The 288,358-nt window shown below is 39.7% G+C and overlaps 1 protein-coding gene across 2 annotated transcripts; it reads right to left on the bottom strand.

The window, feature by feature from the left end:
* Positions 1–86,853: 86,853 nt before the first annotated feature.
* On the bottom strand, positions 86,854–270,153 carry RNGTT (RNA guanylyltransferase and 5'-phosphatase). Of its 2 annotated transcripts, XM_086461388.1 has the most exons (16): positions 270,090–270,153; positions 262,616–262,725; positions 258,525–258,628; positions 258,301–258,389; positions 254,297–254,372; positions 250,877–251,126; positions 244,055–244,164; positions 243,129–243,230; positions 223,848–223,983; positions 216,390–216,461; positions 199,726–199,890; positions 177,377–177,445; positions 147,845–147,945; positions 119,142–119,208; positions 89,896–90,019; positions 86,854–87,017 (listed from the first exon to the last, which is right to left on the bottom strand). In XM_086461388.1, exons 1-16 carry the CDS (start codon positions 270,151–270,153, stop codon positions 86,854–86,856), a joined length of 1,803 nt encoding a protein of 600 aa, XP_086317514.1. The 2 variants fall into 2 exon arrangements, with proteins under 2 accessions (XP_086317514.1, XP_086317515.1); XM_086461389.1 differs by lacking the exon at positions 177,377–177,445.
* Positions 270,154–288,358: the final 18,205 nt, after the last annotated feature.

The following is a 288,358-nucleotide window of genomic DNA, read 5'->3' as shown; positions in this document are numbered from 1 at the left end:
TGTTTGCACAGAGTAATCACAGGGATATAAAAAATATTACAAGCCAGGAAGTTAGAAACACTTACTTGCAAACACCTCTTCAGTCAAAATGGAAAAGGAAACGTACTGAGCTCTGTCTGACTTTTAAAAGCCTCGTTTCAGTCAGCGTGTCACTCCTAACAGGTGTGAATAGGACACCTTCATGTTTAGTGACCATCCTGTAAAGGAAACTATAATGCATTCATGAATGAATGAACCCAAATTTTACATTTGAGAGTTACATGCATCCAAACCATCAGGCTTGCAATACAGCTTCAATCTCTCTCTTTACAAAATTAAGGTTCAGCCTTTTTGTGTTGCTCTGCGCACTGTCCTATGTTTCTCTTCAGGCTACGTGGCCCTGGCCTTCCTGCAGCCCCTGGGAAAAAATACACATTTAAAACAACGCAGAACAGCCCACAATTCAAATATATCATCTGGGGGATAAAAAGGAATATGCTGGTGACTCGTTATTCCATGCGGAGTGCCTATTACTTTTGTTGACTTCAAGGCTGTAATCACTCACGGAGAACAGGACGATAGTATTTACATTGGGATTTCAAGGAAGACTGCTCTTATAAATTAGTAAAAGGCATGAGTCATCCCAGCACAGTGTTTGATCCAAGAGATGCACTTATCAGCCCAGCATAACACTAGCATCTGTCCAAAATGCTGCGCACCCTCATTAGCACGCTATTCTTGGGAGCTAAGCAGGCTGAAGGTTGCAAAGAGGTGCTATTGTTATACCAGGAGTAATACTTATGTTTTATTGATACCCAATAAACTGTGTGTTAGCCTGAAAGCAGAGAGACAGAGGGAGCGGGCTGGTGGAGATATCTGTTCCACTCAAACACAGGGAGTGGAACTGGCCAAATCCTTTTCAATTACTTTTTCTCAATAAATGCCAGGTTTGGGGAGGAGGACCATCTGAGCGATTTAATAATTAATAAGAATGTATTCATCGCTCTGTACATCTGGACACATCACCTATGAATAAATCCCCCAGATAATATATTTGTGGATCTTCATAATATTTTTTTCATTCCACTTTTTTCATTTTTTTTTTTTATTTCAATCTAGTCCCAAATGCCCTAGGATTTTTGCAGAAATCAACCAGATAACCACTTGGGGGAAAGGGAACGAGCATGTGAACCTCAGGTCCTTGTCCATTCAGGAGCAGAAGTGGCATTTGCAATGATTAGGGCTTCTGGCAACTCAGGGAACCTGACCGGTGAGCTGTGGAGATTAGGTGATGCTACAGGACTCTGTGAAAGACAGACAAATATGGGTGCTGTGCAGAAGCTGGGAATTACTGTGGGTGTCAATTAACCTCGCAGATCACAGGGTTTATTAGGCTGAATTATTTATCCCAAAGATAAAACACCAAAAGAAAGAAAGGCATCATTAAACAGCACAGCCTTGCACAGAGTTTAGGCAGCGAACCAAGTTTCCGAGCAATTTAATTTATTAGGGACCTAAATTGTACTAGATTATCAAATCAAGTGGAATAGAGGGAGGCAATGCATTTTATGTTCAGTGCCCAGAATGTAATAAGTGTGTTATTCCATTCATGCCATGTCTCAGCCTTAGTTATGAAGAGAAGGGGATGTTTCCCCTGTAGGGTAATTTTCCATTTTTTATCCACTTTCAAAAGCTGTCAAACAGTTGTCATGAAAGAAAAATGTTACCAGTTTATCACTGAAGCTTGAAACTTGTTAAATGTGAATGTAAAGTGCAACACTACATGTAGTCCCAATACAATGGGAAGAAGCTTAACTGTTTGAAGTCTGTCTTTGTGGAGATTATACCCTGGCAGAAAAGGACAATAGGAGAGTTTTGCCTTGGGAAAAGAGACTGACAGGTCTGCATGTTTTTCTGCAATCAATATTGTAGATGGAGCTCTTCTTACACGATGGGGTTCAATTAAAGAAAAAAACACGAGAATTTGGGGGAATTCCCTGAAGAGCTCAAATCCTTCCCGGGAGGAGAGAATGTTTTTTTCAAGATGAGCTTGCATGAAAAATTCATGTAGTGGATGGATACATTCATACAAAAAGAAATTTGATAAATAAATAATTGTCTTAATCTAACTGCCTCACATAGCAATTGCATATCCATATTGACCACTTTAGTTTGCAAATCTAGTCCTTAGTGTAAACATGTGTAAAATTCAATCATCCAGAAAAACAAAATAAGGCAAAAGGTCACACATGTTAACAGAAGCAAGTAGTTCATACTAAAGTCTCTCACAACATCCAGGCAATAAGAAACTGCCACATGCAGCCAAGAAGCTGGTACAGGGATGAACACAAAGAGACAGACAAAACACAGCATGAAAACGGGTGATAAGCAGAGATTTGCAGCCATCAGGAAGGAGAGAAGAGGAGGCAGCTGCAAAGACAGGAGGCCGGAAAAGATAGACGAATTGGGCTGGAAATATATACAGTTATGATAACAGCTATGAAAGCGATGCATGAAGCTGCAATTAGCTAGCTGTACTCTACTGCTATTCAGTCATACTTGCATCTCTCTCCTCCTTTTCCCTTGGTATTGACAGCATGTGGAAGACAGTTATCTTTGTTGGAGAAAAGTTATGTTCACAACACTCGGGTTGGGCAAATAAAGTACCAGCCTAGTTTACAGATACTGCATCTCCAGGCCATGGAGAAGTGCAAGAGGACAGGATCTCAGGAAAGCCCATCACCCAGCACAGTCTGCCTCTCCACTACACTCCTTCTCCACTAGGAAAACAAAATCAAAGAGGAATAAATATCACACTCCCTATCCTTCAGACTCAATGACATTTTTTCTAGCCTTTTCTGAGTCTTTGGTCCCTGTCAGTTCCTCTCCCTCACCTTTTTTCCGCTTTTGCCTAGTTGTTTTCTGTGTTGTGTTGCAGATACCTATGGCTTCATGTACAGTTCTGGAAACATCTCTGCACATTTCCCCACCTGCCTGCTCCCTGTCCCAGCCCCTAACCATGCCCCCTGCCCCTTCCACCAAGAGAAACTTTTTGGCGTGTTTTGTTCATGATCCCTCTCTTCACAGCCATCTTCTTTGGTTGTGTGATTTTGTCTGTGCTAAGAAAAGCCCTAGGACACAAGGTTGAAATGGCCTTCATCTTCTTTTCCCTTACTCCGAAGGGGACTCACAAAGGCTTGCTCTTGGCATTCCTCTTGAAGTGTTCTCCAGTGACAATGAGCTTGGCTTCCTAACCAGACCGAATAGACATGAGGAAAAGACACACCTCCCCTCCTCCCCCTGAAACAGGAATCATCTTAAGAAAGCTTTTTTTTTTGCTATTTTTTAAAAGACAAAATAAAATCAGCTCCCATTTAGCCTATGGTGCTACATAAGCCCATGCTCTGGTTTGACTCATGACTGAGTTAGTCAGCCTCAAGTGAGGGAATGTCAATGTATAGTAGAAAATATGCATTCTTAAAGAGTAATTTAAAAACTAGAGGCTGATGGTTGCGTTTATTAGTAAAACTGTATTGGTTTGTCCCAAACTGCGGCCCTCACTACACTACATGTTTCACCGCTGAAGAGCACCTCTGGGAAGGAGACTGGTGAGTAGGAGAGCTGCATGGTCACTGCAACAGTGGAGACATGTTTTGGCAAGTAGTGCTTGGGCAGACAGCTAGGTTTATGTGAAATGCCCTGCATCTCTGGTTTGTAAATTTGTAAAAGTCAGCCTTGCATTAAAAAGAAGAAACTCTTGTGCCTGTGTATTTTTAAGGTCTTGTCCAAAAGACCCCACTATTGAAAACCCATTTAATCTACCTTAGAGGGATGAAGGGCTGAGTCAACCCTGCTAGGATTTGAACCTATCACTCTAGGGGGCCTAATTATTGCAAATGTGGCGCTTAGACCACTAAACCCTTCCCTCCTGCTCTAATCACCTCTCAAAGAGTCCCTTTTGATCCTAGAAGGTTATGCAGCACCTGTGATAAAGGCAAAGTATTTAACAAAGTCTCTGTAAGTGGAGTATATCATTATTAATATTACAGCAGGTTTAAAAGAGCCAGGCAAAGATGAGAACATTGTGCTGTAACAAAGATTACAGTAGCAGTGCTGTGAATTGCTTCTCAGCTTCAGTCTCTGTTTTCCTTCTGCTACACAATGGAAAAATGGAGCAAGAGGAGAGCTGAGCTAAACTGCACTTGCTCCTACCGTGTTGCACCCGTAACTGTGTGTTTACTCGAAGGAGGTTTCATCTCACATAGCTCGGCCACGGGATAGCAGGCTGCACGGCTGGATGGTGACAGCTGAGTGAGGCTTGTCCTCCTCTGTACCTGTGCCAAGTGTCTCCAGGAGCCATGCAGCTGGGAATGTTTCTGCTACGGGCTTATACTTTCACGTCCATGCTGCAGGAGCGCAGGTGGCTTGGTGTGCGGGCATCAGGGATGATGATGGGGAGGGCATAGGTGCTTGCCCAGCTACAGGATAGCAGCTGAAAAAATATCTGTAACAGGGACTGCTAATGACAGGTCCTTGAGTTTCTTTGCTTATCTGAGGATGTTGGTAGTATTTCTGCACAATTTAGAAGGCATAAGTGAAAGCTGATGAGAATCTCTTGTCTTATTACAACCAGGCTCCTGGCTGGAGATGGAAGGAAAAGCAGGACTGGAGAGTAAAACGAAGCCAATGTTTTTCAAATTCTGAGCTTTAAAGAAAACACATCCCATGGTCCTTCTCCTTGGAGATAATATTGCAGCTAATAATTTTGCCTTTTATTCCCTGGGAGAAAAGGGAATTTTTGTCCCTCCCACCCTCCTTCCATTACCTGAAGGGGCTGCATACCTTCTACGGACATGCAGATAGACTAAATCTGAAATGCTAATGGACTGGCAATGTTTGCAGTGGGGTGAACAATTTTCTGCTGGAAGACTGGTTGGCAGGATACCGTCCTGCAGTCATTGAATCATTACACTGAATCACAGCCATGTTGGCAGGATCCCATTCCGAGGAAGTTCACAGTACTGTCGAACACCTGCTGTTGCCATTGAATGATATTATGCAAGATCTGAAATTCTATTTATCGAGATCCCTATTTGATTTCTTTTTTTTCCCCCGTCCTCTTCAGTCACCAGAGTCTCGAATGACTGCAGTAAAACCTATTCCCAAGAGCATTATACAATACTCAACCTGATGCCAGGATACCAGTACTTACAGGGTGAAAATCCACTCTTCTGACTTTGCGCTGGTGCAGAGATGCCAAGATAGCACAGGATACAAAGACACATAAGCTTTCCTACAGTATGCAGTCTGCAGGGTTACTCAGGTAAGAAGGCCAAACAGGCTTTGACTCACAGAAGCCCAGCCGCCCTTTTTTCCGTTGAAAGCTCTGGTTGTACAGCCTGGTGGGAGAGGGCACTACTATAAATAAGTTTTGTCTCCTAGTCTTCTTAGACAGTGATTGTTTCAAGATAAGAGATTTCTTGAGCCACCATGACGAGAAGCTTGTCTTACACAGACCTAGGAAGTGAAGAATACCAGGTTATGTGAGTTAGAGAGCAAGTATATTCTCTCTAAGAGCTTATAGTAATTCAAAGTGGTATTTCCCTGGCTTGTTCGCTATCTTCTGTCCTGCCATACAGTCCACCTCACCTTGATTTTATGGGGTCTTTTCTCAAAAGCGGTCATTCACATCTTAAGAAACCATCCTGAGCTCCAACCTGCCTCTTTGGCTTTACTCCCATCCCAGCTGACATCAGGCACTGCTGGCACATCTCAGTCCCAGGGCAGCCCCAGCCCTCCCAGCTCTCCAGCCACCTGTATCGTGACCAGATCTGCTCCTTCTCTCTACTTCCATGCATCTGCCCTCCTCTTTCCTGCAATCCTCTAATTTTGGATATTCTGCTCTGCAAACACCATTCGCTGGCCAGTTCTTTCCTGACTGATGGATCTGCTCTCTGCACAGGAAAGGTCTCTTCCTGTCCAAACTAAAATATCTGTTTGGTTAGCAGTTCATTAGGAGATGTCAGTGAGTTATACCAGGCTGCAACAGAGCTCTTCCTGTCAAAGCCCACACTCTTCTGCTCGTTCTTTCTTGAGAATGTTGCTACCTTGCATCAAGCTCACAGTCTGGGTGTGAGCTTCTCTTTGGCTTCTCACATCCAGCCCCTAGCTTAAAGTCTCACCTTTTTTAAAATAAAAGTGAAATCCAGACTTCCTTACCCAGTCGCACAAATAAAACTCTTAACCAGGAGCTCATTATGTGGGGTCTCAGTTCTTGCAGCATCCTTTTCTTTAGTGCTAACACAATCTTGCCTTGCCAGTATTCCTCTAGAGCGCGACTGCAAAGATCATTTTTGTAGCCTGTCTCTCTGCCTGTGTCAGCTCTCATGGTGAAACCCTCCACTGGCTGCCCTTTCTCTTTTGTGTAAAGACCTTGCTTCTCCCTGTGCTGTCATCTGCTTTTCAGCACTTAAAAGGTGATTTCTCTCTCCTGTTTGCCCATGATTCTATTCTCTGCTGCCCCCTTTGAATCTCAGACAAGTCCTTTTTTTTTTTATACCATGTTCTCCTCCATGACACCCACTGGAGTTTCAAATAGCATCTCCCCAAACAGGTGTAAAAAACACCTTATTGTTGTCCTTGGAATCTTTCCTCTACACTCAGTTTATACAGGAGAGTTACAAAAGCCTTCCTAATAGTTAGGCTGGCAACAAATTTTTCATGATCACCAAAAGTCCCGCTCCAACTGTTCATTTCCTCCTTCTTTCCTCTTATGAAATGAGACCATGAAATGATAGAGTTCTCAATTCTTGGTGAAGTAAGGAGGGGGGTCAGCATAACCACTACCATGGACTTCCAGAGGGCAGACTTTGGCATCTTCAGGACACTGATGGAGAGAGTCCTTTGTGAGATAGTCTTGAATGGCAAAGGAGTCCAGGAAGGCTGAACATTCTTCAAGAAGGAAGTCTTAAAGTCTCAGGAGCAGAGTGTCCTCATGTGCTGTAAGATGAACTGGCGGAGAAGACAACCTGCCTGGCTGAAGAGGGAACTTTTGTTAGAACTCAAGAAAAAAGGAGAGTTTACTACTTTTGGAAGAAGGGGCAGGCAATTCAAGAAGAGTACAAGGACCTTTCCTAGAGAAAACTAGAAAGGCAAAAGCCCAGCTAGAATTCAAACTGATTAATGATGTAAGAGATAACAAAAAATATTTTTACAAATGCATTAACAACAAAAAGAGAGCCAAGGAGAAACTTCATCCTTTATTGGATGTGAGGGGGAACATTGCCACCAAGGATGAGGAAAAGACTGAGGTACTTAATGCCTTCTTTGCCTCAATCTTTAATAGTCAGACCAGTTATCCTCAAGGTAATCAGCCCCCTGAGCTGGAAGAGGGATGAAGAGCAGAATAAACCCTCCATAATCCAGGAAGAAGCAGTTAATGACCTGCTTCGACACCTGGATGCTCAAAAGTCTATGGAGCCAGATGGGATCCACTCAAGGGAACTGAGGCAGCTGGCAGAGGAGCTGGCCAAACCACTCTCCATCATTTATCAGCAGTCCTGGTTAACAGAGGAGGTCCCAGACGACTGGAGGTTTGCAAACGTGACGCCCATCTACAAGAAGAGCCAGAAGGAGGATCCGGGGAACTACAGGCCTGTCAGCCTGACCTTGATACTGGGCAAGATTATGGAGCGGTTCATCTTGAGTGAGCTTACATGGCATGTGCAAGGCAACCAGGGACTCAGGCCCAGCCAGCATGAGTTCATGAAGGGCAGGTCCTGCTTTACCAACCTGATCTCCTTCTATGATCAGGTGACCCGCCTGGTCGATGAGGGGGAGGCTGTGGATGTCATCTACCTTTACTAAAGCATTTGACACAGTCTCCCACAGCGTTCTCCTAGGAAAGCTGGCGGCTCATGGCTTAGGCAGGTGCACTTTTCACTGGGTAAAAAAACTGCTGGACAGCCGAGCACAGAGAGTGGTGGTGAATGGAGTTAAATCCAGCTGGCGGCTGCTCACAAGTGGTGTCCCCCAGGGCTCAGTTTTGGGGTCAGTCTTGTTTAACATCTTTGTTAATGATCTGAATGACGCCAGAGTGCTCCCTCAGAAAGTTTGCAGATGACTCTAAATTGGGTGGGAGTGTTGATCTACTCGAGGGTAAGAAGGCTCTGCAGAGGGACCTGGACAGGTTGGATCAATGGGTTGAGGTCAATTGTATGAGGTTTAACCAGGCCAAGTGCCGGGTCCTGCACTTGGGTCACAACAACCCCATGCAGCGCTACAGGCTTGGGGAGGAGTGGCTGGAGAGCTACCCAGCAGAAAAGGACCCGGGGGTGCTGGTCAACAGCCAGCTGAACATGAACCGGCAGTGTGCCCAGGTGGCCAAGAAGGCCAATGGCATCCTGGCCTGTATCAGAAATAGTATGGCCAGCAGCAGTAGGGAAGTGATCCTGCCCCTGTACTCGGCACTGGGGAGGCCGCACCTCGAATACTGTGTGCAGTTTTGGGCCCCTCACTACAAGAAAGACATTGAGGTGTGAGAGTGGGTCCAAAGAAGAACCACAAAGATGGTGAGGGGTCTAGAGAGTAAATGTTATGAACAGCAGCTGAAGGAACTGGGGTTGTTTAGTCTGGAAAAGAGGAGGCTGAGGGGAGACTTTATCGCTGTCTGCAACTACCTGAAAGGAGGTTGTAGTGAGATGGGTGTTGGTCTCTTCTCCCACATAACTAGTGATAGGACAAGAGGAAATGGCCTCAAGTTGTGCCACGAGAGGTTTAGATTGGACATTAGGAAAATTTTCTTTACTGAAAGAGTGGTCAAGCGTTGGAACAGGCTGCCCGGGGAAGTGGTGGAATCACCAACCCTGGAGCTCTTTAAAAGATATGTAGATGTGGTGCTCAGGGACATGGTTTAGTGGTGGGCTTGGCAGTGTTGGGTTGACGGTTGAACTTGATGATCTTAGAGTTCTTTTCCAATCTTAATGATTCTGTGGTTCACAAGAAGCTAGCATCTCTTCAGCAGATCGTGACACAGTAAGATTTAGCAAAAAACCCGCAGTATTTCAAAGAGATATCTTTAAAAAAACCTAACCCAACCCACCAACCAAAAAACCCCTACAAAAACTACAAGCCGTACACACAATTTTATACATGTGTTTTAGAACAGAGCACCACATGTATTTGTAGGAGGGAGAGAAGGGATGTGGCTGAACCTGCAACTGGGGTATCAAATATCATTCGCTGGGATATCAGCAACTAGGATATCAGCAATGCAAAACTGTGCCCAAAACCACTTGGTCCCTCCAGTCACGTGTGAAGCCTGTGTCAGGGCAAGGGCTGGACCCCTCTCACAGATCCTCAGTTAGTGCCAAGTGCTCAGGCATTAATCATCTGCAAACTTGCTGCACTGTCTTCAAGCTGATACAAGCTATTCACTTCTAAGCTAAGAGCTTGAAAACAATGGCTTTTAAAACCAGGAAGCAAGATGGTAATTAACATGACCTGTATATCACCCAGATTATTAAACTGCATTATATATGTTTTGTTGCTGGAGATTAATTATGTAAATCTTCACAGGAGTCTCACACAACTGAAGGAAATATTAATGATGTGTGTTCATTCAGCTCTGATTTCTTCTCAGCTACTTCCTAAAGGTTGTTTGAGTTCTAGTCTGCTATCAACATCATACAATTGCCATTAACAATGCTTTTTGCTGCAAGTAGCTAACATCTCTGTGTGCACATGGTTGACTAGAGCTTGTAATGGTATTTCAGGCAAACACTGTCTGGATCTACAGACATGGCAAGCCAGGAGCTGCAGCTCTGACTGAGGTCACACCAACTATAACCTGCTCTTCAGTCTATGACCAGGAGTTGCCAGTTGATTAATGGAAAATATTGCTTTGTGAAGAACAAAAGACCCTGAATCTTTAAGGCCGTTGTAACATTGCAAGTTTTTTTGGACTACTTTTTCACTGTGTAAAACAGGTGCCATTTAGGAAAAGAACTTTAAGTCTAGCATGGACTTCTCAGAGCTTCTTTTGTGCTGCAGGCAAGCAGAATCGACTGAGAAGTAGATTTCACTAAAGGTTTCATGACATTTAATGCAATTACTCTCAGCATGTCTAAAGCTAAGTTCAATAGAAAAATGTTTTGGCGAGAAGGTATTTTGTAAGCTCTAGCACTAAGTGAATAAGCAGAGCAAAAATACCTCAGTTTTTAAGTTCTATACCTATAAACTATTAGTCTAAGTTTCATTCACTAGAACTTCTTGAAAATGTTAAGGCAGGATTCTGGCCTTCAGGTTGGTAGGTCATGTGTGTAACAAGTGGAACTCATCTCATTTAACGTTTGATGCCCACCATGCAAAATTTGTGTATAAGCAAGTCACCCAAGAAGCTCCATGTGTTCGGGAGAGGTACAGGCACTTTAAGGATCTGGTTTACCTCTGAAGCCTTTAGGGTGTGATGAAATGTCTGTTTCAGACCATTAGTCCTAAAGGAAATGGAAGTGTGTAGTTCAGATGTAGATACTTATGTTTGGTTACAACAGCTGAGCTGTTCCAGTCATGGACTATCATCATGGAATGATGATGTTCCAAATGACCGTAAAGCCCATATTTATATCTGCCTTCCAGCTGAGGCCTCTCTGTCAATAGCAAAGTGCTAACATGAGCCTGTTTTGGGGACTCAGTGGAAATGTGCTAATGTGTGGAAACTCCAGCTTCAGTTTTTGCCACCAGCATCTCCACTGTTCAAAGTCACAGGGTTTTGCATCCCAAGAGCCATCCTGGACAGAAATGAAGCTGCTGGGGGAACACCTGGTTACAAATGCACAGTAAATGCTACAGGATGAAAACAGCATTTCCACTCAGCTGGAGGGGAACTCAGCTCCTTCCTGATGTTAGGAGGCCAGAAAACAAGAAATTTAAACAGAGAGTAATTCTGCATTTGAAGTTACAAGGGAAGGTGAGCGTAGTTGTCCGCACAGTTTCAGATTCAGGATTTCTCTTTTGTGCTCTAGACCTCACCACCGTATGACAACCCATTTTTGCTGCAGAATCAAGATTTTTAAAAAAAACCTCACTTTTGCTAGGGCTAAAACATGGGAAACTAATAGGAGAAATCTGTGTCTTGTTGATCCCACATGTCTCAGTACATTGTCGACCCTGAAACATAAAGACAAAAATATAAGATATCATTGATTTTCAGTCCTTCCCTAATGATCATGTCAACAGAAAACCCCAGCTACCTTGTTTGTTTTATATAACCCCCAAGAGCCTCCGTGGTTCCTCAGGTGCCAAACCCGGCACTTATTAACACCCTGTTCCCCCGGGCTCCTTGTGGAACACTTTGTTGCTGCCACTACTGGCTCCCAAGCATAACTGCACAAAATTAAAAAACAAGCATGTTAAAAAAAACGCCAAGCATTCAAAATGCAAAATTAACATGTGAACAAACAACAGGGGCCACTCTGCTGATTATATTTTCACTGTCATGTTGTACTAATTAAAGCTTTCCATCCCTTAATTAAAGTGAAGCAGCCAGAGAATCTCCACCATGTTACACAGGGTGGCTGAATCAAAGGGTCTCTGTGAGGGGTTTACAACTGCACTGCCAGGTAGTACCCAGGGCTTTGAGTGAAGGGATCATCCTGATCAATGGCATTCAGAGCTTGGATCCAAATCTCCACAAGGTATAGGCTGGTGACCCAAGGTTTTGGTCTGACCCTATCTTTAATTAGAACCTGCTTTGGCTTTCCCTAACTCAGCTGCAATATTTGGCAAAGGCCGCCTGCATATTTAGATGACAACTAATGAGGATTTTTATTAAACCTGAGCCTCGGCCGGCTGGGAGGAGGGAACAGCTTTTTAACATCAGATGGAAAAGACTTTTGCCTCTGGAATATTTCTCAGCACGGAGCAAAGAGCTGTGGGAGGAGAAGGTGATAGGAACACTGTCAGTGCCGACGCTAATGGGGCCTGCCTGGGGCACACTGTTCAGTATCCCTTGGAAGGTGACCTTGACTGCTAACATTTACATTTTAGCAGCCATTTGACATATTTGATTGTGTCTACAGCAAAAAATCCACGGTTCTGGGAGAGACACGTAACTCAGATCAATGTCTTCCACGCCACTGTCTCGTCTTGTCCTGCCATACTCTGACGTTTGCTATTTAATCTGAAAGTGCATGCTACAAGAACACTAAGGCACTACCCCTTCTTATTAATGCAGGTAATCGATCTCATCAGGCTAACTCAAGGTATAATCTGCAAATTAAAGGCCTTCTCAAAACAATTAAGTCATTCAAATTGGTAAGAATAGTGCTCGTTGTCCAATGAACCAAACAGCTGGCCATTATTATTTGCTTTTGGTGTCATTTATCAGCCTTGCACGTGTGAGAGAGACTGTAGATGTCTGCCAGAGGTATTGCTGGGTCAGATCCCGGAAAGCTTTGCGTCTGCAGCTCCTGTCATTTCCTTACCCCACAGGATCTGTCTTGCAGAAGGTGGAGATTTGACAATAGCTCCCAGTCCTTATTGCCACATGTTTCAGAAGCTCAGCAGATGGCTGCGTGCTCCTACCACCTGGCCAAAGGGTGCTGTCGCCCTTCCAAACAAATGGCATTAGCACCTCTGAGGGACAGGCCAACCCACCAATGCTGATGTGCTTTAATTCACAATATAAGCATGGCTAAGAGCACACATGGGGCTAGATATGATGACTTACCAGATGGGTGGTAATTTGTTAAGCTGCTGTAATGCAAAAGCTTTCAATTGAGTATTCACACCCGAAGATCTTCAGCCAACATAAGAGTCATTTGTTTTGTGTTTAATATAACTGGAAAAGATAGGAAATTAATTTTTTAGGCCATAGTGTGTGCCAATCCCTTTACTTGTTTTGAAAATAAAAATCTCCCTCTCCCTTTCCTCTCTGCTGCTGAAAGTTCAATCACTTATCAAAATAGTGATGCCCTCTGTCCTGGCACATTAGTCTAATGCTAAAACATATGTTATATTAAATATTAACCAACCACTAATTGGTGCATAATTCAGCCAAGGAAAGAAGAAGCTTCATGTTGTCAGTGGCCTGTTTCACTCTTCTGATGTTCTTCAGCTAGCTTATCCTGTTACTTTGCTTCTGTCAGCCTTGAGCTGAAGGAGCATTTTGGCATCTTCTGAAATGGGTTTTGTCCTCCCTTTTGCATCCCAGTTTATGGACACCAGGACTCTTCATTGTCAGCGATATTGCCTGGAGTGTGAGCTGGTGGATTGAGCTCTGGATTTTAGTTCAGTTTGGCAACTGTCCTCCTAGGTGAACATAGGAAAAACACTTAATCTACCTTGTGCTTCTGTTTCCCAGATGTAAACTACAGGAGGAGAAACATTAATGCTTAAATTAGTAAGGTTGTCCCCTCACTTCAGGACACAGGAAAAAACATGTGTTGTAAAATCCCATGCTGGAAAATCTTTGTCAAAATAATCACTTCCAGTTATACTGTTGGCAAAGTCTTAAATATTACATCAGTTCATTCAACATACCTAGAGATGATGAGTGGCATACAGGCTACAATTACAGTGTGAGATGAATAACTGGCTGATTAATTGAATGGTGGTGATTTTTCAGAACAAGATGTGTAACACTACCTGGCTTGGCAGGAGCCTCAGGCCTTAAAATAATTCCCAGGTTCCTGAGCAAAGCAGGTTTCTCACTGAGGCCTGCAGTTGGGGCAGCGGCAGGGAGGGAACAGTGGGATCTGCACAGTGTCGGGGATGACAGAAGTGCAGCCTGCTAGGGAAAAGGATGGTACACACTAGAAAATATGACCATGTTGCAGTCTGGACATTCTTTATCCTTCCTGATATCAGCAGAGACAAGACGTAAAAGTTTGCAGTTGGATTCATGATTAACATTCCCCAAGCTTCTTGGCTGTGATTCTTGCAGCTCCAGATGTACCAAACTGGGCAATCTCTAGTCTCACAGAGCTGGCGCCATGGCCCGTGTTTCCCCAAAATCCTAATAGTGCTGCTAAAAAATCTGAGGCTCCAGAGCAGAAGCCAATCATTGGCAATTCAGGGTTAGAAGGAAACTCACTTAATAAAGAGTTTGTCCCCAGACTGGGAGCAATCCTTGAAGAACTAGGTACCCATCTTATGGAGATAACTACTGCATAGGGTAAGTGAGGTTTCTGTGTTGCATGGTGTACAAAGTCCTCTACCCCTGAATTAGAAAGAACATGAATAAGCTGAGCCTCTCATTCTTCACTTCCCTCCTTGCTGCTGTAAAGCATTGATGAGAGAAGAACCATTGAGACTGATCATCCTTGGCCATACAGCCAGGCTTGTCTGTCAGGTTCAGAGATGAGCTAAGGAAAAATGCTGATGGTTGTGGACAGGAGACAGTGAAGTGGTATGATCTAAAGAATCATCTCAAAGTTACAGTCACGGAGGAGTAACCTGCCCCACTGAGCTTGGGTAGCCAGATCTGCTATTAGCACATCTCTGTATCTGCTTACTCAACACAAGCTGTCATAGGAAGGAGAGCTTAAGCATTAGCCTGGACATTTCAATGTCTAGAGGATTTGGAGTATTTTTCCTGTTTTAAAGAACTCAAAAGTCCTGTTGTCTTTCTGCAAAGAATTAATTCTCTGTTAAGAAAAATAATGCGGTAAAAAAATCTTTCCATTGCGCAGTCCCCCAGCTTTTGAGATTCTTCAGTGGGCTACTGGGAAATCTCTTTAGGACAGAGTCTGTCTGGCTGAGCTGTCAGATTGACTGCTAGAGGTGCAGCTGAGTTTCAAATGGATGAGCAGTGTGTGTGCGAGACGCATCCCAAAAAAGGAAGATGTTTGACAAGTGAAGTGTTTTTATTTTATGATGGAGAACGAGCAGGAACATCAGACAGGTAAATCGCCCTGCTGAGCATGAGAGTTCCTGACTGACAGGCTCATCACCTGCCCTGCCTGCTCAAGAGCATCCAGCGTTTATTTCTACTGAAAAGCAACTGTTTAAATTGCCATTTGCTGACTTTTCATTACTGATTATAATTGCAGTGTGCACATTCAGAAGAGCAAAGGGAAACCTCTGCTTTGCAGGCAGAGGGAAATGGGAAGCGATTCTTCTTGAACCAAAGAGAGATGAAGGAAGCTGAAGGGAGTAAAAGAAAGCTTGCAAATCGTCAGAGGTCAGACCCAAACAATCTGAACGAGAGAAGGAGGGCCAACACTGACACTTGTCAAAGTTTAGCAACTAAAATCACAATATACCAATTAGAATATGTCAAGGATTGATCCCACTAATATGCTCTAGCAATGCAAGTTTCTTTGTATCAGAAACTTTGAACACAGCACTGTAATTTGAGGTCATTTACTACCATGCTACGGTATAAACGTATCTGATGAAGTATTTTGTCTGAATGCTATGGTAAAGAGGTCCAAATAAACAAACAGACTAGAAAGAGAGCATGAGGACATCAGATAGTGTGGTATGAAGTTGTTTATCCAGCTGAATGTGAGTCACAAGCGCCAAAGCCACCAGTGAATATGTCCTTTTAGCCCAGAATGGGGAAGAAAAAACCTTGTAGCACAACATCATGTATTTTGTATGGACTGTATTCAGCAAAGTGTTTAAACATGTGCTTCAATCTATTACTATTCAGCAGTTAAGTACTTGTACTAAAATCCAGAAGATGCACTGAATCAGAGACTATACACTTGCATATTTTCCAGCAAAACTATTTTGTCAATCCTTGAAAACGGTTTAAAAATTTTATTGGGACCGTTTTGAGATCTCTCTGCTTCTCAAGCCCTAGTTACTGCGAGGTGAACTGTACATAGCTGAGAAGGAAAGAAAGATTAAACTTAATCAATCCAAAGTGATTCAGAAGATGGCCAGAATAACTTTACTGTATGTAGGAAAAGGTCTCAGCTTTGAAGTCCGCTATATGGAGAGTATTCAGAGCTAAAGGCAAAAGCTAAATATCTCGGTAGAAGGCTTTGAAGCTCTCTTTTCCACTGCCAGTATAAAGTTCACATTTCTAGCCAGAAAAATTATAAGGTAGTTGATCCTCAAGCAAGGCTTGGCACAAAGCTGAGCCCTGCATGTGGTGGCAGTCAAGACAGAGTAACCCCAGGGGTGAGAGCAGGGAGGATCTTTGGAAAGAAATAAATAGGCAGGATATCCAAAATGGCAGCAGCTGGAAGCTGCTCTGAGGTGGGATGTCAGGACGAACCCCCTGGGAGATACGATACTGCACACAGGGCAGGGGAGGAGGTCAAATGTGTAAGGCCCTGCAATTTGTCAGATGGCTAACACCATCATTACCTGTGTGTGCGTGCACGTGGGCGTGCTTGCCTATAAATTACACTCACAAATTTCCAGGCTAAATGTCATCTTATTGGCAGCACAGAGCACTGCACCCCCCATTAGGAGATATTGTTTTATAATGAGCAATGAAAGTTAGCTCTTACTGTGTGAGGCTGCAGATGAGTCACTGCTGAAATCAGCAGTGATGTCAATAGTTTTGATTTTTCTGTATATTGCACATTTTTCCTTTTTTCTGACATCACTGGGAGGAAGAGCATAGGAAGAATTATGGTCTTGAAAAAGAAGCTAGAAGCAGAGAAGAGGTCTGATGATGGGACAAGGGAACGAACAGGGGGGAAGAATAGGTCCCTCGTTACTATCATTACCCAATGTCAGGTTCAGAAGGGAGATGTTTGGGAGCCAGATGCTTCCAGAGACTCCCTGGCAGGCAAACTTCTGTGCTGCCTGCAGTCATGCTGGACCTCTGCAGTGTTATCATTTTTGGCAAGAGCCCTGCTATTGGAGAGGAGCCAACTCTCCACGCATCAGAGGCACAGGCACACAAGCCTTGAACAGCAGGCATCACTGGCAGAAGCATGCCTTGCAGTGCCATGCAACACTTGCAACATCAATGGAAGAAAGGAGGTGAGAGGAGACAAAAAAAAGCAAAATTAGTCTTCCTGTTCTCAACAGAGACAGGATCAGGCCCAGAAGGAATGAAAAGTAGCAGACTCTTCTGCAAGTTAGTGGTGGACTTGGCAGTGTTGTGTTCACAGTCGGACTTGATGATCTTAAGGGTCTTTTCCAACCTAGATAATTCTGTTGCTATGATTCTAAGGTGGCTGCAGAGAGGAGATCTGTCCTGTTGCCCTGCTGGCTCCAAGAGGAGCATGTGGCTTGACATGGCTGCATTGCCCTGGCATTCCCACAGCCATCCCAGGCACTTCCTGGCAGCTGCCAGTCTCAACGCCTTAGAGAGCTTCCAGGATTAAGAACCGAGGAACCGAGAGCTTCCAGGACTGGGAACCAAGGAATTGCAGTAGATGCCACTTGTCCAAGTAAGATAAAGCTGGAAGCCTTGGAAGTGGCGTTGCCACTCCTTATGCACACTGTTGTGCCTCAGTCACAGTGATCCTGCCAGAAGCGGGAACAGGAGAGGATGGTGAACACAGCAAAACAGCCAACACTGTGAAATGTCAATACATTTAAAATTTCCTACATAATCTGCACCTATCGCTTTCCTAAGAGTCCTATATGCCCATTTCTCTGGGCCTTTCCCTCTCCATTTCTCTCAAAATGACCATTTTTTTATACCCTATTGAAAAACATCAGCTGCTGCTACTGGTACCTCCTCTGAAAAACAATGAGGAGGATTGGCATTGAGATGGCCAATAACAAATGCAAGGTAATGCACACTGAGAGAAACCATTTGAACTACTCATATGCATTGCTGGATTCTGAATTAACTGTAACCATTTAGAAAAAAGGCCCAGGCAGCTCACTGAAAATCTCTGCTATTTTATGCTGACCGTTGTCTTAGACTCTATGGAGGAGATTTTTTAGTATTATTTTTGTGCCTTTATATAAATTGAAGGTCTTTGTTCCATTCTGGTCATTTCAGATCCAAAAAGGGATATGATAGAAATAGCAGGGGCCTGGGGACCGGTGACAAAGAGGATTAGAGGATGGGAAAGCCAGTGAGTAAAAGAGATTGAGACATAGGATTTGTCACAGGGTTAGCTGCTCCTCTGACCTCTTTCTGGTACAGAGGGAGGCTCTGCTTCTTCAGAGCCCTGGTGGGAGTCTGTTTATCTGCTTGTCCTTTCCCTGCAAACAGCTCCCTGACAGCTTAGTGAACCTCTCTTTCAAGGAACTCACTTTTTAATGTCCAGCATCCTTAGGATTTTTTGACACCTGGCCTAGGCAAAAGAATCTGCAGCTGGACTCTGGAAATAGCATCCTTCTGGCTCTGACTGTCTTGTCATGACCCCTGCCATGCTAATTGCTAATCTGGAGGCACTATGCAGCCTTCCAGCTAGTTCCATAATAGCCCTGTTATTAAAACCAAATCAACATTTACATAGAGTAATCTCCACTGCCACCCCATCACATACCTTATTCTTAGAGACTTACAAAGCAGCCCTGCATCCTCCACAAGGTGGTTCAGTGGTGGTGACCCCCACTTGAAGGCCACAAGACTTTGTTCCTTTTTTCAGCTCCATCACTGCCTGCCTATGTGATCCTGCATTCTCAAGGTGGGATTCACCTCATCTAACATTGGCCGTGTAAACCTGAGGTCCCCTCAACGATTTATGCCTCCTACAGTCGTGGAGGAGAGATAGCTGAAATGGGTGACTTATCTTAAGCCTGTATCTCAGAATGATACAAATTACATTTGTCTGTTCATGGATGTGGAGGCAGGCCATTTGAGTAGCCAATGTCAGGCACGAACTTGTTATAAAGCAGGGTTTATGTGTAGCTGAATTTGTGTATGGGTATCTGTAGGTGACACCAGTTCATTCCCATCTCCTACAACCCTCCGTGGGGAGAGGACAGAGTTCAGTACAGCTCGCAGCTGGCTAGTCATCTACATTAGCAGGCTGTGGGGCTTAGGGCCAGCCACCTCCATTGTCTAAGACATGGACTGCCTGGGCTTGAGGGTTAGACCTGAAGGCTTAAGAAGTGGCAGACACAATCATGAAAAGCCTGAGTTGGGGAACTACACATCCTCTGCTCCTCCTGTGTAACAGCACAGGTGTTAGCAAAAAGGCAAGAGAAATTGCTTTGCTCTTCCTCACTTAAAGCTGCAGGGCTGAATGAGGATGCCCAGGAGAAGCTCTCCTGAGGCTGTTCCGGTCCATAGGAAAGGTGGACTAAGTACTCCTGAGCCACTGAGAGAAAATCACTAGGCTTGTTTCAAGCAAACCTAGAAGGCTGAATCCAAAATCACTTAGTGTCTCTTACTTATCAGGCTGTTCCAAGTTAGCCTGCTGCCATCAAAGGGAAAGCAGTCACCGAAGAGTGAAGAAGTGATCAGTAGTTTTATCAGTACAGAAAACTTCTGTCTCTAAATGCACTGGTCTGAGAATGATTTTGTACCCTGATTTGATGTCAGTTGGTCTCTCAACCAGCCCAAGAGAAAAAGCGAAGTGGCATACGGCTACTTTTGGCTCCCAATTGCTTATATGTGTCAAACATCAACCTGATGCCACTTAGGTGTTAGTGGCTCTCTCCCTAGGGAAGTAACCAAGAAAAAAATTGGAAGAGCTCTTCTTGCAGGGGCAACAAAATCCTTGTGAAGAATTAATGGAGAAAGATGTTACAGTAAAAACTAAAGAATGAGTTGTGCCTTCAAGTCTCCTCAACTATGGAGATGTAAAAATCACCTCATTTTTCATTTTTCATATTAATAAGCCTGTTTTGCAGAACTGCCCTTCTTTTACACAAACACGTACCACAGTATATACCTGTCCTTTCTTTGCTGTCATAAATTATCTTGTAGATGGTCCCTGTGAAGTTGCTAACTGTACTTTTGCTATTAATCTTGACTCTAACTTTTTCTAGAGTATATCTCCTTGCTGATCCATCTTAGGCAAGAAAGACAGCGCATTGGTTCGGGCTCTGCTTCCCCAAGGGAGCATCACTCTTGTTAGCTGTAAAGTGTCTGTAACAATGCGCCTTTTAATGATGCTCCCCTTTGGCTTTTACTGGGCTTATAGCAAGACTTGTACTCCATTTTCCTGTCATAACTCAACTGCCACCAAGTTGGTGCTCCTGACAGTTACATCCTTACCAAGACTTTCCTGACTTGCCCCAGCTGGAGCAGGGAGATACAAAGTGACTGCCGTGCTCTGGGGAAGTGATAAGGGCTCACCTCTTCAGTGACCTGGAGTATTTCCACTGGGGATACAATAGGCAGCAGGCAGCAGAAGAGTACATGAATTAATGCTCCCTGAAGCTCCCTGGGTGTTATTCATTCATTTTCGTACACATCTTTCTGCAGACCTGAGTCCATGCATGGTTTGTGCCATGTTTACAACCTTAACCTCTTCCTTTAGTGGACTGTATCAAACTAAAGTAAAAGAAAATGTGTTCCTATACTAGGTGCTCAGATAAATAGGACACCTCTTCAGCTGAGTGATTTCAGATGGTAAAATAATTGGTGTAACTATACTCAGGATAACTATATGCATGTAGAATGGAGTCAAAACATTGATGCCCTTTACCTCCAAAGGCCACATCTCTACCCAGTAACCTACAAGAGCATTTTTGCAGGCTCAGCCGGTGGAAAGAATTGATAAACATTTGAGCGGCCCTCATGTATATTTCATCTGGTAGGTAGGGGTGACGAGTGCGCGTGCCCATACATGCATGCATATGCACCAGCCAGTACCTGAAATTCTTCTGTCGCTATATGATACCTCTGATATCTTTTTAAATATTACAGACTATACAAGCACCTCGCTACCTTGCATACAAGAATGAGGGGGGCAAGGAGGTGCAGCACGACAAGGCAAAGGCCATACGTGAAAAGGTAATATGTAGGATCGTGTTTTACTTCTACAGGTCAGTACCTGATTTTGGTAAAATCTGTTAGGAGGCTAGCATTCTCCCAAACCCAGGTGGATTTGGATATGTTTGTTTCAGAGATGAAAGTAACGCCTGCAGGGTAGGATGGAGTTCAACAGCAGCCACATCAAGAATAGAAACCAGTATTTTGTTAAGAACAAAACAAAATATCCTTCTTTGAACAGCAGGACGTAGAAATGTAAGAACATCCCTTCCTGGAAACATTCAGTTTTCATGAGTCCAGGACTCTTGTCCTCACCCTGAAAATTCCTGAATCTACCAGTCTAGCAAAAGTAATCTTTCTCCCCGTATTCTCCCCTCTTTCCATCCCTCCATGTACAATTAATCATCTGTAATGCAGGGCATGTTACACCTGGCATGATGGTATTTTGCATATTGATAAAGCAGGCAAGATCACACAGATACTGCACACCTTCCTGTTTCCTTAAATAAGAGCTCTCCAAAAAAATCTTGAAAATTAAAGTGGTGTGCTGAGACTGTATGAGCACCATGGCTGGCATAGAAGGCCTGTGGCTGACAGCCAGCCTTTCACAGAAGTGACCTCTCAAAGGCTGCCTTGCAAGACCCTATCACGCAAGCACACACACACACATATACACACCCCCTGATACATCCCCCCAGTCATTGCATCCTACTAAGCAAGGAAGATAGTCAGTCATAAGCAAAATCTAGAGGCTAAATACTTAGGACAGGAGATTGTTCATGTTGGAAACGCTACACTGTGATCTTGAGATTTTGCTGAAAGAGGAGGGTATTCCTGGACCAAATTGAGCTCCTTCCTTTGGACGTGGCCAATGGAGGAATGGCTCTGGTGAGACAACCTTCACTGGCCTGTTCCCTGGTGACCTTGTCAACCCATGGTGCATGGAGAAGGGCAATAGTATTTCCTGATGTGAGTAGTTACAATTCTTCACAAGTTTTATAAACCTTAGGGGAAAATTATCCACTAATAACAGAGAAGTGCATGCAAAGCTGGTAGCCTGCAAAACTAGGAGAGTGTGTCCCTCCTGCCAAGACTCAGTTGGCAGCTGCAGACACAAGGTCCAAATTTTAGGGAACTACTCCCCAGAAAATCTAGGAAAACTGAAGTGCGCTTTCTCATGTTCGAAGAGCTGAATCCATTGCAAATAGGGATCAAATTGCTGGTAAGCAATGTTCTTAATAAAAGGAGAAAAAAAATCCCACTCTGACAAGGTAGGGTAGCGATACCAAATTGTTAAAATAGAACTACAGCTCGAACAATTCAGTCTTCTGGAGGAGGCTAGTGGGTTGCTTTTCCCATCATGCTGTAACCTTCCCTCTCAGTCTGAGATTATTAATTTTTGACAAGTTGGAAGGCCTCATTTAGACTGATCTGATGGAGTGACCTATTTCTATTACCTGCTCACTCGCTCCTCCTGCTGCTTGACTCTCTGATGGCCACTCTGTCTAACTCCCACAGCTCTGCTAACAGCTTTTGTTATTTTAGCTCTTGGAAGGGTACCCATAATGGTGAGAACTGAACAGTTTCTCAGGTCACAGGAATTTTTAAAGCCATTTCTCCTGTCTCACACACTTCACAGGAAACTTACACAAAATCTTCTTCTCTTTTTTCCTAGGCTCTAGCCTTCTCACCCCCAATGCTGGGAAGTATTGCTGTTGATTTGATGAGTGGAGGCACATTGAGGTAGAGTTAGCTGGGCTAGATTTCTGTGTGCTATTCCAGCTGCCAATTTTTCTCCACTTAATGTTATCACTGCCATTGTAGCAGAAATGCCCCCCATATGGAAAAAAGTCAGGCTGCGGGCTAGCCCACCAGTTCTCTCCTCCCTTCCCTCCACTTGGTGCCAGTTGAGGGTCACTGCTCCTGCAAGATCCCTGCCCTGGGAACATGGAGGGGCATCAGGAAGCAGAGTGGGATGAGGGTTATCTTCGCTCTTGATGTGGACTACATCAGACTGCATATTATCTGGGTAGGGTTTTTTTCCAGAATGAGTGTGCAGCGTTCTGCCAGGCTGTGAAGCTGTCAAGATCTGTCCATTCTTGGACTTCTTTTATGACTCACTGTAAAAAACAATCTAAAAGCTACAGAATTTCAGGCATTGTGCAAATCCCCCTTCTTTTTTTTTTGCCCTGGGATTAATCTTCTTTTTTTATTGTTTGCTGGTGGTTTTTTTCCTCCAATCTGCAAGCAATTACCCTTTTCAAACTGCTTGACAGAACATTGCTCCGTGATGCAACGCCGAGAAGCAAAATATTGAATGGTTAAATGCTATTTTCTGAAACAAAATGGGACAGCTTACCACCAGAAAATGGACCATGGCCAGAGACACTGGAAGAAACACCATCATCATCTCAAGTCAATGCTGGTATTTGATATATCATTGGGACTTGGGGGTCTAGTAACTTAAAACAGGATTCTGAGTCCTAAAAGATATGGTGAAAATGTTTAGATTTTTTACATCTAGTCTTTATCTAGGACAAGCTGAAAGAGCTTTGAGTTTTGTTATTGATTCTGACCTAATGTGATATCGATATGAATTTTAAATGCTGTGTGTAGATAGAAAGAGTGCAATGATCAGATAAAATATAGTCTATTCGTGCTAGTCCAGGCAATTTTGTATTGTATAACATGATAAAAATTGGACAAGACCTTACTTGGTTCCCGTGTGTGAAGCGCTAGCAGGTATGTGCTTTTTATGTTCTCAAGTCTAATCGATATATCTTGGTTTTTTGGATTGGTCACAGAGTCACTGCCTAAGGACTGATGAAGCTTAAATGCTGGGACTTTACTTCATACTGATGCTATCCCTTCCATTTCTGTATAATCGCTGTCATTCTGGAGAGATCAGGTATTGTATATTGAGGAACATATTCACAGACCTTTTGTGTTTTCCTTCGTAATAATAATAATAACAACAACAATAACAAAAGTACTGGTGGTAGCAGTAGTACAAGCAGGAATAAAAATCTAAATACTTGTCCTGAATAGCATCCTATTGTGTCTGTGCTCTAATCTTTGTAAATGATGATCATCTTTTGTCTTCCTAAAGCTAGAAGATGCTTTACTCTTTCAAGCTTTTCTTCACAGAAACTCCTTTCAAGGTTGAGGCATTGTTGGAAGCTAACAACAGTGGCTTTGAAATATATCATTTAAGCTGGAGAGTGACAAACACCCTTCCTGCTCCTGGGAGAGTAGCTGTGCATTCACTTAATGAGGTAGCTAAAGACATCTCTGGTTCTTTTCCCACTTTGAGCCCAAACGCCAGAGGCAAAATGGTGAGCTTTCCTTGCATGTCTGTGAAGATTTCAAGCTCTGTGTCTCCATGCACTTACAGCTGTTGTCACCTTTCTGGAAGGGTCATTTTGACTTGCATAGTTATTAAATCCTGTCTTTTTTTGTTCTACGCAGATCAATCGTAGGCCAATGCATTGAAGGAGTGATGTCTTCTGAGAAACATTTCTTTGTGAAATGGAATATGATGGTGAATATTGTTGACAGGCAAAGGCAATATAAACTTGCCTATATTCTGCTCCCTTTTGAGTGCATGACATCTCTTGGTAAGAGGCTGGCTGGGTCTCCGTGACCATTATGCCTGTTACTATTCATGCAGAGTGGCCATAAGAGCACAACTGTACCAATTATGATAATTGCCTGTTTCGGTGACACTGAACAGAGGCAGACAGAGACATATCACTTAGTGATCTTTACATGCAAGCTACTGCAGACAAGTATATGGAAACAAGGAACTCTCCATCTACCCCAAAAAATGCCTTGACCTGAAAAGCTCATTTGCTTCATAACCATGCACTACTTTCTTTACAATACACACTTCAAATATTTACTCCAAAAAGGCTCCTGGAAAAGAGAGCCTATGTAGCAACTCTGTATGTCATATTTGGAGCATATGCTTGAAGAGAATTCTTATAAACTCTTCTTCATGTAGCACTTGGATAATGAGTATGCCTGAAATGCTAAATATAGGGTAAATGTCGCATGCACAGGAAAGAATTCATCCATGAGAAACATTACAGATTTATGATGCACAGCTCATTAGGTTTTGTTATCTGATTCACCAAGATTTCAATGAAGACAGATTGCTAAACAGGAAAAGAGGCAAGGAAAATCCAGTCAATTTATCCTGAAGGATCCATTCTTTCCATATGACATTACGTTGGGGTAAGCCTGCTTTAAATCAAGACATATGCAATTGGTTTATGCCACAGTTTGATTTGATGGTACTTAGCAGTCCTCGTCAAATAGTATTTATTTAATCAAAGCAAAGGAAACAGAAACTTGTCCAGAAATTCGAAGCCCAAATCGTTAATCTAATGAGAGCTGTTCTTTCTTCCCACTTCACTTTCCTGCCTGTTGGGGACAAGAGGGCTCTTCGTTTTATCATCGTTGTCCATACAGCTATCCCACACTGCAGAATCCATGATGACTGCATTTTTGAAAGAGTATCTCCCCAGGGACTGTAATTATTCATCTTTCGGGAGACACAAGATCTATAATACACAAGTGCTGCAGACAAGAACTAGTTTACAGGTTTATCTCATGACTGAAAGTATAATCCATCTTCCCTGGCATGATTTAGGAGGTGCCACATAAGAAAAGAAAGAAAGTGGGTCAACCCCATTTCAACTCGTACTCCCTTGTTCACATAGGTCCTGTTCTTTTAGTTTCTCATTGAAGAGAATTAATGCTTGAGTGAGCAGAAGAAATGGGCCCTGTTTCCTGTATCCTGCAGCACACCTTGTAGCCTTTAGGATTGCACCCATACCATGTTTGGGCTCCCTGCAAGCTTTCTTTCCCCAGCAGTGATCTCGCCTGACATCACCTCTGCTATGAGTAAGCAGAACAAGGAAGTCCTGTTTCTGGTGGAGACAGTGGCTTGAGATACAAAAACCTTGACATCTCCATGAGTTAAGAATCAAGATATTAATAGAGAACGTGACTGTATTAATGGGATTTTCCTAAGGATTACATAGTAGGTCTAAGCCTCTGAAGAGAGATTCCCAAGCTTTCCATGTTCGCTCTAGTGAATCATACCTCAAGACACTTTCTAGTGTCTCATCCTTCCTCGTTTCCCAAAATGTCAGTCATCTCTCACTCTCGCCACAGAATAGCCTTGTAGCTGTCATTGCAACTCCTTTCCCAGGAAATTTTATTCTAAGGATGGAGCTTAAGGTAGTTTAAGTGTCTTGGAATGTAATTCGGCATCTAAAGACACTGAAGACATGACATTGCCATCTCTCCATGTATCCTAGTTTGGAAGTCCAGATTGGGTGTTTAAAAGAAAATCTGAATGAACATGGCTCCAAATTGAGAATTTGTCTGGATAATAATATGACAGGTGTGACCTCATTGCCTCCTAAGCACTTGTTTTTTCTTCTTCATTCCCACATGTTTCAATGAATGCTAAAATGCCCATTGTAAACAATCCATTCCTCTGTGTTTGTTCTCCCCACACCCTACAATAAACATCTGTTTTTCCTAAAGGGTAAACATAGCTTGTCTTTTTCATTCTGAGACATAAAATATTACTCAACCACCCCAAAGATGCACATTTTTTATAGAAACCTTGCTCAAATCTACTTTCTATAGTCTTATGTACAGCCTTGCCTGCTTAAAGGGCACGTATTACTATCCAAAAAAAGCTAATAAAGGGTTGCTAACAGAGAGAGCACAGGGTCTCTAACATCAGGTACATTAGGATGCAGGCACCAGTCCTGGGTGCTCACATTGCAAAGTATTTCAAAGAAGCAGAGTCAGACCGGCAGGAACAGCTAAACTGTGCTCTAGACATCTAAATTTGAGGCTCTACGTCTCTCTTGTTGTGGTGGCTGACATTATTGATTCTGAAAGCAACAGAAAGAGCCTTGCTTTGGCCATTAGAGATTAAATCAGCTCTGCTGGGTCTTTGCAGGTAAAAAAGACCAAAAAACTCTTAACATGCCGGTTCAAAATTACAAACAGCAGACTTAAAGGGCCTAAATCCACCCCTGCAACTTTAGCTATCTGATGCTGTAGTTTGTGAATACCCCTGAAATATAATAAGATGGCTGGAAACCCTAAATCTAGGCTTCTTTGAACAGATAAATCCAGATATAATTGTTGCTCCTTGAGGCTGTCTCTGATTTGAAGCTTGTTTGCTGATTAAAGGCATTCCAGTTAGACAGTGCTGGTACATCAAGCCACCGGTCATTTGTTAGGCAGAATTACTGATTTTTGTAGGGAGTCACCCTTTGAAATAAATCTCATGATCTGGCCAATATTTAGGAAAAATATCCTCGTCTCTAATATTTATAACTCATTCAATTTATACCATCTAAAGTGAACTAAGTTCAAAGTAAGTCTTATTTATCTTTTACCATTTCACATCAGTGAGTGAGCTGTCTGATTTACATGATCATTTGTATCACCACAGTGTCCAGGAGAACTTGTTCACAATAACTACCTTCCCTTTCCTGGCTCATGTGGACTACAACCCAACTGAAGCTTGCAAATACCACAAGGAAACAATCACAGACAAAAAAATAAATACAAAGTAATCAGATAATTTTCATGAGTCTCAAGTCTTGCAACACACAAAACCAACCCACAAATAAATGAAATTTTGGGCCTCAGCTACTCAGACCATTTCCCTTAAATTATATCGTTCTTTCAAAAATCTATCTAATTTATTTGTTCTAAAAGCCTTTCATGTTTTCAGCTCACCTTCATCTTCAAGCAATTTTAGGATGGTAAATTGTGGCAGCAATTGATTTGTCTGGACTCATACATTGCTAATTCTCTGTATCTCCTTCCCATGCTACTATAGTTTCCCCCTAACACCTATCCTTTTTTTGACATTTTTCTGGGAAGCTGACCACTGTGCTTCAATTTATTAAGCCCTCCCCATGAAGATATCAATTGCCTCCCTGGCAACAGAAACATTGTATATCTTGGAAGGAAGTACATTTTCAAGAAAATTTTCTGAGTGAGATACACCACTTGCTGTTAGTTCTTTAGAAAGGAGAACACCATTTACCCTTTCTTTTATCAAAATCATTCAAAGGCAGAAATACTGCCTTTTCTGTCAAGATGGCCACTCACAGAGAGATGAAGAACCAGTTTTAGAAGAGACATGTACAACAGTTGTGTCCTGGTTTTTCAGAGCAAAAAATCTATTGAAGGGGAAAAGCATACATGGCTCTGCCTCTGATACTTTACAGTTTTGGTTCAGAGATTTGCTTGAAGCCTTAATGCAGCCATGACCCCTAGACACCAGGAGCATCTCACTGGTTTTTACGTACTAACTCTTGTTTACATGGAGGAAAACAGCAAACTTAGTTTTGCAAATGCTTTTAAAGAACTGAACCAGAGTGTCTGGGATATCATTGAAAGACTAGACACTAAATCATAGACAAATGTATTCTTGATTCAAATCTGTTAGTGCCAAGAGGTTGCAATTATGGCAGTGCTGAAAACGTGTATTCACGTGACTGTGTGAATTACAAAAATAATTTTTTAAAGAATATACATTGCAAAACTGACACTAACTGGACTCCTCAATTGCTGACACCAGGACATAGAAGAAGGAGTTAATGGGCAGAATGGAAACAGAGAATCAGAGAACCAGAGAATCATAGAATGCTTTGGGTTGGAAGGGACCTCAAAGTCACCCAGTTCCAACCCCCCTGCCATGGGCAGGGACACCTTCCACCAGACCAGGTTGCTCGAAGCCCCATCCAGCCTGGCCTTGAACACTGCCAGGGAGGGGGCAGCCACAGCTTCTCTGGGCAACCTGTTCCAGTGTCTCACCACCCTCACAGTCAAGAACTTCTTCCTAATAGCTCATCTGAATCTACCCTCTTTCAGTTTGAAACTGTTACCCCTCATCCTATCACAACACTCCCTGATCAAGAGTCTCCCCCTCTTTCCTGTAGGCCCCCTTTAAGTACTGGAAGGCCGCTATAAGGTCTCCCTGGAGCCTTCTCTTCTCCAGGCTGAACAACCCCAACTCCCTCAGCCTGTCCTCATAGGAGAGGTGCTCCAGCCCCCTGATCATCTTGGTGGACCTCCTCTGGACCTGCTTGAGCAGGTCCATGTCATTCTTATGTTGGATGCCACAGGGCTGGACACAGTACTCCAGGTGGGGTCTCACCAGAGCAGTGTAGAGGGAGAGAAACACCTCTCTCAACCTGCTGGCCATGCTTCTTTTGATGCAGCCCAGGATGTGACTGGCTTTCTAGGCTGCGAAAGTACACTGCTGGCTCATATTCAGATTCTTTATCCACCAGCACCCCTAAGTCCTTCTCTGCAGAGCTGCTCTCAATCTACTCGTTGCCCAGCCTGTATTTGTGTTTGGGATTGCCCCAATCCAGGCGCAGGACCTTGCACTCGGCCTTGTTGAACTTCATGAGGTTTGCACGGGCCCACCTCTCCAGCCTGTCAAGGTCCCTCTGAATGGCACCTCTTCCCTCCAGTGTGTTGACCGCACCACACAGCTTGGCGTCGTCAGCAAACTTACCGAGGGTGCACTCAATCCCGCTGTCCGTGTAGCCCACAAAGATGTTAAACAGCACTAGTCCCAGTACCAAACCCTGAGGAATGCCGCTCATTACTGGTCTCCACCTGGACATTGAGCTCTTGACCACAACTCTTTGAGTGCGACCATCCAGCCAATTCTTTATCCACTGAGTGGTCCTTCTGTCAAATCTATGTCTCTCCAATTTAGAGACAAGGATGTCGTGCCAGAGAAGTTCAGTAACAAGACAAAATGATGTGACACTGCATTTGGAGAACTTGTAATCCAGTTTTGGAGTCGTACAAATGCTTAAATGTAAAGAGCAAAGCCACAAGCTTGCTTGTGCCAACATGACAGGTCCCACTACTTTAAGACCATTTGCACACAAAACTGACCTCATTGCTGCCGCCATCATCCTCTTATTTCCCTGATCTCTTGTGAGGACATTCCCAGAATGTCTGGCAAATAGTACTTCCTTGTCTCTGCAGGATGTTGTTCAGCTGCAGGTTTTGCCACTCCTGTGCATCTTGCAATCTAATTTAAAAAGAAATCGAAGTTGTTATAATGAACAATAGTGGGGAGAAAGCAAAGGTAAATGGTAATAAAATCAATGCTTTTAGTGCCAAATAAAGCTCTTTATTCCAGAAGGTCCTTCCCATTGCATGTTTCTACAGCATGGAGCATGAGTAAGCCTGGGTTGAGGACAGGATATTCTTCTAAGGAGGTTGTGACAGTGGGCAGCATCACAGAGGGAGCTTATGGTGGCAGTTAGGTGAGGTGAAATCCTTGGAGAAGCAACAAGAGGGAGACTTCACTCCTTCCCGGCAGCAATGTGGCATGGCAGAGACCCTGGGCACAGAGTGGGCAGTGCCACAGTGCAGATGAAGAAGTGTCTGTGAGGACAACAAGGTCTGCCTGTAACAGGAAGGAAAGTCTAAATCAGGGGTTTGGGATTATAGAAGAAAGGAGACTTTCCTAAGAGTTTACAGAGGACCATAAGGAATTAATGGATCTTTAGATGCAAGTGCAAGTTGCTGGACAGGAATGAAGAGTGAGCACCCTTCTAGCAACCAGCTTTGCTTTCAAGCCTTTTATTTAATCTGTCTCATCCATTGGTATCCTGATTTGTTCTGCTGCACTTCTTTTCTCATTGTGGTTTAATTTATTGCAGGGGGGTTTTTTATTTGGTTGTGCACATTTGTGTAATAAAGCACAGCTTTATTACCTGAGATACCTTTCCTCTCTTTTAACACGCTTTCTTAAAAGAAAATGAGACATGAGTGTCAGCTAATTTGTTGGGCCAACCTAATGATACAACTGATAGAACCAAAAATAAAGCCAAATCAAACAGACTTCACAAGGCTGTACATCAAAGAGCATAAAGCAACTGATGTGTAAGGCTTTTCAGCACCTTGCCACTATGAATTAACCAGGTAATCCACTAAATGTAGAAATACCCGTCATTTCACAGCTGTTGGATCTGCTTTAAATCACAAATAATTGGAAAAATAAGATGGTATGAGGTGTCCATTCATGCATTCTTGGAAGAGACAGTCCCCGGATTTTAAGTCAAAGGCTGTATGTATGTACAATGGAAGTGATTTCCTAAGAGAAAATGTGGGCTTAGATACCTTGCTGACCACCCATTTGTGGTTAAGTGAAAGGACATACATCACCAGAAAATATTAATAGCTAGTCTTCAGGGAAAAACAGTGGAATTCAGTCAGCATTAATCACATCCCTGACTCTATCTCAGGAGCCAAGAAGAGGTCATTTTTTTCCCATCAGGAACATCTTGGTACTTAAGGGGAAAAAATGCATTCACACTTAAAGGTTTCTGTGGTGTAACCATAGAGATGTGTTAATGTAATAATCACACACGGCCATGTAGGGGCTTGTGCTGTTTTGTGCAAAGGGAGTTAGCAAAGTTAGCAACCTTTCTCTACACAAATGCACCCATTTAAAAGTAAAGATAAGCAAATACGTAAGTTTTAAAAAAACAGTATTTATTTAAAATTTATAAGCTTGGGTCCACTAAAAATTAGTTTCTTTGTGGTCTAAATTTGGTCTAGAATCTGCACATGGTGCAAATGACTGCACCCAGGGCAGTTCTGGGAATTTGCATCTGCTAAGAAACCAGTTCATCACTTCCTCAAGGCTCTGACATTTTGAGGACCGTGCTATGACACACGCAGCAATTCTGAAATGCCAGAGTGATCCCACTTTATCACTACGTGATACTGCTGAGCACAATAACAAAGCTTGGTTTCTCCATGCACATTCAGTGTACATTTCAGCACACAAGTTTATTTTCCTGCAACAACAGTTTGTCTCCTCCTCTAATTTTGCCAGGAATTACAATGGCCCTTGATGCATACCCATCAGGTCACGCTGGCTCAGCAAACTGATGTGTTACAGCTTCTGGACAGGGTCAAAATTCATTACACTAATGAGCTGCTTCAATAATTCTGGAGAGTACTGCCCTCAGGTGCAGTGTGGAACCACAAATACAAATATTCTTAGTGTCCAATAACTGTATACTATGGTGAGATATCTTAATTAAGTTTCTTGCTGATGTGTACACATGTACTGTTAACGTTATACTGAGCCATACTGAGCAGGCACAGTAAAATCCAGAAAAATGCACTGTTTTCCATATTTGTCTGAAGCAAGACCACCTCTATGGGAACTCATCCCCAGCACAGCACAGACACATCTGGTAGTTAACAGCAAAGCCACAAATCATCTCTAAACTCACCTAAACAAAGCCACAGCTGATGTAATCTATTGCTGGTGACAGTCCTGCTTTGAGTTGCTCTAAATCGCCCCTAGCAGTCCTCCAGCAACCAACAGGAAAAAGAAATCCTTCTGGATTTGAAATGAACTGGGGGTATTTGGGGAGCGGGGTGGGGAAGGAGTTAAAGATTAAAAAAATTACACAAACATTTCTAACTCACCCAGGAATCTGTCTTCTTTAATCTTGAAAACATTCTTCATTTCCAGCTCTCTGACATGTTCAAAAGCATTATTTCTCTAAAAAGTGAGAGGATAATTACCTGTCTGGGCATGAAAAAGTATTTGCTACCTTTAGCTGGTTTCTATTCTGTATATCAATATAACTCCTGTGAGTTCATGACTGCCGATATACACGGTGTACAGCAAAAATATGTTAACTTGGTTTTCTGCTCCTAAAAGGGTGGTTGTTTCTTTCCTGACCTGTGTCACCACAAAATATATATTGTACTTATGGGCAGGTGGTTCTCTGATTTTCCACTGCTTCCAGCTTATAGTAGCACTATGGACCTACATCTGTATTTCAGCACTGAATATGCATGCACTGATGAGTACTAAGCCCTATGTATACAAGACTGCACTTCTGCATGGCTTTAAATTCCTTGCCCTGGCAGCTGATGCCACATGACTTTGAAGTTTGCTTAGGCTATGCTCATCCCATCATGGTTACAGAATGAGGAAAATGTGGATGATTTTTCAGAGATCTAGAGCATAGCCTATGTAGGGGTCTACATAGATAACCCACTCTTCCCAGGTTGTTATGTCCCCTCCAGGAGCTTCATTTACCCAAAGGGGCTGGCATAAAATCTAGAGAACAGTCAGGGCTCTGCCTGAGCTTCAGTTTCTATACATGCTACCAGCAGCTAAGAACAATAAGGAAAATCTTACTGAGTATCCACGCTCAAGCAGGGAAGTAACTTTTCCCAAACTTTGTTTTCACAAAGGTGTTTGAGCTCTTAATAGTGGCACCTGAAGGACTGAAAAGCAGAGAACTTGCTTCAAACATAGGCATATTTGGGAACTTTGCACAGTCACATTATTTTGAGAGAACTCTTTGACAAATGAGAGTATAGTGAGTGCTAAACAAAGGTGATCTGTTCAAATAATGTCACAGCCTGAAAGAAAATACCAATATCAGAGCTAGTCAAGTGTGCGTCTGTCACAACTAATAGCTCGTGTCAATCCTCCCTGAGTGACAAGCCTCTGGGGCAGGCAGAGGAGTGCATCAGCCCAGCAGTGGCTGTGATGCTCTGAGCAACTGCAGCGAGGCAGCACACCAGCTGGGACCCTCCAGCTGGCCAAGGGGCTGCTGCAGCCCCAGGGGCTCTGCATGGGGAGGCACAGGAGCAGGACTGGGAGAGTCAGAGCGCTGGTAAGGAGGCTGATAAAGCATCCTTGAAAATATAGGTTACAAGCCAATGCTAAACTAACATGAGGAACCAGTTCATTTATTACTCGACAGCTGTAATGGGTGGGGTTGGAGAAGAATGCATCTACGGGTCCCTGAAGAACATGCACTGCTGCTGTCCACAACAGCATGGACGATATCAACAAACATAAAAGCATTAATAACACTGCAACGATGGCAATTTTCATTAGAAAAACAAAACCCAAAAAACCTTAGCTGAAAAAGGTGCAGTGGGAGGACTATGAATTTCCTTCCTTTTCTTGGTTTAAGTCATGCTCAGTTCAAGTTACATGAACAGACGTATCTTGAATCTGTAAGGGCTTTGTTGTGGTTACGAGGAAAATAGAAAGGAATGACTATGTTGGTGACTTTTTTTTATTATGAAATAAAGGATTAGTGACTGTAAAAGATGAATGACTTGTACAGAGAATATGTGGTATTTTTCTTTCTTTTCCTGACTACTGCCCCCGTAATCATATAAGTAATTGCGCAGAGACTGCACCAGCCCTTACAGTCCCTCTTCAAGGCACTTTGAAGGGATGAGAACTCATTTTGTCTCATTTGCAGACAAACTTTGCACTTCTGAAGGTTCCTATCCCAGAAAATCAGATTTATGAGATAAAACAACCATAGGGGGAATGTGAGTCTGATGGAGGACGAAGGGAGTGAAGGCTGATTAGGTTAATGGTGTGTCCACAGTGTTAACCATGTTTAAACTGAGGCCAGCAAACAGGGCAATGTCCTTACCAGAGCTCCTTGATCGTGCCCTGTAGAAAGAAAGTGGAAGGAAGGGAAAAAGATAAATCCAAAGAAGGAACATGGTGGAAATAGTGCAAAGCGAGGTAGAAAGAAATATAGAAAGAGAATGGAGGGAGAGAAAGTACCAAAAAGCAGGCAACGAGCTGCACAATTTCCCATCTAACAGGAATTGGTCAGTCCAGCTCATGGTTTGTTCTTCTACCCTTCTTAACTGCACAGGGTGCCTGTTCAATGTATTACAAAATAAGATGTGTTTCTTTATTTTAGGTGTTTTTTTTAGGTTCAAACCATCTTTAAAGTGCATTAGCAATTCTTTAACACCTGACAAAGACGAAAGGCCAGCTACAGTTCTTCCTCCCCAATAGACCCAGTCTTCTGCACCGTAGACTCTGCCCCCAAAAATACATGGCATTCTAATCTCTACGGACCATTGACTTCAATGGGCTTCAGATTGCTTGAGCCATTCACTTTTGTATTCTAAAGAAACCAAGAGAAAGCGCGTGAAGATCAGAGGCAGCTTGAATGTCTTTATGTATAAAATAACTTGAAAGGCAGGGCTTAACCCAGCAAAAGAGAGAGAAAATTCGCAGTCCACCTACTCTATCCAGCCATAGATTTGTAATTGTGCCACTTGTGATAAAACTAAAAGAAAAAACTTAAAATTACACAGGGAAGGGAGGAGGGTCATGAGTCTGAACTAAAAGCCTGAATAAAATAATTTCAGGACTTCAGCTGTCCCTACTGATTTCACTTTAAGACTGACAGCATGTGGCATTATCTCACTCTAATTTTCTCCAAAGGAAAAATATGACACTATATTAACATTACATTAATCAGGCGAGCCAAATATATCTGCATGCACAACATATCTGCATCTCAGAAAACTTTCTACCCCAACTGAGCACCAGCTGGAAGAGAAATTCTTGCAATAGAGCCCTTTCTGTTTAATCCCTTAATCTTCTCAACATCCTCAAACAGTAGGGATTCTCTCTTAAACCCGACTGGAAAGTAACATCTGCACTGTTGAAAGAGAGGAAGCACCAGAAGGCAAGCCACTGAGGTCTCAGCTCCCTCTCCCACTCAATAGTTTTCTCTTGAAGACGTATGCTAAGTTTCTATTTAATGGTGATGACACAGACTAGGCAAAACCCAGGGGCTGAAATATTTTCTACTTCTGAGTATTTATGCCTCCCCATTCTTATGCTATGGCAAAGGCAGGGGAACTTTAAATGCCAACAAGACCACAGAAGTCGATTAACCCGCAGAGATGGATTAACCCGTAAGTGTTGTTGTGCCCTGAAAGATACTATCTTTTCTCCCTTCAACCATCCCTTCTTGTTATTCATGTTTAGTATTTTGACAGCTTAAACCATGGTGGTGTTCCTCTCTGTGACTTGTCCTGACTGTTAGTCCTGGGGCTTTATTATGGGTTGCAATGCCTCTTCTAGATTTGAGGTTAAGTGGCATGGTAGTCCAGGTTAGTTGAGGGGCTGCCTCCCAAATTCTAGGCCCCAATTTCATGGGTCTCCTGGTTAACCTAGCCTTACAAAATCCTGTGAGAAGTCAGGCTCAGCACTCACAGTCTGGCTGTGTTTTCTTGCAGCCTAATAGAAAGGGGAAAACATCCCTCTCCAATTAGAATTAAATGTAGCAAGTGTATTAATGTGAAGAATTCCTATATATTAATGTCTTCTAAATCCCAGATCACCCTGATCTCAGATGACCAAACGGGTCACCAATGTCACCCACTTCACCCTGGTTTCTCTTTGAATATCTGACTTGTTTCCTTCTTGTCCCTTTTCTCCCCGCTTTTCAGTTCTCATAATGCTGCAGTACAAGTATCTGTTGCAGAAAGGAGAGGTGACTGTAGCTAGTCTTATGCTGTTAGACTGGCCTGTTTCTGAAACAGCACTCAGAACCAATTAAGGCAAACTTTTTACCAGTGCCCAAGAAAATTTTCAGAGAAATTCTCCACACTTCCTTCTTTAATAACCCTCCAACTTTATAATAGTAATCACTTCCTCTGGAGAACAGAGCCTGACCCATGTGATATCTTAGGGTAAAAGCTGCTTTTTGGGAGAAATATGCAATCAGGAGTCAGAATCTGGCATATGCTGAAAAGGGCGGGTGCATAGTGATAAGAATGCACCTTTTTGGTCTTTGACACTTTCATTCTTCCATCTCAAGTCTGTAATTTATCATAGGATATACTGGATATACTGTGATTTCTGTTGAGAATTAAGCATAAAGAATGCTCTAGTTTAGCTTTCTGGGCTCAGAATCTGTGACTCAACCCACCTGGACGTGTTCATGTGTGATCTACTCTAGGTGGTCCTGCTTTGGCAGGGGGGCTGGACTAGATGATCTTTCAAGGTCCCTTCCAACCTCTAACATTATGTGATTCTGTGATTCTGTGACTCGTTTCATGGTTGCGGTAAAGTTGGTGTATGGGCCCAGAGCTTCCTTCAGTCTCGGCTGGAAAGCTTCTGGCTCCTCACCAGGGAGAAACCTGGCCAGGAACCAGTGAGTCACTGAACTGTGACACCACAGAAAAGATGCCCAGGTGAGACGTTTAGATGGCACTGCACTGGTGGTCCAGAAGGATGTTCAGGGGACTGGGGACCTAAGCCTAGAAGCAGCCCTGAAGCCCTGTGAACATATGTAGGGCAGAGTGCCTGTGGGTATTCTCTTCATTCAAGTGATGCTGATAATAGCAACCACCTCCTCTAGAGAACACACCCTACTTCCCAGGCCGTGTGTGCCCAGAACAGACCAGGGCCTTGAGGCAGACCTTCTGGCCTTTCTTTTCCAGCTGAATCCATCACACAGAAGACACCAGAGTATCCCAGACACTTGAATCAGGTCTTAGTAAACCATATAAATAATAACTCAAAGATAGGGAAATTATTTAAATGGGGAAAATTCAAGTTGAGTGGGTGAAACAGATTAACTAGAAAGGCTGGTAAACAATCTCCCCTTTATCCACTGGGTCCTGGAAAGGTGGGCCTATTCCTCCAGTCCTTGTTCAACTTTCAGTGTCTTCCTGAGCCAAACCAACCCCACTAAGGTTTGGCATTGAGCCTGCTCCCCTGTCACAGGCAGACCTCCTTCTTATTTTGCATGCTTCTCAGTCTGCTCCCTGCTTGTGGCTCCTTTTGCCCGTTGCCCACCCCATCCTTCATTTGGGAAGGCTGCACAATACCCACCTCTTAGGGAAAAAGCAATTGTCCTTCCTTTATCTCCTCTCCTGAGGTTTTGGCTTGACCCAGAGGGCAGCAGTGAGGAACTTCTCACTGTCATAACCTCTGTAACATAATATACAATACACAATGGTGGGCAACAAATAAATTAGACAAATAATACTTGTATTCCAGGGTTGTCGTATACTCTGCTGGTTTTATGCCTGTAGTGTTCTAGTGGGGGTCTTTAGAAAGCCAGAGTTAATGCAACGGTTTGTGAGAAATGGAGTGCAATTAGTGAAGGCTCTTGGAAGCATGCAAGGCAAGAAAATTGATCTTTGTAAACCTTGGCCTTAGCCTGGAAAGAAGTGGTTTATGATCATGATGCTTTTTTCAGCTGTCAGCATCATGGTAGCATATAACAAAGGCTGCTGCTGTTCCTCCCTGGAGCTGCATTGGAAACAAGAGTGGCTTAAGGGGCAGAGGGCACTGTATTGCCCCCTCAGCTATGCAAATGCGAAAAGAGATACAATGCATGGCCAAGAAGAGTTTGTAAAGTAACAGCTTAGCACTGTTATTGACACACCAGCCCAGTAAGAGTCCCCATGCTGTTGTGTTCAGAAGGTCAGATACCTTCTCTCACTGTATCTTAACCAGGAGGCTCTATGGTGAACTCCGATTTGCGGTCAACATCTTTTAATTTCTGTCCTGACCCAGATCCTGAGTCTTTTCTCCAAACTGGCATGAGATTGGAAGGATCAGAGGCTGCTTTGCTCTATTGTTGGCAGCTAGGTGCTAGACTGTTCAGGGAGAGGTGGGGTGGAGGTGTTATAAAAAAGACAAGTATCAAAAATTGATACCTTTACCTCAGAAATCCTAAAATGTCACTGTATGATCTGATGGTGTCAGGGATATGCAATATACTGCCCTTGGGAGCCAACAGCTCTGCTCTGCTGAGGGCTTTAGTGGAATAGCAGTCGGCTAGTGATGTAAGTACACGCACTTCTCGCTTCCAGTTCTCTTGATCCCATTGCTTTAATTTCCAGGTTCAGTACTTTGAGGCTGATAGAAAAGAACAAGTTGTGAGAATATTTTATTTCTTTCTCTCTTTCTTTCTTTCTTTCTTTCTTTCTTTCTTTCTTTCTTTCTTTCTTTCTTTCTTTCTTTCTTTCTTCTTCTTTCTTTCTTTCTTTCTTTCTTTCTTTCTTTCTTTCTTTCTTTCTTTCTTTCTTTCTTTCTTTCTTTCTTTCTTTCTTTCTTTCTTTCTTTTTCTCTTTCTTTCTTTCTTTTTCTCTTTCTTTCTTTTTCTCTTTCTTTCTTTTTCTCTTTCTTTCTTTCCTTTCTTTCTTTCTTTCTTTCTTTCTTTTTCTCTTTCTTTCTTTCTTTTTCTCTTTCTTTCTTTCTTTCTTTCTTTCTTTCTTTCTTTCTTTCTTTCTTTCTTTCTTTCTTTCTTTCTTTCTTTCTTTCTTTCTTTCTTTCTTTCTTTCTTTCTTTCTTTCTTTCTTTCTTTCTTTCTTTTTCTCTTTCTTTCTTTCTTTTTCTCTTTCTTTCTTTTTCTCTTTCTTTCTTTTTCTCTTTCTTTCTTTCCTTTCTTTCTTTCTTTCTTTCTTTCTTTCTTTTTCTCTTTCTTTCTTTCTTTTTCTCTTTCTTTCTTTCTTTCTTTCTTTCTTTCTTTCTTTCTTTCTTTCTTTCTTTCTTTCTTTCTTTCTTTCTTTCTTTCTTTCTTTCTTTCTTTCTTTCTTTCTTTCTTTCTTTCTTTCTTTCTTTCTTTCTTTCTTTCTTTCTTTCTTTCTTTCCTTTCTTTCTTTCTTTCTTTCTTTTTGTTTTATCAAAATCTCTGCAAGTGTGCTGAGAATAGGGGGGTTCTGCTGCAACATTATTACTGAGACCACTTGTGACACTTTCTCATTAGCCTGTGTAATGGGAAGCCAATCTGCTGCTCAGGAAGCAGCACTGCAAATGATTTTCAGCCACAGATGATGCAGCCTGGCTTTGAACTGCTTAGGCCTTGTTGTAACAGAAGCACCAGCAATATTCATTTAATGTGCATTGACCTTTCCCTGACCTGGGAGACAGAGACCGCTCCTGCTCTGGCTTATCACCATGTCTTTTTCTGTAAAGGTTTCTGCTTGGCAGGCTACACGGAGGAAAATATTAAATTCTGTTTGCAAAAAGTGCAAAATGTTTTTGGCTTCAGCACAGCTGGGGGACAGAAGCAAACTTATTTATTTTCCTCTCCTGTAGCCATGCTGAGGACACACGCCAACTTTTGCACCTTAAAGGGTGGTGATACAGGGTGAGGGCAAAGGAGTAATCTGGACAACGGGTGCCCCTAGGGCATTAAAATAACTATTCCTCTTGCTTTCTGCTGCTGCAGTAGGCTCACACCACTTGTCACTCGCCAGGAGACCTGTATCACGCAGGATAAACCTGGGGATGACTGGAAATTGCTGAATGTAGACAAATCCATCAAATCTCACACTTTGGCATGAAACTCTGAACCACCTCTTGCTCCTAAGCTAATATAGCTTGCGTGTGCAGTTTCAGAGACACAAGCTTTTAATTTCCATGTCCCATCACAGCAGAAAAGAGACTGGGGATGTGCCATGATGTGGATCCCCTGACCGCAAAGAAGCCTGACATACTACACAGTAGCAGGCCAGCACTGCCATAGGACCCAATGCACTGAAATTTGAGCACCCACAACACAGTCATAAATGAGGAGAAGGGGAAACATAGGACAGATGTGAAGGAGCATGAAGAAAACATGCTTTCCTTGCAGAACAACCAGAACTCAAAGGAAGAGGTCATGAAGAAGCAGAACACAAGATAAAAGATTACTGCTCAGCCAAAAGCATGACTTCATACTTGAGTTGGATAAGCCTTTGCTGACAATACTGCACAACCATCACCACACTCAGCTGGGCCAACAATGCCTCAAGACCTGGTGGTATGTTTTTGTCTCATTTGCCACTAGAAGGCCACTTTTGTTCTATTTATTTCCACTCCATCTTGTTTTATGCCTCCTTGCTCTACAGATTACTCTGAAAGTTGAGAAAAACACACTGCAGTTTCATTTGCCTCATTGAAAGAAGGTCATATTTCCATTTCCTTTTTGGCCTTTCTAGCTTCTCTGGTTTATGGATTGCTGACCTACTGATGCAGCCTTTGTTTTGATCTCTGCACTATATGCCAAGGCTTGAGAGAACTCATCCAAGGAGCAAATGGGCACTTGTCAGAAATATCTATGCAAAGACAGAGCAGAATGAAACCAGCAATGTCTCAGAAAGCCTGCCCTGAAAGCAAAAGTGTTGTGCCACATTGAACTGTTCTGACATTGTCACCTTGGCTGATCATGCAAGCAAATGTTGGACTGGTGCCCACTGCAAAGGAGCTGTGAAGAAAGGTCTCACTTTTCCAAAGTGCTGGCCGATTAGCTGCAGGGCTATGAACTCTTCCTCTGATATGTTTGCACAAACTATGAGATTTAGAAGGGGTAAGGGTTTCATTCCAGCTATTTCAGCTGTTTATCCTATGTAGAATCAGAAACCCAGAAAGAAGGAGCTAACTGTGTTTCTGGCAATAAATCAGTTTAAACAAATTGCAGACTCACAGAACAAAGCCTTGCTGCACAGAAAGCCCAAGAGGGGACAATATGAGAGCCAATAGCACTTACCTGCTAACCCTGGTACTTCTAAAGCTCACCTCTCTGTGCTACTGCTGGCTGCTTTTTTTGACAGCAAGCTTGAATAAAATTAATAAAAACCTGAATGTTTTTACCATTAATTTCTGGATTTGTTATTTCTGGCGTTTCTGGTGTTTCTCCTCCAGTGTGCAGAAAGCCCTCCCCAGTTCTGTAAAGGCTCCAAGTTTGATCAGCTCAGCATAATCTCTGCCTCTGTTCTGAGATCCCCTCATGGGTCTTTGCCCCAATTTGAGATCAATCTGAATGTGACAAAATGACTATACCCAATCTCAGCACACTCCTGCTCCACATTCTGCTAAGTTGATTATAGAGCTAATTGGACACAGGGAACAAAGCAATTTAACTTTCCGAGAAGATGACAGCATTGAAATGCCCAGAGCCATTGAGAGTAGCTCCTTGCAAGAGCTCATTTTTCCACCTCACTTACCACAGGCAGCCTTCATGCACTGGAAGATTTTAGGGCAATACTTTTCATCAGAACAGAAACAAAGTGTTCGGAAGCACACTGCACCAGCCCAGGACATTAATTTGCTCATTCTCTAATCTATGTCGAGATGTGTCCCAAATGACCCTTTTTACCACTGGGAATCCTAAGAGCCAGCAGCATTACAGCTCCTAAGAAAAACGATGCAGAAGATGGAGTGAGCCCACTGCCATTCTCTAAAGATAGCTGAGGAAAATGGGATGAGAATGGAAAAAAAAGGAAAGACTGAGCATTTGGAGAAAACTAAGCAGAGGAATAGTGGAAGAAAGGCAGACAAGGGGAGAGGCCTTTCCTTCACCAGGGTTGCTCCTTCCTGGACACAGAACAATGGCACTGGACAACTTTGGGAAGAGCTTTCTGGTCACCCGGCAAGAGGCTGCTGAGCAAGCCAGGAGCTGAAGGCCACTCCTGAGTATACCCCTGTGGTTTATGAAGCCTTTCAAAGGACTTGTTTCCTCCAGGTACTCAACAATACCAGCTCCCCACAGGTGTGACAGGGAGGGGACCCCATTTTAAAAAGTTTTGGCCTCTTCAAGGTCGCTTCAAACACCACTCTGAAGACAATGACACAGGTAAATGTTGTTTCAGCCTCACCCACGGGCTCCAGCAGAGAGAACAGCAAACCTTGCTGTTTTCTGTGGTACCAAGTGAGTGCTCCCTTGTGAAAACGGGAGAGCCGTATATGCAAAATGTCTCAGCTCACCGTGTGACTTGAGCCCCGCCAGATGCCTAAGTCCTATTCATAGCCATCCTCCCACAATGGGTGCGGGGCTCTGTGGTGGGGACAGGGGAAGGGCCTCCTTTCCCAAGCACTGTGCTGGGAAATGCAACCTGTTGTGCGTCAGCATGCCACCCCTTTCCCAAACAAAGAGCAGCTGGGAGAAAATCTCTACCCCTAAATGTAGATTTATTAACACTCAGCACCAGGAAAGTCAAGGTCAAGGGTTAAAACTCGCCTTTATCCATCACCTCTTGATATGACCTTGGTGGGGTGTTTTGCAAAGGGCAGGGACAGTTGACGCCGTAATGAGCTGCTCTTCCCAGGAGACCCAGCATGATGAAAAAGTACAGAACATTCACCTTCATGTACCACTGCAAGAATGCAGGTTTGATTGGTAATAAGTTTCCCATTAAAAATACATGGGAACTTACCTCGGAGAGACAGAGAGTAGACCCCACAGGATAAAGTCCATTCAGACAGATTTTAATGAAGGCAATTACATCCGTGTATTCAAGGCTTTTCTTCCTCTTTCTTCTGCAAAGAAAACAGGCTCATTTCATGGAGGAAAACTAGAATGAAAAATAAATTCACGTATGTTGTTCTTTAACTGAGTCAATTACATTTTAATATTTGAATGACAGTGTTTTTAATACAACTAAGATGGTGCACATTTAATATTAGCTTACATGCAGGTATAACAGCTACTTTTTGGAATGAAATGTTTTTTAAATTTTGAGGAAATTAATAGTTTCTAAAGAAACAAGGAAAATACAACTTGGGTGGTCACTGAGACCATTAATTTTAATGAGTTATTCAATATATTGAATCATACAAGGAAGGATCTAATGCTGTTTTATCTCGAAGAACTACTGAGGTATTTATTCATCTCTCGGCCAAGACTGGATGTCACAAGTTTTGTCATTTGTTTGAACTTAAATTCAAAACATGGTAAACAATCCGCTCTTCAGTGCTCTCCTCTTTTTCCTGTCCCCTCCCCCCCCCACTAAACATATATGGAGAACTTGTAGCAGTTTGCTCAGTGAATCTATGGATTTTACTCAGTGGATCTGTGGAGTCTGCTCAGTGGATTTGTATTTCTGAAGTTGAACTCCAATCTCCTATTCATAATTAATGCAATCCGAAGCATGCAAATTCACAGCAGACAAAATGTCCTCTTCTGCTCCACTGGTCCTCTGTTACTACTGACACTGATGCAGAGACTTTGTATTTATGCAGGTAAGAACAAGGGAGACGGCCAAATCAGCCACCACTCCAGGCTGGAATGACGCCAAAAACTACTGGCATTTCATGCGAGATAAGGGCATAAAGACTACGCACATAAACCAGTTTACGTCTCTGTTTGCTAACAGACCTAATCCAGTAGGATTAAACAGTTCTCATCTGTGAATATTGCACATTTTACCTTCTGTGCAGTACAGCATCTTCTGAGGTGAAAGTAGGGATGCAGGTGGAGTTTAAGCGTCAGTCTTAGAAAAGAGAGGTGCTTTGGAGTACTCAGCTCATGGTACCTTTAAAGGTGCCCAGCAAGTTCAGAGCAGACGCTGTAAAAATCAGCTGTTTTAAAATTGTCTCCAACTGGGGAACAAAAGATGAAGGAACTGTAGTTACTACCATTTTTTAAAACTTTGGCCTTGGTTTAAAGAGCTGAACTGATAACATGGTGTCGTGTGAACCATAACAGCCCTCATAAACTTAAAGCAGGGCCTAGCAAACGGCCAGAGATGCAGGGCCAATCGCTTCTCCACCCACTTCCAGCAGTAGCACTGGTGAACGCAGAGGCACAAAACATCTGCCACAGTATGCACATGCTTCCATCCCAGGAACCAGCATACCAGATGGTATAAAAACCCATTAGACAACCCAGGCAAGAGCCCTGGGCCAGCAGGGACTAAAGAGGCACTCAATCTTGGCTGACTCTAAAGTTGGGTAGATTTGGACAATCATCTCTTTGGCTTTTTTGTCTTTCTGCTCGCTCTGCCTTTCACTCTGTCCTTCTGGAAGACAGCCATGTCAGGCCACCATCATGGCACTGGGCTGTGTTTCCCTCCATCCCCAGAAGCTGCAGGGAACTGACACAGTGGTCCTTCCTTGGTAGCACCCACCAGTGCCCAGCCGTGCCAGGACAGAATTTGATTTCAGGTTACATTAATCTGCAAAATCCTCTGATTTCTTCCTGGGAACCTTCTGTGTTTTTTAGGCAAAGTGCCTCTCTCAGAGCACTCTATTCTTTCTCAATATTGCATTTAAAAGAGGAATTTCCTTACCCAGAACCAGCAGATACTCCCTTCGCTCCACCCTTCCCTACCCTCCTCCCTGTCCCATAAAACTATTATTTAAAAACAGGAAAAAATACTCTGGCAAACAATCTTCCCTCCACCCTCCCTGTTATCTGTTTAAATATCCTTGACTGCAAGACATTCAGTACAGAACAGTCATCAATTTTTAATTCGTTTAATCTCTTGGTAACAGTGTTCTTGTGAACTGAAGGGCCCCTGAGGAAGCTTCAGAGAAACCTCAGACTACTGTTTTTCACTGAATCCAGGGGTGAGATTTTATGGGTAGAGGGGACTCTGTATAACCATATGGATTAATGAGTAAAAAAATATTTAAATCTGAGTACCTTTCACCCCCAGCCAAATCAAAACACATCGTAAACTGGAGTGTTGTACCCTAACACAGCACAGAGCGTAACAAGCACTGGGGAGAGAATTCCCTTCATCAGAGTTGCTCATGATTCAGCAAAATTGGGAAGGCTCCCTCTGAGTAAACATGTGAGTTGTCTGTGCTCCTGGTCCAACTACTGCTTCATTCTTGTTCCAAGAAGCTCAGAGAACATCCTAATACACTGTCAGTAATTAAATTCTGCCTACTTAAATGCTCTGGATGTCTCAAGAGGGGATAGTCTTTCTCCTCAAGCCTGTAAGTGTGGGGGAAGATAATACTGCGTATATCTGCATTGTTCTCCAAAAAACTGTCTTTCAGGAATGGGCAAAAGGGTGCCTGCTTACAATGTGAATGTTACTTGGCTCTGTAGGCACTTTAGGGCAGGGAGCAAGAGGATTCTTGATTATATTCGATCACGTTATATAACAGTAGCACTCAAAGTCCCCAGTAAGAAGTGGCTTTCATTGTACCGGAGTGTTGCATGAAAACAGGGAAAGAGCAAAACCCTGTCCCCAGTATCTTATAATCTAATGAAACAGGTTACAAAGACACCTACAGCTCCAGTTCTGTGACAGCTATTTTATCTGAACCTGAGATTTCTCATCATTGGACGTGGAAGAATGCAGTTTTCTGTGGAGGCTTTTGGAAGGGGAAACAGGTTTGATCACACTAGGTATGACAACAAACTTAATGCATACATGCAGCCACATCACCTCTGTAGCATCCAAGCAACACAAAGTGTGCATGCACGCATAGCTCTGGATATCCAAAGCCACTGCCCTGTGCCAGTGGATATCACAGACAAACGCACAGCTAACAAGGGTGGCAGGAGAAAGAAGACTAAAACCTTCAGCCTCTCTTCCCGCCTCCTTCAGCCCTTCTCCCTAGTAGAGCTCCCTATCCAGTGTTTCGTTACCAATTACACCTGGCAAGATGCTCTGTAGGGGTGGGCATGGCCCTTTCCTGCTTGGCTTCCAGAGGTTGATGCCAAATAGCTAATTCAAGCAGACTCAGTTGTAAAGAGGCTGTGGCTTGTTACACTGAATCACACAACATAATTTCCCATCTTTCCACATGCACCTTAACGTAACAGGCAGGCTCGTACTGCAATGACAGGCAGCACAAGAAGACAAGGCACTACGCCACAGAGCTACTCAGTAAATGAATATATTTTTCTCAGGCTCCTTAAGATTATGCAATGCATAAGACATTTAGCGATCTGTTTTTCCAAAATTGGTGACTAGAAAATCGTGATGCAAAATGTGGCCTCAATGTTTAGCGCTAAAGCCCTTGTCACGACACCCTCTGGTAGAGCTGCAGCGCAGCCAGACGCATGGGTGCTGGGAAAATTTGCATAGTTACAATTTCTTGCAAAGACTTCCCCTAATCTGTGATGCTTTAATCTAACCAGGTTATTTGTCATTTGCCAGCAGCAACCCCTGATTCTTTGCCTGTGAACCTCCTGCTCTGTTTCACACTATTAAGAACATTATTTTCCATTCTCCTGTCAGTGGAGAGTGCTGATGATTAGCACTGCAATATCTGGTCCCCTTTATTGAAAATGTTAATCCTTCCTTTTTGCAGGGTTTCTTTAGCCAGGGGTGTTAATACTTGGTTAATAGAATCAGGCTGCCTTTTTCTTCATCTTTTGTGTGCATGTGTGTTAGGGAGGGATTTTTTTTTTTTATTCTTTTGGTCAGAATTTATTATAGAGTCTCTCTTTTTTCTCCAGAGGTGCTGCTTTCAGTTTCCTTGCTTTTTTGCCATGATTATCTTAATGTTTTTCTAACATTTAGCACCCAGAACACTCATTGTTCTGTGTCTTTTCTGGTTTCTGCAGTCTTTAAAAGGTCCTTAAAAGTGTGTCCTTGAAGGAGGAGTTACCTGTGTTCATCGCCACCCCTCCACACCTCATTAGGAAGAGGACTGAAAGCTGGGAGCCTTTCCTCATCTGATGCACAGATAAGGCTTTCTTTGGCATTCTACAAGCCTCCCTTCAACCTGAAGATCCTTTCAGCATTTGGACAGTAAATGGTATCAAAGATCACCACCCACCACTCATAAGCCATTCTTCCATGGAGAAAGCATGATATGAAGCGTGGGTCACCTGTTGTAACTTCAGGGGTCACAGATTCTGTCCCAGGTGGAAAGGTGAGGCTGCCAAGACCCAAATGCAGACCGGAGAAGGCTGCAGGATGAAGTGCAGGCAGTTTTGTGTTGTGTTACAGTGGTATAGTCTTTTAATGCTAATCTGGTAGTAGTTCAGTGAAAGCTCCTCTTGTTTTGATGTGAAGAGCACAGATCCTCTCTCCCACAAATTGCCATTGTGATGACTTTTTTAAAAAGGAAAGGAATCACCTGGAGCAATGTAATCACCAAAGGAAGAAAAATGCCAAGTCATCTGAAGCTTTGTCTCTCCTGATTGCAATCATATTTTATTCTTCAGTAAAAAGAAGCTGCTGTGCCAATGGAGCTAGGAAGCAGTGGCTGTTCAGCATCTGTCTAATGTGGTTATGGGACTCCAGGACCATTTTCAATGTAGCATCAGTACACAGATGTTCCCCCACCACTGATAGTTTCTGCAGGCACACTTAGAGCTGGATGGAGCTATGGGAACTGGTTGCTTCCCTCCTTCCTTCCATCCAGCCATCTGAGGAGGCCAGGAGCAATGGGAGGACACTGGGGGCTTTCCTTGCATCTTCTACACGAGGTTGTCAGAGTTGTCGTTTTACTCCTTCCTTCTAAATTCCCATTAATATGTCTGTGTTACAAATAAGACACCCCCACACATGAAAACACGGGAAGGTGTTGCTCACAGAGGTGCACGCCTCCTGCTATCTGACCCACTTAGAAATGCAACAAGCTCCTTAAGACCACTACCATCCTGATGGCACTTCAGGCGCCTGCAGAAGATGCCATCCAGTGGCAGCAAGGTAACATTACAAGAGCAGTGAAATGGACCTTTGATGACGCCATCCTTGAAAGAGTTGTATCTGGTCGTGACTTTGCATAATCAAAATATCCAGGATGTCTGTGGGCTATGGTGAAGATTTGAGTGACATGCATCTCTAATTATGTTAATTGAACAGCTTTTTTTTTTTTCTCCAGAAGCCCTTAGGCTTTTGTTTGCAGGGAATAAATAAAGAGGGATTAGTTACGTTTATCTGTGTTTTCCCAAGTCTTTACAGAATAACTGTTACATGTAATTAAGTAATTTGAATGTCCTTGACCAAGCTGATAGCAAATTACCAGACATTACTTACGAGGTCCCATTGCATTTTAACAATAGATTACACGGATCTGGAATTTATTGATTTGTATTTATTTTTTGACAGGAACAACTGGAAATAATGGTCTTATGAAGGTGAAAATGCAATGTGCTTTGGCAAGCTGTCTTTATCTAGCAGCATGGCTTGCCTATATGTCTGTCTTCTCTGCATCGAGCCAGCTGCATAGCAAGTCTTTTCATTCACAGCCTTCCCTTGCCCAGTGTCAAACGTGCGCTGGCAGGATATACTCAGGTAGCCTTTGCTAAGCAATATCATCTTGAGTTTGCTCTCTGTGATCCAGTTAACTGATATGTAAATAATTCACACTCTTCAAGGATCCAGCTTAGCTGCTTCCCCTATGCTTTGCTGCCTTACAAATCACGAGTCCATATACCCTTTTCTTAAAATCTGCTTCCAGTGAGGTTTCCCATATAATTGTCACCACAGATTGATGAGTTTCTCTTCAGGAACCACAAAGCATTGATGTGCAGAGAGAACATCATACCATCCTGTCTCAAAATAAATTCTTTAGTCCAAGATACAGATACCATTTCATTCACCTACTTTGAAGGTACTTTATTGAGCATGATAGGCCCTTACAGATTCCCAGGGAATATGTTCTCCTTACAACAGAGACTGGACAGTCTACCTTAAAATTTCCTGATCTTATTCCACCTTTGGGGTTTAGGTATATACTAATTTAGTATAATCATCTAAACATACTTCATACTAAACATATGCACCACTCAGCCAACAGAAAGCTTGGAAGCATGTCCACAGCTTCCAACAAATGGCAAAGAGGAAAAAGATCTTCCAAAGAAACACTGCACTGATGGGCTTGCCAAGAGACCTGGCCAGAAGTAGTCACAGCCACCCACTGTGCTCTAGAAAGTGTGGTGTCACCACTAGGTCATCAAAACTGAAAGGCAGCAACTAATCATAGTTAAAGGGTGGTTTTTTTTGTCTTCCCCTGGGAGCTAGCACTCAGGGTGGAAAATTAAACTCTTTCACTAAACCCCATTGTGTGGCTTTGTCCTCCAAACACACTGGGGAAAATAAAGGGAGGAGATTCAATAAGTGCATCTAAGAGAAACTTGGGATACAGCCAAGAGTCGTGATCTGGACAGTGCCAAAACGACAGGCAGCACAGAGAGGAGGGGCTGCTTCCAAAAGAATTTTTGTAGCGATTTTATCCCTGCCAAACCCTCCTCCCAACCCTGCAAGTAAGCCACGATGGCTATGTCTTTTTTAGTGTATGCAAAACCTCTGTTCCAAGCAACTAGAATGTGATTGTGAAGTTTCTGTTTCTTGAGGAAACTTGAGTGGATTTCCTCAGAGAAGTAAGCTGCACTCAAGGACAGATGCCAACGTGCAGACAGCATTTTGGGTATTCTTGGTTGAGATGGGCATGGGGCAGCCTCTGCCTGTAGATACATGGACTAAATGCATCTAGCTTCTTGGGACATGGGATTTTGGGGTTTGTTTCTCTGCTGACCTGGCCTGGCACAGAGGCAGCAGAATATGTTCCAGGGAGGACAGCTACTTGTTGCAAGAGAAGTGGGAGAAGGTGAGGGTCCTCCAGCCCAGCCTGGGACGGCCACAGCATCAAGGTGGGCTGAAGCACTGGCTACTCACCGCTTTGGGTGAGGTTTACCAAGGTGGGCTGAGCTGACCCTACCTGCTTGCTGGCATGGCTAAAGGACAGTCCTTTCCCCCCCCTCCTCTCCTCCTCCCTCCCTCCCCTGCTTGCATTTGGGTGTGTGTCTGTCTGCTTCCCTTGATGCAGCTCTGACTCTCAGTCTGCCCTTGGTGAACTGATTCTGCTCATTAAACTGGCTGAAAGGTAAACAGCCATGCCTGTGAGGGGAAAAGGTCAGGACACACTCCTCAGGGACAGGAAGAGGGAGCCCCAGAGACATTCTGTGACTCTGTGTGACATTTCTTCAGGCTGTGAGAGTGGCTAGCCTTGACCAATCTTCCCCTTCAGGTGGGCCAAGGAGGGACAAACACCAGGATCCTTGCATGGGCTACTTGTCTTGAGGTTACATGCCCTTTACCTCTACTTGTATGCAGGCTGGAAGCTAAAAGTCATCAGGGAACTCACACACTGAACAGATCACTGTCAGCATGAAGGCACCTCCTCTCCTCACTTTCATCTCCCACATGCAGCATCACCAGTCCTTACAGCTTGCCTTAAGTCCACCATAAGCAGCTGCAGTTGGCTGCTAAGTTGCCATCTTAGCCTGAATAGACATGTCCAAGTTTTATTCCCACTGAGATGTATGTGAGGGTTTCATACTTGCCCCTGAGGAAGGATGCTTATTATTTGGCTTATTTTATGAGTTTCTGTAATGCTGGCCTAGCCCTTGTCAAACCACAAATCCCACAGACGGGAAAACTAGATACATTGTCCCTTTTAATCAAAGGGAGCTCAAACTTAGTTCAGTTTCTTTCTTCTCTGCCATGGAGAGAAGCAAAACTTTTTTCTTTGGTAGCCCAGTCATTGCCCCTTTGTTCTGTTTGTAGAAAGCAAAATAAAAAGAATCATGAAGAAGCAATCAATCACATTAAACTATTTTCATATTCTTATGCCAAAGAACAAGCATGTCAGAAATCTTTTGCTTTTTCCCTTAGAACCTGCTTTTTTATGAAGGCACTTCTTAAAACAGCATAAAAAAAGAAAAAGCCCTTACTTCATTTCCCTTTTAAATTGGAATGAGGTGAGAATCACACAACAGAAAAGTTCATTTTCCTAAAAGGTCTTTCACAACCAGCAGCATGGCAACTTAGAGCTGACACTGTCCCTTCAGGTCTTTGGGTCTTGGCCAGTTCACTAGAGAAAAAAAAAAAAAAAAAGCCAAACATGTTTGGATTCCTTGCAACAGCTTTTCTAAGCGGCTGCTCCAGCTGTTTCGCTTCCACTGCCCCACGCTTCACTGGAGAGCACTGATATCCCATGAGTGGTTCATCTGCTCCTCAGCCCTGCATGCTCAGATGGGCAGCCCAGCAGTCTTGCATGAGTGCTGTGCAATGCTCTGGTGTCCTGCACGCACGCTTGTCCTGGCAGCGTACACTGACCACCTTCCCAGCATGCAAGCTGACACGGCAACGGCTCTGTACTCGGATGTGGATCCCCTGTACGTTGCTCCTTTCATCTCTGAACCCAGCCAGTTGTTCCTCTCAGCCAGCAGTCTCTCTCGTAGTCATATGCACGGGGTGTCACTGCTGGCTCAGGTTCTGGTCTAGACCTGGCCGTTTCTTCCCGAGCAGTATTTTGCAAGGCTGCCAACCCTTACCTGACCCCACTCTGTGGGGTTCACCCTCTCGTCCACTCACATGGGGAAAGGATGACTGTCACTGAAGCACAGCTCTACCATGAGCTTGAACATAAGGACAGCTTACACTGGTCAAAAACATTCAAAAGCACCTCACTGTGGGTCTCATTCTTATCACGCAGAATTTCTTTCCCTGAGCGCCTTGTGGAGCACAGCATTTAGGCTTTAGTTAGTCCCTGTGTCTCCACGCTTTCATTGAAAATCTCCTAAGCTGGGAAGATGCTGTGAAGCAGCTCTTTCTCTCCAGACAGCTAACCTGGGTCTCTTGACCTCATTGTCAGTGGAACAAAGGTGATCTGTAACAGATTTTTCTTACATCTGATTGCTGACTATGTGGAAACTTTTTCTGTGATACCTTCTCCCCATTCTATTTTTAACAGATTTGGACAAAATTCCACCTTATTCAGAGATGTATCACCATTTCTTCTCAAATCCTGGAGTGTTTGAGGATAGCTTTTAATTTAGAGGGCTGCAGAGAGCATTGGCTTTGAGTTTTCAGCTGGTGCAGGGATCATGGACAAACAAAATGGATAAACACTGAGTTATGTGCTTGCTGACTGAGCCTCTCTGCTATGTAGAGACCGTTCTGTCTTTGTAAATGTTTTGCTCTTGACAGGGATGCTTTATTCTAGTGGTTTTTTATGAGTATTTATTACAATAGTTGCATTTGTCAGTCCCTTGTAGGTGCTGGGCACTGTGGAGATTTAACGTAGAGAAAGGAGACAATTGACTGCATTCCTGGTGAAAGAGCAAATACTTGTAGTCTCCTAAAAACAGAAAGCATCATTTAGTTCTTCAGCTTTTCTTACATGGCAGCACCCATTCTGTTTTACATGGTGCCAAGAAGACACTTAAAAATTTCCTGGACATAATAACCCCTTCTACCTTGGCAGCTCAGCCAGAACAGCTTTCTCTGGAATCTCCCTAATCAGTTGGCTTCGCCAAGTCTTGTGCTTAACAAATCCTGCAATTGGTTCCAGCACTTTCCCACAAGTGATACCAAATTAATGGCTTTGTAGTCTCCTGGTGGATCTCTTGGCTTTTTATTTTCTTACTAGGCACACTCTGGCCTGCTGGGAGAAATGTACAGTATTGATAAAGATGCTGGATGAGGTCCATTTCGTGCCCCGCTTTCCTTTTGCATTCTTGGACTTATGCATGTCAAAATGTTACAATGAATGCAGATAAGATTAAAAAAAATTAAGTCCTTCAATATGGACACATCTCACCTCATGATTAATACAGTGTCCTGCATGTCCTATGAAGCCAATGTACACTATCACAAATCTATCTTGCATTTCAGATCTTGGACCAAATTCAAAAGAGTATCTTATTAAAATATATTTGGGTGCTTAATTGTAAATGAAAATACAATGTTGATAAGAGTAATTTAAGGAAATTACCCAGCAAATCTAACTTTATGCCTCTGTCAAATGATCCAAAACAAAACAGTATATGAAATCATTACATTTTTAAGCAATGATATTTTGAGCACACAACTGCTTTCTGAATGCTATTTTCTCTGTCATATGTTTAGTCACTTCCTTAAACAACAGACTTGACTTAGAAAGAACAGCAACAAACAGGGGTTTGTTCTTTTTCTAAACAGTTTCATCTCCATTCCTGCCTTGTACTAGACATTGTTTTTTTTCCAGGTATTTCAGTAAATCCCAGAAAAAACTAATGGCTGCACCCCCGCTGCACATGCAAATGTTCACACTTCACTTTGCACACTCTTCTTTTGGCCACCAGTCATGCTGCACATATGACAGAGCTCATCTTTCCTGAGAGAGACGCCTCAATGAATCAAAACACCAAGAAAACCCCCTACCCTAAGCCCCAGACAAAAGATGCTTTCACAGAATCTGTGTTCAGACTGCTAATAATTTCTGGTTCACCAGGTGCCAATCGTTACTGCTCCCCTAGAACTGATAGGTACCTCCAGCCCTAGGCTTCCCTCAAGAATAGATACTGGTTGTTGGGCTGGAGAGGGTCTCTAGGACTTGAAGGTTCTGAAACTACTTTCTTTGGCATCCATGGGCAGCGATCCCACCACCAAGCCCTTGCACACCCTGGGCAGGAAAGATCTCTCACTGAGCCATTGCACAGCCAGGAATACAGCTACAACAGAGTCAGAAAGAAGGATAGCAGAAGATACTTCGGTCAGCCTAGTTGTTGAGATACTGACCTGGGAGGGGAGAGATACAAATGTCATGTGTTGTTTCTATTTAATTTCTTTCTGACAATAATCCAATATATACACAGGAGTGCAGCAAATAGCACTCTAGTTCTGAGCCTTGGTGTGAGTGTCGCCTTCTCAAGATGATGAGATGGGAGCTATAAATTGTGATGTGTGTTTGGCTTTGCGTGCCAATCATACATGCGCAGTTTATAAACTCTCATTTTAACAGCACTGTTCTCCAGTATTCTCCAGTCAGCAGTTAATTATTTCGTTCCTCCCAAACCATTGGATTGGAGAAAATAGGGACTTGAAGCACTCTCAGGTTACAGCTGCCAGCAGCGCATTTGAGGTAAATGGGCCTCTTCAGTCAACAGCTCCTATGAACCTGATCACCCTTCTTTGTTTCTGGATGTTGGTAACACAGGTAGATCTCAGCATCTCTTGATCTTGCCATCAAAAGTTTCTTTGTGGGTTTTGTTTTTTTTTCTTCTGAAAAGTTTATTTCTCCTGTCTTACCCCATCAGTGATTCCTAGACCAATACACCTCCTTTTTTTATCTAAAGGTGAAGGTAACTTTCACTGGAGTAGAGTTTTAGGGGATTCTCACCACTTTATGTAATAGTAAGCAGTTGAATAAAGTCATTCTATGTCCTGGCAGATGTTCTCAAACTCTTCTCTCTAGTTGTGATCCCCAGCTACTACAGCAATGATGTCTCTTGAAAGGGAGTCAACACTTGATACATTTTACCTCTAACTACAGTTTAGAACTTACTCTTACACCCATCTCAAATAAACCCTCAGTGGAGATGAAATTTGTCCTGTTCTTGACAGTGCTTTTGAAAATGTCTCTCTGTGCCAATAGCAGCAGCCCTGGCAGCCTGTGTTCCTGTTCCCAGCAGGCCAGCTAGGACATTCCTAGCACAGCGCTTGGTTTCAGGTCAGCCCATTCAGCATCTCCTCTGTCACTCTCAAGAAGAACACCTCTGAGCAAATGGATCTGATGCCATTCTCTGGTGACATCATTTACATTCATTCTTGGGCAGTGACAGTGTTAGGCAATCACTGTCACATCCAGAGCAATGTCTGGCACTACTGCAGAGCAGCATCAACCCAGGCAACTCTTATGGCCATTGAGACTTAAAAGGGATGCAACCAGGGCAAGAAACATCTGTAAATTCCTCTAGCAATATATCTATCTTCATCCTGTTGCTTTTCACCATGCAGGATACTGGCTTTTGCTTCTGGCACCAGGGCAAAAGAAAACAGATTCATCAGAAACTTAGTCTCCTTCCTTATATATGTGAAGGAGAAAGGAAAAGGTAGAGCAAAAAGGGCCCCCACTGAAGGCATCAAAATGCTCTTTCTGTTATCATGACTACTGATGCCTGCATGTTCTGGCAAGACAGGAATATCATTGCAGCTCCTGGATATTTCTTTTCAGTCACTGACTATTATACTGCCTTATGCTTTTTCCATACATCTGGCAGTTCCATGATCTGTTTTTATGGTCTCTGGATTTTGTGGCTTGCTTTTTTTCTTTTCTGCCTCCAGACTCTCCCTAAGATATTTCAGATTCTCTGTAAGTCAATATCATGGGAATATTAACATTTGCCCTAAGCTTCAATATGAGCTAGGCAGCTGCTCTTTGCGCAAGAAAGTTTTATTTTGTTGTCAAGGGTTAATTAGTTTTACAGTAGCCCTTCTTTGTCTCCCACTCTCACTGTCTTGGAAATTTAAGGTTGGTTTCTCTTTTTTGTTACGGATCACAGCCTGCTGTTTCAATAGCTCTGAAATTGCAAGATTGATTCAGAAACCTTAGATCAATCACAAACTATGTTAGGTCTTCACCTTCTCTTTGCACTGTCAGTTTAAAAACATACTGCTCATTTCAAGGGCAGTGCAACGTTTTTCAAATATTTGTAACAGTTTCATAGGTAACAACTTCTGTCTGAGTGGACAGAAAATGATTAAAAACATCAAGTTCCTCAGGACCACCTGTTGTCAAAATAAGGCTGCCTACTGTCTTCTTTTTCCTTTGCAGAGATGACCTAAAACTGCCTTTGTACTTTCCTCAGTTATCTACCATTTTCCTGGAAAACTCAGCGCTGGCAGTGTGTCCCTCTGCCTTGTAATTTCAAAAGTGCTGGCCTCATGCAGCTTACCCATGGTGGTGTGTGCTGGCTGGCTGTCGCTCAGAGCCACTGAGTGTCCCACAGCCGGGCTCCCTCTGGCATCTCAAGCCCTAGCCGGTCAGCATGGGGTTAGCCTGAGACTCTGAAACACACCACAGCTTGTTCCAGTTCATTCTTGGCAGACTCCCTCAAAGCTGTCATTTCTTCTTGCCTTTTGTAATCATTTGCTGATCAGATTGACCATGTGCTGCCACTTCCAGGCATGCTTTTCTGGTATCAGCCTTCAGGCCAGCTCTCAGGTGTTAACATTCGCAATTATGTCAGAGTAGGGGAAGCCAGCTTTCTGGTGGAGCAAGCTGGCTGATGCATGGCACTGGAGGAGACCATGATAATGGAGACCTTCCTGGAGAAGATCCTCAGTCCCTGTGGGACTGTTGTCTATGTCATTCCAAAGCTCCTGCCCATCTTCCTGTACCTGAGTTTTACTGTTGAAGATTTTCTGATATTTTTTTGCCCTGTCCATACTCTTTGATCCGAGGGATAGAATATCTACATGTTTGTCCATTGACCCCAGCTTCGGTCACATTTTCAGCCTGGCTACAAGAGTTTATGAAATGGAAGATCTGAACAGACATCTGTAGATATCCTAAATGTAAACCCCAAATGATTTTCCTTGGCATATTTCCCTTAGTATAAAGGGACTCTCCCTTGTATAGCGGCTGAGGCACAGCTGAACCAAACAGAGAAAGCTGTAAGTAGATAGTACTGTCAGTTTAGCTCATTACCAGTTAATAGTACATACTGCATACTCTGCCACCAGCAGAGACAGGACTGGGATGACATTAGTAGGTTGGGGAGAACCAAACAGAAGATTTGCAACATTACAGCAACCTTCCTAAAAAAGAATCACACTTTAAAGTATCAGCTTTTCCCCTACTTGAAACATCAAAGAGTTTGGTCTTGAAATAGGCAGTGTCTATGCTGGGTCATACGGTGAAGGCTATGTCCTGGAAGTGTGTCCCTGAACAGAGTGGTCTGCTAGCTCTTAGGGTCCCCCACAGCAAGTTCCTGCCGTAGGCTCTGTCCTGTTCTAGATCCCAAATGCCATCTGAGGCTGGTCAATGAATGACCAAGGAGGCTGACCTGATGCACGTTGTCACAGAGCAGTGAAAACTTCAGCTCAAGAGATTTGCCGCATTACTGAGATAGATAGAGAAGTGGTACATTAGCTCAATAGGCTTCTGAAGAGAAGAACCAAAAGCATTTTGGGTTATATCAACTCAATCAATTGTAACAGGACTTTGACACAAAACAACCACTGAAACACCTAGTGAGAATTGTTGTATACCTGGCTTATAATCTAAATATCTGAATATTCACTTGCATAGCTTCATTGCTGTTCTAGAGAGATGCAGCAGCAGAAAGATCTTATACAAGTGTGTGATAGTTTTACAATTCTTCTCCAAGTCCCAGCTGTCAAAGAGGTCAGAGAACTTCTAAATGCAATTACATACCCAGTTCAGCGGGCAACTGCCAGCAAATAAATGAAAAAAAAAGCCAAATCCCCACATATTCTTTACTAAGCACTGTAATATACCACCTCCTCCTGTAAATTTCTAGTGTTACCAAGTCTCATCTATAGGAAAAACATAGCAGGAAAAGTACCACAGCCTTTTCTAATAAGTTACTCCTGTGTTTTTAGTGAGCTCCAGTATCAGGAAGTATTTTTCAAGTGTGTCATGGAAGATTAATTTCTTGCCATATTCCTTAATTGGATTGCATTTTAATCGACCGTTTAACCAATAATGCAAGACATTTATATTTTGGGATTTTCTGGCTCAAAAACAACTCCTCCTCACAAATCCCATTTTTTCATAGCCGTTAACCATGACATCACTGCCATTTCCATGGAAAGACACTTACCTCACAATCTTTGTTGCGTTATCAAACAGAAGCAGCTGGGTAATGTGGGTGAATAATCCCATTCTGTATATTCAGCAACAGCAAAATGAATACTGAAAATTACTAGCAAACTAAATAGCTACTTCTATAAATATTCTCTTTTCAAAAGTTCACCCTATTTTAAAAGCCACTTGTTAAACGCTATTTAGTATATATAAAGACTGATGGATGAAGACCAAAGTCCTTGAAGCAGACACAGGAAAAATACCTCAGAGTATTATAGAGTAAAGTAAACTTCCCTATCTGTTTGCCTTATCTGTATGATTTTTTTTCTCATCAGCCATGAAAAGGCATTTTGCTTTCTATTGCTACCAACTGCGTGGACATTTTGGTTTTTTAAAAAAAAAAAAAATGCAAAGAAGTGTCCTGTCCATCAGTTACCATAGCGTTTTCCACCACTCCCTTTCATTCCTCTCAATGTTGAGAGCCACCATTAATCCCCTACTCAGATTTAGAGCCATCTATTTTCTCTACAACAAATGGAGACAAATAGACAGGTGATAAGCAGTGAGTGATGAGCACAAAAATCTTTTCTGGAGAATCAAATAACTCTGTTTAATCAGAATCAGTGTAAAAGGATGTGAGCTACAGTGGGAAAATACCTCAGCACTTTCAACCCAACCTAATTGAGGCCAAATGCAAAGCTGATACCAGTGAGCACAACACCTGGAAAGGAAACAAATGCCTTTCTGTACACCATGATCTCAGTTGCTTGAGTAATCAACATGATGACCCATTATGGCTGACGATAACACTGTTAACAAAATAAGAGAGCCAAACAGCACCTGGGCACTGTGATAACACTCATTCTTAGAAAAGATATCCTGCCCTACAAGTGGAAAAACTTTGTGCTACTGAGACATGTCCTGTCTTAGTACTTAGATGGTGAGGTAATTTCTTCCAGGAATTAGGGCATATCATGCATATTGTATGCTAAATCCAAATCAATGATTTGTCACTGAAGGCAAATCTGTCTGCACGTGGAGAGAAAATGTGCACCAAGTAGCACTGAAATCTCTGGAGGAGATTTTGGGTAATAGAGCTATTCCTCTTCCTTTATATTGAAACAAGCGAATGGGATCTTTTCCCCCTCTCCTCTCTTGAAAATATTAGAAATCATTACCAAAGCTTGGCTATTACATTCCCTGCACTTAAAAGCCCCTGTTTTCTTCTTCGTGTGAAAAGAAAGTTGAATGCATCACATTTGCCACTGAACAAATGCATTTGCCAGTTCTCTTAAACGCCAGCACAATTGCTTTAGCAGAGTTAATAAGGGGGGTGGTAATCTGAACAGCCTTATTTTTGTCCTTAGCGTTCACCCCAAAAGGAAGTGTGTTTCTTACTAATAATAGCGCATGTGACAGAAAATACCAAGTACATGCAACTGTTCCCATTCACTTGCCAAAATGGATAATTCACATCAGGGCTTAAAAAAGTAAAACAAAACAAACAGAAAAACACCCCAAGTAAACAAATTAACCCTTCCCCTCCTACCAGCAATTCCTTTAAACTCAGATGAAGCTTGAATCTAAATTATTTTGCCAGTGACCAAAGGGTGAGTTAAAGGTGAAAAGAACTGAGCTCATGTTTATATTCACTAAGGACCATGTAAGAAACCATCCTGTCTGTCACATTTTTTCTCCAGCCAACCGTTAAGTGCACCCTGCCAGTGTAAACCAAACCTGTGGAAGAAACAGCTTATTCACACTCAAATTTATTTCTAGCCATCCATTTTTTGTAGTTCCCAGTAAAATTCTGACAGGCTCAAACATTCAGCAGTCATAAATCCACTTTCCTCCTGCTTCCCCCCTGCAGATACCTGTGTACATTCAGTAAACCACTAAAACATTCCCTTCCTCCTGAAGGGAAAAGAGTCTGTCTTTGAGAAAAGTCCTTCTGCCAGACTGCCCCAGACTGTCATGGCCCCAAGGGCACTGCCAGCCCTGCCTGTCCCTGCCCACCCCCTGGGGCTCACCCTACTGCCCTAGGGCCTGGGCCCCATGTCATCCCCTGGGGCCATCAGCCCCTGTCCCAGCGATGCTGCAGCAGGGCAGGTCACCAGCTCCCCACAGCCCTGCCCTGCCTGACCATGGGCCCCCTGAGCCAGACCCACTCATGGGTCCACATCCCAGCCTGCAAGAACAGGCTTTTGGTAGACAGTGCATGCACTGCAGCCAGCGGTGTATCAGGCAGCCCAGCACAGGGTCCTCCACTACTTTCTGTCGGCACAGTTCTCCCGGTGGGGTGAAGTCTCCCTAGTCAGGGGAAGAAATATCTGGTAAGGTGACAGAAGGAATGCTGTCATCTGTTAAACTTTCAGCAGAAGACTTCTCTGAGAGTTGATTGCTAATTTGAGACAAGTTCTTAGTGAGATATACCTTCATTCAACTATCTCAGACCATTTTGTTCCCTTGAATTAGTTGTGGCATTCCCTTCCAGCATCCTGGAAGGCTGTATGCTGGGGTTTGGTGGTTTAAGCATACTGGACTTGAACTACCAGGGTAGCAGCCTTGCCACATCTAGTTCATCTGGAGTTATATGATACTGTATCACTTTTGTTTTCCCCCTGCAGCTTCATCCACTGAAAATATGGGGGTGTAAATAACGTCATTCCTTGTCATTGTAGTAACAGAAAACGCTGGAAGTGCAACTGTGAGTACATCTTCTAGCTTCAGAAATCAGGAAGCAAAACAAACAAAACCTGCAACATTTATTAATAAATTTCAAGTAAGCCTCCCTGATTTCAAGGCCAGTTACACAATTACTCAGGGGGTGAAGCAAGAGGAAAGTGGATTTATGAGCTCCAAGCATTAGCAAAACACAGGCTAATCTCCACTGCTGACTAGATTTTTCAGGGAGGTGTTGAGCTAGAGATATGCCTATGGGCTTCTGCGCAGTGTTAACAATCCTACCAGAAATCATGGGCCACCAAACCTCTGCAGTGAAAAAAAATGCCCTTTTCTCATAAGTGTTTGGAATGAGAAACCAGCACAACTGACAGCTTTCTGGGTGCCCGTCTTACACCAGCCCTGGTGCATGGATGATTTCCCATGGCTGGGTAGCAATGAGGCCAGATTATGGCCTACATGGTAGGAGATGTGCCCCTTTTCAAGTCATTCCTAAAAAACACAGACACATGTATAATCCTAAATATTAGGGCCACGCCTAGCCTCATTAGGCTTACGGTTTTTCCCAGCTCATGAATAATGCTAACTAGTTTAAGAATTTTCATTGTCAAGTGTAAAAATGCAGTATTCAAAGTCACCTTCTTATTTAAGACATTTTGAAATGGGGAAAGTGTGAAGAAAAACAAAACAAAACAAAAAAACAGAAATAAAATTAAGGCTCTGTGAAGCTTTTTCTTGTTTCTTTTTCAGTTGCTGAAAGTCTTTTAGACTCTCTTTCATCTTCTTTCCCTTTCAAAGACTAGTCTATTTTTTGTTGTGTTTTGAAGACTTTTGTTCAATGTGGAGTAGTGGCGTGGCTCCCTGGGTGGAGAGCTGTCAGCAAACCCAAAGAGCTGTCATGCAAACAGGCCCCACATGGAAACTTGCCACATGTCTTGAGGATCTGTCTCAGGAAGCAGCCATTTTCAGAGAGGAATGTTTCCTCCTTTCCCCATTTCTTTCACTGTCCGTATTTTTATGGGAGCCCTTTTAGCAAGTACTTATTTCTGACTCATACAAATCAGCTCCAAAGCTTGGGTGATGCCAAAAATGGGCTATTCATATTCATTCGTTCTCTTGTACGCATCTCTGCTCTCATAAAATGGAACATGTGTCTGATGAGCTTATTTACTTTCTAAATGTGCGGCTAGGAAGGATAGAGAGCATGCAAGATATAACGGTGGTAGTTGCACTGGAATAATGTCAATAAGGCATCTGGAAATAGAAACTTCCCAGTTTGCCTGACCTCTGCCAAGCTCTGTGCAGTCTGGTTATAATGGTAAGAATCTCTTTGGTGTAGATTTTATTGTTATACCCTTTAAAATGCACAGACATGTACTCCACTGGTTAATTCTCAAAATAACAATGTTGCTCGTTACAGAGACAACTCACGCCTAAGATGCCACTTGACTGGTTGCTGTTCACTTCCACAGTTAAGAAAATGGCTAAGGTCATCACCTGTTCTGTCAGGTAGAGCCCCTTAGGGTCCAGAGCTGCTTGAGTACCCCCATCTGCAGCAGGCTGACTCATCCTGCACACAAAACTCAGTCATCTTCCATACCACAGCCCCGTTGGGTAATGCAACACAGAAAATGCTTGGTGAGCAAATCTCTCCACTACCTGTTGTACACCTGACATATAACACCTCGCAGCACTGACAGACTATCCCAGTGTACAAGCGGAGTGTTCACCATGCTGGGCTCCTAGCAAGACCTCATACTCAAAGGGAAGATGCTCCACACCCAGCCATCATATCTTAGGACCCCACACCTCAGCAGTGGTCCCTCTCCTGCCTTCTGCTCTGCCTGCCCATGTAACAGGCTACAGCACTTTGAACAGCTACAGTGCTTTGATTGTACCACAAAATGGCAAATTGTCTTTCCTCTGTTCCTTTTCTCTCTTCGCTTTTCTGTTTTCCAATGAAGTGACAGCATTATATAAAATTTTGGTTGGGGGAAAAAGAAAAGTCAAGCTAGACAAATTTTCCCTCGTCTTCCTCCCTTCCCTTCTCCTCTTCTCCTCCAGTTTTCCCTTCCCTTCCCTTCCCTTCCCTTCCCTTCCCTTCCCTTCCCTTCCCTTCCCTTCCCTTCCCTTCCCTTCCCTTCCCTTCCCTTCCCTTCCCTTCCCTTCCCTTCCCTTCCCTTCCCTTCCCTTCCCTTCCCTTCCCTTCCCTTCCCTTCCCTTCCCTTCCCTTCCCTTCCCTTCCCTTCCCTTCCCTTCCCTTCCCTTCCCTTCCCTTCCCTTCCCTTCCCTTCCCTTCCCTTCCCTTCCCTTCCCTTCCCTTCCCTTCCCTTCCCTTCCCTTCCCTTCCCTTCCCTTCCCTTCCCTTCCCTTCCCTTCCCTTCCCTTCCCTTCCCTTCCCTTCCCTTCCCTTCCCTTCCCTTCCCTTCCCTTCCCTTCCCTTCCCTTCCCTTCCCTTCCCTTCCCTTCCCTTCCCTTCCCTTCCCTTCCCTTCCCTTCCCTTCCCTTCCCTTCCCTTCCCTTCCCTGGGACACAGAGATAAAATTTGCTCAGTCCCAGTTGAAGATTAGGAGCACTGGGGAAACCCAAAGAAGGAGGACCTGGCAGGGACATGATGCCCTAGTACATCTCCCAAACAGCACAGCTTGCGTAGGAAATCAGCCATGGTGGCAAGCTTATCCTCACACCTGCAGAACGTGAGGGCAGCCCAGCAGGCTTGTTGTGTCACAGGGTCTTGGAAATGGCATCAGAACCTATCAATGTTTCTATTCTGATTTCTTTCATATCCCCCCAAAAAGGTCTGAAATTCTCCAGCATCCTGCTAACACATTGCAACATGACTGTTAAAGTCAGGCACTGTAAAATATGCAGCACTTTTTGCCAGAATGTTATATGTTGTACCTTCTGTCTCTTTTATGTCTCATAAACATCTTGGTAATAATAACATTTTTTTAAATAGCCTTCAAGTTTATTTCTACGTATGCAGAAAACCATTGGTATTTACCAAAGTTTTGATTTCTGGTATTGCTTTTATATAAATAATCTTTTCCTTGCTTATGTCAGTAAGGATTCCAGAAAGAAAACATCAGGTGACACTGCAGACCTCTCTTCACATGGTATAATATTAGAATGTGCACAGGAGATAGTGGTTAACTGATCAGTCCTCAGACCTTTCTCTCAGATCTCTCAGGCAATATGCAAGCATCCTAGATAAGCCAATGTCTACCAAGATATTACAACAGAAAATGACATCTCTCTCCTTTTTCCAACGGTAAGGAATATGATTCCAGGTTTTGCAAGTGTATTCTTTCCCCACGTTCCTGACATGGTATCCCCTCTGTCACAGGGATACTTATATTTGTGTTAGAAGTGTGATGAAATTAAAGAGCAGTATTCTGGAATATCCTTAGGGAACTATTTTGTAAATATGTATTCAGTGCTATGAGTCCACTTCAAAGGCAAAAAAAAAAGAAAAGAAAGAAATGAAAAGGGAAAAAAAAAATCAGCTCTTCAGAAGTATTTTTATGAACCTCAGGGATGAGTCATCTCTGGCAGAGGAGATTTAGCAGGATGCAAAGAGGAGCTGACTCCACACCAAAGCAGGGAAATCACCATTCCTTCAGTCTGATGGCTGATTTTTTTAACTAGAGCTCCCCTTACCATCACAAAGGCCCCCCCTATACATGACTGACAGACAGTCCTCTTTGATTCCATGTGGTGCATGGCCAACCTGGCTCATAACATATGCTGGGTGTGTGAAATAACAGTGACAGGAATCCCTTGCTACCTTCAGAAGGATCCAGAAAGGCTGCTTCCTTTTTTTGTTTTGGTTTGTTTGTTTGTTTGTTTGTTTGTTTCCCCCAGAAAAAGAATAACACCCTCACCTTTCTTCATCAGGCATAGGAATTCAGTATCAGACAGAGCCATCTCTAATCTCTCAAGTATCTTTCAATCTTCTTGCTACTAGAGCACTAAGATTCCCCTCTATCTCTGTGGCAGATAAAAAGAGCTCAAAGTTACAATTTCAGGGGTGGAGGTCAGTTCCCTGATATATCTGAACAGAAGCCTGTAATCATTTGAGTTTTTGTCCAAGTGCGAGCTGAGAACACACTGCATTTCTTAAATCTGCTTATTAACACGATAACTAATCTAATGGATGCCTTCAGATGCTTGAAAGCTGAAGGCAGGAGCAAGCGTGCATACACATCAGGACAGCTTCTACATTTTTAATCCAATTTACTACTTGCCTAGAATTAAAAAGAGGATGACAAGTCCAGATCTGCAAAGAGTTTAATGGGAGCTAGCAAACTCTAACTATGGCTGACAAGGCAGAGGGGGATGATGTCTTCCCTACCGCACATAAGATTTTCTGTCATGCTCTTAAATGTTTTGAGTCTAAATTTTAAATAATGTATTTTAAATAATGCCTGCCATTTTAATGTTTGCATACAGATTCCTGTGACAGAGCTGCAAGAATCCATTCCAGCTCATTTTTCATTCCGCACATAAAAGGAAAGACAAAGTGTTCCCAGCTACACTTTCAACGCATCTAGCATTTGTAACGGCAGAAAGCGTATTCTAGGAAAAGCCCTGGTTTTGGTGTGGACTCAACAAAATCTTCCAATATCTCACTCCAGACAAATTGGTAAGAGGAGTTTGCTGAATGAAGAGCAGAACAGTCTCACTTCCCTTGGTGGAAGGACCCTTTCCAAGTGTGAGTCAGGAACAGTTTTTCTGTTGTTCTCAGCACTGAATGGCAGTCGTCCACTTGGCTTCCCAAAAGTCCTGGCCCGGAGTCGACACTGGAGCATTACCTGCATGACACACTCAATTCAGTAGGGAGAGAAGCTCCTTCCTAACACCAATACAATACACACTTTTAAACAGACATGTAGGTTTAGTTGCTAACTCCACATCTGGAGTATGAAGGAGGGTCCTCAGAGGCCCTTAAGCCTTCCCAGTTTTAGACCAAATTGCTACTTCTGGGGGTAGAAGCAGTGCCTTTCTTGCCCCAAGCACAGCTATATAGTGCCGTGTGAATAAATAATAAAGCATGTCAAGAGATCACAGAAATATAACAGTGCTCTGACACCTCAAGTTTGGATTACTTACAAACTGCATCAGTTCCTGGCTAGGCTGACCTAACTTGTGATACTGAGAGCTTCATAAATTGAGTTCCACAGAGTTCACCATGTATTGGTTTTCTGATGAAAACTTTTGAAACCAGGGGTCTTTTTGCTCTCCACAGCAGTATAGTTCTAACGGTGTTGTATAAGCATCATTATTTCACTTGCTGCTTTGTGAGACAAGTTTCTTTCCATGCCCCCACCATGCTATGCATTGAGCTTTCCTTGGTTTTGCTCTCCACCCCAGAGGAAGCTGTGTCTCCATGATGTATTATTAAAGTGTGTATGTTGTTTGTGAGCTACCCTGCTACCCTTCGGTAGGGAGACACAATCTAAATGTAAAATAGCATTACTGTGATAAATAAGGAGAATTCAAAACTCTGGCATCTTTACTGTATGTATGAGATGTGCTTGGATGCTAAAAGCTATCCTCTTTTGCATGTAAAACACTAGTACCTTGTAATTTCTTCACTGAGATCTGGAAGTATAAAAAGAAAGTCTGACTTCTAAATGACTGATGCATGCAACTGCACCGCAGGCCCAAGAAGTTCAGTCTGCACCCACCTGAAAATGACTGACTGGTTCATAGTAAAGCGTAATAAATAACAAGAAGAAAAGCCTGAATTGGAAAATGGTCCTACCCCATCAGCTGGGAAGCTTATGAGGTGTTTTGTGGATTCATAGCACACAAGATGTGAGAACTGGGGGAGACAGAGGCACAAAACCTAAAATGCTTCACTGGTGTTAGCCAGGCGTCTCACGGCGCAATGGGTATAATTCCCTCCCTGGAAGAACTCTGCAGGGACTGCATATGAGAGCCGCCAAAAGTGAGGCAGCAATGACCCCGCTCTGCGGCACTCTTTCAACTTAATAGGAACAGCTGGTCAGTGAAGTGTTTGCTAGAGATTTAACAAGGCTCAAACAGTGAGAAGCATCTGCCAATAAATCAAAAGGGAGCACCCAGCTAAATGAGGTTTAATTTAAATTCATACCTAGGGCTGCTAGATGAGAGCTTCATTGCTCTTCTGCATTGCATTAGCACACGCAGGTCTGTGCCCACGTCAGCAGCAGCTCAGGAAAGATGTTTCTGAGTGGCAGCCCAGGGTCTCAGGTGAAGTGCACAGTGATTGTGTGAAACTGTGCGTCAAACACAAGGGGGGCTAGTGGGGAGACGCAATGGGGAAGTCATTTCTCCCTAATGGCACATTTTCCAAGCCACTTGAACACGATGAAAGCCATCTTGGCCACAAAAGTTTTTGGCTCCACTGTGCCCTGTTGCTGCTGCCAGCTTGGTGCTCCTCTCCAACAGAGCAAGCTGCCATGTCAGAAAAGGCGATGGCCATAGAGGGAGTGTCCCCAGAATGACAGCTGGGTGTAACGAGGGAAGTCATCTAACATTTCTCTTTCCTTGCATGAGGAAGCCCACACAACCTTCTGTGAAGGGCCACCTTCCCTGGAGCCCCCACGACACAGCAGGTGGGGGCGGAAGCTTCCGGAAGGTCACCTCATGGCAGGCCAAGGGTTGCCACCACTGGCACCAGAGGGATCTTTCATCCCTCCTGCTTCACCGGGCAGTTTTTTGCCTAGCAGCAAGGTTTAGATTTCACCTTGAGATGCTCTCATGCAACCTGTGTGCCTTTGATCTCCTGGCAGTCATGCTGAGGGAAACATGGACGTTTGCTGGTTGTGCCTGCATGTCACTCTGCTCCACCACAAGCAATGCTGACTGATTTTCAGTGAAACGCTCAATCACACCCATGTGGCTTTGGAGAAAAGCCTCGTGGCTGCTCATGGGCACCTCTGGTGTTCGCAACAGCGGCGATCTCGCCTCGGACTTCGTGCTGTAACTGACCCCACTGTGCACACACACCTGGTGGCACGTCTGAAGGAGGCTGGTGATCAATTGCCGGCTGCGCTGCATGGGCTTCCTCACATGTGTGCTGGGGGGGGAAGTGAATTTGCTGCATACACGAGCAATAGTAGCGTCCCCTCTTTGCCAGAAAGCCTCGGGGTGCGATCAATGGAAATAATCACTTTTGAGGCCATTGGGGTAATGCAAGCAGCCAGCCAAAACTGCGTGAACAGGAATAGTAAGCGGGATGTTGCCACAAAAGATTACAGCAGTGTGTAGGGTGGTGAGAGATGACAGCGACAGACCAGTGCCAAGGTGGCTGCCTATGTGCCTCCCTGATGCAGGGTCCTGGAGCCAGTCAGAGCCAGGCAGCCTCGGGGTCTCTTCTCTTACCTTCCCATGTCTCTGCCCATGGCTGGAAAGCACCACAGAGGTATGTGGGCAGTCCACTCTTCCTCAAAAGACCGTTTGAGCTGCCCAGTTTTGCTTGCTTTTAATCTCTGATGGCACACGTAGCTGCTGGGGTGTTTGTTCACAGTTCACAAACCAAGATATGGGTCTGGGTGTTCCTTCATCTGGAATGTGGAGACCAAAGGAGGGAACAGCTGAAGGATTAGCTGCAAGGTGAATTTCTTTGGGTTGGGTTGTCACTGAACTCTGCATGGCTGCTTTTTGCATGAGTTGGGGAATCAATTTGGCTTTCTTTTTCAAATTAAATTAAAGATATCCAAAGCGTGACACAAAGTGTACCAGGGGTATTTCTGGTGCATGCACAAATCCAAATAAATGCATCTGTAAGGAAAGCTGTTCTGTAAGAATTGTGACCATTGCCTCACATACTCACCAACCCCTTGATTGGAAGAAACCTCAACAAACTTCTTGTTTGTAAAGTTTTCCAGAAGTTTCAAATAGAAGAGACAGAAAATAGTGCACAAAATGCAAGTGGAAAGAGGAAATTTGGAATAACTGACTTATTACAGATATACTGGTATATTGACATTCCAGTTAGCTTTTTATATACGAGTACACACTTGTGTGCATGCACACACACAAATGCACACATAAAATGGATTAGATTTATTCCGAAGCTTTTGACAACAGCAGCTACACTTTTTACAAGTCAGAGGCAGCCATATTCCCTTCCAAAATCATCTGGTAGGGAAAATATCAAAAGCAGAATGTGCAGGCTTTTAAAGAAATGTGTAGGAGCAAAACAAGCTTATTTCTGTTTTAATCCAAACTGAATCATATGTCTTATGTCAAAGCTATAAAAAACAAGGAAGGTAAAAGAGGTAATTCTTGCGCTTCAAACTTTTTTAAAAAATTTTGTATTAAATTATTTCCTTCTCTTTACACAAAAGAAAGAAAAAAGTATCAATTCCTAGCTCTTTCCTACCATTAAGAAGAAACTAAGGAGACACATCCTCTTCTGGTGTAGTCTGTAACAGCTCCTCAGGATTCAAAGGAACTAGGACAGTTTCCAACAATGAAGGACATGATCCTCAGATCTTTAGTAAGTGAAAAAGCATCCTGTCTGAAACTATTTGGGAGAGGAAGCTTCTCCGGAGACAGCTAATAAAATACTTCAGTGCTCTGTAAAGGAGATCAGTTCATCCTGAGTGTAAGGTCACTGCCGTTTACTGCCCAGCGGGAGAAGTGCGGCAGCCCCTGGCCCTTCTCCCAAGCCCCAGCGGAGCAGTGTGCGGGTCGGATGAGTTGTTCGGCTGGCGGCAGCCGCCATCTGTCCCGTTGGCCACCTCTGCCATTACGTAATGGCCCAGATCTGGTCAACTGACCAGGAGGCCCTGGAGAAGGAGGGCTCCCAGATGGCAGTCTGCTGCCACCATGGATACATATTACACTGCTCCCTCCTCAGGTCTGGGGAGCTTGGGGGAAGGACGGTGTCCAGAACTGGGCTGCATGAAGTCCTTAGGTGCCAGGAGCCTGCTTCCTCCCTCCATTTTTCACAGGGCCCTCAGATCCTGCCAAAGCATGGGCTGTACACCAGACTTTGCTCTGCAAATGTGCAGTGAGCCAGGCAGTTCTGGGAAGTACAACACACTCTGCATGCACATACTTATCTGTATGGGCTCAACGTGTATCACACAGTGGGGCAGGAGATGCTCCCTGCTCTTCCCTGACACTGAAAAGGTGCTTGGGGTTTGCCTAGCCAGGGCAGTCAGACACCACACAACTGAGCATGAGACTGGGCTAGGACAAAAGGAGGATAAAAGACCTAAGAATCTTTAAGCAAGCTGAAAACCTTCAGTAGCCCTGGAGCCGTATTTAAATAAATGACCTTAGACACTGATGCACCAAAAGGATCGTGTCTAGTCCAGAGAGGATTTAGACGGTGTAAACTAGGATCGTGTAGGACACATACCTCCCACTGATATTACAGACAGCTTCAGGGCACCCACAGGAGGCTGGAGGCTCCAGCAGGGAGCCATGTCCATCCAAACAGTTACAGACTCCCGGCACTCCCTGCTGCCTGCTGAGTAGTTGCACTGGTACATGAGACAGGACCTGCAATCTCTCCCTCCATTTCTGCAAATCAGGGCGAATCCACCGATTTCTCTTAACACGGTGTGATGGAAGATGAGAACGACTGCCAAAGAGGCAGGTAATGTCGTTCCAACGGCACCAGTGGTTTTTACCTAGCCCCCTTCCCTTCTCAGAGCAGACTGAGAGCTCTTCACAGCACGGTTTCTGTCCATGGGTCCTGGGCCATGACGGGAGTTCCTAGATATCAGATCATAAATGAATGAAATAATAAAAAAACAACAGTTCTTGCAATTACCTCCTCCAGCTTCTTGCTTTCTCATTCCCCTCACTCTTGGGTTCTGCAGCAACAACAGCAGCAGAATTGAAGAGTGAACAGAATAATACTGCAAAGTTCAGGTTATCTCTGGAAAATCTACCCAGAACACCCTGAAGTGCCCACATGATTTTAGAGAAAGTGAGAGGACGTCACCTTCACTCCAAAGCCAAGACTAATTGCTGGGCTGGATCCATTAACCCTGTCTGAGCTGCACAGGTCTCCAAATCTCCTGTCTCTTCTGGGAACATTGAAACAATAACTCCTGTCTTTTCTGGGAAGATTGCAATAATACCAAACTGATACTAAAACTATCATCACCTCAAGCCATGTTCATCCAGTGCTGGGAAACTATTCCATGCCTTTGCACTAATTATGCTGGCTTCTTACGCTACCAAAATAGCCTTTATTAAAGAGATTTAACCTGGTTCAGAACAAACGAGAGATCATTTGGCAAACTAGAAAACCGTATAATATCACTACCATAAGGAGGAAGATATTTGTGAGCTGCTGTCTATGTATTTATTTTCTGCATATGGAATCAGTCATTTTGTATGCTTGATAAAATCAAGGACAATTAAACTAAATTGAGCTTTAATTTGAGACTGAGGCATACGTCTACGGCTGAGCATTTCTTCCTGCAATGTCTAGAATTACTAACCAACAGCATAAGCTAAGCTCAGACATCAGACAAGGTGGGAACAAGTTCACTGTTTGTCAAAAAAGCAGACAATGATAAAGGCGTTGGAATACTTTGCATCGCTCTCAGAAAAGAAGGTCTATATTCCAGTCCAGTATATATTCAGGATGAGAAGCAGGACAATAAATGTTTCGGTCAAGGTCAAGCAGATATGACCCAGCTAATGAGGAAACCCACCATTCTGTGCAAGAGGATAAATGAGCCCCATCGAGGGCTGAGTCCTCAGTATTCATGAACAGCAACACTAGCTGTGCTCTCAGCTTCCTGCAGAACCCAACATCACCTCTCTGAGCTGCACCACTGAAGACCTGTGGAGAAATGATCCTTTATTCGACAATGCACAACTGCAACAGTTATTTTTAACCCCAGTCTCAAATGCAACTTTCATATCTTAAAAGATTGAAAACATTTTTCTCTCCTTCTTCTAATGCCTAGTGTACCTGCCTGTGGCAGGGTCTGGCTGTCCTTCTCCAAGAGGCTGGTGCTTCCCTGTGACTTGACCAGACAATCGATCCTCCCTACAAAGTCTAAGTGTGAAGCAGACATTATTCCCATCCCACATTAGCTCTCAGTTTGATTCCAGTTCTGAAAGATCCTCGCACCTGCATCTTTGATGGCAGGTCTGGACTAGTTCTTAGCCTCGCACAAAGTGCTATGCCTGGGTGATTTTGATCTTGTCCTTTCCTCCCAAAGCCTCAGATAACCTATGAGAAGAACAAACCTTTTCCAAGCTGAGCAGATGGCTTGCAAGGGGATACTTGTTCAGGAAGGGCAGGCTGTGTTAATGACTTTTCCAAAGTCCCACTGTACCGCTGCCAACAATGTCATTTCCAGAAAGTGAATCCTGTGGCAAGACAGCAAGCAAAGGTGGTTATAACAGCACAGCACTATCCTTGGTCAATGTGAAAAAGTTGTAAAGTCTTTATGGCCATACAAGCTCTGATCAAGCTGAGTTTTCTAGAGATTCCGGATGGCTGCAGTCCTCCAGAACGGAGTTGAAGGCAAATGACTTATATTTTCTGGACAAGTCAAGTCAGTTGAGGCTGAACAGTCTAAACGAATAATTTAATTAGAGACCACAGAGAGATAGAAAAAGATTTTGATTCCATCCAAACCTCCTCTTATCACAGGAAGCTACAGAGTAGGATGTTACACATCTTAGGGAAAAAAATTAATATATCAAACTCTTTATTAAGTCCTCCTGCTCCTCATTTGTGAAAAATCCATCCAGCTCACTCTCTAAAGCACAATGGCTGGCCTCTCAGCAAGTCGTGATTCAAATCTTCCCTCTCTAGTGACAGCTATATTACAGCAGAGGAGGTGTTAGATGTCTTACTAGAGTTTTGCAGAGCAGCTTATACTGGGAACTGTGGATCCTACCACTTTCCCCTCCTCTCTAATGAACACTCGTGTCTAGAACAATAAAATCTCCTCTTGTTAGTGATCACTTTGAAGGAAAAATCAGCTATTAAGATGATTATGATACAGCTTGGGTACAGTAAGACCTTCTAATTTTAAGATTTCCATCTACCTTTGAAATGCAGACTGCTACACAGAGGCAACCAAATGTCCTAGTTTAACCTCTTATACCATTATCAAATGAAAAGGAAGAACAGTGAGAAATTCAGCAAATCAAAGGCTTTGCAAGAGTGTTCAGGGACTTAAAAACAGCCTCTTCTCACATGCAATACTTGTGCAGAGAACAGGAGGGAGGAAACAGTCCGTTCAGATCTTCAGTCAGTTTATGACTTGCTCCTATCAGTTTCTGACAGCTTCTTCTGATATAACAAAACTTGATCCACTTTATTGGTGTGACTTATTACCAGTTTACAGCACGGAGTGCCAGGCAAAAAACTTCCTTACCTGGAGATCAGCTTCCTGTCTCAATCTGCAATAACCAAAGTTACCAGCTCAAAATAAATGTCTTGACAGCAGGAGTCTTTTTTTTGCATTATTATTTATTTGAAGGAGATAGGAATGCTATTTGAATGATTCACTGCCCAAGTACATCAGAAAACAGAATATAAATACAATTCACTTGCAAAATGGAGGTAGAACCATGGAATATGTCGAAAGGGAATTTAATTATGCTCTGTTTTTAAAGAGCGACAAAACCATGCCAGTGAAATATATAACCCAAGTATCACAGAAATTTGCAACTCAGTAAAGTTGTCAAAAATATTAAATTATGCAGTACGCACTGATGTGGTTGAGAAATTACCCAAAGATTTGCTTAAGAAACATCAAAGCGGTTAACTTCAATCACATTTTGCTGGGGCTGATACTCTCTTTCATTTTCAGTAAGTTTAGGGAATTTACAATAATATTGGCAAACATTTATTCAGGTAAGTTGGTCTGCAGTCCTCCTACTTATAGCCTGAAGAGTTACTCCCTAGATCTCCATTTACACATCATTTGAGCTATCCAGCAGCATCTTGGAAAAAAGATCTATGTGCTGAGAAAGTTACAGCAAAAGAAAACGCTAGCCCTCATATCCAGTCAATTACAGGGATATCACGATGCTGAATTCCTGTTTGTCCAGAAGGATAGAGGAGTAACCATGCAAAGCTAGACCAGCTCAACTGGATGTCTCTGAGGTCTCTCTAATCCTGTTTGGAATCTATATCACACCTAGAATGTGTTGTTGAACGATCTTCCTTTCAACAAGACCCTTCACAGCCACCATGTTTGTGACGGCCTTCCTTACTTCAGGTCATCAAAGGCCTAGTCCGAAACATGGCGATAGAAGGTCTTGCCCTCCTTTCACTGTGTTTTGATTTTGGATGGTTTGTTATATCTGGAGCAACTGAATTTTCCTCAACACTGAGCAAAACAGAAACAGGCAGTCTTTGTGAGCCACCAGAAGCTTCAAGCTCCAATTTAGGGAAAGCCAGACATGGCAAAGATCTAGGCATCACAGATACAAAGGAATAAGCCTGGGTTCCTATTTGGGAAATTACAGACTTTTAAATATAAGTCTGAGAATGGAGATATTTTTAGTAAAATCATCTTTAATTACTCCAGGCTCTATGCATTTGTGTGTCCTTCAGTCTTCGTGTCCTTGGGAAAATGCAGGAGAAGATTTTGGGTTGTAATGGAAGGTAATCTTGCACTATGTCACAGGAGCATGGTTCAGCAGAGAGGAGCTGTAGGTTTTGCCATGGGCTTTTATCTCCATATGCAAAACAGGACAAGAACATCTCATGGGAGCACAATCCAATGCCAGTGGCTGAGAGTACCTTTGTGACCCCAGGATGGGGGTACTCCAGAAGCACAGAATTTTATTTTAGGTATTACTGCCAATGAATGCATTTGTGACACCAATTAAAAATCTCTAAAAGATCATCAGCTTGGAGTACTTTAAGCTGTGATGGGCATTCCCAATGAGCTTGTATAGATGCTGTCTTTCAGATTTAATCTGTATGTGTTGTATGTGTACATGCAGCATGAGCTGCTGTATGTGCTGCTGTCCCTGGCACTGCACAACAGCCATTCATCTATGTTAGAAAGTAATTGTGGTATTCTGGATGATGATTTGTTGACTGGTTAATGGCTGTCACTGAGCATACTGTATATACATTAGCTGTTCTGTTTTAATGAGGAACAGAACTCTTTAACGTTCCTCTTCTGCCATTTTTTCATTTTTAATGTGCAATTAAAAAATGACAAATGCAATCCTCAAAGAGGTTGGACTAGACAATCTCTAGAGCTCTCTTCCAACCTCAGCTATTCTGTGACTCTGTGGAAATATCCCGGAGTCTTTAAACAGCGGTAGGGGGAGTATTATCAGCTGTGCATGAACAGCTAGCCAAGTCACCAACACAGCCGGTAACACAAATAAGACTGTAGTGAGTTGCTTTTATCTCACACTGCAGCGGAAATGCCTTCACTGCGTTACAAGATACGAATGTCAGAGCTCACTGAGTGCTATTTCAGACAGATGTCTGTTCCATGTAACTTGTTAAAATTTCTCCTGAAAGGCAGGTATCAAAAGCCATTATCTGGCTACATTTCATCTGGTCCCCAGTCTTTCTGAGCCTTACTCAGCACCAACACACTCAATGTGCTTCTCTGTAAAGGACTGAAAGAAAATTCCACATTGCCATCAAAAAGGGCACAAGCCTAGGGCTTAGGTGTATGCATCTCTCTGCTCCTAGAACAGCTCTGGGGAAGCGTATGCACCTGCTGCTGCCTGCCTTCTCGAGCCCTTGGACTAGCATCGTTCGTCACAGCAGTGGTGGTGGTAGTTGTGGTTGGCAGCTGTGTTTCAGTTGGCGTGGCTGGTGCATGACGTACTGCTCAAAAAAAAAAAAAAAATGAAGGCGCTATCGTCTTCCCTCTTGTTTCATGAGGACCACTTCTGTTAGGTAAGAGAAGATCAGTCTGTGACACGCACACTTCCGTTTATCATCAAAAGTCATCTTGTTTTTTTCTTATGAAAATTCTGCTGTGCTGTAACTTTATGTCAACATGATCATCTGGGTTTCACGGAGTTCATTTTCTCCTGAATAACAAGTCTGAACAAAACCGTCCATTATGTCTGTTAAACCAAATTGCTGGTGTCTGATTCAAAACGGCTTGGCCGGCATCCCATAGCCTAATAGAATACATGCAATCTTGTGTAGTGAGCCACCTTTAACTGGGGTCGTAGCACTGATCGCTTGCCTGAATGTCAGAATGAATCTTTCCACTAAACTACTTGCAGCCGGGTAGCAGGGAGGTGATGTGACATGTCTGATACCATTTCTTCTAATGAACCACAGGCACTCTTTAGAAGTGAATTGACTTCCATTGTCACTTAGAATCTGTCTGGGAACTTGAAAACAAGAGTCTTAATACTTCTAACATCTGCGCTGAGGTAATTTACACAGAGTATTGCAAGCCATTTTCAAGGCATATCTACCAAAGCTGAAAAAATACAACTTATGAAAAGTGCAGGGAAGACTTTCTGGATTCTACCTGCTATGAGGTAGCTGACAGTTGCCTCTGAAGACTAGATGGTGTTTGTGCATAATCTTGGCATTGCATTACCATCATTTACCCCACAGACTACCTGGCCAGCATTTAGTTAGCAATGCTTTTTGCAGGACACAAAGGACCTGGGTTTTGAAAGGAAAACCATTCCATGACCACATGTTAGGCAATTTTGAAAGTTAATTTACTAGAGCTTTTCACATCAGGGAAGCTGAAAAAAGCTGTTCAGATGCATGCCTCTACCCACCCATTGCCACAGCACTGGCTTCATTGTGAGCTTTGCCCCATGCCGTGGCATGTCCCTGGCAGGAGGTGCATAGGACATACCAGCCATACTTCCCTTGCAACGTCCTCCTGCAACCATATGGCGGGCATGACAAACACCCTGCATTTACACATTGGCCAGTACTTTCATATCTGATAGACTGACCATGAACATGTCCATCGCTATAAATGGGCTGAAAACATTTACGTTCTTGGGGTTATGGAACGACCTGGTGCAGGTAACCAGATACTTGCTGTAAAGGTGAGCAAAGCCCATGCAACTTCCAACCTCTCCAGAAAGCAGCTATGCTCAAAACGATAGTGAAACTCCAACCTTAGCAAAATGCAGGCAAGCCTTTCACTGTGATGGTCCATTACGCTGAACCTGCCCACTTCTACTCTGCAGACTGGGAAATGCACAACGAAGGCATCAGAAACAGCGTGGCCAGCAGGAGTACAGAAGAGATTGTCCCCCTATACTCAGCACTGGTGAGGCCGCACCTCAAATACTGCGTGCAGTTTTGGGCCCCTCACTGCAAGAAGGACATTGAGTTTCTGGAGAGGGTACAGAGAAGGGCAATGAAGCTGGTGAAGCATCTCAAGTACAAATCCTATGAGGAGCAGCTGAGGGAACTGGGGTTGTTTAGCCTGGAGAAGAAAAGGCTGAGGGGAGACCTTACCACTCTCTACAACTACCTGAAAGGAGGTTGTAGCGAGGTGAATGTTGGTCTCTTCTCCTGAGTAACAAGCAATAGGACAAGAGGAAAGAGCCTCAAGTTGTGCCAAGGGAAGTTTAGATTGGACATTAGGAAAAATTTCTTCACTGAAAAGGTTGTCAAGCATTGGAACAGGTTGCCCAGGGAAGCGGTTGAGTCACCACCCTTGGAGGCATTTAAAAGACATGTAGATATAGTTCAGTGGTGGACTTGGCAGCGCTAGGTTAACAGTTTGGCTCAATAATTTTAAAGGTGATGATTTTCCAACCTAAATGATTCTATGACTCTAAAGCACATCACAAGAGGTGACAATCTCTTCAGCTGTCAGTCCATTGGCTTTAGCAAAAGAGAGCACTGGAGAGAGGGTAGAGGACTGACTCTCAGGGAAGGAAGCCCTGCTGCTTTGAGGGGTAGTAATCCATACTACAAAACGACTTTTCAAGAAACGAGCATAATTGTAAGACATTTGGTAGTAGTAGTGCCTCATGGATAGATCTGCATTTGCATATTACACACTAACCAGTCCCTCAGGCATCATTTAAACTCCTTCCATGCAGGCAATGCTCTGTCAGTTTTCATAACCCAGCTGCCTGTACAGGAATTGTTCTCTTTTCCCTCCTGAAACTGTGTGTAAAAGCAGAAATGTTCTGCGCTCACAACTGGCTTTAGGGAATGGGTATTTTTGTCAAATCTCCATGAACTCAGAAAATATTTTGCCTACCGATTTAATAGGAGCTTCTACATAACACAGTAAATCTTGCATTTTATATTTAGCGAGAGCTGTTAGTTTCTCCTCTTTGAAGCTATCATCCGCAAGTGTTCCAGGCTTTTGATATCTGCTGCACAGTCCTCAGAGGAAACACAGGCATACAGGCTAAACTTTTCTCCATCAATACAAAGAGGAGTCCCACTGTTGCAGGCTGCTGTTCTCATTCCATTTCTGCAAGCCTCATCATCACTCCCTGTTCCTCTGCAGTTCTGGGTCAGCATGGCCAAGCCTTAATGTGTCTGTCTAATTTTCTGTAAAGCATCAGGAAGCCTCAGTGGCACAGCCAGACTCCAAAAGGACAACAGTTATTATACACAAATACACAAGGATTTAGAACTTGTGCATCTACTCTGTGTCAAGGGTTTTGTGGCTTCTGTAAGCTGGAGAGATACAAGAGTTACAGGAGTTATTAACTACAAAGCTGTAGCTAATAGTGACCTCCTTTTGCTTCAGACCCACGTGTCTGCACATTTGTAACTGATGGGTTTTGGCCCATTTCCATTTGTCAGGGTGGCTCAGTCATGCTCTCCGCCTCTCACTGGAGATAAACAGCTTCCCTTGCACTGGGACTAACCTGCCTTCCCTGCTGATGAAGTGGTGCCCTCAGAGGAAAGAAAAAAGGGTGTTTTAGCACCCCATCAGACCAAAGCATCCCCTTCAGAAACCTGTGTCTTTTCTGTAAAGCCTTGAGCCTTGGTCTGGGGGAGTGAAGAGCATTACTAACCTGTGTGGTCAAAAGCTGTGCAGTGGGGAAACACACACAAGCCCATCAGGATCCGAATGTCTAGACTTACTTCCATGGGCCAACGCTCTTGTAAGGCCATGCTGGAAACAGCCAAGCTTAGGGAGGGGCAGTGCTTAGGGGGAAAGGCCAAACCCAGGCTCTCCAGTCCTTGCAACTGCCTCATGTTCATTATCAGCATGATTATGTACTTAAACTGGAAGCCTTTTGGGGAAAGGGAGGTGGTGAGCTTGCCCACGTGCGGCTGTAGTGCTGCAGGCGTAGCAGTAAATGCCTTCTCCATCCTCCCTGCTGGAGCCAGGGATTTAGGGAACACAGAGCAGGACCTTCCCTGCAAAGCCGGCGGTACAAGGCTAGCCATAGGAAGGGAGGGTCGATAACAGTTTCAAGCCATTTTTCACTTTTTCTGCTACTAATGCTGGAGGGGATTGGGCTGGATAAAGATGTCAAAAGGCTCATTTCAGGTATTTGAGGAAAGGAGGGTGCAACACCAGCCTTCTCCCTAACACAGCCACTCTCCTCTCGCTGTGCCTGGGAGGCTGCACCAGAGGGAGAGTCCAGCACCATTTCTAACAGGTGCACCAGGCTCAGCAGCTGGAAATCACCATCCTCATTTAACCACAGGCATTGTTGAACAGTGACTTAGCTATGATACCAGAACCAACCATTTCTGCTTGATGTTTTCCAAAAGAAAGCGAATGGCCAGCCGCTAGTCAAACTGGCTGGCACAGGCTCCTCTTAGTTTCAGGGATAAACACAGAGCTTTGATGCAAGCAGCAAATGGTGAAAAGCAAATGGTGAAAAGCCAAACATGACTGTTTCAAACTTCAGCATTTGTCTGCCACAGATTATTTTTGCAGAACACCAGCGTGTCAGCCACTCAGACGGGTGATTATTACTTGGAAGCAGAATTATCATCGATTTCATACGATTGATTTCTCAGCCCAAAAGTAACATGCTAAATCTTTTCTTTTAAAAGAACAAACTGTCATGGCAGGATAAAGTAAATTATTCCAGGAGCCCATTGCTTTAAAGACCAGAAAACCTTCTGAGTTTTTCACCACCTGATGGAGAAAAGTGACTTTTTTGCTCCTTAGTGCTTTCTGAGCAGTTATTTTATGGGTCTCAAACCTCCATATTATCAAACCAGAATTCTTCCTTAAAAAGGTCTTGTATAAGATTGTCTATAGACTGAAACAAAGGAGAAGATTCTAAGTACTAAAATACACAGTGAAATAGCGCTGACTGCCAAGCAAACTAACAGGGGGAATTCAAACTAAGATTGTTTTTCTGTTCTAATCTTGCCTCATTACAAGTCAGAGGTTTTGTTTACTCTGGAGAGAGACAGGTTTTGGGTTTTTCACGCCTGCTGTGTCACTCTGAATCTGGCCCCTTGTCCCTGTACAGCCAGGGGTCTCAGCAGACTCGCTTCTCTCATGGTCCATTTGAATGGAAACATTGCATAGCCCTGTTTGTGGCCTGTTTCTGGGGCTTCTTACTCTGGAGTTCATCAGAACAGTGTTTGGCAGAAGCAGCTGCCTGGAATCTATTCTTTTACTTCTCCAGTCCTGGAGTCAGCTTAAATTAACACGTACGTTGGTAAAATGTGTGTATTTCTATCAGCAGGATATGAAGCAAAAGGGAAGTGGACTGTGTAATGCCCTGGCCCACGGCACCCTGTTCGGAGCCCCATTTGCCCTACCCATGCAGCTTGCTGACAGGGTAAGGCGGCAGGAAGGCCAAGGGCATACCTGGCTGCTGCAATAGTAAAATCTGTAACTGGGAGCTCTCTTGGCACTCCAGCACTGTGTAGGGGTTTATCCAGCACTGATTTACCTAAAAAGGGCTCAAAAGTGTCCCCATGCCCCTGTGCTGTGTGATGCAGGGATGTGTCTCACACACCCGCTACTCCCAGTGATCTGGGAGCATACACGTTGCTGAGAGTATAATCGTACCCCAGAGCTTTCACAGCTCAGGAATAGCATAGCTGCTAGGAAAAGAGAAATGGCTTACCTGTTAGTCTGCTCTTTTAGGACCTCATCCCATACACTTCGGCTCTTGGTCCTACCTCGTTGCTACTGGCCCTCTTGAGAGGCAGCCCCTCTGAGTCTTCTGGCTGACAGGTAGGTCCTTGCCCCTCACGCCAGCCCTTGCTGCCTTCACTTGTTCTGCCTCCTCCAGTCACCATGATCTTTTTCTACGTAAAAAGCCATCTCTTCTCTTGACGTCACTGATGTCTGGTGTCCTCTGATCTTTCCATTGGAGTTGCCCATTCTGAAAGCCCCTCACCATCGTTTACCTCTTCCCTTCCTTTGTGGCACACAAGGTGACACTGGTTCTGGCTGCCTTTCACACCCTTTCTTCCACAAGATCAAACTTGTAGCATCTGTATGGCATCCTCTCTACTCTTGCCTGGTCTCCACTTGTTCTTGTTGTAACACATTGCTGATTCGCAGGCCACGAAAACAATCAGCATCCCCTCCCACACCCGTGGCACAGCCTGCCTATGGAAATCTGTACTCTTCAAATTTTATCTGTTGAACAATCCTAGCTTTTTGAATGGAACATAGTAACCTTTGGATTAAAGTTTCCCACCCCTTGATAATCAAAATCCCTTGATGAACTCTGAAGAGAGTTCAGAAACTCTTTGAAGTATGTTTTGATAATAACAAAATACTGTTCCTCCAATGTTACATACTCTGTGTTTATACAGACCTATTTAATATGATAACATTATCACCTCCTCACATTAGAAGAAGTTCTGACTAGAAGAGTTAATCAAAATTTAATTTTCTCAAAGTATCATAGACGAATGCTCCTGAACCCAATTTGTGTACTTTCTGCTAGTCAAAAAGACACAAAGATACTGAGGGAGGAGGAGAAGGGGACATGAACAGTATTTCTGATTAAATAAATTCCTATCATGGGAGTAGATTTTACTATATTTTGATTTTATTTAAAAAGTGTTTAGAATCATAGAATAGAACTGTAGAATAGTTTGGGTTGGAAGGGACCTTTGACGGTCAGCTAGTCCAACCCCCCTGCAGCGAGCAGGGATATCTTTAGCTAGACTAGTGTTTTCTAAGAGAAGTAGAAATGGGTTGCACTTAAAATTTTATTTTGGGGTTTTTTGTGACAGTTAGAAAAATTGTTATTGTTCCCTAATCAACTTCATTGAATGTCTTGCACATTTTCACAGTTTTGGATGCACCAGCTTCACTGGAAGGTTCTCATACTTGTGCTGGTTACAACATGCTCACGTATCCCCTACTGCTGACTACGGATTGAAAGAAACCAGATTAAAATGAGCCCTGCCTGAGGGAAAACTGTTTTGTAAACATCTCAATCAACCTCCAGTCTCAGCCCTACAGATCTCTGCAGCTGAACAGAGATTTCAGCTTGTTGGGAAGCTCAGCAGACTCTCACCAGGGAAGCAGAAAGAACGCTAACCTGTATTCCCACTGCAAACATTAACTAATTGATCCAGATGTCAGCGCGAAGAGTATGACTTACTTTTGTTTGTACATGAAACAGGGAGACGGAGGCATGAGGGAGGTAAGGGGAAAAGTCTCCTTGTTCATATGATGACCACCGTCATAGCTGGAAGATGCTGTGCAAGCATGACCTACAGGGGCAAAATGCCCTATCCATCAATTGTCAAGGCTGGTATCATATGGGGATGAACGTAGAGGCTTGGAATGGAGCCCTGCCCTCAAGGAACACCAGTGGAGGGCCAGCCATGGGGCACAGGTTTCTCTCAGCCTCACACCTGATGGTGGGAAAACTCGAAAAGCTAGACGGGTGTAATGGAGGAACGCAAGCTTGAGGAGCTATGCTATAAGCACAGACTGTAGAATTCACAGAATCAGAGAACGTTAGGGGTTGGAAGGGACCTCGAAAGATCATCTAGTCCAACCCCCCTGCCAGAGCAGGACCACCCAGAGCAGGTCACACAGGAACGTGTCCAGGCAGGTTTTGAATGTCTCCAGAGAAGGAGACTCCACAACCTCTCTGGGCAGCCTGTTCCAGTGCTCTGTCACCCTCACAGTGAAAAAGTTTTTCCTTATGTTAATGTGGAACCCCTTGTGCTCCAGCTTGCACCCGCTGCCCCTTGTCCTGTCATTGGACGTTACTGAGAAATCTGACACTGGAAACAAAGAGATAAAGGTGAAATCTAAACCCTGTAGGGTTAGTGAACCTTGGAACGTGCAGTGGACCCCAGGCAAGGCGAGAGCAAACCTTGTGCTCTGTGTAGGAGGACGACAGCGATCTGGCTATTCAAGGCGTTTCACGCAAGTTAACAGAACTGCTTGGATTTAGGATTTGATTAGAGGTCACAGAATCACAGAATGGTAGGGGTTGGAAGGGACCTTGAAAGATCATCTAGTCCAAACCCCCGCGGTGGGTTGGACTAGATGATCTTTTCAAAGGAAAGCAATATAATCTACAGAAAATAAATAGCTCTTGATCAACTAACTGGATACTTTTAATGAGATTATAAATTTAACTGATCACTGCAAGAATTTTGATACTACGACATTTGCCCTCAATAAAAATATTTAACCCTGTGCTCACAAAATCCTAGTGACACAGAGGCGTAACATAAAATGATACACATCACATCAATTGGAAAAAAATTGAAAGGAAACACTGAAGAGACAGACAGACATCTGCAGGAGAGATGCAGGAAGAACAAATGGGACTTCTGCGCTCATTCTCTCTGTTGACTACAGATGAATCCCAAGAAATTTGCTTGCTGTGCCAACGCCTTTGTGAATACTCTGAGGTCATAAGCTACAATTATGCATTAACATTATGCAAATATAAAGTCACACCTCTTAGGCACAAAACCGAGGAGCTGCTGTGCTGAGGTGCAGGGATCCTGAAGGACTGCCCCAGTGAACACGCAAGCCAACACAAACTACACAGTGCGATGTGCTGGCTGGGCACATCAACCTGCTTCCTTAAGGCATACAGCACTGAGCAGGGGTTAGAGAAGTTATCATACCTCCCCAGGTGTGCTCAAATGCCAGATCTGGTTCAGGTTCACACTCAAACAGTAGAAAACCAGAAGGGTTGAGGAAAGCACCACAAGAACTGCACATGTAACAAGAACATAACTGCAGAGGAGGCAGGATCTTAATTCGAAGGAAATTACAAAAATCAAGATGGGCTTTTTAGTTCCTGAAAGACACCCTCTAGACAGCTGCAACCTGAAAAGGCAAACTGCCCTATTACAATACAAGTTCAGGCACTGGTAAAAGTAGGTGGGCTACCAGCTCTAGAGTCATGCTGGATGATAAACCAGCAGGGAAGACACATGCAGACCTCTTGTACAACTTTTCATGCAACTGCACTTAGCACTGAATGGATAAGCTACATAACATTAGTCTGTCATAAAACATGCACTTCAGGCACCATTTGGTTTATTTCTGGTGTTAGTCGCAAGAAGAGCAAATTGTACTTAAAAAGGGCATAATGGATCATGCGCAACACTAGGCTGGGGGGCTCCTACCTGAGAGAAAGGCCACTGACCTCTGAAAAATGTGGATAATTTTCTTGGAGGACTGAGCAGCAATAACGCCACAGTACCCTTGAGCTTGCACTAGTACCAGGGAAGCACAGGCATCAAAAGTAAACACATCCTTAGGAAAAGTATTTTAAACCATTGACTTTATTAAAATACTTAATACACAGTTTGTAGAGGAATGTACTTACATTTTCTGGAAACTCCACTGAACCCAAATTTCAATTATATATTTAACAAATGACAAAACAGTGGATGAAATCATGCTGTACACCAAAGAATAGACAAGTTAGGGGGTTTTTATCATCATTATTTTCCTGGCACAGACTCTTCTTTGCTTCTTAGCTTCGATCTCTTGCATATCTAGTAGCAGAGAAAGGAGGTTTGCATTTCTCACAGCATTAAACCCATCTGGTCCAAGCAAAATTCCACTTGTTTTCATCAGGTTCTTCATTCAACCCTTCCCCAGTAGCTTCCTCTTCCAGAAAAGCAAAGGCAGCTGACCTCTCCAAAAAGCTACAAGTCATAGCGCAAGAAGAATTCAACAAGCAAATGTGAATGTGGAGCTCTAAACCTTCTTGGAGTCATTACTCTTTCAAAATACCCATTTCAAGCTGAGAGTGGAAAAAAAGACGCTGTCAAAATACAAGGGCCACAACACATACATGGACTCGGTGGAATGCACGTGGAAGACAGCCTGCAGTGCTGCAGCTCTGAAGGAAAAGGTAAACGAGAAGCTACGTCTTGTTGAAATACCAGATGCAAGGGCTGGGAAGGAGAAAGACAAAAATAACCTGGACACATCCTTACAAGAACTTAACCTCATGGAGAAGGCTGTAATCATCATACACATTGCAACTGCCATTGAGCCATGAAGATCAGTGACAGTGTACGTTTCTCGACGACAAGTATAATCTGGGGGAAATTATTTATACCAAGTGAAGAAATAATTAACTGTATGTTTCAATGCAAGATGCACAGAGGCTGCATAGGTTTTCACATCAAATTCATAAGGCTCTTTTTAGGAGATAATTTTGCAACCTTGCATAGGTGATATTTTATCTTTTCTATAGATAATATGCAGAAACTATGTACAGTTGAAAAAAAAGAACCTTGATGAATGTGTATTTTTCCCCTCAAGTTTTACCATAGTATAAAAAGTAACTTATATAACTCCTTCATTTCTCTAAAACACATACGGAACATCCCAGAAAGAGACGCCAGGAACACCATCTAAATGATGCCGTGTGCATTTATACAACAGGTTGAAACAACTAGAGAAGCCACCACAAAGCATAGTCGTAAAGTTTCCATATAGGAAAAAAAATAAATGCAGGAGTTAATTTTGCTTACAAACATTAAAACTCATTTAAACAGAAATGCATTTTATTTATAACAAATTAATGAGTGTCACTAATCAGATTGCTGAATGAATGGATGACTCGCACACTAACTAAACTACAGAAAGAGCCAATTCGATCCCAGTTTGATAAATGTACAGTAAACATTAAAATCTGCATTTGGTTTCCAATTAATCCCAGCTCAGAACAACTCCTCCCTTAGACAACCAGAATGCAGTTTCTCAAAACTGGCATTACGAACATCTGCCAGCACGCTGCAATGAGAGCCATCAGGGCATCACACGCTTCTTCATTTGGTATGAAAGTCAGCCAGCAGATGAGCACGGTGCCGCAGGACAGCCAACCCCACCTTTGAAAATGAGTGTCCTGCTCCCTGGGACACTCATCCACCCTGCTAAACAGCTTACTTTTGCCCTGCAATTACCTAAACCAGGAGACTTTCTGTCTGACGTGCTCTCTTCCACTGAAACTACCTTCTCTTTCACGCAGGAGTTGTCTGGCATTTCTTTTGCCATTTTGTGCCTGGATCTAAGACATCAAGATTAGCGCTGCTTATTAATCTTGCATATCACAGTGATGTGTACTTTTTAGTAATATTTACAATAGTATCACTGTGGAGAACTAAGCCCTGTACTAGAAACAGTCTCTTAACAGAGACCTTAATACTAAGAATTTGGTGTATTCCTTATCTACAGATAAACTTAAAAAGGCAAAGCTAAAATCAGCTGACTATACATTTGGTGTGTTAGGTTCAAATGGGGGAAAAAACAAACACCCAGCACGTTTCCTTTCAAAGGGATGCTATTTACAAAAAGGATTCGCTTTGTTAATATTTCAACAACAAAAACCCAGCTAATTTTGAAATTAGTGAAATCTAAGGCGGCTTAGTTTTTAACCAACACAGAGCACAAAAAACATTGCTGTTTGCTGTTAAACACAAGTCTCAGAAATGCAGGGAAACTATGATCAGTTATACTATGGGTGACAAATGGCAACCAGTTGAGTAACAATAATAAAAAAACCACTTCTGCTTTTTTAAACACGGCCTCTAAAAAGTACAGCATCCCAACGTTTTCTCAGTTCGAGTGCTGACATTATAAATTAAAGGTGAAAAGAGATCCGTATATAAACAAGGTAGCTTTCCATTGACTTCATTGTACTGTTCTCGTCTAAACCTTTGGAAATTTCACCTTCAAATACCATAAAGTAAGGTTGAATTTACCAGTTACAAAACAATGTCCATTTGCATGTGGAATTTGAAAAAAACAAACAAACAAACAAACAGAAAAATCCCACACCCAAGTATTTACAGCAATTCAGATTTCTTTTTTTCCAGCCTTCACACTTGCATTTCACCTTCTGCAGAACTGTAAACACGCTATTCGCTGAGACCAAGGCCTTATGTTATGGTACGCGGCCTTTTGGGCGGTGGGGGCGGCATGAGTTCAGTGTCAGGATCGAGGTGGTGTTTCCGTGTCTGTCCTTGAGAAGCTGCTGTACATCTGTCAATGAACTCAAACAGCATCTCCTTCGTGACTGGATTCTGGATGCTGTTGCATACAGCTGGGAACAAAGAACATTTTCTCAAGTTACTAAACTGATTTGTTATAGTTGGCACTTCAATAATTTCATCCCCTCTTTGTAAACTAAATAACATGATTTGGCTCAAGTACTGGGCCTTAAACGCGGCCTTCCACAAGATGTTGTGTCAGGAGTCAAGTATCTCTGCTTTGCCCTCCCCCCCCCCCCCCCCCCCCGCCACAAGAGCAAAGTGCTGTAGTGGTCCCCTACCCCCTGGGAATGGCTCTTTTTAAAACAAACAAAAGGCACGTGTGTGGAGGCTTCATGGGGCAAGTATAAAAACGCCAAGAACCGACAGCCTATTGAGGCAAGCGACAGCAATGAAGGCCTTGTAAGACATGGCTTTAAAACACTCATCAAATCCAAATAGCTAGAAACAAGACTGGCTTAATACTGAAAACCTTTGAATTAAGGTGACTTTTTTGCCACTAAGTACTGTAAATATCATAAACCCACAATGCGCAGTACTTTTTTTTATTTAAAACCCATATACCTTCATGTGGCTGAAAGACTTGACACCAAGCAAGCTACATGTCTAGCACACCAGACCACATGATGGAGGACAGGCCATAATGCTGCACGGTGGCCAAGACATGCATGTACAAGCACACTTGGATTACTTAACATGATTCCCCAGGTCATAGTTTGTAGGTAACAGCCCATAGTTTGTAGGTAACAGCCCAAATAAAAAGGCTTACTTCTCTTAAAATAAATGAAATATTTTTAATACTTTTCCTGTGTAACTTTATAGTCCTCTAATTAATCCTCCCAAGAGACTTAAGGAGGAGGGAAAAAATAAAAAACCCCAAGAAATTAAGTAGGAATCCTACGGCTATCTTGGAAGAAAGTAGAAAACGATTAGATGATAATTTATAGCATGTAAGGACTGGACACAGTGTGGATGCAATTTCCATGCAAAAACATCTACTGACCCCCTATAGTACTAAACAACATTAAGACTCCTTAAAATGTACTTGCCATATAGCATTGTTATGAATGACTCTTAAAAATACTCTTTTATTTCCTTTCAAATTCCAGAACCATTCAAAGCATTATTTTACAATTAATAAAACACCTTCCTAACATTATTTTTTTAATTATCTAATTTATTTTTGGTGAAAAGGTGCTTAAAAAGTTGGACTGTATGTGACTTTAGCACCTGGAAAGCATTACAATTATCAGTAGTTTAGGAGTAGAATTTGTGCCACAAGGCAGCTGGTATAACTCTGTATCAACTTTTAGGAGCTGTCCTAGCTTAATCACTCAAAAAGCCCTTCTCTTTTCAATTTGAAAGGTATCAAAGTGCAAAAGCAAGTTGGAGACAGGTACTTATTTTGTTGCTATTTCAACCATGGGGGAAAAATAAATAGTCTTTTTCATCAAGCGAAAGCAAACAGAGAAGAAAGGATCTAGAGAAGGGGACAACGGAAGTCTCAAATGAGCAAATACAACTTCTGGAGATTTTGAAAAACAGCCAGAAGCGAAAATTTAAAGCCAAAAGAAAACGTTCTGTTCTGAAAATTCCCATGGAAAATTTGAAATATTTCTTACAAAACAGTTCTTCCTGTAACACTTAATTTTCCTTTAATTTTTATTTTTAGGAAGTTCATTACGTTTTGGCAAGAAAAAAGTCAGGAATAACACAATGGCTCTACAAATGGAGAAAATGAGAAGAGAAAAAGGGCAGCTACATATGCTCAAGAACAAAGGAAAGAAGAATATGTTACTCCTCAAAGAAGAGAAAGTTGCAAGGACTAATTGAAACTATAGGTTGAAACTAACTATTGAAACAATAAGGTGAAACAGAGAAATTTAGGTCATAGTGACAAATAGATGTCGTTGTACTTGTATGACTTCTGTGGCCCATTCCTCTTTCCAGACAGGACTGCTCAGCAAGTATTTCAGCTGCATTCTGTGCTGGTTCCCTAAGGTGCCAACAGATTTATTATCTCCTGGCAAAATGACCATATTTTGTATATTCAAGAAAATCTACTCACTGCTGAGGCAGAAATACAAGTAGAATGGTTCAGAGAAAACCCTACATCATCTGTGCACGCCTTAGTGAACAGCATAGTCTTAAATATGATTAAACTTTATTTTGGCACAGTATCAACCTGACTATTGTTATTCAGCCTCGCACACTTCTTTTTTGAACTCTTACACTTCACCTGAAAGTAAACAACATAATTTAATTTACGATACTTGGCAAAATGTTTTTTGGTAGAAGAACATAAAAGTCTCACAATTCTGCAGAGATACACCCCCACCTCTCATTTGTTTCCCTCTTCATTGTTTGTACGGCTACGGTAGAAACTTATGAAATTTTCTCCTATTAATTTTCTAGGCCATCTGCCAAATAATGGCTTTGGCATTTTGAATAGAGGTGAACTCACAATGTTTTTTAATTCAACAAATACAACTCGTAGTATGCCAGTTTGCATTATATGCCAACAAGCCAACGCTAGAACCGATGTTAGTTAACTGCTGCTGCAATGCTATTGCAAATAACAACTTCCTTGTGTCTCACTTAAAAGGCATGCCCTGCCATTTAAAGTCTCTTTGAGCAAGTGTTTGCAGTTCTACAAAGATTTAGGCACTTGCTTCTGCATTATCTGATAAATGCTGCACCAGAGTACTTGTTAACTGAATTCATCAAATATCCCTGAAGCCAAAGGATTCATGCTATATAAAAGCTAAACATGAAATAAGCATTTGCAAGATGAGGTATTACTATAATAACTTAGAGAAGCCAGGAGTCAAACTAGACAAGAGAACACAGTGCTTTTCCTCCTTAAACTGGAAGAGTTGAAAAATTAAAATTTGAACCCCCAAAACTTTTAAAGCAAATTATTCTACTCACCCATGGCAGTGCTGTAGGCATTTGGAAAGCTTTTGTCTATTCTCTGTCTCATGAAGACCCAGCTGTTGTTCTCAAACTTGCATTCTATAATTTTATTATCGTACTGTTTCAGTTCTTTTGTCACCTGTTTGAAAAAAAATTGCTTGGGATAAACATATTTTAATTCACACTTTTTCTTTTTTTTAGGGATAAATAATAGAAGATCAAAAGCTGCCTTGCATTTTTTTGGTAACATGCCTCCATCCTACAGAGAAAAACTCTGCAGACTACATCTCCATTATACATATGCTCAGCTACTCAACATTTTAAAAATACTTTTCAAATCTGCTGTCAATATACAGCAATTATATTATGCTAAAACATCAGCAGCTCTAACAGAGGGGGAAAAAAGTCACTTCTGGCCCAAATGCAAATAGGTTTCCATGGGAATAAACTGCTTCCAGCGTAAGTGCTACTGCCAGCCTAAGTGCACGAAATGTATTATCCATGTTTCATCAACCTTCTTTGTCGAAGGTCTCAAAGCCAAATGTCAGATTTCAATACCAGAAAGACCTTATGGAAAATCATTCCACTCTTCTTCACACTACTGAGGATTTTTATTTTCTTTTCTTTTTTTTTTCATTTTTTTCATTTTTTTCATTTGTCTTTAAAAATTAAGATTGTAACTCCAAAATAACACGGGATTTCAAATCACATATGTTCTAAATCTCCTTCAGGCCTCTCTCTATTGATTCATAGATTTGTTAGCAGCCCATATCCTAAGCTATTTGTCTTTCTATTTGGCAACGCTGTGTGGTTTGGAAATGCAGTTTATATGCATCGGACTTCCTAGTTGTTTTGGCTACTTCATCCTATGCATCCTAATCTATGATACAATGCAAAATTTTCAAGTAACCATGGTAACACGAGAACCTTATCTAACGCTTTAACAATTTTACCCATATACTTCACTTTGTTCCAAAGGGCCTCTTCAGAAGCATAAAGCTGTATTTAACTGCTAGCTCTGTTTAGTTTGCTATAGTTTACCAACGAAAAGCTGTACAAGGTAATATAACACTTTGGATCCAGGATCTTATGCATAAGCGCTCTCACAAAAACAGACTGGTTACTGCAATTCATTAGCATAATTTTCCACCTCTGTTGCCTACTTGCTCCTGAGAGGTGACACGGGAATTTACTACTGTCAGAGGGATGCAGATTTGAAAAAGGCCATAACTGTCTCCAGACAGTTTAATAGCACATACAGTGGAAAAGCCCATGAACCTCCTTTCCATTAATTCCCAGATAAAGGCAATTAATTCATGAACTGGGCATGGACTGAGTGCTCCTATATTGCGTGGTACAAGATTTATCCTTAATTTTGATAAGCAGAATCTTAACATTTTTCTTGGTATTTACCCTGAATAGTTGTGTTCATTCCTAGATAGGGAGCCCTGGGATTTTACTTGTCAAGTGAACATGGCATTGTAAGACAATTTTGTTAAACCTGATTATAACTGAGGCCTGTCCTGCTGCAGGACTGACAGAGTCAGAGTCAGGTTTCCGTGTCACACATCATTCCTTCATCCATTCAATCACCTGCAAAGAGCTTTCTTCCTAAAATCATTTAATCCTTAAGTGACGTTTGCGTTTGCTGACGATCAATTGGATGTAATCAACTGATTGCCCAGATCAGCAATCTTTTCCTTTGCAGCATGCTCTGCACGGCACATCCTTCCACACTGAAAAGCTGTATATACGCGTACCGACCCACATTTGTGGATGTATTCATGTTCCATTAGGTGTATGCACGAGAACACAACATCCTTCTCTAGCACACTATGGATACATAAACCCAGGAAGAAACTCTTGGCTGTGCAGCGCCTTGGGAAGGTACATTACTCTGAAAACAGCTGCCTAGTGGAAGCGGGGGCAGCAGGGGGTATGACCGTGTGTCTGATTTTCTGCCAAAGCAGGGAAATTTTAGAAGGATCACCTGCTACACAAAGAAATGTAGTATAAAACTGCAGGCAATGACTTCAACCAACCAACCATCTCGTAAGGCGTTCTCATGGTTTATCATTCTTCTAGTGTTCAGATGCTCAGAATAGCAATAATTTAGATGGCAGCTTTATCTGACTGTGGCAATTAAGCAGTATTATTAACTATCTAGATACTTGCTTGGCCATTTATTAGCAATCTGGAAGACAGATCTTTCCACAAAATATGAACACCTGCCAAAGTACTGACTTAAATGAATTTTCCCGATAGAACACTGGTGATCATAGTCTTTAACAACTGCAAGTTGTAGTAATTATTTTACAAAGGAAGAAATACAGCACCTACTCTTCCCTGCACTTTGTTGAGTAACTTCAGTCTTGTAAATGTAGTTATTGTAATACTAATGAACATTTAAAGAACTGCTGGGCATTTGACCAACACTACAAGTACTCTGAGCAAAATACACTTTTCAGCATTAAAAATACTCTTCTACTATCCCATCTTAGTAGACTTCTAAATGGGTATTTTTTTATGCACAGGACTGAACAAGCCCATAGCAATCCCTGTATCCATAAGTCACACCTTACATCTACCTGTCACTTGCATGCTACTTTCTGGTATTCCAGCTTCAAAGTGGGACAGGGAAACCATCAAATTTAACTGTCTTGAATTTCCTTCCCTTTGGGAATTCATTCTGAGCTGCTCAGAGCAGTGTCTTCTTGATTCTCCCTTTGCAGTATGGGGTTCATCCCTCCTTCTCCCCCTTAAGTATTGCAGTCCATAGGAGCATCTGAATAATGCACCATCATTTCTCTTCCTGAGAGGTACTTCTTCTAGCTAATGTTTCACAGAAACGGGAGAAGTGTCTTAGGAATGATGGCAGTTCTCAGCCAAAATGCTTATCCTCATCAGCAGCAATGCTTTTGCTACAGTGCCAATGCCTCTGCCATGCTGTTGATAAACCGCCTTGAACTGGCATTCAGCAATTTCAAGACGGAAACTCCCACCACACTAAGGACTCCGTGGAGCCTCCCTTAATTAAATATTTATTGCCTAGCCTATTTTTGGACAGCCAGTCAGAACCAGAAGCCTAGAGGATCACGTCTCAGACATGGGGCTGTCAGAGGTGGTGTGCATCAGAACAGCCTGGTGTGGGCCACAACTGTGTCCTGGTCAAGGACAAACACCAACCTGTACACTACTTTCCTTTCAAGAGGAAAGAGATTCTTCCCCAGCAGGAACACTCGCTGCTCCTGACTGCATTCAATTTCGTTATCAAGAACTAGACCATCTGCCCCACAGAAATCACCTCCCAAAAATATAGATAAGCTTCCTCCTGGAAGCTGATTCACTGCATTACTGCTAGATTGGCAAGATGTGATCAGAAAAAAGTGGGCAAAAGCTACATCCCCATTTCAGCAATAATAGCTCATTATCAAATCAGACTGGATGTAACACAAGACCATTGCCTACGAATGTCAGATTACATGATGACGACAGTTATCTTCCTCTCCCTGCTGAGAAAGGCTTCCCAATGCCACCAACATCTGGGCTATTCACTCGGGAAAACTTTGGTCGGGTAAGTTTATTCCTTTTTCTAAGAATGATGACAGTTACAATTTAGGAAATCTCCCATTTTCCAGTCTCCTCCCGTCCCCTATGTTCTGAAAGAAATTCAAAATATATTAGAAAAGTGAAATATCTAACCCATCTCAAATTACCTTGCCTGGCACAATAATGAAGTCATTTTGAGACGAATCACAAATGTGTTTATATGCAGCCATATTTTATGTTAATTTAGAGCAAAATGTGAAAAAACACTATATCCAGCTGAAAAAGAGAAACCATTTACATCGAATGTAGTTAGCTCTAGTCCTGTGAACATGCCTGCATGATCTCTGCTGACTACCAACGGCCAAGGCTTTTCAGGTATCTCCACAGTGCACTTGATCATCAGACTGGTCCATCTGTCCACCTGTTGAGTCACTCTTTCATTTACTTGAAGCATACAAATCTTCTGTGAAGACTCACTAAGACATTAAAAGGGGCCCACAGGAAAGATGGGCAAGGACTTTTTACAAGGGCATGCAGTGACAGTACGAGGGGTAATGGTTTCAAACTGGAAGGAGGTAGATTTAGATTAGATATTAGGAAGAAATTTTTCACTATGAGGGTGGTGAGGCACTGGCACAGGTTGCTCAGAGAAGCTGTGGCTGCCTCCTCCCTGGCAGTGTTCAAGGCCAGGCTGGATGGGGCTTTGAGCAATCTGGTCTAGTGGAAGATGTCGCTGCCCATGGCAGGGGGGTTAGAACTAGATGGGTCTTTAAAGATCCTTTCCAACCCAAACCATTCTGTGATTCTACAATTAGTCTCATCACCCTTAACTCTGAAGGAGAATGAAATTCCTGGGCAAGCCGGTACTTTACAGAAGAGGTATTAACAATGAGATTTTAGGTTTTAAGGTCATCAGAAAGCATGTCTACAATGGACAAGCTTAAGCTTCACAAATGCATCTACCTTTCCCATATTCAAGTTCTTTAGAAAGAAAAAAGGAGGTAAGCTTTTAGATAAATGGAGACGTGACTGAAAGAAGTCCTATGTTTCCACATGCACATTTTTTTCAAAGCAACTGAAATGATTTTAGCTTAGAAAATAATCCCCTTTAAAGAAAGTGATGTTTGTAAACAAAATCTTAACACATTCTATTTCAAATCCTTTCTCTCTTTAAATGCCTTTTTGTTGCACTTTCCCCTCTATTACCAAACATTTATAGAAAGAAACTCATTCTTCAATTCACCTGTTTCTATTGCTTATTCCACATCCCTAGTCATCATCCTATTTCTAAGATCCCAAAAGAAACGATCATAATAGTAGACACAGGAAATGTTAACTTTCATGAGAGAACAAATGAGCAAAACCAGCAGTTGAAGTCTTATGAAACTAAAAAGATCTTTATTTCTAAATACACTTAAAAAAAAGGAACCACAACACACAGGCAAGATAGATTCTAAATGTAATGGCTTTCTATTTTCTAAGAAGAATCTGCCTTTTCTTTTTATAGCTGGCATGTGCAATGACTTTTTGATACGCTCAAGTACACAAACTTTTCTTTTTTTAAACCCAAGTTCCAATACCTGGAGGGGAGGAAAGTTTAGATCTGCCACATAAGGTCTGGAAAGTAATTCTTCCTCTCTCTGATAGCATAACTAACTTTTCTCTATTAGGATCCAATCTTACAGCTAAACAAACAAGTGAAAGCAGCACATCCCAAAATAAACGATCAGCTGTGTGTTCATGAGGGAGAAATCTTTTTGTTGCTTTCCAGTCTCCTACTGCAGGAGGACTGAAGCCCACACCTTCTCTAGTCAGCCACCCTGTGAAATAAGCTGAGGTCCTTGTCCTGCGGGTATTGGGATACCTTCAGGCGCAAATTGCAGTTTAGGGAAGAAAACCCCTCTAGCAAAATAGCACATCTCAAATCCTGATTTCCGCATTACTCTCAAATGCTGTAACCGCCCACAACTGCAAAGTACTACAGACTTCATTTCTAAACTTCTAAAGCAATGTGGAATGTCCCAGATGAGAAAGAAAATTAACCTGCCCACTGGTACTAAGATTCCACAGCAGTAAGGGCATCGTCTGAAGACCTGGAAGAAGCAATGACAACACTCAGGGAACAAAAAGAACAATCACATGGGAATTTGAGGAAATGAAGAGGGGTCAAGACTTCCTGAAGGAATAGGATGGAGACAGAAAAAAATAAAGAAGTAGCAGTAACAAAATAAACAGCTTCTGAAGATATAAAGATAAGCCAAACTCAAAATGATATCTTTTTGAAGACTGAAGACTTAAAGGTGATAAGAAAACCCCAGGACCTTCATGTCAAACCAAGGCAATTCAGAGGAAGTGAGGTGTGAGAAACAGGGCTCCCACTTATTTTGAGAATACATATACAATACATAAAGCAAAGCTTCGAAGTGCATGATTTTAGTGCATGCCCAGCTTTCCAGAGGAACGTGCGTATGGGCAAGGACTATGCTAGGAAAGCACTCCTACATGCGATTACAGACAAGGACAGGAATATAAGAAATTCTAATGATTTGACTAAGGCATCCTAGGGAATCACTAACCATACAGTTATTAGAGCCCTCAACGCTTAGGGGGCACAACGCAGCATCTAATACAGATCTGAAGTTCTTCAGTGCTTCTTCCTAATTCTCGGACAGCTTGCTTTTAAAGAATGTTTTTCCCCATTCACATATAGTATCTCATCTTTTCCACAGTAAAACTTCTCAAAGAACTATAAACATTTAAGAGATGGTTATTAAATACCATTAGTGTATACAGGACCACAAATATTAATACTGTCAACTGGCAAAAGTTAATGAGTTACATAATCTGCTTCACATTTTTGTTCAAGCCAAAACAGATTTTATAATGTAGCTTAATATCCATATCTTATTACGATTCAAGAGATTATTTTATCAAAAACATAATTTGTCAAAAGCAAAATAAGAGCACTGGTAACCAATTCTGTTGCTAAATTAAACATACTGATTGTGTTTCCTTAAGTAATATATTACCCAACAAATGGTTACCAGCTTGGGTAAACGATGCAGTTGATATGTTTATTTAACATTAAAGAAGCCTTCTGAGTGTAACTACACCAATTCTTGTGTACATAGGAAATGGAAATGCTCCATTTTTGAGATCTCATTCCTGGAAAGGAACATTAAAAAATATAAAAAATTCAACATTTTTGTTCACGCAAAATTAAACCACAATGCTAACACCAAGCACTGGAAAATCATGGAAAAAGCCAAAAAGAAAAATCATGTTTCAAAATCACAAGAGTGAGGCTTTTTTTAATTGTGGATTTTTTTGGTTTGTTTTTGACTTCCCGGATCTAGCACTCACAGTTCATGATTTATTCTTTCTTTTTAACATAAAATATTTTCTCAAAGAATCTTTCATTTTTACCTGTAATAATTTCAAATCTGGATATGTTTTCTGATACCTAGAATGGGTTGGAGTCCTAGGGTTTTCCTGACAACTGACTGATGGTAACGTCAGAAATAAAAAGCCTTCCACTTATCAGTGATATTACAAGTTTAATGACTTTTAGTGCGAGCTGGAAATAGATTACTTCATGTATCCTGGAAGGTCTCCTGTACACCTGACCTTGCAACACCATCTGAAGTATCTGTAAGAAACTGATGTTTTTTCTGAGCTTTGTTTGGGACTCTCTGAGGAACACTGTTACCTACAACAAAGCAGAAAACTGGTAACTGCCAAAACCGTGATGCGGACGATGATGCACACCTTTCAAAGATATTCTATACTTCCTGTTTCACTCAATGGGAAAACCCAGTCGGACACAGCAAACCAACAAACTCTTTGAACAATTCTGGGCATTATAACTCAGACACCTACAATACTCAAAGAAAAGTTGACCTTCCTGTTAGACTTGGCCATCTCCACCTAACTCTTGAGGGAACTTTAAAGCTTTTCAAAAACCTATTTTCTTTTAGTCATTGTCAAGAATGGGAAGCAGAGATCCAAGGGTCCATACACATCTTGAAGAGTTAAATGAAACAAAGCAATATATGGTTGTCCTCCTAGATTGATATCCCTTGCCCAGGCACTCTAATCATCACAGGTCTATGGATTAAAGACAAAAGATCTCTCTGTACATCATCTGTGAAAACTGAGAAGCAGAAGAATTCTGTGATGAGGACTCATGAACCTGCCATACCTCCACTGCAATGAGTTCTTAAATAAAGCTGTATTAAAAAAGCAGCTCATAATTCTGACCCTCAGCATGTGCTGACGAAAGAGGAAGAAACTAGGGAATGAGGGAAGTGCAGTAAACACCCAGGCAGCAAGACAGCAGTAACAAAGCTCTCAAAGCAAGCATCAGCTTGAACTTACTGTAGAGAGGATGCATATTCAGTGCAAACAGAGCTTCACCTGCTCTACAGCTCATGAATTTGTAGGAAGAGGTAAGAACAATGCTTCACTGCAAGCACCTGGGGTAACTTTGCAGAGGCCAGACACAGCCACTTCGGATTTGGCACACCAAGAATAATTGTGCCACTAATAATCCTTGGGGTCAGTGCTGAAACTTGAGGGTGTTTGTCAAAGTACAGAAGAAAAACAGGCAGATGCAAGCAAAGTAGTAAAATGCCACAGCAAACCGCAAAACTGTTCAGCAGGTTATGCAAAAACATCCTTTCAGTGAAGGATAAGGAATCCACTGGAAGTTTCTGAAAAAAGACACCGCCTCATCAGAAAGGTAAGCAACTGTACAGGAGGGGAAGATAGAGCAAGGATATGCCGTGCAAGTTGATAGAAAAAGCTGTAATCATAACGTACAAATGATTCTGGGAGGAAATGTTTCACCCACAGCCTGACGTATTTTGAGGACTGTATTTCTACTTGACATGAGCTAGCTTGTGAAAGCCAGCCTTAACCCTCATTTGTGTTTTATTCACTCAGACTGCTTTTGCAAAAGGGAGCCAGCCCCAAATTGAGAGCACTGCATACTAAGCCACAAAGATCCAGGAGACAAGACTTATGCACCAATTGTAAAGAATATACTTTGAAAACACCACTTAGCTCATTCATAAATTATGAATTTCATCAGGCTTATTATTCTCAGTTTGCAAATGGGGAAACAGAGAGAGATGGTTTGTGGTCACACAACAGGGGAAGCATTTACCCCCCATTAGGTTCTCTAAACCCGATCTTAATTACCCCTCAGGTACTTGCACTCATGCTACCCAGAAATCCTGTGACACAGGGCAGCGGAGATTCCTTTAATAATTTATCAGTAGAAACCCAAACAAATCTTCTGCAGACAAAGCAATGCTATCGCTATTTTACAACCTTTGACAATGCTATTTCTATACCTCAAAATAAATGAAAGATAACCTAGATGGTTGTGTCAGAATAAGGTGAAGAGTTTTTCTGACATTTTCTGCCTTTCACATGTTGGACTTTACCTCTATAACGATGGCTCTCTTGACAAATGTTTGTATTTATCACATAGATTTTACAGTGTCCTTTCTCATGTCTGTTTTTCATCTTTTCTTCATACCCTAGCTATTGCTAGTAGGAATCTAAATTAATCTCATTTTATTTGTACTTCTTCCATCCTACAAGGGACTCTGTCGCTTACTGTCACACTGCTGGGGATAGCTTACAGGGAAACTCCCCAGGGCTGGGCTGTCAGGAGCTTCCCAGCAGCCTTTCTGTGTCATCTAAAGAAAAACTACTCTTACGAGTCAGATAGTATCAGACTGTATCAGATCACTATTCATGTGGGCCCTGGCGCTAAAAACTCTTACCCTTGTAAGTAGATACCTCTGAGCAGCTTCATAAGATCAATAGCCCACACCATAGTTATAAGGATCGGGCCCTAAACCTAATTCTAGTCATTGCTTACCTGGCTTCTGAAATGTTCTTAGAAACCATAGTTTTCCACTTTTTCAGAAAAACACCATATTATACCAGAAAAAAACCCAACAAACCAAAACAAAAGAAATTTAAACTAGAATCCAAAGTAACAAGTAATTGCAAGTGAGTCTTTTAAACCCATTTTACTTGTAACAACACAGAGCTTTCCAATTACAGCCCTTATGAATCATATTATTTTCTTCCACTTATATCCCAAACAGCCAGTTTTATACACTTAAAGTTTTTTTTCCCCATAAATCAAAATTCACCACTGAGAACAACTGTGTTAAGACTACAAGGAAATTTGTTGGCTTTGTTAAATTGAGCTTCAAAAGCATGAATTGAACGTACATTTGTGATCGTAAGTAATGCCTCTTCTTATATCCATTCAAAATGTTTGCTTTATTACAGCTTATTATAAATGTACTGTCTAAAATGCAGCAGCATGACTGTTCAATTTCCAGGCCATAATTTTATGATAATCATATGCAATATATTCATATGTCTACTCCACTGCCTAACAAAGCCCAAACTGGTTTGTTAGCAGCTCTGCTTTCCCCATGGTTCAAATTTCTTTGCCTCAGAACATTACTGAATAACAACACTAAGAAAGATATAATCAAAATTTTACTTCGTATTCTTCACTATAGTAGGCAAACAAAGAAGCATATAACATTGAAAGCTGAATTTGGTGCACTGACTTTATCAAATACTGGTATCTAAGTGATATGTAAATTATTAAACATACTATGCAAGCATTATTAGAAAGGTGGGGGGTAGGGAGCAAGATTATAAATTTATAAATGTTTTCAACATCTCAAAATCCTATTAATACTTGAAAACATTGATATTGTACAGAGAGAATGTGCATATAAACTAAGACTAGAACTAAGCAAATTTGCTTTTAATCTCCTATATTTAACATGTGTTTCAGTTTTTGACTAGAACATATTTACAAAATTTTTTTTCTTCATACATTTCAGAGGCAATTCCTAGTTACTCAGAAGTCTGATACTAGAACATACAGAGGCTTATGGGACTTGTAGGAAAGAAAAATTCAGACAATCCCCATCCACTTCACTAGACTGAATGGTTTGTCATCAACTAAGTATCCTACGAAGCAAAGGGTTGCACAGAGAGCTGAGCTCCATCTTGCTCACCGTAGCTTTTATATGGTCTGTGTAACAGTATTTTTAAAAGAGTGCCAGATCTTGAAATGACATAAGTCTCTTACAGCAGAATAACATCTTATTTTAGTTGGTTTTATTTGTATTATGTAAGAAAGCAGGAACTTTGGATTTTCATACAGGATCACAAAAACAGCCAAACTACAATGATTTCTAAAACCTCGCCATTTTGAGGGGGCATTCTTACACCTGATAGCTGAGATTGGAGTTCACAGCCTTGCTGACCCAACCTTCATTTTTGCAGATAATGACACAGGATGAGTTTCAGGTGACTGCCAGAAACACTTACGCTGATAAATGCCTTGATGAAACACTGCAATAATATAAAACACAAAGCCAAAAAGAGCCAACAACAACCAAAAAAATATCTCTGCAGTGCTATAAAACCCAAAAGATAAAGCAGAGATGGGGGGGGGGGGGGGGGGGGAGCTGTAAAAGCCATGTTAGAGATTCTTCATTTCTCTAAGATTTCAGTTAGAAGGAAAATAATATTTCTTTTCCATTACTGATAATACATCACAACAAAAAAATTAATGGCTACTGACTTAATGCAGACTTAAAAAAATTAGCTTTGATCAAAGCAACTGCTGTAGTGAAAGTCAACTGCCCTAACTCACTTCTCAAATGCCTTTATAGCATCGAGCTGGCTTGAACTCCCTCCTTTTCTTGAATAGTTTGCCTTAAACTTCAAAGCCTAATTGGCTTTGAGGCTTAAATCATGGAAAGCTTTTTTCCTTCTTCTTCAAAAGCAATTAAAGACGTTCACTATAATCTGACCTATAATCTAAAACCTTAGCATCCAGGTCTTCTTGATCATCGTGGGGTTACAAAACGGAAGGGGCTAGTTAGGGAAGTTAATTGTGGCTCAGACACTGCAAATGGTTTTATGGTCCCTGCCAGCTGATGAGGTCAGTCCTCTGAAAGAAAGGTAAGCAAGGGCTCATCTATCAATGGCACAAATTTGTCAGTAACTGAGGCTATAGAGGGGTTCTTACTGCTCTACCTTTCATTGCAAGCCCCTCCTTCCTTTCCATTCCTTGTTATTAATGAATCTGCAGAATTAGGAAGCCAGATTTCCCAGGACAGCATGGTAATGGATGTGGGGTGGGGCGGGGTGGCAGACTGCAGTAATCACAAGGCAGAGGAATGGACGATATTCACAGACTTGGAAGAGTCACAACTGGCTTCAGAGGATTTTACGGATTTTGCCAGATGTGGTCTGAGAAACCTATGAACTTCTTGGTCTGTTTGGGCAGCAGTGTTTCTAGACAAATCAGTAAGGATTTTATCCGAGTTTCTGTTTTACTATCAACTAAACAGAACTACAACTTTGAATGGTGAATTCTGACAATGGAAGATAATTAATGGTTTGATAGCTGGTCCTGCCAAAGCCCTCAAAGACAGGAGATCTGGGAAAGCCCGCTGTACATGAGCACACTTTTCATGGCTTTGCTCATACATTTCATTATTGTATGGTAGAGCAATACTGCTTTTGGCTTGGATGGCCATACGCTTTGCTGGGTGAAAATCTGGTTGGATGGCCGAGTCCAGAGAGGTGTGGTCAATGGAGTTAAATCCAGTTGGCGGCTGGTCCTAAGTGGTGTCCCCCAGGGCTCAGTACTGGGGCCACTCCTGTTTAACATTTTTATCAATGATTTGGACGAGGGGATGGAGTGCACCTTTAGGAATTTTGCAGATGACACCCAGCTGGGTGGAAGTGTCGATCTGCTTGAGGGTAGGGAAGCTCTACAGAGGGATCTAGATAGGCTGGATCACTGGGCCAAGGCCAATTCCGTGAGTTTCAACAAGGCTAAGTGCCGGGTCCTGCACTTTGGCCACAACAACCCCCAGCAGCGCTACAGGCTTGGGGATGAGTGGCTGCAGAGCTGCCAGGCAGAGAGGGATCTGGGAGTGTTGACTGACAGCCGGCTGAACATGAGCCAGCAGTGTGCCCAGGTGGCCAAGAAGGCCAATGGCATCCTGGCCTGTATTAGGAATAGTGTGGCCAGCAGGAGTAGGGAAGGTTTGGTGAAGTCACACCTCAAGTACTGTGTCCAGTTTTGGACCCTTCTCTACAAGAAGGACATTGAGGTGCTAGAGAGGGTACAGAGGCGGGCTACCAAGCTAGTAAAGGATTTGGAGCACGTCTCATATGAGGAACAGCTGAGGGATCTGGGGCTGTTTAGCCTGGAGAAGAGAAGGCTGAGGGGAGACCTTATCGTCCTCTACAACTACCTGAAAGGAAGTTGTAGCAAGGCAGGGGTTGGTCTGTTCTCCTTAGTAACAAGCAACAGAACAAGTGGAAATGGCCTTTAGCTGCACCAGGGGAGCTTCAGGCTGGATATTAGGAAGAATTTCTTTACTGAAAGGGTTGTCAAGCATTGGAACAGGCTGCCCAGGGAGGTGGTGAAGTCACCATCCCTGGAGGTGTTTAAGAGATGGGTAGATGTTGTACTTAGGGACATGATTTAGTGGTGTTGGTAGAGCTAGGACAGAGGTTGGACTCGATCTTGAAGGTCTCTTCCAACTGAAACTATTCTATGATTCTATGATGCTAATAATAAAATAGGCGAGCGAAAATATTTAGCCTTCATTCTTATTTCACAAAATTACTTCACCCAGTTTGCCTGCAAGAGCTAAGGCAAGCAAAGCCAAGAAAAGTCTCTTGAATTTTCTAACCAGACGACCTCTCCAAAAAAACCCTCATCATAAAGCTGTGGCCTGCAAAGACCTCTCCATGGGCCGATTATTAAATTCTCCAGAATTCAGAGCCTAATTTGAGCACTCTGCTCAAGTGCTATAGTTCTGTTCGAGCAGCTGCCCTCCCCGACCTGAGGCCAAGGACTGAAACAGCATTAGTTTTCTAACAAATAGATCTGAAAACATTTGTTTTGCTTTTCACATGATGGAACAGCATTCATTACAAGTAACATCATAAACCCATTCTAGAGCTAGCCCACATCACTAACAATTCCAGGCAAGAAAAAAATAATTCTTAAAGGCTCTTCTCTAAAAGAACAGGCAGCGCTGGCAAAAGATAAGAAAGGAGAAAGAAAAAACAGGTAATGGCAGTGGCAACTCTGTAACCTGTTGCCCAATAATCTCAAAGTGGTTTTTTATATCTTAAACCAATCTCATTAGTTTGCTTTAGATAAAAAGAGCTTTACGTACATAATTTTACAGCTGAAAGGCCCAAGGTAAAAGGGAGTTGATTTGTCAGGCAAGAGTGCACACAGTGGGGAAATCCACGAACTGAAACGGAAAGCCTTGGTTTGTAGTTTCCTGCTATAACTACTAGCACTAATTACTAATTACAGATTTTTTTTTCCTTAAAGTTCTGAATGAAATGTTAACAAGATAGTAATTAATTCAGGGTCTGTTTGTTTTAGTGCTAGCGTCAGTATTCCAAGTCCAAAACCTCTGACTCACTGATTTATAAAAGTACTTCTAAATTATTCAGAGATGTCCTTTGTTTTCCTTCTATTGAAGTTAAGCTACTCTGAAACCTCCTTCTATCCATTAATGGCATCCGAAGTCTAACAGGTGGAAAAAAAGAATGTAATGATATAGGAAAATACAATAATTGTATCTTGCATTATTGTGTAAAAGAACCAAAACATTCTTGTCTCTAATTCTGCCTTTGTATATTCCTTTACATTGATTCTACTATAGACCAGACTCTTCCTTACATCCCACGCAGGTTTCTTCCACAGGTTTCGTCAGAGATTGTGTCTGCATAAAAGAAATGCTACAACATTCAGTTAATCTGCCTCTGCAATGGTCAGCAATCAAGCGTGGCTAACCATGACCCACTAACGAAATGAAGCAGAAGCTGAGTTGCGCTTGTCTGTGTTACTATTAAATTACAACCGGGTAGGTTAACATACGACGCTAATCAGGTATTTAATTTTTTGTGTGGTGCAGCATTAATATATAGGCAATGGGCAGCTCCCCAAGGCAGTGAGGACCCAGTGAGGACCATGGTCTATACAAACCATCTCTGGAAGACTACCTGAGTCCTAGCAGACTGAGAGCTAGATTAAGAGGCTTAAGGCACTATTTTGCTATAGCCTCATTCCCTCCCACTTAGAGCACTGTCAGGGTCTTGGCTGACCCAGTGAAAGAAAAGCCCATGGATGACTTCTGCAGGCCTTAAGTGAGAGAACTGTCCTCCAGCAGAACCCAGGTTTTTACTTCCCTTCTGTACCAACGCTGACTTCCCTGCTTCACACAAGAAAAATAGATTAAAATCTCATATCAATGCCTATACAGAACCCAGCGCAGCATCTCATGAATCTACCAACTGAGAACATACTCAAATATTTTTTATTACAAAACATTAAGCTAAAATCAATAGATTCATTTACCAAAACGGATTTAGTACTTCAGCTAATCAAGGGAAAGTAACATTTTTCTGAAACAAAGTGACATTTCATTATAGCATTCAGTTGTAAAGTCACTGGCAGAAATTTTTCTGTATACCAATTAAACAGTAACTCACTGAGGTTAGTAACATAAAAAGCAATACTGCGTATTTACAGTTTCCTCCCCAGTAAATGAAAACATCTACAGTTCTCAGCAATACAAATAAAGTGTCTGCAGAATGGTTCTAACAATGCTGCCACATCTCTTATCTTTCCTTTTCAAATCTTTCTATCCTATTTTTCACAAGGATATAACATGCTATTTTCTCTACAATCAACCTTTTTTTCCTTTGGAGAGAAGCAGAAGTGGCATTTTGAAAACTTCAATTTGCTGAAATATAATAGCACCACAGAGCTCTGTTGTTCTTCACTTTTATTCTCACTTCATGCTAGAAAGATAAAACTGCAATGGTTTTACTATTGTCAAACAAAAAGTGAATAAATAACGGTTTTGTTGACTATTACATAACAAGATACTGCATCACAATTATTCAACTGATATATTTAGTATATATTTCTTTCTCAGATGTGAAACTTTACAAATACCATAATTGTTCCCTTATACTGCCAAGCAGAGGTATATGTGACCCTTGCAATGAAAACTGTCAAAGCCAATCTGATGAAAGAATCATTTAATTATTTCACTGTAAATCATACAAATAGAGGAAGGAATTAAGAATGCAAAAAGAAATAATCTTACCTGATTTACTGTCTATGTACAGCTTCATTTCCCCCTAGGATTACTGCCTTCTAGGTATCAAAGGCATTCTTCGAATTGTACAGGTGCTATTTATCTTTTCCTTCTGTATGAGATAAACATCCTCCTACTTTTACTAGTATGAAATCTCATCTTTTTGCCTACAGGCCAGCCTTTCATGGGCACAATCTAGTTTAATTCCACCTTCCTCCTTATTTGCTGACCTTCTGTAAGAGCCACCAACTTTCTCATCAGATGTCTGAGAGAGCCTAAGCTTGCAGGACTTATCTGGTTTTACAGATTATATTTGAGGACAGAAACGGTGGAAAAAATGGATCTCTGAAAATCTATTAGCAGTAGCTGAAGTGACATTTAAGCCACAATGCTTGTCTGTGGGGAATACTATACTGGAAATGCTCATTCGCAGTTAAAACAGCTGTACAATAAGAATTTGGTTTTGGTCCAGCCTTTAATCTCATAATTAGAAATGTCCAGAGAGATAGGCAAGACGAATATTTGCACCATTACTTTAGGTACTTAAAATTTAGGAGCTAGTTTCAGTATTTCATTCACTGAGAGAGACTGGCATCTCCGGAAAGCAATTTAAAAGGCCCAGTGAGGCAACTGTCAGGCTCTTTTCTTAGAGGTTCCCAGATTCACTCTTGCATTCAACTGTTTTCCACTGTCATGTTTTCCACGGGGAGCCTGTGGGGTATAGTGGCTGAAATTAGTTCATGTGACTATCCCTTTATAGGTATTGTAATTAGACAGGATATTATCCACAACTCCTTTTCCTTTGTAAGCTGATATCCTGCATAATTATCTCATTTGATATTTCTTCTACCTTCTATGTTATTGTTTGCAGGCCTATTCTTTTTCATTTATCTAAATTTAATCTGCATTTCTCTTTTACTAGCCCTAAACCAGCACAATACCTCTCTGTACGATAATTTTTGCCATCAACTGTTTTTCTCCAATCTTATCAGTATCTGACATTTAAAATATTTCTCATTCATAATATTCACTGTGTTATACATACTATAAAGCAAGGTTTCAGAAACAATTTCCTAGTCAAAAGAATTTCCCCGTTATAACATCTCTCACCCTTCGCAACTTTAACATCTCGATTTATTCATGAGTAATTTATTTTAAAGACGTTATCATCTGTATTTCACAAAGGTACTACAAGTTCAAGCTCATTTATCAAGTTCAACCTCATTTGTTCAGTTTAGACTCAAAATAACTTACCTCTTAAAAGCTTAACAAATTTAGATATTATCTGCCTATAAACTAAAACAACAATTTGCTTTCTCTTCCCCAGCCTGATCTCGGCTGATGTTCTCATGATATTTAAAACACCGAACAATTAAGAAATGGTTAAAAAAAGACCTAAAAGACTCTGCTCAAACACCTTTTGTTGTCTCATTCGATCAGAATAAATTTCTATTAGGGTCTGATTTTTATAATTTTATTTAGAAACTATTTTTGGTATTTATTCTTTCTCTTTGACTGTTAATCTATTCTACTGCCTTTTCTCCACTTGCCTACAGTACCAACAAAAGCCTCTAATGCAGAAAGGTCTAATGCAGACAGAAAGATAAAGAACTGATTTCAAAAATCAGAACAGATTAATGAAGAACAATTATGAGAACAAATACGACACGAAAAGAATAGTTTCTGAAGGAAACTATAAAGACACATAAATTTAGGACACCACTTTCTCTGAGAAGACAACTACCTACAACAAGTTTCCTAAATGGCTGAAAACTCTAGAAGCTTGAGCACAGTGCTATACTGTTTGAGTATTGTATTCTAGTCAAAAGAAAATGCAAATGCAATTGCATTTATGGAAACCAAGCATGGGGATGTCTACATCAAAGGAAAAAACAGTCCCTGCTGCAGCTCAGTCAAGAACAGGAGCTGGCCCCATAAACAGCTGTTGTCATCAAGGTATCCTCAATTACTCAGAACAAATTATGCTCTCTATGTGCAGAGGCACACCCAAACCAGGTTTGACAATGCAGTTATAACATGGGAACAGCTGCAGCAACGAATTACCACGTTCAACAGCTTAAAATCACCACAGACAAATCATCTTCTTCCACAAGATGATTTTTGTAAAACATCAGAAAGCAAAACAAAAGATGGTGCCAGCCCCAAATCACCCGCGTACGGGAGCCAGAACATTCTCAAACACTGAAGCCTGGGAAAGAACAATGTGGTAAAGAGGACAAGGACAATAGCAAAACGCAACTTGCACAACAGCACGAGATCTCTGGCAGTTTTACAATGACCTGATCAGTTATTCCACCGTGACAAGCATGAGGGCTCAATGCAATGTAGATGAGAAATATCTGCACTATCTATGCTCATTTAATGCTAGAATAAACCTCTCATTCCCACGATCTTTCTCAACAATTTTTAGTTGGTAGTGAGCAATAACTTTCTGGTTCAGAGATACAGCTTAGCCCTTTTGTTTTTCCATCTTTTCAATATGGAAAATAAACTGTCTATTAATGTGTTATTTTAATGAGATATAATCTGCATGTCCTAATGCCCACATTTATCATCTTATGTTTTCATACCACTGGGCACAGGAAAGCTACTGTAAGCAAAATCTGCTTATCTCTTTGAAAATCCAGTTTTCTGTATGACTGTACTTCTCTGAATAGTATCTGTATGGGGTCAGAAGTAAACATTTGGAAAATTACCAGGAAGGCAAGAGAGCAGATGAATTCAAGAAGGAGGAATGCTCCAACAAAAAAAACAAAAGAAAATTAAGTCTGATGGCACATATCTTAGCCACTGCTGGCTTAAAACCTCATTATTCATCAAATGTAACAAACCAAGAAACTCCAAATCAACCACCCCTAATGTGATCAAAAATTGCTGGTTGGCTTAATCTCATAGGTATTATGACAAAAGTACTCCAACCAAAGAACTGAAGAAGAAAATATGAATGGCCTTAGGAATTAATATTGGAGGCTTTTCCTGAGAGTCACTGTAGGTCAGTGTTGCTGCTGGAACAGGGGCCACAGACAAGACTGGAGGAGGCAGGAAGGTATGAATGTTAGGTAGCATGACCATGTCTTCCCAGCAAATATGCAAGTTTTGTTTCTACAGTACTCAGGTGTCCCATGTTATACACTGTTACGCACTCGTCTTCCCTTACCAATACCCATTGAGCACAACAGTTACACCCCATTTCACGCATTTACAAGTCTCCTCGGTGTGTTTACATCTAACAGCTACCTACTGGCTGCTCTTCTTACAAACTGTTACTCTGGAGCTTTGCTACTGATCTAGACAGTGTTTTGAATTCCAATTTCTTTTCTTCTTTGCTAGAATTCTTTTAAAATTAGTTATATGGCTCTGAATAATCTATAAACCTCATAAGTTCTAGAGGCATTCCTGAGAACACCAGCTTCTCTCGGTTCCAGTTATGCTCACAGATTTTCAGTTTAAGCCAAAGACGCTTTATTTTCAACATACACCACACACTCCATTAAAAAAAATCTGTACTGTCTCATTACATGAAAATAGCTGCCGACTGACTTCAAAGGAAAAAAACCTCACGCCTATCTTCTTCTAAATAAATATTTTAGCAAAGAAAACACAGCATGTTCTTTGGAAGAGGACCGTAGCATCTCTGTAAGGTAATGCAATTTTACCTCTTAATGGAAAAAAAAGACGCATCTTTTCATATTTTTGATATGAGAAAAACAGCCATTTAAAAGGTAAACATTTAACAAGAAAAAAAAAAAAAGAGATACTAAGAATGAAAGTATTGAAAGCTTTGAATAAGCAAGTTATGATTGCAGGCATAGGAAAAGATAAGGAGGAAGGACTGACTGGTCTACTGTATGTTAATATCATGGACTGAAATTAAGCTCCATCCAATCAGTAACAGTGGAGGCTCAGAAACAACCAACTGTGCAAGTCCACAATAAACACAATAAATGAGGCAGTTTTCTATATCCTTAAGAACTAGTTATATTTCACAGAGGTGACTGCTTATAACTCTAGAATGTCACAGAACCAGAAAAATTCAGGTTAGAAGGGACATCCAGCCATCATCCAATCCAACCTCCTGCTTCAGGCTGGGTTAACATCAAGTTAAATTTTGAAAATCTCCACAGACAGAGATTTTACAGTCTTTCCAGGCAACCTGCTGCCATGTCCAACCAACCTCACTGTTAAAATTTTTTCCTTACATCCAACTGGAATTTTCCCTCTTCTTCCCCAAGCATCTCTGAGAAAGTGTCTGGCTCTTTTCCTGCAGTTTCGCTTTAGGTAATGGAAGATTGCAATTAGTCCCCCCTCTTCCCTTTTCTTCTAAACAACCCAATTTCTTTAACCTCTCCTCATAGGCCACATGCTCTACCCTTCATCATGACCCCCGCCCAGGAATCGCTCCAGTGGGGCAATTTCTCTTGCACCGGGGAGTCCAGAATTGCACACAGTTATGCCAGATGTGTCTCAAAAATGCTTCAGCAGAGAACAGTGATTTTCCTTGACCTGCTGGCTCTGCTCTAGCTAATACAACCCAGGGTACGGTTGGCCTTTACCAGTGCAAGGGCACACAGCTGGCTCACGTTCAACTTCTTGCCGCCACGGCCCTGGGGTGCTTTTCTGCAGAGCTGCTGCGCAGCCAGTCAAGGCTCCAGGTTGCTCTGTCTCTGGTGCACAACCCGGCATCTGCTTCTCTTGGACTTCACAAGGTTCCCTTGTCAGCACTTGTTTTTTCTAAGCTTTTTGAGAAACGAAGTATTATCATACTGATTTTCTATTGCTAGATGTATTTGTATTCCAAAGCCCAGGAAATGGAAGGCTTAAAAAATTGCAATCTGTTCATTTTTACAATACTCATTAAAAGCATTTGAAGATTTTTTTTTTCTTAAACAGTTAATACAGAAGTAAATAGATAACTAAAACAAAACCCCAATAAATTAAGATCTACAATCAATTAGCTATTATTTTAACCTTTCCAGAAGGCTTAATTTACCCCATGCTTAGCAAGAACAAACTTGGATTGATTTTCAAAAAAACCTACTAGGAGCCGAAATAGCAAAAGCTGCCCCAAAAAAATATAATCATAGTCCAAAACCAAGCACCAATTATTCTATCTTATTGGCAGCAACAACAGAAAACTGCAGAGGTAATCTTCCTAATTCTGTGGACTTCTATGGAACACCACATGCTTTACAAAGAACAAATTTTTTAACTGAATTCATAGGCATAATCATGACAAAAAGCAAAATGGGGACTATCTGATCCATCAGAACAGAACAAATTTATAAATTATAGCTCATTAACATTTTGTTCTTAGGGGCAGCAATTGTGACAGCATACAAAATCACTGCTTCAGTTTTTGCAGTGCTCATGCAGATTTTCTAGTTGTTTTTCTTTTTCTGTTTACATCACCAGTTCCAAGGATATATTTTTACTTTTTTTGTTAGGTTTTTTTTTCCCCTCAACGTGTCTATAGAGAGTAAATATGCCCACTGTATGCTGGCATTTACTGTAATATAAATGCACACATAAATATATTACTATATGTTTATACTACTGGTGTCTAAATTCCCAGGCAGGACTGAGGGCTCAAACATTCCAGGGACTATAACAAACACACAGGCAGTCAGGACCCCTTGCCCTTAAGAGTTTGCAATTGCTTTTGAGAAAAGCTGCAACAAAGAATGTCAAGATGTAGAGAAATGAAAGGAAGTCAAGGGATAAAGAATTAAGCCGTACGCTTTTTCCTGTCCTAATTAACCCTCCAAGTAACGGTTTAAAAGTATCCTATTTCAATATGAGCTAAATTTGTTGCCTTTAACAAACACGTATCTTAGGAATGAGCAGTGGGTGATTTCTTGCTAGCACCTTACAAGTTTCTAACTTGCAGTTTGTTCAGGAAATTCTCTCTAGCACCTGCCTCATCTTCTTTACAAGATATAAACTAAGTGGGTAGGATAGTTTACTCCCTCTCAGAGTTTCTGTTACTGCTGTCAGAAATTCAGCATTTTGTTTTTTAATACATTCAGATTATTGTTTAGGACACAAAGTCAAAGAAAGGCACCTTGAACTCGGGACAGAAGATAGAAAGATGTGTAACCGCTCCAAATTCCGTCAGGTTCACTTCAAGTCCTAGGCTGCCATCCTGAAAACCCTCTTGCTGCTGAAAATGAACTTTATTTTTAATGTTAAACCTTCCTGCATTCCTGAGGAGGGCAAGCACAGCCTGTAACCCTATGCCCAGTAACTTTTAATGTATACCAGACCATGCGAGCACCCTGAAGATAAAAACAAAGATGTTGAAATTGACCCAGTCCTTTATGTGAAACCACTGCAGAAGACAGGAATAAGTGGAAAAGAAGGACAGGTTCAGGCACCAGAAGGCATTATCTCAGCATTCAGTATGACTTCCCATGAGAAGGCTGTACATTGTCAGCTTCTAACGATAAACATTTGGAACAAAGCTTAAATTCCCACTCCATTGAGAAATTTATTTTGAAAGATTACCTGGCAATCAGCCCCACTTTTTAAGTGTTGGTGCTAAAACTGTTTCCATGTGTTGACTCCTGCACAACGCACAAATATAGGTGGTTTCCACAAAAGACAAACAGAATAAGAAAAAGGATTTCCTTATGCAGCTCCTCAACAGCCCGATAGCAGCAATTCCAGTGATGCCCAGTGCAGCTTCCACATCCAGCAAGACATGAACAACCTGCTTCAACATCCCACAAAACTCTACAAAACATTAGAGCCACCCACCAGTTCTGTTGGGAGGCTGTTAATGTTGATTACTTTATCCTAAAGATATAATTTGAACTTCAGAAGAGGTAGAATATTATACAGCTTTATCCTCAGTTTTAATTCAGAGTGACTGTGTTTAATGAAACGTAGGGACTCCGATTATCTGAGTTTATCTTCTTCTTTCACAGTCATCAAATCATGTAATTATCACATTCCTTCTCAACTCTGTGAAGGCGTTTGTTCCTAGTGAAAGTTACATCTGGATCTGGAGTTCTCAAAAGTATTCTTCAGCTTTCAGAATAAAATTATTTCTGTCCAGCATAATCCATTTATTCTCCTATCGTTACTTTCCTAGTTCAAAATAATCTCCCCTTCTTCCCCTCACTGCCCGCGTTAACTCTGCTAATATGAAGACAAAATAATCCTTCTCTGATACTATCTTGCTAAACTAACCAAGCAAGTTACCACTATTTTTCTTTAATTTGACAGGTGTCCGTTCAACCCAGTGGTGTCTCTTTCAGTTTGAAATCATCTGTCTTCAACATGAGCAACCAGAATCAAACACCTACAGATAAACCTGTATTTCCTTTTTCTCAGGAATGTCTCACTCCAGAGATGCTCTAGGACTGTATTTGTCTTTTTATTCAAACTGAAGACGTGATATCCTTATGTTTTATTCTATGGCATTTCGTATCACATGTGATACACTAACAGCACAAATTAGTAAGAAGGGGAGACAGGCAACAGAAACAAAACTCAGATTATGACTTCATGATAAACTAGAAATCCTTTCCTGCGGTGGTATGAAAGCAAAAACCTCTATCAATATTTAGGAAAGTCCAATAAGCAAAGCGCCAAATAATCAGGGCACCAACATACTCTTACTGGCTGTCAAGAGGCACAGAGGGAAAACTTTTACACGTATTTTGCTAAAAGACTGTACAGACCATGTTGTACTCTGTCAGGAAAGCTGGACTAATTCTCCTCCTAAATTTGTAGTCTGAAGACCTGTACCCTAAACAAGGTGCTCCATAACTGTCCTCTGTGACTAGACAGTGGCAGTCCACCCAGCTTTGGGATCACTAATTGGTAGCAGAAGTCATTGTCATTCAGGGAAGAAAAACACACCAGCTTGTCAAGAAACCAGCAGGTTACCCCAGCTTAAGAAATAAGCTCTTGAAAGCAGCCAGTTCACCAATTCATGCCTTTGCCCTCTTCCTTCAGGAAAAGATTGTTTGGTAAATTGTGGCCAATCACTTCAGTAATCATCTACAGATGTTAGATATTGCTGAAGGAGTCATGAATGAGGTCTAGCCTGGTTCTCAGACAACAGTTCAGACTCTATGTCTGGGCAAAGGGAAAGCAGCTGTGTTGAAGACATTTCAGCTCTTGGGAATGTTAAAGTAAATTCTCTGAGGCGCTGATAAGTTGCCTGAGGATCTTAAAGTAAAGGTGGATGGATTTGTATCTGCAGGGTCTACTGGTTTTGATGTGATATGATCAGAGAAATTACTCTAGGGTGATTACCTGTTGCAAAGCCTCCCTCTGGCAGAACTTCACTATGCTTTATCATGTTTTAAGTTAAAAGTATATTTGCTGAGGGAAAATGAGGCAGCTGGGCAAATAATAGCTTAAAACCAAACTGCAGTCCTGGAGTGTAGGTGCTAGGTTTAGCTGTCTCAGCAATCAGCAATACTATTCTCAAGTTTAATAAAATCACAGGTAACAGCTACTGAGCTGCAGGTCAGAGTAGAGAGCTCAATTCCTTGCTAGTCCGTGCAGCAAGACTACTGTAACTACAGCAGCAAAGTCCCCAGAAGCAAACTTAAAACTTTCAGAATCTTTCCACTGGGATCCCACCACAGAAACTAAATACTAAGAACACACCACTATTTCCAAAATACTTTTTTCATCATAACTGTCCTCATATTCTATTAAATCAAACAATTCTATTTTGAACAAAGTAGTATTTATTATGAAACTTTTTAATAACTACTCTTAAAATACTAAAAATAAAATAGCAGTAATTAATCTTTATTTAAATGGTAATTTAATGTGTTAAGAGCCCAAAATGAAACCAGTCATTAGCTAAATAGTAAAGACTGCCAGAAGCTTCATTACTGATTAATAACGGAGAACATAGTGTACCGAACAGTTTCCCCTAATCCCAGGAGCAACTAGGAACTGAACTGCAAAAACTTTCAGTCCTAATAAACTGAGTAAGGAATATAATTTTCTTTATAGTTATACTTACCGGATATAGCGTAGCTAAGCTTTGATTCTAATCTACATAATCATATCTCTATTTTAAAAACAACATGCCATACATGTTATGAAGACTTCTTGCTCTTAACTTTGTAAACAGGTTAAAACATACCCTTCCATCAGATGACTATTATGTATGCTGGGACAGTGGATTTAGCCACATTTAAAAAACACAAACATTTTTATGATAAAATTTTTGCTTTAATAGCTTCATTGTTAGTAAAAGAATGCCAACAATATTTAATGTAAATAGATTTAAGAAAGTTTGTCAGTTAGTTCAAGCTGATGCCAATACCTTATCATGCAGATCAAGTTTGTCGGTTATAGAAACCTTTTTTGTTTCATTCAGTGTCCAAGAGCTATTTAATAAATATAACCACTTAAGATCTAAAGAAAGCTGCAAACTGCTAAATTGCTCCAAAGTTCTTTGAATGAATGCAGAAGTATATGACAGTAACTACTACTACTAACATAGCTACTTAAATGGGAAAAGATACAAAAAGTAAACATTTATAGTGAATCTGTTCTACAACGCTTTTGAATGGACACTAGAAATAAACAATAATTTAGAATAATTTCATTTAGAAACAAAATAAAATTATTAAGAGGAAGTACCCTCTATGAAATCAATTCCCTCAATATAACCTTAAAGAACAGTACCCTGGAAATAAAATGAGAATTCATTGCCACAGTGAATTTCACTTTCAAATCATTACTTAATTTAGAACTCTCAGCAGCTGAGACAGCCATCATTTTTATAAGCCACTGAACTTACTGAAACTCACTGAATATTACCCTTGAACAAAAGCAATCACAAACACTATGCAATAACTTAAAAGTTCTGTATCACAAACTGTTCAAAGTAGCAACATACAAAATCTTGCAATAATTATGAACTGGCAGATTATTGGACAAGTTCCAGGCAGGTCTCTCTAGCCAGGAAAACACACTTTTTTCCATTTCTTCTAATCTATCTGCTACCAGATACAGGATTCAAAAGCTTGAGGAGTGAATGCTTCACATTTCTTTTGTATAATGAAGTACAGAGATCAAACATCTATCAAGCACTACCACTGATACCACTGAAAGCAAGTCAGGAGGAAGATGATCAGGTAATTTCGGTTAATCTTACCAGTTCATCTATGTCTCAGAAACATTATAAATATTAATATATATAAATATTAATGAATTATTGCATATGAGAAAGACAGACATAGAAAAATCATCCTAGAAGAGATGTTCTTACTTCAAAATCTCTTCCCAGACTTGCCACCTACAGTCTTCGTCATCAAAGACGCTGGTGCAATTATCTTCTGCACAGTTCTGGAAAATCAAACTTGTTTGCTTTTGGGAAAGGGATACTTTGACAAGGAGTTTCTCTTTGCAGTTTTAGAAATGCACATAAATTGAAACATGAATTTATGAGTACTAGCATGGCAGTTTATATGTTTACTATGAATATTTCAAAGGCTTGGTAACATTCCTATTTGTCCAATTGAAAGAACACTAAAATGCATTGGGTGTACTGCTGTATAATAATGGTTCACTTTGAGTAACAAATCTACACTGACAGAGAAGTGTAGTGATTTGGGGCATTCCTTAATGCACATGTTTGGCAAGAAAAGTCGTATCTTAATAGAATACATAATACTTGGGATGTTTGCAATTGAACATGGGTAATTTACATAATGAGAGAGACCAATCTATCACACAGTGAGCAAAAGCATATCTGAACTAAAAGGTTACAAAGACTCTGCCTTATTCCAGGACCAAGTGTGATTCACAGGTCTTTTAACTGCTGGAATCCTTAACCATTGTGTATGAAAGACCTGAAGAACTGCTGGAGGAAGAATGAACAAAACTTGCATCAGCCATTACAATAGACCATTGTGTATCTCCAGAGTACGTACACTTCTTTTCACAGCATCAACTCTTACTGTGAATTATTACTCCCCATTTTTGGTCCTGAAGATCTCTAAGAGGGTGCAACCCCATCACTCTACCAATTCCTCCTGCTGTCATGTGGCCAACATCTTTCTAGAATCTCCAAGCAATCAGATAGGAACCGCAATTAAAAAAGCTTATCGTTTTTGCTAACTGCACACCATTTCACAGTTGCAGCTAATAACACAAGCTAAAGAAGAGATGACCCTGAGGCAGCTTTCCATTTCAGGATTACCTTTAGCATTGGAAACAAAGCAAAGCAGTGGTGTGCAAATATATGCCCACGTATATGCCTGTAGCTCCAAAAACAAATCATGTTTTAGAGAGTACAAGCTTGTGGAATTGCCTTATTCAAAGATGTCTATGTAATCTACAGTAATCTAGTGCATAACACACTTTGTTTTTCCTAGGTAGTAACTGAAAGTTATTTTGAATAACCACATTACCTATTCTGTGGCAAACACAACATTTAGCATGAGATTACACCAGCCATATATTGCCAGAAAGTCTAACAGTAACCTACTCAAATGTATGTCAGATATTCATCAAGCATTGTACCATATCTAAGGTTAGAACAGCAAACAGAACAGAAAACGTTGTTGTGCCCATACCTTGACTAATATGCCATTCCCTGCCTTAAAAAAGTAGATATACAGTAGATATACAGAAGGGCACAAAGAATAAAACCTGTGTTGATTAGAGGTACTGAATGGTTGCATACAGGGAGTGATTAAGTTTTTGTAGCTTGGAAGATGTAAGATTGAGGTACTGTGGAAGAGAATATAAAGTCTGGAATAGAGAATGACTGCTCACTATTTTTCCTGACATAAGGCATAGATCGAACCAAAATGAATTATTAGCCAACAGGTTTAAAAGAAATAAAGTAATACCCTAACTCACAGTGATAGTATGGCTTTGTATGTGGAAAATTTAGTGGAAAATCCCTTAGGCACATTCAGGGAGGAAGCTCCAACTGAGCCTATTAAGTACCAGGATGCAGACACAACTCCCATCACAGAAGGCTCTGCATGGAAGTTGCAGGAAACTGGATGTGTACTTTGTATTTTGCACTCTTTCCCTAAGCATTTGCTAGTGATATGACACTCACTCCTGCAGTCTAATCCTGCACAGTGTCTGCTTTGCAGCTGCCCTGTGAGCAGAAGGGCCTCTTCGTGGCCACAAGTGATGGGAGGAGTACCATTGCTGACTGCAAGTGACTGAAAACATGAGCAGTATGCACCTCTCCTCTCTCAAATCCACTCAGTGAACTTACAAACTCTTTCCAATCATGGGCAAAATGTCCCCATTTTGCTGCTTTTTATTAGAAGTGGATGGGGCAGGTGAGGGCTGGAATGGGGCCTCATTTGTAAGAGGAGAACAGTGTGACAGAACTTTCATAAAGCATTTAAACAAGCACTATTCTGAAGAGTTATCACCAAAAATATACAAGCTTATTTGTGATGAAACGTCTGGCAAGATGTTTCATGCAAGAAACAGTTAAATTGTTTGATTGTTAGCCAAACTGAGTAACATACATGTAGAAATGGGGCAGATGAGTGAAAAGGAAGAGAAAGATGAAAAGCATGCATCTGTTATTTTAAAGTAATTTTAAAACAGTACTAAGTTTTAATCTATAAAAAGCAAGTATTTGCTAGATACAGTTGGGAATACTGTTCTGTAGTAATATAATTAAGGATGCAAAGGAACACATCTGAGTTTTAGAAATTAAGTTTCATTTTGATGTAAAACAAAACCAAGGCTTTTAAAATTCTGAGAGGCACAAGCGTGTGCACGTGATGGAGGGAACAACGCTGCCAAGAGTGCAGAACGTAGTAATTACAGGTATCATCTGGGACATGAGAACATTTCAGCATTCTAAAACAGATACCACATTTCCACATCCCAGTGTAATGATTTGACATGCTAATGCCTCCCTCTTTTTGTCCTAAGAAAAATCCCAATGAAACTCATCAAAATCAGTCCATATATTCTTGTAAAGCATTTTTGTTTGCAAGTGACATGACAATAACTATTAGCAACTGGCAATTAGAAATGTGAAACTATCACAGTTCAACTGAAGGAAAAGAAATACTAAGTCATAAAAGACAAATGATCTTCCTCTGATTATATGAGTCTTTCATAATAAATCTAATAATACTGAGAAAACAATCTGCGCTTTTTACTGTAGTGCCTGCCCTGTCAAGGATCACTTAAAGAATTACAGAGTTCCAAAGTGGCTTTGTTTTGAAATGTCACTGACAAGGTAACCTAAGAAAAAAAAAAAAAGAACATTTTCCTTCTGATAATTAAACCAGGGTCGAAATTAATCAAAAGATGGTATGAAAAACTAAGCTTCTTTGACAAGTACAGATGTAACTAAAGCAAACCCAGAATATGTTAGACATCACCAAAGTAGCATTATTTCCCATTATTTTTCCTGAAGCTGTACTGATATCTTGAAGTTCTCTAGATCAAGACTTAAATCATACAGAAGTGAACAATTGAAATAGCCACCTCCCCCCAGCTTATTAATCGTACCTTAATTTGTGCAAAAGGTCTGTCAAAGTTTCCAACATAAAGAAGACCAACATTCTGGGTGAGTAGCCTAAAAAAATGAAAACAAACACTTTTAAGATACCACTTTACATCCAGAAGTTTTTTTGCACCTCCAATAGTTGTTACTGAACCCTAGCACGGTTAACAAGCTTCATTACGATAGCAAAAGCTATCCTTGCAAATCTGATCACACAATTCTATTTGAACTACCATAAAAAAGGAAAGGTGTGCATTAAAGATGGATGCACACCAGTAATTTGTGTTTATAGTGCAAGCAGCTCTTCAACTAAATCATTTCACAGGTTTCTTTGTGATGGATGTCACTCAGTAACATGGAAGAGTGGCAGGTATATGCCTTTTTCTGTTTATTAGAGACCATTAGAGACAAAGGGACAGCAAGAGGAAAGACTAGTAAACATGCATTCAGAGAGCAGGCCTAAGAGTTAAAACAGACTAGGGTAAATAAAAGTATGCACAGTAATACAAAAATCACATCAATACAAGCAGAGAAATAACAAAGAATCTCTGCAATATTGTCTAATGGTTGTCTAAATAAAAAGAGCCCCGGATGCAGTTTGTGCCTGCTGTTCTCTTCAACTCTTTATGAAGTCATTGCGTACATCACCAAGATCCAGAGGGACAGAGGGATAAGTTGACTCAAACGACTGTTGGTACTCCTGGAAGAGAGTTAGCTTGGTTTCTGCAGATATTGCGCAAGTCAGTGTTATTACTACACAAACTCCAAATCTCAGAGGAGCATTAGAACAGGCAGACAAGAACATTACTGGCCAGCAAAAATGGTAGGAGAGTACTGTGCTGTTCAAAATGGACAATCATGATGTTTCTCTTGCTAAGCAAAGGCACGGTGGTCATTCCCTCCAGTTCAGAGGCTCTAAAAGTGTTGCACTAAAATACAGGCACCCCATAATAAGGAAAATTTTTTGATGATGAACCCTAGAAAGAGTTTCTGTTCTGATTTAAAGGGACATTCAAAACCCATCATACTCTCCAAGTTTTCATTAAGTGTTTGTTATTTCATATTTTCCTTCAATTTCACGTTCCATTCCCTTTAGTAATAAGGCCTCACATATGAATTAAACTAAATAACCAGCAAGAAGTACAAATGTAGGCATCATTCTGCTTAAGTCTGATACTAAGGCATCTCTTTCTTATATTTTGAGCATATATATATACACTTTTAATTCACACTGAGTTACGTATTTTTTCTACATATAACCCATCCGTAATTTTCAACTAATTTCTCACCATTGCCAGGCCTGTTTTCATAAAGAAAAGAAAACAGAAGCTTAGATGGCAGTAAATTGTTTTGACTGTACACAGTTTAGTATGACTTTGATTCTCCCAGTTCTGACAATACTTATATGATCTTAAACTGGTTCACTAACAGCAGGAATCGGTGGAATGCAGCAAAACAACAAAGTCGAAACATTCACATATATAGAACAGTTAAGTAAGAAATGGTTGAATTGTTTATCATCTTCAAAAAATCCTTCTGTAATTAGATATGGTATATAAAAATTTCCTAGGCATTGACAGAAATACCCAAAGGAAGGGAAGATCAGTAAGGATCAGAGCAGATCAGTCAGTATGGATAGGCAAGTGGCTTCCTCTCTTTGCCAATCAGTGTGCTGGACTCTGTACTGTTTCACAAGGGTTCTACAGTACATGGAAGTCAGAAGAAGTATTAAACTCATTTTCAGTCACAAAAAGTCAAATTTATTCAGAACTCAATTGTCTGGAGTTGGAAAAGGCAGCATATTGATCAAACCTTCTCCTAGGACTATAAAGCAAACTCAGAAAATATTTAAGGTTTTTCTAAATGAAAAGAAACATGGGAAGTAATTAGTGAAAAACGTTACAAGAGAGTCTGTAAAAAGGATTCAGGGTATGTCACCATATATGAGAGAGGGGCACCTTAAAGCAAGAAAGGTATTCTTAAAAAGAACTGCACATAATTTTTGTAAGGCAGAAAAGAAAAAAAAACCCAAACGCTAGCTGTATTTCTAGTAAGAGACTTAAAAAAGGAGAAGACACAAAGTGTGATTATCCCCACGTGGTTACTTTTCACATTGTTTTCTTCACTGGATAGGAATGTAGGACCATTAAAACTGTGAGTCTTTAGGATGGCTTTAGTTAGAAGTAATGAACATCTAGGGAACCTTAAGACTGGTCTTTCCAGAAGACCACACAGCTGCCTACACCGTTCAACTTGCTATCACTGATGTATACCCAAAACCTGCAAACAAACTGCAAGAACTGGCTTCCTTAATAAGATTGACATTGACACAGTACAAGCTTATTGCTATTTATTCACCTTTCACTGCCTTAGCTGAAAAGTATTTTACCTATAATTTTTTATTTCTATTCACATGGCTCTTCAAAAAGGCAATGTTAACAAAAATTTTAGGGAATAGGAAGTTATTTCTAACTCTCTCTTGCTAAATAAAAGGTTGCTTTCTTTGTTTCTTTAGTTTTCATATTTCTCTTGAGTTCTGAAGTTCAAAATTATATCACCAACATGCAAAATCAGTCAGTCTTCCATGTAAACACTCAATGAGGTTGAAATGAGCATCACAATGTGATCATAATTTATCCTGAAATAGTCTGGTTTTCTGTCCCTAAATTGGCCTAGCAATTAAAAAATTCCAAATCTCACAACTAGTATAAACTCACAAGTGACTGCTGAGGCTCTGGATAGGCCAAGCTACTGCAAGAGTGTTACTGCCCCGTCAGCAGCCACCAGCGGCCGTATCAAAGAACCACGTGCCATGGAGGAGAGGGATAAGATAGAGGGGTATGTGCCAATCTCCATCTCACCCACAGGAACTCAGCATGACTGATCTCTAAATTACCGTTAAGATGTACTCCTCACCAATCAGAAAGTTCAAGCGTATACATAGCCATTCTCGTAGCTGTTCTTCACCGCAACACCAGGCTGCATTTTTAAGTACCTAAAATTAACTTTATACCATAAACTTCAATATGTCTAAATTGATACAGATATTCTCTCCTAATGCTCTCAACTAATTACTCTTTGCCTTTGAAGACCTTCCAGTCATAGGCAGGTTTGGTTATAAGCACTTCTATGTTTCCTTACACCAATGCTCTCTTAAAATGTCAGTCTTCTACTTCTTACCTAATTTCACATTTGCACAGTTCTATTCTCCAAACACTATCAGCAGTACTCAACACCTAACCCTGCTAAAAGCTGGACATCACCTGTAATTGGCCAAAATCAATACCAGCCTATGAAACAGTGGTGACAGTTTCACAGCACAATTATAATCCTTGAATTTCACATTCAAATAATTACCTTGAAGTTATGAGAAATAATTGTCAAAAATGCAAATGCCTACTGGCACTTAAAAAAAAAAATAATTCACTTTTATATAGCAATATACAAAGTTGCCTCAAATAATTATATTAGCTTACAGATTGATGTGTATTTTATTTGTATTCTCTTCCATTCAATACATTATCAACACAATTCCCATTTTTTCCTGCAAGAAGGAAAGAAACATCATTCCAAGAAGCAGTGGTTCTTTGAGATGTGCTGTGCTGTGCATTCATAACATTACACTCCCCGCACTACTGTCCTATACACCCAAGTGAGCAGACTTCTAGCCTGACACGCCTATGAAGGCTGTATCATTATGTTCCATGCAAACAGCATAAAAAATCCAAAAAGTGTCAGGATAAACTATTTCTGACTCGTGCCAATATGATGTCAAGGTCTTTCCAGCACCAAGAAAATGCTGCCATGTAGTTATCACCAAATTCCCTATTTTCTGCCTTGTGAATCCTAGATTTGGCCTTTTCTGGGATGTAAAATGTACGCAATGTTTTCAAAATCAGAGCTGCAGGAGCCAGACCCTGCTGCTTGTGGGGGAAGATGCAGGAGTGGGCACGGTGAGGCACAGCAAACCAAAAAATGTGGTCGCAACAGTGATGCGAGTGGACTAAATGCAAATAAATACAAGACAGGATTAAGGGCTTGGCTGAAAGGAAGCTTGGAATAAGGCAGCACGAGACGGCAGGGAATGTGGAACACAAGAGGGATGAGAGAGGTATGGAGGAGTGACAAAGTAGCCCTCTGGGTTGGAAAACATTGGGGCACAGCTCTGGGTTGGAAAAGACTAGTGGATTAGGGCTACAGGAGCAGCAATGACCAATTTACCACAGAACTCATCCTCCCCGAGCACAGCTGACCTGGCTTTGAGGGCTGGGACAGACCCAGTACCGTCACCTCCTTCCTACCACCTTTGGCCATGGGAAGTAGAGCAGCTGTTGGCTATAGGCTTTAGGAGGGCAGCACATTTCAAAGAAGCCTGATCGCTTCGTCTTCTCCACATGTGGTCTGTTCCTGGTAACTCACTAAGAGCTGTCTGTTAAGAAGAAGGTAAGTATTTCAAGATATTCTCACAAAGATTCAGGCACAGCTCACCAAAACACCAGTGCTCCAGCCGTTAAGTAGTACTTTGCGAAGGCAGAATGCAGGTGTCAAATAGTTCCTCCGTGTCTTGTCGGGATGTATACCTTGAGGATGCCACTTCAACTTGACCTGAACCCCAAATGCTGACCCCTTCAGACTCCAAGGGCTGCCTTGAAAGTCCACTCAAGCTATCAAACAGCGCCATGCAAACTGTGGAGCTGAAAACGTAACTTCTGACCAATTCATACACAATGAACCAGTTGGGAGTTTCCCTCTAGGCTGTCTGGATCCTAGTGCTTCTGTGCAGACTATGGAAGGAGGTTTCCAGAAAAGAGCATGCAGAGAAACAAAGGAGCAGGGTGGAGCCAGGAGCCGCTACCTCTCACAGGAGCAAGTTACTGCAGATTAGCTGAACGCGGTAACTTGCTCCTGTGCGAGGCAGCAGCTCCTGCGCTTGCTCTGTTGCAAGACTGGTGGCCTGTCGTGCAGGAACAGACTGAGATTCGAAGCTCTAGGCAACAGCGCAGAGGTCAGACAGGCTTGGAAAGCAAGGAGTATGGAGTGAAAAATGCAATGTGTACAGCAGAAGGGCTGAAAAGAGGTAAGGAAAAGGGCATTGTAAAGGTGGAACGTGTCGAAGGAAAACAACCACCAATGAACAGGCATATGGGCTTGAGTTGTCTGGTTTTTTTACAGGCAGTGGGAGGCATGCAGAGCTGCCTATAGCAATGCTGCAGCTATTCACTACCTCTGTGAAACGGGATATGTAACTTCTTCCTTAAATTTCCACAAGAACGCTCACCAAAATCCCATTACTGATGACAATTTATCAAATAGGAGCTTGTGGTATCTGTGTTAAGTAATCCTAAAATTTATTTTGGCATACATCATGGTTGAAGAATAGTTCATCACTCCACATAAATCAAATCACTGGACTCTATATTTCTGGTTTTATTCCTGACTGTTGCCTGCTTCTTTTATACTAGCTCTTGCAACCACCAAAAAGCCTGACTAGATGAGTTCGTGTTTGTTTTAAATCAAGAGCTTGGTAAGTGCTACAGCCTGCCACCAAAACTTTGTTAGATGTGACAAGACTTTGTCGTTATATTGCATAACCAGAAAAATACTTCATTGCATGTAAGACTGCAGAAACTTCCAAAACTCAGCATGACAGCTGTGTGTATCTGTCTGTATTTCTAATGATGGTGCAGATGGAAGTGACTGCTTTCAGCAAAGGACAAGGGGCAGCTCCTGCTATGGTCTGTTCTCCTAACCTGACTCACCTCTCTCCAGATCGGACAGGGTTTCTTCTGTTTGATCTGAATGGTAGACTGATACCCAAAACACCCCTAGTGTCTGCATGGAAGGTATTTTGCCCTGGCAGATATGATTAAACAGGAATACCAATTCGACTAATGAGACAACAAGATTAAGATGCATGAACTACTTCCACTTTACAGTCAGAAGCAGCAACAAGTAGCTAGAATGGGGCTGGGAACTGATCTAACAACTTCATCCTTCATATGCTGTGGAAAGACATTTGCAGTCTTCATAGAGATTGCTGGTGAAAGGATTTCAATCCTGAGAAGACATGTGTCAAGAGTGGAATAGACATGAAGAAAAACTGAAAGAGAAAACAATCTTGACACTCCATAGGGCTACTGACCCTTCTGCACGCCCATATCTTTATTGCTAAGAACATCTCAGCATATGCATTAGTGGATGATTAAGGCCAAAAATTGAATACAACCTGCTTAAAATATAAAGTGTACAGTCAAATAAAATTTTCAAAAAACCACTGTGACCACACTTACATTCTAAACTCCCATATTTAAAATAACTATATAATAGGGATTAATATTAGTTATGGTATGAATGTTTTTACATTTCATTTTAAAATGCACCTTCTGTGTGATAAGCATATACAAAGAATTTCACTGTTATGCTCTATATGCACTTTTTACTGTCTCTAAATGCATTTGCACATTTTAGGCAGAAACAACTGTTTCAAGTTAGAAACACAGAGAAACAGATCTGAGAACAGAAGCAACATCTAATTTCAATAACTATTTTCCAACATTATTTGAACAATTTTCACATATGTCTTTGAAGATAAAGCTAACTTTTATACATAATTTTACAAATTTTGTATTCCATTATGCAAAGAAATTATCCCAGTATTACACATCATAACACAACAGAAAGGACACCATCCATATTCATATGATGCTGCTGATGTCCTCTGAAGAATATAATAAATATTCCATATTTATCCTGTGTTCACTTAAACCGTAAGGGAAAACTGTGCATTGTGCTGCAATATCTTAACTATGGAAAGAGAAGTTTCTTAAGTAGTCTCTTGAACCATAACTTGGATTCTACTACAGTGACATTACAATTATATTTTGCTTCTTGCATATGATAATCATTCCCCATTGGTTTTCAACTCTAATTATGTATTTTCTAGGAATATGAAATTGAAAGAAAAGAAAATCAGAAAAGTATAAACAGAGAACTATAAAAACTGATGTTAGGGTCGAAAGAACTAACTTCCTACATTAAATTTTTTCCAAGATATTAATCATTTCATCAATTTATTTCACAGACTAATGTAAGAATAACATAATGAAAATATTATACTAGGTATTACAAAATATAAAAGTATACAAAAGGATCCAACACAATTCTGGAAAAGGCTAATACCAGTGCACAGATAAGCCTGTGAATTTAAACTGACATGCATATATGGTCTGCAAACAACATGCTCTTCATTTCATTCTGAAAGTACAAAGAGCCAAAGAACATGAAGGTTCCTAGAAGCAGTAGTGAACCTTGCATGCAGAATATTGACAATGGCAAAGCAGGGGCTTCACAGGCAAGACAGAAGAGCTCTCTCCTGCTTTCCACAGTGCATTTATCAAACCACTTTTTCAGGCTATGAAAATATTCTAACAAAATTTTTTACTCAGTCATGCAAGAAAACATTTTTCATGGACAAATATAAGCTATTCTAGTATAATAATCATGGTAAAGAGCAGGCAAATAGATTGTGTATCTGATTTAGGACATTCAAATTAGAGCACAAATTGAAAAAAGCTATGAGGCAACTGGAAGGGATACTATGCACAGCTGGTTACATAGTAAAGATGCAAAAAACCCCTAGGTTTGAACTCAAGAGGGGGAAAAAGGTTGGAAACGGACAACAATCAGGTGTTACGAAAAAAGACAATTTTATAATGCTAAATTCATCTCTGCAATAAAAAAAAAAACCCACAGAAATGTAAGTAAAACCTTTTAATTCACTGAATTCTGAATTTGCAGAATATCCCATGCCAAGTTAATGGTGATGGCAATTAACATAAAACTGTATTCTAAGTAATATTCACAGGGAAAAATGCAGTGGATAGCACAAACTACAGACTTGAATTTAACACCCTCAGCCTTACCACAGTAGTAGTCCAACAGTGTATGTTATTAGTCATATTACTAAGCATGCTGCTCTCTGAAACACATGTAACTCAGGCAAAAATATCAATGTTATCTGTTAATTGCCCTTCATAGGAAAAGCTCCTGTGCGTAATACTTGAAAGGCTTCACTGAACTACATCATTCCCTACAGTAAATCACTGTCTGTCATTGGCAATTGATAATAGGAATCTAGGAAGTAACTGATCCCTGAAAGACATACTTCCACTGATTAACATCACCACTGTTATATACTAAACCAAATAAAAACTAAATTTAGAGCGCTTGAAACTGCAAAATGAAGTGACCTTATATTTGAGGTAATGATCTACAAGCAATTCTAGATCATGGTCAAAAAGAATAAACTGATCAACATCAAGGCTTACTTTGAGTTAGGAGGGTTGAGTTTGAGTTTGCGTTAATTTTGAACAAGTTGGGTTTGGTTTTTTCTTGGGGGGAGCGGTGGGGGAGTGGCGGAGGTGGTGTTTGTACACAAATGCTAGGGACAGGGAGATTTTTCAAGAAACATTCTTGCACTTTATAAATAAAACCACAACATCAGATGTTTCCAAAAGCATTTCCTTTTGTTTGCTGCGTTTATGTTTTGTGCTGATAATATTTTGATGATTGTCCAAGCTTTGCCTTACAGGCAAATCACATAAAGAAGCATTTTGACTACATTTACATGTAACTTATCCATAAAAAGTAGAAAGGAAAAGTAAGTAGAAACAAAAGGTACCCATTAAATAATCATGCGCATTCCTCCACCAATGGAATATTATTCCCTGCACTATAATGAGCAATTTGGCCAGGCTGGCCATAAATTATCTGAAAAATGAGGCTGCCTGCCTTTTCCCTTGGGAGATTATTACGTAGTCTGAGAGATTTCACTATTAGAATCTATTTCTGCTAGTAAACGTCAATTTTTCTTTCTGAATATCATCCCTTTCATCTCACTGAAATATACAACAGGAGCTAGGAACTATTCCCAGTTTACTCAAAGACCTGCCTGACACAGCCTGTGCTGCCCAGGTTTATCCACGTATCACAAAGCCGGAGCACTCACGCAGCCCTGCAGTGGATTCACTGGAACGCTGTAAATCCATGTTCTAGTCTAGGATCCCACAAGGTCCTTTCACCTTGGCCATCTTTTAAAATATAACAGAGACCACAATACTAGCAAACTCAGCACCCAGAATTAAGTGAAGAATTGACAGTTCAATGCAAAGCTTTATATCAGGAGACTTCAATAAAATAAGAAGCCTAATTTACAGATTTTTTTGAAGTCAAAACCAAGACATTTTAAGTGTCTCAGGAGCTACTTAAGAAAAATTAATTTCTAACAGCAAATGAGATATAGAAGAAATAAATGAGATAATGGTAAAAAAATCTCAAATATATCCAAGTGCACAACTAGTAAAAAAATTCAGTAGATTCACTTGATCACGTGGAAATACAAGGAGCAACTAAGGAAGGCAGAGAGACTGCTGAAAAGCTAGTGGATTTGTTTGTTGCCACTGAAAAAAATAAAGGCACCTAGTCAGGAACACTTTTTTTTAGCTACCAAAATGAAATGCCTGCAGAAATAGAAGTACTAAAAGAAAAGCTCTGGGGATTTATCGGTAACTAAGGTGAAATAAATCACCAAACTCTGATGCAACATACCCAAGATTTCTGATGTTTCTTAATATGGAGAGTCTGAATTGTTATTAAAATAATCCCAAGTCAATCTTTAACACCTAAACAGGGTAATTTTTGCAAACTTCTCTGAGTCCTACCCTTTAGCACAGCATTGTTCAGCATGCCTGCCTTGGCCACGCATGGCAGTGCTACTTAGGAGGTTGCACATCCCCTGCATTCACACTGTGGCGGCATCTGCCTCTCTTTTGATCATTTTAATGAAAGAGTGCTTAAAAAGGAGTGGGGGACAGGAGAGGCACCACACTGACATAATCGATTCAGACTGCCGAAAGGCTTCTGTTACAGTCTTCCACAGTAATTTATTTTTTAAAAATAAAACTAGGCAGTAAGTACTTTTATATGGAAGAGGCTACTTACCATTATGGATCAAACTCTGACTAAGAGACTGGACAGGCAGAATAAATGGTCAATTTTCATCCTGGCAAAGGCCAAGTGACTATTCAATTTATGTAACAGACTGTTTAATATATTTATTAGTAATCCAAAAAAGTCATGAACAGAGAAAGTCTGCTGATGAAGCAAGTTATGAAGCAAAGCCTGGCAACTTTAGCCAGATTATAAACTTCATCACTTTGAAAGGAAGCTGATGCCATACTTGGAATCACCCCTACAACCTTAGCATTACTTTCCTCTGTGGTGAAAGATATGTGCTCCTGTGTGTATGAATTAGGGAAAGGTACTTACCCATTTAATTAAGGAATGTATCATAATGTATATCAACCTGGCAACTCGAACTCTGCTATTTCCTAACATTCAAAGGCTTGACTTGGAAGCTCATTGAACTTTCTTTCCATGTGAGGTTTTGTCATTCCTTTGTCCTCGGTCTCTCTATTTTTCAAATATAAAATAAAACAAAACTTCTGTCCCACACAGCTATTCTAAATCATCAGAGCAGGTCTGGAAATGGAGATATTCAGTGATCTTAACACAGGTTGTTACTGCTGAAAAACCATGACAAAGAATTGGCAGAAAAACTGTGCTGAAGTGGTCTCTTCTGGCTATAATCTCCCCCCATTCTGCCCTTCATTTGTCAGCACAGCTGCTCCAACAGTTTTCTGGTTTTCCCAGTGCCCTGTATGCTGCACCAGGGGTGGCAGGACCTTGTGGCAGGCCCAGACTTTGGCAGCTAGCGCTTTCAAACAAAAGAAAACAGACCACTCTGCAGGTTTGCCAAATCTAGAGAGAATTCCTCTGCAATACGGAAAAGGCACTTCTGTATCCCAGGGAGGTGACCCTACCCTATATCAAAAATTTGATGAATTATGGACGCAAAAGCTTTTCAGAGAAAATACTGTAAACCACTCTGAAGCACAGCATAAGGTATACCGAGTAAATCAGTTGGTACCAGTATCCTTTTGACAATGCAAGGCAAACCACAGATTGATCAGGTGATTCTTATTTCATTTCTCATAACAAAAGAACAAGGAGTGATTGAATTATGCCAATTGAGGGAGAATTCAAATCTGATAAATACTTCATCAGAAAACACGTAATTAGATTGGAGCTCATTGATGCTGCCCTGGTGTGCAAGTGAAACAGGGACTGAACACGCAGGTGCATAATAAAAATATCTAGAAGACTAACAATTTCTCTTTTAAATAAAACAGTAAAGAATATAAAATTCACTTGTCTACATGGATCAGAGATATAATCAGTATGAAAACTCCCACCTTCTTATTAAAGATCCTCCGTGGGAAGGCATCATGAAAGAGGACTCTTAGCCATATGCACTGCAGACCACTCCAACTGCTTTCTTCTTCTTCCCGTTTCCCCACCTCACTTTCATGATTTATTAAAAATAAATTTTATTAATTAATCGTGCACCACCACAGAAATTATCGAATTACAGTCTACAAACCATTTAGGTACGGGTTCCTGGGGAACTACGCAGATTGAGATCCCGAAGTGAAGCCCATAATGAACGACGAATTGTTTGGAATTGGGAGTGATACACGCCCAACTGCCATCTATCCAGTCACAGATGCCACCAGCAGAACACATGAACGTCTGCTACGAACAAACCTACCACCCAAAAAAAGGTAGGAAGGCTGTCAGAGACTTCATGAACTCTACTGAATGCTTCACTCTTCTTTCTGAAACCTGCACAGATGGTGCAAGATTTAGCTCCTCTGTTCATTACAAAATTAAGTCCCTCAGTGTAGTCATTATATGAACTTTTAAATGAAATTTCTCTTACAGAAATTCTTCAGGTAGTAATAAACATAGAATGAAGTATTTTGCATTCTGAAGCATTAAGAAATGCAGGTGAAGTACTTTCCTGGGTGTGACAAAAGAAAGGACTATTACCTTTTAACACCAGCTACCAACACTGTAATACAGATTATTGCACCTGTAATCTCGAAGTCATCTGCAGTAAAGCTGCCCTGGCTTTCTGTTGTATTAACCTGCTCAAAAGAAAAATCAGTATCAGTATCCTTACCCATAAGACTGCTTTCTCTACAAGGGAAATCACTGCTCTGCTATCAGGATGCTCTGTCTCACTTCAGAGGTGCCGTACCTCCTCCAGTAACCCCTTCCTCCATTCCTCTTTCTTTACTTCTGACTCTTAGTACTCAGCTGTCCCTTGGTTTTGGTTTTGTACAGGTTTTTTAAGATTACTATCTCCCTCCAATACGTTCCGCCTGCCTTCTCCCTTCTCCAAATTTTAGCAAGATTCATCCTGACTCCCAGATTTAGAGAGAGGAAGCATACTTTTCTTGAAGCCGGGAGGAGAGGAGTGAGAATGAACTGGGATGATGTCAGCTTGGATGATGCTATGAAACAGAGGGCAGCCAGCAAATAGATTAGGAACACAAAACCCCCGTGTACTCCACACACAGCATTCACTTCACAGAAACAGCTCACAGGTTGAGAACCGCTGTTCCCGTTTCTCCTGAGCAGCCATGATCTCCACCTGATACTGCTACTAAAACCACACAGGGCACTAGACAGGCTCCCTTCTTCCCAGGCACTTGGGGTACGGTCACATCCAAGCTCACAAACACCCCAAGAAGTCCCATGCAGCCAGACCCATTTGCTTGCCTGCGCAAGGGCTGAGGAAGAGGACCAAGAAGCACCTTCATCTTAGGAAGTTGCTTCTACAGAATTTTTGGCCCAATACAACCATTTTGCAAGCTCTTCATGTGCTGTCAGTATTCCTAGTCTCTTATTTTTCAATGTCAAGTTTTCAGACTTGAAATTATTAACCTATTTTGTGACATACTCTCTAAAAAGCCAGAGAAGCTGAGGCCTGGGTGATGAACAACTTGGAAAAATGTATCTTTTCTATAAACTGTGGGGAAAAATAATTGAATTCTTCATAAAAATTGCTGTATTATTATTACAGAAAGAGAGCATCTTTTCATTTACTGTCCAGAATGATGAATTTTTATTATGTAGGGCACAAGTGAAAGAGCAATCATGATTAAATGCTAACTGCATTGGACAAAAAATTAGTTACTTCCAGTCCCTGGCTGGTAACTACTGATTTAACTGGTATCAGGATGACCTGCTCTGTCTCTTCTTTCATCTATTTCTGAGAAGATTTATGTAACATAAATTATTAAGTTATTAATTAAAAAATGTACAGTAAAGCAGGGTTTTTTTCCTTTTTGCAATATGCCTCCAAGACATCATTTCTTACTGCAAGCAATTTTGCATGTCCTTTTAGACTATTTTTTACCTTTGCCAGAAAAAGCTTGCAAAAAAATTAGAGCAACATGGTTCATTATATTTTGATTTTCCAAGTAGAAGATCCGCATGGCAGTATTATAAGCCACCTTCACAGATAAGCAGCCTGTTTAAGGAATACAGTTAACTGCAATTAATTACAGGTATTAAGAAAAAAAAAAAAAAAAATCAATCACATTCTTGATTACAAAACACTGTGAACTTAACACAGGTTTTATTTAAGGTAAGACAAAGAGTCTAGGAAAAACTGGTATGTTTTTTAGACTAAGTAATATAGCTGGGAAGAACAAGGACTGCAGCATGCAAGTTAATCTCGAGTATGAAGAAAGACTTTGATGTCTCAAAATTTGGCTATTTTTAAAAAATTATTATAAGTATAACAAAATAACATAAGCTATTACCTCTTCCTATATACCCATCTTACATCAGACCATCAGAGACAGAAAGTTATCAATCAGCATACAGGAATGCAATTTCAGTTATTTCATGGAAATCCTATGCATTTTAACCAGGACTTTAATCCCTCTGGAGCAGCAACTGCCAGCAAATAAAAAATAATCGACTTTACTGGGAAACCAACCCTGAAGACTCACATGCAAATGTGGGTGAGAGAAGGAAAGGAGAACAAATAAAACTTTAGCAGGAACACAAAATTGAGTCTCTCTCGGAACAGTATCACAGAAGATGGAGAAAAGAGCCAACTAGTAGAGCACATATTACCATAACAGATGATGGGAAACCTACATTTTAACACATCCTTGCTGTCAAGTTTTACACCAGCTAGGAATCCCTCGTGTCTCATTTTACAACCTAGTTTCTTAAGAGAAGTGCAATTTAGCAGTGGTCGAAGTTATTTGGTTTACTCATCTACTACAGATCTGTGCTCCGGATCTACATCACAAGTAACGCACAGCCCCTGGGGTCAACTCTTTTTTGGAGGAATTCAGTTTCTTTTGAATGCTAGACAGTAACCATAACATTCCTCTGATACATTTTACATGCACAGACTAGTGACAACAGCATTACTTTGACAGTTTCTACAATTATGTATTTTTTTGTCTAATACATTTAATTTAAAATTCAGAATATTGCTTTAATTTTTCACAGCCGGCACTTACACTGGAAGACTTATCCATGAATGATTTAAAATGCACAGAAAAAGAATTAACTCTAGGTTTACTTTATATGCACACACTTACTTTCCTGAATCAGTAAAAGAACATCTATCAGACAACAATTAATATAAATGCTGCAAAATCAAGTTTTAATTGTTGCTTCAGAGAAATCCTTTATCTAGTTTAAAAATTAAATAGGCTATTCCTTCTTTTGAAGCTACTTTCAACACCACCTTGACTATTATGGCAGAGAAAATTTAATATCAGACAGCAAAGAGGCACTTCATTCAGGTATAAATCACTCAAAGCTAAGATAGACTGTAATTACTGTATTTGACATTTGAAAACTTAAAGAAAGGAAAAAAGAATTCTTTTCCTTAGGACCAGAATGCAAGAAGTGTTTTTAGACAAGCTAGAGAATTCATAGAATCACAGAACGGTTTGGGTTGGAAGGGACCCCAAAGACCATCTAGTTCCAACCCACCTGTCATGGCAGGGACACCTCCCACCAGACCAGGTTGCTCGAAGCCCCATCCAGCCTGGCCTTGAACACTGCCAGGGATGGAGCATCCACAACTTCCTTAGGCAACCTGTTCAAGTGTCTCACCACCCTCAGGGTGAAGAACTTCTTCCCTGTACCTAGTCTAAACCTGCCCTCTCCCAACTTCCACCATTACCCCTCGTCCTGTCACTGCAGGCCCCTGTATAAAGTCCCTCCCCAGCCGTCTTGTAGGCCTGGTACTGGAAGGCCTCTATAAGGTCTGCCTGGAGCCTCCTCTTTTCCAGGCTGAACAAGACCAACTCTCCCAGCCTGTCCTCGTAGGAGAGGTGTTCCAACCCTCTGACCATCTTGGTAGCCCTCTGCTGGACTCGCTCCAACAGCTCTATGTCTTTCTTGTGTTGGAGACCCCAGAGCTGGACGCAGCGCTCCAGGTTGGGTCTCACGAGGGCAGAGTAGAAGGGCAGAATCACCTCCCTCGACCTGCTGGCCACACTTCTTTTGATGCAGCCCAGGATACGGTTGGCTTTCTGGGCTGCAAGCGCACACTGTTGGCTCATGTTCATTCTTGTTCATTAAGTTGTTATGGAGACACCCAGGCTAAAGTCTGAGTGAGGAAAGAGGGTGCAACCTCATACTCGAGAGCTTGTGAGTTGCAAAATTATTTCTCAGCCAACTTTCTCAAGCTTGCACATGTGGCTCAAACAGATTTTCTGCAATTGTCCCAGTATGCCAGCTACTTCTGTAGATCCAAGCTAGTCTGTTTTCACTGCAGTTGAAAACAATGGTTATTCTCCTCAGTATACATTATCCTTTCTCCATTCATCAGTTTTTAATAAAACCCACCTTTGTCTAAGCTTATCACTGGTCTTTCCTTATATAGAAGACTCGTTGGTATCTATAGAACCTCAGAGTTCAGAGTGGGGTGTGTGCCTGATGTTGGTTTTGTCTGAGTACAGCAAACTTGAGTAGAAAGCTGCCACGCCAGTAAATAAATAACAGATTGTCTAAAACGAGGGCAGAGAAAGCAGCTCTCTAGCATTAAGGTTTCCTCCACCACACTTCTTTCCCCAGCTCATCCTTTCTCCCTGCTAATATCATTCCATAACTTGTATACTTCTGTCTTTGCAGACTCCCTTGGTAATTAAGCTTCAGGATGAGGCTTTATCAAAAAAACCAAACCAACCTGCCACCTTCTCTGTTGACAGAGCTGCTGTTTTAGAGCTTCAGAAACCCATTCAATTTTTAATTTTTTTTTTAAAAAGTTAAAAAAACCTATTCGTGATCCTGGAGCTACTACATCAGAAGAACTAACTTTAAATTATCACCACGTTCTTGTCCTTTCGTCATATCTATCGCTGGTTTTCTGTCAGAAAAATCTTTGCATTTTATGTCTTGCAAGAAATTCATACAAATTCAAATTTTGTGAATCAAAGTAATAATTCAGGTTTAGCAATAATAGAGATATATCTTCTGCATTAAACAAGAGTACACAACTAGATTGCACCATTTAAATATTAGCTTGGTAAAAAACTGCAACAGAGAAGTGACTCTGCAAAGTCTATGTCTATAGTATCTTTATGTTCTGGATTTCTGGATGGTTTTAAAAAAAAATCTTTCTGTATGCAACTTTCATTTAAAAGAACTATCAGTTTCATAACACAGCTTTCAGCAACAAACAAACATTTGGACCAGATGCTATATAAAATCCTTTGGGAAATGAATGATCCTCAGTCCTTACAATGGAAAACAAGAGAGCCGACTATAATTTCAATATTAGTTTTCTGCACTAGTTAGGGTTCAATCCTCTTCCTCAGGCTTGTCTAGTAAACTTGTCAACAATGTAAGTTTTTAAGTAACTCGTACAGGCTACGCCATGCTTTAAATATGTGGGATCAATTTATTTTCATTTAAATGGAAGTGTTTTACAAGTGTAAAACACTGGACACTCCTCTTGCCACAGACTGGATATAGGCGTGCCTTCTGCTGATACAGGCTCTTTCAATCCACAAAAATTTGCCAGCTAAATAACAGCAAAGAATATCAATTTTATCTCCAAAAAAGGCATGATATCATCTTCAGAAGACACTTGGAAAATTCCTCCATAGTGCATGTCTCTGAATATTACAAAGAAACAATTGGCATACAATACAGATAACAAAAATTTAAGTTGTGTAATAGCTTCCTCTTATTTTTAATGTAGAAGAGAAACTAAGGTAAACAACAGAGAAATTATCACTGTTTGTGCAGAAACCGTTCATCATATCCTATTATAAGGCTGAGTAAAAGAGGAAAATGACCAGTTTTGATTATCAAGTTTTAGTGGCATAATTCAAAAACTGAAGCTTTACACTTCTGCTGTTAAAACAAGCTGTATTTATGAACTCAGCTGGAAGAAAGGATTTGCGCGTCGTATCACTGTCTCTTCTCAAACCAAAACGTTATTCTAGTTTATCATGATATGCAATTCAACTTTCAAAACACAATTTTCTCAACACACGTAATGTGTGAAGATTTTTATCAAAGCAAGTATTGTGCAGAAACTAAGCACAAACATCTTGCTCGGTGAGGCTTGAGAGTCATCTCTGCTTCTCTTCTTGACTGCGAGCAGAACAAACAAGGGTGAGTTCTGAATCAGAACTGTGTACAGATCATTATCATCACAAATTAAGAAGTCAGAAATGTTATTAATACATTAGTTGAGAAGGGTTAATCATGCCCATAGTGAATTTTCCCTTCTGGAGAAAGCAGTTCAGAGCCTTCGTTAGGAGATAGCAAATTAACTTTTGAGCCCATCTACACCCTGCTCTACTTCCCAAATCCAGTGATCTCCTACCACTGACTATCCACTTTCAAGCAGAATTTTGTACTCCTGAGCAAAAAGCTTAAAAACTTGAGCATTCTGACGCTTCAACATTCACCAAAAGAGTGAAGTGCATTTAAACACCTGTGAGAGATGATGGTTTTGATATGCAGTCTTGGGAGGGGGGGAATTCCAGTTCACTATCCTGTTTCACTCTCCTCATTCCAATCTTCTCTATCCTGTAATTAGAGATCTACACATTATATTTCATTTATAATCCACTGATAAATATTTGCTCACAGTGCAATCTTTTAATACTCTGTGAAAAAAAGGCTTTAAGTATGAAAATAGCCAAAGATTATAGCTTTGAAAATATTTAGTTGTTATAAGGGGGGAAAATGCCATCTGCTGGGTACAGCTGAGGACTGTCCTTTTCTTTTCACTTCAGAATTCATTCTTCCCATCTTGAAAACTGATACAGATATATGCATTACTTTTGGGTAGTATGTAATAGTCACCTCATTAAAACTTCTTATTGTGGTATCTCTCAGAGATTGGAAGGTCTGACAATAGATACGATGACTAGCATATGAATAATGATGCTCATAAACTTTCAAGAACATTAGAATGGTCTCTAAACTCCCCTATACTTCACATGCTTTTGTATCTCCACGTATATAAATTTTGCAGTTAGGTAATTAAAAAAATTATTCCACTTATACATACAGAGCAACACGCTGGCATTTGTTTCTGTATTAGCCACATACAACTTTTCCACCATTCATAGGCCAGCAATGGAACATCGGCTGGTGGAGTACAGATGCAGAACCAGTTAGTTACCTAGTTTAAAACCATGAAACCAAGGCACTGAAAATCATATTGCTTAAGCAGGAAAATTAACAAAAAGGAGAAGTTAAGAATGGCCAGTTAAGAAATATATTTTGAAAAGTGCTAAAAATTGGAAATAGCAAAGTCCGATTTAATAAAATGGATAATCTTTAAAATGAACAAGTATTATAAAAGGAGGATAGGGTTCCCTCATGTAAACATAAGGAGGGAAAGAGGACAGGTTTTTTCATTCATAACAGCTAAGGGAATTCTTTTATGGTTTTGTTTGTGTTTTTAATTTTACAACATAAAGCAGCAGCTGTCACTTGTGTGTATACACACAGAGAGATGTATATAGGTATATATATTTATTAATTTAAAAAATCTGATTCATTTCATATGAAGCTAGACCTGCTTACAATCTTGGAAACCTGGGTTTTAGAGTCAGAATAAAAGCTCATTTCTCACATATACAAAGATGCTAAAAATGAAGTAGGTCCTATGAATGTACATATTTTCCATGTGTTTAAGATAAAAGCCTTGAAGTTGATTTCAGAATAGAATTCAGTACAAAACCGTGTTTGTACTTCACACTCACTGTCATAAGACTGCTTTGTAAAAAGCAAGCAAGCATAAAAAGTGTATGAAAACAAGGAATTCTGGCCTTTTTAAGATCCTCTAGTAGGATGACATGCTTACATCTGTTGTCAGATGGAACCAAATCTCTGCTGAAAACTATTAAAGGCTTTTTACAAAGCACTAGATATTCCCTGTCAAAGTGCAGTACGTGCACAAGCTCCATACCCAGGAGTTTCTGTTCTTTTCCCTATCACTCAGGTAGGTAACAACATGGATCCCTCATTATCATTGACTCATCAGGCCTTGATTATGCAAACTGGTCTCCCACAGACACATACGTGCACCTATAGCCTCACTGATTTGAATGTGTTTCTACAATAGGATGAGCATTTTTTCGCAGAAAAAAAACCTACAAGATGGGTGTTAGCCAAAAAGATAGCAAATGTGAATTACCAAGCCTATGGCAGGTCCTAAGTCTTCGAAGTAACATATATTAAAAATCCAATTTATTTCCTCAATGCAAATGTCCCTTAAAATGCTAATTTTGTAAAACTCGTCATATATATATATATATATACACACAAAAATATATTTTTAATCAATGATCACAACTTGAATACCTATAAAACCAGAGATTCTGGATAATGATTCTAAAAAATAATTATGTAGGTTTATTATGTAGGTTTCTTCTCTAATGTCTTTGAGGTTGTCACATAAGCTCACGTACCAAGAGTTTCTCTTTGCTATCAAACAGGGAAAGGTGAAACTGCTGATAATCTCCCAGTGTTTTAGAAGTCCACAGTTATATGCATACCATATTGATAACACTGTCACGGCAGAAATGCAAACAACCTGCATCAGAGTAATTTTTTCTGTTGACATGTTTTGCTGATTCTAAAGTACTTGTGAATTCAGGAAGACACAAAAAGCTGGGCTTCCAATTCCTAAACCAATTTCAAAACATTCTGATGGTATCAAAGCAAACTGAATGGTACACTTGGACTTCTGACTGTCATGAATTATTTTTATCTATAATATATTCATTATTTAGTACTTACCTCTATTCTTTTATGATTTGTGAGTTTGGTATTATCAGAAAATTAAATAATAAAACGTTCAGAGTAAGACCGATGAAGAGTACAAAACATGTACAGTATCTTTGCCTGTCCGGTCTGTTTGTTCTACTGTACTACGGTGATAATTTTTTTTTCTGTCTTAGTTTGCTTTATTCTTCTTTGAAATACACCACAACAGGCAAGGAAGTCATCTGAGCTGAGGTTTTTTTCCTTAAATACACATTTCTTAAGTTCCAAACATAATGGAAAAATACTTAGAATTCAGTTCTCTAATAATTCCATACTAAGGCTCTGTTCCAAACGCAGTTTTAAATGTACCATTTTGTAAACTCAGGAAAACAGAAAATAAAATCTCATTAAGCCACAAACTAAAAAAAATCCCAAACAACTGAATATTAATTTATACAGTAGGCAATTAATGCAGCAAAGAACATCGTGAATTAAGGTATCATTTACGGTATACTCACAAAATCTAGCAAATACTCCCTGTCTGAAGGAGACCAAATAGTTACTACATGCAAAAATGCATTTCAAAGAAGATCATATCAATTTATAAAATCCCTTTAAAACACTTTGAACAGGATGTTCAAGAATAGTCTCAAACGCTACAATTTAAAAAGTTAATTTATACTGGTGCAGAAGAAAAATATGTTCACAACTGTATATCAGTAAGCCTGAGAGAAGCATATCTATGGTTCGAGCTACAGCAAAAGGAAGATGGAAGTTCTCCCTATTTAGACAGATTTGGAATTTTGCATCTGGCAAACCTTCACCTCATATAACAAAGAACATCATCAAATTCCTTGTTATAAAAAAAGCATGTTATTTTACTTTGCAACTCAAAAATCTTCTCTAAAAGGACAATCCCACAATTTGTAAATTAAATGTAGGTACAGTTAGTATTCCGATAAATCTCTATATATATTAAAGAAAGCATGAAGAAAGAAAAAAGTTTTAAAATATTTAGTAACTAAATGTCTAACAGCTCCATATTATTTGCAAAATATTTAACATCTGATCTACAGGTAATCATATAATAAGGCTGACTGGAAAGAACCCTTATATGTCATGTCTCATGCTTAAGACAAGTTATATCAGGTTGCTCACAGCCATATCCACACAACTTCTGAGTATCTGCAAAGGTGGACACTCTACAACTTGCCAGCCTACTACAGTGACCCTTCTCATACAACACCTCCTCCTGTCCTTCTCCAGTTTGTGTCCTTTGCTTTCCATTCTTTCAACATGCATCTCTGAGCAACCCAGCTCCATCTTCTCTATAACCTCCTATTAGGGAGGAGTAAACATCAATAAAGTATTATGTGGCATTCTCTTCCTCAGCCTCTCTTTGTACATCATGTTCTCCAATCCCCTTACTGTCTTGGTGGCCCTCCACTTGACTTGCTCAAGTGCATCAATATCTTTCTCACATTGAGAAGCCCAAAGCTAGACACAGTGCTCCAGATGCACTCTCACGAATGCTGAATAGAGGTGAAAAAATCATCTGTTCCACCTGCAGCCAAGTTATCAGTTGGCCATCTTCGCCACAAGGGCTAACTGTCACCCCTGTTTCAAAGTTTTGCCCTCCAGTACCCCAAGGTCCAGTTTGCTTAAGCAGACCCTAATTCAAACTTCCTCACATGCTGGTAGCAATTCATTTTCCTGCACTCTGCCATGAGGTTCAGGGACTCGAGAGCAGACTTTGCCAGTCAAGATGAAAGCGAAGGTGGCACTGCACACCTTCAGCCTTTCTTGTATTTTTTGTCACTACATCCAGTGCTGCATCAGCAGCACACTATTTTCCTTAGTCTTCCTTTCAGTACCAAGGTACCTATAGAAGACCTTGACTTGCCTTCAACTCCAGCTGAGCTTTGGCTTTCCTGATTCCTTTCCTCTACACTCAAATACTGTTTCATATTCTCCATAGAGGCCGGTTGCTGCTTACATCTTCCACACACTCCATTGTTTGGGTGAGTTGACTCAGGAATTCCCCGTTCAAGATGTCTGCTGTACCTGCTTGTCTTCCTGCACACGGGAAGAGGCTGTCCTTGAAGATCAGCCAGCTCTTCTGGGCCTCTCCGCACTTTAGGGGACCTGCCATGGGATACTATCTACCTGTTCGTTGAAAATGCCAAAGCCAGACATCATTTCTCCACTGCCTGCTTCTCTCACTCCTTTCTCAGATTCTACCACCGTACAGTTGTTTAGCTGGGGACAGCATCAGCCCTCAATTTCCATATTCACAAATAGCAAGAAATCTACATGGCCAAATAGGAATAAAATATCTATCCAAATGTAAAATAGGACAGGAAAGTGCATGTGAGATAAGAAAAGTAGAGAGGTATATGGTATTTGGGAGCTTTTCTTGATCTCACTTACAGATAGAAATGGATCTTTAACAGAGAGGATAATCACTATGATAGCTGACACAAACAACTGGAAAGACTACTTTAAGGCGGCAGCTAGTTCAAAAAAAAGGAACAGGGTCTATAAAACATACAAAGCTACATTTACATTCCATTTTGCAAGCATATAGATAATTTTAGGATGATATGAGGCAAAGCTTTAAAAAAATCTGGAGAAATGAGTAGCTAAAGTAGAATAATTATCTGACAGATGGAGATTGCCCAAGGCTGCCACTTGAACATATAAAAAGATGAGGCTGAGTTAGTTTTTGAAATCCAACATTAGAAATTCCAAGAGCATCCTGAATATCAGTTGTGGAAGGTACAACACCATGTTCAGTGTACTAGAGTATAAAGAGGTTAGATTCAAAGCCTTACTTTGAAAATGGTTTTTAAAAACTGAAGTGTTACAAAAAGATTTTAAATGTCCTCATATAAGTAATATAGCATAAAAAAACTTACAGCACAGTACCTAGGTGAAATGTCTATCATCTACGAGTTTCCATCGCAATGCCAATGGTGGCAATTGCGCATGCATATTCCTGCCATGGTAATATTTGTGCATCCCCTTCCCAGACCACCACACTTTCTACACACAACATCCTCTCTCAATTATCTTGCACAACCCTGCCCCTACATCTCTTCAGAACGAAGACCTAAGACCTACTCTAGTAACAGTTGAGTGCCTGAAGGTAATAGCTAAACAAATTACTCCTTTACTTTCATTTGCAACTCTCACAATTCCACAAAAAGTAAGCCACTTCAAAGCACAAACTTCCTTTAACAACAGTACAGCCAAAAATGCAGTTAATACATTCAAACCTGCACTTCTCCTGTCATCCCAACACTGTGCATCTTTGCATCTATTTGCAACATCTTGTCCTTATTTGTTCTATAATTGCTCTGTGACTTCATCTGCATTCTGCCTCATAACTCCACTGTACTCAACAGCAATGCAGCCCCAGTCTTTACTGTGATCTTTGGAGGCTACAGGAATATGGGATTATTATTTTTATCACTAGGGTACCCTTTGTAAAGCTCCCTTTCTATGACAGATGGCACGTGTAAGAACAAGTTCGTGCTCTTTGATAACAGACATTCTGCAAACAGGTGAGAAGGCCAAGAGCTCACAGCCCAAACCCAACACCTTACGAATCACGCAAAAGGGGGACTAGAAAGAGGAGGGAGCAACAAAACACAGGCCAAACAAACTATCATGTTCATTCTACAGATCTTAGCTGATTCAATTAACTTTCATGATTTTTCAGCTAGATACTGATTGTTTTTTCCAAAGCAGAATAGTGAGGAAGACTAGCTTATAAAAATGTTATGCCACCCTGTGACAGACAGCTATATGAGGGCAAATCAAGAACATCACAGTTATTTTGAACCAGTTGCAGCTTCACCCCACAAAGTTCTTTCTAATCTACAGGACATCACAACTAACAAAAGGAAAACATTCACTTGCTTGTAGTCATGATATCTGTATCTGGTTGTTGATTTGTAATTACCAATGTATCCAAGATTTTAAGCCCCTGCTGTCAAGATTTGAAGCCCCCGCTGTCCTTAAATGTATTGTACTTTATCTCCCTTTTTTTATTACTTGACAATGCCCAAGCTAAACAGAACTTTGCCTAAACACTGTTTGTTCCGTTTTTCCCCTGTGTGGTCTACTTAATCATGGATATAATAAAAAAACCAATATAGACTTGCTACTAACAGAGTTCATGCCTACTTCAGATTACTAACTTTTTTTAAAGAAACAAGCCCTTACTACTATTTCTGTCTTAGAAGATGAGTAAAATTCTTGATTCCCTCCAATACTTCAAGGTTCTATATGAAGTTTGTATTATTCTGTGATTCAAAATGGTGTCCAATTGACCCAATACATTCATTCAAAGCCAATAAAGCCAAAGCCTTGCTTGTATTTTGATTTTAGCATGTCTGATTCAGATAAAATTAAGAGACTTGCATAGGCTAATTAAAAAACTGTAAAAGGAAGCATGGACATTTAAGAAATTCTGGGTTTGGAAACTACCACAAATCTGGCACTATGTATCATTTTCAGATGATATTTGACATTTAAATAAGGCTCAGAGTTGGTTTGGGTTGGTTTTTTTTTTTAAGAAATATTCTTAGAGTCAGACATTTGGGGAAAAAGCAGCTCTACTGCTTAAAACCCCCCTTCTCTGTAATATAACTGAGATATTGCACACAGCAATTAAATATCCTCCACATTTCTCTTCCGATCATTTAACTTGTAGGTCATTTGGAAATACAGTTGATGTGCTTAAGTCCCTGTTATTTTATTTTCTACAAGTATCATCATAATTTAGGAAAAATACCAGGTACTGTTATATGACCAAAGGGCTCCACTTCGCATTGCTGATGTAAGACCACTACCTTAGTAAACCTGAAATGATAGAGAAGTGCCGGGAAGCAGGTCTACGTTTTTAAAGCACACATAATGTGAGGGCTTTTCAGTTCAACTGCTGTGTTTCACCAGAGATAAACAACAAAATACTCCTTCATTTAGCTGATTTAAGAAGTTGTTGGTTGTTGTTTTGGTTTTTGTGTTGTTTCTTGTTGTTTGTTTGTTTTTTAAATAAAAGTAACTATTGATGTAACGAGAAGAGACTGAGAGAGAGCATAAGCTGGAATTCTTGCAAACACAACATAAAAAGAGTTAATCTAGCCATCATCCTGATGCTTGGACAGGCTGGACTATGACAATACACAGGGGACAATTGCCACGGCTCAGCTGATACGCTGTAATTCACTAAGGTGCAATAATGCAATTTCTTTCAAATATGTGCACTGAACAGGAGTGTCAGGATTAGGTCACTGAGGTTACAGAAACCTTGCCTTTCTTTGGGATGCAATAGTGTCTTTTTTCTTTATGCTTATTCTTTGTTATGCAGTCTTCATCTTTATAGGGAAGCTTATTCTAAATGCACTTCACAGATCGTAAGACCAATCCTTCTTTTTAATTCAACAGCAAAACTCCCTCCAATACCAACTGAACCCTAGATACAAACAATTGGTCATTCATCCATAACTGAACTACATCTAGGGTGAAACAGAGCAGCTATTTTGCAGTTAATGTTACTGTTACAGACTGATCTATGGATGGAAATGCACAACTGAAAGCACAGGGGAATTTTAGGTAGATGGAAAATAATCATACTGACTAAAATCTGGCAAACTCCCTAGAGGTAATTCCTTTATTCATACGAAAAATGCACAAGATTGTTTACAATTGTTCAGGATCTCAATTACATATGCCACCCAAAAGACATGTCCAAGAGCTGACTGCTCTAATCCATGCTGCTGAATAAATAATGCTGCTATACACATTTTTCACTATTTAAGTGAACAGGGAACTACAAATACAAGGGCTGCATGGTTGGAGTTTTGTGGTACAGTTTCAGCCTGTATCACTACTGGCTAGGCTGCGAACTGTGATACCATCATACACACTTGTTTTACAGGTTTAGGTATGTCTGCATTTCAAGATGTAAAGATGAGCCTGTAAATCAGAACAGAGGACTTGGAAATTACAGACAATCCCTGTTCTCACCGTTTCGAGCTGTCAAGTATTTGAGATCAATGCTTTGACTTTGGCTCTTCATTTGTCAGCAAGAGATCAATAGAAAGGCATACCTTCTATTTCAATAAATATTATTGCTTAACTGTACCAAAACAACACACAAATTCTATAACAGTATTTCCACCACATCCATTACTCTGCTGTCAAATGCATGCCAAATTTGTTTTTGGATTACTGAACAAAAGAACTTTTTTTTTTTTTTTTTTTTTAACCTAAAAGGTTGAAACCAGTATCAATGCTTGCTTTTGATCTCAGTGAGGTTGCAGAAGGCAGGAAATCTAATGTTGTCATGTTAGAATTGCTGTTAGTAGGAGATTGAGTTCATCAAACCAGAATTTTTATTTACAGCAGAATCAACTGTTTTATTACAGTAGTACTCAGAATTCAGGAACTGCATTTTACAGTCCAAAATTAAAGATGCTTCTTTAAAACTCTAGTCAACAACTTCAAAATCAGTATAATTCTGATGTTTCCTCAAATGATTTCAGATTTTACAAAGCGATAAATTGGATAATCAAACGAACAACTGAAGCAGTTAAACCTGGAGTATTTCATTCATTGTTTGAGTTTAACTGGGCAGAAGCTACTGTTTCATAGGTCATTACTTAACGTAAATACCTCTCTCCCAACAATGGCAAATTCTTATTTGCCAACGAGTACTTCATTAACTTTTCTTTTTGTTGGATGAATGCACTTAGGTTACTAATAACAGTCAACTGTCATGTGAGATGAAGTAAAACCTATATTGAAGAATTGTACTTTATTTATCAAATGTCAGATTTCTAGGATTTTTTTTTTCTTATGTACGTGAGAGGAACATAAACATTAACATATTTGAGTATTACAGTATTTACAGACTAATCCAGATAATTATTTCCACAACATGAACAATACACTTATTTTCACATTGCTAGAATATGGTAGAACTTTTCTAAATGCTAGACAGTGTTTCAAATTCCACAATGGCACAGCCATTCTTTAATAACTTGCTACTAGCTGCCCAACTTTTTAGAAACAGTTTTTGCTGGCTAGTATTTTATAATGTTTTCATGTTCCAGTCAAATAATCTATGATGCAATATATTAAACGTAACACAATAGCACTGACAGTTTTGTAATTGAAATCGGTGTTAACTAATCAAGCGAATACTCCTTTTTTAATGTGAAATTAAAAATCTGTTCCATTTTGCTTCTGAATCACAGGCTACTACTGTATATTTATAAGCTCCAGCAAAAGTCATAAGAATACCGTAAGAAAAATAACCTTTCTATCAAAGAATGGGTAATTTTAATTATTTTTTTAATATAAATCTTTCGTGTTACACTGTTCTGTGACTTAAAAGCCAAACAAATATGAAATGCTTGTAATGAGCCAATTCTCTTAAGTCAAAGTTAAAATATTCCTGTACATTCTCAAATAGCTCTGTTGTGACTGAGGACTTCATATTGCATTTTCAAACACAAAAATCTGAACAGATACTACTGACCTCATGAAATGCCTGGAAGTTAGCAGTTGAGTACATTTTGCAGAATAAATCCTATATCCTTAAGATACTCTCTATTCACCAAATATATTCATTAATATGACATGTAAATGTCTAAAAGTTAGATGGGTCATTATTAGCACTCTGGAATACATAAGCAATATATGAATTAATTGTTTAATCATATTGAGTCGCCTGTGGCACCAAGAAAAAGAAAAGCTAGATGTCAGTATTTCAAACTGTCAGTTGAAATGAGTCCCAGATGTTAAAACATTAGGCAACCTAAAAATCAATTAACTTCATTTTAAACAAAATCTTTTCCAAGGCAAGCTTTAATCTAGCGACTCAATCTTCCCCTTCTCCTCCCTGGCGCAAATGAATATGAAAAATGCCCCTATTAAATATGGGCAGTGACTGAACTAGGCAAATAGTATGTAGAACTGATGTAATGTAAAGATTTACATGTCTTCTGCCATTAGAACTCACTGGTTTTGATTCAGATCTTAATGGTTTTAAAGACAATACCAAAAAATAGCTATAGAGTAAAAATGTCCCGTTTTGTTTTTCTCTAAGAAAACAAGTACCTGTTTGTCACTGTGCAGAATTCTAAAATGGAAGAAAGCTTAGGTTGTTATTATTTTGCTTAAAACAATGGAAAATAGCTATTTTACATAGGAACTTAAGCTAATACAGCCCGCCTACTTTCTAAAAATATGAGTAGTGCTAAATCCAAAGAGGACTTTTTAAAGACATTTTATGAAACTTAATTTAACAATGAGTAATTTATATCACAAACATCTGCCATTGTTTTCAGTACAGCACTGATCACAACAGTTGTCTATATTTTCAATGAACAAATTCTATAGAATATAGAAAGGCTTAGCCCCAGGAAACATCAAGAAATATCAGAGGAGAGATTAACTGCTAAGGGACATTCACATGACTGTTATACATTTAAGAAGGGAAGAGATTACATACCCCTCTCCACCAATTCTTGTTATCTTTAGACGAAAATCAACAGAGTTCAGGCTGGGTGGCTTCCATTTCAAAATATCATCACATCGACCAGGCTTGTATTTCTGAAGAAAATTAAAAAGCAGTTTAATTATGCTTATTGGTTTTCACTGGTTTTAAAAGTAACAATTCAGCATTTCAGACTATATTAGCTGTCTCCAATGAATTACAATACTTAGTGATTGAAACAATGAATTCCATTACCATGGAAGTAGCTGTGCTTCACTACTTTATTTGCTGCTCCCTTTTAAAACTGCTGTAGCCAAGCCATTGCATAAAATAAAAAGCTAAGCATGAAAATAAAAATCAGTATACTTCATTATCTCTCTGTGTCTAATGGAAAATAAAACAGCAGAGAAACAAATGAAAACACTGATAGGGCATACATAAAAGATACATTTAAAACAATGTCAACATTTTTGAACAATTTTATGAACGATATTTTTGTTATCCGTGCTGTTGGCTGACACAACATGAAAAAGCCAACAGTCACCATACTGCCAACTATCAGAAAGGCCCATCAGAAATATGTTCTTTCGTACCAAGGGAATTTAAGTTATGTAGAGATTAAGGAACATCGTGACATACAGGAACATAAATAAAGGAACATCTGTTGCTTAAGAGAAAGGGTGCACGCTTGAGCCAAAAGTTGCAAGGAGCCATTTTCTCTTAAATTAGAGCTTTGGTTTCTCATGGTCTCTTTTATCATCTGCTTCAGTTTACTAAGCTGCCATTTTTGTTCATCCTCAACTAATAGTGAGAGCCAACCTGATAACCCTTTCCTTACTAGAATATCTTTTATGGTAATGGAGAAAATCAAAATTAACATGAAGAGGGGAAAAGTAAAAGAATAATTTGGGGATGCACAGAATGAGAATTTTTAGTTGTTAGATATTTATTAATTCACAATGAGAAAATATGTGCAATTTTACCTAAAAAAATCCCAAGAATGTCCAGTATCTTTTTAACAAAGCAATCACTAGCATCATATTACACTCATGCTGTGTTAAATATTTGCAAAATGCAAAATTCACTGATGATAAACCTAACAGTTCTAGATCTAAAGTGACAAAAGCAGATGAAGAATTTTCTGTTTTCTGATGTAACAATGGAAAGTTATTCTCTCCAAAATAAATGCAGCACATCTTGCTTATCATTTCTTGATGAAAAGACGGTGTGTGACTTCTGCTGGACAGTAAGTAAAGGCAACCTGGCCTAGTGGAAGTTGTCCCTGCCCATGGCCGGGGTGTTGGTGCTACATGATATTTAAGGTCCCTTCAAACCCAAACCATTCAATCATTCCATGACAGCATTCCTTTAAAGAGAAGATAAAGAGAAGCTAATAGGCTTCAGCACAGAGGAAGTCTTCTCTTTTGCACAGAAATACCAGTCTCAATCAAAAAACACCCCATATTTTGTGTTCAAAAGGTAAATTTGTACTGCTTCTGCATTCACAAGTATTTAATATTTCCTCGAGACCATAAAGAGGAGCCTTACTTTCTGGAGGAACAGGTAACAGGATTGAAACAGACCCCATCTTGAAAACTAAAACCCAAGATTTCTTCTGAGCAGTGTGAGGAAATCCAAAGGCCTCTAAGGAAGGACCAAAGGCTTTCAGGATTGCAAACTCTGTCCTATTTCAATTTACTTCTGCCTGGAACATAAACCCTGAAAACGCTACATACTCCTTTAGAGAACGAATTCTTATTGACACGAAAAGAATGAACCAACCTCTCTGAGTCACGGCACTGAAATCCTGAGGAAGAGCTGCATCTGATCTATATAACAACCTAAGAATGGCCTCTCTAGCAACAGCCAACAGCATGTGCTCAGGGAAGGTGAAAAACGGGGTAATCATACATGTTATTTTCCACTACTACTCTCTGAGAGACTATCCATTTTCAAGCTCAGAGACTTTCTGACACAGATGTGATTCAAATGTGATTCCTACGTATTTAGCTATTTTCAGTTTCCCCTGCATGAGCTCGTGTTGCTCCCCAGTAAGACCACATAAACCTTGACCAGCTGTAAAAGCCCATTCACACACACATTGACTACACTGCAAGAAAAAACACCATATTTTGTTTATTTTGAACCAGCCTTTGTGGGTTTCTGAGACTTGCACTCCCTAGGGCTCATAGTAAGAGAGATGCTGAAGAATCAAACCCCATTGCTTCTATGCTACTCATAGTTTCACATGCTTCTGTATGCATGGAAATACACTCAACTCCGAGGCTATCACTTTACATGTGCAGTTACAACTTTTTTCTACACAGACATTACTTTTATCTACATAGAAATTTATGAGCTATTTTATCATTCGGCCACCACTCTTGTAAGGGCTTACTATAATTCCCCACATTTAGCACCAGCCCTTGCTGATCCAGCAAGAAAATTTCACTTTACAGTTCATCCCATTTTCCAACTTGCTTATGCATAGTACAGGTGACTCCCCTCCCTGGTGAGGATCGAACAGTACCCCATCGCTTGACTCCTACTTTTTAACCAATTACTTATCTGTGCAAGAACCTTTTCTTTTAAGTCTCACACCTGCTTTAGTTTCTGCAAGAGTTTTTTGTTACAAACTTTGACAGAGGCTCTCTTGAAGTCTTAGTGGGGAATATCATACGATCCTAGTCAAATGATTTTCTGATCTCTTGACTGGAGAGGCATAACCTTCCTTTCAAAAAGGCATGTAATTTTCCCCAGTTATATCATGTTTATCCAGGTATGAACTACTGTATTCTTTATTATGGTTTCTGGTCCTTTGTCCAGTACAGACATCAAGCTTACAAGCCTTACTTCTTCCCTGATCTTGCACGACACCTGCCCCCACCCTCAGCTTTTTTAATTGGCATTGTATTTTCTACCCTCACATGCTTAGACACCAATGTATATATTCCATGTAGGATCTACTATAGGATTTTTTCAAACTCGTTTTCCAAGACTGACAAGTTACACCCTACTAGAAGTCAATAAGAAACCAACTTCGCAAGAGACAGGAACAACTATTCCAAGATCAGTGATGAAAAGCAATGTTTTGACAGGATGTATCTGCATACCTGTAATTGCACTGCTGAACCCACAATTTTGACTCAAGTTTAAATCTAAAATTAATTGGCTGGCTTGCTTGAAGGGGGGTGGGGGAGGATTTTTTCTTTAAGATTGAGTTATCTTTCTTGCCTTTACCTCTAGAACCAGCACAGTGTGAAACAGCTAAACTTTTTGTTCTATTAATAAAAAAACCTGAGGAAATACGGTATCTACCACACTTCAAGTTAGACAAAGATCTTGCCTAGAAAGTAACGGCAATAAAAATACACTTTTGACTATTACACTTAGTCAAGTAACATTGTTCTCATTTCACAGCAGATTTGTTAACACTGAGCACCTGGTAAAGGTATCAGGTAATTTACCTGTATCTTTCTGAAACAGTTTCAAAGGCTTAGGTAAGCAATCAGACTTCGAAGCTCAGAACAAGTTATACAGCCCCCAGACAACTTCTGTCACCATAGAAGACAGAAATTCACAGAAATTTTAGCTTAAAATGAGAATTTAACCATCAGCCACACTAATAATCCCTGAGAAGGAGATTAATTTTTGTAACAGGTGAGTCCATACATGTGATACAGCAGTAGTAAGTTCTTGAGTTTGAATGCTCAGTGCTAAACCAATTTCTTTAAACATGAGATAGAGCCAAATAAGAATTCTGCTTGTTAAGTATGTGAAAACTTCACCTTGGATGAATCATTGCATACTGCAGACCTGTTCTGCCTGAAGTTATTCTCTATTCTAATTCCAAAACAAAATGTGAAGCAATCTGTCTGAGATCAAACTACTCCCTAGCATTTTAAATATAGCATTCATAGCAATGATATCCTCAGCACCACCCCCCAACAAATATGCATGTACATGACTACTTCTAAAGCATATCAGGTCCCACATCATCTCAAATACGAAGTTCATGCTTCAGTCTGAAATCTTTCAAGCTAGTCTAACGGCAGAAATTAGAACTCCACACCAAAAATGCACATTGACAAATCAGAAACTATCTCATCGCTTTAAAGGACAGGACTAGATGACCTCCTGAAGTCCCTCTCAACCTAAATTATTCTAATAAAGATGCTTGTTCTTTTAGCAGCCATATTGGATGCATTTACCCTAGCATTTTCGCTTGCAAAAGTAATGCACTTTCAAAGTAAATCCCCCAGTTGCTCCCGCTTAGTACAAATTAGTTGAGGTAGCTGTGCAGCTCTGGTGCATGCAAATTTGACTTCATTTACATAAAACCAAACTTGAAATTTCACTTCAGGGACACACCTGATGCACCCCACCCCACAGTACGGACACTAGAGTACAAGGCAAACGCTGTACCACTGCAATGCCCCCTGGCACCTATCTTAGCACAAATGAACCTGAGCTGCAAAGACATACTGCAACATCCTGAAATGCTACTTTAAAGAAATAATGGTGTCAGTGCCTTCAGGTTGGCTATGAACGAACCCCCAGCCCTCAAATTTTTACAACTCTGCTACTCATTCAGCATCTACCCAACTTTTCTTCTCTTTTTGTATAATTCACAGAATCACAGAATGGTAATAGCTGGGGTATCTCTGGAGACCATCTAGTCCAACCCCCTGCTAAAGCAGGTTCACCAAGCGGGTTTTGAATGTCTCCAGAGAAGGAGACTCCACAACCTCTCTGGGCAGCCTGTTCCAGTGCTCTGTCACCCTCAGAGTAAAAAAGTTTTTCCTCATGTTCAAGTGGAACTTCCTGTGCTCCAGTTTGTGCTGACTGCCCCTTGTCCTGTCACTGGGCACCACTGAAAAGAGCCTGGCCCCATCCTCTTGACACCCGCCATTTAGGTATTTGTAAGTGTCAATAAGACCCCCTCTCAGTCTTCTCTTCTTGAGGCTAAAGAGCCCCAGGTCTCTCAGCCTTTCCTCATCAGAGAGATGCTCCAGTCCCCTCATCATCTTCGTATTCCTCTGCTGAACTCTCTCCAGCAGTTCCCTCTTGGAGGGGGCCCAGAGCTGGACACAGTACTCCAGATGTGGCCTCACCAGGGCAGATTAGAGGGGAAGGATAAGCTCCCTCGACCTGCTGGCCACACTCTTCTTAATGCAACCCAGTATGCCATTGGCCTTCTTGGCCACAAGGGCACATTGCTGGCTTCTGCTTCTGCCTCTAATAATAATAATAATAAATGCCCTACCTTCTGCAGCCATTCTCTCGTGGCAGAACCCCAGCCCCTTTCTTTTCATCATTCCTTTCTTTTCCACAACCTTCCATTCCAGTCAGGGCTTCTCCCAAAACCAGTGTCAACCACCTCAGTCTCCTAGAAGACTAAGCTTGCCCAGTTAGTACTTGTCAGCCTGTGCTAGTGGACCAAGAGCTTCTCCAGAAACAGAATAACTGGCAGAATCAAGAGGTTACTAACCTCAGGAGTGCTGCAGTGTACATGAGCACTATCAATCAGTATCACCTTAGATCAAGAAGATGAAGGCCAGGGACAACAGATGTGTCAGAAGTACCCTTATTATGGAGATCTTGAACTTCAGGCAAGAGCACAATAATGAACCTAAAACTCAAGTGCACGTCCAACACCCTGGGATGCAGAATCATCATTGAAGAGAGCCCAACAGAAAGCACATCCTCTGGCATCCCTCTTAGGCTGCTGAATCTCATTGATTCCTAACCACATACTCAACTCCACAGGCTCAGGTGGGTCCAACTCAAGCCACAGGTAGGGTTTTTTTGTTAGACCCTGAGGGGCCATTTTAGCACTGCAGGGCAAACTGATGGGTTGCTGGGCATGTTGAACCCAAATTCCTGCCCTGTCCTGAAGGTACTAAGTCTAGTTGCCCCCCTCCTCCACAGTTGCCCATAGAGGTGACAACTCTTTTTTCCTCTCCCTACAGGTCAAGAAAAAGACTGGCCCTCAGAAAACAAAGTTCTGTGACCTGAACCTTTGCTGACACATTTCTTGTTAGTTGCAGATATTCCTCCCACACAGATTTTGGTTTTGCCTAAAGCCATGTGTCTTCTTAGCATTTGCATTCAATGGGCGGTTCAGCAGAAAGCTGAAAGCCTGGGCAATGGGGATGTAGCAGCCCATAATGAGGATGAAGTTCCACTCCAAACAGCTGCTTTCACAGGGGACAGACTTTGCTGCTTGGTATTTTGTAGGAAGAAGAGTGGGGTTAGTTTCTGGGATTGCATTCTGGGCAGGCAGTCTGGGCTGCGGGGTGTTGTTGACTCACCATGAAGACACCCACCTGCAACACTGAGTGACTTCAGCTGAAAGTCTAGACAAAACAAATGGTTCATTTCTCCTAGCGACTGAAAAGGAAGAGGTGGTGGGATGACCAAGAGAGAAGTTCATGCCTCATCAAGAGGATGAAGAGAAGGTTTCCTTGACAAGGGTGCCTTACTATCCTACAAAGCCTCATTGGCCAGCTCTACCTCCCTAACCCTTATTAAATACCATCCTCTTGAAGTGCAGCAGCAGCTAACACAGGCCACCTTACATTTCCCTTCATCCACATCTTCCCTCACTCCTTCCACTTCCAAATGACAGAAGCCAGCAAACAACCTTTCTTTTCTCCTAAATTGCACACTGCTGCTACTTCTCAGCTGTAACTTCCCCTCAGCAAACTGGTCAGACCTAGCCCCATAAGGTATCAAGAGGACTGCTAATCTGGCAACCACAGGCACACACCAGTTCAGAAAGAAGGTTGAAAAAATGGCACAGAAGGCAAGGGAAGTTTTGTTTGAACAACCATGCTTGCCCAAAAGGTACGGCAGGTTGAGTGCCATTGGGGAGTGAGGGCAGATGGCGCAGAAGGGGACAGGGTTAATCAAGACAGCTACTGGGAATCTAGCAGAGTTCTTTTCAATCATCAAGTATAATTTGCCACATTACAGATGACAGTAGCATTTAACCACACTGAATATGCAATAAATTGCAATTAAGTATCCTTGAACATGAAATATAAATATTACATATAAATCTTTACATCTGTAATAATATTAAGTTTCAAAGAAGTGATCTTGCTATTTCATATTTTAACATCAAGAAGAAATTTCAGTCATCACATAAACGGTATTCTGGTATTTGGTTAGACTTACTTACTAGGATGAAGACACCAGAAGTGTTTTAAAGACATTCTAGAATACTTCAGGTTCACAAACAGTATGAAATATTTTTTGTGTGGTAAAATCCACCCATTTCCATTACCAATATTCTTCTGTGTTTTAATTATATTGTTTGCAAGCAACTTAGTATTAAACACGACGCTAAAACTTTCACTTGAAAGGAAAAAGTTAACTACTGCAAACCTATAACAACAACAAATCTGCTCCTCTTTCCCACTCAAAACAATGGTTAAATTGAGCTGTGAAGAGCTCTACTTATTCTGAGGCCTCTTAATATCCATAGGGCAGCTGCTGCCCTACCCAATCTTGCATTCAGCTGTGTAAACAAAGACAGAATGATTACCCAATATATGTTTTTATTTTCTTGCACTACAGACCCTGGATCATTTTAAAGAACCAAAAGGATCAATTATAATCAATCCTTTCAGGCTAGACCTTACAGAGAGATGAGCCAAAGAAACAGAAGTTGCTAACATTGTTGACAAATTATGTGAGTAAGTCACATCAACAGATCAACAGACCCCAAGATGAAAGGCAACCATTAACTCAATTGTATATTCATAGATTTTTAAGACTGGAAACTATTACTGGGCTCATTGAGCCAGCTCTGTTGCATACAGGACAGGGAAACTTGAACAGTAATGTTTATATCAAGCTTATACTCAAATTACAACACACCTTTATGAAAGATACCAAGTGATGAAGAAATCACAACATTCATGTAGGGAGGTTACCATGGCCATTTATTACACTTGTGCTTAAAATTGTACATTTATTTCTACACTGAATCTTCTTAATGCCTTAGTTTAGACTATTTTAAAGATAAAATTAATAAGCCCGAGTCTGACTGCATGGATAATTTTCCAGTTGGCTAATGTACACATGTTCATAGTGTAATTTCACAAAAGCTTTTAGAAGAGTAGGCAACGGAACTGAACCCACTATTCTAACATTCTTTTCACTGCTTATGCATACAACAGTATAAAAAAGGAAGTGTATATGTACTTTGTATTCTTTTGCATTACATTGAAAGGTGTTGGTAACTAGCTGAAATAATTCTTTTCAGATTCACGCCTTTAGCTGGGACTTAATACACTTGCGCCTAATACAGCCCACATTTAGCTGTATTCAAGCACCATCACAAGACCAAATGATCCAGGTTAGCCTAAACCTACAAGACTGATCTTTCGGGAAAACACGTAAGTTTGCTGAGTTAGACATAGTAATAACATGACCATAACCACATACGCACAAAAACGCCTCAAACTCTATCATTAAAACCCTTCATTGTAACATACTTCTTTATCTGTTACAAATAAAGAAGAAAAAAAAAAACAAACACAAGACACTAAAATCTACTTGAGGAAATTACTTATCTCATCAGCAGTTAATGTGTGACTCTCAGCTTCTTAAAGTATCCGGCCTTCTATCCCTTCCAGCTTCCGTTCTCAGTTCCAACTCCTTCTGTTCCTCAAAGCACCCATATAAACAACTTACATCCTCCCCATATTCCTCCCATAGACCATCACTGCAAATCTGCCTGTTCTTCCCCATGTATTCTATTTTCTTTGACCTGCAAAAAGCTAAGCAAAAGGGAATGTGGCATCAGAAGCGTCTTGGTCATTGATGGGTAAATGTGATTAATGCTTGTTCTTGGTGTATATTGAGCACGACACTGAGAAATGGAAGAAGGGGATATACTACTCTGATCACAGGCCCACAACACTCCCTGGTTGAGGAGCAGAAAGTCCAGCTTTTCTTATTGAAGTCTGAGGCAATCAGGATATTTGAGAAGACTGCTTTGAGAGTAGCGGACTCATCCCTAACTCACATCCTTGGAGGTGAAGGCAAACCATGTTGTACACTATGGCATTTATAGTGTTTAGGGGTGATCACTGGTGATCAGTTAATCAGCTTCAGAGATTATCCATCACATGCACATGGAGCCACTTTGCATGTTGATGATCTAGGAGACAAAGGAGAATAAGTCCAAGAGTAAAAGCCTCCAGGTTCAAACAACAGGGTGTGTGACTACAAAGACTGATGCACAGAAGTGACTAAATTAATCCATTGATCTGTAGTGGACAATGGAAAAAACACCAGGACAACACTATCTACTAAGACCAAATATTATCAGACAGCAAGAGAAAAATACTACTGTTTACTCTGCATTAAACCATCGTATTTGGCTGTTATTTAAAATACATCAGAGCTGGCCAAACTGATTATCTATCGGACAGCAAAATCTCTATAGAGGTCAAGATTTGTCAAATACATTCTACATACCTCAGAGTGAGAAGGCAAACTCTGAGGAAGTCTTTCACTAGGGTCTGAGCATGTGAAGGGTCCTGGGCATCCCACAGACATTGGCTACATTGTTTTTTACCTGGCTCCACTCTTTAAGTAGCTAGAAATAAAGATCACTGTCTCTGTCATCACTGTCATACCATCCCACCCCCATCCAGCATCTCCTTCCTAGGACAACCACTGTATTGCTCATAAAGTAGCACTTGGCCATCCATTGTGTAGATTCAAAGGCTCTGAACCAGGTTCACAAAGAAACAGGTGAATCTTAGATAAAAAAAAAACAGCCTCATTAAAATCCAGTTCTACACCATAATTCTTCAGCTTAGAAAACATTATTTAGCCTTATAAGAGCTAATGGGACTAATATGAACTAACCATGAATGTTAAGCATGAGAACTTGTTTCCAACTAGAAATGTAACTGTGAGTAGTCCCAAGAGAAAGCCTTTTTCCTACAAATAGTTTGGAGAAATTCAATCATATTAATGAAACATTTGATACCAGTGAACCCAGTTGAGACAACTTATTTAGATTTCTAGAATGCCTTTTATAAAACAAAGAACATTTCATGTTTTTGACTGCATAGGAAAAATGATATATATGCAGGGCTTTCAAGCCTATGAAACTGTATTAAGCAGTTGCCATTGAACTGAATGTTTAAGTGCTCATTATTTCTGAAGGTTGAGAAACTCACTTAGGTGCCTAAAACATGCATTTAGGAGCAGCACAAAATGATTATAAGAAGGCAGTAAAACAATGAGATGCTAAAGCTGAGGTATAAACAATATTGATAGATCAAGTCTGGAGAGTTTGAAGAATTCAGAGTTATCTAAAAAATTCTACCAATGAATGCAACAGATGAAACTTTGACAAATGCAGGTCAGTGAGGGAAAGATGTGTTGCATTTAACTTGACTGCTTTAATGTGCTTTAAGGAAATCTCTTCAATGGCATTCAGTGTCTCAAAGATGATTAGGATTCCTTTATTCTTTAGAAAAACAAATCAAATGTACCTAGTATTCATTTCTTTCCTGTAGATGTTTGACATAATTTCTGTATAAACTCTTGAAATGTTAAAGCAGGCGTTTTTTTTAATTTTTTTTTTTTTTTACAAATATGAGTCAATTGTCCGTATATTTATATAGGACGGACAGAGAGATGTGATTTGTAAGTACTCCTAAGAGTGATCAGGCTAAGAGAAGGTTTTGGGTAAATGCCAGCACTTTCCAAACAAAATGTGAAAGGCATTTTCATAGTTGAGAGAAAACAAAAGAATCTAGACACTGAGTGGAAAATACGTAAGAACACAAAATGGCTGCAAAGTTTGTACCACTCCAAAGCATGATCCAAATGCTCTCCAACTTCATGCAGTTTATACACCTTGTATCAAGTCCTTCACCCAGCACAACCTGTGTCTAACTAGGGACAGATGGTCATGATATCGTAACTAAAATATGATGACAAAAAAAGCAAATTCCTCCCTTTCAAAAAACCTCTTAACTAAAAATAAAAGAAAATAATAAACACTGCTTTTAATGCTTAGTGTTCTAAACTATTGATTCAAACCACCTCAACAAACAAAGAGCTGCAGTCCTCACTAAACACTAGCTTTTTGCCTAGTTCAGTAATTTGATCAGAATACTGAGACGCACTGATGTTCAATACATATCTGATCAGCTTGAAAATAAAGTTCTTAATGAATTCCAAACATGATACAATGTAATGTGGTCACATCATAGAAAGCAAATGTGTAGACATTAAGAGGCTTGAAACATGGGGAAAAGACAGGTTCCTTGGCTAAGCTCAAATCATTTAATGTCCACAATTAAGCCAAAAGGATGATAGAGCCAACTCCTGATAACAAAGTTTTAAATAACTCATTACTTGACAGTCAAGTCACCATGTTGCTTTAACCCCATGTAGTCAAGCAAATTTATGTCAGTTCTTCCATTCCTCCTCTTTAAAAAATGAAATAAGGAAAAATTAAAATAAACATGTGTTCTAAGACACAGTAACATTGGAATTTTCAAGAAATTCTGGAAATTCTTCCATTAGAGAGTTAAAAGACTAAGTAGGAATTAAAATTTTTAATACATTAGTAGTGGTTAGCCAGAAGTAGCAGTTTTTACTGTGAAAACGTTACTGTACCACAATTTGTCTCTTATAGAAATGTTACTCGAAGCTATATGAAGTAGAAAGAAAATGGCTATAGTCAAAATGACTTCTGAAATATTAAGCTTAACTGCAATAGCAGACTGAAAAGCAAAACATGCTACTAATATGCACTCATTTAAATAGTGTCAGATTATGTCTTATACTAAGGATTTTAACATTTGAATGCAAATCAGGTTTAGAAGGTTAACCTGTACACAGAAATTAATCTGTTAATATTTTAATAGATATTTTTCAACTGCTTTTTCCAAAAATGCCTCTGAACTTCAAGTTAATGTAATATTTATATTGGACTTCTTTGGTAATTATTGGGCTAAATATCTTCTACTCTTGCACTTTAATTTAGCTTTATATCTCCAGCTTCATTAAACATCTTGTTTCACAACTATACTAATAGCTTTTCTCAATATTCCATTAAGCAAGGAGAAAAATATGAGGAAATTTTCTTCATAACTAGTATCATTTACATATTAATCCTATTAATATTTGATAAATGAAGTTCAGTTCACAGCCAAAACTCCATGTTTATAGCAAGCAGAATGTAGCAGACACAAAATTACGCATTGCTCTTTCCTGCCCACCCCCCCCAGCACGTTACTGTAAACAGCAGAAACCTGTTCTCGGTCACTTCTGTTTGTATTCATTCTTCCACTTAATATTATGATCTGGAACTAGAAACTCCAACACTTGGTCTGAAGCAAAACCAAAAAAAGTAAATGGCTTCAAATTATTGACTAATATATATATATGATTCAGAATGGACTAACTGGTGTCTGCCTTCGATTCTAAATTCTACTTTTGGCAAATTAACATAATGGTTCAAAAGCTACGTACTCCTACCTTTGAGACAAAAGAAATGCCCTGACAATGGTCAGAGGAACTCATGATGGATCATGGTTGCTACTTAAAATACTAGATTTATAGTGCTATTGATTATTTTGCAATTTTCTTATTTTTCAGCATCTAGTATTCATAACCTCATTAAATATGTGCCATGTAAGTCTTCAGGAAAAATTAACGCAATAACAAAACCAATCAAGATACTTCAATTTGCCTTCTGTTGCTTTATTTCATTCTCTTTATTTCACTTATCACCAACTTGAACTGAGATGGCCTCAGTGTGTAACCACAATGCAAGCTGTCACCAAGATGCCAAAGTGACTGCAGAATACTATTGTATGCACTTCTCCAGATTAAATTTTCTTCCAACTAAGCTTCCCAACTCACTAACAGACTTAAGTACATATCATTATAATGGAAAAGATCAAGTCTACATATTTTTTCCTCAGCCATACATTGTTAATCCCCGCCCCCGATAAACAAACCCAGAGTTAAGAAGCTAAATAGTTTAAAACAACTGTTCAGAAAAATTGGTGAGTCAGGCTAAATTACAGCTTCACCGTGATCTCCAAAAGATGCTATGAAAAATGGACTGGAATCAATCTTCCTTCATTTCCACCCACCTTTTGTTCCAAAACAATCAGCCACTTCCTCTTGTATGATCAGGAAACTCTTTTCTTCCCGAAGTTTTCAACACAATCATTGCTAAAAACCATAGCAGTTAGCATGGCGCTAAGCCCAACGGTTATGTTTACCTTTAATTATTTTTAAGGAGGCCATAATCATGAAGACTGTGGGTGAAATCCAGTCTAACTTAGGCACAACAGAGACATGGGAGTTCTAGGTACTTAAGCACTTGTTTCCCATGTGGTGAATGGAGAAAAAAAAAAGAGTATTTGAAGCTTTACACATATTCACATACCTAATTTAGGAAGACAGGACTCCCTATCACTTGTCCCTCCTCACTGAATATATGTAGTACTTAGGCACTTCCTTTACAAGTACTAGATCATACCCTCCTCTATTCTCAGACTCAGACACTCTTCTTCAAACCATTATATTACTACATATCTGAAAGATTGAAACATTCCTTAAATAAGGCCATTTAAGACCACTAATGCTGCTTTTTTTCTGCTATTCTTTCAGACCTAATTAGGTATTAATATACCTAACAGAAATGCAATGTCTGCAACAACAAGCCACAGTGTGGACTGTGAAAGGCAGGACAAATTTTAATTCTGTTTTATTTATCAGCTGATTTGTATTATTTTCAGTTGGCACTACTTGAAATTTAGAAAACAAAATAGAAAAACCTTTGGACAACAGTAGTGCTAGATACCATGACAACGCTCAGCTGATGCTTTCTGTGTATACAAACAATAACCTTTTAAAAACTATTCTACAGTTGATAACACTTCAAGTTTTAAATGTTAATATTCTCTTTCCATTCTATGTTTAACACAACTTTATCCAAATTCATCTCCAGAGGGCTTTTTAAGACATCACCTCTTAATTCACTGCTACAGAAGTTGCTGACAAAGGATGAAGAGATGAGTTTGAAGTAAACTGTTGGGACCTCCACCATAATACAGAAGCACTAGTCTGCCCTCGCTCCTTTACTTTTTTTTTTGTCTCCTAAAGCAATGCTTATTATCATTCTCCTCTCCACCAGTGACACAACAAATCTTTGAAAGTCTTAGGGATACCACCTTCCTTTCACACTTTCACTCTGAAAAAACTCCTTACTTCCATGAAGACAGTGATATTGGAGAAAATACTAATTTTCATTGCACAAAGTACTAAGTGCAGTTGATTCATTGCATCACTTGTTTGTGAACCTGTATTGTTTATGTCTCTTTACACATTTAAAACTTTGTATATATCAGCCTAAATCTTCTCCCATTTCTGCGCCTGATGGTCCCAATCTCTCTTCATCTTCCATCCTTCCATTTTTACTACCTCTGTCCCAACCCAAGCTTGACTGTAGTCACTTGAATCTACACCAGAGAGAGAGGGAAGTCAGCCTCTCAAGAGGACTTATTTCTTTGTGGATGTTTAGTTTGTGATCAAAGGCTCCTAGAAATCTCACAAAAGTTGGGTGGATCAGCAGGAAGTATTCAGTGTTTGAAGTCTGACAGCAGAAGTATCCCCGGTGTAACAAAAGAAACTCCACGAGCTGAGCAGCAGTGCTCTTGTGTGACTCACTACAATAACCTGATTTGGAAGTTGGGTAATTTATCAGTATTAGAGACCACATCTGCAGGAGCTACAACCTGTAAATTCAAGGCTTCATCACAACATTGGTTTTGTTGACATTTTTCTTAAGCTATGGTGATAATCAGTATACCAGGAATAAAATTTCAGCAAATCACCTTAGAGCTCAGGAAGATTAATGAAAACTACCAACCCTAAACAGAAACATGTAAAAATATATTCAAAAATACTTCTTGAGGAATGCCAATCTTGAAAAAAAGAATGAAGCCTTACATGAAGAAGCAAACAGTAGGATAGAGCTTTAAGCTAATCTGAACATAAGGAGAAATGTATAAGTACAAACTAAGAAATCGCTGCATGCTGGTCTCAGACACAGTCTAATTTCTCTTTTTAATTCCAGAGCTAAAAAGCCCCTAGAGCTGAACAGATATGCATGAAAGATGATGCACAGAATTGCCAGCAGGATTTTTTTCTCCATGTTGCCAAACGTATGTTAGACAAAATTGTCATTAAGGGCTAGCTTATTATGTTTTAGAGGGCTACAAATCTCTTTGAATTAAATATTCATGAGTCTTGCTTGGAATACTGAATCCTGTGGTATTTTACAAGAAACCACAGAAACTAGCCTTTTCAACTACATAATCCAATATACAAATTACAAAAGGATGAATTTTAATCATATTATATTCATCATTATCTATGTAGATTAAAATAGCAAACCCCATATTTTACATCCTTAGTTTTACAAGAAAACACTCGTACAACATGAGAGTAAACCCAGCCAGTAGAAGTCAGCATGTGCTTCTCAATGCTTTTACTTTGCAAGCAGCAAGCTGATAAGCTTGGAGATGAAAAGCAAAGTGGGAAAAACACACGTACATTGAAAAAAATCAGCACATATCTTCTTTCAAGTCTGCTACAAGCCAAACACAACTTAAAACTACATTTTCAGGAAAGTAATTTGGATAATGAGAAGGGAAAACTACGCCTCTAAGAAGAAAAAACATAGCATGCTGAAGGAGAAAAATAAAAGGGTCCTGCCCACTCTTTATGAGAAAGTAATCCTTGTAGTTTCCTAGCTGATTTAGGAATAAACAAGTCAGTGGCTCTGGGTAAGAACAGGTTAAGCTGAAAAGGGTAGCTATTTCCTGAGCACTGCAAGTAAAGGGAAAAGAAGGGTAGGTTGTATTTTTAAAAAGTCACTCAAAGAACTTCAGTTACTGTAAAGATTAGATGCTGTCCTTAGGGAGCAACATTCTCCCACTAAAAGCAGTGGTTCTGATATTGGTTGTTAATCTTGCCTTGTAACCCATTTGAAAACACAACAAAACAATAGTTTTGACCACACCAGATTTTTTTACCCCTTCTACAGAGCATGGCCGCACAAATGTTGATCGGAGATGCAGCACAAGATCTCTGGTTTGAATACTGGGATTGAGCAACTGCCATGAAGAACCTCTTCCAACTTCTCTGCTGCTGGCAGGGAACTTTCATTCTGTTACTGGAATAAGGGCATCAAACAGCTTCCAATCTCTGTCACTTTTTCTCCTTTCTCATCTCTTAAATGTTTCCTCTCCTTTAATTATACCAAACGTTAAACTAACTGCTTACATAGCTATGCTCTGAGCAGGCAAGCAGCTGAGGGTGCAGAGAATTAGGGGAGGAGCTAAGTGACAATCACTATTTGCAAAAACAAACGTCTACAGGTTTATTAGCGTTTAACATTGCTACAAGCAATGACGGGGGGGAACAGAAAGAGTGGGTAAGCACAGCTTTTCCACAAACATATGTAGAATGTATTTAAACGACATAATTGCATTTCTTAAGAAAAAGAACTGCTCCTCACAGGGCCAATTCACCAGCAGCATCCATCAAGTGAACACTGAAATGTTTGATGTGCAGTCACTGGACAATTCTGGGAGAAGAAAGCAACAAACCTGAGCCAATTCACAGGAAGCTTCTCTCATATCTGATATCCCTCTAAAAGGTTTTTCAGCTTACTCAGTTTCCCATGAATCCTTTCCACTAAATTCATAAAGAGACCATAAATCTTTCTTTAACCTCTAGAACATAAAGCTTAGTATCTCCATCACAACTGAGAATGATGTAGGGAAAAAATATCACCATTGGTTCAAGTAAGAATCTGTGGCAATGTTCAGAAGATACTTTACAAATCTCCTCCCACCTCCAAGATAAAATGAGTTTATCATTCCAATATAAAAGTTATTAAAATGCAAAGATAATTAATATTGAGAATGCTAGGATGAACTCCGAGCCAATAAACTAGATTTCTGTGAAGCACCATCCTATTTGTGCAATTACTTTAATAGAATCCTTCAAAAAATTTCTTATAGCAGAGTGAAAGAGGGGAGAGGTACAGAGATGGCAGCAAAGCAAGCAAGTCTACCAGTCATTGATCCAGCAGGTACTCCAAAAAGGATTAGAGACTCACATTGAGCTACACATCTCTTGACAGCAAGAACAGTAAGTGCCATGCTCATTCTATGAGCTGTCTTGTAAAAACCTCTTCGGCTGTATACTATGTCCTCGACAGAAAGAAAACATTACTTTTATAAACTGAAAGCATTTAATAAGCTATTTGTTGAAATTAAGTTACTCTAAAGCCCAGACAAAGAACATGAACCTTATAGTTAGCACATGGGGAGTCAGTGGTACTGGTTTTGGCAGAAAGACCTAGAAATTCAGTTCAAGTGGAAACCAAAGACATCTTGGCTAACATAAAGCTATAACAATGATTGTGATGGAAGCTGAGGGAGGATATTAGGTGAAGTACCATTCCTCATTTAGCAAAATACTAAAATAGGTGGACTAAAATTTTATTTGCATTAAATAGACAATTCTTAAGGTTTTAGGCTTCTGGGAGTATTTCTCCCCCAGTTGCATGCATGTATTTGTGCTTTCAAAGTGTGAAATTGGGAAAACCTCTGGAAAAAAGGGGTTTCAAAAGGGGTATGAGCTCAAGTCCTGACAATTAAGTGTTGCAAACAGACACATTACAGAATAATCTGCTCCAAGAAAGTATCACAAAGGATCAAAGTTTTAGACTCCCACTCACAACTGTGGGGAAAAAAGAAAGACCATTTAAAAAAACACTCTAGAACACTAAAACCTTATTAGAACAGAAGAGTGGTATACAATGAGAACAGCAGTCAATCGTTCATTACAAACAGAAGGCAAGCAATTTTGTCTTGCAGGGTAGCATAAGAACACTGAATGGTGTTTAACTCACTGCATCCCTCCTCCCCAGCAACCTTTGTACAGGAGAGAATAGGACACACAGCAGTGTTCAACAACCAATATTGTTCCCTAACTCCTTCTATGCAAGCACCTGGGGATCGTACCCACCTGGTATTTAACTATGTGCAATCTTGCAGAAGAGAACTGTGACTACGTGTGACTGCAGTCAAAAATTTTCAATGGAGGAGAAATGCAAAAGCTGCACGTAGATTACCATGATACTGCCTCAACCCTTACTAAAGAAACACCCCTCTATGGATAGCTACCAAGATTTTCACATCCCAAAAGCACTTCTTTCACCCTAAGAAAAAATGGCTTTTGTAATTTACCCCTAGGCCAATAGCTGATTCTTAAACAGTGAGCTACATCACGACTTGATTTAAAATTCCACTGTTATCCAAAATTCCACTCCAGTACAAGGCAGATCTCACAGTATAAAGCCATCAGCTATACAGCTAAACACATGTTTTTTTCCTAAAACCAGTCAAACTCTACTTCTTTACTAGCTGCAGGCTTTTTTAATTAACCAAAAAGTATACAAGTGCAGCAATATATATGCAGTTAAAATCAAGCTGGAATACCTAATCTAGTTAAAAGTATTATAAAAACCCCTTGCCTTCTGGATGCTAAAAGTTTTAACAACTTTTTTTCCTCCATTTTTTTTCCTGGCCAGTCCAGTTGCCATTAATTTTCCTAAGAAATTAATTCATATATGTTTGTGGTGAGACACTGCAGAGTTGCAGAAGTAATGGAATAACACCCACTAAATTCAATAGAGGACAAAACCCTACTACTTTTGAAGGCCTAGCAAAATATGCAAGCAAATGTCATGGAAACAGAAGCTCTCTCCATGGTAACATCACCCCCAGTATGGCAGCTAACCACTCTAATTTCTAACATGCTCCAAGACAAGGTATCAGCTTAATTCCAGTTTTCATTTGGTATTTGTTCCATAACATTCCATATATCTAGCAGCTGCAAAGATTTATTAAAAACATTAATAGTTCACAAGCATGCAGTATCAAAGCCAAAGCCAAACATAAGTATAAGGGCAAACTGATTAACTGTGATAAAGCAAGTCTGAGTAACACTGTCTTTTGGAAAAAAACCACAAGAGACTGATGGCACCATAAAGAGTAATTATATTACAGCTGGTTCCCATTACACTATCTGACCCCGTGCAACAACTGTCAGATGTGCGATAGCATCTCGCACAAAACACACAGAAGGAATATAAAATAAAAAGGCACAATTCCTAACTGCAGCTAAGCAATCCTGCCTTTACACAGAATCTTAAAATTTTTATCAACCAATGCAGCAACCAGAATTCCCAAAACCAGCTGAAGACTCTTACTAGCACTATACCTGCTCTCCTCTCTCTGAGACGGATCGGCTCAGTGCGTAGCAATCAGAGCCACGGGAATGATTTTCAATGAACAATTTGCTTGACAAGTTAGGTCCTGTTTCTGAACTATTTGTATGCAGCTCATTGCTCTGACAAAAACTACTATGACAATGCTTGATAGTTTATTTTCTGACTGACCACCAATGCTAAGTTTCAGTTATTTGTTACAAGGCACATGGTGCTATGTGCCCCTTCAATCCAGAAACTGAAAAGGGTCAGCAGTGCAATCATGTAAAAAAATACATTTCCCATAATATTTTTGCAAGTAAAATACCAGGGCTTGCATAAACAGTTATAGCAAGCAGAGAAAACAGCTTATCCTGCAGAAGTCTTTTAATATGTGAAATAATATTCTCAAAAATAATCTAACTGGTTCTTCTGGTTCATATGCAAATTTTCAAAAGTACACTCATGTTCTTTACTGGTTCAAATATTTTAATGAAATGTAAAGTTTAAACCAAATCCCCTAACAATGATGAAAGCATCATGACTGTATTACTTAATGCAAAAAAACCTTTAGCAATATCCCTCATCTGAAAAATCACACAGAAAATGTTCGGTTTTGTTTGCATACCTAAACAATAGAAGGGAGAGGTATACTTTCTACAGTCTTAGTACATGTAAATAGTACTGTGCTCTATATTTTAGCATGTTGTTGATTTTCCTCAAAAAAAACCAAACACATTCTCCCAAAAGCATGTCAGTGCTCTAAAAGAAGTCCTGAAGGTTTCAGAAATACAATATACCTGATATGTCCACTGCATATATGTTTATTTGTCTAACAGAACAATCTGTATTACCTAAAAATGATACTTTTTTCAATATTCTGTGAAGAACACATAAAGCAGTAAAGCTTGTGTCTACTGTTCTTTCGTATTTGGCCTTTGAGCCAGCTGTGTAAGGGGGGGGGGGGGGGGTGGGGAACCAACCCCCAACCCCCAAAAGCCAAATCTGAATTTGCTTTGCTTGACTTGAGCTGATGCTAAGACTGCTGCAAAGGAACATGCTTCCTAAAAACTAGCAAAAAACAACATCCTTTTCTCCACCTAAATTTTTATTTTCTCCTCATCTTTGCATCAGACACCTCATAGAACAGATTTAGATAGAAAATTAGAACTCTATGTTTTATACCTCAAGACAAAAGGAATAACCTTGAAGCTCTTGTTTTGTTAACTGCATAGCAAACTTTTTTTCACCTATTCTGAGCTCATCCTATGAGCACTGAATCATGTGATCATTTTAGATTTGTTACGTAGTTGTACTTAAAATTATCTTCTATTCTTCTGTTGTTCCTTTTCCTCACTAGCAGCAGAAAAAGCCATATTTCTCTTAACGATGGCACCACAAATTCACAATCTGACAAGTCTCTAAGACACACGTTTTAATTGCTCTCGGAAGTTCAAAGTTCTCTCTCGAGAATCCTGTGTTGCATAAAATGCATGTTTTGTTTCAGCAGCTGGATGAATATACAGATACAAGACCTTCTTGGGATTTCCAGTGATCACTGTTTGGAAACAAGCAGCCTACTGTTTGTCAGTTCAAACTTGTAAAATCCTATCTGAAAGCTTTGACAAGTGTACTAATTGTTTCTTTAATGAACAATTCAAAGAGCACAGAACATCTGCATTTTGGAAATCCGAGATGTTTCCAGCTAAGACTTCTACTCATTTTCCTCTTTTGGAATGAACCAGCAGACATGTCACAGTTGTACATTCCTCTATTTCAGTGGAAAGCTTCTAGAGTAATGTGGAGAAGAAGAGAAATTCATTTCAGAAACACAGCTAGTAGCACTAAAAGAAAATAAGCTTTTGCTTTAGGAATTTCTGCACTAATTAGTAAACTACTAAACTACAGTAAGTAGTTTTAATCGGGTTTCTTATCTCTGACTTCTACAGTTACGGCATGAAGTCTGGCACTGCCCTTCTAACTCTGTACCTGGGACAGCATAACCTGTATGATACAATCTCATCTAAATTACTCAGCATGCACAGCAGAGGAAGACAACAAAATTTTCTAAAAGCAATTTATAGCTTTCATATCAAGCTCAAGACTTCCATCGCTGATCATACATTAATGGACTTGGTTCACCGTTTTGGGAATGGCAAAGACTAGGAAAGCTGATGAATGGAACAGGGTCTACGAAGTCAACACAAAGTAAAGTTACTGGCAGCCAGAACGCGGTCAAATTATCACAGCTGTGCTCTGCGTACCTCCTCAATACCTCCAGAATACTATTCCGCAGGCACCTCTGAGCCTTGCAGAGCATACCATTCTACACAGTACAGTGCGTATGATGACTTTAAATGTGCTGTCGCCAAATATACACAGCTACCTTCAAAGATTTGTCTGATAATACATGCTGGCACCTAAACAGACATATTTTTATAATTACAAAAATTCAGTTACCCTTTTATGATACTGATTGTCCATTTTCAAATTTGCTATTTATGAGAACAGTGACACAGTAAATGTTTCAAACTATGAATATCAGGGTAACGTAGAACAAACCATTCTGCTTTTTAAAGTGTCTTTAACTGTCTTGACCACCCAGATACCACCATGCAAGTGTCGATACTCCTCTGAAAGCAACCCAGCTTTCACAACTCAGGCATATGCATCATTTTCCTGAAATGCTGGGCTACTGCTTACACTAAAACAGCAGGATGAAGACCTGGCTAAATATTCTGCCTTATCCTAGTACAAACCAATAGTTTTGCTTTACTGCTATGCTCCTGACTAATACAAAATACAAACATGTTATGAAGTATCTTCATGGAAACTTAAGAGGTCTGTTGGCTATCTTGTTCTGGTATGCACAGGAAACAGTACTGGGAGGGAACAATCACAACAAGGTAAGTTGTTCCAGATATTTTCCTACATCTTTTCAGTTTGACAGAAAGGGTATAGATGAATCATACATGAAGCATTCTGTTTATTGATAGTTATTCTGAGATCCAAAGAAAAGATAGTGTTGACAAAATACTTTCCACTGTATCTTCCAGTTTCCAAGTCATTCCTGATCTACCAACTTCTCAATCCTGGAAAGATTGCTGTAAAATTCAGGAAGACTAGGAACACTGCCATGGAGACAAGTGACCACTTCATTAGCCTACGTTAAGCATCAAGAGCTGAATCAACTACTTCGATGACTCAAGAAAGACTTCTCACTGATTCGAAGCAGAACCTCTCCTAGATATCTCTATCCAGCCACAAAAGAGATTCATTTTTCAAAGCTGACCCACCACACATAAATTAATGTAATTTGTGGAATACAGACTTACTGTCTTAAAAGCAGGTATGTTTTGCAGCAGCTGAACAATTACTTTGGTATTCTCACCCGAGTCTCACATTTACAGTCTATATTCCTAACATTTATTTATTTATTTTAGCTAGAAAGTACATGCAATCTGACGTAGCTGGAAGCACAATAGCAAGTGCACTCAACAAGCTCCTTGGCATCTAGTTTTGAGACAAAGAAGCTATGCAAAAATCATACTTGAATGCCTTTATGAATGATGATTCTGCCTATCCTAATACAAAATACTTCTTTATTTTCCCAACATTTAGAACAGCAGCATCCAGAAAAAGCTTTTTTTTTCTTCCCCTAAACAACACATTCACAGACACCACCATATTAATGTCAACTAACAATCCTGAGGATGACTAGTGCACAGAATGTAAAATGTAAGAAAGATCTTTCCTGCCTAATGCCATTGGCAGGCAGGATGATTAAACTGCAAGCCAGGAGTTTAAGAATTTATTTAGCTCCCATAGATGCCATTCATTGCCTGAGAAATCAGAGAACGTCAGATGGTATAGGTAATAAGCAAACAAATGAGATAACATACCAGTTAGAACTAACACCTTCCTTAGATAATCAGACTCAAAGCACTGACATCTACTCAGACAGACATAAAAAGGAAGTCAGGTTAAACAATTTTGCCAAATAGCATATACATTCGCATCCCTAAATGTACTAAACGATGAACAGCAGAAAGTTAATCAAGAAAAGCTTTTGCTACACCACTACCATACTACATTCAGAGGCAAAAACAACTTCTAGCTTCCCTCACCTTTTTGGCCATTTTCTGTCAAGTGTGGACACTAGGAGTTTGTACCTGTAAGAAATATTCAAATTTCCTGAGGTGCGAATTATGTCACATTCTTGGAAAGTAAGTGGTAATCATAAAGATCTATTATGTTCAAAAATCATGGCACTGTTATCTAGGAGCCTAACAATTTAATTAAATGAGCTCTAATTAATTTAATTAGGCCTTACTTATAGGTGTTTACGTCAGCATTTCTGCTATATTTTCTTAATTTTCTACTTTTCTGATTTTCCAAAAAAAAGTAGAAAACAAACCACCTCAAGCCAGCAAAGACAAACTTGAAGTGGTATAAAAAATTTACTTCTATAGTCAGAGAAAAACTCTTAAAGAAATACTGTGCATTGCTAATAAATCTGAGTACATTCATAAAGCATATGATAGAATGGTATATTTGAGATACGACTAGCTGTTTAAGAGACAAATGGCAAAGAACATTGCCATGGAAATTGAATATAATAACTATTCAGAGACAGAAAAGAGTTGTAAAGCTCAGTGGCATTTCAGGAGATTGACAGCAAGTCCTCTGTTAAAGGAAAACCTACAACAGCACAGAAAGTGTGCGCTGACATGACAACAGCGTCCCCAGACTAGTAACAGATTCAGTCGTGAACATTCCTCTTACAGAAGAAATCACATTTAGCAAAGAGATATTCTAAAGATACATGAAAGGTTTTAGTAGTGTGGGTCAACACAAAGACTGACGAAAATTAATCTCTCCAGATTCTCCTCCCTTCTGCTGCAAACTCTAGAGAAAAAATTCAGGCAGTCTTAGCATCTATGTTAAGGAACTGAGGCGCTGATCTCTTCCCCCTGGTATCCAGTGATGGGATGCTTGGAAATGGTTCAAAGCTGCTCCAGGGGAGGTTGAGACTGGACATTAGGAAGCATTTCTTTCCTGAGAGGACAGTCAAACACTGGAACAGGCTTCTTAGAGAGGTGGCTCATAACCCCAGCCAGTCAGTGTTTAAAAGGCATTTGGACAATACCTTTAATAACTTGCTTTAGTTTTTGGTCAGCCCTGAATCGGTCAGGCAGTTGGACCAGGTGATTGTTGTACGTGCCTTTCAACTGAAATAGTCCAGTCTATTCCATTGCCTCCAAATCTTACATGAATCACTACAAAATTAGAAAGCTAAATCCAGAAATTTGTGTATTTGTTAGAAGCAAAAATTCATGTAATCATATGATCCTTCCCAAGCCTTTATATATAGCTTTGGTATTAAGACTATATCTGAGCTTCTCTGAAGCCATTACTTGCTATTGCAATAGAAATATTTAACAATAATTGATACCCCATCACTGGTAAACATGATGTCTGAGTTTCAGAAATATGCCAGCAACTGACTTGGCCTATGTTTAAAAATTCACAGACCAGTGGATAAAACGTATACTGTGGAAGAAAAGGCCTACCAATTATATAGGATTATTTAGGAGAAACTGGCACTGTTTAATGAAACAAAACATGGCCTTTTGGAGATATTTTATTTGGTGGTATCTTTTGGAGACATCTCATTCGGTGTTAACTTCAGTGATGTTGGGTGAACTTTTACAATGACAGAAAATAACACAGCCTATTATACAATGGGAATAGCATAAATAATTAACAGGCAACCAAGCATTTCAGATTACCACGAAGTCTGCCAAGGGAGAGGAAGGAAGATATATTAAAAACTCATGCAATGTTAGTCAGTAATAAAAATATGTTCATTACTCTCCTTTCATTTTAAAGGCTAAGCTTTTTGTTAGTATTCAGTATGGAGAGTTATGTGTTAAATAACTCAGCCGGTTTTTAAAATAACATTTCTCTTAGAAGAACAGAGCTCAGCAGCTGCCCTTCTTCCTTTCCCGGAAAAATCCCAAACCCACACAACTGGACTTTATTCCTCATCCAAAATAAGAGCACAGAGAAGTACCAAACAGAAATCAGCCTGAGCCAACGCGAAAACATCACAGAGCTCAGGAGGCAAAAAGATGGAACGGAAGAGAATAAATTCCGATACAAGCTTTCCAGAGATGATCAAAAACTGCCCTTAGGCCTTCCTAACTGACGGCCAGTGAGCTTTCTTTTAGGTGGCTAAAGTAAGAAAATACTTCCTACATCCTTTTCCCAAGCAAGGGCAAATAATAGTTCTAGCTAGCAATAAAGTCAGTTATTAAGAGATTGCTAGCATAAAAATTAGACAGTCTGAGATATCTTGCAAAGGTATGATTTACAAGGCAGATAACAAAAGTAATTTCACTGATGACTGGGCATAGGTCAGAGAGCCAATTTTGCCAACAGAAGATAAGAGGCCATTTTTGAGATTTCCATTAAAAACACACAGGTTGGCAAACCGCAAGTGTTCTAAAACAAATGAAAGAAATTGCTTGCTGTTTTGAAGTAACCTTTTAGAAAAAAAGGATTGAAAGCTTCTAATCTTTACACAAGCATTCAGAATCTGTGAATAAGGTTTTGGCTTTCACCTGCAAACTAATTCACTCATTGTCTGGGGCATGATCCCAGGGTGACATACCTGTCCATGAAGTTCCTTGCTGGCCTGTTTCCTTCCTCCTAATTAGCACTTAGCTTCGGTCCCTGCTCTGCCAACCTGTTACACGTAGAGGGATCAGAAAGCTGATCAGATGGAATGGAGCTGACTTTGCCATATGGGAGCTATATCGGTAGCATCTTAAATGGATAGAAAATGATGCAGGGAAAAGAAGAGTTAGGGAGAAGCGACATAAAAAGGAAATCAAAAGGAATGTGGGAAACAGGCTATTGGAGGATGCAAAGAGAGGATGCATGAAAAGGAAAAGAGGAAAGGAAAAGAGTACAAAGGGAAGAAGAGAAACAATAGTAAGAAAACATTGTCTTATATTTGTCTCTCACCATGGAGTTAAGAGAATGGTAGGTTAATGCAGGGGATGCACAGGAGGGCACTGTGAAGCACACATCACATCAAATCACCTACAAAGCACTCTTAAATCATAAACGAGGCAAAAACCTCCATCACTTGCACTAAACATGCTCTTCTCATGATCTGTGAAAGCTTTCAGTTTCTGGAAAGGGAAGAAAGACGAAGAAAAAGGGAGGCCTCAGTCATTGCCTTTCAATTGTTGCTGTGAAATTAAAGCACTTGTATACCCTGGGCAATAACCAATATAAGTAACTCAAGTAACGGGTGAATTAGTTAGGAATAATAATGCTCAGTTAGCATGACCTTGCAAAATAAATTAACCTGCATGGGCCGAAAACAATCTCCTTACTCCTTAAAGTTGTTTCCACCACCATCAGTCACAGTGCAAAATAATTTCTACTCCAGTACAAGAACCATGCTATTCATAACATGAGTTTAGATAGGAAGACTTACAAAAGGAAATTAACCCTATTATATCTAACTGAAACCCTAGATTTGGTAGTAAAACCTTTTCACAAGTCCCTTTTCATTAAAGCATGCCCATTTCTCAAAACCGAACTAATTCACAGGCACTTGATGCCATATCTTTTCAAATCCAAAAGAAAAGTGAGAAAACCCAGAGCTCTTGCAGGCTAAAAACATCATTCCTACTCACAATACATTTGGGGTATTTTGATGTTTATTTTAAGTCAGAATTAAATCAAACTTCAAAACAACAAAACATTCTTTCTCCATCCGAACAAGTGTTGCCTACAGCTAGTGGGGAATATGCCCATATACTCAGGTCTAGATGCCTGTGTCTAAGATCAGAGATCAAGAGGAACATCTCCAAGTAAATGAAAAAAAGAAAAACCACACAGAAAAGACCATCAAACAGACTGAACTAATAAGCTCAACATTCTTTATATTAAATAGTTAACTTCTCCATTCTACTTTAACTATTAAAAGTATGAAAAGTGTAGGTATTTTTCCCAAAACTTTTCCTGTCTGTAAATGGTCACATTCTATTCATCCTCCTCTGCTGCCACTTTATCCTTCTTCATGATTTTGCTCCAATTCCTGTCTACTTTTGTTTTCTTCTCCTCAAAACGCATAAGAGACTTCAGGAGCTCCCAAAAGATGTTCTTAAATTTCTCTGGTCTTTGAAAACCCAGCATCATTTCTGCCTGTCTATTTTTCTGCAAGATCAAATATGTCAATAAAAATGGTTGTTAAGAACTGTTTCTTCTGGATATGCCATGGTTTCCTCTTCAGACAAACTGGTTTTATAAACGTTTTTAACTCTCATCGTGACCAAAATTCAGACCTCTACCCCAATCAACAACAGGTATCTTTCTCTGTGAAAAGATGTAATACACCACACATATAACTGCAACTATAACACAAAACCAAAAATTATTTCGGTCAGTATTCTCAAGGGATCATTTATGCATTGTTATACTGTCGCCCTTGTATTGTTGCCTATTAATCTATGCCCTATGTACTACATAAAATAAAACAGCAGTAGCAGCTATCCACATCAGCTTCACGCTTTTCAGTTAATCAGCTTTAATACTTATTTCCCAATTAACAGGTCTACAGTAATTTCTTTTGCTCTAAATATATTATTTATATTTTCTGAACTATAAAAGCCATTGAGAAAACTGCACATTGCTTAATCCAGGAAAATCACTTTAGTAACAGATACAACAAACTTATATGCCATAAATCTTGAAATGATACTGAAATTTGAACATTAAATTAGATTAAACAAATATATTCCATATTTTAAAGATGAAAAACCTTTATAAGCATTTATGCAAGAAAATCAGGGTTTTGTTGGATTATAAATTTCTCAGTATACTGAATCAGAAAACACAAGTTCTAGAAACACAAAACGTATCAGATATTAATTTCCTCTAACAACAGCAGAGACACATTCTTCAGTAATTTCATTTCAACAAGAAAAGGTAATTTCAAATTTAGCTTTTTGCAGCTCTGCATAGCCTAACCTCTAATATTCAGGAAAGTAGTTCTGAGAAGCCTTTACAATTGCTCTAGATTTTAACAGTATTCTAAGACATCGTCACGACTTCTTATGAAACTATGAATTTTATTTACCCTAGTAGTTTTGCTTTGAATTAGAAATAGCTATATATTAAAAAAAAAAAAAAAAAAAAAAAGTATGTGGTTTAACTGCTCAGTTAGTTTGTGATTAGCTGATGCAGAACTTGCAGTAGAGAAGAGAGGTTAATCTTATTTCCAGATGGGAGTGTCATCACCCTTCCTAAGATCTACAATAGAGGAAGTAAACCAGAAAAAAGTGTTTTATCTGGAAAACTAAATATGAATGTTTTCTCTAAAAAATTCTAAGGGTAGAAATACCTGTCAAATTTGAAATAATCAAAAACAATTCCTTGTTTTACAAGCTAAGAAAAAATGCAACATGGATGACATTACAGTCACTATCTATGTCAATATACGCTACACATTGCAGTGTATCCACTGTATCAGAGTCAACAGCAGCAGTAGCAGAACGGATGAGGACAAGCTGCTGACTTCCTTTAAAGCCACCCTTCTTGCTTGAGAACCATTTCCATTATTTCTTCTGGTTGTCTGCAGTTCTTCTGGTGCGTTCTCCCCAGCCCAGCCATATAACTTTATACTGGCAGACATGGCTCAAGAACACATCATGCTTTAATTGCACTAAAACAACATAAGTCACAAATTTTACTAAAATTTTAAATTTTATGTAATAATAATGAAAATAAATTTATTTTAAATTTAATGTGTGAACATCCTTAAGAAAGAAAAATAACCCAAGAGTTCAAATCAATGGTTGAAAGATTCACAGAACTCATGCAGTCAGGAAAAAATCATTCCTTATTTAGCAGCACATCACAGTACACACACAAAAAAACCCATGAGCTGATTCCTGAAAACTACCACCATGGATTAATCCGAAGTCACACATACTACAAATTAGATTGCAACCAGTTGAATTTAAGTAGCGTGAGGAACTGGAAAAAGCAGAACCAACACTGCAAAGTAATCCTGACCAAAGCAAAGAATAGGTAATAGATGGGAGGATGAGTGGGGAGGGAGGGTGAGAATTTCATTTGAGAGTGAAGGGAGAAAAATCCATTTTTATGCTACTTACTCCTGTAGGCTGAAATATCAGTCCATCCACTTCATGGCTAACTTCTCTGGCAAAGCTTCCTTCCAGGAGCTGTAGAACAAAAGGAAAATAAATCTTTTTTCCATAGAGAAATATTGCATTTAGAGGAAGGCACATCAAAGTAGATTACACGCTACTACTGCAATCATTTGCTAGTAAACTGCTTATTTATGGTTTAACATTAGAGCTTGGGAAACGTCAACATAGAAAGCTTCAACAAATCAGAACTTTTTACAAAGTACACTCAAGGCTGAAACAAGTATCAGGGAGGCGAATCCTCACAGTTCTACTCAAGGAAAATACTTTTGTCCAAAAAGTAATACTGAGAAACCAAGATGATTTTATACACTAAAAGATGAAGAAAAATTGGTTCTGATACAGGACACCACAGTCACTTGCGACATAATTAAAAACCACATTTGCCACTTTAACACACAAGTAGCACTTACTTTAGATCGAAACTACGTACTGAAAAATATTTCAGGGCATCATTCAAAATTCATGTTTGTTGGACTCCCTAACCAGGGCACCATTCAGTAACACAGCTACACTACTGTAAAACAACTGCCTGAATTAATGTGGATCTTGAATATTCTGGTTTACATTTTCAAAAATTGTGAATTCCATATGGAGGTGAATACATCCATCAAGATGCATTTCCCAGAGAAAAACCATCTAACTAAACAAAGTAACGAAACCAGCTAGTCAACAGTTATGAGAATTGATTATATACTTCCCTGTTAAATTATGACTTGCCTAAGGAAAAGCAAATAACCAACAAGAACTGCAACTGACAAGTAATAGCAAAAATCAGGAGAATTAACAAAAAACACCTTTATTAATTTCAATTTATGTTTTACCGTAGAGATGAAGACTCTGTCCTGAAGCTGTAGGTGCTTCTAGTAGCATTTGAAAAAACACTTGATGTGTAGGTAACCACATGGTCATAAAACATAGAACTCAGTAAACCAGTCAGTTTTAAAAACAATGTTTTGGCCCTGACTATTAACTTTGTACCATTTCCTTTCCATAGTTCAGCTTAATGACCCACTGACTAAATTATACAAATGAAGTCAGTAAAGAGCCAAAGTATGAAAGGAGTTGAGAACAAACATTTGTATCTTACTGTGGGCTGTAGAACTTACTGGATCAAAAGCCTGGCAGCCAAATATTTCAAACAATAATAATATAACATGATATGTCACTTAACCTGTAACTGTTTGCACAGAACAATTGATCATTTTGCTATTAAAAAAAAAGCTTTTTTTCCTTATCCACATAGTCATTAGCATATTTGTGCTTATAGCTGCATTAACAAATACAGTTTTCACTATTCAACTTCTAGATTCAATTTAATTAAAAATACAGACTCTATAACAGTACTCTCAAGCGGTGAAATACTTCAAGAATATTTGATTCTGAAGAAGAAATCATCCAGCAAAACATTATTTTTCACTAGAGAAAGTCCATACTTGGAATTTGAAGTTGTAGCTTGCATTTACCTGTTACCATTCTGAAATTTACAGCTAAGGCTCACAGTGTAACGCACTCTCTACAAGATGGCTACACAAAATAACAAAAAACCTCAAATTCTCTCATAAATTTATTGTTAGTCTTTGCTTCATCAGAGCAATGTACGTTGGAAAAATATTTAAATAAATGTCAAAAAGTTTTAAAAAAAAGTTTTCTTAACCTTCTACACAAGTCAAGTCTTCTGTGGATCATCTGCAAGGTTACTGTCTGGTTCCAAAACTGACTGGCCAGTGAGCAATCTCTATTAAGAACATGCTCCATACTTATAAAACACACACAGGAAAGATTTCATTAAATTCAAGTACCAAAAAAACACTTTCTGAATAGTAATAACAATAATAATCATAATCATTATTATTTTAAAAAAGTACAAACTTCAAATTAGCTGAGACTATACTTTTATACATTTCTAGCTAATCTATTAAAAGGCACTAACCAAAGTGGCAAACAGAAATGAATCATCTCCGTTTCTGCTTATTTGACGTTCTTAAAGGGATTATAATTTGACAATATGCTTACATAAACTGCATTATTTACTCTTTCCCAAAATAAAAATTGAGAATATAGAAACAATCTTTTAATTTGGTGTGACTCACCTGGGTAAAGCATAAAATTATTATCATGCACTGTTTTACCTGTAGCGCCCTCCACTTTTGGTCTATGTTTAGTTTTAGAAAAAATTCATTAAAGTACTATTACAACTTCACAAATGGGGAGGAAAAAAAATTCAAAATTTACCATTTCAAAAACACACTGTGGTATTCCTTTTCATTCACTGCTTCACCAGAATTATAAAATGCAATTGAATCCCCGTTTCAAACTTGAACTCGTTCTCATTTTGGAGGTCCACAGTGTTCTCACTAAGACATCTCCTCCCAAGTGTCAATTAGATATCAAAGAAAAAAGGATTTTAAAACCAGAGCAAGCCTCAACAGATAACTAAACCTCTTTGTACTCTCAGTTATGCTGCTTTCATTCTCATTAGGTCAATTACAAGTATTTGAATGACAACACTCTAAAAAGGAATTTTTACTAGAAAGGATTAGCGATTTGGGGGAGGGGGAGATGGAAGAGGGAAGGAGGGAATGGAAATTTTCTCTAAGCTTCTTCCCATTCACATTCTCTGGAGAATTAAACTATTTAGAGGTTGTCTGAGAACAACAGACTATAAATCCACTGAATATTGCAGAAAGTTTGGAATACCAGCAGAGTGAGCAGAAAAGGAATGTTTGACATATAAGCAGTATTTTTGACACTAAAAAAATTAGTTGATATAAGGTTTTTAGGTTTATGAACTTAAAATGCAGATATCATGGTTCATCTTTTAAAAAATAATGTTCAACGTTTCACACATGTTACAATTTCTATTAACTGGAACAGTCTGGTCTTTTTTAATCGGCATCAATGATAAATAGCACACCTGCTTGACTGGGATGACTGCCAGGGATCAGATGAAATGCAATGCATCTCAATGACATTTTATAAAAGATGCGTAAATGATGCATGCAAGCCAATTCTTCCGGCATGCTATTTCTTGTAGCCTCCTGGCATCTATTTCCACCTGTGAACCCCTTTGTTCACTTTTTGCAGCTTCCTGCTTCACCGTCAACATTGCAATAAACCACATACTCATACTACAGTGTATTATCTAAAACGTTTCCTTTCTTACTTTATAACAAAATCAAATTCAAAATTATTGATACATCTAGTAATAATCCTCTAATGAAAATAATGGTATAATCACATGAAATAAGCAGAGCTGTATGACAAGTAATAGGATTTCTCCTTCCTCTTTAACCACTGAGCTGAGGAGCAGCAGTACGTCACCAGAGCAGCACTAATAACCTGCTGAAGCTGGTTTTGCTAAAACACTGAACCAGTCAATAGTTCTTGAGTGGATAACTGAAAAATCACTTTGCAGATCTCTCTGTACTTATCAATAAAGAAATCACTTGGCTCCTCCAGGAGGAAGAGGAGAAAATTTCAGTGCATACATATTCCACAAAATGCTAGTAGGTTTTTATTAATGTTTCTGTAATTCTGAGGCAAGCCACATGATTCTGATGAGTTTTCAGATATTACTTAATTCATAAAATAAGTAAGTCCGATAGGCACTACTGTGCCTTTTCCTTCCCCGTACAAAAAATAAAATCTCAGGGAAACACAACATGCTGTGAGAGTTATGTAGATTCCAAAAGATAATAACAACTCCACAAAGTCATACTGACTTTCTACAAAATAATACGACTAAGGTCCTTGCACACAACTATTATCTATCTGGTATGTCACAATATTTCTTTACTGAAAGAACGGACAAACACTGGAACAGGCTGCCAAGGGAAATGGTGGAATCACTGTCCCTGGGGGCGCTAAAAAAAACGTGTAGATGTGGCACTTTAGGACATGGTTTAGTGGGCATGGTGGTATTAGGTCAACGGTTGGACTTGATGACGTCAGAGGTCTATTCCAACCTAATGATTCTATGATTCTAATACACAAATATTCCTAACCATTTTGTCCATATTTCTGATCCAAAACTGATACTGCTTGTTAGCCTACTGAAATACTTGGACTTACAGAAAAAAGTCCCTTTGAATTCTAAAACATAAGACAAATATTTGTCCATTTTCCTTGCTTTTTCAATTTCAGAACTGCTATATGCATCATTCAGTTTCAAGTCAAGCTAGAGCAACTCTGCCTGCGCCAGTCCCTAAGCAGTTTTTCAGAGCCACCTTCAAATTACTGATCATCCACTTGTTCACAGCACAAGCTGTGAAAGGGAACATACGTCACTCAAAAGTATTAGTTACAAATGAACTACCAATCAAATCGACAGTTAACTAGGCTGTAAAACACCTTCAGACACGAGCATACTGTCATTCCTAACTTCACAGAGCCAGCATCTTCACTGGCTTAGGTTTCAGCCCAACTTACAGGACAATCCCTTCCCCTGATGATGACAGCCCTCACCATCAGACTGCAAAGTAATTCTCACATCTTGACAATTGTCAGGTTTTACAGACATGAGTTCAGATATCCCTGCACAGATACTGCAGATTCTTTAAACTTACTATACAGTCTTCAGAAAAAGATTCAGAAGTTATCAGCACCAAAAACCTGCTTTTTTAAAACGAAATAATTATTCTGGCTCTTTCCTTGCACTTCTCTGAAAGAGATGGACTATTCTGCTTTTAAAACAGTATATCATTCCTGGTTGGTTTTACATTAATTTGTTTCATCTTGCTTGCCAGTTTCCCTATTTTTCTATTTTTACACAACAACCTCCTCAATAGCACTGTCTCATCTCAGCACACACTCTTTCATGAGATCTTAATTATCCAAGTTCAATATAAAAGTTATTTAATATTGGTTGCTGATGTATTTCAGACATCCCAGAAAAAGTTTCACATGTAAAGTGGGAGGTACAAATGCTTTCAAATGTACAGTGGTTTAACAACATTCAATAAAACATACCTGAATTTAATGTGTCTGCTACTAAGAGAAGTATTGTCATCATATTTTTGCTAACTCACAAGATAAAAAATTAATCTCTATTATTACATACAGAAGTCTCTGAAGGAAGAAAGGACCTATGAATCACAAATCCAGCTGAAGATCTGTGCAATAAACCCGGTATCCTATTGGACAGCCTCTGTGGATTTAAGTTTAAAAACCCAAAATAGGTAAACAGAAAAAACCTAAACACCTGCTTAAAAAAAAAAAAAACACACCAACAATTTTGCTTAAAACTCAGAATTGAAATCTGGATTTCTCTTGTTACGCATAGAAGGAAAACATATTGAGAATAACTTATTACATAATATCTTCAGAAATCCTGGTTTCGAATGACATCAGAAGTCCTACAGAATTACTTCGATGATAGGTTCAGTTAAGCTAAAATAATGCAAAAATATTCTGTCTGAGATTCATCCCAACTATCACATTTCCCAAAATAAATCAGTCAGTAACAGCTAACAATGGAGCCATCATCCAAACTATTAACATTCTGAACTCCAGCTTTCAAACATTACATTTTGAAAAGGAGGCCTCCTGGAAAAGAATTAAACATTGCTGTTGGTGGGGTACAAGCTTCCTTCCAGATGATACACAGGCTACTGTGCAACGCTTATCAAATGCAGCTTAATGTCAGGTGAGGGAAGCTGGTCCTTCTAAGCTAGGGTTGTGGTCTCTGCTCCATCCTTCTCACCAGAATCCTTCCAGTTTCCCCTGGCCTGCAGCATCACTTCTCTTTTGGTTTGTTTTGCTTCCAAAAGCAGAGAAGGTATCAAGAATTAAACAGCTGCTTTCAATCTCAAAGCAAAAAAGCATCAAATGGCATGTAACTATATACTGGGGGCAGGGGGGGGGGCGGTTTCATATATTATTTACAAATAAAACTCAAAATCTCAAACTTTCCACAAATAAAATGTGGCTAATTCACATTTTAAGAGAAAGAAAGCCCAAACCAAAGTGTTAAGAGAAGTTTTGATTTTGGTTCGTTGACTGAAATTACTACAAATATATGGTCAAACTTTCAAAACAGTCTTTAGTGACTCTGGGGGATGCACAGTTTTGGGAACTGAAAGGAGTACACACCTTCCAAAAAATGAAGAAAAAAAAAATAAAATAAAATAAACACCTCAATTTTAATTCACTCAGACTTTTATCTTTTTCATACTCGGGATACTGTTCACCTCAACTAGAGTTAACATTTGAAGTAAAACAGCTGACCTAAACAAATCAAGTGTAAATTAACAGTTGAGGGGAAGATAGGAGAGGATCGAAGACATACCTCTGGCAGTTCCACTGCTTCCTTCCCTCCCTGCCCAAAACCTGGATCACCAGTTCAGACTAACTTTCAAACAGCTATGAGTATTAAACCGTTTCCTCTCATGCATATTTAAAGTTCCTCTTCAAGCGATGTGCTCAAGTGACAAGTAATTTTTTGGAAAACTGTGCAGTCTCAAGTTACAGCTTGCTGTGATGGAGAACCACAATATTCATTAAGTTGGTCCAACGAAGTATTGCATGCACAACTAAAAAATTAGTGCCTATTTTTCAGCAATTTTTTTCTTCCTTCAAATTTTCTTCCGTGTTCCTCTATTTAGACATTGACCAAGACATCTCTTAGAGGTTTTTTGGGCAAAGAAACAAGCTTCACATTGCAAACATTTCACAAGGAAGCAGATGTAACTCTTCAAAAATTTAAATAAGGTCTCCTCTAAACTCACAGTTATCATGTTTTTCATCAACTGAAACCACCTCAGCTAAACTAGACAGGATTTTCCAGAAGGGCCATAGGAGCAGGAAAAAAATGCACTCTCTGCTCTCCTCCATGGGAGTCTCCTTTCAAGGAGATCTCCGAGTACCTGAGACTTGCCAAAGTATTTCACCACCCAATGGCTCATTACAACTGGCTGCTTGACTCAAAGTGGCTCCATCCAAGTAACTGTGAAGGTCCTGAAATCGTGGCCCATGGTCTCAGGACTGTGACTTAACACATGGTCATATAAGTAAATATTTCTGCTTGCACCCTGTGATTCCAAAAGCTGTAACGAGCATTTCAACATTAACATTTACTTCCCTCACAAATCCAGAAGCAGTCTGCCTCTCACTTATATGATTTCATAAAGATGTTAAAGATCACCTATAAAAATGCTGAAGAGTAGATTTTCAGTAATTCAACATGACCCGGGTTACTTTGCATTATTCTCATTATTCCCTAATCAGAATACAATACGCTACCTTATATCAAATACACAAGGTAAAAACAATATCAGTTGAAGTGTATCTTTACAGCAGGGTAAAGTCCAGTTCTATAATGCATCCTCAATTATTCATTATAATTCACTATATTTATCTTAAAGATTTTGAATTTTTGTTTGCTAGGAAACCAGCAACAAAAAGGCAAGAAAGGAAATGCAGCATGATAACCGAGAGTACAGTCAGAAAGCCACAGCTTATACTAAATATTCTTAAGCTGACACACTAAAAAAATCATGAAGTTACAAAATATTTCCTGGTCCATGCTAATGGTGTAAAATATACATAAGGGAAGAGTAGGATCAAACACTGTAGAAAATAAATTAAAAACTGAACTCCCTAAGAAGTAATTATTTAAAGAAGTTTTAGAGGCTAATTAAGAACCAATACATATTGAAGAATAACTGCTACATTTTCAGTAAACTAGTGGAATTATCTACTTTACCCTAACTGCATAAGGAACACAAAGTATAAACTTCTCACTTGCTCATTACTTAAAAAGAAATTTCATGCTCTTGGGCTGTAAAATCGGTGTATAATTCAAATTGGATGAAAACCCTTTAAAAAATTTATGCTTAAAGCTCAAATCTTAGCTTTCATGCAGCAATCCACTCAAAGATGCTAATTCAAGATATAAACAGAGAAAAGCTGCAAACATTACTTTGTCTGTATGAATACGTGCACTTGATGTTAACTAATAACTCAGTACTAAACAAGAAGAGTAAAAGTAAACTCCGAAGGTTCATCTGTTTAACAAAATCACCACTATTTTGAACTCTGTAATCTGTGGCAACAGCTGAATCACACTGTGATTAAACTCATACCAAATGACTGCATAGACACATGTGAATTTTCTCAGTTGATAAAATTTAAAAAAACATACTTTTTATAAAATACTGTTTTATGGAAAGCCTTTCAGTTGTGAATTTACTAGAAGCTCAGAAACCAATCATACCAAAAGCCTAAAAATAACCTCTTTGCCAAGTTAATCACACAGATCATTTTGGCTCAAAAGACATTAAAAACACCTAATTACTGCAATGGATTTGTTCCCTATAAGAATGGAAGCAGATAATGGCAGCAATGTGAGACCGATGTTCACTAATATGATCAAGAGACTAATTATTATCCATGAATCATTTGTAGCATTCAAAACTTGATTAATGTCAGGTCAAGTTTAACATGCGATAGGTTTTATTAGTAATGCTCGGCTATCCCACAGCTTGTCAGTTTAAGCGAGGGCCATCTGTTAGGTATAGGAATAGCCAACAGCCACAACAAAAGCACAGTGGATACAACTGGTCACTGAAGTACATTTAAAGAATTCCATAAGGGAGCGACCCTAACCGTTTTAAATGCACTAGAGCAGAATCCAGCACAATAAGACCTGATAAAGATAGGAAACATACAGCCCAAAAATGCGAGCATGGAAGGTGGGGTTTCCTCATTTTAAAGTTTGACCAAAGGAGTGTTTAGTGAATTTAGCTTCACGAACCTGAAATTCATATTCCACAAGAAAATGTTTACTGACAGCCTCCCACTTGCTCTAATTACAGATAATGGCAAGAAAATAAGTAGACTCACTTTCTAGCATTTCACAGCACTTTCCAGGTGGCCAGCTTTACCAGGAGTGACCTCTCCCATGTACAGCCCATTCACAGTTCTGGCAGCAGGATGGGAACTCACCTGCTATCTTAAGAGCTCACCTGGGCACCTCCACTGAACCTCCACCAGCTCTGCACTAATAACAGTAGGAGCAGCAAGGCTGAAATAACATGAAGTGGCAATGGACAGGCGCGTGCACAGAGAGGAAGGAAGGTGACCTAATACTACCCGGGTTTATCCCGGCACCTAAATACTCTCCTTTGGTCTAAAACTACTTAGGAACTCAGCAAGAGTATTGAAAGAAAGACTTATTTACCTCACAGCTACAACAGCCCTCTCAGATGTATTATAAATACGATCTCATTTGACAGCTCTCTTGCATTTTAAGTGGATGAAGCTGAAAGGCTGCAGATTCCAGCTGCTACTGGCATAACTTGAGGTCTGTACTTCAGCTCCAATTGTTCTGTTTTCTGGCTAAAAGCATGATGTGCAGGGTCCCAGACTCGATGTCTTGATGTACAAGCCAAGTATTCTGAAGACTTGATGCTAGCAGGCCACAGACCATAAATAACACCATAATTCAAAGAACTCTAACTACTGTACAGTTTCTTCCTCAATCATTTGTCTGTGTAATTTCATAGCCAATGACTGCCAAGGACCCAAGCTACTAGTGCCTGGGCATTAGCATTCTAACTAATGACACCACTCTTCCTTGATAGTCTTCTAGAAGAGCAGTTCTGCAGAAAAGTCTTTACCAGAGTCTATGTATTCTTTCCAGAACAGGAAGGCAACAGAAAATCCTGTTTATACTCACACGATAGGGAACAAGCAACACCTCCAAGCAAGAAAGCCAGAGACTTATCCCTTCTATCTGCAACCTGCATCATGTCACAATTGAGGCACCTCTAAAAAGTCCGAGTTACTCCACACACTAGGCTCTTAGAGCTTTCCCAGCTCCTACTACAGCTGCGGCAAATTTCACAAGGAAGTGTTATAGTCTGCTTTTTTTCCACGGAGAACTTAAAGCAAGCGAAATCATATGTATCATCTTCTGAAACCTGCTTCTTAAATCTTTCCCACTAATCCTTCTAAAAGATTTAAAGAAAAGCCATTTCCAGACATATGATTAGCTGGACGTTACTGTAGTCTATGATGGGATGCAACCTCTGATATTGAGAAGGTGGAAGAACTGCCCTCGTTTGATTTCATTACCTAGGCACAAGAGAATAAATGCTATAGTGAACAACAATAAAATATATTGCAGAGGTGGCAGGAAATAAAGTTTGATGATTCTAATTTTTTTTTTTAATCTCTTTTTGGTTTTGCAGATACTTCATTAACTGCACTCTTTAAAGATGCCACTTATACTAGCTATATTCTGTGTTCCTTAATTATTTCGATAGAGACATTTCAGAAGAATGTAGAGCACGCTGCAGTAATAGTCCCACCGAGCTATCACCAATTGTTCAGAGTGAACAACTCCAAAGGTCATGTACCTAATATATTCAAAACAATACCCAAGGACAATACGAGCTCTATGTGTGTTAATGCTTAATTTGACAGCGCATCTGCATTCCTGACTTCAAAATACACAATAAGCACTTCTCCCTGTCAATCTCTTCTCAAAAACACAATTGAGAAATTGACATCAATTAACTACAATGTTTTCAAATAAGAGAAATAGGCTGCTTCAAGAATCTTTAATTGACTTCTGTGATAGCTTCAAAATAGGAGAAACATGGATTCCTCGAGGCTGTGAGGGAATGCCACTACCAAAAAGCAATAATATTTCATATTTATTTTACCTGATAAAAGTTTTTCCCACCTACAAGAAAGGCTGAAAGGAGGATCTGGGAAACTACTTACCTGTCAGTCTGACCTCAGTGCCAGGGAAGGTCATGGAGCAGATCATCTTGAGTGCCATCATGAGTCATTTACAGAACAACCAGGTGATCAGGCCCAGTCAGCATGGGTTTATGAAAGGCAGGTCCTGCTTAACGAATCTGATCTCCTTCTATGACAAGATGACCCGCCTGATGGATGAGGGAAAGGCTGTGGATATTGTTTACCTCGACCTCAGTAAAGCCTTCAACACTGTTTCCCATGGAATCCTAGTGAAGAAAATGGCTGCTCATGGCTTGGATGAGCATATGCTCTGCTGGGTAAAGAAAGCACTATCTGGACAGCTGGGCCCAGAGAGTGGTGATCAATGGAGTTAAATCCCACTGGTGGCCAGTCACAAGTGGTGTTCCACAGGGGTCAGTACTGGGGCCACTCCTGTTTAATATATCTATCAATGATCCTGACGAAGAGATAGAATGCACCCTTAGTATGTTTGCAGGCAACACCAAGTTAGGTGGGAGTGTTGATTTGCTTAAGGGTAGGGGGGCTCTACAGAGGGACCTGGACAGGCTGGATGAATGGGTCAAGGCAACTGCACGAGCTTCAACAAGGCCAAGTGCTGGGTCTTGCACTTCAGCCACAACCACCCCACGCAGCGCTACAGGACTGGGGAGGAGTGGCTGGAGAGTTGCCCAGCAGAAAAGGACCTGAGGGTGCTGATCGACAAGTGGCTGAACATAAGTCAGCAGTGTGCCCAGGAGGCCAAAAAAGCCAACAGCATCCTGGCCTGTATCAGAAATAGTGTGGTCAGCAGGAGTAGGGAGGGGATTGTCCCCCTGTACTTGGCCCTGGTGAGGCCGCACCTCAGTACTGTGTGCAGTTTTGGGCACCTCACTACAAGAATGACATTGAGGTGCTGGAAAGAGTGCAGAGAAGGGCAACAAAGCTGGTGAAAGGCCTAGAGAATAAGTCTTATGGAGAGCAGCTGAGGGAACTGAGGCTATTTAGTCTTAAGAAAAGGAGGCTGAGGGGAGACCTTATTGCTCTCTACAACTATCTGAGAGAACACTGTAGGGAGGTAGGTGCTGGTCTCTTCTCACAGGTAATTAACGACAGAACAAGAGCGAATGGACTCAAGCTGCATCAGGGTAGGTTTAGGCTAGACATTAGGAAAAAACTTTTCACTGAAAGGGTTCAGGCATTGGAATAGGCTGCCCAGGGGGCTGGTTGAGTCACCATCCACTAATGCGTTTAAAGGTCGTTTAGATGTGGTGCTTGGAGATATAGTTTAGGGGTGTCCTTGGTAGAGTAGGGTTGATAGTCGGACTTGATGATCTCAAAGGTCTTTTCCAACTTGAATGATTCTATGATTCTGAACAGAGCAATATATTTTTTAGCCTGGGCATTTAATTTACTGTGATTTTGCCAGTTCTCTATTTCAAGGTACTTTCAGTTTTTTCTTTTAGGGACTGGGATTTTGTCCATGTTACTTTCCCCACACTCTTGTATCTGGTAGAACACTAGAGTCCTGCTGGACCTGGGGGAGGTTTAATAGGTGCCACTAGCAAATTCTTTGACCTATTTACAAATGATCTGTGACATTCCTGAATGTCCTGAATGGGGCCAAGCACATTTTAATTTGTTCTTTAAACAGTCTTCCAACTGTTACAAACTTGATAGGGCTTATCAGTTATCCAGCCCCTGTGTAAACTGCTACAACATAATCCGGTTTCTGGTTGTCAAGAACGTGGACAGGCCTGTTTTAATTAAATCAGATAATTAAGGATTAAGTTTTATTAAGCAATTTTACTAAGATTCATCAACAAAGACGAATTTGTATATACAGTAATTGAATTAGACATAAAATGGATATCCAAGAATATAAACTCTTCATACATTTATTGTTACAATATCCAATTCAAACTGTGCTAACGTGTTCCACAGGGCACCGATGCAGTGATTTTAACACAGAAATTAAGATTTAACATTATATTCTGGATGTTTCAAAACATCTGATTTTTCTGCTGTGCAACGGCACTTGAGGGCTTTATTTGCTACAAAGTTGAAATTAAAACTTGCCACTGTAAGGCCATAACAGTAAAATGCTAAGATTTTATTATTTCTTGGTTTTAAAGAAAAAGATTAATTTTGTATAGTTGGTTTTTTTTACAAAACTGGGCAAATCACAAGAAAAGAAAGAGCTAGCAGGGATGTCCTATAATCTTGTATAATAATAAATTGCTTTAAATTTCACCCCCATCTTTACGATTTTCTTTGTGCTTTTATTCATTTTATCCAAATTAAGCACATTTCTCTTGAACATCATTCCAATACGAGAAGGCTGATGGCTTCCCTGCGGAGCTGTATTGCCAGGAGGCAGTTTGGAAAATGACAGGCTGCGAAGTGGCACAATGGACAATATTAAACAGTTGCCCCTCAATTAATGAGTGGAGTGACCCACTTAGTCACCACAGCTGAGTCCTCTAATTCAGAAGATACCAAATACACCAATTCAATTGCCCATACTGGGATATCAACTGGTACTTAGGTCCAAACAGATTTGCATTTTCTCTGTTTTGGTAATACACCACAAAACTGAAAGTAGAAATCACCGTTAAAGACATTTTTCCTACTTACAAATCTGTATTATTCCATTGCACAAAATACAGAAGAAATAATTTACAAAAATGTTAGAATGTTCAAAGCCAAACTGAGCATGTACTGTTCTGATGTTTAAACTTACAGTGTGCACCAAGCATAATGCTGCATCCATATGCCTTTATTTTTCCACTAGTTTCATTGTTTTCTTTCCCACACTATAGTTTGGCAAGTCAGAACTTAATTATATATTCCACATCTGAATTATTCTACACTAATTTAATTTGTACCTCTAGCAATATCTAAGATGGGACACGAGTTATGAAAGTAATCCTTCATGGAAATATTCCAGACTGTTTGTTTTAACTTCAGTAGACCATTTTCCAAAAAATGTGAAATGTAACTAATGCATGAATAATTTCTTAAACCAAAAGCAAAAAGCTATTTCTTTTCCTCATGAAAATTACACTGTGCTGAAATATTATACTTGACCTTCAACATCACAAATAATAATAATCAAGAGCAAGTAGCTTAATCCTCTTTTGTTAACTCTAGGAAATGAACATAGATTCTTGTTCGTGAACAGTTCTCCTCAAGTGACTCCACCAGAGCAAGGAGGTTGAAAAGTTAGCCATAGCTGAGTCATTTTTTTCCCTAGCACTAGGGAAAATCTTTCGGTGTAAATCAAATCTAATCAAAAACCTGCAGCCTCCCTGCCCCACAGAAAGCAAAGGAACACCCAGAGGACATCCCACCAGCCCTGGCCTACAATGTCCCTTCTACTCTCATCCTCCCCTGCCAGAAATTATGTTTACTGAACAGTATCCACATCATTCCAGTCCTGCAGCTGGTTGCATGAAATAACTCCAGTTGAAGCACTGAATTTTAAGTTGTAGTAACCTATGTTCAGGTCAAAAGCCACAGTTTGGTCATCTATTTCATGTTACAATTTACAAAGCTTCCACTTGGTCTGGTTGTCTGTCCCTACCTTTAAAATTCACGTGGCAAAATAATTTTGAAAAATCAGGCTGAAGTACTAGATGCTGGGATACAAGACAGCTGCCAAGTAAAGATTTCAAATTCTAATATAAGCATAAGGTAACATCTTTCCAGCTTCTCATTCACTACTTGTTTCCTCAGGTCAACCATTATTTGCATTTACAGGGAAAAAAGCACTCCGAAAAGAAGACTTGAGTGAAGATAACCACCAGCACAAAAGCATCGAAGGGTGGAATAAGGCAATACTGCTTTTACAACATTTGACATGCCATTTTTGGGGAGATGGAATACCACAAAGAGAGGAAGAAATATATGAAGTAAAGAAATAAAAGCAAACAGAAACAAAACAGTAGAGGGGAGATGGGTTAGAAGATAATTAAAAGGAGATGAGATGACAAACAGACCAAAGACCTGGCACAGAACAGATGGAGCGTGATGTAGGTGTAGGCCAGGCACTCAAGAGTGACTGCCAGCTCTGGGTCAGGAAATGCAGGACTGAAAGGTGAGCCGATTAAGCTGCTCCTTAAGGCACAGAAAATAAAAACAAAAACAAAAACAGAGGAAATAAGTCTTTTTGGCATTAAAACCCTCCAGATGGTATCATTCCCCCTCCGCCAAGATGCGGAATTCAAAGTCTCCAACAAATAGAGATTATTTGACACGTCTCCTGTTGCCATTGTTTCATGTTCTGTCCCATGATTGCAAGCCTTCTCCACATTTTTGACTGTAGGTTACTTGGCAATGCAAGACAAGGCTTTGTGGTCATTTACAGTCAGTTTTGGGTTAACAGCTCTCTGGCTCACATGGACGAGCTATGTCCTATATTCTGTCTTTTATCAGGGTTCATTTTTTCAGGCCGTGCAAATACCAACTTACAGCTGTCTCAGCTGCCTGCAAAACACTTCACACCAACATCAGCAAGTCATGTACTTACACAATCTCCATCATCAGAGGTCCACAGCAAACCACCTCAACAATAGTTATACATTTATTGGTACAAACTTTTAAACATTCCACCTTTCCTAACTACAACAAAAGCAGTTTCAAAAAAATAAAAATCTAAATGTCAAATAAACCAGGAAAACAAAATAAGTCATCTGTCAGTTCACAGATTTGACTGAAAACTTTCAATAAGATCCTAGACCATTTAATCATCTAGCAGAGATTATTCACCTTCATTCTAATCCCTCTAGGACAAGCTGTCATTTTAAAACCAGGTAATAGTCTAAGAACTGACAAGTCATTGACATACAGCATGCTAACATTTGAAAAAGGTTGTTCCTTTGACCTATGTCATTGTTTAACCTTTAGCCCTATTGTTCCATTGAGAGTGATGGGCACAATTCTCCATGGGACCACGGACTACACAGAAAGGAACTTTTTTTCTGCTCCTGCTAGACAGCATTTTCACTAGACAATAGGTTTTAGTGATGACACCCGGGCTGGGACTGTCCACACAAAAGAGCCTTGCAAAAGAACTGCGGGTCGGTTTAGGTAATGAAAGCCAAGACTTGCATCATTTCCAAGAGTTTAACTCTTTCAATATACCTGTACTTCCTGTTTAATACAATGAAGATAACGTCCTTGTTGAAAATCCTAAAATATTTGTATAAATAAAAGGCTACAGTTCCAACACTAAGAATATGAAGCATATAAAACATTAACCTCACTGGTCTTTTAATATCTTAGCAGCAAGAAAGCCTAAAACTCCACAGACTGCTGCTACCCTAAACATGATGGGTGGGAGACCTGGCAGATTTCACTATGTCGTCTCCTTGAATTCTGACGTACACTAATAAATGAGAAGAAAGCAAGCTATGCAACAAAAATGACCAGTCACACAATTGTAATGACAAACAGCAAAGATTCAACCCTGCTCAAAAATATCTTTCCAAAAGAATTTGCAAGTTACACTAAAAGGCAAAATCCCTCACAGAGTATACATGTTCCCAGCTAAAAGAGTAAACTGTGTTTAATGAATCTTTGATTAGAGGCAGACAAATTTAGTGATACTTCTTTCTCCATCAATATCGAATTTCAACAAGGTAACATTTTTAGAGATTCTGAGAGTTTACAACCTGTCCTCAGGTGACTGTCCCTTTCTTTTCTTCCTCTTACCACCAGAACTCAGTCTTACAAAAATCAAAAAAAATTCCATCAAAACATCTTAAAATAACATTCAAGACAACATTATAAAGATATAACCTTGTAAAGATAGAACCCTTATTTCCAAAATCTAGTACCAACTACAAATGTCAAGGTGCAACTATAAATGCTGCCATACTTCGTAATTGCACTGTAAAAGTGCATTTCATTTCACAGTAAATTGATTTTCAGATTGTAAAAAAAACAGCCAGCAATCTAACTCTGGTATTAAAGTCCCAAATCCATAACTCTAAGAACAATTTCATTATTTGACTTATTATATAGCACAGTACAAAGTTTACTGCTGTTTCAAGTAATTACTTCCAAATTTTCACTGAAAATAACTAAACTTATGTGGACAACATTCATTTTTCCTGCTATAATTAAAAGTTTTAGCCACTTAGTCTGCTGATAATATAGCACTGAGACTCATTGCCTTTTTGAGTAATCTTCCTACAGTCTACCCAAGCTAACACACATTTATTGATACATGCTATTGTTAACAAGAAATATGACCAATGACGGCTTTCAATTTGGAACACTATGTCTCAACTCAGGTCATAAAAAGGAATGGTGGAGGGAGGGTGTGAAGGTAGAGGTCTATAATATTTACTTTTGTGAGGTTCAAACTTTGCCCTGGGAACATATCGCAAAAATTGAAGTTTCTCAAAACAAAAATAAGATGCAACGTGTGGTAATTCAGAAGTACACTTGATTCTTTTCTTGAGCCTAAGCAAAACCCAGCTACGCTTCAAAAAAACCTCCGAGACATACTCCAAGAATTTTGATGGAACACATTCTGACCAGTGGCATAGGTTTTCCACTTTTTAAGTCTTGAATATGCTGGTGCAATCAGAGAGGCATCTTATCTGTGGGCACAGACTGCTATGTCCATTGATCTCTCTTCGAAAATAACAAGCCTTGGGGGTGACCTGAGAAGCTGTATCTTCTGTCAGTGAAATATAAGAACTGGAGGTAGGGAAGAAACCCATGCTTAAGAAAGCACAAGCTTGTCTGAGACTACTGAAGTGTGTAAATCTTTAAGGACTTCTAGTCAAGAAAGGAAGGATCCTGTTAGATCTTTTCTAAAGATGAAAGGATCCTGCTGTTCTTGGGGAAAAAAGAAAAAAAAAAAAAAAAAGAAAAACTGCTAATTAAACACAGGGAAAAGATCTACCTAGGCAGGTCCCATTTGTAACTCCTTTAGCATCCATTCAGCTGCCACCATCTCTGGAGATGGACTGATGGATATGCTGAGTCAACCTTCACATAAGCAGACTTAAAATCTAGAAGGAATTCCTTGTCTCCTTGCAGACCTTGCTGTGCTGCAGAGCTGGTAAGCCCTGTCAAGACATTTGTCACTGATTTAAAAGAAACCCAGCTTGCTCTTTCAGCTATACTAATGAGGTATTCCTCACTATGAGTACATCTGTTGCTATAGTTGCCAAGATAACTGAATAAACATAGGAAAAAGATCTTTTCGGCAAAGCAATACTATTTTTAAATAGTCCTCTTTCACAATAGGGCAATGTTTCAAAACAATAGTCTATTCTGACAACATTTAATGAAAAATTCTGTTCATGAAGCTGTGATGAATATGAAGATGTAATCCCTCTTCCTTTATGCTAAGGAGGTGTTACAGAAATCACACTCATCAAGTACTTCACAGAAGTAATGGGGAAAAAAAATATTTTTGGAGTAAATAAGAGCAACAATAACTCTTAGTCCAAACATTATTCTTTTGAGAATATGTTTTTATGGATACTATTCTTTTGAGCAGACATAGATTTGAAACATTCTGAGTCTATAATGATTTCCCTTAAATGTTTACCAATATTGTCTTAGATAAGACTCCACATCAATACTGGTAGTAATACCTAAAACTCCTTATATAGTTATCATAAGGCATATAAACAATTCTTAAATATTGACATAAAACTTCTTACTTACTGAAAACAATGATCAGATTTAAAGCCTCATTAGAAGTTTTCTGTTATAACAGTAGTATAATGAACATGTTTCACTAGATAACAGTGACTTTAAATGAGGACAAAGATTGTTTAAAACCTATAACATACATTGTACAAAAAGAAAATTATAAAACCTACGGTTATTTCAAACCCAAAATGTAGAAAGCTTTAGAGTCTGCCCTGAATGCCACTCAAAAACACCACTACAAAAAAAAAAAAAAAAAAAAAAAAAAAACAAACCAAAAACAAACCAACAAAAACCCAAACCCCACACAACAGCCACCACCAAAAAGCCCACACCAAATGCAAATACCCCAATAAACTAAAAGCATACAGATACTCTTATCTCAAAGATGTTTTTAGGGTGATGAGAACACATGAGGGTGAGAATTTGCTGACAGAACTGCATTTGCAACATCATAACCTCAAATGAAGGTTGCAATGTTCTTAAAGTTTTACCTGGAACTGGAGACTTACTGTTATCTTCAAATACTAGTCTTTAAAAGCTTGAGACAACTAACAAAAACCAAAGAGGTAGCCATGCTTCACACTTTCAAATGCCCTGCTCTCTCAAATTGCTTAAGTCACAGAGTCCTAGAATGGTTTGATTTGGAAGGGGTCTTAAAGACCATCTATTTCCAACCCCCTGCCATGGGCAGGGACACCTTCCACTAGACCAGGCTGCTCAAAGCCCCATCCAGCCTGGCCTTGAGCACTTCCAGGGAGGGGGCAGCCACAAGTCACCACTGTATCTGTTCCAAAGGTACATTCATTGCTCATAAAAAAGCAGCAAAACTCTCAGAGGAAAAGGAACCCTCAGAGAAAGAAAATGTGCTACATAACTGTAGTGCAAAGCAGCCATTAACTTTTACTCACTCTAACTGGGGGGAAAGTTAACTGACAAAAAGAGGCCTAGTTAAAAAAATATGTTTCAAACATACAATTTGATAAAACCCAGGATATTACTCTTACTTGCTTTATTTTCCTACCAATTTGATCTAATGCATGCACAGAGTAGGTAAATTGTAACTGTTTCAAAGATTAAGATAAGAGAAAAATAACACTGGCTATTCATTGCACTGCCAGTAACTCTACGCCTCCTGCTCTCTGTGTACCTCTCCAACTGCTGCATACAGGAATATTCTTCACAAAAAAGAAAACTGGCCAGATAACTGCTTCATTCCACAATTCACAAGTTAAACCTGATGGCAAAAACAAGGACAAAATAAACAAATATTGTCCAAGCATTAGTGTCAAAAGCAATTACAAGTCTGTTGTGAAACAGATTACAGCCATGTATAATTTTTTTTCTCTCACCAACACATTTGATGCTTTACTGCTGGGTAATAAAACAGTCAATGTCTTAAAGAGTTTATGCTCACACCTTCAAGAAAGTCAGAGAAAGAGCAGTAAATAGCATCATTTCATTGTTGACTTTAAAAAGTGTCACAGTCAGAATTGTTAAAATCGAGTACACTGGAATACACAGGGCCAATTCAGAAATCTCCTTTAGAAAGGAAAAAGAAAGCCGTTGAGCATAATTTCAATTTCCTAGGTTTTGGGAAGCAGAGGATCTTTCAATAGTCATTTGCTGGCAATTAATTTAACTAGCATGATATTTGTTTACAGATATGTTTTACCTAGAAATTTTTCTACGAATGCTTCCAACCACGTTCTTCCTGTGATTTTTAAATGATGTTAAATATCCTGGAACTTCAGAACATTTCAAGAAACTATAAAATTATGTAAGAAACCATTTTTAAGACATATTCCTTTTGTTCTAGTTTCTTTTAATTTCAAGCTCAAAATTACGTGTCCTAGAAAAACAGCCTTTTCTGCCCCACGGAAAATTTACTTCAAATTCATGATGTTGATCTTAAATAGAGAACCCAAAAATCATAGAATCATAGGATGATTTAGGTTGGAAGGAACCTTAAAGATTATCTAGTTCCAACTCCCCTGCCATGGGCAGGGACACCTTCCTCCAGACCAGGCTGCTCAAAGCCCCATCCAGCCTGGCCTTGAACACTGCCAGGGCGGGGGCAGCCACAGCTTCTCTGGGCAGCCTGTGCCAGTGCCTCACCATCCTCACAGTAAAGAACTTCTTCCTAATATCTAATCCAAATCTACCCCGTTTCAGTTTGAAAACATTTCCCCATGTCCTATCACTACACTCCCTGATAAAGAGTCCCTCCCCAGCCTTCCTGTAGACCCCCTTTAGGTACTGGAAGGCCACTATGAGGTCTCCCTGGAGCCTTCTTTCCTCTAGGCTGAACAAACCCAACTCTCTCAGCCTGTCCTCCTAGGAGACGAGCTCTGAGTATCATCTTCATGGCCCTCCTCTGGACGCCCTCTAACAGCTCCATGTCTTTCTTTTGCTGGGTACCCCAGAGCTGGGCACAGCACTCCAGGTGGGGTCTCACCAGAGAAAAGAAGAGGGGGAGAATCACCTCCCTTGACCTGCTGGCCATGCTTCTTTTGATGCAGCCCAGGATGTGACTGGCCTTCTGGGCTGCAAGTGCATGTTGCCAGCTCATAATCAGGTTTTTTATCCACCAGTACCCCCAAGCCCTTTTCCACAGGGCTGCTCTCAATCCACTCCTCTCCCAGCCTGTATTTGTGCTTGGGATCGCCCCAACCCAGGTGCAGGACCTTGCACTTGGCTCTGTTGAACTTCATGAGTTTGCACGGGCCCATCTCTCCAGCCTGTCAAGATCCCTCTGGCGGCATCCCTTCCCTCTGGCGGCATCCCTTCCCTCTGGCGGCATCCCTTCCCTCTGGCGGCATCCCTTCCCTCTGGCGGCATCCCTTCCCTCTGGCGTGTCGACTGCACCACACAGCTTGGTGTCGTCAGCAAACTTGCTGAGGGTTTAAAATGCAACACCACAGAGGAGTGATCAAAACATTTTATAGTGCTTTATCCACACAAACTTCTCATAAAATTGTGACTTGAACTTTCCAAAGACTGCCACTCTCTGCCAGATTTTTTTGAAAGTCTAGCTTATGTCTTATCTCTTTATTTACTTTTCAGCCACTGTTGGTTAGCCAAAATACCATTCCTGCTCCTCTTGGGGTGAGATTCATCACCTGCTGCAGGCTCAAAGAAATAACAAAAGCAAATGGAAGCTGACAATTTGATGTTCCTTGCTCTGTGTTGATGAGACACAGGACTACTTTTTACAGTAGTGCTGAGAAAAACAGGTTCCTCTAGAAGAAAGTATTATCCAGGAGCCATTTAATTCACAGAAGAGAATAAAAGTATTTTATAGAATGGTAGGATATGTCTATACTGAAGAAAAGAAGTGCACTACAAAAGACAGGAACTCACACATATATCTGCAAGTCATATGCATTACTTCAGAAGACCTAGGGTATTATTTTAGTAAGTAAAATGTGGAGACGTTAACTAGAATGGGCTCTTAGTAATCACTGCTAGACATGAAATGGGAGTCCAAGCACAACTCATGATTCTTATACTATGGCCAAATGGGGACTGGAAGTAAAAAGAGCGTTATATTCTTACCTACGAAGGAGGATATTGTAAACAACATAGCTCTCAGACACTCCCTTGAGCTCAGAGACATTTCAGACCTGAAGCTATTAACTTCTACATCATCCTTCAACATTATGAAACTAAAGAATTAGGTTTTGCCAAAGCACTGGTTTTAAATATGTGAAAATAGCAACTCAGAAGGATTAGGTAACCCAATACCACTTTTCAGAGTACTGCAAACTGCCAATCGCTCCCCAAACACTGCTGAACACTCAGTGAGCAGAGGAACTCACTGGAACCTAAAAAAGCTGAGGTAAAACCTATACGCAACACTGCTTTGCTGCCTTTAGCACCAGAACATAAGAAACCGAAATCAAGTTTACCTTTCTTGAGGTGTAGATGTCAAAAAATGGTTTGTTTCGAACACTGAATGGTTCCTGTGCTTTGTCAATAAGACCATTTTTCATCTTTTCATGTCGTGGAAATATAATCTCTTTCTCTATACACGCAAGTCGAACATTAAAATCACAGTCTCCAACAGGCTGTCCCTGCCAAGTTACAAAAATCAGTATTAAAAACAAACACCAAATCATTTGAACAGTGAAGTTTTCCTCACACACTTATAATCATACAGATACACAAAAATATTACCAAATCCAAATATGTTATTCCCAAATACTTGGTTTTCAAGTATTTGTCTTGGGCTGTAAGAGGTTTAATCAAATCAAAGCTCATAGAATGACAATAATATATAAAACACATTCAAGCAAATGTAAGTTAAACACTTTCAAAGTTAAGCAAATTAATTTAAATATTCCCTACTTATTGCTTTGGATATAGCAGCTACATACTTTTCCGCATAGTTTTCCTCTGAAGTCATTTATCTCATTTTGTTCATAAAACTTTTAATTACAACACAACACTGCGATTCACCAGTCAAGAAAACTCATTGCTTTAAATGCCTTGAAAGAAGCATTAATTACGTAAATGTTCGCTTTTCTGTCATGGAAAAGAGAAAAATACAGCTGCAGTTGGAAAATGTGCCAATAAACAGTGGCTGCAAAAACCTGCAAGATACGTGATGGCTCAGTCATAGCAAGGTAGTAAAAGCCCTTCTCTAAGTCTCAGTAGCATACTCTGACCTTTCAAGACCTGAAATAGAACAGTAGCTTTACATTGCTCTTTATATAATCAGTGCATTGCACCAGAATAGTGTAAGTGTTCAAAATATGCATTTGTCAGATTAATAATTGCTTGTAATGAAGTTTATTACATTTTGAGCATTAGATAGCGAGGACAACACACTGTGGATATCACTAAGAGAAAATAAGCTACCGGCAACTTACAAATTCTAAAGCTAGTTTCAATCAGACATGCAATTTCCATAGCAATAAGGCACAAAACTCACAGATTTGCATTGTTACAAGAATGATACAGCACTGGCAGTTATTTATGTGAGATAATCTCTCATTTGCCACCCCGTTTACACACAAAAAAATAATTTTCAAAACCCATCCCTTTCACAGTCCACAGAGAATAAGCTCAGAGAGCTTTGGCTTCAAAACCAGAATATTTCAAATGTTAAAAGCAACGAGCACAGGAAACTGGGAAGATATGGGACTCAGATCATCAATGGTAGCAGTACAGATGAGCAGGAGAACCAGCAACCAGCTATCTCCTGTACTAAACACAACTAGAAGAGAAATGGAAAGAGACTGTAAAAGGAAAAAAGCCCTGCTCTAACATGCATCAAAGAGTCAGAACTGGTCAACCTGAAAGAATGCAAAGGAAATAAATGGCAACACGACATTCTCATGAGGCATACAAAGGTAAGAGACAGAGTGAGTAGTATCTGAACAGATATCTTAATTAAGAAAAAAGTGGAATGCCAGTTTTAGACCAACATGAGTTTAATCACATTCTTTCCAAACTCATCCTGGCTTTCACCATAATGTTTTACATTTCATGCTTCCGAAGGGGTATTAAGTCTCTCTTACGTTTCCTTCCTAGCATTAGATCCTTACTAGACCTCGATCAAAAGTCCTCAATCATTCATTGCATCAGCTTTAAGAACTATGCATTGCTCCCATAACTCATGTAATTCACAACCACTTTCTTTCAGGACTTGGCTTCAATCTGTACAAGGAGAGGCAGCACAGCCAGCATCACCTTGGGGGAAGCACATCCTGCACAATGCCAGTGACAGCATGGGTGAAATGTCTCCTAATACCTCGTCATTGATCCATGCTTGTGACAAAGAAGAAAGCCTATCTGGCTGTCAACTTTGCTTTCAGCTTTGCCTTCTTTTCATACATGAAGGTGTTCTAAGTAAAAAGCCATGCAAATGAATGGAAAATTAGAGTATGGAAAAATCCAAGGAGCAAGAGAGTAGCTCACTCTTTATCCATTTGTCGCAGAACACAGCTGTGTGATCTACAGGTTTTTAAGTGCCACAGACAAAGTTCTGAAGAATCTATCTTTCCTTCTTTCTTCCACCACATACAGAGTACTTGAGAACTCATCTATACAGTGACTGAGCTTATCCTGGTTTGTATATCTAATTCAAACACACAAAACACACCTGGATCTCTGTAACAACTGACTGAAGAACTGATTGAAGAATTCTTTCCTGGGAAATGTATATACATATTTTTTATTATTTCAAAGAACATCATAAACTGTTCTCTAGGCACATTTCAGTAACACCTAGTGCACATGCTCTCTTCCGTACAGTAGCTTTTCCACTCAGCCACATTTTATGAGTAGATATGAAAGAGCAAATGAACTAATTATTGTTTCAAATATTTGAGCTTCCAGTAAGCAGCAAAGTTATAGAGAGGGCTTCTTTACAATGATTCATTCAAAAATGCATTCAAAAACACATTTACAAAGTGACTTAAATTTATTTCAGTCCCTTAATAGTTAAATTAAAAGCTGAGACAACTTCATATGCACCATAAACCAGAGAAATCACTTTCTTTTCCTTTAAATAATCCTTTCACTTCTCCCATCTACTTGGAACTAATTATTTCCTGCAGCTCTGCCAATCATATATTTTTATTTCAAAGCTTGTTAAGCAGAAGGGTGTATTACCACTAGGTTCCATGATACAAAGGTCAGAGCTAGGTTGACATAAGATTATATGAGATGGGAAAATACAGATAATGCTGCCAAGCAACTTCTTCATCAGCCAAGTAAACTAAGAAGTTAAGGAGTATTTCATTTTCAGAAAAGCACAGGACATTAGCAGTAAGAAAATTAACATAAAATTGAATTTAAATCAAGGACATACTGAATAAAAGCAATATTGGAGGAGGAGAAGGACTTTTTCTTTGTTATTAGACACTTGGCATAATGACAAAAATATTGCTAATATACAATGTTTCTATCCCAGACAGATCCAAAACCTTCAAGTGGTAAAATCCTAGCTTTTAGTAAATAAGTAGGAGGGTAATGTAGGCTACAATAAGTAATTTGCAGAGCTTGACAAAAACAGGAGGAGATTATTTAGTACATAAAGCACACATTTAAAAGTTGTCCAAATACAAGACACTGATGCATGTATAATCTAAACCCAAGCATCAAATACAAGTATGTTTTTAGGCAATACAGTTGTTTTATTAATTTAAGCATTCAGATGTTTGAGATTTTATTTCAATATGTAAGTTTTTAGTTGTCTGAGAAGGAGGAGGGTCACCACTGCCTAACAGCGTAGTTACTGGAGTGCATTACATGATAATTCCTATTCTAGACATTTTTAATCTAAAATAAGTTTGTTAGCAAAGCGTAAAACAAAATTAACAAGTGGCATGTGTTTCCTATCTATGCTAGAAAGTTACACTTCCCCCTCACTGTAATTAAAATGTATCCTAAAGCAAAATATCGTTTAGAGAAACCTCAAGAGAGGAATCATCTGTTGAATCAACACCTCTTCCTTGAGCAGCTGAATTCTCTTCACCTGTTCAAACTTTGTGTATTGCACTAAGAGGTCACAGCATGAAATGGGCTTGCAATAGATGTGACACTTTAAAATATTGTTTTGATTTTAAACTAAATCCTCCACACATCCTCAAAATGTAAAATGAGATTTCTACTGAGCTTTGAAATCTATCCAGGATTGAACATTTCTAAACTTAAAACTGACATCATTTCAAATTAACTTCTCAACAGAGCCCATACACAATAAGTCACATAAGAACCTAGTGTACCACAAAAAGAAATACATGTTTAAAAACACTAAAAAACTCGGTCTGCAGCTCATTTAATATCCACTGTCTTGAGGGGGTGGAGGAAGGCAATTTATTTGCTGAAAGGAGCTAAAAAAAAAAAAACCAAAAAAAGAAAAACCACCAAAACGTCACAGGCCCAATAACATTCCTCCAGATGGGTGCCGAAAGACTGAATGTGGCCAAGCTACAGGCTGTTCTGCAGTAGCTCCTGCCCTCCACTCGGTTCACAGAGACCTCTGTGTTGAAGTCACAACCGCATGCTGATATGGCTACAAGGGCCAGTAACTAACTCAAATCCCAGGTCATTAAGTATAGGAAGACGGCCAGAATCACTGAGATGGGTGTAAGAGGATGACAGGCATTATGCTGCACACCCTGCCTCGGTCCCCTCTCTCCACAAAGAGAGAGGTACCCCCAAAGAGCTACCATCACCCTCCAGGTTTAAGTCTCCCTTCCCCTGCCTCTAAGGATGACCTGGTGGCTACAGCTCAGTAAATTGAGTGAGCCTTACGTGCAATCTCCTTTACTCAGATGGATGCAGTACAGATAACAAAACGCAGTATGTAGGTGCTAAATCCTACAAAAGTACTTTCTCTTAGAATCTGATACTTATCCAGCTTTTTCCCAATGCAGCTGTACCAAAAAGAAAAATAATGCCTGGGCTTGTGTACACAGCTGATAACTAGCTTGGTCTGGGATAAACCGAGAATATTTATTCTCTTGCTTCATGAGATATGGTTCAAAGCCTATGGGCCAGCAAAGCACGCTCCATTTGCTTCCCCAGAGCAGTACCTTAGACATGAATAATTCAGCACATACACGTATATACGTTCCACGCACGCCTTCACTTATTGAGCCATAGCGGTACATATGTCACAACTCTCTTAGCTTTAATGATTTTGAGAGAAGAATAAAGAATGAGCTCAGGCTGATATTCTACCCCGTGTTTAACGCTATTATTGACAATTCAAGGCACCCACAGCTGACATCTGCATTTCCAATGAAAGCCCATTATTAGCTCTCCCATCTTGTGAAGACCATGCAGTCTAATATTTTGCAGTTTATATTAATGGTCTGGCATGTATTTCTTCTGACTGTGGTTTTATAGATGCTGCTATTTTTTTGATACACATAGCTTTACGTAAAGAACAACCTGAAGCTGCTGTTTCATTCTCCAAATAAGATTATTACTATACTCAATCACCTAAAAGTTTTTTTTCATTTCTGATTAAATTTTCTTTTAATTAAAATTACATTTTCTTTTTAAAACAGGATTAAAACTATTAGAGAAATTAAAAATTGTGTAGAACTATGACTCTCAAATTTTGCATTTCTAAAAGGCAAAAGGCAAGACAACCATTATAATCTGAAAATACATTTTAAAAACTGTTTTTTCTAACTTTTATCACTCAAATATTCAAAACAGATATGGTAATGGCAAGGAATTTAGCAGTTTCAAAATGTTTCTAAAATTCATCTCGACACCAGTGAGGTACAGCCTGTGAAATACTGTTTCAATCGTAACAATTCAACCGATGTGCTGCAGGAACATAATTACTATTTATATGTTGTCAGCTTATACAATGGAATATCGCTTTGATTTACCACAGAATGAAAACGGTTTGGGGAATGAGACCTATTAAAAAGATTGTTTAAGACATGTATTAAATTATTTGTATTTCCTTAAAAAAAGTTTTTAAAAAAAAATCACTGAAAATAAATTCAAATATGTATGAATAAACAAAGAAGTTTGTAGCCCATGCATAAACATCAAGGCCTAACAGAACATACAAATATAGCTCCACACTTCTCTTTTTTATTAGTAAACATTACTTGAATGAAACTGCAAGACTGTCAAAACTGTGACTAAACAGATAAGATCAAAACAGAAAAAGTAGATTGTACTACAAACTTTGCTCCCTTCCTGCCTTCCTTGTAATGACCAAAACGGAATAGAAATTCAAGATAAAAGCCATAAAACCTATAACCACAAGTGGATGAGAAGTTTGCTTCACCAGTGTAAAGGTAACGCATCGAAGGCAGAATATTCACTATCAGCTGAAGTGACCAAATTATGACTCTCACCGTTAACATTGTACAATAAGGCGGCAGACTTACGGAAATGGGTTTCTACCATGGATGAACACCTAAGCCCTCCCTTTTGAAAACAAAGCTCCAGTTTGGTGCCAAAAGCTTAGCAGCTGCTATTTCAGGAGCACAGACAACTGAGTCCAATTCATTGATGACTGCATGTACAGTGGCTTCATTTAAGATCTTTATAATCCTTATAAATCCTTCTGAGCCTTCAAAAACAGAACTCAATAAGGGGATTTTACTGGTATGTAAATGATTAAAACCAGAAGGAATTACGTTCTGTCTAGACTGGCTGCCTCCCCTCAAGTAATCTAAGGAGTAGATGAACTTTCCCATTTTAATTACAGAAGTAAAAGTCAAAATTCTAATAACCCATAACTATAAAACAGATTCACCATCATCATCAGATATGTACACACAAAAAGATGGCATGTGGTTCTCCTAGTGAATATAAATTTACATAATTTATTTTGTACTGAACTTAGGCTATCTGCAAAGTCAAATATCGAACACAGGGCTTTACTGCTTCTGGTTTTTCCCATTATTTTTCCTACTGCTGTTGTTGCACGTAGTATGGAGGCATCCTTACCTTAACTGCAACAGATACTAGATGGTCCAGTCAATATTTTCTCTTTCTGCTTCTACTCTCCTCACACTTTCTTCCTTTCTATCAGCCATTCACACCGACTTTTCATAAGAATAGCTATTGCTGGGCTTTTACAGGGCTGTCTTTGTGAAGAATTATCACCCCAGTGAATTAAAGAACCACGGGAAAATTCCTACATCTTAAAGACATTTTTCAGGGCATTTCATACTTGAAAAAATGGTGGCACCTTTTTCTTTTTTTAGAATATAAATCACTTCATAATACCTAAAATAAGATTGCCTAGTATAGTAAGTATGGAGTCTCTTAAAAACTAGGAACGGGTAGGGAAGGGGAGTAGTAACCATCAATCAGCACTGATTCACAAATACTATCTTAGAAAAGGAACCACCTACCTTTCCTAAACCATGATAGAACTGAAAATTAAGTATCTGCTTGTAATAGATGTTATACTCCCAAAGACTTGTAAAAGATCCGTAACTACAGTACACAAAATGTCTTTAAGACATCTGGTTCACTGTGTGCATGGTTAGCTTATGAGTAAGAAATACTGATTAATTACTACTATACTCATTTGAAAAGAAAAGTGGTATTTTTCTTCATATTTCTTTTAAATAAGAGAAATATTCTAAAAAGGATGAAAATACAGCCTTCACATTCTCTCCTAGACCATAATATTCACTCAGGTTATTCAAACATACTAGCCAAGGAAAAGAAAATATTGGAGAAATCCTGCTTTCACCTTCATAAAACCTATCCTGAATTATACAGTTATTTTAGATTTGGTACACCATTCTGATTAATGTTCTTTTTTTTTTTTTAGTTCTTTTCCCCTAGAAACAAGAAAAAGATGGGAAAGCAAGAGACAGGGAGAAAGCTGAAAACAGAAAATATTATGGCTAGATTAATTGTAGAAAAGGAGGAAGTAAAACTAAGTTAGGGAAATAAGACACAACAACATTTGAACACAACCCCACTGCTTCAATATGATACCCTCCAACCATCCTCTATTCTACCTACAGTTCTTCCTGTTTTGAAATATATTGGACAAAGAAAGACCAGTGTTAGACTTCATCACTGCTTAGGAAATTGGACATAATAATGCAGGTGGAAAACCTTCCCCACTGTAAAGTTTTCCATACTTTCCACTTCAGTTGCGATCACTGCCAGATTCTTGAGAGATTGGAATATTTGCCTGAGACAGAAGTTGGGTTTAAGTCCTCTTGGCAGTTCCTATGGGAACGACTGTTATAAACTGCAAGCTGAGGGAGATGGTTTTTCTATTTAATCATATGTTACCGTTCCTAACATAAGAAGAAGATAAAAAAATATTGCAAATAAAAAGTGAGGTTTTCTAAGGCTAAAAGTGTTAGAGGCAGAAAACTGTTTAGTAAAAACACTGAGAAAAGAAAGCTCTTTAAGACCTTCCAAGAACAAAAAAAAAAATGTTCATGGACTTTATTCTCTAAAGTGTATAATGTCTGAAATATTTTAGTCATTTTCATTTATAATGCAACTTAAACTTTCAGGTCTCGCTTTGTATTTTTTGTAGCAAGTTTCACGTTTTGCTGAAAAAGTGCCACATCAAGTAAGAGTAAAGCTACAGAACCCAAACACCTGAAAAATATAAAGGATTTAGTATCATGGCAACTTCTAAAGCTGCTCTTGGAGAACTACTTGTTCCCGTATCTGTCTCCCAGGAGCAACACTTTGTGCCTCTTCCCCTGACAATTACACTAGCAATAATCTGCCGTTCAAAAAGCTTCTCATGAGACATCCTTCATGTTAAGGTATGGAAACACTTACGTTGGGGAATAAAACAACACATGACAAAATTTAATACACTCCCCCTTTGCTTTTATATAATATTCCATTAAGCATTCTTTATTTTTGAAAATGTGGAAAACAAGCTGCCTTCACCGCAATCCACAATGCACCCTGGGTTGGTAAAAGGAGAATCTAGCTCAGAGATGCAAGGGAAAGGAAGAAATCAGATGTATTTTTCATACAATCTAACCAGCAAGTAAAACACTCAACCTTTAAACTAATCATAATGCTAAAGAATGCTCCCCAACCATGAGCATCTTACTCTACAAAAAAAAAAAAAAAAAAAAATTAAGAATGCGAAAACCCAAAAGATATCCTGACCAGTATGTACTCACTATCACTCTTCAATGAAAATTTAGTCTTTATAGGCATATAGCAAAGAAGAGTTTTAAAAAGAGGGATGCAAAAACGCATAAAAATGCTGCTTTTCAGTTGCATATGCATTTACTCAAGCAGAAGGAGCAACAGGGAAGAAAGCACAAATTATCTGTTTGGAAGTTTACAGAATAGGTAAAGAGATTTGCAAATTTTGCTGCTCAGACATACAAGTCAGGTTTTCAACGATGAATAAAAGATGATCAACAGGGAAGGGGAATAAGGCAAGAAAGACTTTGAAAAAGACAAGCTAAGATGCATTTCTGTCCATCCATCTCCACAGATCCAAAAGCTTCTGCAGCATCTGTTGATTCTCCATCTTATAAGCTCTCCTACAGCCCACCATTTGTTGCCCTCCCTATTCTGTAATGCTACCCTGTTCATAGAGCCTAAAGAATACCAAACATATTACCTGGCCAAGCTCCCCCTGCTCTCAATAAACTGCATTATAAAAATGGGAGGAGGAGAAGAAAGCAATCTTAATACATCTCTCCCAGTGTGACACCAGAAAGCAACGCAAGACACAATTGAGTAGATGCTCTGTATTTCATCTACCTGACACCTCTGAGCCATAATAGAATGAAGTGATACATACAGATTTTGAGAACATAACACACAGCAGGAGCACTGTTACAAACATTTGGGCGCTTCTTAGGTATGTCTCTGCAAGAAATAATAGAAAAAGTGCACGAACAAGCACATGCACGGCATTCTCATTTTCCAGAGTACTATTAGTAGCAAAAGCATTTTAAATCTGTATTTTGAGGTGGGATCATTTGAGCAATAACCTCAGAATAAAAAGTAGGAGCGGAAGGGTGACTGGCAGCCAGGTGCATTTGTAAACAGAAAAGATGCAATTAAACACTTGCATCCCTAAATTGTGCCATCAAAATTTTCACAGTACATTTTTAAGATAAGGTTAATAGGATAATAAATGAGACACAGCATGTACTGTGAGCTTTACATCACTTTAAAATGAGGTTTGTAACTGAAAAGTCAGACATGGTAATATTTTACAGGGATTTAAAACCAAAATGTTTCATGCATGAATTCAATGAGCACATTGGCTGTGGGCAGGATTTATGACCAGCATATCTGTTTACCATGACAAATTTTATCTAATAGCTACAGCATTGTTACGCATAATGACAACCAAAGAAATCTTGATCTTGGCTTAATTTAATGCACAGAGTATTAGGAAATTTAATCAAAATTCTATCTCCTTTCAAAACATTAAAATAATTTTTTTTTTCAAGCATTCAGTCTATTCTTACCATTGCAATCTGGTCTCATGAAAACTTGGCTAGAGTTTGAAAATTTAAAGGCCAGGGTTAGAAAGAAAAGGAAAGTACTATCCATTTTCAGCATCTTTGCTAAGAATGCATTAATTAGATCCTACATGATGCCAGTGTTACTTTTTATTACTTAGCTAAGGAAAGAAAATAGTTGCTTAAGTTTAGTGCCTATATATCTACATGTAGCTATTGAATATGATCTAAGAAAGAGCCTCTCAGAACAAGGTTTCTCAAGAAGAGCTGTCTCAAAGATGACTGGAGAATGAAGATATGTTCTTTTGTGGATTGTTTCTGATTAATAGGGATTTGGATTTACTCGTATTTGCTTCTGGGACTAATTAATTCTAATTGTTAACTATTCTATTGTTAGCTTCCTCTGTTACACTAGAATTTGAACTTTTTATTCACTATTCAGGTGAAAGAGGTAGTGTTATACATCCAATAATGAACTCAGCTACATGCGGACACAAAACAGTAAGCTGAAAAGTAACAGGCATTGCAAGGATTTAGCTCTGTACTCACTAAGACTAAACACCATAAGGAATGTTGGGTGCCATTAGCCTTTTCTGTTCAGAGGAATATGAAATATCCAGATTTCATGCATGCAGAGCACACACATAACCAGTGACATGTGGACCAAAAAAAAAAAAATCAATTAGCATATTAAAAGCTAAACAAATACATGCATTTTTAAGAAATACTTTGTCACTTTTCAATAAGAAAAAGATTCTTAGGAAAAAAAAAATCCATTTAGGTTGTAAGAAAAGATAAACTGTGTTACAATTGATTTCTACTTCTAGAAACATTTCACATGCCAAATGTGACTTGGCATGATAATGACATCTTTCCCACACTGGTGCCATCTTCTCCACAGACAAGCAGAAGTAGAATACTAGTTTTCATGCTTCTTGGAACTTCTTTTACCCTCCTCAAAAGAATTCTGCTGTATGTCGTGATTCTCTCTCTTCTTTTCAATGTAAGGAGCCTTCGTGTCCCATATCCTAAGCCGCTTAAGGCACATTAATAGCAGAATAGCTTATTTCACAAAGCAGCACCTTCTGAACTTCAGAGAGGTAAGCCCCAAGTCTGTGAACTAGAAGACACTCTGAGTACATCTACACTGGTGAACCTATATGGCAAAGGCTCACCTCTGTCCCTGAAGCCACTGGCTGTCTGACCACGTTCACACTCCCACTCTCCAAAAGAGGATAATGACAACTCGGAGCACTTGGTAAGAATGGTCCCTGAGCAATGTTAAGTTTCAAACTATTGTTTCAAGAGCACTGTACCCAGACAGGGACACAACTGTCCCAGAGATCATTTTAACTACTTAAAAACAGGATAAACTTTCATCACTAGGATCTTGCCCTTTGCAAAGTTTCCTTTAGCAGGATATGTGTATGCAGCCTCTAAGAATGGGATTTGAGAGATGATTTTACATACTTTGACTTGCTGTTTACAGAAAGAACCAAGCAAAGCATAAAAGTAAAAGCAGGGATTGCTCTGGGTTTCCTCAGTCAGGTCGAAAGGCAGGCTTATTTCACTAGCATATAGCTTCCTTTCTATGAATTTGATTTTAGCATGTGAGATGAAAGCAGTGAGACAGAAATGTCATATTTTGAGTTGCTACTAATAATGATCAACATCATGATTCAGACTGAAGAAAATTATGATTAAAAAAGTAAATATCTTTTTTTTTAATCTCCTGAAGAATCGTTTGTTTTTCCTGACATAAACATCTCTTGTAACACAACGGGACGCGTTACCACAAGCTTCTAGAAACTAGATGTCACAGAAACAGCGATTAAAAGAAATGAAGTCAAAGGGTTCCATCGGCATCCCTGAAGACTGACTTTTGCAGCAGCTATACGTGATAAGCATCAGAATTCAACATAAAAGCTATTATGGGAAGAGACAGCAAGACAGAGTATTTCCATGTTTTCCCTAAGAACTCCAGTACAGGTCTCTCCCAACCACTGAAACTCAATTTTCAATTTTCTTTCTTCCTAAGACTTTTCCTGTGTAGACATCTAGACCCAAATACACACTACATCTTTCAATCAGTCTGTTCTCTTAGTTTCCTTTGGTTCTTTCTAGAAGGCTGCTGCAGTTTATTCCTGTTACACCACAGCAAAATCAAAAAGCTAAATAACAATAAGCCTTACTGATAACAATGTGGATTAAAATTTGTAAAAAGTAGGTCTTTGCCCACTCGCTTTCTCTCATTTTTCTCCCTTACTATTGTCTTTCATTTGTTTCTATAGCTTCTACTCACTGTAGAGTTTATGTTGCCATTCTCTCCTGATGAACACATCATCCTTGTTTAAGGTAACTTCCTTACCATCTCTGGGTCATGCCCTGGTAGCATCCCAACTAAGTCCAAAGAAAGATCCCGTGGTGTACTGAGACACTCAGCTCCTCTATTCCATGACGTTCTCCAAAAATCATAGTATTGTACATAAAGCGAAAACAGTTACTTTTACTCTCAGCTGACCCATAACTAGCAGACTGCTGCTTCTCTAAAATCTCAAATTGACACTGGTCTCTTAAACACTTAACTTTTTAAATGCCAGAGCTGCAAGGGGCAAACTGAATACAACTATTTACAGTTAGTGATATTCAGTTTTTAGGCTGAAACTTTAAGCATACAGCTTTTAGGAATAAATGTATCCTCTTACAACTTCTGCTCATAAAAGGTAACAATGGTCATGGTATTTAGTGAACTTAGATGAAGGGAAGCCAGGCTAAGCATTTTGGGCTTCATTTACGTATCAGTCTTCAGTCCTACATGCCTGCTTGCTAAAAGCCAGAGAAATATGGCACAGAATAGGGATAAGGTTGCCCTGTCTCAGCTCCACTTACAAGCGTGAATTTTAAAACTACTTCACCCCATAAAACCATGATAATGAAGAACTAAAATAAATAGAAGAATGGAGTACACTCCACTCCAATTTTGAAGCATGACAATCAAGAATGCTGGCCAAATACACTGAGAAGAGTTCAAACTGATATTACAGTAAATTACATTCAGAAATTTTTAATTATATGACACTATTTTCCTGTGATCTAAAATTTAATTCCATGATTTTTCTGTATACGTTAACAGCTTTCACTGTACTATTTACAGTCACCCTGAGGGGCACAAGCTGGCATATATCTTACTATAAATTCATGGTGCATTCTGAAAAACTATATATTACCTTATTTTAGTACTAACTTCTGAATTTTTATGCTAGTGCTGGTCAACCTAACACACAAATTCTCTGCAGTATTAATAGTGCACATAAGTCTTTCAGACTTAATGTGGAATTTGTGACTGCAATATTTTGGAAGGAATATTCTGACAAAGCCAGAAAACTTTATAACACTTAGCTAGCAAAACAGGTTGAGAATTTGAGAGTAAGGTCAGCTGAAAATATCTCTAGTTCACTAGACCTGACTAAAACACGAGGTTTGCCTGAGCAAAGGTGTTCATCAACGGGGTTTGTATTCACGTTTCCCCAGCTGCAATGTCACACCTCTAACAGCAGAGTATGCTGAGTCACTGTGGAGGATAAGATGGGGGACATGTTGGACATCTTGTAACTCACATGATGGATAGTGAGTACAGCAACTCCATCATTCTCCTTCAGAAGACAACTACTTTCAAGATGAAAAGGAGTAACGTCAAATTCCAAAGCACCTCATATAGCTGTCTGTCAGGTTATCTGGGGTGCTTTTTGGAGTGGAGGGTCCTTTTGGAAGCAGGGGCAGGGAGATGTTTTGAAACAGGACTGATGCTTTGTGTAATTGTTTGATTTAAAGCTCTGCCAGGAAAATTTACACAAATCTAAACTTACACAACTTAAAAAAGAACTCATCCTTTCTTGCTACTTACAAGTTTTTAATACATTTACCTCTCTTGGTGACAAAATTCTGCTGATCACTTCTTGCCAAGCCAAACATCCTCAGGTGCCCATTTTTGAAATTAAGCTACTAAAATTAATCCAAAAACCGCTGTGCTTTTTAATCTTTGTAGTAGGACCATTGCTAAGGACTTCTTGCAGCTGAAGCCCTGCTTGTGCTCATACTGATAACATTACCTTAATTTGTCCTTGACATTAAAATAGTATTACATAGTAACTAATGCCTCCCTCTGGTTCCCAGTGCATTTAAAAAACAAACGAACAAAAAAAAACCAAACAAGCTTTAAAGCATTTACAGCCTTGCCCAAAAGCAGACTTTTCCCAAACCTTAACAATCCTCTGGACATCCTTTGATGTTTTTTCCTGTTTGCCAAGTGTGATTCTTCACGTTAAGTCTGGATACTTCACTACAAATGAAGTTTCCTCCGCTTCCACCCCAAAAATGTTTCACTGACATAATTATGACTTGCAAAGTGTTATTTTGCTAATACAGTAGTATGCACATCCCAAACTGAGGGAAGAAGGAGACCATACACTTATACTTATTTTTCAAAGGGAGAGCAAGAGCAGTGAATGGCAGGTTAGACACAAAGTGACAACAGAGACAAGGAAAGACATGAAGGTAAATAAACACAGAATTACATGTGGAGGAACAGTTAAGAAAATGTAAAGGAAAAATGAGAACCCAGGAGTGGTTATAGACGGTCGTATTTTTCAGAAGTCTACAAGGAATTTTTGCTTACTGAAAAGTCCTAATCATAGGTTTTCCTACTTTTCAGAAAAGGCTAAAGAAAAGATCATCAAGATGCAAAATTAAAATGAGTTAATAAAAAGATTCTATTCTAATCTAACATCCCCACAAACTATCATTTTTAAAAGCAGCTGTCCTAAGTCACAGTATGACCACACCTCCAAGAACATCAAAGTAACTTTTGGTAACTAGTACCATGCCTACATTTGCAATTCCCACTTACACTGAGTGGCCTACTTGAGCTGAGTAGTACCTTGCTCAAGTCTGGAAGAGTCAATGGTAGTTTCGGAAGTCTGAAATGCACTGTGGTTTACTAATTCCGTTTGTCCCGTTAGGAGCACTGAAACAATAATTTTAATTTTCCAGAAGCTCTAAAAGATACTAGAGCGTTTTCCCATGGGCTATTTAGTCACAGTTCTAGCGACTAAATTTAACACCTTGTTGTGGTCTAACTACAGTAGGTAGCTAAGGCTCACCCAGCCGCTCCCTCGCGCCCCCTACAATGGGATGGGGGAAAGAATCAAAAGGGTATAAGTGAGAAAACTCATAGGTCGAGATAAAGACATCTTCATAGGTAAAGCAAAAACTGCACATGCAAGCAAAGCAAAACAAGGACTTCATTCCCTGCTTCCCATCGGCAGGCAGGTGCTCAGCCATCCCCAGGAAAGCAAGGCTCCATCACACATAACAGTTACTTGGAAAGACAAACGTTGTAACTCCAGACGTCTCTCCTTCCCCCCCCCCCCCCCGATATTATTGCTGGCCACAGTGTCATATGGTATGGAACAACCCTTTGGTCAGTTGGGGTCAGCTGTCCCAGCTGTGTCCCCTCTCTCGAGCATCTCCAGCCTGCTTGCTGGTGGGGTGGTGTAAGAAAAGGCCTTGACACTGTGTTGGCACTGCTCAGCAGTAACAGAAACATTCCTGTGTTAGCAGCACTGTTCTGGTCACAAATCCAAAATCCATATGAGCTACTATGAAGAAGATTAACTCTATCCCATCTATCCCAGCCAAAACCAGTACACACTTTCTGTTTTCACAAAATTATTTTAAATAGTTTTTAAAAGATATATAAGGTTAAACCAATCCTTCCTGAAGGACATCTCCTCTCTCCCTTAGACATAACAGATAAATCACTAGAAAATTTATTTCATAATAAGGGCTAAGACGTAGAACACGTTGTGAAGGTCAGTTCTTCAAATAAGCTTCAGTATGAGACTCTGCCATGACACTCCTGACTAACTTCAAATTCCACATATAACATGACTTTTAGGGGGAAAAAGACAAGAAATATTTTTTTTTTAAAAAAAAAAAATCTGTAAAAGATAACACACCAGAGCCCTTTGGTGACATTCAAACCTTCTCCATATTTGAAAGCTCCTTTAAAGAAAAAAGTTTCTTTTTCTGTACTGTTTAACAGCTCTTTCTTGTGATCACAAAGACTTTATGACTAGTTTCTCCTTTTCCACACTTCCACAATGTATTTCCATATTACGTATTTGCCCTACAGCCAGTGTAAACAGGAGAGCCTGCTCTTGAGGACTTACAGAGGACTAGTTGCCTAGTTTCAAAGAGAAATTTGAGAAAGAGGGGATGGAGCAGCCTAAAAAGGAGTGCTGTGATACTCTGGTAACAAATGCACCACTTACAGTCTAACTTCTCCATCCCCTCTCAATTTCACTGCCTAAACAATTCAAGAGCACTCTAGAAACAGGAAATTTTCTAACTGTGTTTAATGGACTGTTTCAAACTGCCATCTTTTCTTGAGCAGGTGGAAATAAAGCAACATCTATTATAAGGCTGCTTTTGATCATAATTCTGATGCATTGCTTGTGATCGAGTTACAAAATATCCAAACATTTTTGATGTTTAAATTTACTCTGAAGCTTTTACTTGTACAAATAAGATTAAAATAGAAATGAGAATCAATAACTAACGATAAAAGCAATAAAACTGAAAGTACTTACATTAAACTTAATAATGTCATATATCAAGTACCGAGGGACAACCTGTCCATTAACCTTGTCGATGATCATTTCCTTAAAAGAAAAGAGATGACATTTACATTTATTTCATGAACAAAGAAGAATGTCAACACATTTATACTTAGTGCACGTACCTGTAAGCATGATGCAATCAAACACTGGCCACATGTTTATTATGAAAAAGATTTTACAATAGGTCAAGATGATAAAAATAATTATTGTGGTCTCAAATGTAGCTCATGAAGCATTCAATAAGAAACCAGGAAGCTGTACTACACCTCCACATCTTGATCTGCAACATTTATTCATTAGTTTCCCCATGGCTTTCAAAATCACTACCTTTGAGTGAATAATGAGGTTTTAGAAACATCAGTAAGAACTGCAATCCTAAGGCAACCAAGCACTTTTGGAAATCTTGCCTACAATAAGAAGTACAACAGCAAGGAAGTAAAGAACAAACACTAACATCCATTTTCTATGCTCAGGTTGGATCTTTTCAGGTTACCACGTCCTAGGCGGCAGTGACAACAATGTTGCATTGATTAAACAGGAGGGATCCTTCAAACGGAAAGGTCACAGATACTACCTGTAAATTAGTTAACATTCAATATACACTGGTAAACCATCTTGAAAATATGTCATCTAGAAGGAAGACTATTAATGATCAACATCCAAACACAAAAGTGTTTCCTCAACTGAACAGTACATACAAAAATATATACCTCTTACATGCTGGTGCTTACATCTGTAACACAGGCTTCCTATGGTATGAATTAGTGTCCCGGTTTGGGCTAAACCAGAACTAATTCTGTTTTAGTGCTTTAACTTTCAGTTAAGTCTCCTCTAACCAACTGCACTTTCTGAAACAGCAGCCTGTTTTTCCAGACAGTGACTGCTTCTAGCAGTGATAAGGCCTGGTGTTTATAGTTCGTACCCAGGAATGGGATGCAGAGAGGCCCTTGCTTATACTTGTTCTTGTAGCGACCAAGGTCACTGCTAAATCTTGTACTCTGTGTTGGGGTGCCAGGAGTGAAAAGGGTCACAAGCACATAAAAGGTCGCACCTACAGGGAGGAGCGAACCGGACAGGTGACCCAAACCTGACCAACAGAGTATTCCATTCCACAGACGTCATATTCAGTGTAAAGCTGAGGGATCACAAGGGTCAATCTCTCTTCTTCGATGGCCAACATCTGAGGAGGACTCTATCTGTTCTTCTGTCATTGATCCCGATCCGTGCATCCCTGAATCCAGTGCCTGAGGCCTGAGCCCAGCTCCTGCCTCCGGTTCCCGTCTGCTGCCGAGTCCAGCCTGAGACTGCCCCAGTGCCAGCCCTGCAGCGTCGGTGGTGGCGTATCGTCATCAGGGTGGGGGAGTTGGGTTCGGTATTGGTGTTGTATCTATTTATATATATTTCATTATTTTCTTATTCTTATTATAATCTTTTCTTTTATTGTTATTGTTTCATTAAAGCTGTTTTAGTTTTCTTTTCCCAACTGTAAAGTCTCTCTCCCTTCTTCTCTCCCCTTTTTTCTTTTTGGAGGGGAGAGGAGCTAATAGAGAGTGTCCGTCATTCGTTAGTGGCCAGCGCAGCCTCAACCTGTGACAATTAGACACAGTTTCTTAGTTCAGTAAACTAATAAAGAATATTTAGGTTCATATACATTAGTCATGTATATGGTACCAATCAACCAATTGCTAGATCTTTTTCAGAGACAACTTTGAAATATTAACTTCTCTAAATGCAACGAATCTTCTCCCTGCCTCCCTCTCAATTCTTGGCAAATACGTTAGTTGTATCAGCTAAGGATTTTTTGCTGCCAATATCAAGTTAAAATTCCAAATTCACATGTACATGATAAAACAATTGGAAAAGGTGAAATATTTCAGTATAACATGAAAACAAAACTGTAAGCTCAGGAATTATTCCAAAAGAGAACCTTACATAAATTCAAATTAACTCTATTTAGTTTGTTTCTTGCCAGGTCAGTAGCATTTTTATGTTTTTACAACCTTTTAACTTCTTTTAGAACCCATAACTTCTACAAAGTAAACCCAAGAAAGAGCCTCAATGTAATACTCATTTTCAGTCTGTACACATACCACGCTTCTTGAATCATACCTAGCATTTAATTGCATTTGGCTTTGAAAAATAAGCAAGCAGTTGTAAAATCATAGGTTTGTTTTAAAGCTAACACAAAGCTTTAAGCCTTTAAAAGTAAACCAGAAGACATGAACCTGTTGTTATCAGAAACCATTGGGAACTCTAAGTTGCCTGCTTAGTATTTTGGAACCTCATCCGCTGTGAACACAATACTGAGACCGAGATTGGGCTTTCACAGACAAATGCAGCATTCACAGGTCTTGTGACCTTATACATCCTCCCATCATTAAAAAAAAAAAAAAATTTAAAATAATTCAAGGAGTGAAAAATATTCCTTTGTAACATTACAACATCTTATTCATAACTCTAAAAATCACTTAGTCACAGGTACTGTCAAATAATATTTGCAAAAAGTCTACATACAAGTGATGTAACAAAATGCCATTCTGTTACTTTGCAATATTTAGTTAAGACCCATGAGCTATATGCAATGGCTTCTTTGACAATAAATTTTAGAACTAACTGCAAGAACAGATGGAGTAGGTACACCCTAAGAGAGAAAGAAGGTATGACGTTCAAACTTGGAAGAGTGTGTAAAGATACAATGCAGGGGAGAAAAAAAAGTGAAAAAACCCCCCTGGAATTCCTGATAGGAATCAGGTGAAATGAATTACAAAGTAAAACTGACACAAAATAATGCTACCATATTTCTTTAAAGTTTCAAGTGCATTAGCAGGTGAAACAAATTTTTAAAATGCACTTAATTGAACATATATTTAAGGTTCAAGAACTCATTCCCTCAGCATGCATATTCAGAGCCTCGGCCTTGATGCAAAGCTAGCATTTTTAGGCAAAACCCTGAAAACATTTCAATGCCTGGTATTACAAGATTTTATGCCTAATTTTCAAAATCTGAATCTGTGGATATTCGGTTTAAGAATAATCATAAAATACAGTCAAGAGGACCAAGAACAATTTTTAAGCCTTCTCTGGAATGTTCAGTTTTAACATAGAATTAGTTTTACAAAGAGGGTTTATCTCTGCTTCAGACATATATAAATCTTTTTGACCATCACTGGTCAAACTAGCCTCTTTCCTTACATCCTCACTTCTTTTCTTCCTTCCCTGCCTCTTGTTCTCTTTTCACATCCTGACTGAAATCCCAGCTACCAGAGCAAATAAACAATAGCACAATATGCCTTAGAAGCAGAGATGACAAATTTCTGCGCTGCTCATCTCCATCACGACAACAGCATTCACTGCTCCATTAGTTACACCAATACAACTGTCATAAGGCAAAAACTGTAAAGTGATCATAAGAACAATTCAGATTAGAAATACTCTAACACATCATTATTTAACAGTCTGATTTCAGAATCTTCCTTGAAATTATGAGAATCGCAAAATACCTCAGAGAATAGACCTCAAAGGCAAGTTCAGAGACTGCTGGAAAAATGTGGTATCTGTGAACTGATCACAGTCACACTCACTCATTCTGATCGAAGTAACAGCCTAGTACAATAAGGCTATATTTAAGCCAATTTTTAGAGAACTGAAAACTTAAACCCCAAACCACTCACATGACAGAATACAGAAATATCCACAAAACACCCTTGCATCCATGTTTCCTTTTACAGACCTTATTTAGATTTACAGCCACTATTATGTGTTTTAAAATTACCACTGTTAGCGAGTATGATCTTTACCACTTGTCCATTAGCTGCTAGTTTAGGTATTAGCTTAACCTGCAGCCTTGCAGAACAAAGTCCAACGGCCAGTTTCTTCGATGTAGTCTGGCAAAACTGTGCTGGTGTTAAGCCCCTTTTCTTAATCTTCTGGTGCTGCAGAGTATAGTCTTACAGCATATCAGAAACAGCAAATGTGCTAACAGTTTTAGCTGGATGAGTTCCAAAAGAACAATGCAGGACTGACAGCTCATGGACTTTTTTCTTCCCTTGAATCACATATCTAGCAAGCAACTTGGACTTAAAATAATCCAAAATTTAATCGCAAAGCAAAGAATCTCATTTTACCAGTCACTTGCAGAATGTATTTTCTGTTGACACAGAGTATGGAATCAGATCTAACCACACGTCTGTTTATTGTTCCTTTTCCTCCTGTGCCTGTCCTTTGTCCGTCTACCTTTAACACAATTCTAGTCATTGCTGTATTTCAGGAATGAAGGGGGGGGGGGGGGGGGTTGGGGTTGGGTTTTTTTAAATCTATTTTACACAAAGCACCAGCCTTTGCAAACTCAAAAAGTTGTAAACTATGCCATTTCTGAGAGAGCTTACAAATAAGTGAGGTCTGTACTGATACAAAAACATATCAATCTTAACCTCGCTCTCCATTTTTTGAGACCTTGGCCCTCCTAAGTCTTCAAGTGTGAACAGTATTTTATATATAAATAAAATAAAATATATACAAAATTGTACTAAAATTGTAAAAAGTATTTCAAGCCTAGGAATGCCTCTGAACTTTCAGCTCAACTGTTCCAAAGCTAAGGAGAACACCAAGGAAGTTCCTGAAAATAACTAGTTTTCTTGCATGACAGCCAAAACCCTTGAACAAAAATCTATGCATTCCCTCAGATAACAGTATGGATGTAAAACACTCGGCTTCTAAAGGAATACTTCATATTATACTAGTCAAATATAGGTAATATTCAAGTTAGCTCTAATAAGCTTTGCAGAAGACTTTCTTCCGTTCCAGGAGAACAACCACAACTGAAGTGCCAGAGATGACCACAGAGTATTGCAGGAGATCTCTCATCACCCAAGACATAACTGATCATAGTAACAACTGCTTGCAAGTAATTTCAGCCTGAAGTGAACCGTAAATGCATTTGAAATTCTCAAAGACAACTACATGATAGGCTTACACCAGAAGCCTTAAAGCAAGTTAATAGATCACTGAATTCATGGAAACTGCCTTTATGAAAAGTTTTATATATGCTGTCATTCTAAATCAAGTTAGGGGAAATAACCTGATCTTTTGTATTCTTAACACAAGTACTTGTTTTGCTGCATGGCACTGCTACCTCTGGTCTGCCTTTCCTCCTTTCTCATTCTTTTTAAGATTATTGTAAAGCAAGGCAAATTGGGCCACCTCACTCTATAGTTTCATTCTCTGAAAGAGAGAAAGCTACTTCGAGGGCAGTAAGTATGAACTACTTCAACCTGTAATTAAAGAATTAACTTCAACAGCCCTTCAGCACTAATTAGCAAAATATGTTAACACAAAAAAGCCAAATTTTTCTTCCCATGGATTAAAAAAGAAAAGAAAGAAATCATGCGTATATCCAGTGTAAAGGAACAGTCATGGAAATTATCATTTGGCACCAACATTAAACAAATATTCAATTACAAAGTTAAGCTGTTCTGGTGCTTCAAATAATAGGCAAATTTTATTATCAAACCCACTGAAAGGAATTTCAATTAAAATGAAAAATATTCCATCAACAGTTTGTTGATTTTGATGATTTTTTTAACTGACTATACTTAAATAAATTTAGAAATCTGTATTATGAAAAGTATGTATCCATTGAAAGGTTTCAGTTTTATCTCAAGGTACTTCATTCAACCAATACTTACTCATTTAATGTCATTTTGCTTTCTACGTCAAGAAAAAAATGGGGGGGGGGGCCGTCAAGGCACAGGGAGGGAATCACAGTAAGACTAGTTTTATGGCAATAAAGTGAAATACTGAAATGAACTACAACAGTTGAACTTTTACAAAACAATACATTAATTGAAGTTATAGTTCATGTCCTGAGTAACTGAGAGAACTTCATTTATTCTTAAGAAGCTTAAACTACAAATCTGGCAAACGCAACACAGCACATCAGAGCCCCCCTCCCGCGCCCCACAGCCACATTTATGCACGTATCTCAATATACGTGCCTCCCTGTCTTCTACCACATACATATTAGCCACCTTACTAAATAATCTGATTTGAAATGCAAAAACAAAAGAGCACCTAGGATTGCACCATAAGGATACTGGCAAGTCATTACTTTCTCAAGAGCCTTAGAAAGAGCACGGGGGGAAAATAGTACTAGGCTTTTTATCTCAACAGTATGGAACCTAATGTGTGTCATTAAGAATATTGTTATGTATGTCATTAGGAAGCCGTCTGGCTGAAGAGCCTCCTACCAGACATGACAGCTTGTGAAACCACTTTTGAGCTGACAGCATGGCATTTCTTGCACTACGCTCTCAAATGTTCAGCGAAGTAGAGGTGGTGGAAAATATTCCATTATCTGCTTCTCTTTCCCTGAGACAGTACACGGTTCCTTGCAATAATTATCCGCACAGATTCGATTTATACATGCTTCACATGTAACTGTGTGTTCAATAAGACAGATCATTCATGGAAGTGACATTTCAGGAAGAATATTGACAACAAAGGCCTGAGAAAGGAAAGAAAGTTAACAATGACAATATGGTCTCCTCTATCTGAAAGGTGTATTAGGCCTCAGAAGACCAATATGGAAGATCATCTCCAATATTCAGTACTTCAGAAAGCAAGAGTGACAGCAATGTAGACAGCCTCCAGTGCTACTGCAACATGATAGGAAACTGCATTCATCCACAGTGACAGGTATTTAGTATAAGAGCTAATGAAGTTGTTCTGCTCATCTGAAACAGGAAGCTCAAGAAAGGAGTAACCTCTTCTTGTGGCTACTGTTCTGGAAAGTTTACCAAGAACACTCCAGGCCAGCCTTCAAATAACAAATACAGATGTTTTACAGCTTGTTTTACGACTAGCTTATAAAGTTCATTAGCAAGTTCACATAATTTAAATTAGCACGACAACTTAAGAAATGTTTTAGTCTTAAACAAATGTAACTAAACCACCTCTAAATCACAGTCAATAATTCATATGAGCTGAAAATAAAGGTGACAGAAGCAAAGGCATCAATTCTCAAAACTCTACCAAAAGATGAAAATTTTATCAAGTTTCAGAAATATGTACATTAACTGGATTAAATTGACCATGTTTACTGTGTCAAACTATAAAGCTGTCACAAGTGATGAGGTTCTGCATCTCTTTCTTTAGATTCTCTTCAAGCATTTTCTTGTATTTAGAGAATGTCATCTCAATACTTTGATTTATTTCAAAGACAAACAGCTCCCCCCAGAGCAGTCATCACTGCTATTCTGTAGATAAGAAATTACTTATGAAGTATGATTCCCACATTCAGTCATTGACTGAATCTATATTACTCCTGAAATCCCACGATTCATCGATCTAGTCCTAAAAACTTGGCCCTGTTTCTGAACAAAAGCAACTGGCATTGAAATTGTTACAGTAATTATACAGTATGCTCCTTACCCCATCCAGAAGCGTGTTTGCTAGATGCGCGCGAAGATCTTTACGAAACGGAAATTCCAGATTAGATACATGAAAAATTGAATTGTCTCTGTCAATCATATAAACTTCATTCTTGCCATCAATCAGCATCATGTACCTGCCAAGGCAACGTTAAGATATTATACTTAAAGTTACGTCCTCTAAATCTCTACTATTTTGATTTATATAAAGCGCTAAAAAACCCAATCATAACAGATGTTACAAAAAAGCATTTTTTGAAGGAATTTTTTACAGTTAAAGGTTCAAACCTATTGCTTCAGAAAAGCAGATAATTTAGTTCAATGCAATTATGACGAAGAAAGTATTTCAAAGATAAAAGTTCAGAAGATATATATATATAAAAAAAAGTAATGTAGCTGTGTCCAGATAAAGTTATGCCTGAAAATCTATCAAAAACAATAGAGGTTTTAATGCTGTAAGAAATACATGACGCTAATTCAGTTAGATTCAGCTAAAAGATCTTTTACTTCAGTTTTTCCTTTATTAAGTTGACTAGACTGGTATACATCTGCAGAGTTTCATTCAAAAGAAACATCGTTCCTGACTATCAGTGGTTATCTAACACTGCAGTGGTGCAAAGTCCAAGCCAATTATTGAGCCACTTTTCATTAAAACACCAAGAAATGTAGCCAAGGTACATTCCTTTCACATTGCACATAAAGAAAACCCCAACATTTACTACACTATCATCAGCAACTTGTGAGCTTGGTTCAGTTACAGACATCTGAATTTTCTAAAAATTTCTTCACATTACGACAGTACTTGGGAGCTCAAGTCATTAAGTTAGACCTCTCTGTGCTAATCCCGCAGAAGACTGCTCTATAGAGACATCATTCTGTATGCAAGAAAAAACAGTGAACAACTAGAAAGAAAAAAATAGTGAAAAAAAGACAAACACTGCAAGAGGCACCAAACAGCATGATAGCTGTAACACACCCGAGTTACCTTTGTAAAATTTTCTTTGATCTTTGCAACAAGAGTACTGAAGTAAGAGTTTCAGGAAGAATGACAAGGCAGCTGCACAAAGGTTTTCTCAAACTTGTGCAGCAGCCTAGGAGAGCACATCTTCTGACTAGAGAAAATAAACTGAAGAAATTTCAGAGAAAACTAGCATCAAAGGCCAGATGCAACAAGTCAATATCTTGGCAGTGAATGAAAAGTAGTAAAGCTGCTGAGCATGTACCACAAGCATCTGAAAGAGAAGACTGATATGGTAAAGGAAGATAGAAACTGTTGTGGGGCTCAGAAGGCTGGCAAAGCAAAAAAAGACCAGAAAAGTGCCTTTTTCGAACAAATGAGATGTGATTGCACCTAGTAAGACCAGTGAAAAGAATAATATAGTTATCAAGATGTGGTCAAATGATCAGACAGGAAAAACCATGGCTTAACAGCAGTGCAAAAAATAGGTGTACAAGAGAAAAAGCTGACATGAAGTCTCACAAGTCCACATCGGGTGTCTCAGTCAAACCTGATAGGTCAGTTTTACCGATTACCACCTGAGCTGCTGTAACTGAACTTATGCCTGATCATGCCACAACTAACCAGGTTGGTGGTCTACACCAAAACTGAGAGAGTGACCTTAAGCTGAGCTTTCTTTCACTGATCCTTTCATTTCATCTTGCACACAGACGCGCTAAAAGCACAAGTGTTATTACAGAAGTTCTACAGAGAAAAACCAAAATCACAGAAACCCAGAAAGAAAAGAAAATAAGAGCACTACCAACTGTCAAGATAGATCAATGGTTCTAAAAGTTCACAACATTTATTGTTCTTGAACAGCCTCTGATATAAATAGGGAAGGGACAAAAAAGAATATTTTGAAAGCAAGCAAGCATATTTTGAAGACTCATTTGGCAAAGAACTTTTCATATTTGTAAAAGTCTTTGAATATACGTGGGGGGAAAAACCCAGTACTTTTCATAATTCATCCATTCCTCCTTGGAAAGTCCTGGTTATGAAGAAATAACAAGCTATCAGTAGTCTTTTTTAAAATTCACCGTTGTTCTTATTAGGAATGCCCACAGGATCTCTACTGTCAAAACAAAGAAGCAAGCATCCCCCAGAAACCCTGCAAGCAAATGCTCTACACAGGCAGCTGTCCTGTTGTCTGCACAGATCCTGCCTCTAGAAATCAGTAGCTCTGACTACAGGAGCACAGTACCACCCGGGCACCTTAAATAAATACTTTCTTTCAGTGTTATGACTACAATCATAATTCACTATAGATCAGCTCAACTAGCATTTCGCCACACACACAAGACTAGTACTTCAAGATGTAACATATCAGTTACAAAAAACAATAAATAAAACCCCCAACAAAACAAACAAACAAACAAACAAGACATATACAAGAAGAAAACCTGAAGTCAGGGGTGGCGGGAGGAGGAGTAGATTAAATCAGTGCAACATTAGGAGAGCTGAAAGCTGCACATGAGATGCTTTATGAAAAAAATAACTCAATATACATTCAACTAGATAACCTGGCGCCAGTTCTTCAGAAGCAAGAATAATCTATGGACAACATTCATTTATCAAACCATGTAAATTTATTCAAAACTAAAACTAATTATAAAGAGCATGTTGTGTGTTTCTCAAAAATTAAAGAAACCATGGGGAGGGAAGAAGAGGTGTGTAAATAACAAGAAAAAAAATGCACATTACTTTGCTTTTAATTTTATAAACAAGCTTAATTCATCATCTCTGCATAACCATACCCACTGCTGTTTTAAGTACATGCCTTCACTGTAACTTCCTTCAACGACAAAAAAGCATCTAATGCTTCAAGAGATCTAGCACGTAAAAAGAACATACTTGCAGCACCATTACAAATGTGGCACAACAAGAGACCTTACAACTGCTTTAAAAAAAAAAAAAACAAACCAAAAACAAAAAAACACAAATAGTTAAAAGCTTTGTTTTCAGCCACCTAAAACATCTACAGGTTAAGACAACATACAGAAGATTTCATCAAAATCAAACTCAACATAAAAACTACGAATAATGCCCAACCACTTTCTCTAGATCTTTCACTCAAAACAAAATCTATGGAAATGTACTTAAGAGTCAGTAGCTGGACAGCCCACCAACCACCAGTGGCAAAACTCCATCTCTTTCAAATCACAGCATTAATGTTATGACTCTTCTCTCTTTCTCTTTTTAAAATTTGTCACTTTTAGCTGTTATACCATAAATTCTAAATAAGAAGGACAATGTTAAGTCTTACAACTGCATGCAAAAGATTTCCAGTCAAAGATCAGCAGGACTCACAATTACATTTTACTTCAGAGAGCTAGTGAGAAAGAGCATGTGTTTACCTTGAAGACAAAAAAAAAAAATTTGGTCTCAGGACAATAAATTACCTTAATGTATACCTATTTGTCATGGATCTCATGATGATATATTTGCCTAACTCAGAAGCTGAACAAGTTCTCTGCATGAGAAAGATATAAGACTGACCCAGATATGCCTGTTTTGAAAAGGTTTTGGTTGGCTGTTTTTTTTAAGCTGAAAGTATGATAACACCTCCACCCCCCAATTTAATAAACTATTGAAAAAAAAAGTCTGAATGTGATCCAAACAACACAATTTGTCAACATTCTAATTATTACTAACATAAGACAGAAGAAATTTGGTCAAGGATGGACTGATAACCAGAAGTGTTCTATAAGCAGCCGATAATTGAAAATGTGCAAGAAGCAAAAGAGGTACGCAACTATGCCAAGGTTTTGGTGAAACTGAATTTATTAATTAATGAGGGGGTTTGGTTGTTTGGTTGGGAGTTTCTTGTTTGTTTGCTTGTTTAACTCAAAATGCTTAAAGTTCATGTGCTTAATATCAGGCTTTAAATTTTCTCCAGACGACACTTCAATCTTTCTTGGAGAAATCTTGTAGGCTGCTGATCAGTATGTTTCTGAATATTATTTGGATATGCCCTGACCAGGTATATTTTAAGAAGTTAATTCAGGTATTAGCAACATAAGCACTTCCACCAGAATAGAGAGCGCACCTCTGGCCACACCACATAGGCAAAGAAATAAGAATGACAATTTCTAAAATACATTCAATAGGATCTTAAACAACACATAGGAGCTTAACGGCCACGCATTGTATTGCATCCTGTGAACATTACTTGCCATTACAGCTGTACATTTATTGCTAATTATTGCTATTGTGTGAGCACCCAAAAGCTCCAATTAGTAACCAGGCCCCATTGTATTAGATTCTCTCTGCAAGTACACAAGATGACATGGCCCTGTATCAGATGACTCAATCTGAATTTAAAACAAGTCAATAAAAGAGCAAGAGCAGAGCAGCAATAAAAGCCGTAACAGAACTGCACGTTCACCTTTGATAACTATACGTGAAAGCGGGGAATCGTGTTTGAGTGACAAACATCATCTCTACAAAGTGCCAATTCGACCACTACAAACCAGCCAGTTGCCACAGCAACAAAAGTTCTGACAAGTGAGTTAAAGAAAAAAGGGTCACAGTGTCCACACAGATTAATCTCACAAGCAGATAAAATATCTAGTCGCAGAAATGTTAAAATCTAAAGTTTCATTAGAAGCTACTTTTCATTCACTTCTGGTCCCGAGGCAAGGTCTGTTATTAATTCTAATTGGACATTAGTATTAACATGATAATTCAGGAAATAGGATGAAAATTTCATTAGCAAAGAGTTACAGCTTTTGGCATTAGACAAGCAGATCTCCAAATCACCTACCAGAGTATTAATAACTTTAATCTTTAAACTTAAAAAATGTCAACCACCAAATACAGTTTTGAAAAGCTTTCTCTTCAGAAATCAATTATTCTTAGCACACCCAAAAAAAGGCAACTGTTACAAAGCTCGTTTGCCTCCACATATATCCTGGTCATGCAGTCCACATCAGTTGGGCCCATTTTCAGTTTAGTTTAGTTTGGTGGTGGTGGGTTTTTGGCAGGGTTTTTTTGTTGGAGATTTTTCTTCCCCTACACAATTCTGAAGCTGACTCAAGCTACATCAAAAATTGTAAGTTAAAAACTGATGTTTCTACTTTATGTGGATGCTTAGTATTTTTCACCATTAAATTTGAAAGCACATTTCAGGAAAATATTATTTAAGGCAAATTACTTCGTCTCCCTCAACCTCCCTCTTTCATTCAGGGTCAGGAACAAGAACAGAACTGTGTGTCTCAAGCTCCAAATCCAATACTGCACCCACTAGAGCGTGCGGCCTCTATCCTCTTTCCCAGCTTATGGGGATTCACAAAACTGGCTTTGAAAATACTCCCCAACACATTACCTGGTATTCAGCATAGTGTTTGCCAAAGCACACTTACAGTGAAATTGATCTGCTAGAAGTCCACAGAAGTTTTGCCACTGACTTCAATTTTATTATGTGCCTTACCTATGTTTAACTTATTTCCCTCAAACAAAATCCCAGCAACTATCCTAGCAATAAAGTTATATATGTTAATTTTGTGCTTTACAGGAGTTTTAAAACCTTAAGTATAATAAAAAAATATAGCACAGCTTCCTCGAGCTTTAAGACCTCATCTTCTGGGTTTGAGTTCAACACGAAATTAATTTTCTGAAAAAAACTGCAAGGAGCAAATGGATTAGAAATATTCTTTCAAAGGAAGCTTAAAAATTCAGCTCCTATAGGAGCCCACAGTATTTCTTTAGATGGGCTGTATCAAAGAAGATCATTTCTACACAGTGTCATCGTCATTGCTTTTTTTTTTTTTAACTATGCTTGTGACTGCATGATCACATCAAAGAATGCAAATGGTAAGAAATTCCATCATCAACTCTAAGCACAAAATACACGGCAGCTCTCCATTCCCAGGGGAGTTCATTACACAGCCTAGAATTCAGTCTTGTGAAAGCGCTGCCCTCCCACACAAATAAGCATTACCCAACTCAGAATAGCAATTAGCATCACTAATACGTTCGCTGACGCAGAGGCAACAACGAAATCCCGTTGCAGGTATCATTTTCAACTTCTTACTTGCCTTTTATGGTTGGCAACACTATAAAATCACGAGCGCATCACCACTCTGTAGATCAATCACCTAGGACAAGGACAAGCCACTTTAGCACTTTACTTTGGATCCTGCCACTCCCTCCTGGCAAGACAGCATCAACTTCTGGCCAGACGCATCAAACGCTGCAGAAAGGGCCAGGAGAATGAAAATTAATGACTGCCCTCTATCCACTGACAGTAGGAGATCATCTATCTGTGTCACTAAGCCGCTGCAGTTCCATGTCCTGGCCTGAATCCAGACCGCGCTGGATCTAGAGTAACAGTTTAAATTAGGCGAGTTTGAAGTTGGCCTGTGGCAGATGGAGCAATACACCCTGAAGTCCCAATAAATGGGGAAGGCTCAGTTGGCTTTCTTCTCTTATATTAATTGCTGCTGGCAACAGTCGCCGATTCAAACTATGTTTCCTGAAGGATGACAAAGCCTGGATACGGGGACACTAACACAGGAAGTTAAGTGAAGATTCATAATATTATTTTCAGTGTGTAAACAAAAGGAAAACTTCTTTTTAATCAGCACTCTGACAGCTCTGTCACAAATAGAGTTTTCAAACTTGTACTCAAGTTTCATTTGCACATATCAGCCAGCAAGAAACAATGCTACACATAAGCAGCTGTAGAATTATGTATTGGACTTGATAATCCAATTTCTAAATTTTTTTTTTCAAAAAAACACACACACAGGCCCTTGGAAGTTAGTCTGCTCTGAATATACCAACAGTTTATATTTCTCTCGCATACTCGCAGGTTAAATTCTGCCACAACAGTCTCCCCAATATTTTAAACCCAAAAAATCCCACTTAGATTCTGACTGACAAACATTTCCAATTAACAGCCTCCAGCTCCAATATTTCTTATTCATGACCTTGCATTTCCTACAACTAAATATCCTTCCAGTTTTATTATTCTGCTTCTCAGTGAATTCAGTGGCTTGTATCCCTCATTTGTTTGTCAGAACATACTCAGTTTCAGTTTCAAAATTCTTAATGACAATATAAAATTAATATTCAGCATCTCCACTTGTGGCTTTCTATGTATTTTCTTCCAAAACCATCCACTGCCACTTTCTATGCACTAAGAAGCATGGAAAAATGCATAAATGTGGAAACTTGTACCACTTCTCCTAATAAAGTATCATAGTTTAGACTGTGTTCGAACTTTAATTTTTCATGTTTTATAAATCAAGGATAAAGACGCCTTTAATTAACAGATGGCATATTCAAAACCAATGTAAAACTACGTTTTCTACCTAAAATATTATCAGACTGTGAAACTCTGCAACAGAGCTGGGAAAACCAAGAATTCAGCAAGGTTAAAAAAGACTATCCAGTTACAGCATTTTTCTTGACTGCCTTCCAGGGTTTTAATTAAGTTAAGAGTGCTGTAGGGATTTCATTTCTTTATTTCTAAAAGGATATTAAAACTTATGGGTTAAATTTGAAGTCATCTTGTTATCATTATCTGACCTACAACAAAGGGTAAACTTATCTACAACTACTATATATTGAAGAGTTCTTATAACGCATTATGACGTATTTGGTATAAAAGAAAAGAAGAATTGTTAACTAGTTAGAAAAGATATGACCCAGTAACAGAATCTGTATACTATCAGATTTAAATACTAGATTCACTTTGTTTCACCCAAATTTCAGTGATGCTAAGTGGTTGAGCATATGAAGGTACATTTCTACATTAGAGGGAAGAAAACTATTGGAAAACAACTGTACAGTATAATGTTCTGATTACTTTTTTAAATACTGTAAGATTAATGGAACAAATTCTATCTCAAGCTTAACTGAACTACTGAATTCTTTCTCTTATAATTTTTTATTATCATTATTATTATTTATTGCAGATATTGAGCTTCAAGCTTACTTTAACTTGTTTGACTCCATCCTGCCTCCACAAATTTTAGTCTGAAAATATCTTGCAGATTTAGAGGAAAATTTATGCCTGAAGCAATGGTCTCGGGGTGGGGGCAGGGGGGCAAAGCAGCAGTTACACAACCGTATAAGAAAGAAAACCAAATCCATTTAGAGTCAGGTAACAAGTAGCTACATTGCTTCTTTCCCCAAGCAAGAGAACCTTAACATCTCTCATGGAGGCCACAACGTAGCAGTCAAGAAGGGTATTACAGCTTTGAACAAGAAGGTTCCCTTAACTTTGAACTGACGTATGCCAGAACGTATGCTGGGTCAATTCTGTCTACATCACAGGCACAAGCCACAGAAGAGCACAGATTCTGTCATTTGCGCTCACAGATTAGAAGATCAGCTCCAAGGGAAAGGGCTGCCCTAGATATCTGTATAGCTAAACTTCACAAACTGAATGCCATTCTTCCCCGAATAAGCTTAAGCCATTACACTTCATGGATGTGCCCATAATTCCCCCAAGAGAACCAGCAGCACAGGATGTGCTGTTAAAAGTGGTCTGGGAGAAAGGAAAATAAATAAACCAACCAGTAATCACTGATACTTGTCACTTGAACATCACGTACACACAGGCACACCATTTATCTTGATCTAATTAGAACATTTTAGGACTATAGTTGAATATTCTAAGATTAGTATTCATAGCACAAGCCTCATAATAAGGATTTTAATGCATTAACTATTTATAAATAAACAAAAGAGCTTGCTTAGAAGACAATCTGTCCAAATATTCAAATAGTTCTATATGAATAATTAGTGAAGCAGTACTTTTCAAAGAGCTCAGAATTGTGACCATGAAACTTTGTGAGCTGTCAAAAGGCTTCAGAACTGTGAAGCACCAAGCCTGCTGCTTCACAAAATATACCTTCTGTACGGTATCACATCAGCAGTGCTCCTTAACCACTCAAGAAAGAGACACAAAACCAACAGCTTCCTTCTACCACTTCTTTTCAGAGTCTTGACACTGTTGCAGGCACATACAAATGAGAAACCACAATCTAGAGTAAGAATGCCTTCTTTGGCCATTCAAGTCAATTTGGATCCAGACTGGGGATGACATGTTCTGTCACACTTATTTATTCATTCCTCTACATTGATTCAATGATTTAAAAAACAGACTTCAGGAGCTGGAGAAGCAGCAAAGTGATATAGATGTGCCTTAGTAATAAACAAACATGTAAATACATCATTACCAGCTGCACCCCCCCACACCCCAAACCACCCACTCCAAATGCAGCATTAAGATAAAAACCAATTTCAACCTAGCCCAACAGCTGTGAAACCAACAGCCACAGTCTATAACATACATCTCTACTTTAAGTAATACCGCTTTGTGGGAAGTTCTTAGGAGTAATGATATTTATGTTCAATAGTTCCAGATATTTGTCTAACGCCTTACAACACTCTGTGCTGCCTCGTTTGACCTACAGTCTCTCAATCAAGAGAGACCTCTCCTGGTTCATAATCAATGCAGTTAAAACAGAACCAAAGAGTTATCTGGCAATGCCCATGAGTCTGGATCCCAAAAATCTGACAACTCCTTTTCTGCTGTCAAAGTCAGACCGCCAGCCAAAGTCTAGGCACGTTCTCATTCCCTGTACAACAGGTAAAGAAGGAGAAGAGGACATGCCTTTAACAGCACATTAACAGGTGGAGATGAGGCCACCTTGAGCTAGAGCTTCTTCACCCTGAGCTAGAACGTCTTTGCCTTCTAATAGGGGACATGCTAAACATGCTCAAAGTGCCCTTAATCTTACCTCAACTTAGCAAAGTTTTATGTTCACACTCTCAAATAAAAACTCAAGTAAGCAAACAACATTCAGGGGTTTCAGTGCTGCAGGAAACAGGCTGCTATCAGTCTTGCAATCCCAAATGTACTGCTCAACACAACTATACAAAATAATTATTAAGATGCAGAGTGAGCGCAGATTCACATCTCAGCTACTAAAACCCCAACTTTCTAGTCTCAAAACGTATCATTCCTGCCTCCCTATCCCACCTTCTCTTCCCTTCCTACCTATAAAATAAAATCATGAACTAGGCATCTGTTTTTTCAGCAGATTGAGAGGAATGCTGCTTAGAGAGCTTAACATCTATGAATTGCTCTTTTCAGCAATCATTAAAAAGGCAGTTTATACATTATAATCCAGAATCATCTATGTGACTTTTCTTTACTTTTGCAGAAGCTTGACATTACATTATCATTACACACTTAAAAGCTAAACTGCAGGTTCCTAACAACTGATTAGTGCTGTAGTCTATGAAAGCTAATTATAGCTTTTAACCTTGAGTGGAAGGGGGGAAAAAAGCTTTATTGCAACTGTTTCAACAACTTTCACAACTTCTGTTTCCAGCCAAAATATAGGCTATGTCAAATTAAGTATATTACTCAAAATAAAGTCAGAGAAATAAACCACACATGGATTCCAGACTCATCCTAAAGCAAGATTCTTCCAGCTGTAGAACTACCGAACAAACTTAAAAATGGGTGAGCTTGTTTTGTCTTAAAGAACTAGTTAAAATAACTATAAAGAAGGCCCATGAGAGACTATGCCATGTAAACAAAAACTGAATTTCCCTTCCAAAGACCATAAAAATGTAGCATGCAACAAAACAGTGCAGAGTTAGGAACACAGGAATAGCAACAGTCACTTTACCCTTTTAACTAATGTTTTTATTCCAAGTCTTCTTTTTAAATACCATCCCATTTTGACAGTTTCATGGGAATAACAGAAAAAATCTTACAACTACCACTTTTGAGATATTCAATGAAAATAATAACAAATGTCTAAAGAGTAGCTGTCCTACACATACGAACGACATACAATTAGCACTCAAAAGTTGAGGCTTTGCCCATTGCTGATAGTTACATAAGCACATCATTTGAATAAAGCTCATTTAACTTGGAATCAAACCACTTGAGCTAAGCCCAGTTGTTCACAAAACCTGTCACTCCTATAAAAAAAAAAAAAAAAAATCCATTTGGTCCTGAAAAGTCTGTTCCATACATATCCAAATCCCTGAATATTTGTGTTCTTTAAAGTTTCAGACCACAGAAACATACCTGAACCTCAGAGGAAGGGATACACAGCATCAGCGCAAAACTGGTAAGTATTGAAGTGAATTTCTTAAGATAGGTGGGTAGAGGAGGAAGGGAAAGGAAGGTGTGGTTTAAAAGCATCCACACAATGCTCGTGTGGGTTCTGCACCCCATCCTACCATTAGGAGGCAAATGCTCCTTCTTGACCCCAAGACCATAAACATGTATAACCTTAAACGTGACTAAATGACAAGACACTCAAAACACAACGTATCATAATTCACTTACTCATTAGCCATCTAGGGTCAGAAGGTAAGGTGCACAGAAAGGGGGTATTCATACCTTGAGAAAAGCTATTTACTCACAAATGCTTTCCAGTATTAATGGCCCGAAACTTTCCTGTTAGCACCATTTCCAAAGCCATCTGTCAAATCTCCACATCCTACCTTTTTTGCCTGCTTCTTCTAAACTGAGAAAGAATCTACTAACAATTGTATAAACCTCCACTTCAGGCATTTTCTACCTCTGGGCATAGAACTCCACATCCATGAGAATCTGGTCATGTCATTTGTACCAATCTGAAAATTAATCTACAGCTTCTCTCTCATTCCCAACAGGGTCTCCTTCAAGTTCAACTCCACATTAATATCTTTGCTCCCAGGAGACAATCTTTCTGTTCTCTAGATCTGCTTTCATGACAAGCCAGTCTCTTGTTCTTAATAATGAGTTCTCAAGTGCATAGATTTGTTTTTTAATTGGATTAGTACTACTCTGCAGTCTTCTCTGTCCTCCTTTGTTCTCGTTATTATCCCAACTTTCTCTCTAACCTATTCCTGTCTCCCAGGGATAACAGTTTTTCCATGAACCCATTCAGCTATTTCTTCTTTAATCCTTTGCAGACAGGCTACCATTTTTCTTCTTTGCCACCTAATTTTGGCCTAGTTTACCTCACCTCTTAATTTCTAATCTGTTTCTCAGTTTTCCTCTTTTTTTTTTTTTCACATCTGTTCTTTAGCAATGATTACCTTTTCACAAGTTATTCTTGTCATGAATAACTTTTGAGTAACTTTTCATACTAGGAATCTGCAATTTCTCAGTTATGCATTTAAGCTTCATCTCATCATCCTTCATCTCAAGGACCAAAGAACAGGGAAAAAAAAAAGTATCCACACAAATTCAGGGAGAAATTTTAACAACATGCATGAGAAGTTATCTTAAAACACACACAGTAGAAATCCTTCAAGTAATGGTCACAAGTATGTTTCTGAAGAGGTTGCAGCTACCAATAAGTTTGAAGTTCTTAAAAATAGAAACTTTCCTCAATTTCTACAAAAAGCTAAACTAAAGAAACCCAGGAAATTACCACAAGTCTGATAATAGAGTATCTGACATGCTTTGGATAAATCAAAATTATTTGATTAATAAACACAGTCCAAAAATTTGGCCACCAGTTTTATCATACAGTTAAGTGTAGCTTTACTATTTTTATTTTGTATTATAATACCAACAAAATAAGAATTATTTAGGCAACAGGCCTCTTTTCTAAAATGTAATTTACTACTCATGAAAAAAATAACTAACTTCAGAGAAGTTTCTAACTGTTTTGTTACAAACACCTTTTAGACAACTAGCAGCAATTCTCAAAGAGCTGCTTTACACCCTGTATCTACTTGTTCACATTTATATATTTGCAAGCCATCAAATCTGCATGAATATTTTTCAAATATAATAGCCTTTGGCAAGAACTACCTGTTCTGCCTTTTTTTTTTTTTTTAATAGCTGCCTTACCATAATTGAACAGCCATAGTATTATGATCATATTTATTATTTTTTCACTAAAACTGCATGTGTACAGATGTGAAAAATACAAAAGTACTCACACAAATGTAGGAAAATAACTTAAGCCCCTTAACAGCTTGCATTTAGTTCAGGTCACATTTTACTATTATAAAACCTAGTCCTGTTTGATTTTATTAATTTGAATTATTTCACAGACATTTAAAAGCTTTTTATTATTCTTAGTGGCACTGGTCTCTTTTTTTTTTTTTTTTTTTTCCCTCAAAACTGGTGTCTCATTACTTTACCAACCCTACTCCTGTCTGAACATTCAGCTCCACTCATTAGAACAAACATCTGCTACAAAGAGTATTAATGAGATACATACCAGGGGATACAGCGAGCCGCTAACCACCTGGGTTAATCACTTTACAGCACAAAGTTGATAATACAGTGTCACACCGTACGCCTTGAACATACTGTTACAATTGCCTTACTCAGATAGCAACTACTATTCCGGAAACAGAGCATACAAAATTGGATGTATTTGTAATACATACCTTGTAGCTACTGTTAACATACAATGTATATTTCATCTCAGCAAAGCCAAAAGGCATGATTTTAGTAGTGGGAAGTTTGCCCTTCGGATTTCTGTGTGCTTTATGAATAGATTAGCATTGAAATTATTTTTAAGACACCAGAGGTTTGACAACTGTTCCAATAAATAGACAGGCTAGAATTCACATCAAAACAGTCAGAACAGCTGCAGACTTAAGCAACTATTTTTTTTTAATGATAATAATAATAATTTAAAGTAATATGATTTTAGAGGTGGTTTTCCCCCCAAATGGAATTGCATATACTATTTACATACATGCAAATAGCTGGCACAAAGGAAACATTTTTCCAAAGACAGCCAACGCTAAGTGTGCTTCAAATTTAAAGTTGTCTAAACTTGAGATGCAAATGTACACGTCTTTACACATACCCATTTATAAACAGGAGGGGAGAAGTATTTGTTCACGCTGCATTTCCCTTTGGAGCGAACATGCTCCAGAAGGAAAGCTGGAGCGAGAAGCAAGAGGCGTGCCTTGCCAATGCTCATGGAACATGCTCCAGGGCTCTGGAAGCCAGGCACAGAACAGGCAAGGCCATGGTGTAGGCACAAACTCATGAACAGGATAGACTAAGCAAGGTAGGTCCAAATATTTCGAACTCAAGGGTCCAAGAGAATGGAGGAGGATGAGTTTCAATGCAAACCAGATTCAGAACCCACACATTTACAAACATGTATAAAATACCAGTCCACTAAAATTTCCCAAAATATTTTATAGAATCACTGTCAAATAATTTAAATAATCAGTTTCACACTATTTAGTCAATGCAAGATCATAAATACTGTTCTTTCATTTAGGAAATCTTTTTTTTTTTTTTTTTAAACTATGGGTATAAGAATATAACAATACTAAGAAAGCAAGCAAATATGCACTGTTCTACCACCGAAAAATGAACAAACAAATCAATCCCAACACTACCACAGCTCAAACCAGAAAGGTGAAAGTTCAGCTCCAGTTGAAATCTAGGAATAGCAAATGCCTTTGCAGAAAAGTCCTCAGTGAAATTACTGACTCTACATTTTGGTTAAGACAATCTACAAATAAAGGCTTCATCTATGAAACCTCTAGCAAAAACTACTGCTGCAGGAGTAAAATGCAGGTATTTATCAATAGTGAAATTTAAGAAGCTTGGCTAAGCTAAGCAAATATTGCTATTAACTGAGATAAGAGTGTTCTATTTAAGTGAGAAAGTATACTATAAAAGATATTAGTTAAGAATCTACTTTTCAGTAAGTCCAATCAGGTCAATGAAACAACAGTGCTTTATTAAGCAAAGAGAACAAAACAAAACAACCACACACAAGCCAAGTAGTACTGTAACAGTCAAACCCTAGACTGCTGCATGTAAATCACACTTAACAGAATAGCTTCAGAGGTATTTGACAACAGGGGTTTCATCTCCAGATAAAGTAAGCGGGGGATCCATAAATGGATCTCCACTACCTGATGTCTTAATATTAAATTCAGGAAGGTCACGCCTGTCAACACAAGCATTCAGAATAATTAATGAAAACCTGTTTAATTGCATATGGAGTCCGGATCATTGGAGAACAACAAAATAATTAGAAGCATGTCCAATGTAAAAAATGCTATAGTCATTTTTCATTGTTGATTAGGGTAGCTATCACGCACAGTGTCTAAATGTCCAGATAATAGTCAGGTTTTCATCTTTCATCTCTCACAACGTTCCTTTAGACGAATTTTATTAACATTGGATCTTTGCAGCACCATTTTCTTCTCTGAATATACCTGTCAGTCTGTGTATCTCCATAATTGACTACAAGTTATTACATTTTGAGAAAATTTAAAAGAACTATTTATCCCTCAGTTTTATTCTACATCCATTCTGTTTTCTCACCATTCTAGAACTCTAAAGAATACAGGATAGAATGTCCAAAATACTGAAAATTCCTACAAGAAATTACATGTGCACTTTAATTTCTTTCACAAAAGGCAGTCTTCCAGGTGCACTATTTTCTGTATTATTATTCTAGTATTCAGAATGTATGCATCCTGTACATTTGAGTAAGAAAATAAGACTTCAATTCCACAAGACTTCAATTTTCCAGATGAATAACATATGACAAAGAAAGACTCTTCACATTGAAAATACAAAGAAAAAAGAAATGTGGAAAAAATAGCTTATAACCCTATGGAATAGCACTAATTGTACATTTACAGCATTTTAGTATTTGCTGGAAGACATACCAATCTGTATTAGCTAATGACCCAAAGTTTTGAACAGATTATTCTTCAGTGGCAATGCACACTAGAGACACAGCAGATGAAGCAATTTTTTTCTTAATATCAAATGGCCTTCTGCAGAGAAAGTATTTTAAAAACAGAATTATTTTCTGCTATTACTGTTTCTTGAAGCAATAGGCTTAAATTATACAACAACATTTCCACAACCTGTCTTTAATACATACTAAAATACTAGTGCAAAGCAATCCCTAAAACAAAAGCTTCCTGAAGGACTAAGCTGAGAAAAAAAGGCAAGGATTACCAATATCTGAGCTGCACAGGACATTAATACGTTGTAAACATATTTTCATAGTTATACAAGTCCAGTCCATGGGCAGTATATCTGGAATGTGGTTTAAAAGCATAATAAATGCAAAGACTTCCATCCGGCTCTTTGTATGGTCAGTTCAAGTTGGCTGAGTTTACGTGTTTAGGCTCAGCAGCTTTTGAACGCACCGTACAGCTCTGAGAATAAGCCTGGATCTCCCAACACCATGTTTCCATAACCTCGCGCCCCAAGAACACCTGCATCACATTACTCAAGTGCCTGTGTATACAGCCAGCCAACGTTAATAAGCCAAATTCCCACCCATTTCTTAATGCTTGGATGCCATACTGAACGTAAGCTTACTTCGTATTTTCACACCATGCTCTGCCCAAGCTAACAAACCCTTGAAGTATAAACTCCACAGCTGAGAGACACCTGAAGGGTTTGTTTGGGTTTGTTGGTTTTGGGTTTTTTTTTTTTAATAGTTCTGGATGAATTACACCGAATCCTGACTGACTCCATGTGGACCTACTTGGTAATTCTCCTAAGACACCCAATTCCCCATATTTTCCTGGCTTTTCATTACCTAGGATACTCCATTCTATTACCTAACGAAACACAGAACACAGGAAAAACTTTGGAATATAGCCTACACTGCTTGTTCATTTAGTATCAAAACTTTACTTTGTTGTCTAAGCACATGGCACGGAGAACGCTTTCTATTGCACTGCTAAAACTAAACTTTTGCCCATATTTACAAGCAAAACCAATATTTCAACTTCACCAGTCTGAAAACAATAATTCTTACTTCCTGTTTTTGAGAGCCATCCATACAACTGATGCCTTCTAACTTGTATGCATGTGAACACTGAACTCTCTTTCTACTCTAAAGCACCAAGCACAAGTGAGCTCAACAGTCCTCCTCTTACCTCTGTACATTTACTGTAATTGCACTTTTTCTGATCAAGTCAAAGCAGGATAAAAATCTATTCATTCGCTCTAGTGAATAAAAACTAAAGTCATTACACTCAGCACAGTCTACAATCGCTTAAAACTACTGTATGTAAAGAACATCTTTTAGAAATAAAAAACAAACTATTGAAATGAAATAGATGTGTTACAAATTTAAATTCTTCCTGTTACTGGCACACTATTGACTATGATGTAAGAAATTACATGATTAATTACTGCAAGATAGCACCCACAATAAAAAGGAAGACTGTGATCTGAATGCTATGAGTAGTGGAAGTTAAAAGCATTTCCATTAATATCTGGGATTCTTGATTTTAGTTTTGAAACCAGAATACTGAAGAAAAACAGAAGGTTAGAGTATGAATCCCTATTGATGATGATTTCAAAACCTCAGGAAAATGGCTGTAATTTCACAAATGTTCCAACCTATTAAAAATACTCAGTCCTATGAAAATAGGTATGATTTTCAAGGTTTGGAATTTTACTCAAGAAAGATTTGTTTGAATGAAGAGCCAGAGTACCTCTTTGCAAGAATACAAGAAAATGGAACACCTAACATTTGGGGGTTTATTTCAATGTGAAGAGCAAATATTTTATATACCTCATCCAAGCTGCCAGGTGTAGAGGCAAGGAACCCTGTGTGACATGGCTTTTTCATAAAATCATAGAATTGTTTAGGTTGGAAAAGACCCTTAAGATAGAGTCCAACCATTACTCTAGCACTGCCAAGCCCACCACTAAACCATGTCCCTAAGCACCACATCTACACCTCTCTTAAATACCTCCAGGGATGGTGACTCAACCACTTCCCTGGGCAGCCTGTTACAATGCTTGATAAACCCTTTCAGTGAAAAATTTTTCCCAATGTCCAATCTGAACCTCCCCTGGCACAACTAGAGGCTGTTTCCCGTTGTCCTATCGCTTGTTACTTGGGAGAAGAGACTGACCCTCACCTCACTACAACCTGCTCTCAGGTAGTTGTAGAGAGCGATAAGGTCTTCCCTCAGCCTCCTCTTCCCCAGACTAAACAACCCCAGCTCCCTCAGCCGTTCCTCACCAGACCTGCTCTCCAGGCCCTTCACCAGCTTCGTTGCCCTTCTCTGGACACGCTCCAGCACCTCAATGTCTTTCTTGCAGTGAGGGGCCCAAAACTGCACACAGGATTCGAGGTGCGGCCTCACCAGTGCTGAGTACAGGGGCACGATCCCCTCCCTGCTCCTGCTGGCCACACTATCTCTGATACAGGCCAGGATGCTGGCGGCCTTCTTGGCCACCTGGGCACACTGCTGGCTCATGTTCAGCCGGCTGTCAACCAGCACTCCCAGGTCATTTTCTGCCAGGCAGGTTTCCAGCCACTCCTCCCCAAGTCTGTAGCGCTGCATGGGGTTGTTGTGACACAAGTGCAGGACCCGGCACTTGGCCTTGTTGAATCTCACACAACTGACCTCGGCCCATCGATCCAGCCTGTCCAGATCCCTCTGCAGAGCCTTCCTACCCTCGAGCAGATCAACACTCCCACCCAACTTGGTGCTGTCTGCAAACTTACTGAGAGTACACTCGATCCCCTCATCCAGATCATACAAGACAAAGCGACAAAAGGATACCTGATGACACTAGATGCACATGCTCAGACAACTGAGTTTCATGCAGTTGAGATCAATCTACAACCAGTTACAATCACAGAAAAAAGGCGTTTGACATTCTGTCTTTCATAATATATGGCATTTCTCCTACTTTGAAATACTAACATGAGAATACTGGAGAAATTAAACACAAGGGTGCACTTCAAACCAGAAATAACCACACTGAAGACATTCAATGCATCAATTCAATTAGGTTGTGGTCTGTTACAAAAAAAAGCCACCCCTACAATGAATGCAAGAGAACTGGTGATGGAAGATGAAACTTGATTCTTTGGCTGACCAGAACTGCCAGCTTGAACAAAGGATCACAGTACGAATGAAAAAAAACCCTATGAAATTTCTAATACTAGTCAGCTTCTGAAGGATCAACCAGAAGTTTTAATTTAGCTTTTATAAACAAATTCTTTAGTAAGAGTTTACTAAGCTGTTATCTAAGATTATTCAAAGACCTTGGTGGCAAGTCTTGGCTGACAGACAGGCAAGGGTTATGAAGAATAAAAGTACATACTTTCAACAGTCAGTCTGCAGAACAGCTGCTAAAAAGAAGTTCAGACACAAACTTCAGTAAATGTTGGGTACCAAGACAGCAGAAAAATTGATCTCTGGAGTCAGTTTTGTTGTTAGAATATGCTTTGTCCCTTGTACAAGCGAATTCACTTTCCAGGGAAAATACAAACCACCTACCCAATTTACTGGGTGTTTCTTTTTCATTTAAAATGAACCTACCGAGTGCCGTCTGCTTTCCAGCTAACTTTGTATGGCTTCTGCTCCAAAAATTTAATATTTTGCTTGTCCATGGAAACAGGTTGTGCTCCAGGGAATCCAGACCTACAAAAAAAGAAAAAAGAACCACGTTTATTAATGTTCTGCAATAAACAGTCATACAAGGCAATGCATTTTTTACATCAGACTGAAGTCACACCTTGTACCAGCCTTGCTGCAAGTTAGAACATCTTCTCCAGTAAGGTATTTTGCAAGAGGAATCAAATGCCTGTCTGATAAGAACAAGGGTATTTGTTCATGACAAAACACTAAATCATGTAGAACTTCAAAGTTTTAACTTTGGAGGAGGAAATATTTTAATTCAAGATTACAAGCACTAGATGAACTGTAAGCATCAGTAAGTTAGGAAGCACTGTGAGCAACTCCCTGGATCACAAGCTTTGGGAAGGAGGAGTTCAGAATCTGAGACATTAAAATCACCGTTCTCATTAACATTGGACACAAATCCAAGCTGGCTAGGAAAACAAGTATTATACCTCAATACTGAAGTGTGGTGGCAGTTGTACAAATAAGTCTACTGCATGAGCAAGCACCAAATTTTACACAAATACCTGGACTAGACTACATCTGGAATTTGCAGAGCAACAATTAATCTGAAAACATTTTGTTATCTCTATGGAAAAGCAGTTCTAGAATCTTGTTTCTTAATATCAACAGTTGATCATTGCATTTCATAGCACAACGCAAAATCCTCATCTATTTCACTGCTGAGTGTTTTTAAGGCTTGCTTTTTTTTCTTTTTAAAACAATTCATCCAAAATCAGTTACCTTTTTGCATTCTTACAATGAGCTGTTTCCTTCCTCAAAATTAGAAATGTAACACTTATTTCTAGACAGTATAAATAAACAAGTTCTAAATGTTCTCCTACCCTTCCCATCCACAGAACTGCTGACATTTTTGCTGTATTCCTCCTAACTTTGGTTGTGTTGTCACCTGGGTCACACATTTAACTGTTATTCCTTCCAAGAAAACTGCACCCTAAACAAACAAACAACAAAGTTAAAAATTAGTATTTAAGCCTTCATAAAAGCAGATCAGAACATGGCAATACAAGATTAAGTCTGTTTTTACAACTTGACCATCACAAGCAACACTAGATTAAATATTCCTTACAGATTTAGCCCCAAACACCAAGACACATCAGCTGAGCTCTGCCAGTAAATTCACTGGTGAGCCATATTATGAACCCAGGAACTGAAAGGAGTTATTTATGGGGGGTAAATAAAATATTTTTTTAAATAAATAAATAAAATTAGGTAATTGATAAGGGATAGGCACTGTTTAGCTAGTACTCCCAAGAAAGTTTCCACATCGAGCTACAGCATCAGTCTCATAAGTAAAATGTTTTTCTTTAAAAAGAGGGTAGACTAGTATCAAGTATTTGATAGTAAATTGGCCACATACAGAATTCACAGGGATCAAAATCATCATCCTTAGTACACAAAATATTATATAATAATAAGGTAGTGTAACACATTTATTTGTGGAGGAGAATCTGAACCTAAACAGTATTGTAAGCATAGAGCAAATCATTGTACATTAAAGGTCACAAAACTCTTTCTGGCAGAAGCCTTTGTGACACCACTTTTAAGTGTATCCAGAAGTATGGCCTCAAAATAAATAAACTGGAAACTAAGGATAAAATTCATCCATGAAATGTTAAAAATTTTAATACGTAAGTAGTATTTCTAGACCAGCAATTCTGTGCTTTCCTTGATTCACAGAAAGTAAGAGCTGCTCACTAACCGTGTAAGTAGGTTGGTAATTAGTGAACTAAAGTCCCTGGGAAACACCTTTAGACATGAGGTTGGGGGGTTTTTTTTGGGGGGGGGGGGGGGGGGCACGGGGGGGGCAGCAGGGAGTGTTTTAAACAAAAAAAGTCTCAGCAGATGAAGGCATTAAGTCCTACTTTTCTCCCTCCAAACCTTTGAGATACATATTTTCAATCAAATACGTTAATTTTATCAGATCAAGATGGGCTGACGACAATTTCAGTAGAAGTTCAATTACATGGATTTCACCTCTACCTGGGTGATCTACCATGTTACATATCTCAAAACTTAAACTTACTCTGAAGGGAAAACAAATGAAAGAATGAATGTACTTATGCAGCAGCAAACTTAAAGGGTTCTCAGCTGATCAAGGACAAACTTCTTAACAAAACAGAAAACAAAACCAGCTTGTTTGTAATAAAATATTTGTGTAAAAATACACTTGCATAATTTTATTCTCAATCTAAACCAGGTTACTAAAGTGAAGATGCTATCCTGATTGCCACAGAAAAGCCTAAGTAGAGATGAATAAAAGAATACTGAAAACGACTCTAAACTAACTTGTACATTCCAGAAAAAGTTTGATGCCAAGTGGAATAAAAACAAATTCTGCACAACAGCACAATTAAAGCCATCAGGCCTACAAAGCTACAAAATTAAAGATTTCTATAGAAATCCCAAATCAACCAGACTTATTTCAACAGCATCTCAAGTAAATTCTCAATGCAGACAAAGATCAAAGCAGGAAGTTTCGTCTGTTGAGCTATGAATCCTGCAAATGAAGATACAAGTATTTCGTATCTGTTCTCTAAAATGCTTGAAACTTGCCTTAACAAATCTAGCTGCATACTACTGATAAAAGGAGCCTTTTTGCTCCCTTCTCTTTCCACACACCGTGCCACTCATCCGTTCTACTCTTGAGCAAGTCTAGGAACTAAGTTGGCAAAAATAACATCATAAATTAGTAATTTTCTGCCAAAGTAGTATCCTAAACTAGCTCACCATAGGATGAGTCAACACTAGTGCCAGCACAAGGGAAGCAGAAGGAACACAAGGAGTGCAGGGAAAGCAGGACCACAATTTTCAGTACAGCCTGCATTTAGTTAAGATTGGCTCAGTTCCATCACCAAATCTTATTCTGAGAACAGTACGGCCTAAAGAAATATGCTAGTTCATAACTTTAATTACCTTAAGCTCTACAGACTTTCAGCACATCACCTATCCCATATTATTTATGTGGGCACCAGCAGGTGCAAGAGCACACAGGTGACCGGGCAAGGGAGGCAGATAGCTACACATGTCTGGCCAGCATGTTGTCTGAATTCTGAGTAAGTGGTTAAAAGCACCATGAATTAAAGGAAGATGGTTATGTCTTGCTTCTCAGAAGAATGGCAGAGCGTGATGGCAGTATGACTGCTAAGATTCAAGCAAAAGGCAGGTAACAGGAAAGATTTTCCAGAAAAGAAAGAGTCATAAACATGAAACTGGTGGCTGCCATTTGAGAGCGTCTCTCTCTTGCAGACTACTTGCCTCAAGTATACTCCCTAGCTAAGGCACAGCACTATGAAAACAAGGTGAGCCACCTGGGCATCCATGCTTGGCTAACTCAGCGCTCCAGGTTTCACGAGGACATTTCCTTGGATAAGGTGCCAAAACAGAGCCAGATCCAGGCACTTTCTGCACCATTGCTGAGCTAACAGCCCCTCACAGAAACAGGACACTGGAGAACATGGTGCAGAGATGCCAGAGCACTCAGATCAACAAGAGCACCTCAACTCCTCAGCACTGCTACAAAGCCAGGAGTTATACGCCCTAACGGATCCAAGGTAACTACATGCGCTTAGTATCTACACCCTGCACAACCTTCACACCATCTGTGCTAATCAAGCTCTCCCCACTTGCCACCATATCCCTCCACCCATCACTTCAGCTGAAGGAGAAGTGGCAACGTGTATCATTTTGTGTTGGTTCAGATCCTAAACACCGTCTGGAGGAGTGAGTGTGTGGGAATAGCCCCAAACACACACCTCCCTGACCCTAGTGGCTATCACCAGGCCTAGGTGATAGCCATCTTCAGCGACTCAGACCTGACCGAGTGCCAATATGCTCAGAGACTGCCTTCCAGAGAACAAAAAACATTCCAAAACATGTCAAGGAGACACAGTCCGCATCTTCTAAAAGAGAGAAAGGGAGAGCCAGCAAGTTACACTGATCAGCTCAGATTTAATACCTAGAAATACAGGACCAAATCACAAGAACTGCCTCTAAGCATGTACAAGCAAAAAAGATACAACAAAATCATACTGACTGTTACTCAGTAACAACGATGTTCAACTAATCATTTGGTTTTGGTGATGCAACAGGCTTCACAGAATTGGGAGAAGCAGGAAATATCACATCTTTTGATGCTGCCGTTTGTCTTGGCTTGTCTTTTGTTTGCTTGTCTTGTTCTCATAGAGGAACTCAGAAAACATGGGGTAGATGTAACTTCTATAAAACAGAAGAGCAATCTGTTTCAAAACTGGGTTCAGAGGAGTTAGCGTTCCACTAACAAAATGGAAGAATATATTGAGAAGGATCTGTGGCATCTGGTTTAGGTATAAGGGAATTAATTTACTTTCCTTAAATTTCCTATTAGCATATTCTTATTTGTGTGACACCTGTGAGTTTAGTAACAGGGATACAGACTGCGATTGTAGCTTAAGAATACAGGGTTGTCCTTAAAATTAAGAATGGGCTGGAAAAAACACTTTTTACTGAAGTTCAATTCAGTAGAAACAAAGTTCTACACTCAATAAGGAATAAGCAATTATAGAAACACACACTGGTAGATAATTAGAGAAAAATATATGGAGACAGCAAGAGACCAAAAGCTGAATTAGTACTATTCTGTCCTGTAAAAGGCAATTATATTGAGATATATAAACAGAATCATTAGCCTTAAGACATGTGAAATTAATTCCTCCCTATTAAGCGCTAGGATGGTCTCAGCTAGAGGCTTGTGTTTGATTATAGGCACCACAGTCTCAGAAAAACATGAGCCAACACGACAGAATACAAAGAATGACAAGAACGGTCAGAACAGTGAAAAATAATGGACTACAGGGAAAACGTGAACAAATTGGCAGTTAATGTGGAGAAAGAGAAGGCTAAAAGGAAATTATACCCATATTCAAGCACATAGAATGATCCTGCAAAATCAGAAAATAATCTTTTTCCCATACCCATCAAGATGCCCATGGGCAGAATAGGCACAGGGGTTACACTTCAACAAAACAGTAAATTAGACAGAAAAATACAAAGACACTAATATTTAGAATCAACATACTTTGATAGTTAAATAATAAATATTATAACACTACCTATGTCAACCATGAGGTTTAACAGTTTCCCTCTGTCTCACAGATGACCACAAAATACCTGCACTCAAAATCATGAAGAAAATCGTTAACAGCTACCATCTCATCCAGACTGTTTGAGATGCAGCCATCCATTTTGGAAGCACTACGTATTACACCCCGTAACGCCTGTGAAACACGCAGTTTACATGGGACTAGAACAGATAATATTCATTAAAAAACAGTAAGAGATCTGGTTGACCCAGGACAAGTTTGAAGGTTCTGGCTCAGAATTGTAACTTTCTGTCCTATTTGCAAAATCAGGTATTTTTTTCCCCGAAGATTGTTTTTCCTGAAGGGAGATTCTAAGTGTCAGTTAATGTTGTTTCAACGCTACAATCATTATGGCATGCACCGACAAAGTCAAAACGTGTTTGGATTTCCTGTGTAGCACCTGAGACTACAGCAAACAGATATGCTGTTACCTGCCAACTACATTCAGGTGATGACAAAGGAAACTGTGATGGCATTATGTTCTAATGGTTCCCACAGTTTCTGTAGTGCAGAAAAGAAAGGCTGTCAAGACTTTTTGACATCAAAATATGGAAGTTTTAGTGAAATACGTTGCAGTAAAGTTTCTCACATCCAAGATGGAATTTCTGAAACAGATAGCACGCTAACTTCAACTTGCAGGCTAGCTGGGCAGTTGCTTCTGGGTATTCATTAACCTAGCATGATGCACGGGAGGTGTCTCCCCCTCTACCTCTAAACTTTTTTCCTGACCCCACAAAGATTTGGGTCAAAACCAAAACATTTCAGAACACTGCTATCACCACAGCCACCTCTAGTTTGGCACTGTCTACCCCTAGGTGTTTACAGAAAGAGTCAAATTAGAAGGCTGAAAACATGTGCCGCAGAAAATCAATGTAATGCTGAAAATTTAGTCCTTTAGACAGTAAAATAAAAAAATCTGAGCAAGAGGTATTTACCTGGTAATCATTCCCCTTGTAGATCGCATATTTACAAGGAATCACAAATAGATTGTATCCATCTCTACTGAGTTAAGAAGCAGTCCAATCTGCCAGCCAAGAACAATGGTAAAGAATTCTCCCCGTTCCTCCTCTTCATGTCAAAGAATGTTCCTCCAGAGCTGCAAAACTGAATTATACGAATATGCATATTAACTAGATGATTCCTTCTTTCATAAATTCTCTAATTCATAATTAACTTTTAGTTATTAATATGCTTATTCGTATAATTTAGCTTCCAGCTTTGAAAAAAAAAAAAAAAATATGGTGGTAGATAAGAAAAAGCCTGGAAAGCCAGTATCATGATCCCTGTTAAACAGTGGTGTTTAGTTTTATACTTGCTGAAGACAGGCTATCATTGGACAGGCTGACATCACACCTCATTTGGTAACACATCAAAAGGCAAGTCAAAAAAACAGTTTTGAGGTTCCAGCCCAAACACATTTTTTTAGATATCAATGGTTTACTGCAAGGCTAATGGAGGTAGTGGCCATATCCCTGAAAATATTTTCACTATAGATATTTACAGTGTGGGCAGTTTTTTATTGTAGCTGATGGAATATTTGAAAGTTTTCAAAATTCATCTTGCTGCTTTGGACTAGATTTTGTATTCCTTTCAGGCTAATTTCTTCCATACTCCATCTGTAAACCATGCTGAGCAGCTGCAGTAACAACAAAATGCATTTATGCAGCATATTTCATGAGAGGATTTCCAAGTGTTTGCAAACAAAAACACCTCAGCACATAAGTGAAATAATTCAGTATTATGCAAAAAGAACTGAATCTATTTTTGCACTCAGCAACATTTCTCCCCTACTTTCTCTGCAAGTAAAAAAAAAAAAAAAAAAAAAAAAGTAAGCAATTTGGAGAGAACTGAGCCATTAGTCTTCAGGAGATACAAGTATATTCTTTGTATTTGAGAATTAGTTCCATACTATAGTACTATGGCAACTCCTGCAATTTATTCCATCAGAATTATGCAGATGTATGTCAAAATAATCACAGTAAGTGATCAGCCATATTTCTTATTATTATTCAGTTAAAACAGCTTTAACAAAATATTATTTCAAAGCGGTCTTGAGGTTTTTAAGCTCCTATTGCTTTTGCTAATCCATTTCTCAATCCTCCAAAATTTCCAAAAGTAAGAATATTTAACCAGAAGAGCACTGAATTGAAAAAAAATTCTGAGTTTCATCCACACGGCTACAAAAAAATAAGTAAGAACTGTTTACACACACACTCCCACTCTAAAGATAGAGTGAATAATCAGAAGTGCATTACTATCTCAACTGAACTTAAAAAAAAAAAAAAATTAAGTAATTTTTACAACTGCAATAGTTGAGGTGTTGAACGTTAAAAGTTCAAGGTTCATACAGGAAACAAGAAAGCTTGAAACGAATCTACCAGTTTTTCCCAGTTAGAGACAATGCTACCAGTCCTCATTTGCAAGAGCACTGACACTTGTATAGCATTTATTATGTAGTAACTCATGGCTAGGGGTTTATGAAATTAAGTTTAGCAACTAGAATATTAAGTTCTTGATCAAAAATACCAGTTTTAGGCGTTCTTTTCTCCTCTTGCCAAAGGAAGAGCTTGATGACCCAGGTTCGGATTCTTGGCCTCCTGTTTTACCATTATCATCATCCTCCTCCTCATCTTCATCAAAGCACCATTCTGGTAGCTCAGGTGGTGACGGTGCATCGTCTTCATCTCCATAACGACGAAATAATTCCTTCAAATAGTCACCTTTATAAATACCTGGTGGTCTAGCCTGAGCAAAAGTAGCCACAGCAGCCTCAATACTGTAAATAAAAATTGAAAATTACTTTGGATGCTTAATTTACATGTTTCAGTCATGTTATGCCTTACCAATCATAAGATTTGTTGGGACTGAGAATTAAAACAAATTCCAAACTGGTAATCACAAAAATATTCATTATATTTGAAAAATCATGCTTAAATCAGCCTGGCAACAGTTCCTCTTGCACAAGATTCTGCATAATTATGTAGACACTGTGCATGTTTTCAGAATTTACTGCAGCTTGTGCTGCTTCATCTCCTTATTGAAGCTAATAGTGGTCTGCTGGTCACCTAGGTGAAACTTTTATTATTGCTAGGAACGGGTGACTCATAGGTAAGTACTTAAGGACTGAATGAAGACAAAAAAAGACTAAGGAAAAAGATGACCAGACTTAAGGAAGAAAAACGCAAGTGCTGAAATTCAAATATGGCTACATTTTTCCCCTCTAAGAATTATGTTTGCTTTCATTAGAGGTTTTGCCATCACACTGGGAAAAAGCATCCTAATCTTTGAAACTACTTCTCTTTCCAGAAGTTTCTCATTAAAAAAATGTAATTCAGAAGCCTTTTATGAATGTCCTGGTTTGAGCTAACTTGTGACAGTTATGCAGGTAACACTTAAGATTAAGTGCTTTAATAAATGGAAGACTGGATCACAAAAAAATTGGAAACCTAAACGAACAGTCACGCACCTTTACTAGCCGACTGGATTGCTCTCCAACATATACAACAACGAGCACAGCGGTTTTATTGTTGTTGTTTTCATAGATCCTATGAAAACGTTTAACAGAAAACACTGGACATAATTCTGTCTTCAACTTATGGCTGTGTGGAACAGTAATGCTCCATGTATCAACATTTAGAAATCTTGCTAAATAAGAGAGGAGAAATCACAAAAGGTACATGTCCCTGTCAGGCTTCTCGACAAGCATATCTCTCAAAGCTGGAACAAAAGGACATATTACATGCTGTGAAAATAATTTTTTTTCAGATAAGAAAATAGCCTGCCATTGGAACAAAGAAAACATATCGCTAAAATGGAAAAAAAGAATTTAAATACAAAAGGCATTTTTTGTCTGATCTGTACAGTATGGGAAGGACCCCAAGAACTTTGAGGCAAATTTCCCAGAATAAGCTAGAAGCATTTCCTAATAACCAGCAAGTTTGGTTCTATCTTCTGATAAAAGTAGACAACAAAACATTTTTCAGAGTGAGACTATAAGATAGCCAGTCATCAGATCTGAGAAATTACAGTTTAAGAATCTGAGTTGTTTAGAAGGAGCTTTCTTCCCCATTCTGTTTCTAAAACTCCTAATTTCTTCCTTACAAGACATTTTTATTTTGGTATCTTTCTTCAGTTGTTTCCCATCTTCTGTAATCAATGCTATTGAAAAGACAAATCAAAATTCCCCCCAAAAGGGATGGGGCCTGAAAGAAGCTCAAATTTGTCTCCAATGATATTAGAAGAACTCTATACTATTCTGGAATAGACGGTAAAGAAAGCCGAAAGAAGCAGCACAGATTTCAAGCACACACGCCTAGCTAAAAGAAACCACATTTTGCAAGTTCTGGAAACAAAGTAGTCTTTGGGAACAATGAGTTGTGAAAAAGAGAATCAAGTAAGGCTTCTGATCACTAGCTGGAAAGCTTTCAGTCTGCACAACCTTTCTTTAACTATAAAATACATTTCAGTATTCACAAGACATCAGCAGCACTCCTATATCATATGCTTAAGAAACGAATACGGATGGATTTTTCCATCAGGAAAATCTTATTTTCTCATCAGCAAGTAACAGTGCCTTACTTTAAAGAATGGTACAGCAAATCGCATTTATCTTGATACAATGCTTAGCATTAACTACCACCTTGCTGAAATTCATTCTTTTGCTGTGGACATTTTTCCCTACCAGGTTACATCGGACGTTCTGTTAAAAAAAAAACATCAACTGACATAGATGAACAAACTTGATACAATTCACTACCTGAATGAAGGAAAAAAAAAAAAAAAAAAAGACCTGGCTGTTAGGTTTTAAAGCTTTTCACATAGACGCTTGAAAATAAAGAGAGGCTGCATAAAAGCAGGAGATTCTAAAAGATTCAAGTGCATTGCACGTGACTTAAATTGTTAAGATTAAAATCATACAAATTTGCTAGTTTATAGGAACAACTAGAAGCACACTACAAAGATATTTGTAGCTGTGTCTACTTCCTATAGTCAGCTAAGACTCTGCCAAGATTCAGCCACCCACTACTAATAATGTTCTGTCTCCGTTACTCCAATGTCTTTATTCCAAGTTTACTAATAGACAACAATGACCTAGTTCTTTGCAACGTGCTAAGCACCAAATAACTGTAGGTCCAGCCATAAGAAAACGCTGCAATAGGAGTAGAATCTTCTCCACTTAAAAGACCATGCAAGAAATATCCTCAGAATGCTTAAGGGGCTTGTTAAGAAACATGCCTTGCACGAGACCCCATCAACAAGGAAATAGTGTTTCATGAGCACTACCAAACATGCAAAAGTCATGCCCACCAGCATAGTACAAGCGATTTCTTTTTTTACACAAATGTTATTTGAAAAACATCACTAGTCATTATGAAGGCACCAACATTTTTAAATCACAAAACCCCCCAGGTGAGTCTGTATAGAAGCATGCTGTAGACTTCAGTCAAACAAGCTGGAAACAAGGACTTTGTCTCCCCCCGACCCTGCAGAAGCAAGTATGTCACTGCTGTTGCCCTAGCTAATCTTTCCAGAAATCAAAAAAAAAAAAAAAAAAAAAAAAGCCTACACATAAACCTACACGAAAAAGATGAAAAAGTAAGAGAAATAATCTTTCAGGCATCTCTGAACGCTACATTCTTACTCAAAGTGTGGGACATGTCACAGGGAAGAGACACAATACAATATACACACTCCTAAAAGTCCATACACAGCAGGCACAGCCGACTTTTGACCTTCCAGACCTGGAAAGATTGACTCAAACAGGCTAAGGAACCAAGGGACGACATGAATAATGTTAACATAGGTTGTTTGTTCAAGATTAGTAGGCAGTTTGAAAATAACAAACAGTGAATACATTAGGATAACTGTCAGGACAATGAGTGAAACATACTGAGCATGCCTTAGGTCATTCTCCACAAATCCCTAGGAATTAACATTCAAAGTTACCTCCAGTCCAACTTCTCGACCAAAAAGGCACAGATCAGAAATCCAGTTCTATTGAAACCATGTGTGCAATGGACACCTAGACAAGGAAAGAAAAGGATGTAAGTAACAAACATGCTTTCGTTTCACAAGTGTGGTTTTGGATCCTTCTACCTTCACCAGTAACTATTAAAGAGTCATCTCCCTTCCCATCAAGGCAGCCCAGATCATGCAAGGCACATAAGCCTAAAAAGAAATTTATTATATTATTTCTGCAAATTATTAGCAACAAGAGTATAGGATACTTCAGTTTATCCCAACTCAAGAGCACTAACAATGCAACTGAAATATGGCTAATACAGATAAGATCCAAAGTATTTTTTTAATGACTGCTCAAATGCTTATCAGAAGCCAATACAATCAAATTCAGTAATTGTGCTTTCAGTAGATTCAACAAGCATTACATCCATTTCACACCACCAGGCATAGAAATCATATCCAGGTTACCCCATCTTGAACTTGCAAGAGGTGTCTACAGACCACAATTCTATTTAAAATTTGCTATTACCATGCTAAGACCAGACTTACTGATTTAGAGAAATAACCTACAAAAAGAAAACTATACAACAGTATAATCACCTGGAATTACTTATCTTTTCAATATAAGAAAAGAAGAATTAAGTCTTCAGCCTCTATTTTACCAAATTCATTCCCCAAAGAAAGAAGAGTCAAAGGCATGAACTTTTTTTTTTTTCTCTCAAGGCAACAGCACCATCTAGTGATGAACAAACCCCTCCGAAAATTTAAGCTATTAAAACCGTCATGAACGATTCAGGCAAATTGTTACCTCTTCTCCATACTGCATTTTAAATTATAAATATCGGAGTATTAAAGCTTCCACTAACACCAAATGCAATTATTCTTAATATTAACATATTTTTCAGTTGTGACCATGAAGCAAGTCACTTAAGCTTTTATTGATTTCCTTATTTCTCTACCATAGCTAGTAAAGTAAGATTAGCCACAATCCACTTGATGCTTATCCAGACAAAACGTGAATATCTATCTTTTTATCTATACACTGCAAGTATTTATTTTTTTTTTACTGGAGATCAAAAAACCATGTACAAAGAGTAGACTAATAAAAACTGGGTAAACGGGAATATGTATCAGCTCTATCTGGGTCAGCTTTTGTGCCCACCCCACCAAGCTTCCCTTCTTAATAAAGCAAGGCAAAAGCTACTATGAATTCCTTGGATTCATCCATTCTAACCATTTAGTAATATTAATAACTGTGTAACTTGCATCAAATGAAATGAATTTTTGTTTCCTTTTTAGTTTCCTTATAGAGTTTGTTCCCAGCAATCATTTCTCCTTTGTTTTCTGCTTAAGCAAAATTTTTGCATTTTGTTTCTGTAAGGTTGGCAGGCATACTCCCGTCCTTCAAGCTGCAAAAATCAAGTTTCCATTCTATATTGTTCTCGATGAATAGAAAATTTTGTTTGCTTATCATTCACATTTCGGTCTCTTTTCATAGCTAATCCTGACACCGGCAATGAAATTGCACACAACTGCTACCCGTAAGTCCCGCAGCTGTTAGTGCTACCAAGAAGGTTAAGTCAATACTTCTAGACACATGACAAAGATCGGACACATCTCAGCAATGAGACCAACGGCTTGGAAGGGAAAGATCACACCGGGTGCAGTACTATCACTGCCGCAAGCTGCTTTCGCTTTTGATGAAAACATCCTCCACACCAGTTCCTCTGATGCTCTGTCAGAGGAAACAAGTGACCAGAACTAGAAACAACTTTTCAGTAATTTATGGAAAGGAAATGGAAAATCCCAACATTTTTCTTTTACTATGAAATCCTAAACCGGAGGTTACTTAAAAGCTTAGTCAAAACATTCTTTTCTTCTTGAGTCTTTCTAATTGACTTTTTCCCATAGAGATGAAACAGTCTAAATAATGGAAGAACATTCCAAAATTCACAGAAGTCAAAAAGTTAGTGACTACAAACTAAAAATGGCATTTTAAAAATTGAAATACCAGTTAAATACCATTCTATCAAAGCTCCATCTAAATTCCTGACCATAACAATATTCCAAGTTCTGAAATACTGTTGGAGGACCAAGTGAGGGAACTGCAAAAGGAGAGTGAAAAATGAGGCACTGCTAAATAGGAGTGAGTTGGGTCAGTCATCAACAGTATTTCAAGCTCTGGTGCAAGTTCTGAAATAGTGTTGATGACTGATCCCACTCACTCTCGTTTAGCAGTGCCTCATTTTTCGTGTCACATACTTGCATTACAATTTAGAGAAGAAAATAAAGGTCTCAAATTAAAATTGCATTCTATGTGAAATAAAGAAATAAGAAAGTAACTAAAAGAAAAACTATGTGAAAAACTGGTGCCCAAATTAAATTTCTCAAGCACTGGGGAAAAAAAAATAAATTCTCAGTGGTGTCCTGCGACAGGGTAAGAGGCAATGGGTACATCATCAAAGGACTGGGAAGATTGCCATATAAGGAAAGGCCAAGAGAATCGGGTTTGTCCAGCCTTGACAAAAGGAGGCTTAGGGGAGACCTTACCACCATATTCCAGTATTTAAAGGGCAGCTACAAAGAAGATGGAGACTCCCTTTTCACAAGGAGTCACATGGAAAAAATGAGAGGTAATGGGTATAAATCACTCCTGGGGGGATTCTAACTAGACACAAGAGGAAAACTTTTCACAGGAACAGCCAGCCATTCAAATAACCTCCCCAGGGAAGTGGTGGAGTTCACAACATTGGACACTTTTAAGATTCAGCTAGACAGGGTGCTGGGATATCTTATCTAGACCATGCTTTTCCCAAGAAATGTTGGACCAGATCCTTGAGGTCCCTTCCAACCTGGTATTCTACAATTCTATGATTCCATGAAACTGAAATACAATTACCTCTGTTTAAATGTAAGAAAAAAACCTGTATATTTTAAGGGTGAGCAAACAGTGGAAGAGGTGACCAGAAGATGTTGTGGAGTCTCCAGGCTTGAAGGTGGTCAAAACCCAAATGGGCAGTCTTCAGCTGGCCCTGCTCTAAGGATGGGCAACTGACTTGCTGGTCCCTTCCAACAACCTCAACTATTGTACAGTTCTATGATTCTGTACGAGTCCTAAACTGTATGAACGTACCAGCTTAGTTTACCAAGCTCTCATCAATGACACCTACACAAACAACTGTTCCATGCACTCCTAAGTCACACAAACACTCAGATTCAGGAAGGCTGCAGAATTATCATGAAAGAGGCTTGAGGACAACACTCATTCTGACTCTGGAAACAGCTGCAAAGTAATTTCTTGTCTCTGACAGTTTGCAGAGACAGTTAAACATTAATATGCTTAACAGAAATCAGAATAAAATGGTTTTAACTAAAACTAGAAGCCACCCAAATTAAACTGAGAACTTATTTTGCTCTAGATTTAAAAAAAAAAAAAAATTCTTAAGAACATTCAAATATTCACTGCAAGACAGTACACCACAGCAGAAAAACTTAGCCTAATATCTACCACCAGTTTCCAGCAATTAATCAACTGCTTTGTGAGATTTGCTAAAGAATCTCTGATCATTCAGTTGTCATATATGACTTCCAAGTAAGCCAGACCACCAAATGCCAAACCAATACTTAGGCAATACATAACCTGTATTTGTATCAGCAGAAGTTACAAAAACACAATGCAAGTATCATGTATTTGTAGAAGGTTCTTAAGCCTGTATATTTTCCCACACTGAGTCAATAGCTGTAGTCAAACTGATGGATGCAGAAACAGACTAGTTTCTGTAAAAAACAGAAACATACCCATTTCTGGAGTAAAACAAATCAAATCTAAACATGTATAAACACTGTTTATACACGTTTATACATATTATTTCTTTGCTTAGACTTTTAAGAATAAGGGACTGAATTTATGAGTAAATAGGAAATAAATTAACAGTAAAAACTAATGACGGATATAAGGTGGATATAAGAACGGATATAAGAAGGCATACCTATAAGCTCTGAGGGATTCTTATCACTGAAGTGTTCACATACACGGATAAATGCTTCTGTATTCTCAGGTGTAGGGCACTCACCATGCCTGAAAAAACACAGGAACACACAGATTAGGAGGCAGCTGGGGGAAAAGGGAAGAGAGAAAAAAAAGATTCATTACTTCAGTGTGATCTTTCAAATTAAAAGCTAAATATTAAAAAAAAAGGTGCAGACAACTTACCCTTTACACTGGAGCTTTATATATTTAATCCCCTCTTTCTCTATATCATTCCTATCATAGAATCTAGTGGTGTTGGTCAAGTCTACCAGTAAACCCATTTTAACCTAAAAAAAAAAATAAATAAACTTACATAGTTCAAATATCAGAGTATAAATACTAAATGGCTAATAACATGCAAATTAAAAGCAACAGCAGGCTACAGATGCAAGTTTAAAAATTCTTAAATACTGTATTTGTTCATAAAATCTGTATTTTACCACCATCACACTCATCCGTGTTTCTTTGTGAAAGCTGTCTGAATTAGCACTAGCCGTCAATTCAAAAACTTTAGTTTGTTCCCACCAACGTTTCTAATTAAGAAAGACCTGCTAACAGCAGGAAAGTATCTGGTAAAGAATTATTTTCATATGTTAAAAGACAAATAAGGTGGAATCAGGTGCTCTTATGCTTTAAGTATAACAATATTAAACACTGGCATAGTGGAAGCATCGTGACAAAAATTAACCACTGAGACTTGTATATAAGTATACTCTCGAGAAAAAATAACTCCTCTTAATTTACCCATCCACGAAATTAAAGTGCAAAACAAATGAACACATTTTCAAGTTTAAAACAAAGATTTCCTTAAATTCTCAGAAACATTTTATTCAGAGCTAAGATGTGAAACAACCTGAAATCTTCAAAGACGCTGTCGTCAACCGCTCAGACAGCAGGACGTACCTGAATTCAGGCTGCCTTGCCCAGTCTTCCCTAACGCATTCCCTCGTGCATGAAGTTACTTTTTTAGTGTTTGTTTTTTATAGATGCAAAATAGGTCTTTTAAAGCATCCTTGTGGCAGTTACTCTGGTTTTAAAAAGCAAGATGGAAAGCAGAAATTCCACTGGGTGGCAGCCAACACACAGAGAACAACAGCAAAGTGCTACCGATCCTTAGTCCAAACAAAACTTCCACCAACCATAAACCTCCCAGTATTAAAACAGCTCACTAACACGCCTGTGAACTGAAAGTATACCTGGTTTCCTGCCCTATAAGTGCAAGAAATTGCTTTTGGTCAAAATGCTGAATGCTTTTCAGCCAGTGTTTTGCATGAATCACATCTTTCAGTCCACCACACCCATTGAATGACACAGCTTTGGAAGAAAAAATGATTTTAAATCATTGAGCAACTTCTCACTAAAACATACATTTATGGCTTTCAAGAACTGTTGCAACCGTACAATTTTAGACACCAAACTGAAACACAATTGAAACTAGTTATTTTTCTTGCTTCTAATTGTAAACGATGACTGAAGAGAAGGCAAGCAAGCTCATCAATAGCTTGCAATTCTCATCTTCTACATACAATAACACCAAGATCTTCATTTCACCTCCATTCTGCTCATACTTATTTTGGCCAGGCTCTCCATGTCCTCCTACAGTTGCAAGAGCCTTCCTCCTCACTTTCTTACATTCCAGCTATCTCCAGCTATTAATGCCTTATGCATGTGCTCTTCTGCTGCAGTGCAATTAAGTTCCCCTTGTATGACCCCAGAAGTTTCTCATTAGACATTGGAACTTGAAAACATCCTCCCCAGGAGGCAGAGAGCATACTACAATACACTGAATTCTCTCCAGTCCCAGGATTTTTTTCTTGCATTTCTTATTTGAGAAAAATAGTTTAAATCAGTGATTGAATTTATCTGTGAAAACAATAATGTGGCTGAAAACTGGTAACTAGTTTTCCTAATAGGAATATTGTAACTTGAGCATACTAACTGCCCAAACATTCTTTTGAGTTAACTAATGTCCACTACCTTTTATAAAGCATAAACAGTACTAACCTACCTACTCCAGAAGGAAATTTAAAAAGTAAAATTATTCACATTGTCTCAAATTCCTCCTGCATATTTCTTTTTATGAGAGCATTAAGACACTACCAGAATATTGGCAATCAGAAGGAAAACGGGGTTGCTGTCATTTATCAAATCAGTTTCTAACACTGAGATTTTCAGCAACCAGCTCCATGAGAAAACTGAATAGCACGGGAAGCTTGTTAGAGAAAGTTCCTCCCAGACAGATGTTGTCTTAAATGCTGAACCGGTACCTTCAAAAATCTGTGGTAGCAGCAACATCTCACTATTACCAAAATCCAGATGTAAAAGTCTCTCCTGAAGTCACTTATTTGTGAGATAAATTATATGAACTTAAGTAATAAGCAGGTTTCAGAAGTGATTCATGCTGCAAAGTGTCAGCAGTAAAAGACACCTCAGTAAAATTGAGAACCATGCACAGTGAGCTACTTTTGCCTTGGGAAAACCCACTTTTCCAGGTCTCCTCAAGTGCATATTCATCTCGTTGCTGGTAAATTGCTGTTCTACAAATATAGCACTCCAGTAACCCTCTGCATATGTCAGCAAACAAAAAAACGTATGATTTCAAATAGCAAATGTTTAGCTACAATACCAGGGTTCCAGGCAATATAATAGATTTGATGAGAACAGGGAGTTTGAGAGAAGTTATATGTTCTGCTTGTTAACGAAAACTACCAAAACATAAGCGAGGATCCTCACGCTAGTAATTGTACTATCAGATTCTAATCACCTGATGTCTGTCAAGACATTATGAATCTGTAGTATTGCAACAGAACTGACTGATGTGCCTAGTGGAAAGGCTACGAAGGCTCACCAGGATTTCTTTTTTGGTGACAAATCACTAACAAGCAAATAGCTTGAAATCCTGAGTAAGTCTCTGAAGTTTTCTGGAACTTCAAAATATATGCAGAATTTTAAATTATTTTAAGCCAGAAATAAGATTGGTTTTGGAAAATTTCTAGAAATACCATTAACGCCAGTCAGAGTCAAAACCAACATAATGCATAAAAGATGAACTCAAGTAGAATTTAGATGCATAGATCCAAGAATTCAAACAAGAAAAATCCCACCAGTTCAAGCACCTAAGAACAGACACATATGCCGTACTGATAGTACCTTCTTATCCCATTAGCCCACAGGTACTTCTATTGTGGCTACACTGAGTAGCTCACCACCTACTTCACACCTAAGCCTAAATATGATTCATAAAATAAGGATTCCCATATTTTAGGAACCTGATTTTTCTGATGTTCAAGCTCTGACATTATTAAACAAGTTCAGAATTTATTTAACTTCTATCAATAGCAAAAAAAAACCCCAACAAACAGAAAAAACGTCACTAGTGTCATAAGTTTTATAAAACACACAATCAAAAAAAAAAAAGGTGCTAAACTTCTATACAACAGTTTAATAAACAGATTAAAAGAATGAGGTTGTAGGCCTTTCTCTGCCTGGGAGGTTCAAAATCCCATTTCTCACATCTCCAGATGCACTGGACTGGGCACACCACTTCAAAGACCTACATGAAAGGCTGGAAAGGTCCTGTTCCTGACCTTTATTGTCAAAGTTGTGCAACAGTGCAGAACAACATGCAAGCTGAAGTAAAAAGATAGAAATGGGCAAAACAGAGAATGAAGAAATAAGCCAGAAGCACAACTCTAACACAATGATAGAGGCATCCACCCACCTTCCTGGGTCCCAATCGATGCTCCCAAAATTTTCTTCTATTTATGTATTTTTTTTCACTAAGAAGTTACTGGAAAAAAAATCCATAAATTCTTTTCTTCCACACTTGGCTATGACTGGTTAGATACCATAAAGCATTCTATGCACCAAGAGAAGAAAATTATGCATTGAAACTGCAGAAGAGTTGTGTGAAATTCTCCTTTCACTTTTAAATGCTCATAAAAGGTCATTATAAGACTACAAACCCAAGACTTTGAATTTTGACAATGACATCTCTCTAAGATGCAACAGTGATAACAGCGAAGAGTGAGATTTTTGCTGCTAATACAGTGAATAAGCTGGAGGACTTTGCACAATTCTTGCCTATAGGAAAGTACTTTTGGAAACTTAGGAGTTGCAGAGAAAAGCTGAAAATGTAAACAAAAAAATAAATTCTCTATACCGGTGTCCCAAAGGAAGCCATTAACCACTTTTTTCTTAAATCTGAAAAGCAATATTTGAATAAACACTAATAATGAAAGTAATGTTTCAATTACTAGAAAATTTAACTTTACCTTCAGACTCTTTAAGTAGTTGGATAACATACTCGGGTGAAAACGATTTTCCTCAGCAACCTGTTCATCGTATCTTGGTCCTAACATTGTCTTCAAAGGTAAAAACTTCCCTGTGAAAGATAATCAAATTTTGCAGTATTTTATGTATACTCATGTATATGTACACTTAGAACTTAGCCATTTCAAAGCAACAGGCTGAGCAGATTTAGAGGTTCACCTTCAATGAAAAATAATTGCAGGAAAAGTCTCAGTAATAGTTGAATTGGAATATTTTTTAGTGACAAGTTCTCAGAATTGACAAGTTTAGAAGTTTAAAGGAAATACAGGTCAGCTCATCTAAAACAAAGTAATTTAACATTTTTAGCTAGCTTTTAGCGCGATTTAAGCTGTGGAGCCACAGCGCACAACAGAACAAAGAAAATTTAAACTCGGTACAGTTAAAACATGAAAACGGCATTTTAAATGACAGTTTGTTACCCAACCATATAAACAACAGCTTTGATTACCTGCAAACATAAAACACAGTAAAGACCACTGGGGAAAAAAAAAAAAAAAAAGAAAGAAGGCATTTGGTCCAGAACATCTATGCACTACACATCTTTCTAACGTGCTCCTTAAAGCTTGCTGGAAGTTCTGCAGCAGTGTTCAACCTCCTCTCCAACACACATCACCTATGTGTGGTTCCGACCCCAGGGAGGTTACAAAGCAGCAACAAAAACTTGACCAGAATTAGTACTTAGTGGACTACATCCACCACTCCCCAGAAACCCGACAATTTTTTTTAGTACTGATTTCAGTTTTCATACATCACATCCACCACAGAATATCAGAAATAATCTCATCAGAGATCTCCACCTCCTGAACTCCAGCAAGCTACAGGCATGCCTTTCCCTCCAAGTGCAGCAGGAACAGGTACGTGAGCAGCACGCACTGACCCAACAGCAATTCCTCCACTTCCCAACAGGCAAGAACGTAGCGCCCAGGTCACTGCCACCATGGCTGGCTGCCTGGGAAGCAGCACACCTCCTCCCACACACACCTGGGACCCCGCACTGCAGTCACTTGTGGAAAATGAATGCAAATTTATAGCAAGAGAGAGACTTGGCATATCTGCCCAGCCACACCAAGGTTAATGATATAGACAGGGAGTAAAACTGGGAGAACCTTAGCACTTCCAAACAGCTATGAAAATACTTAAATTATGTCCCAAGACTGACCAAATAAACCCTCCCCCAAGAAAACACAAAAAATATTGTCCCAGAACTTTCCTCCTTTTCTCAATAAAACTGTTTCCATGCTGTTAAAAAAGGCAGCCCTTCTAAAACCAAAGGAAATGCAACCATCTAATTGTAGGGCACAGAAGAGCAGCAGAAATGTTTCTTTAACACAGGAAGAACTCCAAACCGGAGCACCAGACATAAATCTTCCAGGAGAAAAAGTGCTGCTAGATCCTGTTGTTGTTGAATTATATTTCTAAAATGCTTCTAATAGCAGTTAATATACCTATTTCCTAGAGGGGAACAAAAGTTCATTCTCTAGAAGATTACTTTTTTAAACTTCAGTAACTTTTAAAAAGCTTTTCCTATTTAGAAACACAAATATCTACACAATATTTTGAACTAAGGAAAAACATAACACCTTTCTATACTATTCCTTAAACTGCCTGATGCATCTCTTCAGCTGTGTAATGTACAGTAACAGCCACCATCAGCAAATCTTTACATAGTATTTAAACACTCAGTTTCAGATCCTCAATTGAATCAACACACCCAGCACCAATCCTAAAAAATTCTCATTAAAATATTGCTCTCTGAACAAGACAGAACATTTCCTCATTAAAAAAAAAAAAAAAAAAAAAAAAAGAAACAAAATCTTCGTTTTCAGCAAAACAAAACCACATGGAATGAAAAGACACTAAAATGCCCATTGTATTCAGCTAGAAATCAAGCTTGGAGAAAGAACCTCACTAATCTTTGTAAAAATAGAAAAATGCATACCATTTTTACTAAACGAGTGCTGCTGAGAGGTTTCTCTATACAATAAATTGAAGTTCATAGAGTTCTCCGGAGCCTTAAATTCTATCAAACCATCTTATATAATCTTAAATAAGCATTTAACTTCTAGGAAAGAGACATTATAAACCACAGAAGACAGATAGTTAGGGAAACTGAGAAGGTTTACGCAACTTGTAATCTCATGTTTTATGTTAATCAGCAACATGAGAAACACCCTCACTGTTACACTTGCCTGAGACCATTCCAAACTTTACAGCTAAAAGGAAAGTTATTCAGTCATATAGTCAACATACACATTAAAGAATAATAAATTTATAGTCACTTCAACTTATTTCACTGTTAGAAAGACTCCTAACTTGACTTTTCTTCCCTTTGCCTTTTCATTCCACCAGTTATACATCCTCCTCCCCAGTCACGGCTGTTGGTTGGCTACCTCCCCTCCATTTCTTGATCTATTTACTTTAATTGTCTTGCTGCTTTGTGTTCCTTGTCACCTTCAATGCTATCATTCAGCTTCTCTCACTCACTATTAAAAACCCTTCCACATTAACTCGTAATATTCCTCTGTACAGACTGACTACGCAAATCCTAATGTTGGATGACCTTCATGCAATAATCTATCACCACTTTAAGTTTTGCAAAACACCAAGCATGCTTAGAAGTCTTTTAACTTTGTCACTTGCCACTCCCATCCTAATACATCCACTCACCCATTAGAGAATATGAAGAATGTAACTAAACTGTTTTTAGCGAAGGCATTCAATTAAGAAAAGGAGCTGCACTGGCAAAAAGAGTCAATGGATGCATAAAAGAACTCCCATCCTTTACAAGACGCTGGGCAAAGAGAACAGAGTTGCCTGGAGGTTAAGATTGTTCCTGTAGCATCTGATTAGAGATTGCACAATCGCACTCAAGACTCTCCTGTTCTCCATCATCTAGAAGAGAGAACGAAGGCATTCATTCTCTTCTCAGCAGCAGCCCTTGATTGAGTGTCTGATTTGCATTCCAATTTCTTTCTGACCAACCATAACACATTCCTGTTCGCCACCAGGAAGACAGACGAAGTAGTCAAGTCAGCATCCCCTGCAGCATTTGAGCAACTTTACACAGCTGTGGAAGTGATGAGTATTCTAATAGAGACCATTCACTATCACTTCCAAAGATCAAACCCAGATCTTTGGAAGTATTTAGGTGCCCAACTTCTACAAATTCCAGTTTGGCACTATCATTGAGAAACAAAGCTTATGTGGCAGCCACCAAGCTGCCTGCTAAGGTTAGGAGAGAGCAGTGAATTCATGTAATTTGGTTCCAATTTCAAGAAATTTTGTAATCAGATTATGGAAACAATGGCTCTGTTTTTTCAGTTGGTTTTGGGTTTTTTTTCCTTTGGAGTTTTGATTTGGTTTGGGTTTTTTTTAATACATTACATTTCTCTGCAATATAATTTCACATTATTCCTATGCAGTAAGCACTACCTTCCTAGTTCACATTCTTGCTTTTTTCCAAATTGTGACTGCTACAAATGCATTAAGAATCTTGAATGCAATCTCCTATTGTGTTCCTCTTAGAAGAGAAAACCAAATATCCCCACCTGGCAAACTTGCTATTTGATATTTGTACAGAAGTTTGAAAACCGTCCTTCCCTGGGTGCACTCACCCTCTCAGGTGAGTGTCATTAAGCTACAGAAAATCTAAGCTTTAATTCTAATAAAGATTTCTAGCCTTTCCAAGTAATATGGACAAGTATAAATGAGGCAGTAGTTACAATCTCTGCTCCAGTTTTTTGCCCTACATCTTATGCTAAAGAAGCGACGTAGTGAAAAGTGATTGCAACTCAACTTAAGCCTCCATGCACAAGCATCTGAAGATTAAATAATCAATTCTTTATGTTGAACTAGGTGATCTATCACAAGGTGATATTTTACACAGATATCAAAGCATCTCAAGTTATTAGCGTTTCAAAACTACATTATTATAGTAATTGTAACTCTTCAATCAAATTTTCAAATTAACTTCAAAATGTTACTGGAACATTGACACTTGTTTGTCAAATAGTTTTGGAAAGTGGATATTGAAAACCATTTTCTAAATTAGTTAACTGTATAACAGATGGTATTTCTTTAGGTTGAAAAATAGGTAAAAATTCTAAAAATAAGAGCCCAGTATGTCAGAGCATAGACATCAAGTGGATAAATCTGAGAGAAATTGAAGTGAACAACGCAAGACATCACATTTCCTACATATATATACCCTAATTTTGGCACATTTTTTTTTATCCTGAAATTTGAATTCTAGAGCATACCAGTGAAAAAACTGCCCTTAATTTACCCTAATTTTCTGTGACATGCAGTGACAATAGTCACTAATTATGTATGACCATGGTACATCTAGACTGAGCGTTGACTAGGAAGGCTTGACTGTGTAAAGTGATCAAGGTAAAGAAAGGTAAATTTGAAAAAAATGAAATAGAAAAGTCCACAATTAAAAAATAAACAACCCAACACCCTAAAAAGTAACAGTCTTCTGTTTCAAGAACAGCTATGCTGGGTCAAAGCATCCATTTCACCTAGTATCTCATCACCAAAACAGGTCAATAACAGATGCCTAGGAAAGGGTGTAAAATGATGACAATCACAATCCACTGTCAGACTACTCTCCCCAAGTAACAACAAGCTATAGCTCAGCCACCTCCTGAATCAGAGGCATGACTCTTACTTAGGGTGCTATCTCCATAACCATATGCAATATGGATGTTTTTAACAGTATCTCACTGTTCTGCATGCTGCATGTATGCCTAGAACAGGATTAACTAACACGAATTCACTAGAAGGAGACTGAAAGACACAGCTAAGACACTTCTCACGTCTTTTCTTCAATATCTTGCCAGCACTTTCCATGGCAAAACCAAAATGGACTGGGTTTTTGGTGGTTATAAAAAGTAGGTGCCTGCATAGCTGGCAATGCCAAGGCAGCAAGACTGAAGCAACCTGATCATTTCAGATCTAAAGTTCTTTTAATCGAGTACATGACTGAGGTGCTACCACCATGCAAGAAATGTGAAAATGTGCCATTCTGAAGAACTGCTGTAGCATAAAACCGGAAAGCGCCAGAAAAACACCAGTATTTAAAGAATTGGAAAAATAATGGGAGACGTAGATCAGTTCACCTCGTTCAGAATGAAGAGTCCTGTTAACCTGAATGAAGCCAATCTCACCAACAGAAGAGGTCCAGGCCTCACTTGTATTTGAAGTCACCTAGAAATTCTAGATGCCACAACCATAAGACAAGAGGGTCATGACCAAACACTGAATGAATATTAGTCCACAGAGGCCAGACAAACCTTGCTCAGCAACATTATTACTATTACACTATCAGATGGGAATAAAGTCATGCACAGATGCTTAGAAATTTGATTGATACACTGATTAAAATGAGAATATAACACATCTGGGAGACAAAACCAACATCAATAAATGCTAAAAATTATCTCTCTATAAGACTGTTAGATGTCTCTGTAAAATAGCAAAAAAGGAGAGAAGACTGATGGTGTACTAGGACTTCTGTTAAGCTGTACACACTAAAAAAATAAAAAACAGGTGAACTAACACAAGAATACATTACAACAAAGCAGCCAAAGAAATGAACCATGCACCTTCCTTTTTTTTTTTTTTGTGCAGTAACTTCTTGTGCATGATCACACCAAATGGAAAAGAATTACCTTGCAGTCACTGAATAAACAAACACACAAGCAGTGATGGCACAGCAGATGACCTGCTGATGACCTGCATTCTTGCTTACTCTATGTTGCTGTTTTTGAGAAGCCATGGCTTAAAAGACAGACAAACAAACAAAAGGGAGAACTTCTAGAGATCAAGAACTTGCTGAGAAGAGAAACAAAGAATAAAGAGTCATGAGTCTATTTTTGTCATGGTCAAAGGCTAACAACTTAGGCTATCAAATCTCTTATTATATACAAAGCAATGCATTTGTCAGCAATCAGGAAAAAGAGATAATGGAGATGAGCAACAGAACAGTGCTGTTAGTTAACTGAGTCAAGTTCAGAGAAATAAAGGAACTTGTGGGAAACCAGTAACCCACAAAATGAGTAACAGAAATTAAATGCCGATAAATGCCAAATAATGCATATCAACGGAAAGATTAAGCCTACTGAGATGTCTCACCAGGTTCTAAATAAACCTGTGAAAGGTCATCAGTGCCTTCAGTTCCACAACCAACTGCTGTCAAAAAAGCTTAAGAAGATGACGTGAAAACGTGGGATAGAAAACGCAGGAGTCGTAACTATTAAGCAAATCATGGCACAGTGCCATCTAGAATAGCGCTGAGTAGCAAGTGCTGTGTTATGAAAAAATACCTTTAAATTACCACAGATAGGAAGATGAAAGGAGTGAAAACTAGAAACTATTGTGGGGAAAAAAACCTGTGGGTTGGAATTGCTTACCTTATAAAGGAAAGAACATGAGAAAACTGAAAAGAGCAAAGTTTGTTTACTCTATCTCATACCAGGCAGCAGGGGAAACATTCCTCTGAAGTCAGTATGGCAGTTAACTCATAATCAAAAAATGTGTGTTTACATGATACCTAATTCACTGCCACCAGATGCCAGCAAGACAGATACCTAGCAACAACTGAGACAGACAGCGTGTTACTGGTAAGAATATCCAAGATGACAGCAATCACAGACAAAACCTGAAATACACATGAAACTTGGGAGTACAACACTTAAACTCATCCTCCAGCTAAACAGCTTAGGAACACACCAGTGACTGACAGGTCACTGCCAGTCGGCCCAGTAACAGATCAACACTGATAAACGTCAGAGTTCTCAGGAAAAAAACAAAACAAAACAAAACAAAAACAACCAAGGAACAGGCTGCACAGAGGACTCGTCAGGGCTGAGGTATGCTCCAGTACGGCAGCTTCTGCACGTCCGGCTACTGTCTCTCTCATCCGACGTGACGGACAGTAAAAGTTTTAGTCCTAAACTTAACCGGCGCGAAGTGAGAACCCAGCATTAAGGCGCCCATAGGCAGGAGGGGGCTTGCACCCCTGCAAAGGAGCCGGGGCGAATCTGCTGCGGGCTGGGCTTCAGGGAAAACAATCGCGCTACGGGAAGTCAGCTCCGGGACAAACACCGGCCCAGGGAGCTCAGCAAGGAAGAGTCGCCCGGCGCCCCGGCACTAGCACAGCCGCCGCTGCCCCGGGACAAAGAGACCCCGCTGGGCCGGAGGGTGAGGGGTCGCGGTGGCCCCAAGGAGGCCCCCGCCCGCCCCACGGCGCTGAGGAGGAGCGGGAGGTGGCGGGCCGGGACCGGCGGGCAGGGGAGCGCAGCGGAGGGGAGAGGAAAGGACCGTCCCTGCTGCCGCCACACAGCCGCCCCGGGGAAAGGCAGGGCAGGACCGGGCAGGACCGGACCGGACCGGGCCGGGCCGGGCGCTCACCTGCCACGGGCTGCCCCCTCCTGGGGCAGTGGAGCCAGCGCGGCGGGATCTTGTTGTAGGACATGGCGGGGCCCGGGCGGCCGCCGCCGCTGCCCGCCCGCGGGGGCGAGGGGGGGGAAGGGAGGGGACGCGGGGTGCGGGGCGGGCGCGGCCCGGGGCGCTCAGCGGCGCCGGCTGCCCCTCGCCCGCGGCGCCTTCATTCAGACCCAGCTCCGCCTCAGCCGCCGCTAGCCCACAGTGCACCGCGGCGCCCGCCGCCGCTTCCGCTTCCGGGTCGTGGCCGGGGGCTGGCTGCGCCGAGGGGCGGGGTGCCCGGCCGGGGGGGTGCTGCGGGGAGCTGGGGCTCCTCAGCCCGGGGGGGAGGTAGCCTGGAAAGAGAGGTAGTCACAAACCACCAGGGGCCTCTCCGAGTGAGGGCTGTGGGGCCAGTGGTGACAAACAAGCGGGGGCTGGGTTGGAAGTGGTTGGAGGGGTCACTTGTGCGACAGGAACCGCGCCGCGGGACTCGCTGGCAAAGGCCGTCCGCTGGCAAACTGTGGTGAGGGGTTTACAGGGGCTTCAAAGAGGAAGTAGCAGACTACGTCAAGGTTAGGAAACGTCCTGAGACGCAAATCGGTGGAGGCTTCCGACAGGCACGCTTGGCTTGCTTGTAGTTTTCCCTGGATAGTCCTTTATCGTTGGGACTGGAGGTGGAAATAGATGGATCCCTGCTCCAGCTAGTGGTGCAGCTATTCTAGTGTGCATGTAATAGGTGTGGTGGTGTAGCAGAGATGCCTCTCTACCGGGCCTTCCCTTTCTTTTGTAAAAAGGCACGGCCAGAAAGGTTAGGTTTGCAGATCGGTTCACATAACAAACTGTGTTTCTATACAGAATCCCAGTGATAATTCTTCATGGGCCTAAAGCGGCCTACTTATGTGGACTCAGTTGAAGAATTGTAGCCTGGCGGTGTTTGCCTATGTGAAATGAATATTTAAGGTGGTGGTACGGTTAGGCAGCTTAGTCCCGCACAGCCACTTGCTCATTCCCCCCTGCAGTGGAACAGGGGAGAGAAGCGGAAGGGTAGAAGGGCAAAAACTCATGGGTTGAGATAAAGATGCAGAAAAATAAGGAATTCATTTGCTACGTCCCATTGGCAGGCAGGTGTTTAGCCATTTCCAGGAGAGCAGGTCTTCATCACTCGCAAGGGTTACTTGGGAAGAAAAACACCGTAACTCCAAATGTCCTCCCTTTCCTCCTTCTTCTCCCAGTTTTTAGTGCTGAGCGCAACATAATACAGTCTGGGATATCCCTTCGGTCAGTTGGGGTCAGCTGTCCCAGCTGTGTCCCATCCCCTCCCAAATTCTTGTGCACCTCGAGCCTACTCGCTGGCAGGGCAGTGTGAGAAGCAGAAAAGCTCTGCTTCAAGTACTGCTCAGCAACAGCTAAAACATCTCTGTGTTACCAGCACTGTTTTGGTCACAAATCTAAAATGCAGCACCCTATGAACTACTATGAAGAAAATTAACTATCCCAGCCAAAACCAGTACAGGTGGCTTCAGTGAAGCGTTAAGAAACCATAGCAATACATTATTTTTATATTTGTAGCTTATTTTCCAGTTACTTACATTTCAGTACTGTTCTGTCTGGACTTTCTACTTTTCCATAGGCCAGGTGTGCTGCCTTTGCAAGCCAGTAGGTGCAGCAGCTTGCACAACTAACTGCTGTTGTATGTACAGATGCAATGGGAAGTTGGGGGTCTGTGAACACATCAAAACAATGGAAATAATTTGATCTGTCTAGAATTTATGACAAACTTCATTATACAGTGACTGTTTCATGCTGCATTTTATCACTTCAGATTTTATTGGACATAGTTTCTTCCTAGAGTATCCTCACATAGTAATTGAGGTAGTCAGCTAAGTAGTTTGCATATGTGAGTCATTAGGTTCTCATGCTACATTAGAAGTTTCTGAATTTTGTCCTCTAAGGCTTTTGTCATCATCAGATATTAATCTTCTCATTCTAGCTAAAATTGAAAGTCTTGCTACAGCAGAAGACTATTTATATTATTTCCCTAACTGTTAAATATACTTCCATTACAACGTTACTTTATCATGTTTGAAATAAGGTGCTGATTTTTCCTTTACAGAGCAAACAAGCAGCAGACGCCAGGTGGTGCCGAAGACCAGCCAGAAAAGAAAGTGAAACTTGAGCTCAAGGAGTGTTCAGAAGGAGCAAGAAGCAAACAACTGCAAGATACTCAGTTTCTGATTTCAGTAAATTAGGAGCAACATACAGTAACGTCAGCAGCATGGCAAAATTAGAGACGAAACCATTTGCAGAGGTGAAGAATAGTAGAAAAATATATCAGGAATAAGCAATAATCTCTATTCTCATCATTTAAATTTAAGATTCTGATCTGCTCTGAAAATAAACATAACAGCTACAGAGCAAAAATACCGTGTAAAGGGGTGTAGTTAAACAGGGAGGATATGTACATCTGTTTTTATTTAGCAATGCACAAGGCAAATAAAATATTTGAAATCCATAGTTTAGTCTTTTGGTGGTTCTGGGGTTGGCTGAGCAGAGTCAAACCAGCGTAATGTGAGATGCCACTCAGCAGAGCACCTTCCCCACACCAGAGGGCTTTTCCTGAGTTGTGACACTAAGGTCTGTTTGCAACCATCCTGCTTCGTGTCACATGCCAAAAATGGTGACAGTTTGAAGCCAGCTGTTGAATGAGAAAGGAGGAATCATGTTGTGTCCCCCCCCCCCCCAAGAAAACAGTGTCACAGCTGCTGTTGAGCAAGATGAGTGGTGGTCTGTTGATCAGCTGATGGTGACATGGGAATGGTGGTTTTCATCTAGATTTTAAGAGTGAATATGCTATAAATATGACATTAAGAGGTGGAATATAGGACAGGGAATATAGAAGCAGGGAATAATCGCTGTTGCTGTCATCATCGTACGGTGTATTCCGTAGGGGATTTTACGTGGGGAAAATTCAATCACCCAAAAGACCAGGACTCTCCAGCAGAGTAACAGAGCATTCACGTGTTTGAGAACGTGTTGCTGTATTGGCTCCCAAAGGTACAACACAGGTTTCAAGTGACTCTGGTTACTCTTAACTTGCTGTAGTGCTGCCTTGGTGAGGTGCCCTGGTGTGGAGAACCTGGTTATTGACAGCTGATGTTACGTGTTGTGCATATGTAGTTACACTGGACTTTGCCATGTTAGGCACTTTGAAACAATTTACGCAGGCGTAGGATGATGTGTGACGTCAAATAGTCTTTGTGAAGGGGCATACTTCCCTGCTTGACTTTGTGACATTAACAGTTGAGATGACTTTCTCCTGATGTACCAGCAGAGGGCACCGAGTTCCTCGAGTCTTCGTGTGACTTTCAAAAGCCGGCGTAGCTGTGTTTCAACGAGGAGCACGTAGGTGGCCGCAGTGGTTGTTTCAAGGATGGCTTTGAGAAAGCAAGTGCAAGTGTTTTAACAGTCTAGGATATAACATTCCCTCTGTTCTGTATATCGATTCTCTTTTATCTAGAGGCATTCAGATGCCTGTATCGTTGCTCAGGTTTCTGCTCATCATTTTAAATCCTTTTCCTGGCAGAGCAGACACTACGATCGAGAAGTCATTTTCCCAGGATGTGGTTCATCCTCTGTGCCATGGCTATGTTGGCTTCTTTGGTTTCAGCTCAGCAACATTGTTTCAGGTAGTGGAGAGATGCATTTATGTTCTCCCTTGATTTAAACCCATAAAAAAAAAAACCACACCAAACCCACCACGTGCACTTTAACTCTTTTTCCTAATTACAAACTGAACATTTACCCAAATTGTTGCTGATGAATAATCTTACACTTTCAATGTCATGCAAAAATACTGTAAGTAGCTAGATAACTAACTTATAGAACCATAGAATCACTAGGTTGGAGTAGACCTTTGAGATCATCAAGTCCAACCGTTGACCTAATACCAGCTTGTTGTACACAAAGTGGATAAATTAGGCATTTTGCCCAGAGGAAGAAAACCTGGTGTTGCCCTCTTCTATATAGATACAGGTCAACAACCCTATTACTGTTCTGTGGATGTTCTATGAAACAGACGGTTTTGACTCTTATCTAGTAAATACATTTTATTAAAAAAAAATCAAACAGATTATTTGCTAAACTGAGACTACAACAGGATTTATTTAAGTGAAAGTAATTGTGGAAGAAGCTAACTGTATGCAAACATGATTCATACACTGGGTTTTTTCCAGTTCATGGTACAGGTGTTCACCTGGAAAGAAACTTGATGCCATATACTTGTAAGTTATCATATATGGAACATAGCAAATTTTTTTTTTTTTTTATCTACTGATTCAATTGATTATTTTCTTGCTTATTGGTTTTAACATTCATGGCAAACTGACTTAGGACAAAATGGGTGACTAGTACAATGTTCTTTATGATTGATTTACTTTCAGCATGCATGAAGCTTTTGGGGGGAGGAGTATTTTCTAAATCTGTGTAAATATTTTAACTTCTTTGTTACTGTAGTCGTATTTTATGCCAATAGTATTTAGATTCTAATAGTTTCAGAAGCAAAAAAAACCCAACAAACAACTAAAACCAGTACAATGAAAACATACTTTTAGGTGAAAGTTAATGTTATGGTTGCTTATGATTAAGTTCTCTGATTCAAATGTAGGCTTCTGCATCTAAAAATGCTGAACATGCACTGACTCTTTTAAAAATCAAAAGAAAATGCTAGGAGCTCAACATTTTTTAATTCCTGCCTATTAGTTTGCTGTCAAAAAATAATTAAGAACCTAACTTCTGAGACAAATTATTTTTCGGACTTTGAAAATGAAAATAAGATTTAAAAAAAAAAAAAAAAAAAAAAAGTTATTTTATTCCTTATGTGTATACAATACCAAAAAGGGATGCTGAAACAAAGTTCTGAGTGCTGCAATAGATTTGAGAAAATAAAATGTCATTTACAGTGGTGTTTGTATAGACAGCTTTGAGAGGAAATCAGCCACAAAATTACCATTCTTTAAACTTCAAGACGTTAGGGGGCACCACGACCTCACAGACTTAAAATGATACAAGTTAAAGTACAGTTACTTTTCCTGTCCAAAGTAAACAGGAAACAGCATAAAATAGCAAAATCAACTCCTGGAGTCATTCCCTAGTATGATATTATGATACAGTTCGTAATAAAATTTCCAACAGAAGACAACACAGACATTTAGTAGAATATATAGACTACACCCTCCGTTCTGTAGGAGTATTAAAATCAACAGACTAATGGATTCAATATAAGCAGCTTGCTTTCAAGTCTTTATTTAAATCTCAAATTTTCCTTCAGGGTTTCATTCTGGGAATACGTCATTTTCAGCTCAAGCCTCTAAGGTATTAGAGCGTTAGTTCAACCTGTAGAGTAAGTCTCTGTACAGGCAGAGAGCACACAGTGAGCTTGGGATGGAGCTGCTTTAAATCCGGGTGCCTGAATTGGGTATCATGTCACTATAAGCTGTCAGACTACACCACCAAACATGCATGTGCTGTAACGATGACATGTAAATCTCACACCACTACAGGGGACATTAACTGTCTTAGCTCTGATGTGCAGACATGGCAGATGATTTTCTTAGCAGGTGATTTACCTGGCAGATCTGTCTGGGAAGGAATTAGAAAGATGTGTCTGCACAGAGGGAAGAAGGTGTCTGTCTGTCCAGAGGGTTGCTGTTCTTGAAAAGGGACAGCAGCTGTGACTTCAAGCACTGACTTGCAGGCCTGAAAAACAAGATGCCTTGCTGTTGTTCCTCTGCAGCAGAAATGATGGCGTGCTTGATGTAACAGAGATAAGCAGGTGGGCAACAAGCTTAAAAGCAAGATGCTTGTCATTTCTGGAAGACTAACACTGGTCTCCCTAGAGTTCTTATGTTTTGACCTAGACACCTGAGGCCTTACTAGCATCAGCTGTGAAGGATGATTTTCAATGGAAACCTACACTGTAAAAAATACCCAGGTGTTACATTCAAGAATATATGGTTTGCTGCATAAAATGAAATCATACAGTAGTAGTGTGCTGTGAGTATGGATAAAGTAATCAACCAACTAAAATTTCATGATGGAAGATGACTAGCAGTAGGGAAAAGTATGACACAATACACGAGAAACTCATCCGATTTATGTAAGTGGAAAGCATGACTCATAGTCTTTGGAGCTGGGCTGGGGAGCATCTGCGTTCCACAAAGTAAACCAGCGTTCTGTTGCTACACTTTCTAGTCTCTCTGCTGTCTCAATATGGACACCTTAGTAAAAATCTTGCCCTGAATGCAGGCTGTGGTTAAAACTAAAGGAGTAACTGAGGCCCTGGTTAGTGCAGGAGGCAGACTAGGGCAGTCAGTAGCTGCTAGAGGGTCATCACTCCTGTACAGCCTGAAACAGGCAAGAGAGAGGCAGTGTTTCAGCCTGAAAACCTGCATACACAATGATCAAGTTCTGTGTTGCTATACTGGCAGAAATCTTTTTCTCTTGTGATCAGTCACACAAAGAAAAGATTATTACCCACAGGCAGTCTCTCAGACCTTCTGCATCAGAAGTTTGTGTCTGTAGATGTGTATACTATGGATATACGTGAATATAAAGCTCGTGAAGAAGAGTAAATGTGCAAGCTATAATATAATACCTGAGAAAGCACATACAGATCTGGTTTTATTTGTATGGCTTTATTATACAAATTATGCGTAACATACTGTCCAAATGTAAATGAAGAAAAAATTCTCTCTCTTGAGGTGTTTGCAGTCCTGAAAATATCCGAAGGCACTAGCCAAAGGCAAAGGAAAGGAATATAGAGTAAAGCAAAGAGATCAGCCTGGCAGCCACACGGGCTTTTTTAAAATCAAATCTGAATATATATTTATATTGTATACAAATTAAGTTATGGTAAAATATAAGTATGCATATATATATATATATATATACATAAAATCAGCTGCTCAAACGTTGCCCTTGTGAGGTTACTTTTGCTTTCTGTTAGCATGAATTGTGGAACAACCTTTACAAGCACACATGCTACTCTTTCCCGAAAAAGCCTCGCTCAAAAGGAAGTAAAGAGCAAGAGGAATATCCTAGCATATACATTTGCAGCATCAGTGATCTAGGGAACCTTAAGAATAAGTTGGCAAATGCAACACAAATTTTAGACAATGATGTTGTATAGGTTGTAAATTCATGTCTTCCAAGCATTCCTTAGAGAAAGGAAATATTTTTTTTTCATTTGAAATATGTTCGTCATTCCATAGAAATACTCTTCTTCACATTCTCACCACTTTAGGCTTCTGTCACGTTACAAGTAAGGATGTGACGTTTGCCTGTCAGAGCCTTCTCAGGGACTTTCACTGAAACAGTTTCTCAAAGTTGCAAATACAGGTAATTTATTGAGGCGACAGCTGTAACAGGTGTGGAACTGCCATTGATAAATGCACTTACTGCAGCAGCACTAATGCACTATGATAATACTGGCCAAGTTTTCCTGGGTATTCTTTGCCAGGGGTGAAGGCGCAATTCTTACCAAGAAGGCATCCCTATCTTGGGTGGAGGAAGAGGCGCACAGCCCGTCAACCGTCTCTTCTAGATCTTCAGTCCCTTTCTCCCAATTTTTACCCCTTATTCTCCTCTTTTTATTCTCTGTTTCCCCTCCCATGGGTTACATATAGCATGATTTAGGCAGAGAGTTCCGTGACATAGTCATATATGTATAGAATTAAGCAGGAGTGTTAACTGTAATAGTAATTTCCTAGATAATTAAGCAAAAGTTTCACTCCAGGGCATCATAGCCTTCAGAGTTTTGTGCTGAAACAGTTTTTCTGCACTCTTTAGCCAAAACAGAGCCGTCTTGCCACCGCAAGGCTCCCTCCTTCAGGTGTTATCTCCCCTCGCAAGGTTTGTAGAAGGGAGAAGCAGATACCAGCAATCTTATCCTTTTGCTGTTTTTTTGGCAGATGAACAAGTTGCTCAGCTCTCGTCCTTGCTCTGTCCAGGGCATAATGACCTTACAAGTCTAGCATTTCTCCACAGGCTTCATAGCACATAGCTTGCGATGGACATTACAGGATGGACTCTGCTTCAGAGAACATAGTGCCTGTGGTCCATTGCTATTCATACAGAAGTCCGTGCCACTTTCCACTGCTGGTTTTACCTGCTGCATCTAGGTTAAGATTAATGCAAAAAAGCTATTTATTATCCTTGTAATCAAACCTTCAGTCATGTGGTGGGATGACCCCGGCTGGACACCAGGTGCCCACCAAAGCCACTCTATCACTCCCCTGCTCAGCTGGACAGGGGAGAGAAAATATATAATGAAAAGCTTGTGGGTTGAGATAAGGACACAGAGAGATGGCAATTACCATCATGGACAAAAAAGATTTGACTTGGGGAAAATTAATTTAATTTATTACCAATCAAATCAGAGTAGGATAATGAGAAATAAACCCAAATCTTAAAACACCTTCCCCCCACCCTTTCCTTCTTCCTGAACTTAACTTCACTCTCAATTTTCTCTACCACTTTCCCCCAAGCAGCACAGGGGGCCTGGAATGGGGGTTGGGGTCAGTTCATCACACGTTGTCTCTGCTGCTCCTTTCTCCTCAGGGGAGGACTCCTCACACTCTTCCCCTGCTCCACCGTGGGGTCCCTCCCACAGGAGACAGTCCTCCACGAACTTCTCCAATGTGAGTCCTTCCCACAGGCTACAGTTCTTCCCAAACTGCTCCAGCGTGGTCCCTTTGATGGAGTGCAGCCCTTTAGGAATAGACTGCTCCAGCATGGGTCTCCGACAGGGTCACAAGTCCTGCCAGCAAACCTGCTCCAGCATGGGCTCCTCTCTGCATGGGGCCACAGGTCCTGCCAGGAGCCTACTCCAGTGCAAGCCTCCCACAGGGTCACAGCCTCCTTTGGGCATCCACCTGCTCCAGCATATGGTCCTCCACAGGCTGCAGGTGGATAGCTGCTCCACCGTTAACCTCCATGGGCAGCAGGGGGACAGCCTGCCTCACCGTGGTCTTCACCATGGGCTGCAGGGGAATCTGCTCTGGCGCCTGGAGCACCTCCTCCCGCTCCTTCTTCAGTGACCTCAGTGTTTGCAGAGTTGTTTCTCTTACATATTCCCACTCCTCTTCTGAACTGCTGTTGCGCAGCAACTTTTTCCCCTTCTTAAATATGTTTTCACAGAGGTGCTACCACCATTGCTGGTGGACTTCGGCCTTGGCCAGCAGTGGGTCCATCTTGGAGCCGGCTGGCATTGGCTCTGTTGGGCAAAGGGGAAGCTTCTAGGAGTTTCTCACAGAAGCTGCTCCTGTAGCCCTCACACTACCAAAACCTTGCCACACAAACCCAATACAGCTCAGCAAGGGTATGAAACTGCCCTTGTCCAGATGGACTTCTAGGGAGTTACTCAGAGAGATTAAGGTCCTTGAGAAGGGGAAGAAGGTATGAAGCTGACTCTGTACTTGCCTGAAATGGATTTCCTAGATCTCTGAGTAGTTTGAAGTTTTGAGGTTTGTCTAACAATCTTTATGCACTGAAAGGGTGCAGGCTGTTACTGGAAAATGTTAACACTTCTTCAGAAAAGTCACTTTGTGAATTCCTGTATCTACCTCCGCTCTACAGAAACCGCTTTTCAAAAATCCCTTTGGCGAGAAAAATCTCCACATATCCTTCCGTAGGATAGGAGTTAGATCTGCTAAAGTGAGTTTAGTATTGTATCTTTTACCGTAATTAGATGTTTTGTCAGAGACCTGCTCTGTGACACTTTCTAAGCTTTCTAAACTTAAGCAAAAGACTTTTATCAGTCCCAATGGACTGTGACTCAGGCCCCACCTATACATGCCCTCTACCATAGAGAATTAGAAAAACATGCCAGCAAATGTTAGTACACAACAGCAGAGAGTCACAAATAGAACCAAACTGATTTATTAGATGTAAATTATTGAACAACAGAGAGAGAGAGAGAGAGTCTCAAATGAGTATAAATTGTATAGACACAATGCTGGTTATACACAAGGCTATGCTAGTTTAAAATAGGAAGCCTGTTTTGATTGTTTGTATCTTAGATGCAAAGTTTGATTACCACAGAGGGAACAGGTAGAATGAAAAGACAAGGCATTTTGTCCTGAAACACAGCCCACTTCGTTATTTTCTATTCTCTATACTGCAGTTTGTACCAGCTTTAAAACGGGTAGAGCTGTTGCTAGGTAATCTTCTTTACCCACTTGGTAGCTGAAGTTTCAGCCACACAGAAAAGAGTTTTTATATATCTAATGGCATAAAATTAAAATCTAAGGCATTGTTTAATGACTGTTTCCAGTGCAACCCTGCTTCTAGCTATGGGCCTCTTTCCTGGGAGCAACCCAATTACGAGCACAAGCAACGCACTTTTGTAGGCTGTAGGTCAACATGACTTGAGTGGTAGCAGCTGGAAGGCCTCCCTCAGCACTTTCCTTATCTCAGCTGTGAGCATCAGCCTTGCACACCCTTTCTTCTCCACATTGATTCCTCCCTTGTGCTGATCAACTGCCTGTGCAGTGAAACAAGGCAGGGAACCGATGCAGCTGAAAAGCAAACAAGCCTCCCACGCCTTTTTTGCCGGGCTCAGCTGGGTTGAGTTCCTTGCTCTGTTTAATTTTGTGGCTGCATATGGATAAACTCAGAGGGAAATGCAGCAGATGGTCAGGAACAAGCAGGCAGAGCTGGGGCAGGAAAGGGGCTGTTCAGGGTGTCTTAACACATGTCTGGCATTGCCACCAAATAGCAAAACATGGCCTCAGTTTCTCTTAGATTTGTGATCTACCAAGGATCTGAAGGAAGTTTGGGTCAGTTTAACATGTGAAGCCGAACTAATACAAGTACACAACTGACATTATTAATCCAGATCTTGAAAAAAACATTTCACTTGTACTTTATCAGAAAAACCATACGGGTATTTCATTGCTCTATCTTTTAGAATTTCCAACGCAGAAAAGACCAAGACAAAGTTAAACTCAGGACAGCTCTCAGATAACCACAGTCAGCAAACTATGGTTACATCCACCGTTGTTCCTGATCTAGCTATGTTCTTTTCCATCTGTTACCAACACCCACTGTCACTATAAAGAAGCTTTTTTGCCATTGGGTGGCGAAACCGCGTGTACAACAATTGGCAATTGCTTTCCTTTCTATGGGGCGTGGGCTACAAAGGATTGTTCAATTACATTCATCATCTGTTTTATGTTAAATATTATTTTCTTCTACGTGACCCATCCAAAGGCATGATAAATAAATGTGTATCCAGTTTCAACAGTATTAATCATCTCAGAGATAGAGTAATTTCTGTCACTGAAGGAGACAGTGGCTGCAGTGACTACTTGCCATCCCTGCAGATCCACTCTGGCAGATCTATGGTGATACAGGCAACCTATCACCTGACCTATTTATTCTTTCCTCTTACTTCTAAAGAAGCAGCCTGGAGCCTGGCTTGCAGATCTCCCTAGGGGCATGCCACTTCTGCAGCGACTCACAAAAACACTCTTCTTCTGCCGTGAGAACTCACTTTCAACCATGCCTGCTATTAAATAGGTTTCCAACATACAGCAAGTATTTCAGCCTATTAGCACACTGGCTGTGCCAACACAGTGTATGCACAAAGTACATCTGCTGATTTACTTTCCTAGGGGTAGTTTAAAACAGCATTGCAACCTAGAAAAATGATCCACTAATCAGAAAGAATGCTGGGAATGGAAAAAAGGACTCAGCTGTGGCATTCCCCGAGGGAACTAATAAGAACTGAAAAGGGATCAGAAAAAAAAAAAAAAACTCATAGACCACCATAACAAAGAATCCTTTTGTTATGACTCCCCTGTGTTTGCATCATCCAGCTTACTTTTTACAGAAGTAATAAATACATAATGTTAAAGATACGCTATCTAGCAGGCAGCAGTGACAAGTCATGCTGCTGAAGGTACGTTGTGTAACGAGAAGCTGATTGCCTATGTTCAACCCAGGAAACTTTTGCTTCCAAAGTATTATGCAAATGGCTACCAGCAAGATATTTAAATCAAAGCCTTACTTACAGATTCATAGGGGGAAAAAACATGTAATTTTGTCCCAGTCCTTGTTTCGTCTAGTGTAACTGAACTATTTCCAAGACAAAGTATTCATCCCTATCTGGAAGGACAGCTCATAAATAACCAAGGACAAAGACTATGTGCATGGGATTTCACAACCATAAATGCCAATGAATGAATGCTGCAACAAAAAAATTCTACAGTGCTACGTGAATTCCAGTAGTCATCAACAAGTTACACAATTTTTCTGGTTTATATTAACACATAGAGGAAACATGTACCATGACTCCTGCTTTACTGAACGTCCAAATCACTTACCTCACTTACTTACGGTTCAATTAAGGTTTAAGAGACCCTGGCACGTTTGGTTGGACTGAAGTCTTTGCAATCATTGCTGATAGGTATTTTAAGTACATACTTACTCAGAACTGCCTGGTTGACCATTATTAAAACTTGGAATTTTAACAGCTTTTAAGCTTAGCTTTTTACAGCTATTCAACGCAGTACAGCTTAGTATTATTTTTTGTTTTAAAATGAAATTTTAACACTTTTGTAGAATTAGTCCTTTGGTTATGACTTGCACTTGTCCATTGACTATGCATCACTGAAAGTAAGGGAAGAATAGTCTTGTTAAAATGTACACGTGAATCTTGGTGAACAAATGGGAGGATCTGGTTTGGCATATCCTGCACTCCTAATATTCAAGCCCATCCTTCTTTACCACTGTTCCTTTCCAAGGTTTCTGGCAAGTAATACGTGTAACATATCATATTAAGTTTCGTAGCTTCCACATAAACACGTACAGCTCTTAGTAAAGTCAGTGAAAGCCCTGTGTGTGTACATGCCAAAAGGAAGGTACAGAGACCAGAATTCCATGTAGCAGTAGTCTTAGTCCAGTACTGACTTCATCATTCTATGATTAAAAAGACAAACAGCATAGTTGCTTCGGGGACTTGCATGTATTTTATAAGTATTGCATCACCTCTCCATGTCACACGGTACTTGGTATTCAGTAACCCCATCCTCGAGAGCCTATGTAAGCAGCAGTATGCCTTACCAGACACATCACAGCACACGCAGCTATACCGGTACTATTTTGCAAGTAGCTTGTTCAGCTTTATTTGCAGTTGTTGGCATATTATTAAAGCAAATAAGAACCAAGTAGTAAGACCTATCTCTCTTCTGTAACAGATGTTTAATTTTTCTATAATGCCTTCTGCTTAGTGTAACAAGTAGAAATCTACTACCTATGTAGTTTCTGAGTTGCCTACTCCCAAGGGTTGATTTAAAAGCAAGATTGCGTATTCTGGATACAAGGAGCTTTGCAGAAGAGAGCAGCAAGGAACGCACAGCAAAAGCAAGCATAAGGTAGTTTACCAAGAGATTTTAAAGAATAAAGGAGTGGGTGACATCAAAATAATAGGTCAGGTAGGCAGCCAGGACTTGCAGATCAACATTTTGAATTTGAGGCAGAATATGAATGAAAAACAATAAGGGCAGCTGAAAGAGGATATAACTGAGCTAAATAAGGTTAGTGCCTGGGTAGTACGGCAACGACATTGATGTAGGAAGTCATGCAACTTAAGACAGAAGATAAGCGGGATGAAATAATAACGCTGAGAACCAATGAGGTCCAGAGCAAGGTTTTGCCAGGGGCGAAATGCAGTACAACTCGTGGCTGTGGAAAATGGTGAAGGGGGGGGGGGGCAGGGGCAGGGCGGGGCAGGGACTGTCATAACTTTCCAATTGCTCTCCGCAGACAAAAGAAAGCTGATGACATCAGAGGAGAGATGAAAGACTTGTAGTTGCACATCTCTTTCTTTAAAGAGGGAAACAAAACCGAACTAGATCCGTATCATCAACTATAAATGGCATGCGGGAAAAGTTTTGGAAAATGGAAAATCCCAATGTTGCTCAGTGGTGAGAAATCCCCCTCTCCTTCCAGCTGAGAACACGTCATTGGAAAGTCCCAGCCTGAAAAAAAAAAAAAAAAAAAAAAATCCACAGAGTAAACAAATTGCTTCGGCAGAGAAAACGGAAAGAGGAACAAAGTCAAAAGATACTTTGACTTTAAAGGAGTTTATTTTCAGGTTAGCACTTCCTTGAACGGCAACAGTTCAAGTTCAGACAAGAAAAATCTCATTAGAGTAAAAATGCTGATATTAGGCCATAGAAAGAAAGATCATTTATTAAAAAGCTAAGATTTTGACTTGGAATTCTTTGGATTTTCTGCTACTGAGTGTAGTCAAATGGTCCCAGCGACAAACCAGATACTCAGGATTATTACATCACTGGAAAATTAGAAATGATTGTCTGGCAAGTTTGTGGAATGTTTTTCCCCTTGATTTGCATGTACTTCCAGACAAAGAAGCTGTCCTTAACGAAGCGCTTCCTAACAACTCACTGGGCATGGCTCTTTGTCTTACAAGCAAGTTCAATGCTGGGAATTTTTCCAGCACTGTCCATAAAGAAAACAAGGAAAAACCACGGTTGGTCACACCAAGACAAAAAATACAGTGTTGGACAAAATTCTAGGATTCTTCCCTCTTTTAACTAGCATTCATGAAAATAAAAATAGTGACATAAATTATTGCCTTTGTCTGAAATAAATCAACTTTCAACAAAGGTACTTCACAGTAATTAATCACAGCAACATTAACTCGAATTCTGGAATCAATTACAGTGACAGCGCTTTCTAGCTGTAATCCAGGAAAATAATCAAGATAGTTTTAACTCTGCTTTTCTGCTCTCCCCATTAATGAATGTTGCTGCACTCTGACCAATGTACACAGCAGCCCAACCCTGATAGCAAACAACAGATGCCAGGTTTGCAAGTGTTGTGTGGACTGCCCCATCTCCAACCCTATCAATATTTTAATTAAAACGTAGTATTTTACTTTCTTTAAGATCAGGTTCTCTTAAGTGTCATCAGGATTCAACACTACTGCGAGAGCCATCTCAAGCATGTTATCCTTGACAGCCAGTAACTATTATGATTTATGAAACTGCCAACCTATTCTCATCCTCTCAGATTAGGGCAGAGAGAGGATCAATTAGCAGTCGGGGGGGGAGGGGGGGGGCGTTACCTTTTTTTTTCTTTTGGTTTGTTTTTTGCATTGCTTCTAATGTGTCTAAGTAGTAGGAGGGAACCAGAACTGTAGGAAGGTTTGAAATTTTGACTCTTATCATTTTTCCTGTAACAAGACAAGGGCATAATGCTACTATTGTAACAGGGCACAGGAGGATCTTGACTTCTAAGGTGGAAGCTCAGGGCCCAAGTCCATTGATCATATCTCTACTCCAGGAGCTTTGAACAGCAGACAATAATCACAAAAGCTTTCCCCAGGTACCAAGCTGGAGCAGCAGATATGAAACCCAGCCCAGTTTCAGTTCCTGCATCTGATGCAGCAACTGCGTCAAAGCTTTCTAATGGGGAAATGTCATGAATATCTCTCTCTTCCATGTGCACTCTTACACACATAGCAAGAGGATCCAGGATGTTTCCTGGATGGGGCCAGGGTGGGGACAGAAGTGGAGACAATATCCACAAAAACGTACTAACCGGACCCTTCATGATTTTCATAGGAAAGTCCTTTTCTCAAAGCAACTTCCTAGCAATAAAACCAGGTTGTGACAGCAACATAAACACAATCTGCTGATCTTCTAAAGGCTTTTTTTCAGGTGTACATACCAATGTTGATCAGGATGAGGTAGCATGACATCTGACAGCAAAAACCTGTCTTATGTTGGCTGACACCTAGTGTAAGAGGCCTCTATCTTAAAAGTCTTTTCAGTTTCAGCGAACAGTTTGCTACAAGAGCTGATCTACTAACTCCTCTGGAAAGCTGCTTTTTATTTTGAAGCTCTAAAATCAAGTGTTTTGTCTTCTGCTAACACAGCCATGCTATTTGAAACCATTTCAAAATAGTTGCATCTTTAACGGTAAGAGGCATGCTCTTGGATTCAACTCACATGCTGTTCCTCATACTGGTAACTCAGTCAAGACCTTACTCATGGGAGTAAGTACACCATAAATCTGGACATTCCATCCAAAAGACTTAGGTCTTTTAGTGTCTGACTGGCAACAAGACACAGAAAAAGTTGACATATTTCCTTATTGAATACCTGATGCAATTAATTAACACTGAAAAAAAGCCTTAAAAGTGAAATGTCAGCAATTCATTCCTGCTTTGGGTGACTGGTTGTTTCTTTCAGCTGTAGTAAGGTTTTATCTGGTAAAGCTCCTTTAAATAGCATGGATATGGAATCAGTCCAGAGTCTGGGAATACAAAACCTCATGAAGGAGGGAAGGAAGAAAAAGCCCTGAACGAGGCAGAACCAGCCACACCTTCATCAGAAAAAGGACTTCCATAGTCAGATCTGACGCTTGTCCTGAAGAAAAAAAAAAAAAAAAAAAATCAAACTAACCTAATTCCTAACAGAGTAACCTAATTCCTAACAGTCACTGGCAGTTATCAGAGCAGGGAAGTCATTCCTGGTGCACAGCTAATTCTGTATCTGGCTTTACTTAGTGCTCTGCGCGTCATTTTATTTTGTTAGTTTTCTTTGACCTTGCCCGTCTTGTTACAATGAAAGTTCACTTGGCAGCTGATGAGGAAAGGAAAACAAAACCAATTGTAAAGCTGAGTGACTAAGCAAGAAAATATTTGAAGGTCTTGGAAAACCCAAACATGGTTTGACTCTGCTCACTGACTGATTAAGCAAAAAAAAAGCTAAAAGAACCTGAGAGCTTTCACGCTCAACATCCAAAAGCTGGAAAGTGCCAGAATTAACACAGAATATGCACAAGAAAGCCCAGACTGGGATCAAAAAGGCAGTACAAAAGCCTCTGGCTGCAGAAGAACCAGGTTCCCTGGTGGCTACTGAGCTGCACGTAGCTCACAAGTGGTTCACATGGGACTTCAAGGGCAGTGCTTGCACCAGAGCTGCGCTGACACAGACACTGGCAACTCACCATTCCTCCAGCAATGGAGGCCGGTATGGATGGGAAACCACAGCAGCTATGCAATAACATATCGGTACCAACTGTGGTGGCACAGAAGAGGCTCGCATCAGTTCGGCCATGCCTGCCCCAGGGATGGCAAACACACAAGGCAGACACCTGGGAACAGGAGCCACTTTACCAACTTCAGTAAAGTCTGCCCTTCAAACAAGCTGAAGCTTTCAGACAGATATTAAAAAACAAACCAAAACAGTGTAATTACTGCTTCCTTGGTGCTTGTAATTCACTAGTCATCCCTTTTTCATCACATGAATGACACTACTGTAAGAAATTACTGCCTGAGGACCTAGACTGAAACTGGCTCTGCAATCACATTAATGGGTCTCTGTGCAGATGCAGGAGCAGAGTTTAAATTAGCTTTCAAATTATTTTACCAAATAAGAAAAGCAATACTTAAGAATTTAAACACTTCAACAACTACTCACTAACAATTAAAAACATAAAAGTAATAATTTTATTCTACAGACTTGACAATTTTAGCAAGGAATTAGCATTGAACATAGATGACTTGCAAATAGAACACTACAGAAAACCAATCGCGTACTGAAATGCGTATGCTTTGAAGGCTTCACCCTAGCCTGTATGAACAAAGCGTGGCTGTACAAATAAACTTGCAGGACTTTCCTGGACATTTCAACAATACTCACAAGTTTAGCAGGATCAAACTTTGGTTTTCACTCTTGACATATACAAAACATGCTCAGCAAAACCACGGCATCGCCATGATAGACAAGTCCAGACTTTCCCAAGAGTAACACCCTAAAACTATTAAGAGTACAGCCACTCTTAATAGAAATCTTTAGCGTCTTCTAGGCTTACGAGCAGCGGGAGTTAACTTCTCCTTTTTCTCTCCACTAACCTCTGTTAGACCTCTGGCCCCTTTCTGGGAGCCACAGCTACTCCCAGAAGACAGTACCATCAGAGCTATGACCACAAAGAGCATGACCTTGGCACAGCCCGTTTCCAGCCTTCTCCCATTGCTACAGCTGGAAGGCCACATGTTAAATACAACCCTGTGCTGAGGGAAAGACATGGCCGTGTTGAGAAGCTCAGAACAGGCCAGAGACTGGTACTACATAAACGAGGGTGGCATAAAACACGTTATTTTGTAGAATTCAGTATTGTATACATGTAGAACAGTGTATCACAGCATCTGCCCCTTGTTC

Source organism: Leptosomus discolor, chromosome 2 (assembly GCF_034619465.1).
Source record: "Leptosomus discolor isolate bLepDis1 chromosome 2, bLepDis1.hap2, whole genome shotgun sequence".
Taxonomy (NCBI): domain Eukaryota; kingdom Metazoa; phylum Chordata; class Aves; order Leptosomiformes; family Leptosomidae; genus Leptosomus; species Leptosomus discolor.
The sequence above is the reverse complement of the archived record's forward strand: the minus strand, read 5'-3'. Positions and strand labels throughout refer to the sequence as shown.

Coding starts and splice junctions, on each gene's coding strand:
- RNGTT (XM_086461388.1), bottom strand. CDS start 270,153: ATGTCCTACAACAAGATCCCGCCGCGCTGGCTCCACTGCCCCAGGAGG. Junction 216,462..223,847: donor CAAACACGCTTCTGGATGGG/GTAAGGAGCATA, acceptor TTTTCTTTTAAG/GAAATGATCATCGACAAGGT. Junction 87,018..89,895: donor TGCCTACAGCACTGCCATGG/GTGAGTAGAATA, acceptor CTTTGTTCCCAG/CTGTATGCAACAGCATCCAG.